The 288,358-nt window shown below is 45.7% G+C and overlaps 1 protein-coding gene and 1 long non-coding RNA gene across 2 annotated transcripts; one reads left to right on the plus strand and one right to left on the minus strand.

Moving 5' to 3' along the window:
- Positions 1 to 1,533: 1,533 nt before the first annotated feature.
- Positions 1,534 to 176,421, plus strand: LOC115083177 (vomeronasal type-2 receptor 1-like). The gene is given in 12 exon segments (XM_029586983.1): positions 1,534 to 1,701; positions 2,107 to 2,212; positions 28,576 to 28,738; positions 53,924 to 54,215; positions 71,258 to 72,091; positions 82,194 to 82,364; positions 108,760 to 108,987; positions 124,705 to 124,828; positions 158,268 to 158,881; positions 158,884 to 159,172; positions 172,729 to 172,891; positions 176,334 to 176,421. Coding segments are annotated over 12 exon segments (3,240 nt in total).
- A 100,071-nt stretch (positions 176,422 to 276,492) lies between these two features.
- On the minus strand, positions 276,493 to 278,525 carry LOC115083779. Its single transcript, XR_003854401.1, has 2 exons — positions 278,349 to 278,525; positions 276,493 to 277,342 (listed from the first exon to the last, which is right to left on the minus strand). It is a non-coding gene; the product is annotated as an uncharacterized LOC115083779 (long non-coding RNA).
- Between the last annotated feature and the right edge of the window lie 9,833 nt (positions 278,526 to 288,358).

Genomic DNA, 288,358 nt, shown 5'->3' on the forward strand with positions numbered 1-288,358 from the left:
AACTCTTTGTTCTTTATTTCCTTTTACTCCTCTCGATAATAAAAAGTTCTATACTTGTAAGAAGACTGCCTAAGTTGTTTATTTAAGAAAAATACAGATTCCCAGTACGTACCAGGATCAGTCCAGACAGCTGGGTTATGCCTCCCCTCCAGCAGATGGAGTCAGAGAGAAAACTGAAAGCACCCCCTAGATATACTGGTGTGCCTCCTGCGGTCCTTCAGTATATTCTCTGACTCCAGCAGATTGAGAGGCATAACCTGCGGTTCTGGTCTGGTCAGTGTTCTTGGTACTGTAAAAAAAAAAAAAAAAAAAAAGAGACAAGGGACAAGATCAATTGGTTCGTCTTTTCTGTCCTCTGTCTGCCTGTTTGTCTTTGTAAATTGTCTTGCGCTGCGAGTTTAGTGGTTAAGTGTGGGGCAGGCTCGGAGGGTCATACCCTCCTCTTCTTCCCGGGATAGAGTGTCCGTAGGGCTGGGGGAGAGTTTACCGGTGGGCCGGTCACCCTCCCCCCCCATACCAGGGATTTGGCCCTGAAGGGGGTTAAAATAAAAAAAAAAAAAAAAAATTCAGTCTGAAGAGTCACTTAAGCCCTGTTGGGGACAGGCAGTGAGCTCCCCTGCTTAACCCCGAACCAAACGCCTGCCCGTGCCCTTTTCGGACCCCGGAGGGGGTGGCTAGTCCACCCGGCGCGAGTTAGCTCACCAGGGTTGGTTTTTTTATTTTTGGCGCCATTTTTCGCCGTCGCTTCAGGGCTCTCTCCTAGGATGCCGCGATCCTCGGATTGCCAGACATGTGGGGAGGCGGGGGCGCGACTCTCCCGCGAGGGTCTCTGACCTCGATGTCTTCCCGGGGGCGAGGGACCCTCGGGGGGGCCGAGCGCTGCCCGCAGCCGCTCTCCTCGCCCCTCTGCGTCGCGGCAAAGCAGCGCCTCAGGCAGCCGGTCTGCGGCCCCTCCTCCCTCGGGGAGGAGTGCGGCGGCCATCTTGGCCACGCGGCAGGAGGATTTTTCAGCTTCGGAGGGGGAGAACTCCCCTCCCCCCTCGCCGGACGCCCGCAGCTCGCGCTCTCCGCCCGATGTGGGGTCGCCTCGAGGCCCCCCCTCAGCGGATGCCCCGAAGAAAGGTGTTAAAAGGTCAGTGCCTTTTCGGCGGAGTTTGTGCTTTTAATGCACAAGGCATTTTTACAGGCTGAGTCCGGCTGCGAGCTGGAGGTGCCCCCTCCCCCGAAGGTGCCCAAAAAGTCTCCCCTACCTCAGGGGAGTCCACCGGGGGTGGGGTCTGCCGGGGTTCCGGCTCCCCGCCCGCGGGGGGGGGGGGAGCTGAGGGCCTGAGCGATACAGGGGCCGCTCCAGAGTCCCCGGGGGCTCCGGATTTGTTAACAACGGACGAGCAGGGGTCCGTAGAGGGGGATGACCCTCAGGTGCTCCGTTTGTTTGCCAAGGAGGAGTTAAGTGCCCTTATTCTCCACGTGCTGCAGGAGCTGGAATTAACGACGCCGCCTCAAGAGGCGGACTCGTCCACGGGGGATATCGCGATGGCGGGGCTTCGGGCCCCCCCTCAGACTTTTCCCTTTCATCACAAGGTGCTGCAGATTGTCTCGAAAGAATGGGAACTGCCAGAGGCTTCCCTGCGCGTGAATCGAGCCATGGAAAAGCTATATCCCTTACCTAAGGATTCTCTGGAACTGTTGAAGACACCCGCGGTAGATTCGGCTGTCACGGCTGTGGTCAAGCATACGACTATCCCCGTGACGGGGGGTATAGCGCTGAAGGACCTCCAAGACCGCAAGCTTGAGGTCTTATTAAAGCGTATTTTTGATGTGGCGGCACTGGGGGTCCGAGCGGCGGCTTGCAGCAGCCTTGTACAGAGGGCCAACCTCCGCTGGGTTCAGCAGCTGCTGACCATGCAGGAGCTACCTCCGGGTGAGGCTGAACAGGCGAATTGTGTTGAAGCGGCGGTCGCTTATACAGCGGATGCCTTGTATGACTTGTTGCGCACATCGGCTCGTATTATGTCCTCGGCAGTCTCAGCCAGGAGGTTGCTGTGGCTCCGTCGTTGGTCGGCGGATGCCACCTCCAAGGCGAGGTTAGGTTCCTTTCCCTTTAAGGGCAAGTTGCTGTTCGGCGACGAGCTGGACCAGCTCATTAAGGATCTGGGTGACAACAAGGTTTACAAGCTGCCGGAGGATAAGCCTCGGCAACCTCGGGCGTTTGGTAACGCCAGGGCTCGCTTTCGTGGACAAAGGCGTTTCCGTGGGGGAAGAGGAGGTTCCTTCTCCCAACGGCAGCCGGCGACGAGATCCCAGGCCTGGTCTTCTTTTTCCTTTCGTGGCAGGAGGCCTCTACGTGGAGGCTCTTCCCAAGGCTTTCCTGCCATTAAGCCCGCGCAATGAAGGTGCGCGGGCCCACTCCTCCGTGCCCGTTATCGGAGGTCGGTTGTCCCGGTTCTGGGAGGAGTGGGCCGCAATTACTTCGGATCAATGGGTCCTCGACGTGGTTCGGTACGGCTACGAGTTGGATTTTGTACGTCCCCTCCGGGATCTCTTCCTGGTTTCGCCGTGCGGGCCCGTAGAAAAGCAGGTAGCTATAGCTCAAACGGTCGCCCATCTACAGGCTCTGGGGGCGGTGGTTCCGGTTCCCGGGGACCAGCTCAGGACGGGTCGGTATTCCATATACTTCCTGGTGCCCAAGAAGGAGGGCACCTTCCGACCCATTCTGGATCTCAAGGGAGTAAACAAGGCGTTGCGAGTGTCCCGCTTCCGGATGGAGACCCTCCGGTCTGTTATTGCGGCCGTCCACAAGGGAGAATTCTTGGCTTCTTTGGATCTGACAGAGGCCTATCTGCACATCGGCATAAGAGAACGGCATCAAAGGTACTTGAGGTTCATGGTGATGGGGGACCATTACCAGTTTTGCGCCCTCCCCTTCGGGTTGGCCACCGCGCCGAGAGTGTTCACCAAAGTTCTCGTGGTGGTAGCGGCTTCCCTCCGCCGGCAAGGCGTCCTGGTACACCCCTATCTCGACGATTGGCTCATTCGAGCGAAGTCGCACGAGGCATGCACCCGGGCGGTCTCCTTAGTGGTGCGCCAGCTGCAGAGGTTGGGTTGGGTAGTCAACTTCGCGAAGAGCAAGCTCGAACCAACCCAACAGCTGGAGTTCCTGGGAGCTCGGTTCGACACCTTGAGGGGCAAGGTTTTTCTTCCGCAACAACGCATGCTCAATCTCATGACTCAGGTACGGCGCCTGTTAGAGCTCGAGATTCCCACGGTCTGGGATTATTTACAAGTCATTGGTCATATGGTGTCTACTATGGAAATGGTACAATGGGCTTTTGCGCATATGCGTCCATTACAAAGAGCGCTTCTATCTCGCTGGGATCCCCGCTCGGAGGAGTACGGGATGGAGTTGCCTTTGCCGGAGCTGGCTCGCTCCAGTCTCTCTTGGTGGTTGATTCCGGCCAATCTCCTACAGGGGGTGGACCTCGAACCCCCGTTTTGGTTGGTGGTGACGACGGATGCCAGCCTGTCGGGCTGGGGTGCGGTCTGCCAGTCCCGTGCAGTCCAGGGCACCTGGTCAGCACTCCAGGCGACTTGGTCCATAAACCGCTTGGAGACCAGAGCGGTCCGCCTGGCCTTGCGTTGTCTCCTTCCGCTGGTACGCGGACGAGCAGTAAGAGTTCTGTCGGACAATGCGACCACAGTGGCGTACATAAATCGACAAGGCGGCACGAAAAGCCAAGCAGTAGCGTCCGAGGCGGCGCTGTTGATGTCCTGGGCGGAAAGGCACATAGAGCGTCTCGCGGCCACCCACATTGCCGGCGTGGACAACGTTCAAGCGGATTATCTCAGCCGGCAGCACCTAGATCCAGGCGAATGGGAGATCTCGTTGGAAGCGATGGCTCTCATCGCGCGGCGTTGGGGGACTCCGCGCTTAGACCTCATGGCGACTCGTCAAAATGCAAAGGCGGCCCGCTTCTTCAGTCGGAGAAGGGAGCACGCGTCAGAAGGGGTGGACGCGCTAGCCCTTCCGTGGCCTCGTCACATTCTTCTTTATGTGTTCCCTCCGTGGCCGCTGGTGGGGAAAGTGCTAAGGCGCATAGAGTCCCATCACGGTCCGGTGATTCTCGTGGCTCCGGAATGGCCGCGGCGCCCGTGGTTCGCGGATCTGGTCAACTTGGCAGTCGACGGCCCACTGCGTCTCGGTCATCTTCCCAATCTCCTTCGGCAGGGTCCAGTATTTTTCGATCTGGCGGATCGTTTTTGTCTGGCGGCTTGGCTTTTGAGAGGAAGCGGTTGAAGAAGAGAGGTTATTCGGACGCGGTGGTGTCTACTCTCCTTCGGGCGCGTCGATCTTCCACTACTCTCGCCTACGCGAGGGTTTGGAAGGTTTTCCATGATTGGTGTGACACGGCAGGTACGTCGGCCAGACGTTCGTCAGTGGCGGATATCCTTATGTTCTTACAGGATGGATTGAAGAAGGGGTTGGCGTATAATTCGCTTCGAGTTCAGGTGGCGGCTTTGGGCTGCTTGAGGGGTAAGGTCGAAGGTTCTTCCCTTGCGAGTCATCCAGATGTGGCTCGTTTTTTGCGAGGGGTTAGAAACTTGCGTCCTCCCGTCAGGCTTCCCTGTCCGTCTTGGAACTTGAACTTGGTACTCCGCGGTTTGTGTGTGGCTCCGTTTGAACCTCTTAAGGCGGCTTCTTTGAAGGATCTCACCCTTAAGACTGTTTTCCTTGTCGCCATTTCCTCGGCTCGTCGGGTGTCGGAGCTTCAGGCTCTCTCTTGCAGGGAACCGTTTTTGCGCATTTCGGCGTCCGGGGTTTCCCTACGAACTGTTCCTTCCTTCCTACCTAAGGTGGTTTCCACGTTTCATGTCAACCAAACGGTGGAATTACCTTCCTTTTCGGACGAGGACCTACAGTCTGCTCAGGGTCGGGACTTGAGGCGTTTGGATGTCCGTCGGATTCTCTTACGCTATTTGGAGGTTACGAATGACTTTAGAAAGTCAGATCACCTTTTCGTGTTGTGGAGTGGGCCCAGGAAGGGTCTTCAAGCGTCCAAAGCTACGATTGCACGCTGGTTGAAAAGTGCTATTGCGTCCACGTATGTTGGCTGTGGTAAGCCTGTTCCCGCTGGACTTAAGGCTCATTCTCTGCGTTCTCAAGCGACTTCATGGGCAGAGAATCACTTGGTTTCGTGCCAAGAGATATGCAGGGCGGCCACATGGAAATCTTGGCATACTTTTTCCAGGCATTATCGCCTGGATGTCCGGGGACCTCCTGCAGAGTCCTTTGGGAGCAGTGTGATTCGAGCGGGACTCTCAGGGTCCCACCCCAGTTAAGGCGGCTCGGGTACATCCCAGCTGTCTGGACTGATCCTGGTACGTACTGGGAAAGGAAAATTAGGTTCTTACCTTTGCTAATTTTCATTCCAGTAGTACCATGGATCAGTCCAGACGCCCGCCCTTGGTGCTTCTGGGAGTCCGCTCGTAGTCTGTCGTTTTCATTGCAGTTTTCTGTCTTGTGTCGGTCGCCTCAGTGTCATGGGGCCGGTTGCTATTTTATAGCGTTCTTGTTGTACACTTGTGGTGTCCTGTTTGTTGTTTCTGGTTTTTTTACCTGTTTCAAGGACGTGGCTACTTGATCTGGTCACTGTTTAAAAAAAAAAAAAAAAAAAATTTTTTTGTGGAAGGACTTTGTGTGTAGTGCTTCTGCTTTGATATCACATATACTGAAGGACCGCAGGAGGCACACCAGTATATCTAGGGGGTGCTTTCAGTTTTCTCTCTGACTCCATCTGCTGGAGGGGAGGCATAACCCAGCTGTCTGGACTGATCCATGGTACTACTGGAATGAAAATTAGCAAAGGTAAGAACCTAATTTTCCTTTAACATTCTGGTAGCAGAGGATGGTTGAGAGGAGAAAGGAAACAAGCAGTGTTAATGGCCATTAAACTGTAAAAATAAGTGGGGTAATGAGTGCAGATTTTGAGTAAAATTAGTGGCATCGAGTGGGGTACTTGTGCCACAGGATTGTGTAGCAGTATAGAGTGAAGTTACTTGTACTGCGGGGCTATGACCGTATCAAGTGAAGTTACTTGTGTGGCGTAAGGACGTCAAGTGAAGACATGAGTAACAGTGAAGCTATGACCGTATCGAGTGAAGTTACTTGTATGGCGTAAGGACATCAAGTGAAGACATGAGTAACAGTGAAGCTATGACCATATCGAGTGAAGTTACTTGTGTGGCATAAGGACGTCAAGTGAAGACGTGAGTAACAGTGAAGCTACTATCCTCTCCATAAACAAAACATCGAGCATGCTCGCGGTGATGTCATGGCCTGTGACATCATTCCAAAATGGCTGCTTCCAGCATGGGTCATAGCATCACTGTTAACACACTTTGTTTTGGTTTTACAGGACATGCTTGACTGTGATGTAATTTCCAGGGCCTGAGACAAAAGCTACGGATATGTGCCATTTCCTGTCCCCAGGCACCTGCAGCCATCTTGACTAATGTATTTACGGTTCTGGTTTACATCATCAAAAAGGGTCATGTCTAGATATGACATCATCAAAAAGGGACATAGAGGGTCATGTTTTGGCAGAGTTAAAACAAAGTCAACAAAGGGGCAGGGTTTTTATAGAAGTGAACATTGATTGGTTGAGATGAGTATATGCAATATTAGGGGTTCGGAAACCTATTGTTTCGCACCCCATCTGCGCCCGGCCCGCACATGGGTATGCTCACCTCGCTAGCTCCTCTGCAGGTCACGGGTCAGCCTCCCCAGCAGCAGCCGCGAGCTCCTCCAGGCCTTGGCATCCCATGGTGGCATCCCATTGCGGCAGTTGCCGGGCCTTCCACTGCGCACCAGGCCTCGGAGTTTGACGTCTCCAGTGGCATTGGCCACGCCCCTACATGCATGCGCAGACCGCCCGGCCTTTTGTAGGGCCAGGGGCGGGTCCTAGCTCTGCGACACGCCCTGATTGAATGTTCAATATATGGAAGTTCCTGTCTGCACTTCCTTGTCTTGGCAATCGGGTCGGCACTGCATGTGTATTAGTTTGCCTCCGCGTTCACAGTCTTGTTTCAGTCTTGTTCCAGCATACTACTCTTCCAGCATTCTTCTGTTCCAGCGTCCTTCTGTTCCAGCATTTGTCTGTCCTGTCTCCCAGGTGGTACCCTCGGACTGTTTCTTTGGTACTGACCTCGGCCTGCTCTTTGACCATTCTGTCCATTGCCTGGATCCTGACCTCTGTTGCCTTGTGACCTCATCTGATCTCCGGAACCTGACCCCTGCCTCGTTGACTACTCCTCGGACTGATCTCGGATTCTGACCTCAGCTGCCATTGACCACGTCTTCTGATTCTGGCTCTGTCCCTTGCCTTGTCATCGCCTAGGCTGTTCTGGTCTTCCTTGCTCTACCAGACCTACGGCCTCATGTCCGACCGTGCTCCCTTGCTGTCCGTGGGCACGCCTCTCTACTACCTCTCCAGGAGACCCTGTAAGGCCCACCTAAGTCCAAGTGGCCCGGGTCCCTATGGGCTCCACCCAGGGGGACTGTGGGCTTCCAGTAGTGTCTCCTCCTGTGCTCCTTCCCTTGGGAAGCCGTTCTCCACTGCTCCAGGACAAGGGTCCACCTCCAAGCGCAACAGGTTGCCAAGGCCATGGACTCGGCGGAGTCTCCTGCTTCCAGGGTTCTACTGGGTTTGGCCGCCACAGTCCAAGAACATCGCAGGGCTTTGGAATCGCTAGCCTCTTCGGTGGAAGAGCTTCGTTCCCAGCTGCAAGATACAGCTCTGGCCAATCCCGTGGGCCTATCGGCCTCTATGCTACCTAAAGCATCGTTGGCACTCCCTGCACCTCCTTGATACAACGGGGACCCACGCTCCTGTCGTGGCTTCCTCAATCAGTGCTTCATACAATTCGCACTGCAACCCTCCTTGTTCCTGATGGAAACCACTAAAGTGACCTTCATCCTTTCCCGCCTAGAAGGGAAGGCTCTTGCATGGGCCTCTCCATTATGGGAATGCTCCGATCCCATGCTTTCCAAGCTTTCCAAGTTTGTTGCTCTCTTCAAGCAAATTTTCGGAGACCCAGGCCACCAAGCTGTAGCCAGTCATAATCTACTCCACCTCCGTCAAGGGTCACGGACCCTCTCTGAGTATACGGTGGAATTCAGGACCCTGGCTACTGAGCTTGGGTGGCAAGAAGATTGTCTGCAAGCCATCTTCCTAGATGGATTCGCCATCGCTGTCAAAGATGAACTCTCTGTCCGTGAGACTCCCAAGTCTCTAGAGAACCTGATTTCCCTCACCGGGAAGATTGACCATCGACTCCAGCAAAGGCGCCTAGAAGTAAAGGCTTCCCACTCTCCTACACTGCGTCCCACGCATGTCCAGAGTCCTCTAGCCAAGACTCCATCACCACCTCCTCCTCCCATGGTGGAACCCATGGAGGTGAACCATGGGTGACTGTCTCCTACCGAACGTCTCCATCGGAGGAAGGAGGGTCTTTGCCTTTACTGTGGTGCTTCTGGACATCTTCGGCAGTCCTGTTCAGTCTGTCCGTAAACCTGCAACGCCTGAGCCCGGCGGGGGTCCTGAGCTTAGGCGCTACTGTCACTGGCCCCCAACTCCTGCTTTCCAGTCTCTCTGGGCATCGAGGCCCACTCCTTAGCCACCACTGCCCTTGTCGATACAGGAGCAAGTGGCAGCTTCATCATGGATGACATTATAGAAACATAGAAACATAGAAATGACGGCAGAAGAAGACCAAATGGCCCATCCAGTCTGCCCAGCAAGCTTCACACATTTTTTCTCTCATACTTATCTGTTTCTCTTAGCTCTTAGTTCTATTTCCCTTCCACCCCCAGTTTTAATATAGAGAGCAGTAATGGAGCTGCATCCAAGTGAAATATCTAGCTTGATTAGTTCGGGGTAGTAGCCGCCGCAATAAGCAAGCTACACTCATGCTTATTTGTTTTACCCAGCCTATGTTATACAGCCCTTATTGGTTGTTTTTCTTCTCCCCTGCCGTTGAAGCAGGGAGCTATGCTGGATACGCGTGAAGTATCAGTCTTCTCCCATGCTGTTGAAGCAGAGAGCCATGCTGGATGTGCATCGAAAGTGAAGTATCAGGCACATTTGGTTTGGGGTAGTAACCGCCGTAACAAGCCAGCTACTCCCCGTTTTGTGAGTGCGAACCCTCATTTTCTCCCCTGCCGTTGAAGCAGAGAGCTCTGCTGGATGTGTGAAGTATCGGTTTTTCTTCTCCCCTGCTGTTGAATCAGAGAACTATGCTGTATATGCATTGAAAGTGAAGTATCAGACTTATTTGATTTGGGGTAGTAACCGCCGTAACAAGCCAGCTACTCCCCTCTTTGTGAGTGTGAATCCTTTTTTCCACATTTCCTCTTGCTGTTGAAGCTTAGAGCGATGTTGGAGTCACAGTAAGCATGTGTATGTTTATTTAATAAGGGTATTGACTCCAGGCAGTAGCCCTCATTCTGGCGAGTCACCCACTCTTCATTGGCGGCCTCTTGACTTTATGGATCCACAGTGTTTATCCCACGCCCCTTTGAAGTCCTTCACAGTTCTGGTCTTCACCACATCCTCAGGAAGGGCATTCCAGGCATCCACCACCCTCTCCGTGAAGAAATACTTCCTGACATTGGTTCTGAATCTTCCTCCCTGGAGCTTCAAATCGTGACCCCTGGTTCTGGTGATTTTTTTCCTACGGAAAAGGTTTGTCGTTGTCTTTTGATCATTAACACCTTTCAAGTATCTGAAAGTCTGTATCATGTCACCTCTGCTCCTCCTTTCCTCCAGGGTGTACATATTTAGATTCTTCAATCTCTCCTCGTACGTCATCTGATGAAGATCCTCCACCTTCCTGGTCGCCCTTCTCTGTACCGCCTCCATCTTGTCTTTGTCTTTTTGAAGATACGGTCTCCAGAACTGAACACAGTACTCCAGGTGAGGCCTCACCAAGGACCTGTACAAGGGAATAATCACTTCTCTTTTCTTACTCGATATTCCTCTCTCTATGCAGCCCAGCATTCTTCTGGCTTTAGCTATCGCCTTGTCGCATTGTTTCGCCGATTTCAGATCATTAGACACCATCACCCCAAGGTCCCTCTCCTGCTCCGTGCACATCAGCCTTTCCCCGCCCATCGAATACAGTTCATTCGGATTTCCACTCCCCATATGCATGACTTTGCACTTCTTGGCATTGAATCTCAGCTGCCATATCTTCGACCAATCTTCCAGTTTCCTTAGATCTCGTCTCATTCTCTCCACTCCTTCCGGCGTGTCCACTCTGTTGCAGATCTTTGTGTCATCCGCAAAAAGACAAACCTTACCTTCTATCCCGTCCGCAATGTCGCTCACAAAGATATTGAACAGGACCGGTCCCAACACCGATCCTTGCGGTACACCACTTAAAACCGCTCTCTCTTCAGAGAAGGTTCCATTTACCATCACACATTGTCTTCTGTCCGTCAACCAATTTGCAATCCAGGTCACCACCTCGGCACTCACTCCCAAGCTTCTCGTTTTATTCACCAGTCTCCTGTGCGGAACCGTATCAAAAGCTTTGCTGAAATCCAAGTATATGATATCGAGCGCTCTTCCTCGATCCAATTCCTTGGTTACCCAGTCAAAAAAGTCAAAAAAGTCAATCAGGTTTGTCTGACAGGATCTTCCTCTGGTGAATCCATGCTGCCTCTGGTCCATCAATTCTCCCGACTGTAGATAGTTCACTATTCTCTCTTTCAACAGTGACTCCATTACTTTTCCCACCACCGAAGTGAGGCTAACCGGTCTGTAGTTACCAGCCTCCTCTCTGTTCCCACTCTTGTGAAGCGGGACCACCACCGCTCTTCTCCAATCACTCGGCACCACTCCCGTTTCTAGGGATCTATTGAACAGGTCGCACAGCGGTCCCGCCAGCACATCTCTGAGCTCCCTCAGTATCCTTGGATGAATCCCATCAGGCCCCATGGCTTTGTCCACTTTCAGATTCTTTAGCTCTTCCCATACATTATCTACTGTAAATGGATTTTCCTCTGTTCCGCTTCCCTCCAGTTTCTTGTTGTGTAGAGATGGTCCTTCTCCAGGGTCTTCTTTAGTGAACACAGAGCTGAAGTATTCGTTTAATATTTCTGCTATTTCTTCGTCTCTCTCCACACATTGATCATTTCCACCTTTCAATTTCACTATACCAATTTCACTATACCACATTGTCAAGCTTCTGAACATTCCTCTCCAGCCATTAGATGTGAGCCTCCGCATCACCTCCATTCAAGGAGAACATCTTCCAGGGCTCATCACCCATCGAACAGTGGCTGTCTGTCTTACCGTGAGCACTCTCCACGAGGAGGAGATGTCCTTCTATGTGTTGAAACGTTCCACACATACAGTCATCCTGGGGCTGCCCTGGCTCCAGGTCCACGAACCCCAGTTCGATTGGCATTCCCTGCAGCTGGTGCAGTGGGATTCCAAATGCCAGAAGACATGTCTACATCAAGTATCTCCAGTTGTCTCTGTCTTGAAGTCTACCACCCTATCTGGTTTGCCTACCCAGAATGCTGAGTTCGAAGATGTCTTCTCGAAGCATAAGGCGGACACTTTGCCTCCGCTATGCAAGTTCAATTGCTCCATAGAACTTCTACTGGACACGACACCTCCAAAGGGCAGAGCTTATCCATTGTCTCATCCAGAAACCCTAGCCATGTCTGAGTATATCAAAGAAAACTTAGAAAAAGGTTTCATTCATCCCTCTGATTCTCCCGCTGTAGCAGGCTTTTTCTTCGTCAAGAAAAAGAATGGTGGTTTACGCCATTGTATTGACTACAGAGGGCTCAATGCGAGTTCCTCACATTTGGTTTTGGCTACTTCCTCCGGTATAATTGCAGGTGCTGATTTGGTTAACAAGGCAACACCACTCTGAAAGAATGTTTCTTTAAATTACACACCCTAAAGAAATTAAACCTTTACTCCACCTTCCAGACTTTCGTACAGTGCTACAAAGTACATTATTCTCTAAAATTGATTACTCTAACTCACTTCTCCTAGGCCTACCCAAAAACTCAATTCACCCACTAGAAATTCTACAAAACACAGTTGCCCGGATACTTACTAACATGCGCAGAAATGAACACATCTCACCCGTACTTAAGGAATTACACTGGCTTCCTATCGCATACCTAATCCAATATAAGACTCTCTATCATACATAAGGCTCTCCACAATCCTGAGATGAACTGGTTCAGTGATTCACTAATATTCCATGAATCCTCTAAACCAACCAGAAACCAATACCTTGCTACCGTACGTACACCTTCCTCCAAAAACAACAACCTGGCATCTACCAGAGCACATGCGTCTCCATAGCTGGCCCCGCCTTATGGAACAAAATGCCCATAGACCTATGCCAGGAGGACTGCCTAAAAATCTTCAAGAAAAAACTAAAGACGTGGCTGTTCATGCAAGCATACACCTAATCCTAACCTTCTTATTCTCCCAGCATCTTCCTCAGTTATACCCTCATAAGATGTCCCATATTTTTTGACACAATCCTGATACATGTGCAATATCTCCCATTTCTCTCCTTCCTGCCCCTCCCTATCTCCAAGCTTCTCATTGTACCAATCCTTTCTTGTCTAGGCTCCCCTCAACTGTTCCTCTTCTTATTGCCTATAACTAATTGGAACCTTCCCAATATAAGTAACTCTGTAAGTTATTGTAAATAAATCTAGTGCTATGTACATAAGTTACCTTTATATATAATATCCTTAGTCTTACCTTTATGTACAATATCCTTAGTCTTATACATATTTCTTATAGGCATATAGACATTTATTCTGTTAATAGCTTTATATGTACCTGTTTTCATGTTAATTGTCAAGCACATCTTAAGCGTAATTTCTCGTTTATTGTAAACCGATGTGATATCCTTGATGAATGTCGGTATATAAAACCCTTAAATAAACCCGCAAAGACCGGTACACCCTGCCCCTTATTAGTGAGCTGTTTGACCGCCTTCAAGGGGCACGGATCTTCACCAAGTTGAATCTGAGGGGTGCGTACACTCTGGTATGCATCCCACCTGAAGATATCTGGAAAACCTCATTCAACACTAGGGATGGTCACTATGAATATACCGTAATGCCCTTTGGGCTATGCAATGCCCCAGCGATCTTTCAACGCCTTATGAACGAAATCCTCTGAGGCCTCTTGAACTCATCCATAGTCGTATATCTTGACAACATCCTGTTCTTTTCCAAAGACCTTGAATCCCATTGAGATCATGTTCGGATCATCCTCCAACGTCTAAGAGAAAAATCACCTTTATGCCAAGTTAGAAAAGTGCCTCTTCGAGCGAAATCGCTTACCCTTCCTAGGGTACATCATATATGATCGAGGTTTCTCCATGGATCCAGATAAAGTCCAGGGGATCCGAGACTGTCCCCAGCCAGTAGGCCTATGGGCCTTACAATGTTTCCTTGGCTTTTTCTAATTATTACAGGAGCTTCATTGCCAGTTATTCTACCCTAGCTGCTCCGCTCACCGCCATGACCAAGAAAGGGGCTAACACTCGTGTGTGGACTCCCAAAGCACAAGCTGCCTTTCAGATGCTAAAAGAAGCATTCTGTTCCGGTCCTTGTCTTCAGCATCCAGACCCAAGACGCCCATTCGTCGAAGTTGACGCCTCTGCAATTGGAGCAGGAGCCATCTTAAGTCAGTTTTCTCCAAAGGGTAAATTGATACCTTGTTCATTCCACTCACACAAGTTCTCTCCTACAGAGCAGCACTACACCATTGGTGACCGAGAACTTCTCGCTGTCAAGTTGGCGCTCCACGAGTGGTGCCCCTGGTTGGAAGGGGCGCAACATAAATTTACCATTTTCACCATCATAAGAATCTTAAGCACCTTAAAGAAGCTCTTGAATCCTAGACAAGCCCGATGGGTGCTCTTCTTTGAGCACTTCAATTTTGTCCTATGTTATCGCCCAGCTTTCAAGAACCTCTGTGCTGATGCACTTTCAAGATCCTTCGAACCAGAGGATGTTCCTGATGTTCCCAGACACATCATAGATCCTGCCTGCATATCCCTTGCCGTGACCACTACAGTTCCAGTTGGGAAAATCGTCATTCCACGTAGATTACGTGAATGAGTTCTGAAATGGGCCCATGATTCCAAGTTGGCAGGACACCCGGGTCATACTAGGACCCTAGAGATGTTGCTGAGATATTACTGGTGGCTCAACATGGTGCAAGACTCTCGTAACTATGTAGATTCATGTCCCATCTGTGCCCAACAGAAGCCACCTACTGGTCAGCCTTGGGGCCTACTACAAGCTCTTCCAGCACCTACCGAGCCATGGTCCAACATCTCAATGGACTTCATAACAGACCTGCCTCCGTCCCAGAACAATACCGTAATCTGGGTCATCATCGACTGTTTTTCACTTCATTCCCCTGCCGGGCCTCCCATCAGCCCCAGAATTAGCCAAGTTGTTCCTGAAACACATTTTCCATCTCCATGGACCCCCAAAAGAAATCATATCCGACCAAGGACCACAGTTTGCCGCCAGGTACTGGCGCTCTCTATACAAAAAGTTTAACATTGCCTTGAATTTCATGTCGGCCTATTAACCACAGGCCAATGGTCAAGCTGAAAGGACCAACCGGACCTTGAAAACATTCCTTTGTTCCTACGTGAATGACCAGCAGGACAACTGGTCTGATCTGTTACCCTAGGCTGCGCTGTCGCATAATACCCATGTCGTTGCTGCCACTGATGTATCTCCGTTCTCCGTGGTATTCGGACGACAACCTCGGTTGCCACTTCCAGTTCCTCTGACTGTTCCTTCTCCAGCCGCGCAATTCATGGCCCACACCATTAACCAGTTGTGGAATCAAGTCAAAGAACGCCTTACCCAGGCCGCTGAGCGCTCCAAGCACACTTCTGATGCACATAGAAGTCCCGCTCCACTCTTCCGACCTGGTCAGAAGGTGTAGTTAAGCACCCGACACATAAGGTTGAGACTCCCTTCTCATCGCCTGGCTCCCAAGTACATCGGCCCATTTCCAGTGCTTCAAAGAGTGGGAGCAGTGTCTTATCAACTTCAGCTACCTCGTGCCATGGGCATCCACAGCACATTCCATGTCTCCCTTTTGAAGCCTTTGGTCCTCTCCTGGCCCTCTTGTAGAGATCCTTCACCTCCGTGGATCTCTACCGAACCAGATTCGTCACTCCAGGTAAGAGAGGTCCTCGACGTCCGTCGATGTCAAGGCAGATGGGAATACCTCTTAGCCTGGGAGGGTTATGGGGCCGAGGAGGACTCATGGGAACCATCCCACAACATTCTTAATAAAGAGCTCCTCAGGATTTTCCACAGGACCTAATTTGAAAAGCCACGGCCGAGTAGAGTGAGGCCTAGAAGGGGGGGTGCTGTTGCGCGCCCCATCCACGCCCGGCCCGCGCATGGGCCTGCTCACCTCGCTAGCTCCTCTGCAGGTCACGAGTTGGCCTTCCCAGCAGCAGCCGCAAGCTCCTCCAGGTCTCAGCGTCCCGCAGCGGCGGTCGCCGGGCCTTCCACTGCGCACCAGGCCTCACGCCGGAGTTCGGCATCCTCAGTGGTGTTGGCCATGCCCCTACGCGTGTGCACGCACGGACCACCTCTTGTAGAGCCAGGGGCGACTCCTAACTCCGCGGCGTGCCCTGATTGAACGTACGATATAAGGAAGTCCCTGCCTGCATTTCCTTACCTTGGCAATCGGGTCAACACTGTAAGTCTACTAGTTTGCCTTGTTCCAATCTTGTTCCAGCATCCTACTGTTCCAGCCTTGTCCAGCGACCTTCTGTTCCAGCGTCCTTCTGTTCCAGCGTCTGTCCGTCCTATCTCCCCAGGTAGTACCCTCGGACTGTCTCTCTGGTACTGACCTCGGCCTGCTCCTTGACCATTCTGTTCGCTGCCTGGATCCTGACCTCTGCCTGCCTTGTGACCTCATCTGACCCCTGCTTCGTTGACTACTCCTTGGACTGATCCTCGGATTCTGACCCCAGCTGCCATTGACCACGTCTCCTGATTCTGGCTTTCTCCCTTGCCTTGTCATCGCCTACCTGTTCTGGCCTTCCTTGCTTCTCCAGGCCTACAGCCTAGTGACTGACTGCGCTCCCTTGCTGCTCATGGGCATACCTCTCTACTATCTCTCCGGGAGACCCTGCGAGGCCCCCTGAGTCCAAGTGGCCCGGATCCCTACAGGCTCCACTCAAGGGGACTGTGGGCTTCCAATGGTGAAGCTCATCCTAGCCTCTGTCCTCCTGTGCTCTGCCCCCTGGGGACAGGTGCTTTCTGGTCCCTACTAGGGAGCCGTTCTTCACTGCTCCAGGACAAGGGTCCACCTCCAAGCGCAACAATGTGGGGGTAATGTGCAGGGAGCAGCAGTTACTACCCTTAAGAGAAGGTATGGGGATTGCTATCCTTATCCAATTAGCCTTGATGTTTTTGACACAACATTGCAGAGATAGGAGGAGAATGGAGAGAATAAGGGTTCTTGTCCACTTTAAAGGTTTTTTCATTCAGTTTATTAAACAGACAACTCCGAGTCTACAGGTGTTCTTTAAATATCTGTAACACTTAGTAAAACGTTTGCACCCCATCTTTTTTGATGTTGTAAAGATATGTCACATCTTTATTGAATAATATGGTCCCATTGTTTGTGGTTCTTTTTATCAAATACCTTCTCGTTTATTTTTCAGTGTTAAATATTAATGGTGCCATCCCTCCCAACACAGCCTTAGAGTGAAACACAGGGTCCATGTCGGGGGACTTTGGAGAAAATTTGTTTACTTGGACTGCTTGTACACACGGAGTTGTCTGTTTAATAAACTGAATGAAGAAACCTTTGAAGTGGACAAGAACCCTTATTCTCTCTATACTCCTCCTATCTTTGCGATATTACATTGAGTGTGACTACTTACTCCAATTTCTGCTTTTGGCATTTGACACAACTTCAACAACGCTCTCTGCTTTGATGGCAGGAGTAAAAAGGGAAATCAGATTCAAATAACAGCCAACACTAGGCCCTGACTTTTACAGTCAAGGGCACAGACATTAGGGAAAAGCATAGGACTGCTTCTATGTGCAAGTCCAAAAGCACAAAAAGCTTTCTCACCCTGTAAAAATGTTGCAAGCAGTAATTTTGCAATTTGTTCGACAGTTGCTTGGTTTTGATTGTAAATATTATTTATTTATTTATTTAGAATTTCTTTATTTACCAATATCTGTTTGCACATCGTATCGGCTTACATATAACTTGGAACTTTTAGGCATAGCCTTTACATGGAATATTACCCTTAAAGGCTTGGGTGTAACCAGCACAGAGCAAGTTACTACCTTTAACAGAAACATGGGGGTAACCTGCACAGAGCAGCGGTTACTACCATAAGAAACTTCATGGGAAGACTGCTTGAACCATTGGTCTTTTTCTGTTGTCATTACTATGTTACTATGTCTTTGCAGACGTCAACCCCAGTTTCAGGTTGGCAAAAGTCTGGCTGTCCACAAGGAATCTACATCTGAACCTCCCTTGTACTAAGCCCAGCTCTAAGTACAAAGGGCCATATGCCATTATTGAGAAAACTGACCCAGTAACCATGTGCCTTCAGCTTCCCAACAATCTTAAGATACCATCCTCATTTCACATCTCCAAGTTAAAGCTGGCTAGGACAGATCCTTTCAACAGGCAAGGAACACCTCTGGATCCAGTCCTGGTCAATGACTAACCTGAATTCAAGGTTGAGGAGATTTGGGAATCTATGAGTATCATGTAACAAAGTACATACAGAGTATGGCTCCCGAAGAAACATCTTGGGTTGATGCATCTAATCTCCACAAACATTTTCTTTTGAAGAAATTTGTCCAGAGGCTGTCCCTGAAATGATGAGAGGTATTGTAATTATCCATTGCTGAGTGCCTCTCTGGCCTACAGGTGGCGCTGTGAGCTGCTTGAACTGTCTAATCTTACCAGCTCTGTGCTGCTTGCTTCCTCACAGAGGCCCTTTTGTTTCCTGTACAGACATGTACTTCTACTGAGGCAATCTTAGCAGCCGACCTAAAGCTTCAACATCTTCAGCAAGTCATCACAGTCTTCAAAACTGTCTTTGATGACCCTGGCTGTCAGGCTACACAGAACATGGATCTCCTCCACCTACACCAGGGCAACCAACCCCTAATGGACTATGCAATTGAGTTCTGGACCCTGGCTACTGGTCTAAATTGGAGGGAGGATTCCCTATGCCCCATCTTCCTCGAGGGGCCCTTGACCCAAATAAAAGACAATCCGGCAGTTCGTGACCTCCCTTGGAAGGTCTCATTGTCTTGGTCAGCAGAATAGATCGCCATCTCCAGGAGTAGACCAGGGAACTTTGGTCACCTTGAAGAACCATTACATTGGCTCACCATTTGCCATGGCCAACTGTTGCGTTCATGCCTCTTCTCGCCCCTCGCTCCACCCTCTCTACCTTGGTGGCGACATCCTTCGGCTCTGACGGACAGATGTTTTGTGGAATACCTGAGGAGTCCATGTGGTAAATTTGAAGATCCAATTTTGTTTCACACTATGAAGTGGGCCTTGGACGATTCATTTCACCACTACTTCTTTTGAGGATCTTATCAACATCACCAGCAGTTTTCTAAATCCTGCTGTTAGTCATAGCAGTTGCTATGAGCACCATAGGTAGGTGGCACTCTACATCTACTATGTCTTCTTGGATTATAAATTGAGAATATGTACTACATTCGACCTACGTGGAAGTCATGCTGAAGGACTACAGCACTTTTGATTCCAAAGTTGAAGTCATCTCTACCTCTCAATTTTGTGTTGGTCCATTCGGAGGTAATGCTGGAGGTTTACAGCACTGCTGATTCTGAATTAAGAAGACATCCCTAGCTACCAGTATTGCGATTGGCCTACTCGGAAGTCCTGCTGGGGTTACAGCACTGTTTGATTCTGAAGGAAAAAGAAGATATCTCCATTCATCAACTTTACTTAAAGATTACTCGGAAGTCATGCCTATAACCTATGGCACTGGTTGATTCCGAAGAAAGGAGAAGATATCTCTACTCATCAGCTTCGTTCGATCATTCGGAAGTCGTGCTGGGGTTTTACAGCACTGTTGATTCCGAAGATGAAGATTTATCCACCTATCAGCCTGTTCGTTTTGCTGGAACAATTAATATCTCTCTTACAGCATCCTGCAGAAGAGTTACATCAGAAGTGGACTTTGGACCAAATTCTACATCACCACTTCCACTGAAACCTGAGTGATGTCCATGGCAGCCCTCTCATTGCTGCTGATGTCATTATACATTCTACTAGATTCTTCAAATCTACAACTATCTGTGTTATACGAACTTGAACTCTAGACTTTGAGACCTTGGATGTTTGAACAGAGACTGAACTTTGTTGCCTGTAAAGGCTTCGACCCTAAGTCCATCTTTGGGATCCTTAGACCTATTGGATAAGAGATGCTCATCAGTTCCACCTCGCGCATCTCTGGTACTTAAACTGGTACCCGAAGAGGAGATTGCCCTTTGAAGGGGGGTACTGTTGCGTTCGTGCCTCTTCTCGCCCCTCACTCCACCCTCTCTACCTTGATGGCGACTCCCTTCAGCTCTGACGGACAGATGCAGCTGCGGCTTCTCCCTGCCTCTTGGTCCCGGTATCCCCAGGCTGGCTTGACGCTACGGATCCACCATGTTCCTGATGATGTAAGGGCACATGCGTGAGCGCGCTCCAGACTTTGTACCAGCAAGGGCGCGAACCTTGGGGGCGTCCCCCCATAGTGACGTCATCCTTTTCCGATTTAAAAGGTCTTTGTTTGCTAACCTCAAACAAGTTAGCAAGGAACTCCAACTGGACTTGCTTCGGCAGTCCACGCTACTTGCAACAATGATCCAAGTCAGCCAGGGAAATCCTTCTCCACTGCTCGGCCTTTTCAAACTTACTAGGAGTACCCGCTCCAAGGGGGCTCCGCTCTCTCTTCTTGATTTCAGATTGCCAAGATGGGATCCGGTACTCGCTCCTCGAGGGCCTACGTCCCTGAATACTCAGAAGACTCCTCATTGCCTGGAAGCGCTTGCAGACGTGAACACAGTGAGTTCTATTGCACATAGGAATCGGTACCTATATTCCTATAGCTCTGAAAACTCCCTTCTGTCTAAGACGTTATCGCAGGTACGGAGATCGTGAGTTATACTGGCAAGATCGCAGATAGGAACCGGTACTCGCTCCACGAGGGCCCATGTTCCTAGAATCCTTTACAGACTCTCTTCTACTCTAGAAGCCATTTCATATACAGCTATCGTGAGTTCTTATTACAGACTGTTTATAGGAACCAGTGCTCACCTTCGGCTCCTGTTCCTGAATGTACTGAAAACTCTCTGTGGCATAGAGATCATTGCAGACATCTACTATTGTGAGTGTACCATCTTGTATCCAGAATATCCTGTCTACTCACTACTCTAGTCTCTCTCTACAGCTCAGCAACTCAGAGATTACAATTCCAGTATCAGAAGGACTTCAGCCCTGCCGGACACATCGACTCACTACTGCCACTTCTGGTGGTTCAACTTCCAGTCTAATAAAGAACTTTCTGTGTTTGTCTCATATTCCAGCCTAGCCGGTGGTCCCTCTCAGGATCTCCTCCTGGGGGCGTTGTCATCTGCCATCGGCCCAGAGATTCACCAATTCCACTACAAGCGGTACCCTACAGACAGCCACTCTGTGGGAGCCAACCCACTACAGACCATTAGCTCCGCCTACAGAGTATAATAAATTGCTAGCTCCTCCCCTTGGAGGAGCAGCATTGTACAGATTGCTAACTCCTTAGCAGATTTGTAACACCAACATCTCCACCCACCTTGTACCCACTTTCTGTGGCACGTGCTAAGGAACCTATGCAGCTGGGACAAGGACATCTCTCTCTGGAAGAACGCCTTCGGCGTCTCCATTCTGGGCTTTGCCTCTACTGCGTTGGCTCAGGGAATTGTATAGCCCAGTGCCTGATCAGACAAGGAAACTTCCTGAACCTAGGGTTCAGTGGGGGGCTGACCCTAGGCTTCACAACTCCGGCTTCCCAATTGCCTCTTCCTGTAAAAATCACCATAAGCAATCAGGATTTCTCCACCCTGGCTCTTGTCGACTCCAGTATCGGCAGGAACTTTCTAATGAAGGCCTTGGTGGACCACCTTTACATATCGACTGTTTACAAGATGGTTCCACTAGTAATTTCTTCCACCACCACAGTACCAATGACATTATGCATTGGCATGCTCCACGTTGAACATATCACATTCCATGATATTGACAAATTGATCCTCCCTATGGTTCTTGGGCTACCCTGGCTCCAACTCCATTCACCTCAATTTTATTGGACTTCCTTGCAGCTCTCCAAATGGGGTCCAGCTGCCACAGTTCTTGCTTAGGAAAAGTGGAGAGTCCACAATGTCTTCCCATGGCAGTCACCACCTCAGACATTCCTCTGCCATATGCCAAAATCTCTAGCATCTTCTCCAAGAAAAAAGCAGAGTGCCTACCTCTTGACAGCGAGAAGTCCATTACCTGCTATTAAGTTCACTTAGAGAATAGCCACTGCCATTAGCAATGGTTACATGGAATAGACTTAGTTTTTGGGTACTTGCCAGGTTCTTATGGCCTGGATTGGCCACTGTTGGAAACAGGATGCTGGGCTTGATGGACCCTTGGTCTGACCCGGTATGGCATTTTCTTATGTTCTTATGTTCTTATGATTGTGTGATCGAGTTGATACCCAATGCCAAATCATCTTGCAAGGTATACTCATTGTCACTCCCAGAGATGAAGGCAATGTCTGAGTAAATCCGTGAGAACCTTGAGAGGGCTTTCATCCTCTGTTCCACATCTTCAGCCATTGCTGGGGGTGAAGTGTATGGTGTAGTAGATACTACTATAAACTTGCTGGGCAGACTGGATGGCCCATTTGGTCCTTTTATGCCATCATATCTATGTTTCTATGTTTCTTCATCTCTAAGAAGGATGGGTCACACCGCCCCTGCATTTATTATTGGGGATTAAATGCAATTACCAAAAAGGACCACTACCTATTGCTTTTAATCTCAGAGCTGTTTAATCACCTGCAAGGGGTGAAGATATTCACTAAGTTGGACCTCTGGGGAGCCTACAACCTAATCCGTATCCATGCTAATGATGAATGGAAAACGGAGTTCAACAAAAGGGATAGGCATTATGAGTACCTTGTGATGCCTTTTGGGTTATGTAATGCTCTGGCAGTGTTCCAAAAGATGATGAACAAAATCTTCAGGGACCTCCTTTATGTCTGAGTCATGGTGTATCTTAATGACATTCTCATCTTTTCTAAGGAACTCATGTCACATTGCCAGGATGTTCACTGAGTAATTCAACACCACATGACAATCAGTTATATGCCAAACTGGAGAAGTGTCTTTTTGAAAAAGAAAGCCTTCCCTTCCTAGGTACATTGTTTACATGGACCCAGACATCCTCAAGAGTATCCAGAATTGGCCTCAGCCAAGTGGGTTACAGGCTATACAAAGGTTCCTGGGCTTTGCCAATTCTTACAGACATTCCATCACTAACTAATCCAAGATCACTGCTTCTCTCACTGCCCTAACACAAAAAAGGGCTAGTGCCAACTTCTGGTCACCTGATGCCCTGATGGCCTTCTGAGATCTGAAGGACACCTTTCTGTGAGAACCATGTCTCCATCATCGGGACCCTACGCACCCCTTCATCTTCAAAGTGGATGCCTCCTCAGTGGAGATAGGGGCCATCTTAAGTCAGCATTCTACAAAGGCATTCTTTTCCCATGTTCCTTCTTCTTGAAAAAATTCTCCCTGGCTAAACACAATTATGGAATTGGCGATAGAGCGCTCCTTGTGATTAAGTTAGCCCTAGAAGAATGGCACCACTGGCTTGAGGGGGCCCAACACTGCATAAAACATTTACACTGATCATCAAAATGTGGAGTATCTCCATCAGGTCCAATTTTTAAATGCTATCCAGGGCTGCCGGTCTCTATTTTTTGCCCATTTTGATTTTGAGCTGTGTTATCAATCTGCACTTAAGAATGCTTGTGCAGATGCTCTCTCCTGCTCCTTCCAGAGAGAGGACACTTCAGAGTCTCTCAGCACATCATCGACCTGGCTAGGGTCCTTGACCACCACCATGACTCTTCCACCAGGTAAGACAGTCGTCTAATGCAAACTCAGAGAAAAGGTATTAAGTTGGTCACACGACTCCTGTGTACCAGGACACCTTGGCCAGGCCCAGACACTCACCCTTGTTCAACAATACTATTGGTGGCTACAAATGCAGCAAGATGTTCAAGCCTACGTGGACTCCTGTCCCACCTGTGCACCGCAGAAACCTTTGTCAGGATGACCCTGGGGGCTGTTACAGCCATTATCAATCCCCAGGGAACATTGGACCATTGTCCACTGATTTCATAGTGGACCTCCCTCTCTCTAATGGCTGCACCATTATTTGGGTCATAATTGACCATTTCTCTAAGATGGCTCATTTCCCGGACTTCCCTCAGCATCTGAATTGGTCCACCTGTTCATGCACCATGTTTTCCATCTGCATGGTCTGCCCAGACATATAGACTCGGACCAAGGAACCCAATTCACTGCCAGATACTGGCTCTATTTGTGCAAGAAATTCAGCATTTCCCTGGACTTCACAATGGCATACTACCCCCAGGGGAATGGCCAAGCTGAACGGACCATGCATACCCTAAAAACATTTCTCAGAGTGTATGCCAGTGAACGACAGGATAATTGGGTATCTCTCTTGCCCTGGGCAGAATTTTCCCACACTCACAAATCTGTGAGGCCACAGGCTCTTCGCCATTCCAAATTGTTTATGGAAGAAAGCTGCTGTCTCTTCTACCTCTTCCTTTAACACTCTCCCTTCACCGGCGGCTCAACTCTCTGCACAGGAGCTCCAAGAGCTGTGGACTCACACCCAAGAAATGTTCCGAAAGGGAGACCGAAAGGCCAAGAGGTTCACAGACATTCTTCAGAGACCTGCTCTACAGTTCAAACCTGGCAAAAAGGAATGGATAAGTACTTGCCATATCAAACTCCGAATGCCCTCCATGTGGCTTGCTCCCCAGTACATAGAACTGTTTCCAGTCATCTGGCAACTTGGCCCAGTTACCTACCAACTATGGTTATCCACTTGGGTGTTCACAACGTTTTCCATGTCTCATTCCTAAACCCTTGGTCCTCTCATGGCCATCCAGGAAAACCCCAGAGCCGCAAGAGATCTCCTCTGAGGAGAACACTATGTATCAGCTGAAAGAGATCTTGGATGTCAGGTGATGCAGTAAGAGATGGGAATATTTTAAAGGGTTCCAGCGGTGATCCAGAAAATTATATATCAGGGAGCCTTACTTCAGAGCCAGGAAAATTACACTCTTTCACATCTTACTTATTAGAATTCTGGCATGGGTATACAGACATTTCAAAGTGTGTTTTTTGTATGTATTAACAACTTGCATTTCAGCTGATAGGGATAATTTGGAATCCTCTAGCTCAGGCTATAGGGAGATATCTCATGTTTACCAGTGAATCACCAAATATGAATCATAATAGCCAAGAAATGTACAGGTCCCAAACACTGTCACAGCAAGAGAAAGAACTTTTGCCCAAAGGAATTTTACAGTGAAGGATACCTTATCAAGATGTGCCTGTTTGTAAATGCCTGTTTAAAAAAAAAAAAAAAAAAAAAGCAGACAGAGAGACATTAAACCTTAAGCCAGGAGTCAGGTACCAGCCAAGGCAGAGTCCGGAGGTCACAAAGACCCCCACCCTTGGAAGAGAGGGGGAGCAGTCAAAGACAGAGAAAATACTCTGGCACACAGCTTGGCATACAGATGTGGCAGTTCTCATCCTGAAGAAATGGGGAAGGGGAAGAAGACCTACAACATGGCAGGACCTCCTTGAAGAAATGGGGAGGGGGGAAAAGATCTGCAAAGCAGCAAAAGACCCTCCACCCACCACATGATTGTGCATGAGTTTATGCACATTTATCAGCTGGAAAGTATAAGACAGGGGGGCAAATAAGAAGTGAAAAAAGGAAAGAGTGAAAACCTTAAAAGGGACCAAGGAGCAAAGGACCCATGGGAAGTGAACCCTGAGGAGAGCGAATCTTGAGCGCAACACTGAAACTAGAGAAGGGACACCTGAAAGAAAAGGAAGGGGACCCTGAAACAGAGCAGCACCCCCTGGTGCTGAATGTTTGTTACCACCCATGGAGACCTAGAGGGTCTCTACACACATTAGAATTCACCACCCAGTAAAAGAACCTCAGAGTCCTTATGCACAATATCTTAAAATCTTTGGCTCATTGTGCAGCTTCTGTCAAAAAGGCAAATAGAATGTTAGGAATTACTTGTAAAGGAACAGATAACAAAACTGAGGGGTGCAGGGACTTGTCTGCTACAGGACACTTTCAGTTCACCTCCCACTTCTCTTCACGATCCTAAGTCAGGAAAAAGACAAAGTGTTCTCCTCAGAAATAGACTTTTATTTATATTTGGCAGGATTTAGCATTTAGAAAAATAACAGTAATTCCTGTTTTTAACATCCTGGACACTAAGCACCAGTTTACTCTAATGAAATTCTGTACCATGGGTGGTAACAAACATGCCATAAACCTTAGCCTTACCTCTCAACTTCAGGCCATATCCTTCTGTTCACCTCTTAAGAAGACGCTGTCTGGAGGTCTGTAGAATGTGTACAGAGAAGGACTTGCTTCCTGGGTTTGGTACTGGCAGAGCTGGTGGCGATCCGGGAAGGTGACTTGCTTCTGGCTCTGGTACTTGCTGTGCTGTCTGGGGCTTTCTCTCGCCCCTCACCATCTCAGACTCCGTGGTCACACTCTGCACCTGAGCAGGGTGTCTTCTCTCTCCAGTCTCCTGGCCACAGCTAGTTTCCTCCCTCCTTGATAGCAGGCTGTGCTGGTCTGCTTGCAGCTCACCTTTCGCTCTTCTGGTTCCTTTTCTTTTAAGGTCTCTTTCAGGGTTTGCTGTCAGAGTTCGCTCCTCTTTTCTTTATTTGCCCCCCGTCCTATACTTTCTGGCTGATAAATGTGCATAAAGTCATGCATAATCATGTGGTGAGTGGAGGGTCTTTGCCACATTGCAGGTCTTTTCCCACTCCCCATTACTTTGGGAGGGGGTCCTGCCATGTTGCAGGTCTTTTACCCCTTCCATTTCTTCAGGAGGAATACTTGCATGTCTGTATGCCAAGCTGTATGCCAGAGTGTTTTTCTCCTTCTCCTACTGCCCCTCCTTTCTTCCAAGGGTGGGGATCCTTGTGACCTCTGGCATCCCTTAGACAGTCAATGACTCCTACTTTTGAGCTTAAGTTGTTGCATTATTTCTCTGTCTTCTTTTTTATTTACACAGGCACTTACAAACAGGCAGGTCTAGATAAAGTATTCTTCAGTGTAAAGTTTTAAAGTTCATCTGGCCAAAGTTTCTTTCCTTGAGCTGTGACAATGCTTTTGGGGCCTGTCAGTATTTGACTGCTTATTTCTTTGGCATTATGATGCATATTTGGTGCTTTCAGTGGTAAAACATGGAATATCTCCCTACAGTTCTTTTTATTTATTTATTTACATAGTTTTATATTCTCTCACCTCCAAAAGTGTTCGGGGGGGGGGGGGGGGTTTAAAATAAATAAATTCATAAAAATATCATAAACATTAAATCAATTTGCATGTTAATAATTAAAAATACTGCACCACTAAAATGGACATCAAATTAAATGCCACTAAAATCCTTCAATAAAAAGAAACATTTTAAGCTGCTTGCAAAAAGCTTTTTTATCAGTCTCTACTCTTTACTGTGCTGGTAATTTGTTCCAAAGAGTTGGACCTTGTATAGACTATGTATGTTCTTTGTTAACTACTTAGCATCTCATCTAAAAAAGACACAGCGGACATAGAAAAGGCAGAGAGAAGAAAATGATGGGGAAAATGGAAAGGCTCCATTATGGAGAAAAGCTAAACAGATTAGAGCTCTTTAGCTTGCAAAAAAGGCGGCTGAGAGAGGATATGATTGAGATTTATAAAATCAGGAGTGGGGTGGAACGGGTAAATAGGGAATGGTTATTTACTTCTTTCAAATCACACTAGGACTAAGGGACACTCCATGAAACAGCAACCGGCAGATCTAAGAAACCATAGGAAGCATTTTTGTCACTGAGGCCCAAAAGTGGATGGACTAATTTCCTGAAAGCAAAGTCTATAAACAGTTATTGGCCAGACAGACTTGGGAAAGCCGGAGCTTATCCCTGGGAGTGAGATATAAGAAAAAGATATTGGAGATCTGCCAGATACTTGTGAGCTGCACTGGCCACTGCCTAAGACAGGATGCTGGGCTCGATGGACCAAGGTCTTACGCAGCATTGCACTTCCTATGGTCTTAGAGAGGAGAATAAGGATCTTTCTATTTCTGGGCTTGTTTCTCTGTCCTGCTAAATCGCTGCAAAATTCCTATCCCCATTCCAACATTTCTGTTCCTCCTTCAGCAGTCATTCCCCTGACTTCTTGTCTTCTTCCCCAAGGAATTAAAATGTATCACCCTGTGATTACTGATATAACTGTTATCACAGTAAACCTCTTATTATTAGAAATATAGTAATTCACATGTTATGGAAAATGAAAGGGCAGATGAGACTCAAGAGATTGTGAAATGTCTTGTTGATATTTCCCCTAACAATGAGGTGTGCAGCTGTCACTGAATAACAAGTTATAAAACTTCACCCTGCAGCAAAGACCCCTCCTCACTCACTGCCCTGCTAGTGAAAGGGAAGATTTGTCTTATCAGGCAGAAACTAAATGAGGAATTTAGACAACCAAGATGCCACTGCTGGCCTGAATTAGCATGCAGCCAGTGCTCCTGTGCTGGCACCACATGCCCTGTGACCATTAATATTCATATGGCAGAAAATACCTTAGATAAAAATTACATCAAAAGCAGAGCACTTCAGGAAGAGGGTCTAACTCTTGCTGGGATGCTGATGCAGCTCTGGATAAGAGGGGAGAGTGTCTCTAACTGATTGCTAAGACCCTGGCTCGGTAATAGCTGAGCAAGGGGAAAGTGGCCTTCAGGGCAGGGATATTCACTTTAGTGATGGCTGAAAGGCAAAGAGGAACAAACCAGTGAGAGGAGCTGCTGTGCCAAATAATGCATGATTGGGAACTGTTTTCAGAAGATCCTGATTTCGGGCAGACTGACTTAACAAGACTGAGAGTGCAAGAGAACAAACTTTCTGTGCTCTAGTTCCTTTGGAATACAAAACATCTTTTCTAGAATCTGGGGGATTTTAAGTTCCCATTATTTTTTGGAATATGTGTCAAAATCAATGTGCATGTTACAGGTGCTGTGAATGTTTTCTAGAAATATTTTCAATGGTAAAACTTAAAATGCATTTGTGTATGTCTCTGCTCCTTCTCCTCTTCTCCCCGCCTATAGGCACTGGGTCTCTACAGACGAGCTGCATCCTCAAGAGCTGGAGCATGGATGCCTTTTCCAGAGCTGGAGACATTATCATTGGAGGAATGTTCGTGGTTCACTCTGAATACACCTCTCCCGAGCTCCCATTTACAGAGATGCCGAAGCCTATATCCTGTCAGGGGTAAGGAAGCATATATTTATAAAAAATGTATTCTGAGGGACTGCCGTGTATTTTAGGCTTTGTCTGTTCCCAGCTTTGGGTTGTAGTGTGTTTGGGGTCTTGGCTGTGCTAAATCTGAGTTTGGTAGGCTGTTTGGATCTTTTCTTGTATATGCACAGATTAGATTTGGGGTGTAGTTTGGGTTTTCATAATGCACAGATTGGGTTTGGGATGTGGTTTGGCTCTTGGTTTACGGATTCGGTTTAGCTGTATGTTACAGGGGCTGGTATGTGTTTTGGGTCTTGGAATCATATGGGTTGGGTCCTGACTATGTGCAGTTTGGGCTTGTTATGTGATCTCAGTTTTAGATTGTGCAAATATTGGGGATGATCTCAATCTTCACTCATTTAATCATTTTCAATTAGTGCAAAATACCTCAGCCAAACTAATCTTTGGTAAACATAAATGTGACTATGTGATCCCGCTCCTACAGAAACTTCCTTGGCTTCCTATTTCCTCTCATATTCAGTTTAAGATCCTTTGTCTAACTTTTAAAGCATTACGTTATCATACTCCATCTTATTTCTTCAGTTTAATTATTCCTTCTCAACGTTATATATCCCTCTGGTCTTCCCAGCTTGAGCTTGTAAAACTCCCCTCACCAAAGGAAATTGCTCTTGATCACACTCTTGAGATGGCATTAACCTTTCTCGCTCCTTCTCTGTGGAGCTCTCTGCTTTGTCCTTGCCACTCAAGACAGACCATCAAGTTTAGAAAACAACTCAAACTTGGCCATTTACCAAAGTCTATTTATAGGGACTTATTTCTATATTTTGATTTTAGTCTGATACATGTATTTATTTATTTATTTATTTAACAGTTTTTTATACCGACCTTCATAGTAATAACCATATCGGATCGGTTTACATTTAACAGGGAATAACTGGAGTAACAATTCAAGTAAACGAGAGCTAAACAATAGGAGGGAATAAGTCAAAGTTACAATCAACAGGGAAAGAGAACTTGGAAGCTTGCGACAAGCTGGAAGGAAGATAAGGCAGGAGAAATATAAAGTGTTACCGTAAAGTGTACGGTAAAATGCTTAATAGGTGCTTTAACCTGGAAGAGTCAGAGTCCATTCTTGAGTGTAAATGCCAGGTCGGGTAAGAGTGAGGTCAAACTAGTGAATGTCTGGTGGATCGGTGAAGGCTTGGAGAAAGAGCCAGGTTTTAAGTCTTTTTCTAAAAGTTAAAAGGCAGGGCTCCAGTCTGAGATTTGATGGGATGCTATTCCAGATAGATGGGCCAGCTATCGAAAAAGCTCTGTCTTTGGTTGTAGAGAGGCGTGAGGCTTTAGTGGGGGGGAAATTTCAGAGTGCCTTTGAGAATATCCCTAGTTGGTCTATTGGAGGAGTGGAGTTTGAATGGGATTTCCAGGTCGAGTTGAAGATGATGATGGATGGTTTTATGAATTAAGGTGATTGATTTGTATAGAATTCTGAAATGAACTGGTAACCAATGTAGGTTCCTGAGGATGGGTGAGATGTGTTCGCCGTGGCTGGTACTGGTCAGCAATCTCGCTGCCGCGTTTTGAATCATCTGCAGTGGTTTGGTAGTGGATTTGGGGAGGCCTAGGAAAAGGGCACTGCAGTAGTCTATTTTGGCGAATAGTAGCGCTTGGAGGACTGTCCTGAAGTCATGGAAGAATAAGAGTGGTTTAAGTCGTTTTAGAACCTGTAGTCTGTAGAAACAGTCTTTGGAAGTTGTGTTGACCATTTTCTTTAGGTTTAGTCGATTGTCTAGTATTACCCCAAGGTCTCTAACCTGCTTGCAGGTAATGTGAGAAGAGTGTGGTGATGGTGGGGCGATATTGTTTTCATTTGAGGAGATATGGAGCAGCTCTGTCTTGGAGGCGTTGAGAACCAGGTTTAAGCTGTTGAGTAGATTAGTGATGGAAAGAAGGTAGTTATTCCAGTGAGTGAGCGCTTTTGATATTGATTCTGTTATAGGGATTAGAATCTGCACGTCGTCTGCGTACAGATAATGAATTAGGTTGAGATCTGTTAACAGTTGGCAGAGGGGGAGGAGGTATATATTAAAGAGGGTAGGGGATAAGGAGGAGCCTTGTGGTACACCCAGAGTTGATTTTGTTAGGGGTGAGTCTTTATTGTTGATTTTGACTTTGAAAGTCCTATTGTTGAGGAAGGACTTGAACCAGTTGTGGGCAGATCCGGAGATGCCGATATCTGCTAGGCGATCCAGCAGGATGGTGTGGTTGACGGTGTCGAATGCCGCCGAGATGTCTAACAGGACTAGTAAAAAGGAGTGTCCTTTGTCTAACCCCATAATAATATGGTCTGTAAGAGAAATGAGGAGGGTTTCCGTGTTGCGTGATTTACAGAAACCATATTGCGAAGGGTATAGGATCTTGTGGTCTTCTAGATATTCAGAAAGTTGGGTGTTTACCAGTTTCTCCGTTAGTTTGGCAACGAAGGGAAGGTTAGAGATGGGTCTGAAATTAGCTAGTACATTCGGGTCTAAGTTGTGTTTCTTGAGGAGGGGCTTGAGTGAGGCGGTTTTGAGGCTGTCTGGGTAGCTTCCTTGTGTTAGAAGGCTGTTTATGATGCTGGTCAGAGGTCCTGAGATCGTGTCAGGGATGAGAAGCAGGAGTCTCGATGGGATGTTATCGGCTGGATGGCTAGATGGTTTCTGTCTTTTTAGAAGGGATTCAATCTCTTTAGTGGAGATTGATTCAAAACTGTCAAATTTGGGTCTAGTAAGAGACTGGTGATTCTCGCCTGACTTGGGAGGTGTAGTATTTGGAGGAAGGAGGGCGAGGGTATTTAAGATCTTCTGTTGAAAGAAAGAAGCGAGCTCATTAGCCTTGGAAAGAGCTTGTTCGTCTGGGATAGGTGGGGGGGTAGATTTAGTGATTTGTGTTACATAGGCGAATAGGGCCTGGGCATCATATTGGAAATGGTGTATTTTGTTTGCATAGTGTTCCTTTTTACGCTGTAGAATGGCAGTCCTGTAGTGATGTAAGAATCCCTTGTATGTTGCAAGGGTAGATGTGTTAGGGGTTTTGCGCCATCTATTTTCTTTTTGTCGTAAGTCCTGTTTCATCTGTTTAAGTTCAGTGCTGAACCAGGGTTGATTTCCCATTTTTGTTGGGTTGATTGATTTGGAGACTATTGGGCACCATTTATTTGCAACTGATTCTGTGATCTTTTGCCAAGAGGATAGGGCTGAGTCAGGGTTAGTTAGGTCTAAGTTAGGGAGTTCATTGGAGAGTTGATCGCTGAGTGTATCAGCTGGACATGCTTTCCTGAATTGGATGGTAGAAAGGTGTGGGGAGGTGTGTGTTTGTTTGTGTGTGGAGAAGGAAGATTCTATCAGGAAATGGTCTGACCAGGGGATTGGAGTACAGGTGGGTTCTACTGTGCTGGTGAAATTAGCGTTGATGAATATTAGGTCCAGCGTGTGTCCAGCTTTATGAGTGGGGCTGTTGATGGTCTGAGTGAATCCCATAGCTCCAAGGGAGGTGAGGAGGGCTTCACAGTTCGCAGAGCGAGGTGTTGCGTTTGTATGGAGGTTGAAGTCCCCCATGATCATTGTTGGAAGGTCTGAGTTGATATGTTTCACAATGGATTCTATGAGGGGTGAGGGGTCTGTTTCTAGAACTCCTGGAGGAGCGTAGACTAACAGTATTTGTAGATGTTTTGACTTGACTAGGCCCAATTCCAGTTTGGAATCTGTCTTGATTGAATGTGCGGTCAGTCTGAGTTCTTTCTTGGTGGCTAGAAGAAGTCCGCCTCCTCTTTTTTTGTGTCTATGGAAGGTGAAGATGTCATAGGTCTGGATGGGTAGTTGGTTGGTTAAGGCGATGTCCGAGTTTTTTAACCATGTTTCTGTGATGGCACAGATGTCTGGGTTGGAATCCAAAAGGTAATCATTGAGAATGTGTGTCTTCTTAGTTAAGGATTGCGCATTGAAGAGGGTTACTGAGAGAAGCGTGAGGCCTAGAAGTTGGTTCAATGGAGATGTCATGATAGGGATAATTCTTTTTTGTGTGACATTGATGGTGTTAACTGAAGGGGTTCTCCTTTGGTAGTGGATGATTGGGATGTTGTAAGTGTGCATGATGAGTGGAGTTCTGGAGGAAGTTTAGTCTGAGATGAATGGATGAGAGAAGGTGTCTGTCCGATTGAGGAGAGGTTTGGATGAATGCTGACCGTGTTTGTATGTTTGTTGGTTCGGCTGGAAGAGTGCTCTGTCCTCCGTAGGCGTGAATGGGGTTGTCTGACCGGTTGCTGGTGGAGTTTCTGACCTGGAAGGTCACAGCATTACTGTTTAGGGAGGCATTGCTAGGGTTGGACATACGAGGAGCTTTAATGTCATTTACAGCAAGTGCGTGGCAAGAAGCGTTGGAACTTACTGCGAATGTTCAGCGTCAGCTTGGAGACCATGAATCATCTTCTGGGCTGTCTGAATGGGCTGCTCTAAGGGGCGCTCAAAGGGGCAGGCCCCTTTGTTGCGCTCCTTCGGCGCGCGACGCCTAGGAGCTGTGAAGAATTTTAAGTCCAATCGGGGCTGTCCCCCGATTGGCTGGTCGGCGAGGGAGTCCAGGCGCCGGGTTGGCTGCCGAAGATGGGAGCGCTGGATTGGCTGTCGGCAGCAGAAGCGGAAGCAGCAGAACGGCGGTGGAGCGTCTGCGGAGAGAAGGCAGGGGGTGCCTCGTGGTCGGCGCTGGAGGCGGTCGCGGGTAAGAGGGAAGTAGTAGGCCTTACCCCGGCGGGTCTCCGGCGCCGATCGCGCAGGCCCTGTCGGCATTCCGGCCTCCCTTCCTCCTGCTGAGTCTGCGGCCGAAGAGGGCTCTGTCCGGGAGCCGCGAAGAATTTAAAGTCCAATCGGGGCTGTCCCCCGATTGGCTGGTCGGCGAGGGAGTCCAGGCGCCGGGTTGGCTGCCGAAGATGGGAGCGCTGGATTGGCTGTCGGCAGCAGAAGCGGAAGCAGCAGAACGGCGGTGGAGCGTCTGCAGAGAGAAGGCAGGGGGTGCCTCGTGGTCGGCGCTGGAGGCGGTCGCGGGTAAGAGGGAAGTAGTATTTGTTATTTATGTTTAATTTTTCCTCATTTTCATGTTTACATTATCTTAATTTTATTTTAGATTTCATTTGTTTTATAATTTGATATATTTTGCCTTTTTAATTTGATGTATTTCTGTATTTGTTCTACATTAATTGTACGATAACACTAAATTTATTATTCTTCTATGGTTTTTTTTTTACATTATATTGATTTACTGTAAGAAATGGGATTCACTGAAACCACAAACTAAACTAAACTAAACTTTTGGGGCTTGGTTCTGTTAACGTTGGATTTGATGTTTGGTTTGGGCTGATCATGCACAGAATTGATTAGGGACTGGTGTTGTCTTGTGACTGATCACAGTTTAATGCTGGAATGTGGCTTTGGTTCTAGCGGTATGCAGTTTGCATTTGGTGTGCGATTTAGGTCTTGTCCGAGCACAGATTGTGGTTGGGTGTGTGATTTTTGTGTCTGGACTCTGCACAGTTTGAAGAATTGACTGTGTATGGTTTGAGTCCTTGTTTCACGTTAGGGGTTGTGGTGTGGTTTAATCCCTGGTCTGCAGTGTATGAGGACGGTACTTGGTTTGGCTGTGCACAGATTGTAGTTAGTTATTTTGTCTGGGTCTTGAACAAACATTTCCTCCAACAAAGATAATCAGGTCTATATAGATAAGCCAGAAACAAAACAAAAAAATAAGACCAAATTTCCTCCTGACTCCAGTCAGGCCATTCAATTGGGCAGAATCATAAGAAGTAAAATCCCGCATCGCAGGAATCTCACTCGCTGTTGTTGCCACGGATGTCTGGACTGTGCTGTCTTGCCGGGTCCCGAAGAGCCAGAGGACGATCGCCGCCACTACCACTCAGGTTGTTCTTGTGTGGACGAGCTTCCCCAAGTTGGTTCAGGAAACATTGCAACTCTTCAAGAGACTCTAAAAGCCTCGATTTAAGATTGTGTACTACTTTCAGATTTGCTGGGCAAAGCAAGGCATACTTGATACCTCTTTGCCTGAGAGATTTCTTAATCCTGGTGAAACCAGCCCACCACTGTCTGCTCAGATGGAGCGCATCACATGACCTCCCCCATTTTTGACCACTGCTGCAGACTGAGTCAAGGATTTCAAAATATTGTCCACGATGATACCCAGATCTTTTCTTGAGTGGTAATTCTTAATATGGAACCTATCACCATGTATTTACAGTGTGGGTTACTTTCCTTATGTATATCACTTTGCACTTGTACACATTACATTTCATCTGCCATTTGGATGACCAATCTCCTCGTCTCACAAGATCCTGTTGCAATTGCTCACAGTCTGCTTGTGATTTAACAGCTTGGAATAATTTTGCCTTGTCTGCAAATGTGATCACCTCACTCATCGTTCCCATTTCCAGATCATTTATAAATATATTAAAAAGCACTGGTCCCAGGATAGATCCCTGAGGCACTCTGCTCTTTACCTTTTTCCACTTAGAAAACTGACCATTTAGTCCTAATTTCTGTTTCCTATCTTTTTTTTATTTTATTTTTATTTATGAGATATTTTTATACCTAACAAAGCATTAGACCTTGTTAAAGAAACACATTGGGGCGGATTTTAAAACGAGCGCGAATAGCCTACTTTTGTTTGCGCTCCAGGCGCAAACAAAAGTACGCTGGATTTTAGTAGATACTCGCGGAGCCGCGCGTATCCACTAAAATCCTGGATCGGCGCGCGCAAGGCTATGAATTTTGTATAGCCGGCGCGCGCCGAGCCACGCAGCCTACCCCGTTCCCTCCAAGGCCGCTCCGAAATCAGAGCGGCCTCGGAGGGAACTTTCCTTTGCCCTCCCCTCACCTTCCCCTCCCTTCCCCTACCTAACCCACCCGCCCGGCCCTATCTTAACCCCCCCCTTACCTTTGTCGGGGGATTTACGCCTCCCTCTGGGAGGCGTAAATCCCCGCGCGCCAGCGGGCCTCCTGCGCGCCGGGCCGCGACCTGGGGGCGGGTACGGAGGGCGCGGCCACGCCCCCGGGCCGTAGCCACGCCTCCGTACCCGCCCCCAAAACGCTGCCGACACGCCCCCGAAACGCCGCGATGACCGGGCCCGCCCCCCGACACGCCCCCGACACGCCCCCCTCCGAGAACCCCGGGACTTACGCGAGTCCCGGGGCTCTGCGCGCGCCGGGAGGCCTATGTAAAATAGGCTTCCCGGCGCGCAGGGCCCTGCTCGCGTAAATCCGCCTGGTTTTGGGCGGATTTACGCGAGCAGGGCTCTGAAAATCCGCCCCATTTTGAATAGGGAAATAAAGCAAATAAGCTTCTTGCCTGGCAATTAAAAGGCAACAAGCACAGGAACACATTTTAAAAATAAAATATCAGGAGAGTCACTTTATTTATGATAATAATCACGTAAGAAAACGCTTTGTACAATTTTACTATAGTAACAGAGTAATGACGGCAGAAAAGGTCCAAATGGTCCATCCAGTCTGCCCATCAAGCTTCTTGTGGTAGGAGCTGCCGTGTCGTGCAGGTTACCCCATGTAACTTATATGCAGCGGATACCTCTATTTGAGAGGAAATGACGGATCAATATTTGGAATCCCCCATTCTACCTTTTATACCTCAAGAAACCAGCCAAATATTAGACCGTGAAATTACAGGACCTGAAGTTTAGCTACCGTAGCTTTATTTAAATCAATCAAAGCCCTTGAGTTGAATGGATTTTCAGTACAGTTTGATAAGTATTTAAAGTGAAGATGTATAAACCTTGTTGAGTGATCCTGTACTGCCTAAATGTATGGAAATGGTGGGAATTACAGTTTTGCCTAAACTGGGGAAAGATCCAATTTTGTGTAATTTATTTAGACTTATTTCTCTCCTTAATCTGCATTTGAAAATACTAGATAAAATACTTGCAACGCAGCTATATTTCATTATGCCAGTGGTGGTATGTGAAGCCCAAGATGGATTCATACTGGGAAGACAAGGCACAGACAATATTAGGAAAAATATTAATTTGATATGGAGGGCAAAGAAGGAGAGAATACCTGCGCTTCTGTTGGAGATAGACGTTGAAAAAGCTTTTGACTGTATACATTGGGTTTACATGTCTAGGGCTTTACAGAAGGTTGGCCTGTGCCTGAATTACTTGTTCTGGTTGAGAGTCCTATGTTCTTCTCCTAAGCATGTATTAAGGTGAATGGGAGATATTCCATTGATTTTTCCCTGGGGAGAGTTATACACCAGGGGCGTCCTCTTTCACCTCTGCTTTTCACATTAATTGTGGAACCTTTTGCAGAAAGAGTGCGGCGAAATGAGGATATCAGAGGTATCCAGTTGGATAGTCAGTATTCAAGATATGACTATTTGCATTCTCTTTATAGCAACAAAGCCCTTCTTTTCTTTACCCATGTTGATTCGAGAAATGGAATTGTTTGGAAGGTTATCTGGTTTCAAAGTTAACATGTCAAATCGCAACTCTTGAATTTAGTTTGGATGAAGCCCAAGTAAATCAAATACAAAATAACTTCCTTTTTAAATGGGCAAAAAGGAGTATTAGATTCCTTGGAGTACAATTAGAAGCACATTGGCAACAGCTATTTCCACTGCACTATATACTCCTGATGGAAAAAACAATAAAGGAGTTGGAGATATGGTCAAGGTATAACTTTTCATGGCTTGGGCGTATTGCTATGATTAAAAGGACTACCCCGAAGGCAGAATAGTTCGGGAGGCAGAGCCACAGGCAAAGGTCTTCACCCGGGAACCAGGACCCCCCAGGAGGAGCCCGTAGGGTCCTAGAAACTTGGGACCTGTGCACAGTAACAGTCTTATAGAGAAAGGCCTGGGCAAGGGGTAAAGCACAGAGTCCAGAAAACAGGGAGCTGGGAGGCCAGCTAGAGTCTAGCCTGTGGAATGGAAACAGTCTGAGAACAGGCCAAGGTCTGTAGTAATCTGTGGAGTGGAACAGCGGGTTAACAGGAGCAGAGTCTGTAACGTAATGGATACTGTAACCAGCTGGAAGCAAGACTGAAGTCTGTAGCGTGCAGCGGGGCCGAAGCAGGTGAAGAGTAGACACGGAGGCGAGCAAGGCTGGAGTCTGTAGCGTGCAGCAGGGCTGAAGCAGATGGTGAGCAGAACCGGAGGCGAACCCCGGTCCGGCCGGGCTGCCCGAAGAAGCAGTCTCAGGAACAGGCAGGGTCGGAGGCAGGCAGCAGTCAGGAGCAGAGTCAGGCACAGGCTGAAGTCAATGGCAGGCGGCAGGCAGAAGCGGAGTCAGGAACAAGCAGAGGTCGGTGGCTGGCGGCAGGCAGAAGCGGAGTCAGGAACAAGCAGAGGTCAACCGGAACGTAGAACAGCAGCAGCGCAACTATTTATTTATTTATTTATTTAACAGTTTTTTATACCGACCTTCATAGTAAATTACCATATCGGATCGGTTTACAGTTTAACAAAGGGAAAAAAAAAACTAGAGTAACAAATTCACGTAAACGAAAGATAACAATAAGTAGGAATAAGTCAAAGTTACAATCAACAGGGGGCGAGAACTTGGAAGCTTGCAACAAGCTGGAAAGAAGAAAGGCCAGTAAAAGTAATTTTACCATAGCGTGTACAAGTTAAAAAAACTTAAGAACGGTACTTTAACCTGAATGTCTCAGAGTCCATTTATTTTTTCTTTGAGAAATGGAGTGCCAGACCGGGTAGGAATGAAGGCCAACTAGTGATTGTCTGGTGGTTCAGGGAAGGCTTGGTGAAAGAGCCAGGTTTTAAGTCTTTTTCTGAAAGTTAAAAGGCATGGCTCCAGTCTGAGGTTTGAACTACTAACAGTAGCGAACCTCGTTGCAAGGCAATGAGTAGACGGGTGAACGCTGGTTAAATCAGGCTTGGGGCGTGTCCTCGTTAAGCCAGGCGGGACCAGACTTCCGGCGGCCGTGCGTCCAAAGTGTGCGTCCCTGCGCGCGCGCGTGGCAGCAACGAGACGATCAGGCAATGGCGGAATCCCAGCGTGCCCAGAGGAGCCGCGGGAGCGGCGTCTCCCCCAACGGAGGTGAGCACTCAGCACAGCAGAAAGAGAGGAAGCGGTGGCGACCGCAACAGGTGCATAGTGTTTTGTACTGTATTCTTTGCTCAATGGGCAACCAGTGTAATTCAGCTAGGTTTTCGGTGATGTGACCTCTTTTACTTTTACCGGTCAGAATTCTTGCAGCAGTGTTTTGTAGTATTTGGAGTGGTCTTAGTGTGGTATATGGTAAACCTAGTAGTAGGGCGTTACAATAATCAGTGCTTGCAAAAATTAAAGCTTGTAACACTGATCGAAAGTTAGTAGCTGTTAGTAGTGGTTTAAGTCTTCTGAGAATCATGAGTTTGGTGTATCCTTCCTTTACTTTTAAAGATATATGTTGTTTCAAGCTTAGGGCCTCATTTTCTAAAGTATCGCAGGCCTGCGATACTTTAGAAGATGAGGGGCGGGGAGCCGAAATGGGGGGAAGGCCTGCGCTAGCCGGCAGCGATTGCACCATCGCGGTGTGATCGCTGCCGGTTTCGCACCCAATAGCGCCACCATAGGAGGTATAGCTATTGGGAGCAAAAGCTGACGCGAAAAGGCACTTACCTTTTCGCTGTCGGCACCATCTTCGCGGAGTCGGCCCCGGTGACGCCCCGACTCCTCCTCTTCTGGGGCCGACTCCGCCCCCATTTTGGTATCGCACGCGAAAAGGGACATTTCGCGTGCAAAACGTCCCTTACCGTGTGCAATACTTTTAGAAAATGAGGCTCTTAGTTCTGTATCAATTATCACTCCAAGGTTCGTACTTTCTCTGCTAATTCTATTTTTTTGATGTATTTGAGTGTATTGGGCTTTGAATGACCTCTATATTTTTACGTTCTAACTGTAGGAAATCTGTTTTCTCTATATTAATAACTAATTCCATTTGGTTTATAGCTGTTTGATGATATCGAGATACATGTTAGCTATGTTTAATGTTTTTTCCATTGTGTCGTCGATGGGTAGTAATAATTGAATATCGTCAGCGTATATGTAATGTGTGATGCCCAGACCAGCCAGCAGGTGACATAATGGCAACAGGTACCGTATTTTCCGGCGTATAAGACGACTTTTTAACCCCTGAAAATCTTCTCAGAAGTCGGGGGTCGTCTTATACGCCGGGTATCGTCTTATAGGGCAGCGCTTCCCACCGGTGTGTCGCCAAGCACCGGCAGGTGTGTCGTGTGCTCCCAGTCTCTCCCACTGCTCTTCCTTCCCTGCTGCCGTTGCCGCTGGGCTATCAGCACGTTCAAGCCCAGCGGGAACGGCAGTGGTGCAAAAAAAAAAAAAGCTGTGGCATCCGCGGCTGGCCTTTTCTTCTTCCCGCCCCCCCCCCCCCCCCCCGACCCTGAACAGGAAGTGATACGCGGTGGTGGGAAGGAGAAAGAGCCGTGCCGCATGAAAAAATAGCAGCGGCGACAGCAGCATCGGCCCCCGAGCAATCGAAGCAGCTGATAATAGGGAAAGGAGACAGCAGCGTGAGCCTCCCACGGCCGATGGGATTCTTCTTTCTTGGCCTGCGGGGGCTGGAGGAGGAGGCTGCTGCAGCTACCATTTGTGCTCGGGGGGGGCGGGGGAGGGGAGAGGAAGTGAGTGAGTGAGTGAGAGAGAGAGAGAGAGAGAGAGAGAAGCAGCCAGCTAGCCTGTGTGTAAGTGAGAGAATGCATTTGATTGAGAGCATGTGTGTGATTGAGAGAAACTGGTCAGAGAGCTCATGTGTGTGTATATGTGAGAGACAATGAAAGTGACTGCTCAGAGAGATGACTGAGGTGTATGTGAGTGTGAGAGAGAGAAAAAGCATGGAAGTGAGAAATCTGGGTATGTGAGAAAGCATGGGAGTAAGAAGCCTGATTATGTGAGAGAGAGCATGGGAGTGGGAGGGCTGTGTGTGTGTGCGTGCATGAGAGAGAGACTGGTTGATAAGGTGACGGTGTGTGTGAGAGAAAGACTGGTGTGTGTGAATGTGAGAGAAAGAATGTGATTCAGGGAATGAGAAGCCTGTGCACGTGGAGAGCGAGCATGGAAATGAGAGAGAGACTGGTGTGTGTGTGTGTGTGTGTGTGTGAGACAGAGAAAGTGATTATGAGAGTGAGAAGCCCTTATATGTACGGTAAGCAGAACACGGGAGTGGGAAGCCTGTGTGTGTGTATGGCATGAGAGAAACTGTTCAGGAAGGTGTCTGGTGTGTGTGTCAAAGACTGTTTGGGAAATGATTGGTGTGTGAGAGACAGAAACTGGTCATGGGGACATGACTGGTATGGTGTGTGTGTGTGAGAGACATGGGCCCTAAGGAAGAGGAAGAGGAATAGGAGAGCTGCTGGAGGGGGTAACTAAAGGTGGCTTTTAAAGTTTATTTTTCTTGATTGACTGCCATTTTAATTATTTAATATTATGTGATGTATCTGCTTTTTTGAAATATTTTATTGGTGTTTGGAGAATGTTTAATAGTTCTTATGAGTTTTTAATTGTTGGATGTTATTCTGTTCATAGCTGTTTTGAAACATTTATTCTGCTTATTAGTATAGTTTTACAATTATTTCTGTGTGGGGATCTCTAGCTGCTTGCTAGTTCTGTTTTCCTAATAAGAGGTGTATTGGTTTTTAGGGCCTGATATAGGGTATTTTTAGTTTTGCCCTTTCATAGATAGGGTTGCTCCTGTTTGAGTGTAAAATTATTTTTTTTCTTAAAAATGTGTATAAAAAGGGGGGGTCGTCTTATACGCCCAGTCGTCTTATACGCCGGAAAATACGGTATATGTTAAAGAGTGTAGCTGATAGGGCTGTCTCCTGTGGTACTCCTGTTTGAAGGTTTATTTTTTCTGACATTACGTCTTTGATCTTTACTTGGAAGTATCTGTTATTTAGGTATGATCTGAAACATTTGATTGTTTTGTTACTTAATCCTATTTCTCCTAATCTATTTAATAGTACGTCATGATTTACTGTGTCAAAGGCTGCTGACAGGTCTAGCATCACTAGGATGTAATGTTTACCACTGTCGAAACCTCTCATGATATTGTCTGTTAGCACAAGCAGTAGTGTCTCTGTACTGTAGTGTTTGCGAAAGCCATGTTGTGATGGATACAGGATATTATTGCTATCTAAGTGCTCCGCCAATTGATTTTGTATAGTTTTCTCTATTAATTTTGCAATTAGGGGTAAATTTGATACTGGTCTGTAATTGCTCAGGTTCAGCGGGTCGCTGTTTTTCGTCTTTAAAATTGGTTTTACGATTGCCCCGTTTAGAGTATCTGGCATGTCTCCTTCCTCTAAGGATAGATTAATGATCTTTGCTAATATCGGAGATACTGTGTTGGCTACTTTTTTTTAGTCTATGGTTGGTATTGTGTCGTATGCATGTGGGGCAGGATTTAGTGTTTATAACATAGATTCGACTTCCAGTTCTGATATCTCATTGAATGTAGACCATTGTTTAACATCTCTTTTTTGCATTTTAATTTCTTGTTAAGTTATATTTGGAATTTTTGTTTTTAGGTTCATAATTTTGTCATTGAAAAAAGTCGCTATTTCATTACAACTATTTACTGGTAGGTTATGGGGAGAGTCAGATTTATCATTGGTGAGATTTTTTACTATGGTAAATAAGGTTCTCTGGTTATTTGCGAATTTCTCTATTTAGTGCTGTAGGACTGTTTCTTTGCGTTGAGAATTACTTGTTTATAGTAGGCTAGGTGCTTTCTGTATTTAGTTAGGTTTTCAGTTGTTTTATTTTTTCTCCATTCTTTTTCTTTTTTCCTCAGATTTCTTTTGACTTTGTTTATCTTTTCATTATGCCTGGGGTTTGTTTGGGTTCCTTGATGTTACTACATTTTATTGGGTTTATTTCACTAGCTAGATTTTTGGTTGTTTGCATCCATGCTTTTGTGGCGGAGCAGCAGTTGGTGTAATCCATGTCTGTTTGTTTTTCTTCTAATTTGTCTTTCAGAGTTTCTATATTGTACGATGGGCGATATTTAAATTCAGTGGGTTCTCTTTTTTTATGTGTCGTTTGTGGTTCAGTATATTTGATAGATGATTGTATGAGGAAGTGATCCGAACAAGGTATTTGTGTATGGTCTGTTTTAATGTGTTCTAAGTGGCTGTAATTGATAAATGATAAATCAAGAGAGTGTCCTGCTTTGTGAGTGGGCTTGACAGTAGTTAGAGTGAATCCTAGTGCTGTCATAATATCTATTAGTGTTTGGCAGGTGTTGGATAAGGGATTTGCGTCCATGTGAAGGTTGAAGTCACCTAGTACAATGGAGGGTTTTGAAGTATTTAAGTGTGTTGTTAGGAATTCAATGAGTGGTGAGATATTTAATTCTAGTAGGCTTGATGGACAGTATATCAGGCATATTTGTATGTTATTGGTTTCAAAACGGGCAATGTCGTGGTTCCTTGGAGGTGTTGTTGGGATTAGTTTACATTTAAATTTTTTTTCAGTTATTAACATTAGAAACCCCCCCCCCTCTTTTATTTATTCTGGGGATTGAAAAAACATCCTAGTTCCTGTGTGCTATTTGGTTCTTTCAGACAGTGTCTGATTTTTTTTAACCATGATTCGGTGATTGCAATAAAGTTTTGTTTTGTGTAATGATTGGGAATTTCTTTGTGATGGATTGTGCGTTAACTAGAAGGAAGGTTAGCATTACCAAATTATTTGACATAGCATTACCGCAATGGAACTATTTATTCCAGGTCCTACCTATTGAAATTCCAAACAAATGTATACAGCTTGTACAGAAAAGAGTCTTCAATTATATTTGGAGGAAAAGACCTCCTCGGACAGCGAGAAAGGTCCTATTCATAAAGAAAGAGAGAGGGGATTAGCAACGCCACATTTTTGGCAATATTATGAATATTATATAGCAGCCCAAATCAGAGTGATTTGTCAATGGATGCCAAAGAATGCACTTAAACAATGGGTAGTGCTGAAAAAGCAGGGATTCCTTATGCATCTCTGTATGCTAAGATATGGGGTTCACCTAGGGTGGGTGTGGCTATACTGTTGGACAACCCATTCATGGCACTGACAGTAAAGATATGGAAAACTGCAGGGTGTTACTAACCGGACATGATATGAATTACCCTAGTATGGATATGAAGTCATACAGTGGACCTAATCAACAGGCAGATATGACTTTATACTTTCATAGATGGCAAAGACTGGGTGTATGGTGTTGTGAACAATTATTTTGTGATTAAAAAATTTGGGAATTTGACTAATTTAAAGTGCGATTTGGGATGCTTGAGTTGGAGAGGTTTTATATATCTCTAGATCAGATATTGATCTAGAGATATATAAAATCTAAACTAAGATTTAAGATTTAGATATATAAGATCTAGCTCTAAACTCCTCCAAATTTAAATTAAGATTTAGATATATAATTTAAATTAAGATTTAGATTAAATTAAGATTTAAATTAAGATTTAGATATATAAGATCTAGCTCTAAACTCCTCCAAAACAGAGCTGCTCCTTATCTCTCCTCACCTCCCTCCCAAACCACCGATCTCCAACGATCCAGCTTTCAACGTCATAACACCCCAACCCACAGTAAGAGACCTTGGGGTTATCATAGATCAACAACTCAATCTCAAAAAACAGATCAACTCCATCCTCAAAGAAGGTTTCTTCAAGCTTCACATCCTGAAGAAACTCAGACCCCTCCTCCACTCTCATGACTTCCGCACCGTCGTCCAAGCCACCCTTTCCTCAAAGCTGGACTACTGTAATGCCCTCTTCCTCGGCCTACCCTCCTCCACCACCAAGCCCTTACAAATGCTCCAGAATGCCATCGCCAGGGTCATCACCAACTCAAGGAAAGCTGATCACATTACCCCTATACTCAAAGAACTCCACTGGCTCCCCATCGCATCCCGAATTCTCTTCAAAATTCTAACCATAGTGCACAAGTCCATCCACTCGCACAATTCCAATTGGTTGGATGAACCCTTTCGTCCTATACACACTGAACGACCCACTCGCACTGTCAACAAAGGCACCCTCTCCATTCCCCCTTTGAAAAAAGCCCACCTCTCCTCTACTAGGGACCGTGCACTATCCATTGCAGGCCCTAAACAATGGAACGCCCTCCCTACCACTCTCAGGCTAGAGCCATGTTACGCCAAGTTCAGAAAAAAACTTAAAACATGGCTCTTCCGACAAGCCTACCCTGATTAAGTACACTGACTTCCGCAAGTATCTTGCCTACGCCTTGTATATTCCTGTAAATAGTCCGTTGCAGTTTTATTTATTGCTTTAATTTCCTCCACCTCCTGCTCTTTGTATACTCCTCCTTGTTCGCCCTCCCTGTTCATTGTAATTTCTGCCTTTAAAGTTACATTGTAAACTGGTATGATGTATGCATACTAATACCGGTATATAAAAGTTTTTAAATAAATAAATAAATACATATTGTATGCTTGGAGAGCTTATTAAATGTCAAGTAATGCGCAATCTAATCCCATTTGAAGAGTTATGTTTTAAAGTCAGTACAATGAAGGTGGTAGCTCCTAATATGGAACCTAACATTGTGTAACTATAGCATGGGTTATTTTTCCCTATATGCATCACCTTGCACTTATCCACATTAAATTTCGTCTGCCATTTGGATGCCCAATTTTTTAGTCTCAGAAGGTCTTCCTGCAATTTATCACAATCTGCTTGTGATTTAACTACTCTGAACAATTTTGTATCATCTGCAATTTTGATTATCTCACTTGTCATATTTCTTTCCAGATCATGTATAAATATATTGAAAAGTACGGGTCCCAATACAGATCCCTGTGTTGCAGTCTGACACTGCAGGCGAGGTAGTGGACCCTTGGGCCGGCCCACCTAGGATGACAGGGTAGGCCGGGAGGCGGAGCCACAGGCTGGCGGTATTCACCCGGGAACCAGGAACCCCCCAGGAGGAGCCCGTAGGGTCCTGGAACCTTGGGACTTAGGAAATAGGCTGAATGTTCAGTGGCAGGGATGGCCTTAGGCCGGAGCTGTAGCAAAGGAAGTCCAAAGGTATTTGGTAGTCCGAGGATCGGCTGTACAGGCCGAGGGCCAGCTGATGGCAAGACAGCGGGCGGCAGCGGGCACTGTAGCTAACCGGATACTGAGGCAGAGTCTGTAGTAAGCTGGAACTGAAGCAGGCTGTGGACTGGAACAAAGTCTGTAGCAGGTTGGAACTGAAGCAGGCTGTAGCAGGTTGGAACTGAAGCAGGCTGTAGGCTGGAACGGAGTCTGTAGCCGGCTGGAACTGAAGCAGTCTGTAGCGGGTTGAAACTGAAGCAGGCTGTAGCAGGTTGGAACTGAAGCAGGCTGTAGGCTGGAACAAGACCGAGAACAAGCCGGGGTCGGAGGCAGGCAGCAGACGAAAGCGAAGTCGGGGATGAACCAAGGTCAGAGGCAGGCGGCAGGCTGAAGCGAGTCAAAAGCAGTCCAAGGGTTAAAGGCAGGAACAACGAACAGACGAAGCGCAACTCAGAACTACTAGGTAGTAGTGAACCTCGTTGCAAGGCAAAGAGAAGGAGTCCGGGCGCCGGTTATATCGGCCTTAGGGTGTGACGTCATCAGCGCAGGCGGGGCCAGACTTCCGGGAGCTGTGCGCACAAAGTGGGCGTCCTCGCGCGTGCGCAAGGCAGCGGAGAGACGGGCAAGCAATGGCGGCCGCCACGTGGAGCAGGCAGTGCCGCCGGGGTCCCAGCCATGCGGAACGCGGCGTTTCCAGCGGCGGAGGTAGGCACCGTTCAGTCCTAGCGAAGGGGAAGCGGCAGAGACCGCAACACCCTGAGGCACTCCACTACCCACTCCCTTCCACTGAGAAAATTGTCCATTTAATCCTACTCTCTGTTTCCTGTCTTTTAACCAGTTTGTAATCCACGAAAGGACATCGCCACCTATCCCATGACTTTTTACTTTTCCTAGAAGCCTCTCATGAGGAACTTTGTCAAACGCCTTCTGAAAATCCAAATATACTACTATATCTATCGGTTCACCTTTATTAACTGCTTCAAAAAAGTGAAGCAGATTTGTGAGGCAAGACTTGCCCTGGGTAAAGCCATGCTGACTTTGTTCCATTAAACCATGTCTTTCTATATGTTCTGTAATTTTGATATTTAGAACACTTTCCACTATTTTTCCTAGCACTGAAGTCAAGCTAACTGGTCTGTAGTTTCCCGGATTGCCCCTGGAACCCTTTTTAAATATTGGGGTTACATTAGCCACCCTCCAGTCTTCAGGTACAATGGATGATTTTAATGATAGGTTACAAATTTTTACTAATAAGTCTGAAATTTCATTTTTGAGTTCCTTCAGAACTCTGGGGTGTATACCATCTGGTTCAGGTGATTTACTACTCTTCAGTTTGTCACTCAAGCCTACCACATCTTCTAGGTTCACTGTGATTTGGTTCAGTCCATCTGAATCATTACCCATGAAAACCTTCTCTGATACGGGTATTTTCCCAACATCTTCTTCAGTAAACACTGAAACAAAAAAATCATTTAATCTTTTTCTCTTCTCTGATTGCCGCTTTAACATCTCTATCATCTAAAGGTCCAACTGACTCCCCCACAGGCTTTCTGCTTCGGATATATTTTTAAAAGTTTTTACTGTGATTTTTTTGCCTCTACGGCCAACTTCTTTTCAAATTCTTTCTTAGCATTTAACTTACCAACGCTTATGCATTATCCTATTTTCTTCTGTTGGATCCTTCTTCCAATTTTTAAATGAAGATCTTTTGGCTAAAATAGCCTCTTTCACCTCCCCTTTTAACCATCCAATAATTGTTTTGCCTTCCTTCCACCTTTCTTAATGTGTGGAATACATCTGGATTGTGCTTCTAGAATTGCACACTTTTTACCTTTGTAGCTGCTCCTTTCAGTTTGTTTCTAACTATTTTTCTCATTTTATCACAGTTTCCCTTTTGAAAGTTCAGCACGAGAGCCGTGGATTTGCTTACTGTCCCCCTTCCAGTCATTAATTCAAATTTGATCATATTATGATCACTATTGCCAAGTGGCCCCACCATCATTACCTCTGTCACCAAATCCTGAGCTCCACTGAGAATTAGATCTAAAATTGCTCCCTCTCTTGTCGGTTCCTGAACCAATTGCTCCATAAAGCTGTCATTTATTCCATCCAGGAACTTTATCTCTCTAGCATGTCCCGATGATGCATTTACCCAGTCAGTATTGGGGTAATTGAAATCTAAACTTACACAAAAAGAGTCGTCGGTTCACCACAACAGAAAATCAAATCAAAAAATGTGGAACCCAAAGTTATTTGAAATAGTAGCCTAAGAAGGTGTCAGCAAGCCTGACGTTGTGTGACTTTATAAATAGACACCAACCGGTCTTCTCAATCATTCACCTTCATCATACTTTAATACATCAAAAAAATTATTTTGTATGCTTTTTTCTTATTACTTAAAATAGTCCTCCCAGAAGACCAAGAAGGGCATGATATGCTTTCATATTTGCGACACTTTATACCTGCTTGCCTCGGTCTGCAATTTGATCTGCCGTTACAGATTGAGAGAGCACACAGCATCCCCTCCAGGTCCAGGTCTATCCTGCATGTGAAATATCCTTGGCCCATCGTGCTGAAAGTTTTGTATTATCAGCATACACTGAACATTCTTACTACCACTATAAGCCCCTTCACTTATGACTGTATCATGCCTTTGTTCATTCCTGATTTGGCTAAAACAACTGCCATTGGCGGAAGCTTTTCTTTGGGCGTGACGCGTTACAGAGAAATCAGAGCTCAGTATTGTCTGCTGTATCCAGAGAGAATGTGCATCACACACAATAACTCCACCAAGATGTATGATGTGCCCGAGGACTTACAAACATAACTTGATGACTTAATTATTTCCCAGCCGATGATAACCTGATATCCTTCCTTTAATCAGGAATATTGGAGGAGTTACACATGCTTCTTTTGTGATCCTATCTGAATGCTTGGTTTCAGCTCCATTCCTGTTTGAACATGTGTCCCGGTGATTTTGCTACATTATTTAACTTCTTTTATGATATGCTGGTATTTATTACTGTTTAATGCTGCTCTTCTGTACCTTTTAGTTACCTGATTGGATTTTACAGTTGAACCTTTTTTCTTTAGCAACATCTCAGCCTCTCTTATTAATGAATCGCTGATGCTTTGAGCAGCTTACCCTTTGCCTCACTACACCCTGTTCATGTTTTCCTGCCTTTGGGAACCTTGGCTCCGCATTTTTGGTTTATCTGTGCAGATTTGCTTTCTTTTCTTTCGTGCCTATCTCTAGCTTCTCTCTTTCTTCTCTCTTACTGGAGCTTCTGTTACTCTGCTTCTTACTTTAATTATTATAGTACAGTTGTGATTTTTGCAACATCTATGCAATACATATTCACACTATACTTTATCATTTTTATGGCTACCAATCTGAAAGTATTTTCAATGTTAATGGGTTAAATCATTGCATAAAAAGGAAAAATATTCTTGCTCATTTTAGGTCTCTTCACCCTAATACAGTTTATTGTGCAGGAAACTCATCTTTCACACGGGGAGTCCATGAAATTCAATTAAGATTAGGTACTTCGCTCCTGCGCAGCAGAATAAACAAGGTGTAACTATATTGATACATAAGTCTCTTCCAATTCTAATTCTTGAGCAAGATGCTGGTCCTGAGGGTAGATGGGTGGCAACTGTGATCTCAATATATGATAAAACCATATTACTTCTTAATGTATATCCTCCCAGTTCTACTGTCCTCTCTTTCTTCCAGGATATTTCCACACTGCTGTATAAACTTGTGAATTTACCAATGTTAATCAGTGGAGATTTTAATCAACCCTTAAATGTGATTATGGACTTGCAATCCTCTAGGTTAGGTAGGCCATCTCCTTTATATAAGGCTGTCATTAATCTTATGTTCACTCATGGATTGATTGACCCTTGGTGACTTTTACACCCCACTGATAAAGTCTTTTCTTTTTATTCATTTCCGCACCAGACTTATTCCCGTATTGATTTTTTTAAATCTCTTCAACCTGATGGGATCTGCATATAAAGCTGACATTTCTACCTTTACTCTGTCAAATTATGCTATGACCTATTTTTATGTTCATTAGGATCTACCTTCTCCTGATGTTCCCAGTAGGAAATTTAATGCGGATATTTTTGAAGATACTATTTTTCTGTGACAGATTTCTAGCAGATCTGAGGAGTTTTTAAAACTTAATGATACGCATGATATCTCCCAACATGTACTTTAGGAAGCCTATGAGACTACTATCAGAGGTGAGATCTTTAGTAACTCTTCTTAAGAAGTGCAAAGAATTCAAGCAAGAAGAAGCTTCCTTGGATTCTCAAATTTCACAGTTTAAGGAAGAACACATTAAATCCAATGTTCCTCTGATCCTTGCAAATTTATATAAATTGAAGTATCAATACAAAGAATTGCTGAGTCATCGTGCTGGTAAGACCCTGTTTTTGCAAGTTTCTAGTTACTACTCAGAGCAGAATATAAACTGGGTGATTATTAGCATGTTATTTACATGGCAAAAAAGAATGACAGAGGATTGCTGCTCTAAAATCCCCTCCTGGTGCAATGATGACTGCTTCGGTGGACATTGCAGACCAATTTAGTAAATTCTATCTTACTTTATAAACATCAGAATCATGCAAGGATCCCTCCCTTGTATGACTTTTTAAATTTTTCTGTATTTGATGTTATTTTACTATAGCCCTTGAGGCAGCCACTAGATGTGTGGCAAAACTCGGCTGAGTCGGGCTTTTTATAAAAACACGTCTCCACTACAATAAATACGTTCAAAGACATCTATTCTTCTGTTGTTTCCTCCATGGCTATCATAGATCGCCTTCCTCTTTGCTTCTTGGGTCCATCACTTATAAATCTATTACATCATCAGTCTCTCACCTTTCTCTCAATTACTGGAACTTTTTCTAAACAGATAATTTTACAATGAGGCACAAGACAAGGATGTCCCCTCTCTCCTCTATTGTTTAATCTTTCTCTTGAACCGCTATTGCTGTCCTTATGTAAAGACAGCTCAGTAATAGATAAGAAAATTAAAGATGTAGAAGCATAAATTATTGGCATATGCCGATGATGCACTTCTGTATGTGTGATCACCTGAGTCTGCTGTACTTGCCATTATATACTACATTTCAATCTTTGGTTCAATATTTGGTTATCATATTAACTGGAATAAGTCTGAAATGCCTCTTAATGAATGGGCTAATGAAGTGGATTCTCAGTTTCCACTTTTTTGTTGGCTTCATGATGGGATGAAGTATTTGGGCTTTTATTTCTATAACTATAGCAATGTTACCCTCTCAAAAGCAGAAGAGCGAATTTCTATCCTCCTTCCTGACAGTATGCTCCAGTGGTCACCTCTATTTCTCTTATGGTGGGGTCACTTAGATTCAATCAAGACGGTCTTAGCCCCACAGATTAATTTCATACTCGGCATGCTTCTGATTTATTTTTCATGTAAGTTCTATCAGTAAATTGATACTCTATTATCTCATTTTCTCTGGAACAATACAACTCTTCATATTGCTATGCAAAAATTAAAACTGCTTAGAACCAAGGGTCGTGTGAATTTCCCTGATTTATTTCCTTTACTACACTGCTTTTATTTTGCAGCAAAGCCTCACCTGGCTAACAGAGTCCCAGACTTGTGACCAATCTCCTCTATGGTTAGATGTGGAAGAGGCAATGGCTGATCCTGTGCCTCTCAGGTTCTTACCAGAATTTTCTTCAATGACTTGGTTTCATTTCCATCCAATTTTTTTAGCTATTTACACCGCATTTCATATTGCAGAACGCACTATTAAAGAATTGCTAATTCCTTGCAGACTATCGGTCTTGTCATGCTTGTGATTCAACTCCATTCCTGATTGCTCGCAAATCGATTATCTAGCCACTTTGGCATTAGGCTGGATTCTGGTCCCAAGGACAATTGATGGTTGAGATCTTATTATCTTTTCCTCAATTGGACAATATTTTTAAATTATCTCACTCTCAATATTTCTGGTGGGTTCAGTTACAATCATCTTCCTTAGATGTGAATATAGCTTCCCAGCCACCACAAGTGATATCTTATTAATCACGGTCACATAGCCTCTCACATTTACAAATATCTTAAGCTCTCAGCTTTAAAGCAATATATTGGGCTGGAGAAAACAAGGACTATTTATTGGAATAAATCTCTAAGAATCTCTCTCTCATTACGTTACTCAATCTGTTCTTTTTGGCACATAAAGCAATTTGGACCCCCTGGACTGTGTATAAAGCAGGTTTATTCCCATCTCATGCATGTTGGTCCAGTAGTTCATCTAAAGCTACACTTTCATATCTTGTATTTTATTGTTTAATTACTAATCATTCTTGACATGCCTGGGGCATGATATCTCGATTGCTAAATATTTCCAGTCCCCTAACATATAATATTGTTGTTGTAAAATCTCTTGCTCTTTTTCCTCTGTTGCCCCCTCCACAATGGAAATTGATGGATTTCCTATTCTTCATAGCTGTCCAGATGGTATTGTGCAATTGGAAAACAGCCACTAATCTGAAGTTTTCTTTTTGGTGGCTTACAGTTTGTCTCTGTTACAAATATGAAAAAGAAGCCACTGTTATGAGCGCCATTTGCGGCGCCCCGCGGCGGGCCGCAACCAGGGTCAGGTCGGCGGCCACGACGTTGTTAGCTCACCCTGAGCTTCGGAGGCTCCAGCTGTACAAGCAATCCCCTGTTCCGGCGTCTTCGCGGCCGCTGCTGCGGCCTCACTCAGCCGCATGGTCTCGGTGGTCTGGCTCCTCCCCCTTAGCCTCCTAGGAGCCGCGCGCGCGTCTGCTGTAGATATTTAATGGAGCCATATCCGGTCATGGCTTCCCACCTGGAACTCCTCCTCCTGGTTCCTGTATTTAAGACAAGGTCTGACACCTAGACCTTGCCTTGGTCTTGAGGCTTGGACTTGGTTCCTGTGTTGGTGTCCTGGATCTGCTCCCTGCTCTTCTCGTTGGATTGATTCTTGGTTCCTGATCTTTGGACCGGTGGTGGTGATCATCTGGTATCGACTTGGACTGGCTCTGGACTCTTCTCCTTTTTGTTCCTGGATCGGCTTCGGACCATTCTCCCGTCTGCTCCTGGACCGGCTCTCGACCTCTTTCTGGACTTCGACCCTTGGACTAGATTGGGACTACTCTTCAACGTACACTCCCGGACTTCTTACGACCTGCTGGAGGCGCCAGCCATCTGGAATCCATGACCTGTAGGAGGCGCCTGCATCCAGACCATCTTCATTCTTCTGGGAGTCTCCTAAGTCCCAGCAGCCGTGTCCCTACGGGCTCCTCCTGGGGGGATCACGAGCTTCCACGGCGAAGCCTTCATTTCATCTTCTTCAACAGGCCTTGCCATCCGACGGTGGAGACCGACGAGAGTTAACTTCCTTCTCGGCGGTACAGACTCTACCTCGGAACAGGGGTCCACTCTCCGATTCATAACAGCCACCATTCAACATCATCCGATTGCCAGTTGGCTGGTGATGTGGAAGTCAGTAGACCATTACTTTACAGTGTCATGATTTACTTAATATCCGGGATGTATCATTGCATGGGCACAGAACTGTGTATTTCTGTATTCAATGTATAGCTTGGAAGGTGCTACACCGTATGTATTCAACAATGTTTGTATGTTTGAAGCTCTGTTCTTTGCTTCTCTATGTTCCCTGTTCTTACAATAAAAAGATTTGATTAGAAACACGGCTCGATGGACCCTTGATCTAATGAAGTCTAGTGATTCTTATGTTTTTATGGTGGTTCTTTTTATCAAAATTATTTAGGTTATTTTGCTCAGAAAAGCTACTGATAGAAAAAGTAAGTGCAAACAGCTACAGGTAATTTTTTCTTGGGCAATTTTCGAAGGGAATTATGCTTATACTTTTCCTTAGAGAAATGGTGCAAACGCCATGGGAAAAAGTTCCTGTGGACCTTGCACTTGCCTGTATAGTTTTGAAAATGTCCAAGTTTGATATGCTGGTGGATGCACAGTAGATGTAGACTCTAACTGCAAACTTTGAATTTCACAGGTTCCACATTAGGTATTACCGGGATGTGCTGGCTATGATATTTGCCATAGAAGAAATTAATAAAACTCCAGAACTTTTACCAAATATCACTTTGGGGTTCCGCATCTTTGATTCCTGCATGTCTGAGATGAGAGCCATCTGGGGAATATTGGCACTGCTATCGGGGAAGCAGAGTCCTGTTCCTGCTTACAGCTGTCAAACGCATCCATTGCTAGCTGGTATTATTGGGGAAGTAATGTCATCCTTATCACTCCCTATGGCCAGGATTTTGGGAATCTTTAACTACCCACAGGTAACAAGAAAATTAAAATATTCCTGCTCCAGAATATTTCTACTGCTCCTTTGGGCTTCTAGATCTTTAGAGCCTGCCTCTATTGGGCTAATGCACTATGAGCCTTCTGTTGCAACTACCTGGGGGGATGTTCCTCTTTTTTAACCAACTGCAAACCTTCTAATCTGTAGCAAAAATCCTTGGCCAGAGTCTGAGATACCAAAAAGCTCATGGTGGAGCTTCATAGCCTTTCCTGGAAGAGGCAACACAGAGTTCCCAGAAGGGGGCAGTAAGGGCCTGCTGAATGCAGCACTGTTTGACCTACGGAAGGCAGCGGGTGAAAGCCAGAGAGGGACATGGCACAGAGGTCTGAGTGAGTTGCTGCAGGCTGGCCTGAGCAAGGTGCTGCAGAGGATCCAAAGAGTGGCATTGTGGAATGGCCAGAGTGTGGTGATAGTGATAGCCTAGAGGAGGCACTAGGTACCAGAGAGAACAGTGGAGAGCACTTGTAACAAATGCAAGAGAAACCACCACAGGAATACCCATAAAGTCCAAGGAATCTGGCCAGGCATGGACTGGAACCCAAAGCCAGCAATGGACTTAGTTAAAAGACTGAGGGTGCACACTGGCAAAGGGCAAAGTGGGTAGTCCTGATAGTGCTATCTGGGGTAATCCTAATGTGTTGGGGTGAGCTTGACCCTAGAACCCCAACCCCAAGCTTAGCTGGCAGCAGGCCAGATGAAGGGAAGTGGGGATTTGAGGCCCTTCCCTGGATGGGATTCAGGAGGAGTGTAAACATTTGGACCAACAGGTCCAAGCTGAGGGGGAGGGTATGTGAAGGTGTGGCCCTACTTTCCCTCCTTAAGCTGTGTGAGACAGGCATCTAGCATGGTCCACCTTAAATCTTACAGGGGGAGAGAGAGCCCAGTGAGTGGGATCCTGCCGGCAGGGGGATAAGAGTATGAGCCCAGCTGGGATCAGGAGGTTTGTGTCTCCAGGAGCCGGTGCTCCTGAATCTCTCTGGGAAGTTGTATTGTGAGTACACTGCAAAGGTAGGCAGTCTATAGGTCTGTAGCTTTGCTGTTTACTTGAATAAAAGTTAAAGTTGCATGAACAAAAGGCTGGAGTCAGCATGGGTCCTATTCTAGGCTATACAAATTTCACTTTCCTACACTACTGTTGTATAAAGTGTGAGTTTTGTTTGGGACTGATGTGCATTGTGGCAGCAGACTGTTCCTAAGAATAAACTGTAAATTAGCTGAACCTTAGATGTGAACAGGCCCAGATTTAGGCATAGGTAACATAGACAATTGCCAAGGGCTCCAAATTGTGAAGACACCAAATAACCAGGCTAAATAAGAACCTGCTTCTGTGTGCTTTAGGCCATGTGCTGGTAGCGATTCAAAGGGACACCACCATGGCACTCTGTTTACGGGTGTAAAAATCTTATATCTGGCCCTTGATGTGAAGAAATAGTACTGAGTCAGTCTGCTTTGAATTCTGTGATAAATCAAAGGTCCATATTAAGTCACTGATCTGATAGCAGATATCTAAACAAACTTATCCAACTAACTTTGGAGTTATATCCAATAGGGGTTGGAAGGGGGTATAATTTCATTTCATTTTTCATTAAGTTTTGGGAGGCATTTTTCCCACAAATTTCATTTCATGTAATGTTTATTTTGTTTCTTTAGTTTAAAATAAACAAAAATAAACATTGAGAGCCCCCCCCCCCAAAAAAAAACTAACAAAAAAAAAAGAAACAGAGCCTCCAAGTACCTCCTGTGCCCCCCCCTCCTATCCCTCTCACCCAGAAAAATGCCGGGACCAGGATCATCCCTGGCCCCCACTTACCCAATCCGGGGGGATCAGCAGATGAGGCCTAGACCAAGGTCATGGTGACCTACCACGGCCTAAGCCTACATATCAAGCCGTTCATCAAAATGGTGCCCTCCAGTGGGGAGGTTGCGCTGGAGTTAATTAATTCTGGCGCAATGACCTCGGCAGACAGTGTCAGTTGGCGAAGAAGAGCTGAAGAAAGAAGACACTGAAGAGGATCTCTGAGGCCTGGGCTCCAGACCTGGGCCTGACCCTCCAGGCTGGTCCCTGGCATCGGACCTGGGTATGAGCCAATGCCCTAGAGTCAGGATCCAGCTTCTTGGCTGGGCAGTAGCATCAAGTCTATGTCCAGGTCCTGGCCTAGGCACAACTCCAGGCATCAGTACCCGGCTTCTGGGCAGCCCACAATGTCAAGCCTGGAACTGGGCTGAGGCCCTGACTTTCGGACCTGGCTTCTGGGCTTCAGAATCAGGCCTGGGCCCAGGCCCTGACCTTAGCTGAAGCTCTGGCATCAGGATCCGGATTCTGGACCAGGCCATGGCATTGGGCCTGTACCTAAGCCCTGGCTTAGGCTGAGGCCCAGGTATCAGGACCCAGCCTCCGAGCCAGGTCCTGGCATTGGGTCTGGGTCAGGATCGAGGCTCTGGCATAGGGACTGGGCCAGGATTCAGCATCCTCGGCATCCCACTTTGGCATGGGCTGCAGTCGCTTCATTGGGTTGCAGCATGTGCTAGGCAAGGCCCAGATGCTGGAGTTGCGCTCGGGCATAGGCTGAGAACCTGAGTTGGGTCTCTTTCTACTCATTAGGTGAAGCCCCGGTTTTGGGTCTAGGCCTAGGTCCAACAGGCGACCTTTCTTTTTCTAAATAGTTTTTCAGACGAAACGAGGTTCCAACGAAATTGATGGAATTTAACTTGTTCTTTTTAAAACGATCCAAAACAAAATAGGAATTCTCGTCTCATTTCCTATTTTGTTTCTTCTGAATGCCCATCCCTAATATTCAGTAGTGCAGCCGTACTATCTATATAGCGGTTATTTACTCTCTCAGATAATAGAAGTGTTGCGCTGGAGGTGGATCCTTGGCCTGGTGCAGGATTGGTACGGCCCTCTGGTCGGATCCAGACAGCACCTGCCGCCAGGAGGCGGAGCACACGAGGAGACAGAGGCTGACTGGAGCTTCATCAATAACAGTCTGAGGTTTCCGCAGGTTGAGCCCTTGGGTACCCGGACCGCCTGGAGTTAGGTGGGCCTCAGGTGGTCTCCAGGAGAGGTAGCGGAGAGGTGTGCCCACCACAAGCAAGGGTGCGCGGCTGACGCAGATAGGATGGATTAGACCTGAACTGGAAGCTCCGGAGACCTCATGGAGGTCACAGTTCAGGAAGGTTCTCCAGGCGAGATAGGCAGCGCCTGCGGGTCTAGTCAGGTGGAAGCCACAAGTGGATTCCCAGCAGGTTGCTCTGGTAGTCACAGTAGGCCAGAAGAGAGTGTCCGAGTGAAGCGCAAGGGTCAGAGCCAGAGTATCAGTCCAGAAGTGGTCAGCCAAAGCAGGGGTCAATACCAAGTTCAGTCCGAACGTAGTCAAGGCAAGTGAGGGTCAGTTCCAGCGGCAAACAGAGAATGGTCAGGCAGGCAGAGGTCAATTCCAGGCGGCAGACAAGAGAATGGTCAGGCAGGCAGAGGTCAGTACCAGAGATCAGTCCATAAGGGTACTACCTGGGAAAGATGCAGGAACATACGGAGACTCAGGAACAGGGAGACGCTGGAACGAGGAGACACTGGAACAGGGAGATGCTGGAGCAACACCACGGTATCGACCTGATTGCCAAGGCGAGGTCCTGGGGGACAGGGCCTCGCTTTTATATGAGGTTTATGTGATTTAAAACAAATCGAAGATAATTATTTTTGATTCAGCACACAGATATGCTCTGGATTTCATTACTAGAGGATGTGGTTAGAGCAGTTAGTGTAACTGGGTTTAAAAAACGTTTGGATAAGTTCCTAGAGGAAACATCCATAAACTGCTATTAATTAATAAGCAATAGTATCTTGAGATTTATTTAATGTTTGGGTACTTGCCAGGTACTTGTGACTTGGATTGGCCACTGTTGGAAACAGGACACTGGGCTTGATGGACCCTTGGTCTGACCCAGTATGGCAATTCTTATGTTCTTATGTTTTTAAAGTTAGCCGAATAACATTATCTGCCTAACTTTAGACAGTTCTTTAGCTGAACCAGATATAGCCGGCTAACTGGGAGATGCATGAAGCCATGGTAGGGCTCTAGCACATGTTAAATAGTATATATCACATGATATATGCTGTTTATTGTGCAATATTTATTTATTTTATTTAGGTTCTTTTTTTATACCGAAGTATAGCGGGAAGCCTTCACTCCGGTTTACAATTGAACAACTTCATACATGGAAACATTTTGTAACATAAAACATTAGTAATATAATTAACATCTCGGCTAAAGCAGAGTAATAAAGAACATCATTAAATAATATAATTAAAGAAAGTATCTTATAATTGGGTTTTCTGATGTATAATGGGGATATTAGCTTAAGTGGAAGGAAAAGTCAGATTGGAGGTGAGGAGGGGTGAGAATAGAAATTATAAGTGTAAGGGCTGGGTAATTAAAGAGAGAGAGAAGGTTCAAGGTAAGTAAGGGGAGAAAATAAAGAGGGGAGGAAAGAGTAGGGAATAAATTTAAGCGGAAGTATAGAGAGGAGGAGAGGGTTAGGGTTCTTACAAAGGCGAATTTCTAATGGCTGAGGGTGGATATCAAGTTCAGACTGTGAATGCTTGCTTAAATAGCCTGGTTTTAAGTTCTTTTTTAAAGGATTTGGTATCCCTTATTGAGCTTAAATATGTTGGTAAGGAGTTCCATTCTATAGGACCAGCTATAGAGAAAGCTCGATTCCTGGTGATAGATAATCTCGCATCTGAGAGAGGGGGTATGATTAGCTGCAATTTGTTAGAGATTCTTGTTGACCGTGGTGGTTTGTGGAGTTTAATCATGCATTCAAGTGGAAAGTTATTATCTTTGTATATTTCATTATGAAGAATAGATAATGTCTTGTATTTGATTCTTTTGGAGATAGGTAGCCAATGTAGATTCATCAGGGTTGGTGAGATGTGATCAAATTTCTTCTTTCCAGTGAGAACACGTGCTGCAGCATTTTGCAGTAATTGTAGGGGTTTAAGAGTGGATTTAGGGAGTCCAATGAATAAAGCGTTACAGTAATCTATACATGAGAAGATGAGAGATTGCAGCACAGTTCTAAAATCATTTGGATATAGTAAAGGTTTTAGGTGTTTGAGTATGTGAAGTTTGTGGAAACCTTCTCTCGTTTTTGTAGCTATGCATGTTTTGAGGTTCAGCCCATTGTCTATCCAAATTCCTAGGTCTCTTACTGTGTTCTTCAGTTGGATATTGATGTTGTCAATTGAGAAGTGGGGAATTTGAGCTAGTTGTTCAGGATTGTTTCTTTTTAAAAGGATACATTCCGTCTTGTTCATGTTTAGGCATAGTTTCAGTTGGTTCAAAAATGTTTTGATTGAGTTGAGGTGTTTTTTTGTGAGGCAGATTGCATCTTCAATGGTAGAAGTTATTGGAATTAAAAGTTGAATATCGTCGGCGTATGAAAAGAAAGTGATACCTAGGTTAGAAATAAAATTACAGAGAGGTAGAAGGTATATATTGAAAAGGGTGGCTGAGAGGGCAGATCCTTGTGGAACCCCTGTTTTTAGGGGGCATGGGTCGGATGAGATGTTATTGAGGATGACTTTGAAAAATCTGTCATTTAAAAAGGAGGTGAACCATTTGAGTGTGTCTCCTGTAAGACCTATGTTGGTTAGACTAGAAATTAGTCTATTGTGGTCAACAGTGTCGAAGGCAGCAGATAGATCTAGTAATATTAATAAGTGACTTAGGTTGTTGTCAAAGTTTCTTATTATTTTGTTAGATAGGTTGATCAGTAGGGTTTCAGTGCTGCGGTCCTTTCTAAAACCATGTTGTGAGGGGTGCAGGATATTGTTGTTCTCCAGGTGTTCATTTAGTTGGGTCAGTGCAGTTTTTTCAATTAACTTGGCGAGCAGAGGAAGGTTGGATATTGGACAGTAATTGTTCAGATCATTTGGGTCTAGGTTCTTTTTTTTTTGGGATGGGGGTTATTGTTGCAGTTTTCAGGTTAGATGGTAGATATCCTTCTTCAAGAGATTTGTTTATGATTGCAGCTAGAGTTGGAGCAATAATATTAGATATTTCCTTTAGTACGCGGGTTGGGATGGTATCAAGATCGTGTTTAGCAGGGTTTATTTTTTTTAGCATTTTTTCCATTTCTATATTGGAGATAAGTTCGAATTTAGACCATTTTATTGTTGGTGGAGTTACGTAGGATACATCATTGATTGAAGTGGATTCGAAAGAATCTGTTATTTTATTTATTTTGTTCTTGAAGAATTTAGCGAGGTCTTGGCTTAGGTTACGAGTATTTGATGAAGAAATGTTTTTGTTATTATCAATTAGATTCTTTACAATATTGAAGAGGGAGTTAGTTTTGTTAGCTGAGTTTGTTATTTTTTGACTGTAATATTCACGTTTGGCATTTAGAATTTCTTTCTTGTATTCAGCAAGTTGAGTGTGGTATCTTTGATAGTTTAGTTGGCATTTGGATTTGGACCATTCTTTTTCCAGCTTTCTGAGATTGGATTTCAGCGATCTTAAGTGAGAATTGAACCAAGGGTTGTTTTTTGCTTTGTTTTGTTTTATAATTTTAGTTTTCTCGGGATTAATGTTGTTAGCAGTTTGTTTTGTAAGTTGGAACCACGACTGAGTGGCATTAAGAGTGTTAGATAGATCAAGATTAACAAGCTGTTTTCCTAATTCTTGTTTAAGCAAGTTGAGTTGGAAGGGGGGTCTGTATTTGAAAGAAGTTGGAGTATTCATTTTGATCATTTTATTGGTATTGATTTGTGTTTTGCAATTTATTAGATAGTGATCAGACCAAGGAACAAGTTTGATAGATATATTAGAATCGAATATGAATTGGTTGGTGAAGATCAGATCTAGAGTATGGCCTGCTTTGTGTGTGGAATTGTTTATAAGTTGGGTCATGTTTATGCTGGAGAGCATGTCAATTAAAGTTTGGCAGTTTTGAGATCTTGGTGATGCGTCAGTATGAAGATTGAAGTCACCTAAAATAATTGAAGGTTTTTTTGTGCTGATGTTAGTTATTAAGAATTCAGTTAGGGGTGATAACTCATTGTCAAGAAGTTTAGGTGGGCAATATATGAGGCATATTTGAAGGAATTCAGAGTCGAGTAAAGCAACTTCAAAATTCTTGGGTAGGTTGTGAGGGATTAGTTTCATTGAGAAATGATTCTTTATAAGTAGGAGCAGTCCACCTCCTCTTCGGGATTTTCGTGGGATGGAGAATATATCATAGTTGTTGTTGGTGAGTTGATTTGTTAGAACCAGGTCAGTGTCTTTGAGCCAAGATTCTGTTATGGCGAAGAAGTCAGGATTCTTTATTTGTAACAGATCGGATATGATCATGAGTTTTTTCGTAAGTGATTGAGTATTTATTAAGAAGAAAGTGAGGTAGAGGAGGTTTTTGGCGTGTTTGAGTAGTGGTATTTAATTAGATGGTTGCTTCTTGTTTGGTTAATCTTAGTTGTAAAAGCCATGGTGATTAGTAGTATATTTTCTCTAGGGTTTTATAGGATTTAACTTGAATTGAATTGAGTTTAAATTTAGATGACCTTCTCCGTTTGTGATTGGTGTGTTTCGCCTTGTGGGAGGGTCTCAGAGCTGCGAGGATGGGCGGAGTGGTTGTCAGGCTGTGCGATTGGAGTCTGGGTTCGTCGGGGGCAAGGGGAATTGGAAGGCCTTACCCCGATGGGTCCAGGCGCCGGTCGCGCAGGTCCTTCCTTCTTTATGTCACAGCGGCAGCGGTGGTGGTAGCAGAGGTCCAGATTAGTCAGGTGCGGTGCCTGAGGAGAAGTAAGTTTAAGTGTCTTATTTTCCTCTAAGACTCAGTGGCTGCACGAAGGGGCGCACAAAGGGGCCAGCCCCTTTGGCGCGCGACGCCGGCGCACGGCGCCGGAGGGTGAAGATTTTAAAAGTCCCTCTGCTGCCTGATTGGCGGTTCGCGCCAATATAGCCCTATCGCAGTGATATCACATGATATATGCAATATTTTGCATAGCCCTGCTCAAGTTCCCTCGCCTATTACAATGATCTGCTTTGCATGCGATATGAATGCATGAATTTTGCAAATCCATGCAAAGCAGCTCATTGATAGGCAATTCTATGTTAACAATTCATCTCTGCTGACTGAGAAAGTGGTCAGGTGGGTAAATTAAGAACACCTCTCTGGGAATCGTTAAATGTAACACGGAAGCCCTTGATCCTAAGGCTCCCGTGTTACATTTAAAGGGCCTTGCAAGTGAAGGAAAAAGTCCCGCAGCAAAAAGAAGCTGAGTGGGGTCAAAGCTGAAACCTGGCTCAACCCAGGGCCACCACTTGAGGCGGCCCCGAAATCCACAAGTAAAATAAATAATTAAGTTCACATGCGGCAATGGTGCCCCCCCAACCCTGTCATCAAAAAAATAAATTGTGGCCCTCACCCCCTTTCCAAATATGAAAAGCCTGTCACTGGCTTTCCCCTCCTCCCACATCCCACCCCCAATAGTGAATCCATAGCGTTGGAGGTATAGTGACCCCCCTTTCACCCATCCTCCAAGTATATTAAAAAAATCTTTGGGGGTTCAGTGGCAACCTACACCCTCAGGCATCCCCTGTCCTCCTACCACCCGCCCCCCCCCCCCCACCAAAAAAAATCTTAAAAGCTTGAAGATGATCCCTCAATGGGCCCCCAGGTGCCTCCTATCCCTGGGTCTGGTTGGCACCATTTTGAAAAATGGCATTGACCTGACCTTGCTCTTACCATGTGACAGGGCAAGGTCCATGGATCAGACCTAGGTGCCCCTAGTGCTGGGCCTGGTCAGTGACATTTTCAAAAAGGCTCTGACCTGACCTTGCCCTGTCACATGACAAGGGCACATTGACATCATTTTGAAAAATGTCTTGGTGCTAGGGGGTGCCCTGGGCCCCATCATGGGATCTTCTTCTTCGCATTTTTAAGGTTCAGAAGCTATGTGGGGGGCAGGGGGTGCATAGGGGTGTGGGTACCACTGAATTCCAATTATTTATTTTAATACCTGTGGGGAATGGGAATCAGGGGGTACCCCCCACTGAACATTAATGATTACTGTTCATATATTTTTGGGGGGAGGGGTTTCCCAGTGGGTAGGGGGATGGGAGAGTCACCTTGAACCCCAATATCTTTTATTTTAGGCTTTGGAGGGAGTCAGAGAGGGGGGCTGTCGCCATGCATGAACGGGAGCATTTTCTTTTAATTTGATGAATCAGGATCACCTCAAGTGGCAGCCCCTGGTTGAGCTGAAGGTCAGCCCTGAACCCCGATAAACTTTCTTATTTTGCCATGGTGGATTTTAGAGACAGCATGGCCCTTTAAATATAATATGGCAGTCTCGGGTCCTGTGTTAGGATCCCAGGGCTCTAACATTACATTGAGAAATTACTGCTTACCTGATAATTTCCTTTTCCTTAGACCAGACAGATGAATTCAGAACCAGTGGATTATGCACCTCTACCAGCAGATTGCGACATAGCAAAGCTGACGTCACAGTATATATACTCCTGCAATGACATCAGCCTGCCAGTATTCTCTTCAAAAGCCAACTGTGGGCAGATTAGCAAAAACTTGATTAATAACAGATAACCATTTCAGTATAAGCCAACAGGAAACATTGAGCTCAAGCAAATAATACTTTAACACTAGTTTAGGGACTGGATTAACACTTATCAGTAACCGTTGGAGCATGTAGCCATACAGGAGGACCATAAACACAATCATTTGGCAGCCAAGAGTGGAAGCTGAATTCATCTGTCCAGGCTAAGGAAAAGGAAATTATCAGGTAAGTAGTAATTTCTCATTTCCTAGCACCCAGACAGATGAATTCAGAACCACTGGGATGTACCCAAGTTACTTCCGAACAGGGCAGCAGGCTACCAACGGTCCAGTCAAAACAGCATGTGTAAAGGCTGCGTTCTCCTGGGCTTGCACATCCAGACAATAATACCTGGAAAAGGTGCGTAAGAAGGACCACGTTGCAGCTCAACAAATGTCAATGGGAGACAACAATCTAACCTCTGCCCATGACACTGCCTGAGCCCTGGTGGAATGAGCCGTAACCTGACTAGGCAATAGCTGCTCAGCATTCATATACGTGGCCATAACTATGTCCTTAATCCAGCAAGCTATTGTAGCCCACAAAGCTGGCTCACCTTGTTTACCTCCACCGTGAAGGATAAAGAGGCGATCCGTCTTCCAAAAACTTTTAGAAACCTCCACATACCTCATGATATTTATTTATTTATTTATTTAAGTTTTTTATATACCAACATTCAGGAAGAAAGTTCCATCATGCTGGTTCACAAGAAACAGGGGTGCAATTATAATAAACTTTACAATTTGAACAATAGTGCAGAAAAGCAGTTACATGTAACAAGGAAATAAATAACTTGGAGTAAGAAGGAAAATGAAGATCAGATAATTATATATATATAATAACATTGTAAGAGGTGGCTGTTAATGCTATTACTAGCGAAGTGTGTTGAATGATGGGAGTTAAATAATGTTGGAGTTAGGAAAGGCCTGTGTGAACAGCCACGTCTTGAGTCTTTTCTTGAAGGTTGAGATGTTGGGTTCCATTCTAAGATCTGGGGGAATGGAGTTCCATAAAGTTGGACCGGCTGTGGAGAAGGCCCGATCTCTAAGCGTAATGTGTCTGGTAGTTTTGGCTGGAGGTACTTGAAGTGATCTTGTAAGCATCTCTTGTCGGTCTTGTTGAGTTGTGTAATCGGAGGGGGATATGGAGATCAATTGGGGCTAATTGATGGATGTTTTTGAAAATGGTGAGAATGGCCTTGTAGGTTATTCTGAAGTGGATGGGCAGCCAGTGGAGGCCCATCAGGATAGGGGTTATGTGTTCTCTTCTCCTGGTGTTAGTGAGTATACGGGCTGAGGCATTTTGGACCATTTGCAGTGGTTTGGTGTGTGATGAAGGGAGACCAAGCAAGATGGTGTTACAATAGTCCAGCTTTGCGAAAATGATTGATTGTAGAATCGTTCTAAAGTCATGTGTGTGGAAGAGATGTCTCTTGACATCCAAGGGTCACAACAGGCGATATTTCTCCGCATCTTTTTCCCTATCCAGGGATGGCAGGGAAATGGATTGATTCAAGTGACAATTCAAGACCACTTTTGGTCAAAAGGAAAGAACAGTACACAGCTGTATCGCTCTGGAGTCACTTGGAGGAATGGCTCCTGGCAAGACAAGGCCTGCAGGTTGGAAATTCTATGCACAGAACAAATCGCCTCAAGAAACACCATTTTCAAGGTCAGTAACTGCAAAGAAAGGTTACACATAGGTCTAGACGTAGGGCCCGCTAAGAAATCCAAAATCAGATTAAGACTCCACAAGGGAACCGGTAAATGCAAGGGAGGTCAATGATATTTCACTCCTTTCAAAAAGTGGGTCACATCTGGATGAACTGACAAGGGACCACCATTCACCTGACCCCTGAAACAGGCAAGAGCCTCTATTTGCCCCTTTAAGGAATTAAGAGTCAACCCTTTATTCAATCCATCCTGCAAAAATTCCAAAATGAGCAAGATCTTGACCAAAAGAAGAAGAACACCTCGATCTTCACACCAAGCCTCAAACAATCGCCAACCCCGCACATAGGCTAAGGAAGTGGAGAACTTTCTCGCTCGTAGCAAGGTGGCAAACACCGCAGTAGAATATCCATGCTTCAGAAAGCGAGCCCTCTCATGGTCCATACTGTAACACAAAATCGAGTCGGATCTTCATGAAAAGCAAGTCCCTGCTGCAACAGATTCTTGTGTGCTGGAAACCAGAGGAGGGAGTCCACCAGGAGCCTTCTCAGATCCGCATACCATGATCTCCTGGGCTAATCTGGTGCTACCAGAAGCACCATCCCTCTGTGACCCTCAACCCTCTGTATCATTCTGCCCAACATGGGCCATGGGGGAAAGGCATACAGCAGCATGTCCTCCGGACATTCCTGCATGAGAGCATAGATACTCAAGGACTTCAGATCTCTCCTGCAACTGAAGAATGTAGGAACCTTCACATTGTGAGAAGTTGCCAGTAGTTCTAGGAACAGAAGGCCCAAGCCATCCACTATCAGCTGAAAAGCCTTGTCTAACAATACGCATTCTCCTGGGTCTAGACTCTCCCTGCTGAGAAATTCCACTGTTATATTGTCTTTTCCTACAATGTGCGATGCTGAGATCTTGTGAGATGCACTTCCTCCATTCCAGACCTATATGGTTCCCTCAGTAAATGAAGTTCAATATGGAAAGAGAGGTTAATATATTGTTGATTTACGTGTGCCCTGAGGCACTCCACTGTTTACCCTTTTCCACTGAGAACATTTACCAGTACTGGGCAACTCTGACCTGACAGGATTGAACACAGCTGAGGACTGCAGCTGAAAAAAGTATTGCAATCCTTGAAAAAATTATACCCAAGAAAAGGCAGAAGGATCTATGCCCAAACCAGAAGGCACATGTGCTATGCCCACTGAGCTACCGTACTTTCCCCCGCTGACTAACCAGTTAGAGGAGTTCCATGTTCAGGTGCTCCTCCTGACATGTCCTTACCCAGGCCATCATCAGGCTGGGAAGAACTGGGCTTAGTAAAATCAGATGAAGATAATTCTCCCTGAGCCTCTAAGCATCGCTGGCACAAGTTAGAGGGCACGCCAGGCTGAGATGCCTGAATATGTCAGGCAGCTCAGAGGGAAAGGCACTTAGGTTTCTTAGCCACAGGCACCATCAGTCTGTCAGTAAGACTGAAGGTGTGCGTTTAGCCTATTCATGCTGTAAAATATATGCACCCAAAATTTAGGCATCACAAAACTAGGCGCTCTTCCATCCTTGCAAACTTAAGTGCACAAGCAATGGCCCCAAATTGCACGCACAGGCAAGCGCTTGCTTAACCCCTGGACGCTGATGCAGGCATCCGACAAATCATCCAAAATTTGGGTGCACAACTTGGACAAACAGTCAGGCACACTAGCACTTACCAATGGTCCTGAAGAGGGCAGCCTAACACGTAGAAAAAAGGCATGCGAAAACACCGCTGTGGCCCACCACACAGCGCACAAAGAAAAGCCTAACTGCAGGACCCAGCCCACATGGGCAGCTCAAACCATCAGGCTGCCCACATCCCTTAACCTCCCTCAGCAATGGGAACGAACATCAGAACGGCACACCATGCATGGAGACCAGAGGAAGGGGGAAGCTCAGCTTCCTGCACCCACTGCCTTTAAGCTGTTTTAACTGCTAAGTCCACACTGGCTGAAAAACCAGCTACCAGACCAAAGCACTCATCTGAGGGACCACGGAAATCACCTCAAAAATTCTCAACTGGGGGAGGCTCCAATTGGTATCACCACAGGAGAGCGGGGAAATTAAATCTCCTGTTATTTCTTCTTCTAAAATTTGAAGCAATCCCCAGTAGGGAGATGGACATCCACCATCTGCTGGAGACGAAGAATACTGGCAGACAGATGTTACTGCACGAGTATATATATAGTGACGTCAGCTTTGCTCCATCTCCATCTGCTGGTAGAAGTACATAACCCACTGGTTCTCAATTCATCTGTCTGGGCACTAGGAAATTATCGAATTTTAAAAAGCCCCTGGTTGAGCCTGGGATCAGCCCTGAACGCCGCATAACTTTCTCATTTTGCCGCAGTGGAGTTTAGAGGCAGCATGGTCTTTTAAATTGCATACAAAGCAGCTCATTGTAATGGGAAGACAACATGGGTGGGATCATGCGTACTATCACATACATCGTGCAATATTGCCACAATAGTGCTCTATTGCGCGATATACAACGTTTAATATACATAAGACCACCACCATGGCTTGATGCATTACCCAGTTAGCCGGCTAACTTATTAGCCAGCTAAAGTATAGCCGGCTAAGTGCCCAAATAATCAATTAACTAGATAATATCACAGGATGTGAGCCCTTAAGCTGTAGTGGGATTGGTGCTGCCCAGCTAGTGAACCAGCTGGGTTTCCCACCAAAAGTAGACAGACTCGCTCTGACTGGGACAAGTTCCAGGCTGCACCTGTACCAGCCTCTTCCCACACAGGTTGAGCCTTTGTTTCTGAGGCTGGTAGGACTTAGGTGAGAATACAAAAAAGAGCAAACAACAGAGTCAGTAACCATATTAAGTGGAGTGCCACAGGGATCAGTGCAGGGTTCGGTTCTGTTCAATATCTTTGTAAATGACATTGCAGAAGGGATAGAAGGTAAAGTTTGTCTATTTGCGGATGATACTAAGGCCTGCAACAGAGTGGACACGCATGAGGGAGTAGAGATAATGAAAACTGATTAAAGAAAACTTGAACATTGGTCAAACACTTGGCAGCTGGGATTGAATGCCAAGAAGTGCAGAGTTTTCCATTAGGGATGCAATAATCCAAAAGAGCTTTATGTGATGGAGAGTGAAAGATTGATGTGCATGGACCAAGAGAGAGATCTTGGGGTGTTAGTGTCTGTTGATCTTGTGACAAGGCAATAGCTAAAACCAGAAGAATGGTGGGCTGCATAGAGAGAGGAATAACCAGTAAGAAAAAGGAGGTGACGGTGTCCCTGTACAGAGCCTTGGTGAGGCCTCATCTGGAGTACTGTGTTCAGCTCTGGAACTCATATCTGAAAAAGGTTAGAGACAGGATGGAGGTGCTCGAGATGGGTGACTAAAATGGTGTGGGATCTGTATCAGAAGAGGCTGAAGGATCTAATTATGTATACCCTGGAAGAGAGGAGGTGCAAGGGGGATATGATACAGAGCTTCAGATACCTGAAAGGTTTTAATGATGCACAAACTTTGAAACATTTCTTTTGGAAGGAAATCAGTAGAAATAGGGGTCATGAAATGAAACTCCAGGAGGAACGACATAATCAACATCAGGAAATATTTCTTGATGGAGAGGATGGTGGATTCAAAAGGAGTCAAATAATTCAAAGGGGCATGGGATAAACACTGTGGATCCTAAAAGCTAGAGGATGGAAATGAAGAAAAGGGTGCATGGGGGTTAACTTGCTAGTGCAGCAGTTACAACCAAATCCAATAAGCCTTGATGATTTTGATGCATCTTCAACATTGCTCTCTGCAACCAAAATGATAAAGGGGATGGAACAGCTCCCCTATGAGGAAAGGCTGAAGAGGTTAGGGCTTTTCAGCTTGGAGAAGAGACGGCTGAGGGGGGATATAATAGAGGTCTTTAAGATCATGAGAGGTCTTGAATGAGTAGATGTGACTCAGTTATTTACACTTTCGAAGTTAGCATGAAGTTAGCAAGTAGCACATTTAAGACTAATCGGAGAAAATTCTTTTTCACTCAATGCACAATAAAGCTCTGGAATTTGTTGCCAGAGGATGTGGTTAGTGCAGTTAGTGTAGCTGGGTTCAAAAAAGGTTTGGATAAGTTCTTGGAAGAGAAGTCCATTAACTGCTATTAATCAAGTTTACTTAGGGAATAGCCACTGCTATTAATTGCATCAGTAGCATGGGATCTTCTTGGTGTTTGGGTAATCGCCAGGTTCTTGTGGCCTGGTTTGGCCTCTGTTGGAAACAGGATGCTGGGCTTGATGGACCCTTGGTCTGACCCAGCATGGCAATTTCTTATGTTCTTATGTTCTTATGCTTCAACGGCAGGGGGAAAAAAGGAATTAGATTCAGGCCACAATCAATCAGAGCCCAAACTTTTATGGTCTGGGGAACTGCTAAGCAAGGGGTAACCTACACAGAATAGCAGTTACTACTCTTAACATAAGGCATGGGATTACTACCCTTAACTATGAGCCTTGATTCCCTTGACACAACTGCAACATTGGTCTTTGCTTTGATGGCAGGGGGTGGGGGAGTGGGGTGGAAAGAGGTATTGGATTCAGATGACAATCAACACGGACCCTGACTTTTATCGTCTGGGGGACTGTTATGCAGACATAAGGGGCAAAGCATAGGACTGCTTCTATCGCCAAGTCCATAGGCAAAGCACACCAAGAAGCACTGTCTGAATATTCAAGAAGGCTCATCATGCAGTAAAAGAGAAACATGGGGTAACCTGCACAGCATGGGAGATACTACCATAAGAAGCTTGCTGCACAAACTGGATGGACTAGTTTGGTCCTTTTCTGCTGGCATCACTTTGTTATATGTTTCTCTGTTAGATCAAGTTCAGGGTAGGTGGCAAACAAGCAGCCACAGAATCCAGGCAATGGTTGGGACAGGTGGAGATCAGGCAAAATCATATCCAAGCAGAGGTCAAGATCCAGTAGCACAGACAGAAAGAGAGGGAGGAGGAAGGCAAGGAACTGGGCAAGGATGCAAGGCAAGGAACTGGAGTGGAACAAGGCAAAGGCAGAGCAAGGGACAGGACTGGGCAAGGCAAGACAAGGAGGAAGACAAGGAACAGGAGAGAAGCGACATGTATTGCAGAGCCATGCACAGCAGAAGGACCTGTTTCTGAGGTGCCGGCATCCTGAATAATGAGATTTAAATGTGCTGAAAGTGATGATGTCATCGGTTCCTGCTGTGTGGCCTTTATCAGGCACCGAGCAGTTCACCCACCTAGAGGGAAAACAGCAGGGCTCAGCAATGGCAGCGTCTGAGGTGAGTGCAGGCTGTCTGCGGCATGGAGACAACGGTTGGCCTAGAATTGCAGAAAGCTTCTGAGTTATCCATCTAAATGCTTCTGAATATGAACCTCTCAGTGTCCCAGGTCCAATGTGCAGTGTTTAAATTAAGGGGAAGTTAGTTTTTCCTTTCAGTTTTGAAATGGCAACACCCAAACTACTCTAGTAGAGTCCTCACTTTTACTTTTCCTGAAATAAGTATGGAAGGCTTTCTGTTGAGTTTAGAATACATTTGTTTAAAACTCAAAAGGAATGCACTTCATTTTAGGGAAAATTAAACCAGCAGTCATACATGCAATACTTCCATTCTGTAAGCAATCTATAAAACAAATTTAAGGCTCAGTGTGTGGAGCTTGGAAAATAACTTTTTTCACAAATGTTTTCTTGCAGATCAGCTATGGATCTGTATTGTCCACACTGAGTGACAAGCACCAGTTCCCATCCTTCCTACGTACTATACCAAGAGACAAGTTCCAGAATGTTGCACTACCTCGCTTAATTGCGCACTTTGGTTGGACTTGGATTGGAATGATCATCTCAGATGATGACATAGGAGAACAGGGGAGACAGGACCTCAAAGATGGAATTGAAAAGAACGGTGGCTGTGTTGTTTTTATAGAAAAAATTCACCTACGGTATGCCAAGAAAAAGATTCTCCGTGTAGTGGAAGTGATTCAGGCATCATCAGTGAATGTAGTGCTCATCCAGAGCCCTGAGGTGCATGTCAAGGTGCTACTGGAGGTTCTTGATGAGCAAAATGTGACTGGAAAAGTATTTGTGTTCTGTGTAGCATTTCTAATCACTCCAGGACTCTTCCCCAAGGAGACTTGGAAACTATTAAATGGCACAATAGGGATCTCATTTAGCACTGGCCTCATGCCTGGCTTCACTGAGTTTCTGTATAATCTGGATCCCTCTGATTATCTGGAGGATATCTTTATTAGACTATTCTGGGAGAAAGCATTCAGCTGCAGATGGCAGAACATTAATGGTACATCTGGTAAACACCTGGAAGCAACAGTACAGTTTTGTTCTGGGCACGAGATGAAGGATACACTTGACTTGTCTTTATTTGAATTGTTTGACCTGACTTCTACCTACCATAGCTACCTAGCAGTCTATGCCTTTGCACACACCTTGAATGAGTTGGTGTCATGCAGACCAGGTCATGGACCTTTCAGCAATGGAACGTGTGCCAGCACTGATGACATCCAACCATGGCAGGTAAGTGGAAAAGACTTGTTGCAAAGTCTCTGGATACTTTTCCCATGGACTTAGCTCCATTTTGGAGTGGAGGAGTAACATTAGTGGTTAGAGCAGCGGGCACTGAACCAGGGAAACTGGGCTTCAAGTCACTTCATGTTCCAATGCCTCAGATACAAGCTGAGATTGTGAACCCTCTAGGGATGGAAAAATATCTACATTAAATGAATGTAATCCACTTTGAAGTGTCTCAAAAGCAGAATATAAATCAAATAAACATTTTCAAAGTGAAAGTCAATATATACTTTCTCTTTGAAAACTGCCTAGGGAAAAAGTACTGAAAGAGATTTGCATTTGCTTTATCTGAAGATACTTTTTCCCTAAAAACAATGGCCTCAGTATTGAAAGCTAAATGGCAATGTAAGTTAGCAGGATAAGACTTATCCACCCAACCTACAAGGGATTTTCAGCAGCACAGCTATGCTATTCAATATCCCCATCAAATGCAGGCAGGTCTGACTTATCTGTGAAGGAGTCACTTGGACCATTAGATGATCAAGGGGTAAAAGGGGCCCTTAGGGATGACAAAAGCCATAGCAGAGAGACTAAATCACTTGGTTCCAGCATTGTTCCTGGTCTCCTGCTTTGGCTAAGTCTAATTTAATCTTAACTTTTTATAGTGTATATTACCAATGTTATTTGCTTTTTTTTCTGCTGTTTAGAATTTGTTCTTGTAGTGTTCAGGATTTTTGTTTTTTAATAGACATTGCTTATTTCTCCTGTTCTACTTCTGTCTTGTGTGTGGCTGAATAATATAACAAAAAAATTCACCAATGGATAGTAATCTTATTTCTGCAGGTTCTTACTGTCTGTCTGGTGTGTTGTGATAATATAATATTTGCTAATCATTTTTTGAAAACCCTGTGTATTTTTAAAATAAGAACACAGGACTCTATGTACTAGACTTTCTGGGTGAGGTATAATTAGTTGCACAGAGAGGGGTAATTAAGCCAAGCACTACTAAAGTCCAATTAGCTGTTGAATTGTTGTTGATACATTCCGCAGCAGTATAGATGATAATTGAGTTGATGACACAGACCGGTTGGAGCTTTCATTATTTATTTTGCTATTACACATGCTAACGTGATCAGAACAAGATCTATTGACAGAACATGATAACACCAATCTCTGCACAAGTTTAAGATTTTGTATGACACTACGTCATTGGCCCTGCAGGCACATCTTAAGTCCTGCCAATTCAATTGCCCCTGAGACAGCTCTATGTAAAGAGCGAAACTCAGCCAGAGTCAGGCAGTTTTTAATAAAGGGCTTCTTTTCATCATCCGATTCTCGTTTTCTTCACTGCTATACATAAAATTCTAGGACAGCTCACTGTTGCGTCCGTCAGTCGCAGACGGCTGCGACCGCTCTGCCTCACCTCTCTTTTGCCCTTCTCTCCATCCTTAGAGAAGATGGCTGCCTCCACTGCTGTTACGAGCGCGCGCGGGCGCGGTCGTCTCGAGCTGGTGGTGAGCCCTTGGGCCATGGCAGGACTCAAGGAGGAGCCCCAAGCCACACCGTGGTAGGTGAGCTGGGCAGGCATGGTGAGCCAGGCGGGTACAAAAGCAGGGAAGCAGGCACGGAGTCTGACCCTCAGCCGGACCTGCACGCCCATGGTAGCCAACACTGGGAAGTTGACTGATGAACGGTCCTCCGACTGTTCCCGGCCCTTTCGGACCTGCCGCTGGGTACGGCAATGGGCAGCAGGCCGTACAGAGGCGAGGGCAGACAGAGTCCTTACACAGAAGACGTCAGACGGGGGCTGAAGCAGACATCCAAGACAGGCTCAAGCAAGACGTTGAAGAGGAGGGCTGGAAGGAGACACGGGCACTGTCCCTGAGGGCGCCCTACTCAGCCCACCCACGGGACTGAGTCGCGGACCACCCCGTCCCCTACGCGCCCTACACAGCCCAGGAAGGCTGGTCGCGGACCACGCGGGGAGCAGGAGAGTGCAGGGAAGATCCAGGCGAGCAGGAACTCCGATGCTGGGATACTGACATCCGAAGCCCCTTCGGCTGGCAGGCAGGGAAGCTCCAGAGCGCAGGGAAGAATCCCACCTGTTGGCCACTCCAGGGCCCAACAGGCCAGAAGGCTCAGGAGCCAGACAGGACGTAGGGCAGAACAAGCGGAACTGGATCAGGACATCAGGAACACATCAAGGCAGACATCAGGAACACATCAGGTAGTGGATATCCGGACCGAGACAGGACAAGGAGCCATCAATACATGGAGGACCTGGATCGGCAAGGTTACAGGCGACTGTAATGCTCAATCTGCAGGCCAGTTGCAAATGACAAGGAAGTCCTTATATACTGGAGGTTCTAGGCAACTCCCTGGGAGGAGTTTGCCAGGACCGCCCCTCGCTGGCCCTATAAGTGGGGTAGAGAGCTGCGGGCCGGCCCCTAGGGAAGGGCGTCGCCAAACAGGAAGTCCAAACGCAGGTATGCAAGCCACAGGCAGGCCTCAGGAACAGCTAGGCCTCCCAGGCCCTGGAGCAAGTCCCGGATGGTGCACAGGAGAGGCCCTGGCTTCGCAGCGGCCTCCGGGAGGAAGGTAAGATACCTCCTGTAGCGCAGCAACAGGGGGGATCGCAACAACTGCTGCTTACCGAACCCGTCGGCATCTACTAGCCAGCATGGTCCTCTTTCTGAGGCCTCTAGGGCGTGCACGCGCACACTGACTGCATTCTTAACCATGTCATGGCAGGAACCTCGGGAGAGGCCCCACCGCATGATGTCAGTACCTCCGGGTATTTAAACCTCTGCTCCGCTCCATTCCAACGAGTTAGCAAGGACTTCGGTTTTGCTACTCTGACCGCTTCTAAGCTGCATGCTTGGATTCCACTCCACCCTCCGGGGTATCTCGCTCCTACAGAAGCTCTGGGTACCCGCTCCTCGGGGGCCTCTCGCTTCTATTCGCCCTTCGGGGTACTCTACTTAACCACCAGGACACCCACCCCTCGGGGGTCCTGTCTGCTTTTTTCCAGGAAACCCTAGGTGCTCCTAGGTACTCGATCCTCGGGGGCCTATCCTGCTCAGGGTATCCTGCACCTCAGACCTTGGGTCCTTCTACTCATTCAGCTACCGAAGGAAGTTACCAGCGCTGCTACTGTGAGTACCTCTACGCTCGAGCTCTCCTCATTCCACCCTTCAGGTTCACGGCCTATCCCGTTCATCAGAATACTACCAGTCCTTGCTACATCTGGGTGAGATCATCTTCTTCAGAGACTATCTGGAGCTTCACTGGACTACAGTATTGTCCATTCCTTGGGCAAGAATCATCATATTCAACAAGCAGTATAATAAAGCTTTCTTTCCTCAGTGTCTGCTTACTCCGAGTCTAGCCTATCGCTGTGGTTCCCTTCGGGGCCTCTCCCCTTGGGAGGAGTCATCGCCACAACGACCAAGGGTCCACAATATGCCACAACCCCAACAGATGCTAACTCCACGGACTCAGCTCAGCTCATAGCCTTGCCTAGCCTGGCCTAGTCCAGTGGATCACTGAGCAACAAAAGTCTCTGGAAAGCCTGGCTGCCGCTTTTAATCAGTTACATGCACAACTGAATACTTCAGTGTCTCCAATGAAAGAATTTCTGTCTCCACACCTACCTGCTTCACGGGTGAAGGACAAATGTGTAGAGGGTTTGTAAACCAATGCAGTATGCATTTTTCACTGCAACCTACCCTCTTTCCCACAGAAGCTTCCAAGACCACAGATATCCTATCTCTACTTGAAGGGAGAGCCTTGGCTTGGGCTTCACCATTATGGGAACGTGAAGATCTTATCCTGAATGACGTATCAGGATTTATGAAGCTTTTCAAGTCTGTCTTCGATGACCAGGCTCACCACACCATCACTGGATCCGCTCTGCTTAACCTCCAGCAAGGTAATAAGCTGCTAACAGACTATGTGATTGAATTCAAGACTTTAGCATCCGAACTACACTGGGACTCTGGATGTTTGCATGCCATTTTTATGTAAGGTCTCAACTCTCGTTTAATGGACGAACTGGTAGCTCGCGATTTGCCTGATACCCTTGAGTCTCTCATAGAACTTGCTGGGAGAATTGACTGCCGCATTCGTGGCCGGACTCAAGAGGCTAAGAGTCCTCGGAAGCCTGTCCCGGGAGCTAACTGTCCTAAACCTGTGCCAATTGCTTCAAGTCTACCGTCTGCCTCCATGGAAGAAGACGAGCCGATGCAACTAGGACGAAGGCACTTATCTTCTAAAGAAAGATGATTCCGCAAACGCATGGGGTTATGCACGTACTGTGGCCAATCGGGCCACGCTGTCCAAACGTGTCCCATCTGTCCAGGAAACTTACAGGCCTAGGATCCGCAGGAGGTCTCCTCCTAGGCCTCACCGCTCCATCTCCTCCATTATCTTTACCAGTCTCACTTATCCACGGAAGCCCTGAGTTTCAGACCCTCACCCTCATAGACTCCGGGGCTGGAGGAAATTTCATCTTTTTTTTTTTTTTTTTTTTTTAATTCTCTGTTTTATTTTCAAAGAAAATTACAACAAAATTTTACAATACAATCAGAAATACAGTCCTAATTGGTCAGAAAAATAAGGAAAAATTGAAAAAACATTATTTGCTTAAAAGGCAATATTTCCTGGCTTTTATAGGGCTTATTTAAGGCAATTGAAGTGTCTTCTCCTTAAGTGAACGGAAAAAAGGTAAAAAAAAACCCAACATACCGTGAAACTTATGCATTCAATCCCAATACATTTCCTAATCCGATCATTACATTGCCAATAGATCCTTTAATCCCACAGGATCCGTGAATGAATAGTTGTTACCATTGAGTTTAATGATGCATCTGCATGGATATTTCAAATTGAAATATCCTCCTTTCTCCAAGACTTTTCCCCTGTATTGTAGAAAATTCTTTCTCCTAATCTGGGTTATCTTTATCAAATCTGGAAATATCCAAATTTTATCTCCATAATAGGTACTTGACCTATTTTGGAAAAAGGATCTCATTACAAGATCTTTATCAGTGGAAAAAGCCAGCTGTACTAATAGTAACCCTCTGGATTTTATTACAATCTCATCTTGAGATTTTTGTAATAGATCTGACAAATCTATGGAGTTACTAACCTCTTCCTGTTCTTTATCTACTTCTTGTTTCTGGTTCTGATCTAATTTATTCATTTTTTTCATTTTCCCTCCTAGGTAATATGCCTTTATGATAACAGGGAGGCATTTCTCAGAAATTTTTAAAATTTGTATCAAGTAAGCCCTGAATAGTTCAATGGGATTCATCTTTCTTATTATTGGAAAGTTATTGACCCGTAAGTTTAAAGATCTCACGGTGTTTTCTAAAACCTCCAATCTTTTATTCACATCCTCTCCAGATACTATCTGTTGAGTTTGAATTTTTTCTGTTTGCAATACTCTTTTTTCTAATATACTTAAATCCTTTTTTTGTTGTTGAAGTTCAGCGGTGTTTGATACCGATGAAGTAGATGTCTGCATTACTACTTCTGTTAATCTATTAATTGAAGAATCAAGTTTTACCATACAATTCCATAATGTTTCCAACGTAATACATGTCGGTTTTTTTAAAACTTTCTCATGGTCAATAACTACTTTAATACCTTCTTTCTTATCTTTATCAATTTTATCCTCTTTGGGTGTACTATACTCCTTAGAGGGACTTTGCAAGAAACTATCTTGAGGTCTAAGTATCTTTTCTATTTCTGATATACCATTAGACTGAACTATTCCATTCTCTGCCTCTGGTGAATTAAATATGTCTATTTGACAAACCCCTGTCTGTATTGGGGTTGCTACACCCTCTCTAGCAGGGGGAGGTGGTGGTGTCGGAGCTCCCGAGCTTATAGATGCCTCAATGGCCAGAGGAGCAGCACCCCGTTCCAGTGACTCTCCTACAGCGGCCAGCCCTCCTGGGAGAATTTGGGGATCAAGCCATTCCAGGACTGTTTTCTGCCCACCCTCTATATTAATCACATCACTGGGAGGCCGTGTCTTGGCCTTCCTTTTAGTGTGTGGCATATTGACGGTAAGATAACAATACTTAGGGCAGAATAGGTAGTGGAAGTTGCATAAATATATATTAAACAAAGAATAAACACTTCTTGAAGATAGGAGAACGTCCGCAAACTTCTGCACTTGAGAAATCTTAGGGCTAAGTCCAGCAATCCGGCAAGTCCGGCGAAGCCCGGCAAAGCCTTAATGCGCGCGCCCCTTGAGCGCGCGCGGCTTTAGCTGCGCGCCGCTGTTATGTAGATATTTATAGGCAAGAGTCGGGGTCCCGCCTCCTCCCGGAAGCAGGAAGCGCCCCTCGTCCAGCAAACAGCGAAACAGCAAAGTTGTTAAAGTTCCGTTGGGGCAAGCTACCGCTTACCCCCGGGCAAGCTGTACAGGTAATAAAGATTGCTTTCTCCTCCTACCTCGGTGGAGCTCAGCCGCAAACTAGCTTTTATGGGTAAGAGTCCGGGTCCCGCCTCCTCCCGGAAGCAGGAAGCGCCCCTCGTCCAGCAAACAGCGAAACAGCAAAGTTGTTAAAGTTCCGTTGGGGCAAGCCACCGCTTACCCCCGGGCAAGCTGTACAGGTAATAAAGATTGCTTTCTCCTCCTACCTCGGTGGAGCTCAGCCGCAAACTAGCTTTTATGGGTAAGAGTCCGGGTCCCGCCTCCTCCCGGAAGCAGGAAGCGCCCCTCGTCCAGCAAACAGCGAAACAGCAAAGTTGTTAAAGTTCCGTTGGGGCAAGCCACCGCTTACCCCCGGGCAAGCTGTACAGGTAATAAAGATTGCTTTCTCCTCCTACCTCGGTGGAGCTCAGCCGCAAACTAGCTTTTATGGGTAAGAGTCCGGGTCCCGCCTCCTCCCGGAAGCAGGAAGCGCCCCTCGTCCAGCAAACAGCGAAACAGCAAAGTTGTTAAAGTTCCGTTGGGGCAAGCCACTGCTTACCCCCGGGCAAGCTGTACAGGTAATAAAGATTGCTTTCTCCTCCTACCTCGGTGGAGCTCAGCCGCAAACTAGCTTTTATGGGTAAGAGTCCGGGTCCCGCCTCCTCCCGAAAGCAGGAAGCGCCCCTCGTCCAGCAAACAGCGAAACAGCAAAGTTGTTAAAGTTCCGTTGGGGCAAGCCACCGCTTACCCCAGCACCCTCGCCCTCATAGACTCCGGGGCTGGAGGAAATTTCATCTTAAAACGCTTAGTGGAACATCTTCAGATTCCTACTACACCTATAGCTATGCCTTTGCTATTATCTCCAATCCATGGAGGGCCACTTCCTGGAGAAGTTTCACTGATTACTCAGGCCATTGGCCTGCGCACTGGAGCTTTGCACTCTGAAATCATCTCCTTCCTCGTATTGGAAAAGGCCATTCATCCGGTGGTACTCGGACTGCCCTGGCTACAAGATCATATGCCACAGTTCAACTGGACAACTCTGGATTTATCTCGATGGGGTCCTGGCTGTCATGGCTGGTGCCTTGCAGAAGTTTCACTTAGTGTATGCATGCCCATGATTATATCGTTACCAGGCCTACCTCCACAATAGGCCTCCTTCCAGGATGTTTTCTCTAAACAAGCAGCTGATGTACTTCTACCTCACAGAGTTTTTGACTGTGCTATAAATCTGAAACTCAATTCAGAGCCTCCAAAAGGAAGAGTTTACCCTCTTTCTGCAACAGAGACCAAGGCCATGTCCTCCTCTATACATGAAAATCTTCAAAAAGGTTTTATCAGACCCTCCAAATCCCCGGCTGGTGCAGGATTCTTTTTTGTGGGAAAAAAGGATGGCACTTTATGTCCCTGCATCGACTACAGGGGTCTGAATGAAATTATCATCACGGACCGGTATCTCCTGCCCTTAATTTCCGAACTATTTGACAGACTCCAGGGAGTCAAGATATTTTCTAAATTGGATCTCAAAGGAGCTTACAATTTGGTGCGCATTCGTGAAGGTGACAAATGGGAAACAGCCTTTAACACCCGTGATGGACACTTCGAATATCTCGTCATGCCCTTCAGAATAAGTAATACACCTGCAGTTTTTCAAAATATGATGAATAATATCTTACAGGACTTACTATATCAATGTGTAGTAGTGTACCTTGATGATATTCTGATCTTCTCCCAAGATCTACAAACACATCAAGAGGACGTCAAGAAGGTTTTAAGACGCCTGCGAGAGTACTACCTATACGCAAAACTAGAGAAGTGTGAGTTCTACAAGGAGTCTGTACCCTTCTTGGGCTGCATTGTTTCTAAAAACGGGTTTCAGATGGACCCCAAGAAATTAGAAAGCATCCGAGATTGGCCCCCAACCTACAGGCCTGAAGGCACTGCGCCGTTTCTTGGGCTTCACAAACTACTACTGTTCCTTTATCAACAACTACTCATCATTGACAGTTCCTCTCACTGCTATAACCAGAAAGAGAGCCAATCCCGCCGACTGGTCTCCTGAAGCCATTTCAGCCTTCCTGACTCAAAGAGGCTTTTCAAAAGAAGCTGTGCCTTCGCCATCCTGATCCGCATTGCCCATTCATCGTCGAAGTCGATGCATCGGACATCGGCATGGGAGTGATTTTGAGCCAGTATAGGGAATCCAATGTGCTCCATCCCTGCTTCTTCTTCTCAAGGCGGTTCTCGCCTGCCGAAAGAAATTACAGAGTCGGAGACAAAGTGTTACTCGCAATTAAGCTAGCCTTTGAGGAGTGGTGTCCTTGGCTGGAAGGTGCACATCATCAGATAGTAGTGTACACCGATCACAAGAACTTGGAGTACCTCAGACATGCACAACAACTCAATCACCATCAAGCAAGATGGTCACTGTTCTTTAACAGATTCTACTTCCTTTTGAAATACCGTCCAGGAGCCAAGAACACCCAGGCTGATGCCCTATCACGATCCTTCTCCCCTCAGGATGTGCCTGACAAACCTCGTCACATTATAGATCCCGAAAAGGTGGTTCTTGCAGCCATTCATGTTGTACCCCCTGGGAAGACGGTTGTGGCTAGAAGTCAAAGGAAGAAACTGTTGACGTGGGTGCACGATTCCTGCCTAGCCGGCCATCCTGGACAGAGTCATACCTTGGCCATGTTACAACGGTATTACTGGTGGCCATCCATGAAGAAAGATGTACAAGCTTATGTGGGTTCCTGCACTGTTTGCTCCAAGCAAAAACCACCAACCGGATGTCCTTATGGTCTGTTACAACCTCTACCAGTGCCAGATGAACCTTGGATGCATATAGCAACTGATTTTGTGGTGGACTTACCGCTCTCTAACGGGAACAGTACCATATGGGTCACTATTGATCGCTTCTCCAAAATGGCACATTTTGTAGCCTTGCCAGGATTACCCTCTGCTGTGGAGTTAGCGAGACTCTTCATCAAACACATCTTCCGCCTTCATGGAATGCCTAAACACATACTGTCCGACAGAGGAGTACAATTCACTGCTAAGTTCTGGAGAGCCCTATGTCAAAAGTTTGACATTTCCTTGAACTTGATCTCCGCATACCACCCTCAGTCTAATGAACAGACTGAAAGAATGAACAGAACGCTTAAACAATTCCTACGGTCCTACGTTAACTCAAGACAGAGTGACTGGGCGGAACTGCTACCTTGGGCAGAATTTGCCATCAACTCGCATCCTGCTACATCTACAGGGTTCTCTCCTTTTCTACTCGTCTATGGATGACAACCACTTCCTCCTTTGCCAATTCCCCTGTCAGTGGCATCTCCTGCAGCACAGGCCACTGTAGCAGAGTTATTGCAGCTTTGGAAGCAAACGAAGGATCTGCTCCTTAAAGCAGGACAGAAAGCAAAGAAGATCTATGATGCTCAACATCGAGAAGCTCCTCAATTTCAGCCTGGAGACAAAGTCTAGCTGAGTACCAAGTTCCTCCGTCTTAAACTGCCTTCAGCATGTTTTGAACCTTGCTGTGTAGGACCCTTTACAAACCTTCGGCGCTTGGGAAATCTGATGTACAGTCTAATATTACCTCCATCAGTGAGAATACACAACGCCTTCCATGTCTCTCTGCTAAAACCCTTGATGCTCTCAGCATTCTCTAAAAAGACCCCAGAACCCACGAACCTGGACACTGAGCATGGTATTGAGTATGAGGTGGATGACATTTTGGATGTCCATAAAAGAGGCAAGATGTGGGAATACCTAATCTCCTGGGATGGTTATGGACCAGAAGAAAACTCATTGGAGCCTCTGGCCAACATCACGGATAAAGACATGGTACGTCAATTTCATCTTGCGCACCTTCGAAAACCCAGACCACCGGGAAGAGGTCCTGGAGGGGGCCCTTTGAAAAGGGGTACTGTTGCGTCCATCAGTTGCAGAAGGCTGCGACCGCTCTGCCTCACCTCTCTTTTGCCCTTCTCTCCTTCCTTAGGGAAGATGGCTGCCTCTGCTGCTGCTTGCTGAACCCCTCGGTGTCTCCGAGCCAGCATGGGCGCCCCCGTCCGCCATGCTTCTTCCTGAAGCCTCTAGGGCGTCTGCGCGCACACTGACTGCATTCTTAACCACGTCACGGCGGGAACCTCGGGGGCGGCCCCACCGCATGTCAGTATCTCCGGGTATTTAAACCTCTGCTCCGTTCCATTCCAACGAGTTAGCAAGGACTTCGGTTTTGCTACTCTGACCGCTTCTAAGCTGCACACTTGGATTCCACTCCACCCTCCGGGGTATCTCGCAGCTCTGAGTGCCCGGTCCTCTTGGGCCTCTTGCTTCTATTCGCCCTTTGGGGTGCTCTACCTAACCACCAGGACACCCACCCCTCGGGGGTCCTATCTGCTTTTTTCCAGAAAACCCTTGGTGCTCCTAGGTACTCACTCCTCGAGGGCCTATCCTGCTCAGAATATCCTGCACCTTGGACCTCGGATCCTTCTACTCATTCAGCTACCGAAGGAAGTTACCAGCACTGCTACTGTGAGTGCCTCTACGCTCCAGCTCTCCTCATTCCACCCTTCAGGTGCACAGCCTATCCTGCGTAGCGGAACATTACCGGACATGCTACATCTGGGTGAGATCATCTTCTTCAGAGACTATCTGGAGCTTCACTGGACTATAGCATTGTCCATTCCCTGGGCAAGAATTTTCTCATCGCTTTTCTCGACATTTCAGCGGCATTCGACACGATAAGCCACGAACTGCTCATCTCCCGCTTAATCGACATCGGAATCTCTGGCACTGCCCTCCTGTGGTTCAGATCCTACCTCACCAACAGACACTTCTCTGTAAAACTTGGCCCATCAGAATCTTCCCTTTTCACCCAGCTCAAGGAGTACCCCAAGGCTCCTCCCTCTCCTCCACTCTATTTAACATATACCTCCTCCCTCTCTGCCATCATCTCGGACTCAGATTCTACATCTATGCAGATGATGTCCAAATCATCATCCCTATCCGTGAATCCCTATCTGCCACCATATCCTTCTGGGAGAAATGCCTTGCCTCCATTAACACACTGCTCACCTCCCTTCAACTCGCCCTCAATTCTACAAAAACTGAGCTCTCCTCATCCATAACCAACAGACCCTTATGCTGACCTCATCTAATGACCCCGCGACCACCTCCCTCAGTTCACAACCCGCTGTACGAAACCTAGGTGTACTAATTGACCCTCATCTGAGCCTCAAGAGCCACATCAACTCCGTGATAAAAGGAGGTTTTTATAAGCTTATGGTCATAAAAAAGCTCAAGCCCCTACTCCATACCCATGATCTCAAAACTGTTATCCAAGCTACCCTAACGTCGAAGTTGGATTACTGCAACTCATTGTACCTTGGCCTTCCTTTCTCCACTATCAGACCTCTCCAGATATTCAAAATGCGACAGCTAGGCTAATCAGTAACGCACGTAAATCAGACCATATAACCCCCATCCTCAAAGACCTACACTGGCTCCCCATCCCCTCCCGTATCCTGTTCAAAACCATCACCATCATACATAAAACTATCTACAATCATAACTCCCTATGGCTCAATGAACCTCTCCAACCCGCTTAATCCGCCCACTCCACCAGAACGAACCTTAAATGCACCCTACAAGTCCCCTCACTCAAGAAAGCCCGACTCTCAGCAACAAGGACCCGTGCCCTCTCCATTGCAGGCCCCACCCTTTAGAACTCTCTTCCTCCCTACCTCCGCCTCAAAGGGGTATGAGATAAACACTGTGGATCCCTAAAGGCTTGAAGATGGAAATGAAAAAAAAAACAACGCATGGGGGTAACTTGCTGGTGAGGCAGTTACTACTCTTAACCAATAAGCCTTCATACTCTGAATGCAACTCCATCATGGCTCTCTGCTTCAATGGCGGGGGAAAAGGGCAATTGGATTCGAACAACAACCAATGAGGGCCCAACTTTTATGGTCTGGGGAAACAAATAAGTACATAAGAACATAAGAACATAAGAAATTGCCATGCTGGGTCAGACCAAGGGTCCATCAAGCTCAACATCCTGTTTCCAACAGAGGCCAAAACCAGGCCACAAGAACCTGGCAATTACCCATACACTAAGAAGATCCCTTGCTACTGATGCAATTAATAGCAGTGGCTATTCCCTAAGTAAAATTGATTAATAGCCATTAATGGACTTCTCCTCCAAGAACTTATCCAAACCTTTTTTGAACCCAGCTACACTAACTGCACTAACCACATCCTCTGGCAACAAATTCCAGAGCTTTATTGTGCGTTGAGTGAAAAAAAATTTTCTCTGATTAGTCTTAAATGTGCTACTTGCTAACTTCATGGAATGCCCCCTAGTCCTTCTATTATTCGAAAGTGAAAATAACCGAGTCACATCTACTCGTTCAAGACCTCTCATGATCTTAAAGACCTCTATCATATCCCCCCTCAGCCGTCTCTTCTCCAAGCTGAACAGCCCTAATCTCTTCAGCCTATCCTCATAGGGAAGCTGTTCCATCCCCTTTATCATTTTGGTTGCCCTTCTCTGTACCTTCTCCATCGCAACTATATCTTTTTTGAGATGCGGCGACCAGAACTGTACACAGTATTCAAGGTGTGGTCTCACCATGGAGCGATATAGAGGCATTATGACATTTTCTGTTTTATTAACCATTCCCTTCCTAATAATTCCTAACATTCTATTTGCTTTTTTGACTGCTGCAGCACACTGAGCTGACGATTTTAAAGTATTATCCACTATGATGCCTAGATCTTTATCCTGGGTGGTAGCTCCTAATATGGAATCTAACATCGTGTAACTACAGCAACGGTTATTTTTCCCTATATGCAACACCTTGCACTTGTCCACATTAAATTTCATCTGCCATTTGGATGCCCAATCTTCAAGTCTTGCAAGGTCCTCCTGCAAAGTATCACAGTCTGCTTGTGATTTAACTACTCTAAATAATTTTGTATCATCTGCAAATTTGATAACCTCACTCGTCGTATTCCTTTCCAGATCATTTATATATATATTGAAAAGCACCGGTCCAAGTACAGATCCCTGAGGCACCCCACTGTTTACCCTTTTCCACTGAGAAAATTGACCATTTAATCCTACTCTCTGTTTCCTGTCTTTTAACCAGCTTGTAATCCACGAAAGGACATCGCCTCCTATCCCATGACTTTTTCGTTTACGTAGAAGCCTCTCATGAGGGACTTTGTCAAACGCCTTCTGAAAATCCAAATACACTACATCTACCGGTTCACCTTTATCCACATGTTTATTAACCCCTTCAAAAAAATGAAGCAGATTTGTTAGGCAAGACTTCCCTTGGGTAAATCCATGTTGACTATGTTCCATTAAATCATGTCTTTCTATATGCTTTACAATTTTGTTCTTGAGAATAGTTTCCACTATTTTTCCCGGCACTGAAGTCAGGCTCACTGGTCTAAAGTTACCTGGATCACCCCTGGAGCCTTTTTTAAATATTGGGGTTACATTGGCCACCCTCCAGTCTTCAGGTATAATGGATGATTTTAATGATAGGTTAAAAATTTTAACTAATAGATCAGAAATTTCATTTTTGAGTTCCTTCAGAACCCTAGGATGCATACCATCCGGTCCAGGTGATTTGCTGCTCTTTAGTTTGTCAATCTGGCCTACTACATCTTCCAGGTTCACAGTGATTTCATTCAGTTCGTCTGACTCATCACCCCTGAAAACCATCTCCGGAACTGGTATCTCCCCAACATCCTCATTTGTAAACACGGAGGCAAAGAATTCATTTAGTCTTTCTGCAATGGCCTTATCTTCCCTAAGAGCCCCTTTAACCCCTCTGTCATCTAATGGTCCAACCGACTCCCTCACAGGTTTCTTGTTGATATACAGGTTTCTACCCTTAACCAATAAGCCTGATACTTTGATGCAACTCCAACATAGCTCTCTGCTTCAACAGCAAGGCATAATTGGGATTTAGATTCAAAAAGCAACCAAGGGCCCTGACTTTTATGGTTTGTTCAATTGATAAGGATGGGGGTAACCTACACAGTGCATAGATATTATGATAAGCTTGCTGGATAAACTAGATGGATTGTTTGGTCCTTTTCTGCCATCATTTCTATGTTTTTATGTTTCTGTGTCTTCAGTGAGGAAGATGTAAGAGATATCTATGTTAGAAATGATAATCAAAGGTGATGATTTAGCAGAACTCAAACAAAGTTCAGTGTACCTGGAAGATGTAATAGGGCAAATTGACAAACTAAAGAGTAGCAAATCTCCTGCACTGGATGGTATACATCCCAGAGTGCTAAATGAACTAAAAAATGAAATTGTGGACCTGCTATTAGTATTTTATAAACTATTAATAAAATCATCTATGGTAACTGAAATCTGGAAGATTGCCAGTGTAATGCCAATTTTTAAAAGGGAGGGGTGATCCAGGAAACTGCAGACCAGTGATTTTGACGTCTGTGACAGGTAAAATGGTAGAAGCTATCATAAAGAACAAAATTGCTGAATATATAGATAGGCGAAGTTTAATGGACAAAGCCAACATGGATTTAGCCAAGGGAAGTTTTGCCTCCCCAGTCTGCTACATTTTTTGAGGGCATAAATAAAGATGAACCCCTTAGCGGGGTGTCTAATCCCAAGGGCACAAAAACTAATATATTCCTCTTCAGGGACTGCTTTGGCTAGCTTATCCATCCCATGCATAACTCTGTATCCCTTGGGGGCCACTCTTTTTACAGAGGGAAGCTCTCGCTTATGGCCCAGATGATGTAAAGAACCTTCAGTGTGTCTCTAGAATGTAGGTGCTTCCCATGAGGTGAGAGGCTGTAATAACTAGGCAGGACCAGGTCTGGGTGTAAGATAATAGTTTATTGATTAATACTCGTAAATTAAAGCCCATTCTTCAGAAGAGAGAATTTACATCTGAATGCTGGTACAAGTGAATCTGTGGGTAGGTAAGTGTCCTTTGCCAGGCATCTGGTTAGAGCCCATGGTGAGAATATATGCACTAACTCTCTCAGCAACTGTGAAGGAATTCTATTGAAGGGGTCCCCAACTTTACTACAAAAATCCTATCTTTGGACATCTTCTCCTCGGACACCCAGCCTGTCCTGGTCCCTTGATGTTTGGGTGGAGATCCGGGAGGGGTCTCCTGGACCCTTGTTCTTCCAACCTTAGGGGGTCATTTTGTAAGGCTTCTTGCGTGCGATAAGCCGCTATTGCAAGCAAAAAGTCCTTTTTCGTGTGCGATAGCTTGCTAGGGGTGGAGTCAGGCGGAGAGGGGAGGAGTCGGGGTGGCGAGGAGGTGGACTCCGCGATGTCTTCGCTGGCAGCGATAAGGTAAGACACGTTATTGTCGCCAGTAGCGCGCCCAATAGCGCCACCTTTCACGGTGGCGCTATTGGGCTTCCTCAAACTGATCCCAATGTGGATTAATATGGCTGGGTTAAATATTCTTCAGGCATCCAGTTCAGAACCTCCAGGTGGGAGGGATTGAGGGGAATGGATGACTTCTGAATAGAGTGTGTTATGTAGCAGCCTCAAAAGGCCTTGCATTCTGTTACGTAGGGGTGTTTTAGTGTGCCCTTGGGCCTCAGCCCAGCGCCAGACAGATCCAGGACCGAACCGAGGGTGATGGCGTGTTCCAGCATGTTGGGACTACGGTCTTACCCTCTGCCAGGCCTGCAAGCTCCCAGCGCCAAAAACAAGATGATGTTGGTAGTTGAATGGTCCTCCGACCATTCCGAGCCCTTTCGGACCTGCCACTTAGATCGGCATGGAGCAGCAGGCCGGCCTGAGGACGAGGGCAGACGGAGATCTTGACAAGAAGACATGACACCAAGGTTGATGCAACGGCATCACAGACGAGGGTTGAAGCGAAGACATGACACTAGGGCTGTTGAAGACATGACACCAAGGCTGTTGAAGACATGACACCAAGGCTGATGCGAAGACATCACGGACCAGGGTAGATGCAACGGCATCATGGACCAGGGTCGATGCGACGACATCAGAGACAAGGCGAGGAACTTGACGAAGTCCAGACGAGACGAGAAGCTGGGCAGGAAGACATTGGCACTGTCTCTCAGGGCACCCTACTCAACCCACCTTCATGGGCGGACCCAATGGGCTGGTCGCGGACCACCCTGTCCCACTATGTGCCCTACCCAGCCCAAGGAGGCTGGTCATGGACCACGAGGAGAGCAGGACAAGCGTAGGGAAGATTCCAGCGAGGTGGAACTCCGACGACGGAGCCAGATGTCATCCAAAGCACCACAAAGGCTGGCAGAACATGACGGCTCAGGAGCACAGGAACGAATTCCACCTGCAGGCCACTCCACACTCGGGAAAGACGTCATCCGAGGGACCAAAGGCCTGACAGGACCAGAAGGCTCAGGAGCGCTGAAGACACAGGAGCAAGACACCAAGGAACCTGGAACATCAGGAAGCAGAAGATCAAAGATGAGACACCAGAACACCGGACGGGGACCTCAGGCAATCAAGACATGACAAGACGAGACGAGATGATGAGGAGCTCCACGAAGAAGACATGACGGAGCTCTGGCAGGCAGGAGCCTCCAGAGTGAAGTAACTCCGATGCAAGGCAAGGAACAATGGCAAGACCAGCCCTTTTATAGGGCTGCAGCAGGAAATAGTCCATAGGTGGGGCCCAGGGCATATTCGGCCGTGGGCCCTTTAAATTCTGCAGAGAGGCGTGGCCGCGTGCCTAGAGGAAGGAAACAGGGCTGTGCAGGACCGTGGACAGCGGCCTGCACAGACGTCGACGTCGCAAAGCAGCAGGGCTGGGCCTGGACGCAGGCCCCGAAGACGGCAGCGGCTCCAGCCGCTGCAGGAGGCCCCCAAGGCAGTTCCAGCCGCTAACCCAGGCCGGGGCTTGCGGCCTCCAGCCGCGAAGATGAGAAGGAAGTCGGCGGCGGCTCCGTGCCGCGAAGATGGCAGAAAGTCCGCGGCTCCAGCCACGGTGAAGAGGAGACCCGATGGGCGGCCACAGGGGAAGGCAAGTCCGTGGCTCCAGCCACACGGGAAGGCCCGACTTCAGCGGCGTCCATGCCAGATCGGGCAGCAGGAGAAGCAGCAAGGAGTGAGGTGAGTGCCTGCTCGCGGGGATTAGCTCCACGGGCAGGGTTCATAACAGAGAGTTCTAATACAGGGACAGTGATATCTGGTGGCCAGACCTGGGGGAGGGGGGGGGGCGGGGTCTGCCACAAACATGGATAAAAGTGAGCCCGTTGAAATAGTGTATCCGGATTTATTTATTTATTAGTTTTTATATACCTATATTCAACACATGTTATCACATCGGTTTGCATAGAACAATTAAAACATAAGGTTACAATGTAACAGAGTACAGGAGATGGTAGAACAAAAACAGATGGATAGATTTAATTAAAAAGATAAAGCAATAAAGAAAAAAATCAGAGAGTTAGATAAATTGGATAAAGAAAAACTTGAAAGGGTGGTTTTTCGTAAATCAGTTAGAAAATTGAAGGATAGGTATTCTGTGTTGTTGTAATCACATAATATGGATATAGGAGTACGTTGGATATAATAAGAGAGGGTTGGAGAATACGTATATTGTAGAGGGAATGGGTTGGTGAATGTAGTAAAAATGCTTATAGGTAAATGAAAAAGGAGGGGGGATAGGATAGGGGAGGCGAAGGAGTGACTAAAAAGAGAGTTAAGTGATGATTGTTTTTATGACATTGTAAAAGCTTTTTGGAAAAGCCAAGTTTTTAGTTTCTTTTTAAAAGTTTGACATGTTGGCTCAAGTCTTAGGTTGGTAGGAAGGGTGTTCCATAGGGACTGTCCTGCTATGGAAAAAGCACATTCTTTTGTAGAGTTGTAGTGGGTTAGTTTTGGGGAAGGGGTTGTGAGAAGACCAGTATTCGTGGAGCTTAGATTTCTTGATTGATTTTGAAAGTGAAGTATGATTTTCATCCATTCCATTTTGTTGTTGAATAGAGCTTTGTGAATTAGAGTTAAGGTTTTGTATAATATTCTGTATGAAATTGATAGCCAATGTAGCTCCCTGAGCACTGGGATGATGTGATCAGATCTTTTGCTATTAGAAAGAGATCTTGGTGCTGCATTTTGAAGGAGTTGGAGTGGTTTTAGAGATGAAGCTGGTAGACCAAGGAGTAATGCATTGCGGTAGTCTATTTTTGAAAACAGGAAGGTCTGTAAAACTGTAGTCCTCAGAGTATAGGAGGGACTTGATCCTCTTTAAAACTTGGAGTTTGAAAAAGCCTTCTTTTATTATGTTGTTAATATGCTTCTTGAAATTTAGTTCATTATCTAAAGTGATCTTTACAGTGAGTATAATCTCATTGCTTGTTAAGTGTTTATTCAGTTGGAGGTCATGAATGGGTGCAGTTTTATTACATATATAGAGAATCTCAGTTTTGTTGTGGTTGAGGGAGAGGGCCATTTTTGTTAAAAGTTGCTGGATTGTATTGAGGTGGGTGTTCCAGATGTTTAACATATTAGCTAAGTTGTCATTTACAGGGAGGAGAATTTGGACATCATCAGCATATATGTAGTAATACAATCCAAGATCTGAAAGGAGCTTGCATAGAGGTAAAAAACAGATATTAAAAAGGGTGGATGATAATGAGGATCCTTGAGGAACACCATGTGGGAGGGGTATTTGTCTTGATTCTGTATTATTGGTTTTGACTATATATGATTTATTAGATAGGTAGGATGTGAACCAGCTGATAGTGTTATGACATAGTCCAATTTTTACTAATCTATTTAGGAGAATGTTATGACTGATGATATCAAATGCAGCAGATATATCAAGAAGTATGAGGATGAAATTTTGGCCGCTGTCAAGACTGTTGAGGATCGTATCAGTGAGAGAAAGCAGAAGGGTTTCCATGCTTCTAAATCCATGTTGTATTGGGAATAGTATTTTATGATTTTCCTGGTGATCTGACAGTTGTTGATTGACATTTTTTCTAGAGTTTTGGCTATAAAAGGGAGGTTGGAAATGGGTCTGAAGTTGATAATATCGGACTGATCAAGATGGGGTTTTTTGAGTGTTGGTTTAATAACTGCACATTTTAATTTGTCTGGGAAAATGTCCTCATTTAGAGAAAGATTTATTATGTCAGCAATTGGTCTGGCAATGATATTGCAAACTAGTTTAAGTGTTTATATTGGGAGAGCATCAATAGGGTGTGAAGCAGGGTTCATTTTTTGGATGATGTTCTGAACTTCAGTGGAGGCTGTGTTTTCAAAATGCGGCCATCTGGTGATAGAAATACTTGGAGGGGCTGCAGTCATTTTATCTGTGGTTGGGATTTTTGTAGTAAGGTTGAGAATTTTGTCTCTGAAGAAGTTAGTAAAATTATCACATGTGATCATTTGGTTATCAGTAGGAGTGGGTGTTTTGTCAGGCATAGTAAGGTCGTTGATATATGTGAAAAGTTCTCTGGGGTTAAATTGGTAGTTGTGTATCTTTTTAGCATAGAAATCTTTTTTAGCCTTGTCAATATCCACTTTGTATATGTAAAAAATTGTTTTGTATTTATCTTTTAATTGATCCATTGGGTTCTTTCTCCATTTTTTTTCTGTTGATATTTTTTTTATCTTCTGGAGCTCTTGGGTGTACCATGGAGCTCTGTATTTGGAGGCTGGTTTAATTATTTTCTGAATGATTGGACATTTATTCTTGGCTATTTCAGAGGTAATGGTGAGCCATGAGTTCACAGCAGAGTTGATGTCAGATTTATTTAAAAATTTTAAATTTTTAGGTAATATTTCGATGAAATCATCACTGGAGAAGGGTTTATTGAGTTTGAAGCATTTACTTGATTGTGTTGTTCAATATAGATTGGGTTTACATAAAGTTTAGTTTGTATAAGTTTATGATCTGACCATAGAATATCTGTGGTAGATGGTGGTTCTTTAAACTCAATTTTGTCATTTATAAATATGAGATCTAAAGTGTGGCCTGATCTTTGGGTTGGAGAATTTACTATGGGGTAGATTTTAAAAAAGAGCGCGATCGCGTACTTTTGTTCGCGCAGCAGGCGCAAACAAAAGTACACTGGATTTTATAAGATACGCGCATAGCCGCGCGTATCTTATAAAATCCTGGATCGGCGCGCGCAAGGCTGCCGATTTTGGGCAGCCTGTGCGCGCCGAGCCGTGCAGCCTGCCTCCGTTCCCTCCGAGGCCGCTCCGAAATCGGAGCGGCCTCGGAGGGAACTTTCTTTCGCCCTCCCCTCACCTTCCCCTCCCTTCCCCTCCCTAACCCACCCCCCGGCCCTATCTAAACCCCCCCCCCTTACCTTTGTCCCTTGATTTACGCCTGCTAGAAGCAGACGTAAATCTACGCGCGCCAGTGGACTGCTGGCGCGCCGTCATTCGACCCGGGGGCTGGTCCGGAGGCCTCGACCACGCCCCTGGGCCGGCGCCACGCCCTGGTCCCGCCCCCGAAACGCCGCATCATTCGGCCCCGCCCCGACACGCCCCCTTAAAAAAAACCCTGGGACTTACGCGCGTCCCGGGGCTCTACGCGCCAGCAGCCTATGCAGAATAGGCGTGCCGGCGCGCGAGGGCCCTGCTCGCGTAAATCCGGGCGGATTTATGCGAGCAGGGCATTTAAAATCCGCCCGTATTTGTTTGAGGCCAATTGCAGTCAAGGTGTCCAATATGAGCTGGCATGGGGTGGAAGGGGGGATTTTGTCAACGTGTAAGTTGAAATCTCCTAGAATTATTGCTGGGATGTTCATATTGATGTTATTTGCTATGGCTTCAATAAGTGGTGATGGGTTATGCTCTAGGGTACCAGATGGGGCTTATATTAGCATAATTTATAGGTGACTTGATTTATAGATGGCAATTTGGAGGGGAGGGAGAGAGTTGATATTATGGAATCTGAATTTACATTATTTTAGAGCTAGAAATAAAAGACCGCCTCCTTTTCTTTTTTTCTGGGTAATGAGTGGATAAAGCATTTGAGAAAGTCCCTCATGAGAAACTTCTTAGGAAATTAAAAAGTCATGGGATAGGGGGCAGTGTCCTGTTGTGGATAGTGAACTGGTTAAAAGATAGAAACAAAGAGTAGGGCTAAATGGTAAATTTTCCCATTGCAGCAAGGTGAATAGAGGAGTGCCCCAGGGATCTGTTCTGGGATCACTGCTTTTTAATATATTTATAAACGACCTAGAAATGGGAAAACAATAAAATTATTCAAAGTTAAACCACAAGAGGATTGTGAGAAATTGCAAGAGGATCTAGCAAAACAGGGAGACTGTGCATGAAAATAGAAAATGAAATTTGATGTGGATGAGTGAAAAGTGATGCACTTAGGGAAGAGTAACCTGAATTATAGCTACACATTAAGGTTCCACATTAGGCATCTCCATTCAGTAAAAGGATCAAGACAAAATCGTTGATAATTCGTTGAAATCTTCTGCTCAGTGTGCAGCAGCAGCCTAAAAAGCTAACAGAATGCTAGGAATTATTAGGAAAGGAATGGAGAATAAAACAGAGAATGCTTCTGTATTGCTCCATGTTGCAACTTCATTTTTAGAATTCTGTGTACTTCTGGTCACCACATCTCAAAAAAGATATAGCACAATTAGAAAAGGTACAGAGAAAGGGCAACCAAAAGATAAAGGGGATGGAACAATTCCCCAATGAAGAAAGGCTAAAGACTCTTCAGGGAAATATGATAGAGGTCTATAAAATAATGAGTGAAATGGAATGAATACACTTTAATCAGTTTATGCTTTCAAAAGAACAAAAACCAGGGGACACACAATGAAATTACTAAGTGATACATTTAAAACTATTAAGAGAAACATTTTTTTACTCAATATATAATTAAATTCTGGGATTCGTTCTCAGAGGTTATGGTGAAAGCATCAATGTAGCTACTTTTAAAAAAGGTTTGGATAAGGTCCTGGAGGAAAAGTCCATAAACCATTATTAAAGTGGACTTGCAGAAATCCACTGCTTATCCAAGGGATAATTGTTAATAAATACACATTTGCCTTCTAAAATGTCTTTATATCAGAGTGCTTCTTTCTTGTATAGCCTGTCTGTGCCTCATGCGATGTATCTCATACAATTGCATTTGAGTCAGTTGCTCCTTCTGATTATCTTGCAGTCCTTCTGGAAGAGGCATGCACCTGGTTTTGGCCAGGTTATGTAGCATTCAGCAGGCTAGAAAGATCTCAGAGATCTTAGGTGGGCTGTAGAGAAGGCATCTTCCTGATCTGTCCAGTCAGCAAAAACGTGGTGGGCTGGTGGGCGTGAGGATCGCCTGGTAACATGCCTACCTGGTGCGAAGGTGGCGGACCTCACGCGTCACCTAGATAGGATTTTAGACAGTGCTGGAGAGGAGCCGGCTGTCGTGGTACATGTGGGTACCAACGACATAGGGAGGGAGGTTCTGGAAGCCAAATTTAGGCTCTTAGGTAGAAAGCTTAAATCCAGAACCTCCAGGGTAGCATTCTCTGAAATGCTCCCTGTTACATGCGCAGGTCACCAAAGGCAGGCAGAGCTCTGGAGTCTCAATGCGTGGATGAGACGATGGTGCAAGGAAGAGGGATTCAGTTTTGTTAGGAACTGGGGAACCTTTTGGGGAAGGGGGAGTCTCTTCCGAACAGATGGGCTCCAGTTTAACCAGGGTGGAACCAGACTGCTGGCGCTAACCTTTAAAAAGGAGATAGAGCCGCTTTTAAACTAGAACAAGGGGGAAAGCCAACAGACTCTCAGCAGCGCATGGTTTGGAGAGAGGTATCTTCAAAGGATACTAATGATGCATTAGAATATAGGGCATCCCAACAGTGAGGTTCCTATAATAAGAAAAGTAGTCCAAGTGCCTGTAACTAAAAACTCACCTGAGCTAAAAAATTCTAACTTATCCCTATCAATTAAAAAGCAGAATGAAAATACAAACAAAAAACAAACTTTGAAATGTTTGTATGCTAATGCCAGAAGTCTAAGAAATAAGAATGGGAGAATTAAAATTTATAGTAGTGAATGATGACATAGATTTAATTGGCATCTCAGAGATATGGTGGAAGGAGGACAACCAATGGGACAGTGCTATACCGGGGTACAAATTATATCGCAATGACAGAGAGGAGCACCCGGGAGGCGGTGTGGCGCTTTATGTCCGGGATAACATAGAATCCAACAGGATAAACATCCTGCATGAGACTAAATACACAATTGAATCTTTATGGGTAGAAATCCCTTGTGTGTTGGGGAAGAATATAGTGATTGTTGCGATCCCTCCTGTTGCTGCACCACAGGAGGCATCTTACCTTCTCTTCTGGAGGCCGCTCCGAAGCCTGGGCCTTGCCTGCGAACTATCCAGGACTTGCTCCAGGGTCTGGGAGGCCTCGCTGTTCTTGAGGCCTGCCTGTGGCTTGCTTGGCTTTGCTTGGACTTCCTGGTTCGGCCACGCCCTTCTTCCTAGGGGCCGGCCCGCAGCACTCCTCCTCAGTTATAGGGCCAGTGAGGGGCGGTCCAGGTGAACTCCTCCCAGGGAGTTGCCTGCATACAGCAGTATAAAAGGACTTTCACTTCAGTTCCTGTTTGCCTTCGGATTGAGTCTCACAGTCGTCTGTGCTTCTTCATTGAGCCAGGTCATCCGTGGTCTTCGCTTGTCTTGATGGCTCCCTGTCCTGTGTCTTGCCTTTTGCCTTGATGTTGGTTCCAGATGTTCCTAGATGTTTGTTCCTGTTCCAGTTCCTGATGTTCCAGCTCACTTCAGACTGCCAGGAGTGCAGTAACCTGCTTCAGACTGCCAGGAGTACAGCAACCCGCTTCTTCCCTGTGCTTGTCCCATTCTCAGGATGGTCCGCGACCAGCCTTCCTGGGCTGTGTAGGGCGCCCAGTGGGACAGGGTGGTCCGCGACCAGCCCATTGGGTCCGCCCGTGTCGGTGGGCTGAGTAGGGCGCCCTGAGGGACAGTGCCAATGTTCTTCCTTCCCAGCTCTCATCTTTGATGTCTTCGCTTCAGCCCTCGTCTATGATGTCCCCGCTGCAGCCTTCGTCTGTGATGTCTTCTGTGTTCCAAGGACTCTGTCTGCCCTCGTCCTCTGTCCAGCCTGCTGCCCAATGCCGTTACCCAGCGGCAGGTCCGAAAGGGCTTGGAACAGTTGGAGGACCGTTCATCAATCAACATTGCGTTGTTGGTTGTCGTGGGCGTGCAGGTCAGACCTTGTTCTCTAGTCCTTGCTTCAGCTATGCCTCGCCTGGTTCTCCATACTCGCACCAGCTCACCTCCCACGGTGTGGCTTGGGGCTCCTCCCTGATTCTCGTCATGGCACAAGGGCTCTCCCCACCTGCTTTAGAGGAGACCACGCTCCTCGCGCTCATAGCAGAACCCGAAGGCCTTCAAGCCCTCGGTTCGTACAGCGGCGTGGTGGACGCGCTCGCAACAGTGATAGAAATATACTACCATCCACCTGGTCAAGATGGTGAGACGGACAGTGAAATGCTAGGAGAAATTAGGGAAGCTAACCAAATTGGTAGTGCGGTAATAATGGGAGACTTCAATTACCCCAATATTGACTGGGTAAATGTATCATCGGGACACGCTAGAGAGATAAAGTTCCTGGATGGAATAAATGATAGCTTTATGAAGCAATTGGTTCAGGAACCGACGAGAGAGGGAGCAATGTTAGATCTAATTCTCAGTGGAGCACAGGATTTGGTGAGAGAGGTAACGGTGGTGGGGCTGCTTGGCAATAGTGATCATAATATGATCAAATTTGATTTAATGACTGGAAGGGGGACAGTAAGCAAATCCATGGCTCTCATGCTAAACTTTCAAAAGGGAAACTTTGATAAAATGAGAAAAATTGTTAGAAAAAAACTGAAAGGAGCAGCTACAAAAGTAAAAAGTGTGCAAGAGGCTTGGTCATTGTTAAAAAAAATACCATCCTAGCAGCACAGTCCAGATATATTCCACACATTAAGAAAGGTGGAAAGAAGGCAATACGAATACCGGCATGGTTAATGCATAAACGTTGAAAAGTTAAATGTAAGACATTGATAAGACCGGCCAAAAGAGAATTTGAAAAGGAGTTGGCTGTAGAGGCAAAAACTCACAGTAAAAACTTTTAAAAATATATCTGAAGCAGAAAGCCTGTGAGGGAGTCAGTTGGACCGTTAGATGATCGAGGAGTTATAGGGGCACTTAGAGAAGATAAGGCCATCGCGGAAAGATTAAATGATTTCTTTGCTTCAGTGTTTACTGAAGAGGATGTTGGTGAGGTACCAGTACTGAAGAAGGTTTTCATGGGTAATGATTCAGATGGACTGAACCAAATCACAGTGAACTTAGAAGATATGGTAGACCTGATTGACAAACTGAAGAGTAGTAAATCACCTGGACCGGATGGTATACACCCCAGAGTTCTGAAGGAACTAAAAAAATGAAATTTCAGACCTATTAGTAAAACTTTGTAATCTTTCATTAAAATCATCCATTGTACCTGAAGACTGGAAGAAGCAAATGTAACCCCAATATTTAAAAAGGGCTCCAGGGTCGATCCGGGAAACTACAGTCTGTTAGCCTGACTTCAGTGCCAGGAAAAATAGTGGAAAGTGTTCTAAACATCAAAGTCACAGAACATATAGAAAGACATGTTTTAATGGAACAAAGTCAGCATGGCTTTACCCAAGACAAGTCTTACCTCACAAATCTGCTTCACTTTTTTGAAGGAGTTAATAAACATGTGGATAAAGGTGAACCGGTAGATGTACTGTACTTGGATTTTCAGAAGGCGTTTGACAATGTTCCTCATGAGAGGCTTCTAGGAAAAGTAAAAAGTCATGGGATAGGTGGCGATGGCCTTTCGTGGATTACAAACTGGCTAAAAGACAGGAAACAGAGAGTAGGATTAAATGGACAATTTTCTCAGTGGAAGGGAGTGGGCAGTGGAGTGCCTCAGGGATCTGTATTGGGACCTTTACTTTTCAATATATTTATAAATGATCTGGAAAGAAATATGACGAGGGAGATAATCAAATTTGCAGATGATACAAAATTGTTCAGAGTAGTTAAATCACAAGCAGATTGTGATAAATTGCAGGAAGACCTTGTGAGACTGGAAAATTGGGCATCAAAATGGCAGATGAAATATAATGTGGATAAGTGCAAGGTGATGCCTATAGGGAAAAATAACCCATGCTATAATTACACAATGTTAGGTTCCATATTAGGTGCTACAACCCAAGAAAGAGATCTAGGCGTCATAGTGGATAACACATTGAAATCGTTGGTTCAGTGTGCTGCGGCAGTCAAAAAAGCAAACAGAATGTTGAGAATTATTAGAAAGGGAATGGTGAATAAAACAGAAAATGTCATAATGCCTCTGTATCGCTCCATGATGAGACTGCACCTTGAATACTGTGTACAATTCTGGTCGCCGAATCTCAAAAAAGATATAATTGTGATGGAGAAGGTACAGAGAAGGGCTACCAAAATGATAAGGGGAATGGAACAGCTCCCTTATGAGGAAAGACTAAAGAGGTTAGGACTTTTCAGCTTGGAGAAGAGACAGCTGAGGGGGGATATGATAGAGGTGTTTAAAATCATGAGAGGTCTAGAACAGGTAGAAGTGAATTGGTTATTTACTCTTTCGGATAATAGAAAGTCTTTGGGGCACTCCATGAAGTTAGCGTGTGGCACATTTAAAACTAATCGGAGAAAGTTCTTTTTCACTCAATGCACAAACTCTGGAATTTGTTGCCAGAGGATGTGGTTAGTGCAGTTAGTATAGTTGTGTTTAAAAAAGAATTGGATAAGTTCTTGGAGAAGTCCATTACCTGCTATTAATTGAGTTGACTTAGAAAATAGCCACTGCCTTGGAGCAAAGGTACTCTCTACAGGGGACCAAAGACCTGTGAGCTTATTCTAAACCCTAGGTGGGCAGGCACCAGTGATGGATCCTGCTGCGAGAGACAGTGGCTGGGTACTTGCCAGGTTCTTATGGCCTGGATTGGCCACTGTTTGAAACAGGATGCTGGGCTTGATGGACTGGTCTGACCCAGTATGGCATGTTCTTATGTTCTTATGTGTTTTAATAGAAACATAAAAACATGACAGCAGAAAAAGACCATGTGGTCCATCTAGTCTGCCCATCCATTCAATTAATTTAGCACTATAATTCTCATTACTTTCTTAGAAATCCTCTGTATTTATCCCATCCTTTCTTGAATTCAGATAGGGGTAGATTTTAAAAGGGTGCGCGCAGGTGTACATGTGTGCGAACTACCCGGCACTTACACATGAAAACCCGATTTTATAATTTGCATGCGCAAGTTATAAAATCAGAGGTCGGTGCGCGCAAGGGGGTACACAATTGTGCACCTTGTGCATGACGAGCCGCGCTACCTTCCCCCATTCCTTTCTCCCTAGCCTGACTTTCCCACCCCTTCCCCATACCTTTCCTCCCCTTCCCCATCTCTAACCCCCCTAAAAGTTTCATACCTTTTGTGTGCGCCGGCAGCCTGCCGGCACACGATCCTTTGACATAGCAACAATGGCCTCTGGCCACGCCCACGCCCCCCCCGGACCTCCCCTTTTTGCAAGCCCCAGGACTTACACGCATCCCGGGGCTTTACGCGTGTCACCGGGCTTTTTAAAAATAGGCCCGGCACGCATAATCCCCCCTACGCATGTAAATCTTCTGGATTTATGCGCGTAGGGCTTTTAAAATCTGGCCCATACTGTTTTGGTCTCCACTACTTCCACTGGGAGACTTTTCCACACATGCACTACCTTCTCTGTAAAGAAATATTTCCTAAGATTACTTCTGAGTCTACCCCCTTTCAACCTCATCGTATGACCTCACATTCTAGAGCTTCCTTTCCATTGAAAAAGGCTCACCTCCTATGCATGGAAACCTTTGAGATATTTCAGTGTCTCTATTTTATCCCCGCTATCGCAACTTTCTTCCAGGCTGTACATGTTTAAATCTTTAAGTCTATCCCCATATGCTTTAGAATGAAGACCATTTGACCGATTTAGTAGCCATCCTCTTGACCGTCTCCATACTGTTTATGCGGTTTCCATAATTGTACACAGTATTCCAAGTGAGGTCTCACCATGGACCTATACAGGGGCAATAACACCTCCCTTTTTCTGCTGACCATTCTTCTCCCTATGCAGCCAAGCTTTCTGGCTTTTACTGTCACGTTATCCACATGTTTGGCCACATTAAAATAATCAGATACAATTTCCCTCAGATCTTCCTTTGTACTTAGAAGAATTTCACCTCCAATACTATATCTTTCCCTTGAGTTTTTGCATCCTAAATGCATTAAATCTTAGCTGACAGACCTTAAACCATTCCTCAAGCTTCACTAGATCCCTTCTCATGTTTTCCACCCTTTCTTGGCTGTCTACTCTGTTACAGATTTTGGTATCATCGGCAAAAAAATAAACCTTTCCTGACAACCCTTCCATTATGTTGCTCACAAAAATGTTGAAAACAACTGGTCCAAGGACCGATCCCTGAGGCACACCGCTAGTGCCAACCCCTTCCTCAGAGGTTGGTACTCCCATTCAGCCAGTTTCTAACCCAGTCAGTCACTCTAAGATCCATACCAAGGGCACACAATTTATGAGTCTTCCATGCAGAACTGTGTCAAAGGCCTTGCTGAAATCCAAGGAGACGACATATAGTAATCTCCCTTGATCCAATTTTCTGGTTCCCCATAATAACATAGTAATGACAGCAGAAAAGGACCAAAATGGTCCATCCAGTCTGCTCAACAAGCTTCTTATGGTAGTATCTGCTTCGCTGTGCAGGTTACCCCCATGGTTCTCTTAAGAGTAGCAACTTCCACTCGGTTCAGTTATCCCCAAGCCTTATGATAACTCAAAAAAATGTCTGTTAGCAACATTTTTTTACCGGGTGATGAGCTATCTTGAAAATTCAGTCAGAGCTGCTTGACGTGCTTTGCTTATGGACTTGGCTGTAGAAGCAGTCCTGTGCTTTTTCCCTTATGTCTGCCTATCAGTACCCCAGACCGTAAAAGTCAGGGCCTATGTTGGTTGTTGTCTGAATCCAATACCTCTTTCCACCCCACTCCCCCACCTCCTGCCATCAAAGCAAAGAGCAATGTTGCAGTTGTGTCAAGGGAATCAAGGCTTTCTGGTTAAGGGTAGTAATCCCATGCCTTTTATTACAGGTAGTAACTGCCACTCGGTGCAGGTTATCACCATATTTATCAGTTTCCCGGATCATAAAAGTTGGGGCCCTCATTGGTTGCTGTCTGAATCCAATTCCCTTTTTGCCCCTGCCATTGAAGTGGAGAGTAATGTAGCAGTTGCATCAAAGCATCAAACCTTATTGGTTAAGGATAGTAATCCCCATACCTTCTAGTAAGAGTAGTAACTGCTGCACCAGCAAGTTACCTCCATGCACTATTTTCTTCATTTTCATCCTCTATCTTTTAGGGATCCTTGGTGTTTATCCCATGCCCCATTGAATTATTTGACTGTTTTTGTCTTCACCAGTTCTTCTGAAAGGGCATTGCAGGAATCCACCACCCTCTCCATGAAGAAATATTTCCTGATGTTGGTTCTGAGTCATTCCCTCTGGTTTCCATCCTCTTTAGGGATCCACAGTGTTTATCCCATACCCCTTTGAATTCTTTCACTGTTTTCTTCACTACCTCATCTGGAAGGGCATTCCAGGCATCCACCACCCTCTTTGAGATGAAATATTTCCTGAAATTGGTTTTGAGTCGTCCCCATTAGAGTTTCATTTCATGACCCTTAGTTCTACTGATTTATTTTGAACAGAAAATATTCGAAGTTCGTGCATCATTAAAACATTTCAGGTATCTGAAGGTCTGTATCATATCTCCCCTGCATTTTCTCATTCCAGGCTATACATATTTAGATTCTTCAGCCTCTCCTCATAAGTCTTCTGATACTGACCCCACACAATTTTGATCATTCTTCTCTGGACGTTTCCATCCTGTCTCTATCCTTTTTGTGATACAGTCTCCAGAACCAAATGCAGACTCCAGGTGAGGCCTCACCAAGGACCTGTACAGGGGAATCATGACCTGCTTTTTTCTTACAGGTTATTCCTTTCTCTATGTAGTCCAGAATTTTTCTGGCTTTAGCTAATGCCTTGTCACATTGCTTCATCATCTTCAGATCACCAGACACTATTACCCCAAGATCCCTCTCTTGGTCCATGTACATCAGTCTTTCACCCCCCATCATATACAGCTCTTTTGGATTACCACATCCCAGATGAATGACTCTGCACTTCTTGGCATTGAGTCCTAGCTGCCAAGTCTTTGACCACACTTCAAGCTTTCTTAAATCATTTTTCATTTTCTCTACTCTTTCAGGCATGTCCACTCTGTTCTTAGTATCATCCGCAAATAGACAAACTTTATATGTATCCCTTCCACAATGTCGCTCACAAAGATATTGAACAGAACCAGTCCCAACACCAATCCGTGTGGCACATGGTTCTTTCTTCAAAGTAGGTTCCATTTACCATTACAGATTCTCTCCTATCCGTCAACCAATTTGTAATCCCTGCCACAACATTGGCCCTCACTCCCAAACTTTTCATTTTATTCACAAGTCTCCTATGCGGGACCGTATCAAAAGCTTTACTGAAATCCAAGTTGATTACGTTGAGCACTCTTCTTCAATTCAATTATCTAGTCACCCAAACAAAAAAAATCAATAAACAGGACCTTCCTCTGGTGAATCCATGCTGCCTCAGGTCCAGCAGCCCATCCAGTTGTAGATAGTTCACCATCCTTTCCTTCAGCAGCATCACCATTAATTTTCCCAGCGCCGAGGTGAGACTAACCAGCTGCAGTTTCCAACCTCCTCTCTGCTACCACTCTTGTGAAGCAGGATCACCACTGCTCTTCTCCAATCCTATGGCACTATTCCCATTTTCAAGGATCTATTAAACAAGTCCTTCAGCGGACCCACCAGCACATCTCCGAGCTCCTTCAGTATCCTGGGGTGTACCTCATCTGGGTGCATGACCTTGTTTAATCTACCCATCCCCATCTATGGTCTTCTCAATCAGCAATGGTCCTTCTCCAGGGTCTTCTTTAGTGAACCCCAAATTGAAGCATTTGTTTAATATATCCGACATTTCATTATCTCTCTCCACACATTGCTCCTTGTCTTCTTTCAATTTCACTATACCACTTCTGGCCTCTCTTCTTTCGCTGATATATCTGAAAAAAGCTTTTTCACCTTGCTTACCTATTTGGCTATCCTTTCTTCCACTAGACCTTTTGCTTTCCTTATTTCTTTCTTTGTTCCTCTCCATTTTAACAGATATTCATCCTTGTGTTCCCTTTTTTGGGATTCTTTATACTTCTTGAACTCTGTTCTTTTTGCCTTTATTTTTTCAGCCACCTCCTTTGAGAACCAAATCAGTTCTTTTTCCTCTTACGTTTGTTTACTTTTCTTTTTTTTAACTTTTCATTTAAACAACCACAACTAGTACAGCAGTGAGATAAGTTGCTAACAGATACAGCAACATTTCACATATGTAAGTAACAGACATTAGTCATCTATCAAAATGTATATAGAGGGCCTATAAGTAACCAATCATGGGAAAGAAAAGACAACCATTTAATTAACCCCCTTATTACAATAAACCCAATATCTTGACCAAATTGCATCATATAGATGCATGTTGTGCTTCAGCAAGAATGTAAGCTTTTCCACCAGAGCTATATCCTGATGCTGCCACCTCCAACATGACACTGTGGGGGCAGTCTTCCACAAAGTAGCAATCGTAAATCTACTGGCATGTATAAGCTAATATAACTAACTGAGTAGGTCCCCATCTATCTAGCAGACAAAATATGGGAACAGAACAATATAAGACACAAGAATTTTACTAATCTCCACCCTAGTTTATTTTTGTATAGATGTGTTTCCTTTATAATGGCTCCTTTCAATTTGTCCCACTGTTGTTCCACCTCACACATTTTCTGCCACTCTTCTAGTTCTTCCTCCAGGTACGTCCCCATTTTGACAAAGACTGTGTTTGTGAAATTCAAAACTCAAGTCTTCATGTGACTTTTTTGTATCCAATTTGTGATATCAAACCATACCGTCTGACAATCACTGGTGCTCAGGTGAGCCCCTTCCCGATCATTAGAGACATTATCACTATTAGTGAGCCCTAGATTGAGTATTACACCTTCTCTCGTGGGTTTCATTACCATTTGTTTGAGCAAAGCCCCTTGAAGATCATTCACTATCTTTCTACTTCTCATAGATTCTGCAGAAGGGATACTCCAATCTATATCCAGCAGATTAAAATCTCCAACTAGCAACACTTCTCCCTTCTTTCCCACTTTTTGAATGTCTTCGATCAGATCTCTATCCAGTTCTTCAGTTTGAATCAGTGGCCTGTAGATCATACCAGTAAAATGGAAGCAGCATCTTCTTTTTTTAGGATGGTCCATAAAGCTTCTTCTCTACCCTGCATCCCTTACAATTCGGTTACTTGGATATTGTTTTTCACATAAAGCGCTACTCCTCCCCTTTTCTGTCCTCTCCGTCCTTCCTTAGTATGTTATAGCCAGAGGTGGCTGTATCCCAATCATGAGAATCCGTGAACCATGTCTCCGTTACAGAAACAATGTCCAAATCCACCTCCACCATTAGGGCCTGCAGGTCTGGTATTTTATTGTTCATACTATGAGCATTTGTGGTCACAGCTTTCCAGTTGCTCTTTCTAGTCACCTTTTCTGCATTTTTGAACTGATTGATTTTGTTACTTTTTATTCCCTCTTCCAGTTTTGCTTGGGGCTGACATGTCAATTTCACTGTCCACTTCCTGTCTCCCCTGCTCTCTAGTTTAAATGCCTGATAATGAGGATCTGATTTTTTCACTTAGTATCCTCTTTCCTGCCATAGACAAATGTAGGCCATCCTAATCATATAACCTTGTATTGCTCCATACACAACCCCAGCCTGCAATGTATCCAAAAACAATTTCCTTACACCAGGTTTTGAGCAAGGAATTAAAATTATCTATATGGCATAGCCTATCTTTTCCCTTTCCATGAACAGGTAATAGTTCCGAAAAGGCAATAGTCTTTGCCATATGTATAATCTTCTTCCATAAGGGGATTAGTTTGTGCCTATACAACCAGCGTCTAATGCAGAGTGAAATTAATAGCGCTCATCACATGCAAATGACGCGTCCAACTGCGAGTTATACAGTGTGCTCGGATGAGCGCACTGTATTGCATCGGCCCCAATGTGATTTTATAATTTATTTCCTATTGTAATGGTTGCGTGATACATATTTATTTTTCCTGTTTTTTTTCTCACGTTTGTGGAAAAATTCAATAAAGATATATTTGAAAAAAAAGAAACATTCCCTGTTTGAACTGCAGGAATTTATATCTATGGAACCCCGCCTGGTTCAAATATCTGCTGATAGAACTGTGTGGCCCCATGTAGTTCTAACAACAGATATCTGAATCACATGGGGTGAGGGATTCTGCTAGCGTGAAGAGTCTGACTTATTCTGATTTTCTAACAGGAGGAGTATTGGTGTTCTAGGACCCATAGTAATATTTACAGTACTGCCCCTTTCCAAGTACAGTTGCTTCAGTTTGAATGCTGACAGTTAGTGCATTATGGTATGTAAGGTTTGCTATACAGATTCTGAGTGTCTTTTTTGCAGGATTCTATTTTTACTTCACAAAATTTCTGGTAGTGAAAGGTGTTTGTGTAACTGTTACTGAGATCACACCATAATTTGAAATTTTTTTTTTGTAAATAATGCCTATATCGTGGAGAGTGTATTCCTTTTGGGTGCCTTGGCTTGGGGTGGTGGTGGTGAGAGGCAGCTCATCCCTTATCTCAGGCAGCAGATTGCCCAGAGCCTCCCCTGATTGCCAACTCCAGTTACTGTTAATTTAGAGCTCTGCTCCTGCTTAAGGCTCCTATCACTGAATTGCCTCTCCTAGTTTAACATGGTCATCAAAGACTGGCTCGATGTCAGGTGTGTTAAGAGCATCAAAGAGAACATTTTGGGCCTGGCCTTTGTTGATGATGTCAGGCAGGGGACTCAGCTCAGAGGGTCAGTCACATGGCAGCAGGAAATGTTGTGAGGCACCACCAACTCAGCAGTCACCCTATGCCCCTGATAAAAGTCCCATAAAAACCAATGAGAAAGGGCTTTATCATTGGCTGGGCCCATACTATGGAACACGATGCCCCCTGAACTCAGATTACAGAGTAATTTCAAAACTTTTAAGAAAAATTTAAAAACATGGCTCTTTAAAAAAGCCTTCACTAAAGAGTATGGAGGGTAGAGAATGAAAGTACAGGGTAATGCAGATGAGAATGAATTTACTCAATCCTACATTTAAGAAGTAATATCTCAAAGAGATAGTAACTCAATAATATACCCGGACTTGACCAACAATACTCAAATAATGATTTTATTTATGAAATTGTAACTGAACTTTATTGGCACCTGTTAGAATGTACGATATCCTACATTTACTTACCTTAGCCTATGTGCCTATTTGTAAACCATTGCGATGGTATATAACTTAGTGACGGTATAGAAAAGTTTTTAAATAAACAAACAAACAATATTTTTTGTGGTATTAGTCTGCTCATAAATAAAAATATAAGATATCAAGAAGCAAGATAAGTGTTTTGAAATATATTTGATACATCACAAGCTATTAAGATGGTATTGTCACATTGCATTAGTGACTTTATTTAGAAGGGTAATTAAAAATTTTTTTAAAATATATACTGAAAAATTAAAAAATAATTTCAACCACAAATAGCCCAAATTGTGAAAACAGGAACCATCATAAAAAGAACCTTATTTGCTTTACAAATATTTCACAGATAGTGCTTCAAACTTTTCATCATAGAACCCTTTATAATACATTGGAAAAAATATTTTAAAATTTATATTTAGAATGTGTAATGAAGGGACCTATGATGAAAAGATATGAGTCACTATGGGCCGGATTTTAAAAGCCGTACGCACATAAATCTAGAAGGTTACACACGCCGGGCCTATTTTAAAAAGGCCCGGCGACGCACATAAATCCCCGGGAGGCGTGTAGGTCTCAGGGCTTTACTAAAGGGGTGGTCCGGGGGCGGGGCCAGAGGCCTCCAACACAGCGGTCATTGCCATTGTGTCGAAGGATCATATGCCGGCAAGCTGCCAGCAGGTTCAAAAGATAAGATAAAACTTTTGGGTGGGGTTAGAGTAGGGTTAGGGGGGGAAAAGTTAGGGGAAGAGGTGGGAAGGTCAGGCTGGGGGGGAACGGGGTAAGGCAGTGTGGCTTGGCGCGCGCAAGGTACACATTGTGCACGCCCTTGCGCGCGCTGACCCCTGATTTTATAACTTACGCACGCCTGCGTGCACAAGTTATAAAATTGGATGTACATGTATGCCCGCGCGCACCCTTTTAAAATCTACCCCTATCTGTGTAATATTTGCAAAGCAAATAAGGGTCCTTTTTTTCCCAATTTGGGCTGTTTGTGATTGAAGGTATTTTTGAATTTCATGAGATAAAATTTGAAGGTAGGTGCTGCGTAAATCTTTTATTTTGGAAGGCTGAGCTGACTGGCACTGCAGGTATCAGCACAGCCTTTTTCCAGGAGTTCCCCTGTGTTTCTTTTGCTTCCGAGCCCTAATGTTGTGCAGGAGGGAACGAGAAAAGTGGCCACACAGTGTCTGGGGTGCCATGCCTGTCCCGTGGTTCTAAAGGCGCCAGCTGCCACCTGCCTCACTGCTGCTGGGAGTGCCTGGATTTGTGAAACAATTTCCGGCTTCCTCCATCACCCAGAGAGATGTGGCCCATTTGATTAGAAAGTCACAGGCTTCTGATGTCCAGTTGGCTCACACATTAAATGCATCTCAGGGGGTGTCTCGGAAGTTGGGCTGGGGACCCAGCTATTTGCTTCAGTGCCGTCACCGTGGGCCAGGGCTCTTCAGCTGTTTCAGCCACTGTTTGCAAGTTATTTTTGTGGAGGTTTAGCCTGTCCATGCCTTTTCTATGCACTGTCTATGGCTCATAGGATGCAGATTTACCTTTATGGGCTTCACGATGTGACATGAATTCTCACATGCTTTCCTTTTGAGTAGAATTTCATTTTAAATCACTTACATTTCATGCAAACATCTTCTTTCTATCTCCCATTTTCAGGTTCTGCATTATTTGAAAAACATCAATTTTACGACCAAGACAGGTGAAAACATATTCTTTGATGAAAATGGAGACGTTCCTGCCTTTTTTAATGTAACTAATTTACAGATATCCCACAATTACACATTCAAGCTTGTGAAAGTTGGTAATTTTGATCTCTGGGCACCCAGAGGTAAAGAGGTCAGGATCAACATGAGTTCTATCATGTGGAACAGCAGAGACTCTCAGGTGAGAATCAAAATGCCCGGCAGTTCTTCCTTCTCCTGTTTGGGCTTCCAGCAAAACCGGATCCAGGCCTGGGATTGATGCCATGTGCCTTCATGGGAGGGTATGGGGATACCATTGGATAACCTGCACGACACTATCTCCCATAATCAGCAGGATTTCTCAGATAGTTAGGCTTTGAGTGAACCTTCCACCCCGGTCCATCCCCTCTCCATGCTCTCGTGCGACTCCAAAATAAAAGCACAGGATTCATTCCAGCTGAGTCCAACCATCTCACTGATTTCCTTGCACACATTTAACACGACAGATGGAGATTATACTTTAAGAGGTAGTTCTTACAGTTCAATAAAATTGATATTAATCCTGTCTGATCATCCATGTCAGACAATGCTGTTCATTTGTTGAGATATCACCAAACCCCATGGTACTCACAAAAAAATGGCTTGCCCCATGCCTCAACAAGAGGAGTCCAGATCAATCAGTTGGCATTTGCCTCCCTGGAACTTGTGAATGCTGTACAGGGAACTGGCTTCTCCAGGGCTGCATGCTGAAAAGAGACATCTTGCCTGTTCCAAAGCTGTCCAGGGAATGACTCCATTAAAGTTAGAACATGCTCAGATAAAACAATAACAAAACATTAACAATTCCATAAGGGGTGCAAGAGTACCGTAATAATTAATAACCATGGATTACTTATTACCCCCCAAAACCTGGTGTCCACAACAGGTACACTCATGTAACAACATTTAAGTAAATTGATAATTAGATAACTCAATACATTAAGAAGTCAATACTCAGTGCTACTTAATCAGATAAGTAGGGACTTATCCATTTAAGTGATGGCAGCTGAATATCTGGTCCCATTCAGTGGCTGCCAATGAGCCGGTTAAGTAGCGAAATCTAAATTTATCTGGTTAAGTCCTAAAAACGCTACTTAGCTAGATAAGTCTTAAAATGCTTCTTATCTGGCTAAGACATGCTCGCATGTATACATATTTTTTATCATGTACACATGCACACACACATTCAATAAAATAACACGTATCAGGAAATATGTGGCATATAATTTAAACATAGCCGAAATGAGTTTTGATTTACCTGGCTAAGTGGTAACAAATATCTGGCTAAGTAGTGCTGTGGAGATTTATCCGGCTTAGTAAAGCTGTTGAAGACTTATCCATCTAAGTCACACAGCCGGATAAGTAAAATAAAAGCACACATAGGCGAATAAGTAAGCTAGATGGATAACTAGTGTTTGAAGACTTATCCAGCTAAGTCACACAGCCGGATAAGTAAAAGAAAAGCACACATAGATGAATAAGTAAGATAGATGGATAACTACTGTTTGAAGACTTATCCATCTAAGTCACTTAAATAAAAGAAAAGCACACATAGGCGAATAAGTAAGATAGATGGATAATTAGTATTTGAAGACTTATCCAGCTAAGTGTCACAGCCCGATAAGTAAAAGAAAGTCACACATAGGTGAATAAGTAAGACAGAAGGATAACTAGTGTTTAGAGACTTATCCAGCTAAATCACACAGCTGAATAAGTAAAAGAAAGACACACATAGGTGAATAAGTAAGACAGATGGATAACTAGTGTTTAGAGACTTATCCAGCTAAGTCACACAGCCGATAAGTAAAAGAAAAGCACACATAGGCGAATAAGTAAGATAGATGGATAATTAATGTTTGAAGACTTATCCAGCTAAGTCACACAGCTGGATAAATAAAAGAAAAGCACACATAGGTGAATAAGTAAGACAGATGGATAACTAGTGTTTAGAGACTTATCCAGCTAAGTCACACAGCCGGATAAGTAAAAGAAAAGCACACATAGGTGAATAAGTAAGACAGATGGATAACTAGAGTTTAGAGACATCCATCTAAAAGAAAAGCACGCATAGGTGAATAAGTAAGATAGATGGATAATTAGTGTTTGAAGACTTATCCATCTAAGCCACACAGCCAGATAAGTAAAAGAAAGGCACACATAGGTGAATAAGTAAGACAGATGTATAACTAGTGTTTAGAGACATCCATCTAAAAGAAAAGCACACATAGGTGAATAAGTAAAATAGATTGATAATTAGTGTTTGAAGACTTATCCATCTAAGTCACACAGCCGGATAAGTAAAAGAAAGGCACAAATAGGTGAATAAGTAAGACAGATGGATAACTACTGTTTGAAGACTTATCCTGCTAAGTCACACAGCTGGATAAGTAAAGAAAAGCACACATAGTTGAATAAGTAAGATAGATGGATAATTATTTGTATTTATTTATTTATTTAACAGGTTTTTTATACCGACATTAAAATACACATCATATCGGTTTACATCATAACGAAGGTAGAAATTACATTCAACAGGGAGGGGGGTAACAAGAGAACAATAAACAACAGCGAAGAGGCTATGAGGAGGAGCCAGATAACAAGCTAGGAAAGAAAGGGGGGGGGGGAGTGGAGGGATATGAACATATCTACAAAGGTTGCAAAAAAATGATATGTAGAAGATAACATGATTATAAAGATTCGGGGTGGGTATGAACATATTTACATCAAGGAAGTGGGTAAGAGGGAAAGACATATTTACATCGAAAGGGGGGGGGTCGGGGTGAATAGTGGGAGGGGGGGGCTAGTCTGGAAAGGCCTGGTGGAAAAGCCATGTTTTGAGCATTTTTCTGAACTTCATGGAGCATGGCTCAAGGCGGAGGTGGGCAGGAAGGGCGTTCCATTGGGTTGGACCGGCGATAGATAGGGCCCGGTCCCTGGTTGTGGAGAGGCGGGCCTTCTTGAGGGGTGGGACTTGCAAGGTGCAGGCGAGGTTTGCTCTGGTAGGGCGTGTTGATTGGGAGAGTTGGAGAGGTTCGGTGAGCCATGAGGAGTCACTCTTGTGAATAGATTTGTGAACGATGGTAAGGGTTTTGAACAGGATACGGAATGAGATGGGGAGCCAGTGCAGGTCCTTAAGGACCGGGGTGATGTGGTCTGTTCTGCATGTGTTGCTGAGGAGTCTTGCCGTGGCATTTTGAAGTATTTGAAGGGGTTTGATGGTAGAGTGAGGGAGTCCAAGTCTTCAAATTAGTGTTTGAGGACTTATCCAGCTAAGTCACACAGCCAGATAAGTAAAAGAAAAGCATACATAGGTGAATAAGTAAGATAGATGGATAACTAGTGTTTGAGGACTTATCCAGCTAAGTCACACAGCCGGATAAGTTAAAGAAAAGCACACATAGGTGAATAAGTAAGAGAGATGGATAATTAGTGTTTGAAGACTTATCCACCTAAGTCACACAGCCGGATAAGTAAAAGAAAAGCATACATAGGTGAATAAATAAGACAGATGTATAACTACTGTTTGAAGACTTATCCATCTAAGTCACATAGCCAGATAAATAAAAGAAAAGCACACATAGGCGAATAAGTAAGATAGATGGATAACTAGTGTTTGAAGACTTATCCAGCTAAGTCACATAGCCGGATAAGTAAAAGAAAAGCACACATACGTGAATAAGTAAGATAAATGGATAACTAGTGTTTGCAGACTTATCCAGCTAAGTCATATAGCCAGATAAGTAAAAGAAAAGCACACATAGGTGAATAAGTAAGATAGATGGATAACTAGTGTTTAGAGACTTATGCAGCTAAGTCACAGCCGGATAAGTAAAAGAAAAGCACACATAGTGAATAAGTAAGATAGATGGATAATTAGTGTTTGAAGACTTATCCAGCTAAGTCACACAACCGGATAAGTAAAAGAAAAGCACACATAGGTGAATAAGTAAGATAGATGGATAACTAGTGTTTGAAGACTTATCCAGCTATCTTCCTTTTCCATCTATGTAGGCTTCTAGTATAGCACTTAGGGGGCAACATCAGAAGCCACGTTCCTGGGTCGCAGTAGGCCACTACCATGATCTGGGCTGAAAAATAAGGGAAAAGAAGGTGGGAGGGTGTAGCTTTGGTGGGATGGGGGTGAGAGGGAGTTGGGGCGACTTTAGGGCTTAGTGTGCATGCAATCTTTTTTTTTTTTTTAATTCTTATTACTTCTCTTAACCAGCTTATATTCTTTTTTTGAATAGAGTCAGTTAAGAAAAAGGTTATCCGGGAACATGTTTCCGGATAACTGTACACGTGCTCTCGGCATGTCTAGAGTTAGGACAAAAACCTTACGCAGCTAACTCTTAAAATCAGAAATATCGAGAGATCACATGATGGGCTAATGCGAGTGGACGTGCCTTCCCTCTCTCCGCTGCCTGCTCTGAATCCTGCACCATCCGCCGGCGTCCGACAGCTCTTCTCGGCGCCAAAAATTCCTGGCTCGCACAGAAAGCTGCCCTCTTTTGAAGTTCAGGGGTGATCGTAGCGAAACGCGGCCAGATGGCGACTCGGTGCGCCCAAAAAGACAAGGAGCGGAGCAGGCCCGCTGACGCGCCACTAGAGGAGGAGCCAAACACTGGAGAACAGCCGCAGCTAGCAGTGCTTGCCGACATTCGGGCAGCAGTACATGAAGCCCTGCGCCCTGACCTACAGAATATTTCCACCAAACTTACCAAACTCACTGCAGCGCTTTCGGGCTTCAAGGGCCACATGGAGACCCTAGAACAAAGGGTCTCTGATATCCAAGATGGCCACCAGGACACATCCTCTGAGTTGGAGCGGCTGAAGACAACAGTGGCCAGGCATGCTGACAAATTGGAGGAACTGGAAAACAGAGCCAGGCACTCTAATATAAGGTTGGTGGGGCTCCCTGAATCCTTAGCTGATGCAGACTTGCCCACTTTTTTAGAATCCTGGCTCACTAAAGAACTGGGCCTGACCAGCGACTAGGGCCCTCTCCGCATAGAGCGAGCGCATAGGCTGGGGCCTAAGAGGACTGACGATACTAAACCACGCATAGTTATTGTGAAAATTCTTAACTTTGTACATAAAAATGCCATTCTCAGGGCGATGCGTATGGGGAAGGCACTCACCTTTGAAAATCAGAAATTCCTGATTTTCCAGGACTTCTCAGCACAATTGTCTCAGCAACGCAGGGCCATGGCTCCATTTTGTGCCAAGACGTATGGCCTGGGGTTCAGGGCCACACTGGTTTACCCAGTGCGCATTCGGGTAAACACCCAACACGGTGTCCGTTGGTTAAATACCGCTACGGAGGCACAGCAGTTTCTGCAGAAGACACCCAGCATTTCTTCATCTACAGTCAGTGCCACGCAGGCGGGAGACTCCTGAAGCCACATAATCATTTGGCCCTCGGATGTAAAAATGAGTGATGACCGATTGCCATCACTCTGTAGTGATGGCAATCGGAATCCTGTTGCTTGGCATACCCTACAAAGCCCTGACTGGAGCGTAGGACATGTCCGGAGCAGCTCTGGATACCCTGCTTAGCTTTGTGCCGGAGCTGAGTCTCTATCCTGTTGGTGTGAGGACGTTTACATTTTTTTTTCTTCCCTCCACGGCCGATCTGCTGGAATGCAGGAGGACCATATTTCTTTGGTCCCCCTCGTAGGCAACCATTTGAAACACAGAGAGCTTTAAGGCTGCACAAGTTACCAGTTCAATGTTGTTTATTGTATGTATTTCGCTAGTTTTATGCTCATGTTCCTAAAGAGACAGGGTGGGGAGTTGTGGGAGTGGGAAGGAGGAGGCGCTCATCTAGTGATCTCCACTGCTGTCTGGGCCTTGACCAGCGAGCAGCCATTTGGTATAGATTTGGGAGGGGACGGTGAATGGGGGGTAGGGGGGATTACAAGGGTAGATTATGGTGGGGTTGGAGGGTGGGGGTTCCCATGTATCAGAGTCCTTTAATGGGCGCTAGGGGTGTTTCTCATGTTCCAAAGGCAGCCCAGACCAGGCGAAGCAATTACGGGTGGGGACACGGGGCTCCTGCTGGAGGGCCCACGCCCCCTCAATATCAGCGAATAATTCTTGTAATAAAGTACCTCCTGGTTTACATGGTTAGCCCTAGTTTCTGACTTTGCTCCTGGAATATATGTGGCCTTAATTCGCCGATTAAGCGATCCAAAATTTTACTATACCTAAAGAAAAAAAATGTGGATCCTGCTTTCTTACAAGAAACACACTTAAACGATGTAGAACATGAGAAACTGCGTAAGGGGTGGGTTGGCTTCCTACATTATGCTTTAGCCACCATGAGATCGGCTGGTGTGGCCATCCTTGTCAATAAAAACTTTCCTCTAATGGTGCAGAAAGAAATCATAGACCCCGGGGGTCACTATGTTATTTTAGTCACAGAGTCCCTGCAGCACACTTATGTGTGGTGCAATGTGTTTGCGGCAAATAACCTCCCGATTACTTTTTTCAGGACCTTTATCAAACAATTGGTGCCTTATAGTGATCAAACGATTGTTTTAGGGGGTGATCTCAATACTATAAGAGACCTGGGCTACACACGTTGGCTTGGGGGCTTCTGATAATGGCATATTGTTTCTTGAAAGCTCCTTAAATTTGGTGGATACCTGGCGTACCCTGCACCCCATTGAAAGGGACTTTACTCACATCTCTAGGGCTCATGGGACCCAGTCTCGTCTAGATTACATTCTGTTGAGTATTCACATCTTTGCGAGACTGTTGGATTCAGGTATAGATAATATAATTATTTCGGACCATGCTCCTGTGTGGGTAACGCTTAAAGGATCCGCTGAACCCTCATTAACTCGGATTTGGAAATATCCCTACCATCTGGCTGATGACACATCTTTCCAAACCTATTTACAAGAGAAATGGAGGGAGTATATCCACTTTAACAGGCAGCATGTGGAGGATCCAGTACTTTGCTGGTATACGGCCAAAGCGGTACTAAGGGGAGAGATTATAGCATACATAGCCCAATGGGGAAGCGCACAGACAAACAGCTACTGACACTCAATCGCCAACTCCAGAATGCCAAGCGGGCTCTTGTGTCAGTGGCATCCCGTTCAAATCGAGAGTGCTATCTCGCTATTCAGTGTGCCCTTAATGCTACTCTCCATCAACGGGCGAAAAAGAGTTTGCTTTTTTATCAGCACAAACTCTTTCAATTTAGCAACAAATCTGGGAAGCTGTTGTCTAATTTGATTAAAACCCACAGAGAAGTGCGATATATCACGTCCCTCCGTTCCCCTACCCATAAGGTGGTTTTTGATACTCCCTCCATTCTGGCTATATTTAAGGATTATTATTCCGCCTTATATGGCTCTGAAACTGGGGGTGCAGGGTGCCTGGGAGCGCTTCCACTCTAATCTCAATCTGCCTTGTCTGACTACCGCCATAAGGTGCATTTGAATAAGCCTATCTTGAGGAAAGAAGTGAGACTCACGATTCTGCAGTTGAAGTGCTTTAAGGCCCCCGGTCCCGATGGGTAAACCACCGAATTCTACAAAACATTAAGTGCCTAGATTACTCCCTTCCTAGCCAGTACGTTTAATGCACTCATAGCCTGAGGTGCAATCCCCAGTGGGGCCAATAGAGCGCATGTCACCCTCATTCCTAAACCCAGCAAGGACCCATTATCCCCGAGCTCATATAGGCCCATTTCATTACTCAATCAGGATAAGAAGATCTTGGCAAAAATGTTAGCTGAACAATTGGAGGACCTTTTGCCTTGGTTGGTGGGGCATGGGCAAGTTGGATTTATTCGCAAGCGATATGCGCTGACCAATATTAGGAGAACTCTGGTAGCCATGGCCTTGTGCCAACAACATCAGGAAACACATGTAGTAGTAAGCTTTGATGCTGAAAAAGCGTTTGATAGGGTGGACTGGGACTACTTGTTCAGTGTTCTCTGGTTGACGGGATTTGATGGTTTCTTTTACGATGCTGTGCGAGTATTGTATAAGGACCCCTGTGCTAGTATTACTGCGAATGGCTCCATGTCCCAGGATTTCTCGATTAGCCGAGGTAGGCGCCAGGGTTGCCCATTGTCGCCGCTACTGTTTGTGTTAAAGTTAGAATCCTTATTGCAGGCTATCTTGTTAGCGAAAACTGTGAAAGGCGTTAGGCTCCAGTCCGAGACCTTTAAATACGCCGCATTCGCTGACGACATCCTTGTGCTATTAACGGACCCACAAAAGTCTCTGCCCGCTCTATTACGTATTTTTAGTAAGTTTGGAGCATGTTTTCAGACCTTAAACTCAACTCTGATAAATCAGAGGCTTTGGGATATCCGGACTCATTGCAGGGCATGTGGGTTGGGTACTTCCCCCTCCTTTGGGCCACCGACAAGCTTAAATACTTAGGAGTATACATCACTACTCGCATGTCTAAACTATATGCTTACAATGTCCATCGGTTGCACCATCACACACTGGACCGCTTAAGGGCTTGGCAACCCTTGCCACTGTCTTCGTGTGGCAGGATCAGTTTATTTAAAATGGTGCTCCTCCCTCAATGGACTTACCTGTTTCAAAATTTGCCACTGACCCTACGGTGCACGGAACAGATTGCACTTGATAAGGGAATTCGTATGTTTCTATGGCGGGAGAAGCGAGCGAGGATAGCGCTTCCCTGGATGAAGGGGGCTTGGCGTTTTGGGGGTTTACGGGCCCCGGAACTGAAACTATATAATTTAGCCAGTAATCTGAGGATCCTCTGGGATTGGGTGCTGGAAGAATCCCACTATGTGAATATACAGGCTGAGCAGACTTTGGTTGCCCCCTATAACTTGAGATATGTACTACAAGCCCGCAAGGATAAGCTGGTAATACCAGATGGGTTGTGGCTGTTGATTGCTCTCATTGTGATCGCATGGCGCACCTTTACTAAGCAGCTCCACCTCCCACAATTCAGCACCTATTTGTTGCCCTTGCAAGGGAATCCTGAGTTTCTCCCTGGGACGCAATCAGCGGGGGTGAGAGGCTGGATAGCAAAGGGCTTGATAAAGTTGGGAAACACTTTGGATGGTACCGGGCACCTGCTACCGCTACAGGATATCACAGCTCTTTTCGAGCGGGTGCGGGCATCAGAGTTCTCCTACTTACAGCTTAGGCATTATGCTTATTCTATATCGGCCGACCACCGCAATCCGGCCTTCTTCTCTATGCTGGAGGAGGTATTACAGCTAGGCCGGGAAAAGGTGCCATCTCTGTCCCATTATTACAAATACCTCAGGGCCAAGGGACAAACAGATCCCAGTCAATTGATAGCTGATAGATGGAATAAGGATGGCCTGTTTGTGGTTACTGCCACCATGGTTCAACACAGCCTTAATAATATAGCGAGAGTGTCTCCCAATCAATACTTCCGTGAAATGCAATATAAATTCCTCTGGCGGGCTTATATTTCTACATCTTTGACTTTCCGGCTCGCACTTAGTGTCCTCAGATATTTGTGGGAAATGTCAGCAAGCAGTTGGTACGCTTTCACATTTGTTTTGGGGCTGTCTCTTGATTAAGCGCTACTGCTGTAGGATAGCCACTTACCTCACAGAACTGCTTGGTATTTGTGTACCCCCAGACCCCCACATCCTGTTGTTTGACAATGTCCTTGATATGAAACTGCGGGGAATGGGACCTCGCCTATTCCTATGGAAGGCCAGCTATGTAGGGAAGAAGGTGGTCTTATTCCACTGGAAGGACACGGCTCCCCCCATGTTTTGGGAGTGGCGCAACCACTTACATAAGATGCTGCAAATGGACAACATGACCTCCTGGACATCTCCACGGTACCGCCAACTGTTCTTCTTATATGGGACGCTTATCTTCAATCCTTCTCTCATAGGTCACGCAGTTTGATCCTTAACAAATAACTGTCATCATCCTTTGGATAACTATGGGGACACCCTTCTTTCTTTTCCTTTTTTGTGTCGCCTATGAACTGGTTCTTGGGATACTCTGGGGATAGGAGGGCGGTTGGGAAGGGGGGGGGTGGATAGGGGTGGTATGGGAAGGAGCTACAGCACTGGGGGAAAATAATACATTGTTGTAACCTACGCTGTTTGACCCATGTGGGCACATAAGAACCAATGTGCGCATGGGACCCACTTTGTACATGTTTTGTTTGCAATACAGTAAAAACCGTTAGTACAAAAATCAGAAATATCAGGATACGTTATTCGCTTTACTCTGCCCTGCCCCGGAACACCTCACCACATTCCCCTTTCTTATTTGGCTAAATCTTAGTCGTATAAAGAGTTATCCAGCTAATTGTTAGCCAAAGAGGCAAGGGAAATATTCAAGCCTAGTCATTTAAATGGATAACTTGTGAATTCATCTAAATGGCTTTGAGTATTGACCCCGTTCTGTACACATTAAGGTGTACAGAATGGGGTCAATAGCGCATACATGAGTGGTGCTATTTTAAAAATTCAACATGCACACATATATCTGGGTCCACGAGTAAATTTACAGATGTAAAATAGGGAGGGCCAAGAGTGTTTGGGGAGGGGCTATCATTTCTGCAAGTAAATTACTAATTTATAAGCAATTTATGCATGTAAATGTGACACCTTATTTGCGTAAATCTACTGCTCAATATCAGGAGAAAGTGATTGTCAGCATGTTAAAAGTGAAAAAATGACTGGGTGAGAGGCTCTGGGTGAAAGGAGGGACTTCAGACTGAAAAGTCAGGATAGTAGATGGAAAGGGAGAACTGGTAGACTAATTGGTAAAACTGATGATTTCATTGTTGCGTGCGTGTTAGAAAATCCCCTGACTTATGGGGGTAAATGCATCCAAATAACACAAGTAGAATCTAGTTATGTATCCCTTTAAAATCTGAAGTACAAATACGCAGGTATATCATTTGCACACACTTATCCAGCTAAATTCCGAAGTATCTAGCTAAGTAGCAGCTTTTTCTGCTATATAGACTGCCAGATTAGAACTTATCTGGGTAAGTAGCAGCACTTATCCAGCTATATTCCTATTTATTAGTTAAGTAGCAGTAGCTGCTACTTAGCTAATAAGTCAAAATTTATCCGGATAAATAATAACATAGTAACAGAGTGAATGACGGCAGATAAAAGACCAAAATGGTCCTTCCAGTCTCCCTGCAATTTTTTCTTAATCTACTTTTTTTCTTTAATTTAGTTTTAGGATAGTAACAATTGCTGTCCCATGCAAGTCACCCCCAGTCCTAAATATAAATTATAGGTACAGCAAAAGAGTTATCCAATTTCTACATTTGCCGCTACTTATCCGGATAAGTCCATAAGAACATAAGAACATGCCATACTGGGTCAGATCAAGGGTCCATCAAGCCCAGCATCCTGTTTCCAACATTGGCCAATCCAGACCATAAGAACCTGGCAAGTACCCAAAAAACTAAGTCTATTCCATGTTACAGTTGCTAGTAATAGCGGTGGTTATTATCTAAGTCAACTTAATTAATAGCAGGTAATGGACTTCTCCTCCAAGAACTTATCCAATCCTTTTTTAAACACAGCTATACTAACTGCACTAACCACATCTTCTAGCAACAAATTCCAGAGTTTAATTGTGAGTTGAGTGAAAAAGAACTTTCTCTGATTAGTTTTAAATGTGCCACATGCTAACTTCATGGAGTGCCCCCCTAGTCTTTCTATTATCCTAAAGAGTAAACAACCGATTCACATCTACCCGTTCAAGACCTCTCATGATTTTAAACACCTCTATCATATCCCCCCTCAGTCGTCTCTTCTCCAAGCTGAAAAGTCCTAACCTCTTTAGTCTTTCCTCATAGGGGAGCTATTCCATTCCCCTTATCATTTTGGTAGCCCTTCTCTGTACCTTCTCCATCGCAATTATATCTTTTTTGAGATGCAGCGACCAGAATTGTACACAGTATTCAAGGTGCGGTCTCATCATGGAGCGATACAGAGGCATTATGACATTTTCCGTTTTATTCACCATTCCCTTTCTAATAATTCCCAACATTCTGTTTGCTTTTTTGACTGAACCGACGATTTCAATGTGTTATCCACTATGACGTCTAGATTTCTTTCTTGGGTAGTGGCACCTAATATGGAACCTAATATTGTGTAACTATAGCATGGGTTATTTTTCCCTATATGCATCACCTTGCACTTATCCACATTAAATTTCATCTGCCATTTTGATGCCCAATTTTCCAGCCTCACAAGGTCTTCCTGCAAATTATCACAATCTGCTCTTGATTTAACTACTCTGAACAGTTTTGTATCATCCGTAAATTTGATTACCTCACTTGTCATGTTTCTTTCCAGATCATTTATAAATATATTGAAAAGTAAGGGTCCCAATACAGATCCTTGAGGCACTCCACTGCCCACTCCCACTGAGAAAATTGTCCATTTAATCCTACTCTCTGTTTCCTATCTTTTAGCCAGTTTGTAATCCACGAAAGGACATCGCCACCTATCCCATGACTTTTTATTTTTCCTAGAAGCCTCTCATGAGGAACTTTATCAAACACCTTCTGAAAATCCCCCCATCTACCGGTTCACCTTTTTTATCCACATGTTTATTAACTCCTTCAAAAAAGTGAAGCAGATTTGTGAGGCAAGACTTGCCTTGGGTAAAGCCATGCTGACTTTGTTCATTAAACCATGTCTTTCTATATGTTCTGTGATTTTGATGTTTAGAACATTTTCCACTATTTTTCCTGGCACTGAAGTCAGGCTAACCGGTCTGTAGTTTCCAGGATCGCCCCTGGAGCCCTTTTTAAATATGGGGGTTATATTAGCTATCCTCCAGTCTTCAGGTACAATGGATGATTTTAATGATAGGTTACAAATTTTTACTAATAGGTCAGAAATTTCATTTTTTAGTTCCTTCAGAACTCTGGGGTGTATACCATACGGTCCAGGTGATTTCCTACTCTTAAGTTTGTCAATCAGGTCTACCACATCTTCTAGGTTCATCATGATTTGGTTCAGTCCATCTGAATCATTACCCATGAAAACCTTCTCCAGTACGGGTACCTCCCCAACATCCTCTTCAGTAAACACCGAAGCAAAGAAATCATTTAATCTTTCCGCGATGGCCTTATCTTCTCTAAGTGCCCCTTTAACCCCTTGATCATCTAACGGTCCAACTGACTCCCTCACAGGCTTTCTGCTTCGGATATATTTTTTAAAGTTTTTACTGTGAGTTTTTGCCTCTATGGCAGAGGTGGGCAATTCCGGTCCTCGAGGGCCACAAACCAGTCTGGTTTTCAGGATATCCCTAATGAATATGCATGAGAGAGATTTGCATGCACTCTGCCTCAGTTGTATGCAAATCTATGTCATGCATATTCATTAGGATATCCTAAAACCTCGACAGGTTTGTGGCCCTCGAGGACTGGAATTGCCCATCCCTGCTCTATGGCCACCTTCTTTTCAAATTCTCTCTTAGCCTGTCTTATCAATGTCTTACATTTAACTTGCCAGCATTTATGCATTATTCTATTTTCTTCTGTTGGATCCTTCTTCCAATTTTTGAATGAAGATCTTTTGGCTAAAATAGCTTCTTTCACCTCCCCTTTTAACCATACCGGTAATCGTTTTGCCTTCTTTCCACCTTAATGTGTGAAATAAATCTGGATTGTGCTTCTAGGATGGTATTTTTTAACAATGACCACGCCTCTTGCACACTTTTTACTTTTGTAGCTACTCCTTTCAGTTTTTTTCTAACAATTTTTCTCATTTTATCAAAGTTTCCCTTTTGAAAGTTTAGCACGAGAGCCATGGATTTGCATACTGTCCCCCTTCCAGTCATTAAATCAAATTTGATCATATTATGATCACTATTGCCAAGCGGCCCCACCACCGTTACCTCTCTCACCAAATCCTTTTCTCCACTGAGAATTAGATCTAAAATTGCTCCCTCTCTCGTCGATTCCTGAACCAATAGCTTCATAAAGCTATCATTTATTCCATCCAGGAACTTTATCTCTCTAGCATGTCCCGATGATACATTTACCCAGTCAATATTGGGGTAATTGAAGTCTCCCATTATTACCGCACTACCAATTTGGTTAGCTTGTGTGGCTCCGAACTTGTATGGCTCGCAGTTTTTACATAGGCGAGCATATTTGCGCATATATGCACTCGTTTTTTATAAGCTGTGTAGAAGGATTGCATGCAGGTTATAAAATACTGTAGCAGCTTTGCATGTGCACATATACATGCATACAAGGGTGCATGCAAGCAGTTTTGAAAATTATCCTCATTGTGAGGAGAGTTTCTATGGACACAGAGTACAATTAAATCAAAATCTAAATTTCCAGAACTCGAAGTGTGAGATTCATATTGGGGTTATGTCCCAGTCTGTATAGATTTATGACTTCATTGGTTGTATTTGACCTTCCTGGGAAGGATGGGGGGACATGGCATTAACGGCGCCTAGGGCAATAAAAAACTAAGAGGTCCATAGTCAGACATTATTTTGCTAAGACTGTTAGCCAGATAAACATATCAGAGGTGTGGCCGCACCACTGAATATATCCATATTTATTTATTTTATTTATTTAACATTTTTCTATACCGACATTCGCACGAGACATCACATCGGTTTCCAGACAACAGCAAATTCAGCCAACAGGGCTTTACATTGTAACTGATATTATAACTGGGGTGGGGAGGGAAGGGATGGGGCAGGGAAGTAACTTGGAACTTTATGAGTATACAGGGAACAGAGGAGGGAATGAGGGTGGTTTATTTACAAGATGCAGGAATTATGTACATTCTATATACATTCTATTATGTACATTCTATATACAAGGTGAGGGGGTGGAGGGGAGGAGCTGGGGAAGGGGGGGGCTAGGTTAGAGAGAGATGGGAGGTTGGGGGGGTGAGGAGGGGGAGGTATGGGGGGTGGGGAAGGGGTGGAGGGGGGTAGAGGGGGAGGAATATAACCCAGAGTTAGCCAGATAAATTTATCTGGTTAACTTTAGACCTGTTCAATAGTAGATCTGACTTATCCAGCTAACTTATCTGGGTATCCAGCTAACTTATCTGGTTAAGTCTGAATATCGCCACTTATTGGCTAAATTAGCTGGGTAACTATTTATTGGCTAAGTTAGCTGGATAACTATTTAGCTAGATAAATAGTTATCCAGCTCAGTGGCAGCCACTGAACATGACTGAATGTTTAAATGCCCACTCACTTGGATAAATCTGAACTTATTTGGCTAAGTGACGCTGAATATCAAGCTCTAAATTTATTGCTGGGGGTGAGAGGCAGGGGGGATTGGGTAGAAACTGTGCTGGGAAGGTGGGAGAAGAGATCTTATACGAGGCTGTGGACGATGGTGCACATGAAGGTAATATTTTTCACAGGGGGGTGCTGGTTGGCCTAGAGCCAGTGCTGGGAAGCAGCTGTTGGCCTGTGCATGCTCCAGCCTTGCACTCTCTCTGCAGTGGTTTATTTTACTTGCATCACTGGTAATACTGAGTGAATGCAGCAGCACGCATGGCTCCTTTCTTTGGATGGGCAGCAGTATTGATGGGATGAGGTTCAGTATTGATGGGGTAAGGTTCAGCAGGCAGGATGAATACATGGGCGGGACTATGGGCCAGAAATAACCCATAGCCATGTTTGACACTCCCGAACTAAATTATACTTTGTTATTCTTAGCTGAATTTTCAGTCGCATTTAACTAGCTAGATTTGTGAGTGAAAGTCCAAGTAATTCTTCTGACCTGCTAAATCTTAAACCTGCTCCAAGAATGCCTCTGGCCTCTCCTCTTTTGTTAATGGTTAGACTATTCCTTTGGAAAATCGATCATTAAAAGTCTTTCTATTAATGGTCTTCCTCTCTGTCTCCCTGTGCAGGTCCCACGTTCTGTCTGCAGCAAGAGCTGCCTTCCTGGCTATAGAAAGGCAGCGCGGAAGGGGGAGCCCCCCTGCTGTTTTGACTGCATCCCCTGCTCCATGGGAGAGATCAGCAATGACATCGGTGGGTTCCTTTGCTGCTGCCCTTGTGGGTATTTTTATAACAGGCCACTTAAATTTGCGGACGCTTCTATGTCGAAATTGCACCAATTTTTATAGTGCGCTTACGCATGCAAGTCCATTATGAAAATTACCCCAGCAAAACTTCGTGCACACAACTACATCTGATATATTGTGTGAAAAGTTCTTTTTTAAAATCAAAAAGTGTGCATGAAAGTCCAGACACCACGCTCCTAGAATGCCTCTCCCCTAGTACTACAATTATTACTTGTGCTACTCGACATAAACAAAATATGAGGCAGTCCCTTCACAGTAGAGCTTACAATCTAATCATAAAATTATGTGCATAGGGAGGGAAATATTATAACCAGACAGAAAGGAAGTGGAACTGTAGAAGGTGAAATTGGTGGGACCAGGACCAGGTTTGACCTGTGCAAAGGGGTAGGACCAGGGCCCCGTGTGACCTCCTTCTCACCTGAATCAAAGCCATGTGGCTGCCCTTGTCTCAGGGTAAGCAGCTCTGTTTCATCCAAGGGCCAAGGGGCCATAAGTGATCCATGCAACTACTGGGTCTGTCCTGTTTCCTGAAGGGAGCCAGAACTGATGTACACTGCTGGCATTACTTCTCACAACTTTCAAACTTGTACTCATTCAAACCTTATTTTGTGTCTATTCTTTGCTCTTCAGTGCCGGCTTCAATATCACCCCTTCCATACTTGGAAACTCTCTGGATTTGACCAGAAGACTCTGGAAATCTAATGAAATTATCGGGTCTCTGGGCCAAGAGCTACAATCTTATCTCACCGCTGCTGCTCCTTCCCTAGCAAAGCAGCCAGCTTAGAAAGCATCTAATTGGCTTACATGTGTTGTTATTACGTGTGTTTTGGTGGATCCTTGAGTGCTGTGGAGATGACCACGCTCACGGGGAGGAGCCCCGTGAGGAGCCACAGCACTGGGTTAGACTCTTATACACAAAAACACCAGAATTGAACTCTTTTATTATATAGCTTGAAGACAGCCACTAGGTTGCAGTAGTGAGTTGCAGTATCAGGGACCTCAGCAGAGGGAGCCCTTCTCTCCTGGATGACGTCAGGAGGTTCCGCAGCAGGTTACCCAGCAAGGTGTTACTGTGGATGAGATAGACTGAGAAGTTAAAGTACTCACTCAGTGTTAGCTGTAGGTATGCGATTCCACCAGATAAGTTGTAGAAGGTACAGGCACCGAGGCAGGGAGAGCAGGCCCTCAAGGAGTGAGTACCTGTTTCCTGAAAGGCACCTGAAATAAAGCAGAGGGCCCCCGAGGACTGGGTACCCAGGTTAGTTGATACCCCGAAGGGCAGAGAGAGAGCTTCCAGTGGCAGCACGGAAGCGGCAGAGTAGCGCAGACAGGATCGGATTCGAGTCCAAGTCCAGTCCTTGCCAACTCAACAAGCTAGCAAATCTGTGAAGGTAATATACCCAGATGGCGTGACGTCAGGATGAGGGAACGCCCTTGTTTCGCACCAAGGGTGGTACAAAGACGTGGATGACGTGCATGCGCGCGCGCCCTAGTAGGTACCTGGGAGGAGCAATGGCGGAAGGCTGCACCATAGCCCTTCTGGGGATGCCAGAGTGGTCGGCTTGTCGACGATGCGGTAGCCATCTTGCCCAGGTAAGCGAGAAGAGCCAAGAACAAGGTGAGGCAAGTGGGGCGAAGCCGTCAAAGACCGGACGCAACAGTACCCCCCTTCAAGGGGCATCCATGCTGATTCCTACCAGGTCTTGGTTTTTGAGGATGCTGGTGATGAAAGTCCCATAGCATCTCTTTATCCAGGATATTGGACATTGAAGTCCAAGGGTTTTCTTCTGGGCCATACCCATCCCATGACAGGAGGTATTCCCATACTCTGCCTCGTCTTCTCACGTCAAGAACTGCGTCAACTTTGTATTTAATGTCTTCCTCTGGATCTACTGGTGTAACTTCAAGTATCTTGTTGGAAAACTCACTAAGTATCACTGGCTTCAATAGTGAGGCGTGGAATGCATTGTGGATCTTTAAAGTAGATGGTAGCTTCAGACTGTAGATGAGATTGCCCAGTCGTCGGAGATTGGGAAATGGTCCAACGAAGCGAGAAGTGAATCAAGCTGAAGGAAGTTTAAGTCTTAAGCGCTTAGTGGAAAGCCAGACTTTATCACCAGGCTTGAAGTCTGGAACCTTGCAGTGATGAGCATCGTATCCTTTCTTTGCTCGTAGTCCTGCTTTAACAAGCATCTCTTTTGTCTGAGTCCAGAGTTGTTGGATATCTTTTGCAGTAGATTGAGCTGCCGGAGATGACACTGATAACGGAAATGGCAGTGGTGGAAGTGGTAGTCGTCCGTAGACCAGTTCAAATGGTATTGATCCAGTGGATGTTGCTGGATGAGAATTTATGGTAAATTCTGCCCATGGCAACAGTTTGCTCCAATCATTCTGGCGGGTGTTCACATAGGCACGAATGAACTGCTTGAGTGTCCTGTTCATCCTCTCTGCCCGTTGGATTAAGGATGGTATGCCGATGTGAAGTCAAGGGCTATATCGGACTTCTTACATAATACCTTCCAGACATTAGTTGTGAACTGGGCTCCTCGATCAGAGACTAAGTGCTTAGGCAAGCCATGCAGGCGGAAGATGTGCGTAATGAATAATTTGGCGATTTCCATGGCAGTGGGTAAGCCTGGGAGAGCCACAAAATGCACCATCTTCGAGAACCTATCAACGGTTACCCAAATGGTGTTGTTCTCTCCTGAAGATGGTAAATCTACCACGAAGTCTGGCAATATGTGTCCATGGTTCTTCAAGCACTGGCAAGGGTTGGAATAGACCCCATGGATGACCCGGCGGAGTCTTCTGTTTAGCGCAGTTTGTGCAGGAAGCGACGTAGGCGAATGTGTCCTCTTTCATGGTGGGCCACCAATAAAAGGTTTGCAGTTTAGAAGGGGTTCTACGTTGCCCAGGATGTCCTGAGAGTTTGGAGACATGGGCCCAAGCCAATAACTTTTTCCTGAGGTTCTTGGGTTCGATAGTCTTTCCTGCAGGTACCGAGTGGGTAGCTGCCAATATGACCTTTTCTGGGTCAATGATGTGTTGCGGCTCTTCAGGTATGTCCTCAGGGAGGAAAGAGCGAGGAGAGAGCGTCAGCTCTGGTATTCTTGTCTCCGGGGCGGTACTTGAGCACGAAGTTGAATCTGTTGAAAAACAGAGACCATCTCACTTGTCTATGATTCAGGCGCTGTGCATGGCGGAGGTACTCCAGATTCTTATGGTCTGTGAAGACCGTTACTTGATGTTGTGCTCCTTTGAGCCAATGGTGCCATTCTTCGAATGCCATCTTTATAGCCAGAAGTTCCTTGTCTCCAATTCCGTAATTTCTCTCGGCAGGAAAGAAGCGACGGGAGAAAAATGAGCATGAATGTGGAACCTTAGAATCACCAGCCTGGCTTAGTACTGCCCCTACGCCAATGTCTGAGGCATCGACCTCCACGATGAAAGGCTTGGAGGGGTCTGGGTGTCGAAGACACGGCTTGCTTGAAAAGGCATCCTTTAGCTTCTGGAATGTAGCTATTGCTTCGGGAGACCAATTAGCAACGTTGGCACCTTTCCTTGTCATAGCTGTAAGCGGCACTGTAAGTGAAGAGTAATTCTTGATGAAGGTCCTGTAATAATTAGTGAATCCTAAGAAGAGTCTGAGAGCTTTTAACCCGGTGGGTTGTACCCATTTCTTGATACTCTCCAGCTTCTGTGAATCCATTTGTAAGCCTTGTTTGGAAACAATGTAGCATAGGAAAGGCACTGACTCCTTGTGAAATTCACATTTGGATAGCTTGGCGTAAAGATGGTTCTCACAGAGCCTCTGTAGTACTCTCTTAACGTCCTCCTGATGAGTGGTCATTTCTTGAGAGAATATCAAGATGTCGTCAAAGTAAATAATAACACACTTATAGAGGAGGTCCCGGAAGATGTCATTCATTAAATTTTGAAAGACAGCCGGGGCATTGCACAGGCCGAAAGGCATGACTAGATATTCAAAGTGGCCAGCTCGAATGCGAAGTAAATTGTAGGCTCCTTTCAGATCCAGTTTGGAAAAGATTTGAGCTCCTTGTAGTCTGTCGAATAGCTCTGAAATCAGAGGCAGGGGATAATGATCCTTTATTGTTTTTTCATTGAGGCCCCTGTAATCTATGCAAGGACGCAGAGTGCCGTCCTTTATGCCCACAAAGAAAAAGCCTGCACCAGCAGGGGACTTGGATGGTCTTATGAAGCCCTTTTGGAGATTTTCCTGAATGTATTCAGACATGGCTTTATTTTCTGCCATGGACAGAGGGTACACTCTGCCCTTGGGTGACTCCGTATTCGGCTTCAGTACAATAGCGCAGGCATATGGTCTGTGAGGTGGAAATACATCTGCAGCTTCTTTCGAAAAGACATCTTGAGAAGATGCATATTGAGGCGGCAACCCCGGCATTACCGGAGTAGTAGTAGGCATTCAGGGTAAAGGAGTGACCTCCATCAGGCATTTCTCATGGTAGCCTGGACCCTCTTTAGACAGTTCCAGAGTAGCCCAATTGAATTGAGGCATATGCTGCTGCAGCCAAGGTAATCCCAGTACTATAGGGTGCATGGACTTCTCTAAAACAAAGAAGGAGATGGTCTCCGAATAGAGAGCACTGGTTCGTAGACACACTGGTTCGGTACGTAGTGTTACTTCACCCGGCAAGGGCTCTCCGTGGATGGATGAAAGAAGTAGTGGCGGCTTCATAGTGGAAGTGAGGATCCGTAGATGCTCCACTAGTCGTTGAAGAATGAAATTGCCTCCTGCCCCTGAGTCCACTAGGGCAAGAGTCTGGTACTGTAAAGATCCACAGATCAAGGAAACAGGAAGAGAGAGTGAAGGAGAGGGAATGGTGAGACCTAAGAAGAGTCCTCCCGCAGGACTTAGGTCTGCCAGTTTCCCGGACATAGGGCAATTTTGGACAGCATGGCCAGTTTGTCCACTGTACATACACAGCCCTAATTTATTCCGCATTTTTCTCTCTTTTGACGTCAGGTGGCTGCGGCCTAACTGCATAGGTTTCTCTTCGCCGGCTGCTGGGACCAAAGAAGCGGACCTGGGTGCAGTCTATACTCAGACTTCACTCAGAAAGGGTCTCCTGGGAGTCTTGATCTCTTGAACTCTATCGCGAAGCCGGCGATTTATCCTGGTTGCCAGTTTCACTAGTTCAGCCAAGGTCTCAGGCATCTCTCGTGCTGAGAGTTCATCCTTCAGATGAGAGTTCAGTCCTTCAAAAAATAGAGTCTTCAGGCATCTTGGGTCCCAGGATAATTCAGACTCCAGTGTCTTGAATTCGATAGCGAAGTCAGCTAGGGTTTTGTTCCCTTGCTTCAGGTGAGCCAAGGAAGAACCTGCGACGGTATACTGGGCAGGGTCATCGAAAACTGATTTAAACTGTTTGAGAAATCCTTCAAGGTCATGAAGAATCGGATCCTCGCGCTCCCACAGCGAAGAGGCCCAAGACAGGGCTCATCCGTCTAGATACAACAGGATATAAGTAGTCTTGGCGTAGGGCGTGGGAAAATGGTCAGGTTGTAATGCAAAGTGCATGCAGCACTGGTTAATGAAGTCTCTGCACTTCCATACTTCTCCCGAGAAGTGGGTGGGAGCTGCTAGAGGCACAGTAGTCTTGACCGTCACCTCTGACGGTTTAGCTTCTTTATCTGAGGTGGAAGGTGAGTTCATCTGTTTGTGTAGTAGATTAAAGGCAGCGGTCAGTCCTTCCAGCACAGTCTGCTGTTCGGTGATCCACTGGGCCAGGCCTGGAATGGCCTGCAACGCCGTGAGCTGAGCCGGATCCATGGAGTTGGCAATCTGTTGTTATTACGTGTGTTTTGATGGATCCTTGGATGCTGTGGAGATGACCACGCCCACAGGGAGGAGCCCCGTGTGGAGCCACAGCACTGGGCTAGACTCTTATACACAAAAACACCGGAATTGAACTCTATTATTATACAGCTTGAAGATGGCCACTAGGTGGCAGTAGTGAGTTGCAGTCTCAGGGACCTCGGCAGAGGGAGCCCTTCTCTCCTGGATGAAGTCAGGAGGTTCTGCAGCAGGTTACCCAGCGAGGAATTACTGTGGATGAGATAGACTGAGAAGTTAGAGTACTATCTCAGTGTTAGCTGTAGGTATGCAATTCCACCAGATAAGTTGTAGAAGGTACAGGCACCGAGGCAGAGCAAGCAGGCCCTTGAGGAGTGAGTACCTGTTCCCTGAAAGGCACCTGAAATAAAGCAGAGGGCACCCGAGGAACGGGTACCCAGGTTAGTTGATACCCCGAAGGGCAGAGGGAGAGCTTCCAGGGGAGCATGGAAGCGGCAGAGTAGCGCAGACAGGAACGGATTTGAGTCCTTGCCAACTCAACAAGCTAGCAAATCTGTGAAGGTAATATACTTGGATGGCGTGATGTCAGGATGAGGGAACGCCCTCAAGGTTCGCGCCAAGGGTGGTACAAAGACGTGGGTGACGCACATGCGCGCACCGTAGTAGGTACCTGGGAGGAGCAATGGCGGTGTTGCATCCGTCGCTTCTCGACGCCCTCACTCCGCCCTCTCTACCTCTGTGGCAACTCCCTCTGGGTTTGATGGATGGTTAGCTGCCACGGCGTCTCCATGACTTCTCCCTCCGGTGTCCCTGGACTGGCTCGACGCTGCGGATCCGCCATGTTCCTGATGACGTAGGGTGCGTGCGCTCCGATTGATGCACCAGCAAGTGCGCGAACCTCAGGGGCGTCCCCCTGAGCTGACGTCATCCGCTTCCAATATAAAAGGTCTCAGTATTCGCTAACAATTCGAGTTTTCAAGGATACAGACAGAAACTCCTTACGCTAAGGATTCATCCAAGATACTCTGCCTCCTCGGACTTACCAGGGGTACCCGCTCCTCGGGGCCTCGCTCTCTTTTCTCTATTTCAGATTGCAGATAGGAACCGGTACTCGCTCCTCGAGGGCCTAACCCTTTCCTGTTACTGAGCTTCTTTAAGACCTTATGTGAGAATTGTCATCTAGTTCTGGCTATGAGCACATCGTACCCTGTCTACTCACTGTCTACAGTTTCTCTACAGCTCAGCTACCCTGGGATCGCGGTTCCAGTACCTGAGGGACTTCAGCCCTGCCAGGCATATCAGCCCACTACTGCCACCTCTGGTGGTTCTACTAACCTGTCCAATAAAAGAACTATCTGTGTCTGTCTCCATACCGAAGCCTAGCCGTGGTCCCTCTCAGGATATCCTCCTGGGGGCGCTGTCATCTGCCATCGGCCCAAGGACCCACCTATCTATATTCCTCTACAGCTGAGTGCCTCTCCAACACTCCGCTCATAACAAGATTGCTAACTCCGCAGTCTAACTCCTAACAGTTGCTAACTCTGCCTACGGAGTACAACAAGATTGCTAATTCCTCCTCCTACAGAAGTATCCAGCAACAGATCCTTAACAGATTGCTAACTCCTCCCTTCTTGAGGAGTAAATCATACAGATTGCTAACTCCACATTCTTGAGGAGGAGATTCATAACAGATTCACAAGATTCATAACAGATTCACAAGATTCACAGATTGCTAAGTCCTCCCCTCTGGAGAAGCAGATCCTAACAGATAGCTAACTCCTCCCCTCTGGAGGAGCAGATTCTAACAGGTGGAAGGCTGCACCATAGCCGTTCTGGGGACGCCAGAGTGGTCGGCTTGTCGATGCTGTGGTAGCCATCTTACCCAGGTAAGCGGAAGGAGCCGAGAACAATGTGAGGCAAGGGGGGCGAAGTCGTCGAAGACCGAAGGACGCAACAACATGAGTCAATTGCATCCTTCCTTTTCCCTGCCCTGTGACCAATCAATGGCCTCCTTTCTTCTTCCTGAGCCTGCAGACCAATGCTGGCCCTATTTTATCGTAAGGCACCAGTGCAGGGCGCCGAAGGCGTCCTGCTCTGGTCAAGAAAAAACACCCTAGACCATACAGCCCACATCCCGTAGGTTGTGTACGGAAAAAAGAATCAAAGTTCAAACCTTGCAACAAACAAAATGCCTTGATCTTTGGAGGCAGGCGATTACAGACTCACAACATTCCCTCCTAGATCAGAGAGGGGCGAGAAAGAGAAGGAGAGGCAAGGAGTCAGTGTAGTCAGTCTACTCAGCGGGTCACACTGCCCGCTGAGTAGAAAGGCAGAAAGGAATCACTGGCACAGCCAGTGTCCTTTAGATCATCATCACAGATCCGAGTCACTGAATAGGAGAAAGGGAAGGGGTGTAGGACTCAAAAAAGACAACAGACACCTACACCTAGGAGGTGTAAGGCATAGGTGGGGAGAAGTGGATGCAGTTGACCGCCCAGTCCGCAATGAACTTTGAGATGGTAATTTTCTGGTTGGAAACTGCAGCTCTGCCCCGGAAACGGGACCGCACCAAGGACAGAAAAAAGACTTGCATGAGGCTGGCTCTTCCCTGGCCAGCCTCGCCTCCTTGGTGCACCTGATGGTGTGTTTAGCCTCCGCCAGAAGGTAGTTTATGAGGCGGGCTCGACTGCTTGCCACCGGGTGCCTTGGTGTGGCATAGCCGTAAATAAGGAGATGGGGGGAAAAAGACAACCAAAAACGTAAAAATAAACTCTTAAAAACGGCAAGGAAGGGGGTCAGACGTGGAGAGAACCAATATATATGGTGACTGATTCCCGTGCCTGGCAGAAGGGGCAGGCCGCGGAGCTGGTGATGGCCTCCATTAAGCTACCCGTGAAAATTGCCCTATGTGCCACCCTCCATGCTAGGTCTGCGGTTTTCTTGGGGGTTGGAAAGGTGTAAAAGGACTTTCACTGCGGTCCTCTGTCGCCTCCTATCACGCTCCTCCATACTGTGTTGGGGCGAGAGGCAAGTGCCAAAAATTGGAACTCAAAGGGGGCTGCGGGGAAAAAGCGCAGCCTGCTGAGGCCCTTGGCCAGAAGGGGGTGGGCGGAGAGGGGGGAGGTCTTTACTAATGGGGCCTATACTCAGGTCCGGAGGAGGGGGGATGGAAGAATGGCGGGGACCACCGGCCTGCAGAACCCCCCCCCCTGATAGAATGAACTGAAAACCCCTTGCCTGGGTGGATCCTAAGTCTACAGTGGTGGGGGCGGGGTTGCTGATGCCCATCTGCTGTGCCAGAGTAGACGCGGCACCCATGCGGATCGGTCCCCTGACAGGGGGTGACCAATCTCAGTGGTTCTGGCCAAGGCCAGCTGATGGCATACCACAGAGGACTCCAAATGGGGTTCTTCAAGGAAGTTCTCCATGGGGACCACCGGCCTCCTCGTCACGGAAACCATGCTCCAAGACTTTAAAAGTTCTCGATAGAAAGACGGCAGCGATGAGAGGCCGTGTTCGTACCCTCTCATCCTGATTACAAACAACTGCCAGTCGTACTACAACCCGCCCACCTGGCGAAAGAAAAAAGCTGCCAGGGGGCACCACGGGGGTGGTGGGTCCGCATACAGAAATCTCTGCAAGGCCTGTAAGCGGAAGGTATGTGTTTGGCTCTTAAGACATGCAAGACCCTGTCCGCCCTCCTCCAACGGAAGAGACAGGGTGCTCGCAGAGACCCAGTGCTTCTTGCCGGCCCAGAAGAAATCCAGCAACTTTCTCTGGGTCCAGACAAGAAACTCCGCGGGGGGAGTCAGGGCAGTCAGCCTGTGCCACAGCATGCTGGACACAAACTGATTCGCCACCAAAACCCTCCCGCGGTATGACACCAGTCGTAGCAGCCCCACCCACGACCTCAGGCGAACATCGACTTTCACATCTAGCTCCTGCCAGTTGATAGGGGCTGTGGTTTCCGCCATGGAGAGGTGGACACCCAGATATTTCAGGGTCTTCCGGCTCCAGGAAAAATTGCAAACTCCAATAAGGAGTTGTTGAAATGCCAGTGGGTGGCCCGAGGCCTGGACGAGTCGAGCCTCACCTTCACGTATGAGGGTGCAATTAAAGTCACCCCCGAGTACCACCTCCTCCGCCACATCCAAGGTCTGCAATAGGGTTGACAACTGGTCAGAATCCTCGACCCCCAAGATTACAATGTCCTCACAACTGCCCCCGAGATTTAAATCTGTTATGACCCATGCATATGACCCACTCACAGCAGAATCAAGGACTTTTGTTTGTTCCATCCCCATATTATGATTTTTTTCAGGTACGAATTCACTTTCAACAATTTATGAAACTTTTACATATCAAGATGTTCTTTTCACCTGACATTAGCTTATCTGATAACTCAATCATCTGCAAGAAATCTACATGGGTTCCACCAGGACAGCTTAAACCTTTTCTCCTCGCCTTTGAAAGACTAGTATTATTTAATATTCAAAAGTTTGAGACTCAACATTGTTCATATTTCTCCAATTTATCTAAAAGTGACCACCAGGCTTTGGCTTCTCTTACATCAGAAAGTTCCATTATCATCAAATCAGTGTTTAAAGGTTGTGGTTTGGTACTAATGGATAGCACTACATATGTTAAAGAGGTTGAAATACAACTTTCTGACTGTTCCTATTACACTCTCCTTTCTGACCCTACTCCCTCACTCAGTTCTCTTATTTCTTCATTGGTTCAAGAAGCATTATATGCACACTATGTCATCGCACATGAAGCTGCTTTCCTTATTGAATCACACCCCCTATATAACTGTCTTCCATATTCTTCCCAAAATACAAAAAATGCTTAAGGATCTCCCTGGAAGGCCTGTTATCCCAGGACAAGCAGGATGCTAGTCCTCACATATGGGTGACGTCACTGACGGAGCCCTAGTGCGGGATAACTTTCTGTCAAAGTTTCTAGAAACTTTTGACTGGCCCTGTGAGGCCACTGAGCATGCCCAGCATGCCATGATATTCTCTGCCACAGGGGTCTCTCTTCAGTCTTCATTTTTCCGCACTGCTGTAGGCATCGCGGGTTAGGAGCCTTTGTGAGTTCCCTCACAAAATTTGTGTGACAAAAGTCATATATTTTTTTCAGAAATTCTCCCACATGGGATCTCTCTCGGTTTTCCACCGGCTGGTGAGTAAAATCTGTGTCTCATTTTACTCCTCGAGTAAAAATAATTTTTCTCTCAAGATTTCTCTTTTGTCATCGACGGCTGTCGAGAAAAAATGGCTACGGGATTTAAAAAATATCCCGTTTGTAATCGTACAATGTCGATTACGGACCCACACCTCGAGTGTGTGATGTGCCTGGGTGAGAAACACGACGTCAATTCCTGTCCAAAGTGTGCAGAGATGACAGTGAAGGGGAGGAAGGCCCACCAGGAAAAGATGGAGCATCTGTTCCATCTGCAACTTCTACCATCTCCCTCGACTTCGACGAAATCGTCTCCAGCAGGAGCCTCCAGGCGTGTACTGTTTAAAAAGCGCCGCCTGGAAGGATCGGGGGACCATCCATCGCCGACGTCGTTGATAGCTTCAGTTAAATCAGTCGGCGAACACTGTTCAAAGCATCGACATCGACACCAACATCCATCGGCATCGGGATCACCTCTCTCCCTAGGGGAATCGAGTGCAAAGCGGCCACGGACCCAGGAAACTCCCGTTCCCTCAACGCCTGGGCCTATTCAACCAGAGAAGCCGATTGCTGCACCTCCACAGGGCTCTGTGGATGATATGCCAGCGCAGCCTCTGCCACCGCTTACAACTGCTTTGCCCTTACCAGTTGTAATGCCGGAATTGTCTGATTTTATCAGACAAGCGGTCCTTCAGGCACTCAAGGAACAACACCTTTCTCCGGCGCCTTCGCCAATGCTGGTGCCTTCAGCACCGATGCCGGTAACCATACCGATGCTGGTGACTTCCGCACTAATGCCGGTAGCCATACCGATGCCGGTGATCATACCGATGACGGTGTCATCACCGTTGCCAGTGACTGCACTGAAGACGGTGTCCGCATCAAAGCTAATCCCTCCATCGACACCGATTTTCGCACCGATTCCGATGGTTCCATCGATGCCAATACCTTCAAAATTTTTGAAGCCTCCGCTGGGACAACCATCGATGCCATCACCGATGCCAACCCCTATGCCATCGATGCCGATGCCAACGGTAGACCCGGAACGACCAGAAATGGCACTTTATCAACTTCTTATGAACAGGTTGGAAAAAGTGGTCGATGCCCTTCCTCCAAAACCATCAGAGGACACTTCTGCAGACATACCCTCTGATGATCCGCTACCAGGACCTTCGGGGCTCCATCATCCACCGAGATCCTTCCCGCTACCTCCATACCGGGGTGATCCAGATGACACCTGGGATGATACTCATACAGATACATCATATGAGGATTTTATGTCAGAGCCCTCTCCTCCAGATCAAAGGAAAAAGTCTCCACCAGAGGATTTATCCTTTACCAGCTTCATTCAGGATATGGCAGATACCATACCCTTTAAATTGGTTGCAGAAGAGGACACCAGACAACAGACAAATTGGAGGTACTCCAATTTGTTGACCCTCCAAAACAGGTATTAGCCATACCTATTCATGAGGTCCTCCTGGATCTACAACATCAACTCTGGGAGCACCCATGTTCTGTACCTGCTGTAAATAAACGAATGGACACTATGTATCTGGTACAGTCTGTTCCTGGATATCAGACATCGCAGCTCCCTCATAACTCAGTAGTAGTGGAGTCTGCTCAAAAGAAGTCGAAGAGAATACGTCCACATTCTTTGAACCCCCCAGGGAAAGATCATAGATTTTTGGACTCCCTGGGTAGGAAGATATACCAAGGAGCTATCCTAAACACCAGAATTTCCTCCTACCAACTCTACATGACTCAGTACCAGAGGAATCTCCGGAAACAAATGCAGGACTTCACTACATCTCTGCCGCAACAATATCAGGAAGTAGCCCAGACAATCATCCATAAAGGACTTGAAGCTAGGAAGCATGAAGTCAGAGCTGCTTACGATAGCTTCGAAACAGCTTCCAGGACAGCAGCCTCAGGGATTGAGGCTAGGCATTGGGCATGGCTTAAGGCCTCTGATCTTAGACCTGAAGTCCAAGATAAACTGGTCGATTTGCCATGTGCTGGGGACAACCTATTTGGTTCAAAGGTCCAAGACGCTGTGGCACAACTGAAAGAGCTCTCAGAAACCCTGCGACAACTATCCCTAGTTCCACAGGAACCTGCTCCACAGACATCTCGCCGTCCTACACGACGTGAACCAAGATGTCCATTCTATCGACAGAGATGCTACTTACCCTCCAACATCGAGAGGCAGGTCTACTAGGCCGCAACAACGCTCTCAGTCCAGGCAGACAAGAACCACTCGGCCTCAGCCCCCGCCTCAGACCGGGCCTACTGCGGGGTTTTGAGGCTACAACCAGAGAACAAATCCATCTCCCCAACCCTCGAGCAGATCTATTTATTTTATTTTATTTAACATTTTTATATACCGAGGTTCTAGAGACAAAATCACTAAGCACTTCGGTTTACATATAACTATTGAAATGACTGACTTGAGTCTTACAGGGAACAGGAAATACAGAACTTGGATATACATTTAAACTCAAAATGACATAGAACCTTTAAATAACAGAAATAGTAAATGAATGGTAATAAAACATGTAACAGGCGATTGTATGAGAAAAGAGCAAAATGAGATATTATCTGTGGTTGTTTGGCAATGAAAAACATGAAAATTTGCATCCAGTGGTTAGGAAGGATTAAGATCGAATTAGGCGTAGGCTAAGGAGAAGATCCAAGTCTTGAGTCTTTTTTTGAAAATAATTGGACATTGTTCAAGTCTAAGTTCTGAAGGGAGAGAGTTCCAATGATTCGGGCCGACTGTAGAGAAGACAAGTAGGAGGCCGGATATCCTACTTTTACAACCACTGGACAAACATAACAACAGACCAATGGGTACTGTCCATAGTCTCTCGAGGTTACAAACTAAATTTCCTCTCAGTTCTAACAGATTCTCCTCCGAGACCTCTCTCTTTCAGAGACAATCACATAATTCAATTGCAAGTAGAATTATCCACCCTGCTGTAGAACCAATGCCCCGGACTCAGCAGGGCAGAGGATTCTATTCCCATTATTTCCTCATTCCAAAGAAAATCGGAGGCCTACGTTCAATCCTAGACCTCAGAAATCTCAACAAATTTCTAAAGAAAGAAAAATTCAGGATGGTGTCTCTAGGCACCATGCTTCCACTTCTTCAAACAGGAGATTGGCTGTGTTCTCTGGATCTTCAAGACGCTTACGCTCACATTCCAATATTCCCTCCTCACCGCAAGTATCTGCGCTTCATGGTGGGTCATCAGCATTTCCAGTACAGGGTACTACCATTCGGACTTGCCTCTGCTCCCAGAGTATTCACCAAATGTCTGGCAGTAATAGCAGCACATTTGCACAAGGAAAGTGTCCATGTTTTTTCCCTATTTAGACGACTGGCTCATCAGAAGTCAATCTCAACAAGGAGCTCTGGCTTCTCTCAGTTGAACAATTACTGTACTTCACTCCATGGGCTTTCTCAATTATCAAAAGTCCCATCTCACTCCATCTCACCTGCTTCAATTCATAGGAGCAGAATTGAACACCATCCTATCAAAGGCCTTTCTACCCAAGGAGCGGGCAAAGACACTTTCCCTTTTGGCAAATTCCATTTACTCAATGAAACAAGCAACAGCTCATCAGTTTCTAACCTTGCTAGGCCACATGGCCTCTATAGTTCATGTCACTCCTATGGCAAGGCTAGCCAAGAGAGTAACCCAATGGACTTTAAGATCACAATGGATCCAAGCCATTCAGCCACTGTACTCTCCAATTCAAGTAACCCACCAGCTACGTTCCTGTCTTCTTTGATGGGTAAACAAGGACAATTTGCGCAAGGGCTTACCCTTCCAACAACCAGTCCCACAGATAACGCTAACTACAGATGCATCCACCTTAAGAACATTAGAACATAAGAACATAAGAAATTGCCATGCTGGGTCAGACCAAGGGTCCATCAAGCCCAGCATCCTGTTTCCAACAGAGGCCAAAACCAGGCCACAAGAACCTGGCAATTACCCAAACACTAAGAAGATCCCATGCTACTGATGCAATTAATAGCAGTGGCTATTCCCTAAGTAAAATTGATTAATAGCCATTAATGGACTTCTCCTCCAAGAACTTATCCAAACCTTTTTTGAACCCAGCTACACTAACTGCACTAACCACATCTTCTGGCAACAAATTCCAGAGCTTTATTGTGCGTTGAGTGAAAAAGAATTTTCTCCAATTAGTCTTAAATGTGCTACTTGCTAACTTCATGGAATGCCCCATGTCCAGAGGGAAGTGGTAGAAATCCAGGTAATATCCCTCTCGAATGATGGATAGGACCCACTTGTCCGAAGTTATCTCGACCCATCTTTGGTAGAATATGGCAAGCCTGCCCCCTATGGCTTCTTCCTTTGGATGGGTCGGCTGATTTTCATTGTGGGGTTTGGCTGGGGCCTGAGCCCGAGCTGGCTCCCCTTTTGTTATGCTTGTTCCGAAAGAACTGACTCCGGCTTGCGGGGCGGGCCGCTTGATATGTGCTTCTATATGGGTTGAAGCGCTGTGATCCTCTGCCCTTGAGTTGGGGAGCTCACATACATAACCTCCAAACCCAGGGTACTTGGACAAAACTCGAAGCAACATTTCAAATCAATTTTTCTGGAGCTTCGACCTATACGTTATGCGCTTCATGCGTTCAAGGACTGCCTTTCACAAAAGACTGTTCTGATCCAAACGGACAACACAGTAGCCATGTGGTACATCAACAAACAGGGAGGTACGGGCTCGTATCTCCTTTGTCAAGAAGCTGCACAGATTTGGGGCTGGGCCCTGAACCACTCAATGTTCCTCCAGGCCACTTATCTGGCAGGCATTCACAATGTAGTGGCGGATCGACTCAGTCGTCAGTTCCAACCACACGAGTGGTCCCTGGATCCCTCAGTAGTGACCAGGATATTTCAGTGTTGGGGACAACCAACATTAGATCTCTTTGCATCACATCTGAATCACAAAGTGGACAAATTCTGTTCTCTACACAAACAGAAAAACCAGCCAGCCAAGGACGCCTTTCCTTGCCCTTGGAACTCAGGCCTTCTATACGCGTATCCTCCAATACCACTCATAACCAAAACTCTAGTGAAGCTACAACAGGACAGGGGGACCATGATTCTCATAGCCCCGTATTGGCCTCAACAAGTATGGTTTCCCACACTTCTAGACCTCTCAGTCAGGGATCCAATTCATTTTGGAGTAGCTCCCAATCTCATAACTCAGGATCAGGGTCGGTTGCGCCATCCCAACCTTCAATCCCTATCCCTGACAGCATGGATGTTGAAAGCTTGATCTTACAACAACTCAATCTCTCAACCAATGTATCTCAAGTGCTTATAGCCTCACGTAAACCTTCAACATGAAAGAACTATTCTTCGAAATGAAAAAGATTTACTTTGTGGTGTAGGCAAAAGAATATTGATCCTTTCACCTGCCCCACAACTTCTCTACTAGACTACTTATACCATCTTTCAGACTCTGGTCTCCAGACTTCATCTGTAAGAGTCCATTTAAGTGCAATCTCAGCTTACCATAACAAGATGAGAGATGCACCAATATCCACACAACCTCTCGTAAGCAGGTTTATGAGAGGTTTAACTCAACTTAAACCACCAATTCGGCCACCAGTCACAGAATAGGACCTGAATCTGGTCTTAACGAGACTCATGCGTTCTCCCTTCGAACCCATGAATTCCTGTGATCTTAAATTTCTCACATGGAAGACTAACTTCCTCATAGCCATTACATCAGCTAGAAGGGTTAGTGAGGGTGGTTCTACGTACACATCCAAAATTCCTTCCCAAAGTAGTTACGGAATTCCACTTGAACCAATCCATAGTTTTACCCACATTCTTTCCAAGGCCTCATTCTCACCAAGGGGAACGGGCCTTACATACTTTGGACTGTAAACGTGCACTAGCCTTTTACTTAGACCGCACTGCAGTCCACAGGAAATCCACTCAGCTCTTTGTATCTTATGATCCAAACAAACCAGGTAAAGCAGTGGGTAAACATACTCTATCCAACTGGTTAGCAGATTGCGTACAGTTTTGCTATGAAAAAGCAGGCCTTCCTCTCCAAGGGCGAGTAAAGGCACATTCAGTAAGAGCAATGTCAACCTCAGTAGCACACTATCGTTCAGTGCCAATCCTTGACATATGTAAAGCAGCAACATGGCGTTCTCTTCACACTTTTGCAGCTCATTACTGTTTGGACAAGCAAGGACGACAACACTCAGCCTACGGACAATCTGTCTTACAGAACTTGTTTCCAGTATAACCCAACTCCTTCTACATCCCACCAGCTGTGATCTTCGGCTGCGTCATTTTCACCATCAATACTTCATTGTTGCTTCACTACAAAATGACTCAACCTATAGCTTGCTAATCACCCATATGTGAGGACTAGCATCCTGCTTGTCCTGGGATAAAACAAAATTGCTTACCTTGTAATAGGTATTATCCCAGGACAGCAGGATGTAGTCCTCACGAAACCCACCCGCCACCCTGCGGAGTTGGGTATCTTACCTTTTCTTATTTATTTTTCCTAAAGCTTATTGCTACATACGAGACTGAAGAGAGACCCCTGTGGCAGAGAATATCATGGCATGCTGGGCATGCTCAGTGGCCTCACAGGGCCAATCAAAAGTTTTTAGAAACTTTGACAGAAAGTTTTCCTGCACTAGGGCTCTGTCAGTGACGTCACCCATATGTGAGCACTACATCCTGCTGTCCTGGGATAACACCTATTACAAGATAAGCAATTTTGCTTTGTCTCCTGCATTGTCTCTTTTCTTGAACCTCTCTCATGTTTTGTTGATTGTTTTCTAAAACTCCTCATCTCTACTGTCCCCTCCTACATTTGTGACTCCAGCCATTTCATCTGTTTATTAAATCAGATTTCCCTCCCATCTGACCCTGTTCTTCTTGCCACACTCCATAAGGAGACACTTTACTCTAGCATTCCCCAGTTGGAGGCTATTAAAATGGTTGAAGAGGCAACATTATACGTCATTACAGGTCACTTTTACATCCAATCCCTGTTTTTCAGAAGGTTATTTGCTTTGCCTTCTATCGTGAAAGTAACCTGTGTAACATGCTGATTTCTTCTGAATACCGTGAACCCATCTCTACCTTGTCTCTTACTCTGGACATTCTCCTTATGACAAATATAAGGCCTGTTCCTTCTCTCTAACTCTCTCTACATTCATGCACCCTTCCTTACATAAACTTCATTAATCTAGATTTTCTTCAGATTGCTCTGAAGTTATCTGTTGCGATCCCGGTCGCTAGACTAGCGACCGGGCTCTTACCTGCCCTCCGGGGGCTGCAGCACCCCGTTTCGCGGACTTCTGGGCCCCGAGCCGCATGGCCGCGGCATCCGCCTTGTGGAGACGCCGCCGAAGACTCCTCCCCCTGCAGGGGAACGCGCGTGGTCCAGCACCTCGGATGTGCTGAACCGCCCCCCGGCTGACGTCAGACGCCGGCGGGGGATTTAAATCAGCTCCAGTCCTTCCTGCTTTGCCTTGCAACGTGGTCGCCTTGTGCTTGCTAGTTGCCGCTGTGTTCCTGCTCTCCTGTTCCTGTGTTCCTGCTTGCTTGTTCCTACTCTCCTGTTCCTGCGTTCCTGCCAGCCTGTCCCTGTCTTCCTTTTCCAGTGTTCCTGCCTGCCTTGATCCTGGTTCGTCTCACCGATTCTGTCTTCAGCCGCCTGCCTTGATCCTAGTCCGTCTTCTCGACTCCGCCTCTTGCTGCCCGCTCCAACTCCGGTCCGCTCCTGGTTCCCTGCTGATCGCCGCTCACCTAAGTCCCAGCGGTCCGGGTCCCTACGGGCTCCTCCTGGGGGGACCTCGGGCTTCCAGGGCGAAGTCACCTAAGTCCTAGCGACCCAGTCTCCAACAGCTCCTCTGGGGGAGTCTCGGGTTTCCAGGTGAAGCCTCATCGTCGGCTCAGCAGTCTGCCTCCCGTCCGCCTCCCAGGCGGCCGGCCCAAGGATCCACTTCCGGAGCTCAGCAGTTTGCAAGGCCATGGATCCGGCAGACGCCACCGGTCTTCAGGCTATTCCCGGACTGGCCCAGTGGCTAGTGCAGCAGCAACATGGCTTGGACACCTTGGCTGCCACGGTGGAGCAACTGGCTACTCGGATGGATGCGGCACCTCCTGTGCTTATGCCTGACCTGGTTCCTGCTCCGGTAGTCACTATCCACGCCCCTACTCAGCTGCCAGCACCTTCCAAGTATTCGGGGGACCCTAAAGCCTGCAGAGGGTTCCTGAATCAATGCTTCGTAAGGTTCGCCTTCCTGCCCAATCAGTTTCCCACAGACGCCGTCAAGGTGGCATACATCTTCTCGCTGCTGGACGGGCGGGCCTTGAACTGGGCGTCTCCCATGTGGGAGAAAAACGATCTGGCTCTAGGTGACTTGAATGTCTTCGTGGGGAACCTCAAGGCAGCTTTTGATGAACCTGCCCACCAGACCTCCGCGACCTCTGAATTACTCCAGCTTCGACAGGGGGCCCGGTCTCTGGCAGATTACGCACTGGAGTTCCGTACTCTCGCACTGGAAGTGGGGTGGCAGGATGATGCCCTCCGGGGAATCTTCTTGGAGGGTCTGGCAGCACGGATAAAGGATGAACTGGCTGCTCGGGACCTTCCTGAGGATCTCAACGCCCTCATCGATGTGGCTGGACGCATCGACCGTTGTCTTCAACAGAGAGCTAAGGAGGGGCATTCTCCACGCCGTGTGACTCCGCTGGCTCCGTCCGCTTCTCGTCCATTTGCCTCAGGCCCTCGAGGGGCTAGCGCCTCCACGGGAGCCACCACCGAAGAACCCATGCAGTTGGGAAGGGCGTCCTTGACTCCTGAAGAGAAACAGCGCTGCTGCAGTCTGGGTCTGTGTCTGTACTGCGGGGGTAAAGGCCACTTCCTAGCCCAATGCAAAGAACGGGCGGAAAACTCTCGTGCCTAGGAGTAAGAGAGGAGTGTCTCCTAGGCTGTCTTAACGCTGCTCCTCAATGTACAGTTCCTGTAACCCTAAGATGTCCTGGAGGGTCTTTTAAGACTCGAGCCCTCATAGACTCTGGGGCTGGTGGAAATTTCATCACGTCTAGTCTCGTACAGCGGCTTCAACTCGCCACGCAACCCCGGGAGCCTCCTTTGCGGGTCACGTCTATTCAGGGTACCCGCCTGCCAGGCCTTGTTTCTACCACCACAGCACCGCTCACGCTGCAGACCGGGCTACTACACACAGAGGAGATTTCATTCCTGGTCTTGGAAAAGTTTGTCCATCCGGTGGTTCTCGGCCTCCCCTGGCTCCAGCAACACTCCCCGGTAATCCGATGGGACGATTTACAGATTATCCAGTGGAGTCCCAACTGCTTCCAGTCCTGCATTAAAACCCTGCCGGTCCAACACGTTCCCTTGGCTCACACCGCTCTCACACTTCCTAGCCAGTATGCGGATTACGCAGATGTCTTTTCTAAGGAAAAAGCAGAACTCCTGCCCCAACATCGGCCCTTTGACTGCACTATCGAACTAGTACCGGGGGCAACTCCGCCCCGGGGCAGGGTGTACCCGTTATCACAACCCGAGACTCGAGCTATGTCCAAGTATATTGCTGAAAACCTCGCCAAGGGGTTCATCCGTCCATCGAAGTCTCCCGCAGGTGTGGGCTTCTTTTTTGTAGCTAAAAAGGACGGGTCCCTGAGGCCTTGTATAGATTACCGCGGACTCAACGCTATCACCAAGAAGAACCGCTATCCACTCCCGTTAATTCCCGAACTTTTGGACAAACTTCAGGGGGCACGAGTATTTACCAAGTTGGATCTACGGGGTGCCTACAATCTGGTCCGAATCCATCCCGGGGATGAATGGAAGACCGCCTTCAACACCCGGGACGGACACTGCGAGTACTTGGTCATGCCATTCGGACTATGCAACGCCCCCACTGTGTTGCAACATCTAATGAATGAAGTCCTGGGGGAACTGTTGCACTCTTGCGTAATCGTGTACCTGGATGATGTCCTCATCTACTCTCAGGATCTGGCCTCTCACCAGTGACAGGTCCGACAAGTACTCCAGATCCTTCGAGACCATCATTTATACGCCAAACTCGAGAAGTGCCTCTTTGAACAAGAGTCCTTGCCATTCCTAGGCTATATTGTCTCGGCAACCGGGTTTCACATGGATCCCAGTAAGGTCTCGGCCATCAAGAACTGGCCTCAACCGGTAGGCCTAAAGGCCTTACAGCGCTTTTTGGGATTCGCAAATTTCTACCGGCACTTCATACCTCAGTATTCTCGCCTCGTAGCACCTCTAACCGCACTAACCCAGAAGGGTGCGGACGCCCGCATATGGTCTACCGAAGCCGGTAGAGCCTTTGAGGACCTTAAGGAAGCCTTCCTCACGGACACCTGCCTACGCCATCCGGACCCGTCTCGGCCGTTCTTTGTGGAGGTAAATGCCTCCAATATTGCAGTAGGAGCAGTCCTCTCACAGAACTCTAGCTCCGGACATTTACTACCTTGCTCCTATTTCTCCAAGAAGTTTACCCCGGCTGAAAACAATTACGGGATAGGAGACAAGGAGTTGCTAGCCATCAAGTTAGCGTTCGAAGAATGGAGACAGTGGCTGGAAGGAGCAAATCACCCTGTCATGGTTTACACCGACCATAAAAGTCTGGAATTCCTGAATCAGGCCCAGCGGCTTAACTCCAGACAAGCCCGCTGATCGCTGTTCTTCAGCCGTTTCGACTTCGTCCTCAAATATCGCCCAGCCTCAAAGAACATTCGGGCAGATGCCTTATCCCATAATGGCATCCTGGAGGAAAAGGAAGATGCTCCTCAGTACATCATCGATCCAGCCAAGATCAACTTAGCCAGCACCACGGTTTCTACGCAAGGAAGAGTGGTGGTTCCTCGGAGGGATCGCAGAAAGGTTCTTGAGTGGGCTCATGACTCCCTTTCCAGGGGTCACGCCGGCAGGACAAGGACCCTTGACCTCTTGAATCGCTATTACTGGTGGCCCAAGGTACGGCAAGTTGTACACCTGTACGTGGACTCGTGCCCGGTATGTGCGAGGCAAAAGCCCCTCAATGGCCAACCCTGGGGCCTCTTGCAGCTGCTGCCCATACCCACGGAACCATGGACCCACATTGCCACGGACTTTGTGGTGGACTTACCACCTTCAGAGGGTAACACTGTGATCTGGGTCACGGTAGACCGTTTTTCTAAAATGGTTCATTTGGTTCCACTACCCAAACTTCCATCAGCTCCCGAGTTGGCGGGCCTGTTCACGCAGCATATCTTTCGAGCCCACGGCCTCCCGCAAAGCATAGTATCCGACAGAGGACCTCAATTCACTGCTCGCTTTTGGCGCGCTCTCTGTAAAAAGTTTGGAGTACAACTGAACTTGTCTACCGCGTTTCACCCACAGAGTAATGGTCAAACTGAGCGGATGAACCGCTCATTAAAGACTTTCCTTCGGAGCTTCATTTCCGAGAAAAGAGACAACTGGGTGTCTCTTCTCCCTTGGGCTGAGTTTGCTTTAAATAACCACACTCACTCTGTTATCGGGCAGTCCCCATTCCCGGTAGTGTTCGGGCGGCACTTGAAACCACCAGTGCCCATCCCTATCACTGTTCCTTCACCTGCGGCGCAAACAGTTGCCCACCAGCTCCATCACTTTTGGAAGATCATCCAGCGACGGCTCTCTACAGCCGCTAAGAGGACGCAAAGATGGGCCAACCGCCGCCGTCCAGCACCTGTATTCCAACCCTGCACCAAGGTCTGGCTGAGCACTAAAAACCTTCATCTGCCTGCACAGTCTCGTAAACTGGCGTCCAGATTCTGTGACCCCTTCCTTGTGGCTGAGCGTATAGGCTCAGTATCCTACAGACTCTGTATTTCACATATCACTGTTGAAACCGGTGATAGTCTCTCGCTTCCATCAACCAACAACGGACGCAGTGTCTTCTTCTCCAACCGAGGAACCTACCTACCAGGTACGAGAAGTTCTGGACGTACGCTTCCACAGCCGCCACTGGGAGTACCTGTTGGCATGGGAGGGGTGCGGTCCCGAAGAGAACTCCGGGGAACCTGCCCGCAACATCTTGGATAAATCTCTGCTGGCCCAGTTTCATCTGGACAATCCCAGGAAACCAGGTCCCCTGCGGAGGGGCCGTAAAAGGGGGGGTACTGTTGCGGGTACTGTTGCGGGTAAGAGCCCGGTCGCTAGACCAGCAACCGGGCTCTTACCTGCCCTCCGGGGGCTGCAGCGCCCGTTTCGCGGACTTCTGGGCCCCGAGCCGCATGGCCGCGGCGTCTCCCTCGTGGAGATGCCGCCGAAGACTCCTCCCCCTGCAGGGGAACACGCGCGCGCGAGGGCCGGGCTTTTGACGGTCCAGCACCCGGATGTGCTGAACTGCCCCCCGGCTGACGTCAGACGCCGGCGGGGGATTTAAATCAGCTCCAGCCCTTCCTGCTTTGCCTTGCAACGTGGTCGCCTTGTGCTTGCTAGTTGCCGCTGTGTTCCTGCTCTCCTGTTCCTGTGTTCCTGCTTGCTTGTTCCTGCTCTCCTGTTCCTGCCTGTTAACGTCTGGAAGTGGATCCTTAGGCCGACCGGCGAAGAGAGACGGTCGGGAGGCAGACACGTACAGCTGAAGATGGATCTTCACCTGGAAACCCGTGATCCCACCAGAGGAGCTGTTGAGGCCCGGGTCGCTAGGGCTTAGGTGGCTTCGCCCTGGAAGTCCGAGGTCCCCCCAGGAGGAGCCCGTAGGGACCCGGACCGCAGGGACTTAGGAGAGTCACTGGCGAGGAAGAAAACCCGGAGCGGACCGTGGTCAGAGCAGGCAGCAAGAGTCAGAAGCGTGAGGACGAACCGAGATCAAGGCAGGCAGCAGAAGTCAGAAGCTTGAAGATGAATCGAGGTCAAGGCAGGCAACAGGAGTCAGAAGCGTGAAGACGAACCGGGGTCAAGGCAGGCAGCAATCAGGAAAGACGGAAGCAGGAACGCTGGAACCGGCAAGCAGGATCAGGAACACAGGAACAGCAACTAACACTCCAGGAGCGACCGCGTTGCAAAGCAAAGCAGGAAGGAGTGCTATGCTAGCGACCGGGGCTGTAACAGTACCCCCTCTCTTACGCCCCCTCCGCAGAGGTCCTGGTTTCCCGGGGTTGTCCTGATGAAATTGAAGCAACAGCGACTTGTCCAAAATATTCCGGGCAGGCTCCCAAGAATTCTCTTCGGGACCGCATCCCTCCCAAGCTAGAAGATACTCCCAGCGACGGGCATGGAACCGCACGTTCAGTACTTCCCGTACCTGATAGGTGGGTTCCTCGGTAGAGGAGGATGATACTGCATCTGTTGTAGGTTGATGGAAGTGGGAGAGCACCACAGGCTTCAGCAGTGATACGTGGAACACGTTGTGGATGCGGAGAGACGAAGGGAGCCGAAGTCTATAGGATACCAACCCTATTTGCTCCGCTACTTGGAACGGACCACAGTATTTGGATGCCAATTTCCGAGAGCGACCTGGCAGGTGGAGATTTCTGGTACTCAACCAGACCTTGGTACCAGGTAGAAATACTGGCGCTGGACGTCGATGACGATTGGCGCATCTTTGTGCCTTCTCTGCGGATGAGATAAGTCGTTGTTGAATAGTTTTCCAGAGACGGTGAATCTGATGGGCTACCGTCAGTGCCGCCGGTGAAGGAACAGTAACTGGAATAGGAACTGGCGGCCTCGGGTGGCGTCCAAATACAGTCTGAAACGGTGATTGCCCGGTAACTGAGTGAGTATGATTATTATAGGCAAACTCGGCCCAGGGAAGAAGAGAAACCCAGTTGTTCCCTTTCTCGGAGATGAAGCTTCGGAGGAAAGTTTTCAGTGACCTGTTCATCCGCTCCGTCTGTCCATTACTCTGTGGATGGAATGCAATGGACAGATTCAACTGTACTCCGAACTTCTTGCAGATGGCTCGCCAGAATCAAGCGGTGAACTGGGGCCCCCTGTCAGATACGATGCTTTGCGGGAGGCCGTGGGCCCGAAAGATGTGTTGTGTGAAGAGAAGCGCCAGTTCAGGTGCCGAAAGGAGCTTAGGTAGAGGTACTAGATGAACCATTTTGGAGAAACGATCCACTGTGACCCATATCACCATGTTGCCCTCGGATGGTGGTAAATCCACCACAAAATCTGTGGCGATATGAGTCCAAGGCTCGGTGGGTATGGGTAGTGGCTGTAAGAGGCCCCACGGTCAGCCACAGAGGGGCTTCTGTCTAGCACAGACTGGACAAGAGTCCACGTACAGGCGTACGTCTTGGCGCACCTTGGGCCACCAGTAATAGCGGTTTAGAAGATCAAGCGTCTCTCTCTGCCGGCGTGGCCCCCAGAGAGGGAGTCATGGGCCCACCCGAGGACCTTCCTGCGGTCTCTGCGAGGAACAACTACTCTCCCCTGAGAGGACACGGTGGTGCTGGCTAACTGGATCTTGGCGGGATCGATGATGTATTGGGGCGAATCTTCTTTTCCCTCCTGTATGTCGTTACGAGACAAGGCATCTGCCCGGACGTTCTTTGAGGCTGGGCGGTACTTGAGGATGAAGTCGAACCGACTGAAGAAAAGTGACCATCGCGCTTGTCTGGGGTTGAGTCGTTGGGCTTGATTCAGAAACTCCAAATTTTTATGGTCTGTGTAGACCGTAACAGGGTGAAGAGACCCTTCCAGCCATTGTCTCCACTCCTCAAGAGCTAATTTGATCGCAAGCAACTCCTTGTCTCCTATTCCGTAGTTGCCCTCGGCTGGGGTAAACTTCTTGGAAAAATAGGAGCAAGGTAGTAGATGTCCAGAACTGGAGTTTTGAGAAAGGACCGCCCCGACGGCTATGTTGGAGGCGTCCACCTCCACGAAGAAGGGCCATGTTTGATCCGGATGTCGTAAACAGGTGTCCTGGAGGAAGGCCTCCTTTAAGTCCTCAAAGGCTTTACAGGCCTCGGTGAGCCATACTCGGGCGTCAGCACCCTTCTTGGTCAGGGTGGTTAGCGGTGCCACCATCCGGGAATACTGTGGGATGAAGTGCCGGTAGAAATTTGCAAAACCTAAAAAGCGTTGCAAAGCCTTCAGGCCCACCGGCCGGGGCCATTTCCTGATGGCAGATACTTTGCTGGGATCCATACGAAACCCTGTTGCTGAAACAATATACCCTAAGAAGGGCAGACACTCTTGTTCAAAGAGACATTTCTCAAATTTTGCATACAAGTGGTGATCCCGAAGAATCTGGAGTACCTGCCGAACGTGTCGCCGGTGAGAGGTCAAATCTGGAGAGTAAATGAGGACGTCATCCAGGTACACAATCACGCATGAGTGCAGTAATTCCCGAAGGATCTCATTCATTAAGTGTTGGAACACGGCGGGGGCGTTACATAGTCCGAATGGCATTACTAAGTACTCGTAGTGCCCATCCCGGGTGTTGAAAGCGGTCTTCCATTCATCCCCGGGACGGATACGGACCAGATTGTAGGCACCCCGTAAGTCCAACTTAGTAAATACTTGTGCTCCTTGGAGTTTGTCCAGTAGCTCAGGAGCAGTGGGTAGTGATTCTTCTTGGTTATGGCATTGAGTCCGCGATAATCTATACACGGCCTCAAGGACCCGTCCTTCTTAGGGACAAAAAAGAAGCCTGCCCCTGCGGGAGACTTCGAGGGATGGATAAACCCCTTGGCGAGGTTCTCGGTGATGTAATCCGACATGGCCCGAGTCTCGGGTTGAGACAAGGGATACACTCTTCCCCGAGGAGGAGTGGAACCGGGAAGCAGTTCAATTGCACAGTCAAAGGGGCGATGTTGCGGTAAGAGTTCCGCCTTTTCTTTAGAAAATACATCGGCGAAATCTTCGTACGGGAACGGGAGTCGAGGTCCAGTATCTGTATGCGCCAGCGGAACTTGTTGCCCCCTCTGGGATTGGATGCAAGAGTGGAAACACTGGGGACTCCATCGGGTGATTTGTAAGTCATCCCACCGGATCTCGGGAGAGTGTTGCTGGAGCCAGGGTAACCCGAGGATCACTGGGTGTACGGACTTCTCCAAAATCAGAAACGATATCTTCTCCGTATGGAGCAAGCCAGTCTGGAGGGTGAGTGGCGTGGTAATAGTAGAAATGCTGCCAGAGAGTGGTGTACCCTGGATCGAAGTGACCCGTAAGGGTGGTTCCCGAAGTTGCGTGGAGAGCTGAAGCTGTTGCACCAAATCCTTAGTGATAAAGTTTCCTCCAGCCCCAGAAGCGATGAGGGCTTGCGTCTTGAAGGAACCACCCGGGTATCTCAAGGTTACAGGTACTGTACATTGAGGAGCTGCGTTAAGACAGCCTAGGGGACACTCCTCTCTTACTCCTAGGTGCGGGAGTTTTCCGCCCGCTCTTTGCACTGAGCCAGGAAATGACCTTTACCTCCGCAGTAAAGGCATAGCTTCAAATCACGGCGGCGTTGCTTTTCCTCTGGCAACAAAGCGGACCTCCCTAATTGCATGGGTTCCTCCGTGGAGGTTTCCGCAGGAGTACTGGTGCTACGAGACCCCGAATTCGATGGTCTGGAGAAGGTCATACGACGAGGAGGACGCCCCTCTTTAGCTCTTTGTTGAAGACGTCGATCAATGCACCCTGCCACCTCAATGAGGGAATTAAGGTCCTCCGGGAGGTCGCGAGCAGCCAGCTCATCCTTAATCCTAGCTGCCAGACCCTCCAAGAAAACGCCTCGGAGGGCATCGTCTCGCCAACCAACCTCTAGGGCAAGCGTGCGGAATTCCAAGGCGTAATCGGCTAGGGTCCGTGTTCCCTGCCGGAGCTGGAGCAGCTCCGAGGTCGCCGAGGTCTGGCGTGTGGGCTCGTCGAAGGCTGACTTGAATTCCTCCACGAATCTGTTCAAGTCACTCAGAGCGGGGTCATTCTTGTCCCACATTGGAGACGCCCAGTTCAATGCTCGACCATCTAGCAGCGAAAAGATGTAGGCCACCTTAACTCCATCCGATGGGAACTGATTGGGCAACAAAGAGAATCGTACGAAGCATTGATTCAGAAAGCCGCGACAGGCCTTGGAATCCCCGGCGAAGCGTGATGGAGCCGGAAGCTGCGTGGAAGCGTGGAGCGTCACTACGGGTGCCGGTGTGGGTGCAGGAGCCGGTGCAAGGGGTTCGGTGTCCATGCGAGTAGCCAACCGTTCCACGGTGGCAGCCAATGAATCCAATACCTGCTGTTGTTGCATCAGGCGCTGGGCAAGTCCGGGAATAGCCTGCAGGCCGGCGAGGTCTGCCGGATCCATGGCCTTGCAAACTGTTAACGTCTGGAAGTGGATCCTTAGGCCGACCGGCGAAGAGAGACAGTCAGGAGGCAGACATGCACAGCTGAAGATGGATCTTCACCTGGAAACCCATGACCCCACCAGAGGAGCTGTTGAGGCCCGGGTCGCTAGGGCTTAGGTGGCTTCGCCCTGGAAGTCCGAGGTCCCCCCAGGAGGAGCCCGTAGGGACCCGGACCGCTGGGACTTAGGAGAGTCGCTGGCGTGGAAGAAAACCCGGAGTGGACCGTGGTCAGGGCAGGCAGCAAGAGTCAGAAACGTGAGGACGAACCGAGGTCAAGGCAGGCAGCAGAAGTCAGAAGCGTGAAGACGAACCGAGGTCAAGGCAGGCAGCAGGAGTCAGAAGCGTGAAGACGAACCGAGGTCAAGGCAGGCAGCAGGAGTCAGAAGCGTGAAGACGAACCGGGGTCAAGGCAGGCAGCAATCAGGAAAGACGGAAGCAGGAACACTGGAACCGGCAAGCAGGATCAGGAACACAGGAACAGCAACTAACACTCCAGGAGCGATCCGCGTTGCAAGGCCAAAGCAGGAAGGAGTGCTGCGAGTTTTAAATCCCCCGCCGGGGCTGACGTCAGGAAGAGGGCGGTTCAGCACTTCCGGGTGCTGGACCTCTAAAAGGCCTGCCCTCGCGCGCGCGTTCCCCTGCAGGGGGAGGAGCTATCGTTGGGCCTCGCCGGCGCTCCCTCGTGGAGACGCTGGTGCCGTGCGGCCCAGGCCGGCCCAGGATCGTGCGGCTCGCGGCGCAGCAGAGGGAACCGCGGGGAAGGTAAGGACCCGGTCGCTATGCTAGCGACCGGGGCTGTAACACTGCCAGCCTGTCCCTGTCTTCCTGTTCCAGTGTTCATGCCTGCCTTGATCCTGGTTCGTCTCACCGATTCTGTCTTCAGCCGCCTGCTTTGACCCTGGTTCGTCTCACCGTTTCTGTCTTCAGCCGCCTGCCTTGATCCTGGTCCGTCTTCTCGACTCCGCCTCTTGCTGCCCGCTCCAACTCCGGTCCGCTCCTGGTTCCCTGCTGATCGCCGCTCACCTAAGTCCCAGCGGTCCGGGTCCCTACGGGCTCCTCCTGGGGGGACCTCGGGCTTCCAGGGCGAAGTCACCTAAGTCCTAGTGACCCGGTCTCCAACAGCTCCTCTGGGGGAGTCTCGGGTTTCCAGGTGAAGCCTCATCGTCGGCTCAGCAGTCTGCCTCCCGTCCGCCTCCCAGGCGGCCGGCCCAAGGATCCACTTCCGGAGCTCAACAGTTATCGATGTTGTCGCTGCCCCTGCTCTTTTCTCTGTACAGGCAAAACTGCACAAATGGTCCATACCTGTATTTATGAGCACCTATAATGCCTATGTCACACTCATGAAAATGCTCCTCTTCTTCCACACTGGCTAGAAGCAGGCCATATGCCAGTAGGCATTCATTTTTGCTTTTTGGACAAAGTTTCTCCCTCATCCAGGGTAGGTGATCACTCTTGGGCACTCTTGCAGCAAGAACTCAAATGACCTTTATTCTTAATACCTTGTCCCCACAAGGGCTGAATGTTAATATGGACTAGACAGTGTTTCGTGAATATATTCCCTTGAAGTTTATTTGATATTACATTTGCAGCTCACTGTTTTGACATTTTTATGCTACATTTACATCCTTCATGATGTCATGATTGACATTTCGTATCACATGATTCAACTTTGGTGTGCACTCTCTCTATTCACTATTTAAATCTGATGCTTGATTTTCAGAGGGGGCTCATTCACTAAGATGCATTATTTTTCCCTAAGAGAAAGCTGTAGTAAATGTCCCTCCCTGCCACTTTGTGACTCCCTTAGTATTTCTCCCTGCAGTAATATACCACAGGGAAAAATACCGTGGTTGTGAATGCCCCAGATAATGCATAATGGCAACCCTGGGACTGAGACTGCAATAGTTTAAAGGGGTCAATAGCCCTGAATAGGCCCCTCCTGAAATCATTAAAACACCCAGGGGTCTGCATTGTCGCCCCTATCATATTCCCCAATGCCCTTGGAGGCAGCTGTTGTTCAAAAATTTTTTAAAAGTTTTAAAATCAGCACCAAGTGCTATTCCCAAGCTCCAACTTCAACTCTTCAATAAAAATATCCAGCCACTGGTGGCCAGGTCTCCAGCTATCATTAAAATCATACATTGTACCTGAAGACTAGAGGGTGGCCAATATAGCCCCAATATTTAAAAAGGGTTCCAGGGGTGATCCGGGAAACTATAGACCAGTGAGCCTGACTTCAGAGCCAGGAAAATTAGTGGAAACTATTCTAAAGATCAAAATCGTAGAGCATATAGAAAGACATGGTTTAATGGAAGACAGTCAACATGAATTTACTCAAGGGAAGTCTTACCTAACAAATCTGCTTCATTTTTTGAAGGGGTAAATAAACTTGTGGATAAAGGTAGATGTAGTATATTTGGATTTTCAGAAGGCGTATGACAAAGTCCCTTATGAGAGGCTTCTAAGAAAACTAAAAAGTCATGGGATAGGAGGGAATGACCTTTTGTGGATTACAAACTGGTTAAAAGACAGAATAGGATTAAATGATCAATTTTCTCAGTGGAAAAGGGTAAACAGTGGAGTGCCTCAGGGATCTGTTCTTGGACCAATGCTTTTCAATATGTTTATAAATGTTCTGGAAAGGAATATGATGAAGACTGGGCATCCAAATGGCAGATGAAATTTAATGTGGATAAGTGCAAGGTGTTGCATATAGGGAAAAATAACCCTTGCTGTAGTTACACTATGTTAGGTGCCATATTAGGAGCTACTACCCAAAAAAAAGATCTAGGCATCATAGTGGATAATACTTTGAAATCGTCAGCTCAGTGTGCTGCAGCAGTCAATAAAGCAAACAGAATATTAGGAATTATTAGGAAGGGAATGGTTAATAAAACAGAAAATGTCATAATGCCTCTATTGCTCCATGGTGAGACCGCACTTTGAATACTGTCTACAGTTCTGGTCGCCGCATCTCAAAAAAGATATAGTTGCGAAGAAGAAAGTACAGAGAAGGACAACCAAAATGATAAAGGGGATGGAACAGCTCCCCTATGAGGAAAGGCTGAAGAGGTTAGGGCTCTTCAGCTTGGAGAAGAGATGGCTGAGGGGGGATATGATAGAGGTCTTTAAGATCATAAGAGGTCTTGAACGAGTAGATGTGAAGTGGTTATTTACACTTTCGGATAATAGAAGGACTAGGGAGCATTCCATGAAGTTAGCAAGTAGCACATTTAAGATTAATCGGAGAAAAGTCTTTTTCACTCAACGCACAATAAAGCTCTGGAATTTGTTGCCAGAGGATGTGGTTAGTGCAGTTAGTGTAGCTGGGTTCAAAAAAGGTTTGGATAAGTTCTTGGAGGAGAAATCTAGTAAGGGCTATTAATCAAGTTTACTTAGGGAATAGCCACTGCTATTAATTGCATCAGTAGCATGGGATCTTCTTGGTGTTTGGATACTTGCCAGATTCTTGTGGCCTGGTTTGGCCTCTGTTGGAAACAGGATGCTGGGCTTGATGGACCCTTGGTCTGACCCAGCTTGGCAATTTCTTATGTTCTCCCACATCACCCCTTTTCTCACAAATGAGGCCCTCATTGGTTCAGTGGGTGCCCGGAGCACCCACTAGGCTCTGGCCTGGTGGCCACCATTTTTCAAAATGGCACTAGTTGGTCCTTTACCCCATCATAGAGGCAAGGAACCAGACAGCATCATTTTGAAAAATGGCGACCTCTGGGCCCAAAGTGTAGGGACTGCTCTGAGCCCCACTGGACCACCAGGAATTCATATGTAAGTAAGGAGGTGGTCTTGGGAGCTGGCTAGGGTGGAAAGTGGGAGTCCTGGGCTAGATTGTTTTAATAAAGGGAAGGAACTAACTTTTAAACTTTTTTACAATTAAGCTACTAGTGATACATTTAAAACTAATAAGAAAAAACATTTTTTTATTCAATGCATAATTAAACTCTGGAATTCATTCCCAGAGGATGTGGTGAAAGCTATTAGTGTAGCGGCATCTAAAAAGAGGTTTGGACTAGTTCCTGGAGGAAAAGTCCATAAAGCATTTTCAAGTAGAGTTACAGATATCCACTGAGATAAGCAGCATGAAATCTATCTACCCCTTTGTGACCTGATAGGCCTCTAATGGAAACAGGATGCTGGGCTTGAAGGATCTTTGGTCTGACCCAATATGGCAGCTCTTATGTTCTTATGTTTTATTTTTGAACATTGGTCGTCTCCAAGGGTAGAGGGGAGGAGTGGACCAGGGTCTATGCATACCACTGGAGTTTATTTAACAACTTCTGAGGCGTACTTACTCAGGGCCATTGGCCCCTTTAAGAGAGTGCCTGAGAGCATCAGGATGTTCATTAATGTCCCTGTGATGCCAGGGGAAGTTAGCCACAACTCTTCAATAGTAGGTAATTTAAAATTAAATAATGCGACCTGTGACTTTTTTCAGCAAACTGCGTTATTTGTTTTGCATAGTTTGGGATATTTATGAAATGATTAGTATGTATTTCCATGATAATCAGCTCCTTTACATGTGAGCAGTGCCAGATCCACATTAACAAATGGTGTTTGAAATACCTCGTGTTATCCACGCATTAGGTCTTTTACTACAGGGTAAATAGCATTTATTGCATAGTAAATGGCTTAACACGGCATTGTGAATGATCCACTAAGTATGCAAATCTAGCCAATCAAACTTTGACCAGCTATGTTTAGCCAGATATTCAGCCACTCTGATATAGGTCCTCATTTTTGGGATTTCGTGGAGAGGGATCACAGTGGGAAGTCGAAAAGGGGTTGGGGATCTGCTTTGTTGTAGCCTTTCTTTTCTCTTCTAAAATAAATCAGTTTTCAAAATGTCACCCTGAATATAGTAAATAACAATGTCATAATACAGAAATTAATTTGTGGGAAAGAAACAAAAACTGATTTTGCTGATTATATCCAGATCTCAGAGTCTTTGAATGAAGGTTAAAGAAATCTTTTCCTTGTAGATATGACTGACTGCATGAAATGTCCCACAGATGAATGGTCCAATGAGAAACGTGATCAATGCATCCCAAAAGTGATTGAATTCCTCTCTTTTGATCAACCACTTGGTCTAACACTGACTCTCCTGTCTGCCTTCTGTTCTCTACTCACTGCTTTTGTCCTGTGTATCTTTATCAAGCACCGAGACACTGCCATAGTCAAAGCCAACAACCGTGGACTGAGTTACCTTCTCCTCCTAGCTCTCATACTCTGTTTCCTCTGCTCTTTAATATTCATCGGCCGTCCCAGGAAGCTGACCTGCATGCTCCGACAAACTGTCTTTGGAATCATCTTTTCCATCAGTGTCTCTTCTGTTCTGGCCAAAACTGTAATTGTTGTCATTGCTTTTAAGGGGAACAGGCCAAACAATCCAGTCAGGAAGTGGCTGGGGGTCCACGATACCAAACTGCATTATCTTTTCTTGTTCATCGGTCCCAAGTTATTGTATGCGCCACCTTGGTTACTGCTTTCTCCCCCATTCCCAGAATTAAGCACAGAGTTTAATAATGAGAAGATAATCTTTGGATGTAATGAAGGACAGAACTTCTTTTTTCTATTGCATGCTGGGGTACATGGGTCCTGCTAGCCACTGTGAGCTTCATAGTAGCCTTTCTAGCAAGGAATCTCCCTGGAAGCTTCAATGAGGCAAAACACTCATCACGTTTAGTCTGCTTCGTGTTTGTTAGCGTCTGGCTGTCCTTCATCCCAGCATACCTGAGCACACATGGGAAATACATGGTGGCCGTGGAAATATTTGCCATTCTATGTTCCAGTGCTGGATTGCTTGCCTGTATATTCTTCCCTAAATGTTACATCATTCTGCTGAGACCTGACAGAAACACCAAGGAATATCTAAGACCTAAAACAAGTCTTAGAAACAAACAATTAACATAATGAGAAAAGAAAAAGTTGAGATTTTCTAATTTTCCAGACATGTTTAGATATATCTGTGAAAGATTGCATTTATGGAGGTTTTCTTACTGCCTCAATTCAAATCAAAGAGCTGGAGGTGAGTTAAAAGTTAACACATTTACATAAGAGAGCGATATTTAGCACCATTTACCGGATAAATAGGGACTTATCTTGCTACGTGGCAGCGTTGCATATCCGGCTATGTTCAATGACTGCCACTTAGCCGGATAAATATTTACCTTGTGAAGATCATTGCAACAGCCTTTGTTCCGCCAGAGAAAGCCCAAAACAGGTGAAACAAAAGCTTTGGTAGAGATTGTTTGTTCATCCATCAGCTTTAGAACTGGTTGGAACCTATTTTTGAACTTGGAACTGATCTCCATGAAAATGCAGAGACATAAAAAACATAGAACATTCATTAGTCCAGAACAGGGGCTTGTGGCAGAATGAGTCTGAGAAAACAGCTGGGGCCTACTATCTTGTATAATATAGCACATGCTTAGGCTGGGAAGTATTCTTGTATATTTAAAAAACAACAGGTGTCATTGGGACCTGCAGGGATATTGTTTTTAGGATGGTATGTGTGTGTGAGTGGGTGTTGTGGGAGCTGTTTCATATAAAACACTAATACAATTAGAGGATTTTCCACATAGAAGAGAGGGCAACAGACAGGTTTGACGACATTTAATGCAGTCAATAAAATTTGTTTTGTAATCATTGGAACAGTAGTTCAATAATAATTATATATATTAAGGGAAATATTATTTTGTTTTTTTTGGGGGGGTATATATATTAGACCACTTCCCAGTTAAAAAATTTTGGACCAGTTTTTCCTATATTACAAGTTACTTCTAATGGGCTCCTTAGAGATTAATTTATATTAATGTAGATTTGTTTTTAGAATTTCAAAAGTTTTATTTTAATCCATTCTATATATCAAAACATTTTTGTATAAATCTTATAAATCAACAAATTCCACAAAACCAAAATTTCATTCCATTCACTCCAGCACTCATACTATGTACAATAAATATAAAATCTATTGGATCTATATATTTCTATTTATCCACAAAAAATCGCATTGCTTAAAAGAACCAAATCCATGTTTTTACTGTTCATCTCTCACTGCTATGGAGATGTAATAAGCAGATCAAGTGGCAAGCACCAGGTCCCTTTTTATCCGCAAATGTTCATATGCAGTAAATGAGCGATGCCTATTGAAAAGTGCATCACTTGCTACTGTAGGGTGTCAGAGCACCACACAAGTCTCAGTTCAACCACAGAAGTTCATCTTGCTATAATAAGGAAGCACAATCCCTCACTCGCTGCTGTAAGATGTGGAAGGAACCCCTCCAAAGGCCCTCATTTCACCCTATCACAGGCTTCAATGAGAAAATCCTCTTGGCTGATCGTCACGCAGTCCCATTCTGATTTACAACTTTGCATCAATGCAGCTTTCTTAAAGGCTTAATTATTAAGTCATGCATTACCACTAAACATAAATAAAAAACCATTTTCCAAAATATATTTTCCACAGAGATCTGCATTGGGTGCCTATAAGCTTTAGAGTCATGCACAAAGCCCTGTCTATTATCCACAAAACTATTCACCACCAGTACCCTTAGACTTGCAACTCCCACTCAGGCTCCACACATCCTCCAGACCTATCAGGGAAGTATACAAAGGATCCCTACACGCCGCCCCCAATAAATCCACCCAGCTAACAACCACTAGAGAACGGGTCTTCTCGACAGCGGGACTAGCATATGGAATGCCATCCCCCCCGGAGCTCAGACAGGAACCTTGTTTGCGGACATTCAGGAAAAAAGCTCAAGACCTGGCTATTTCGTCAAGCCTTCCTATAACTAAACCAGCACCAGCTAGGTTATAGAATAGGTCGTGGATATTAGACTGGTAACTAGGACAATCTTCAGCAAAGTCACTATTACAGCACCGTTATTGTTACTGAGTTACTTTTTCCGCTGCTAGCGTCTTCTTCTCCCTACCCCAGTACCCCCCTGTTTTATTGTAACTTTCCTGCAACTTGTTTTTGTTAAGGTTAAGGTTTCTTGTCACACTGTTCATTGTAAACCGATTTGATATGATATTTTTCATGAAGGTCGGTATAAAGAAAATATAAATAAATAAATAAATAAATCAATAAATAAATAAATCATAATTTATTCTACAATTACCATCATGGACTGAACTACCAAAATTTATTGTCACCCAACCATGTTTCCATATAATTCCCTAAGTCATATCTAAACACTAATGCAATACCTTTGCTATTCTATTCGTTTACATTGTTTTATTATTCAATATATGCCTATGACAAGGGAAAGCAGTGTCATTGCATTTGCAGCGAAAAGAGCAAGCTTTCATTTTCAAATACAAAATGACTCATCCCTTTGGACTGAATCAAGTTACTGAGTGGGAATCCTTTTTAGATGTTATAATAAAGTTGCAATAGTCAGTATGAGATGAGTATAAGTAGCGGATTTCCTGTTGGTATCCTCACCATTAACCACCAATATGTGGCTATTTTGAATGACACGTTATTTTCATTCAACGGATAAGGTAGACGGGGGTTGTAAATTTATAAAGTTATGCTATAATTTAGTAGAATCTGATGTTAATGTAGCTTTTCAATAAAGCCCGGCAGGATATCTAATGTATAAGTTTTATAAGAATTAGAATAGATATATAGAGACTTCTGAGAATGAGCCCACACGACATACACCAGACAAAGAGAGAAAATAGCAATGATAATAATGAACACTTTAGCTATACTACAAGCAGGTGCTAATTGCTATTAACTTCCTGGCAAGAATGTCCTGACATTCTCCAGCAGTGACAGCAGCAGTCTCACAAAGGACAAGGAACAGTGCCGAGGACTGCGGGTCACGCAGAGCTTGTCTTGGCACAGACGTCGCACCTACTGACTGTGGAAACGCATGTCTGACTGAGGACTGTAGCACAAAATAACCTGAGCAGGAAGGTGGATACAAAGGTCAAGAAGCAGATGGAGGTGCACAAATTCAGCACAAGTTACTGAGAGAATGAATCTGTAAAAAATCTTAGAGCTTGGAGATTGAAACTGATTTTGAAAGTTCTTTAACAGCATGAAATGAGATAAAAGCTATCGATCAGCTTCCCATTCTGGCTCTCTCCTATAGTTGTGGAATAGGAGATTAGACCGGTTAAAGATCTAAAGAGCTGGATGTGAGAACAAGAAAACGTCTTCATGTGCATCATGCATGCAATCTATAAGAATCAGTATGTGCTGCGATTGTATATTTCAGGAGCTGAAGGAGATATGGGCCTTATAGAAATAATTATATACATCCAGATCTGCCTATTATGAAGTGGTTAGAGCAATAGGTTACAAAACCATGGCAACCCACTGCCACTCTGTGTGAATTTGGCAAGTCACTTCATCATTGCCTCAGGTACAAACTAACAGGGAGATACATCAATCCCCGATAGGCCTCTAACTCACATTATATCATGTACATTGTAAAATAAATGTGATATTTTGAATCTCCCCACCTAAGTTTCCTCCATTTGTTTTGGTTTTACAGCGCAAGCATGGTTGTTTTGGCATTTCCAGGGCCTGAGACAATAGGCGCTATATTGGTTGTGTGTCATTTCCTGTCCACAGGCACCTGCCACCATCTTGAAAAATATATTTATGGTTCTGGTTTATGTCATCAAAAAGGGGAATGTCTGGATATGACATCATCAAAAAGGGATAAAAAAGGGCATGGTTGGGCAGAGCTAAGGCAGATGTCAACAAAGGGGCATTAGTTTTTTATAGAAGTGAACACTGATTGGCTGAGAGGAGTGTATGCCGTATTAGGGGTTCGGAAATCTATTTGCTACTGAGCACCTCATACACATATTGGGACTGGCAGTGCTACAGACAGTTCTGTCTACTACTTCCTACAATTACACAATCCAAATAGTTCAGAAAAGACCTCGTGTTTTATCCTCAGAATTAGATATTTATTTGTCAGACTTTTCAGGACTAGCATTTAGAAGAAAATAACTACAATGTCTAAAGTCCTTGCTATTTAGCATCGGTTTATACTAAATAAAGCTCTGCATCATTAGTGGACTGACATGTGCTAGAAACCTTAGCCTGTGTAGAGTATTAATAAAGGTAACTAACCTGTTAGCCCCACCCAACTCTGGGAGATTCCCTTCTGTTTACCTCTAGAGCAGTCTCTGGCTGGCAATCTCAGGAACCGTCTCGAGGGAAAGAGCTTGCTTCCTTGGTCCCTGGTAATGGCTGGGCTGAGGAGAAGTCTCTCAGCTTGGGTGCCATCTCTGGTTTTGTGGCAATCAGCCCAATATCAGGCAGGGCTTTTTTCTCTCCAGTTTCCCCAGACACTCCCAGTCCTCTACCTCCTCAACACAGGGAAGGGCAGAGTTGATGCCTCTGTGTCATCAGGTGTCCTTTTTTTCTTGTTTGCCCTTTCTTATAACAGTCAGCTGGTGACTATGCACAAAGTTCATGCATAGTCAAGCAGCAGGCAGATGGTGTTGTTGCATTTCAAATCACTGACCTCCCCCTTTTCCATGGGGAGGGTCATAGCTCTTACCATATGGTGACACTGGACTGTGTCCAGTCACGTCTTGACCAGTGCTGTCTTGTCATGTCAGCAATTTTCTTCCTTAAGATGCTTCCCCCTCTTTCATTGACGGGGTCAATGCTTGTGTTCGATGAACTGTCCTTGCACAGGCTGTGTTTTCTGATCTGGGGGATTAAGGTGCTTTTGAATTTCTGCCCCGACTGTCCTAGGGCTGCTTACTTTTTATTTAGAAAGGAGATTATAGTCAATGAGCTGATCTGATAAGCTGGGGTAGCATTGTTGTGCTGGTCAAAGTTCTTATATTGTTTTTCTCTGCTGAGACAGTGTTTCTTTGCTGGAACATACATGTTAGCATCCATCTTTTTTTTTTTTTATTCTTCTGTTTATTAAAGTTATAAGGAACATACAACTATAAACGGTACAGCTCAAATACATAGCAAGACCACAGTAAAAGGGTACATATGCCATCCTCATGTGGTACAATAGCATACAACTATTCTCTCTTTCAAGCTTGTACACAACTCCAATTGGGTTTTTTTTTATTTTTACCCTAAGGGAGGTTAGCCATATCGTCTGGTTCCCCGTCTTTGACCAACACCACTAACTAAAACCTTGGTGTGCTCTCCCTGACCCTTCCCCCCCCCCCCCCCCCCCCCCCCCGCAATTACTCTAATTTACAAATGCATTGGGGTAAAGTCACCTTAGATGACATTACTAGTTAGCAGTGCCTATGATAGCAGTACCAAGATGGCTGTTCATACGAGTGGTCAAAGCCAATAAAGCAGCCAGCCCATACTGGTCTGCGACTGGTATAGTGGTTGAGAACATTCTGGGGATTTCTACTAAGGTCTGTTCATGAGGGATTGGATGGTGAGTTGGACGGTAGGCATCTTGGCTCCAGGGGTTCAAGAAAATTCTTCCAAATCCTAGTCAGTGTCACTCTGCCTTTTGTAGATAAAGTTTGTGCTATTTGGTATTCATGGGAACTGAGGTTCAACATTCTTTGAAACCGATGTTCAATGTCTGGCGCTTTATCTGAGAGCCAACCTGCCAGGATAACTTTTTGCCTACCAGCGCCACTTTTGTTATAAAAGCCAGGAGTTCTGGATTCCATCGGCGATGTTCTCTGTGGGACCCCAAATAGCCATGTTTCGGAGTCATCTGGTAAGGAACATTGCCATATCCCCGAGCATCTCTGCATTATATCCTTCCAGAGGGCTTTGATCTTCGGGCACTCCCAAAAACAATGAGTGTATGAACATTCGCGCTGTCCACACGTTTTACAACCAGCCGAATTGGACAATTTAAATTTGTAAGCCTGTGCCTGGGATACGTACCCTTGCCATAAGAATTTATATTGGGTCTCCCTCAGAAGCTCATTGGTCGTGATATCATTAATGCCTAAGTAAGCAGCCTTAAAGTCTTCAAAAGATAGATGATATGAAGACCATGCTGTCCACTTTATATAAATTGGTGTCAAGTTGTCAGATGTCTGATCCACCTGTAGGGCCTTGTAAAATACCTTTTTTTGTCTGGTTTCCGTGAGTGTGAGAAGAGATTGGAATCTCTTTGGTTATAAGATGTCTTTTTGTGAATGCAAAAAATGGCTGAGCTGCAGATATGCAAAGAAGTTGGCTTTGGGAATCAAAAACCTTTGTTGCAGGTCCAGGAAACTATACATAATTCCTGTGTCAGGGTGTACCATTTGATACAGATATTGCAAACCATACCCCTTCCATCTCAGAAACGTTGAATTTCCCCTTCCTGATGTTATGGTTTTGAGGTATTGGAGTGGATTCCTGGGTACTGCGGTGATGGCCACTCCCACGGGGATGAGCCCCGTGAGGAACCGCAGTACTAGGCTAGACTCTATACATGCAGACACAGAGAATTTGTATTTATTATACAGCTTGGTGGTACTGACCAGGGAGCAGCAGCAGTGACGTAACCCAGTAGACGTAACCCAGTAGAAGTATTCCAGGGGTCCTCAGCAGAAGAGTCCAGTCCCACACTCGAGAAGATGGTAGGCAGCGCAAGGTAGTAAAGGAAATCCCGGATGCAGACTCTGAGTGCTGAAGCTGGAGGTGAGACAGACTGACAAGGTTAATTACTCACTGAGGGAGATAGCTCTATTGATGAAGATCCTGGCAGGCAGAATTAGATCAGTATTAGGCACCAGAGTAGGAAGAACAGGCCCTCGAGGAGCGAGTACCCGATATCCCAGATAGGTACCTTTAAGACAGCATAAAGGCCCCTGAGGAGCGGGCACCCAGGTTAGCGATGAATTACCCCGAAGGGCAGAGAGACAGCTTCCTGTGGCAGCTAGGAAGCCGCAAAGCAGCATAGACAGGAGGCAATCCAATCCTTGCTAACTCGGTTTGTTAGTAAAAGAGGGCAGGCTAAATACCAGGATGTGATGACGTCACTCAGAGGAGAAGCCCCCGAGGTTCCCGCCATGACGTGGATAAAGACGTAGGTGGCGTGCGCGCACGCACCCTAGGAAGCCCTCAGGAAAATCATGGCGAACACCATCGCTGTTGCTGTTCCCAGCCCCCACACCCTCCCATCCCTGTGTCTAATCATCACTCACACAGCCATCCCATCACCAAAAGATACATTCTCCAAGCACAGCCTCCTTTGCCATTCTGTGTCACCCTCCTTTACCCCTTTACCCCATATATCCCTCCCTCCTCCCTCCTCCCCCCCATCCCCAACATCAAATCAACAACAAACAGTTCTCCTCCCTCTGCACGTAGCGGGGAGCTGGGGTCTAGTGTTGGGGTGTACGGGCACCCCGCTGCCCAAGACTGATCTATAACTCTTCTGCCGCTCGGTAGGTTCCGCAGCAAATCTCAACCGCTGGCAGGCTCCGTTCAGGATATTGTAAGGTGATGCACTGTCCTCAGATGAGACTCCATCTGGTGGAGGCGCCATCATTGTTAGCAGGCTGCAGGCCTTTTCCAGCACCCATTCCAGCAATGTTTTGTACTTCCCAAATACTGTAACCCATTCCGGCTGGGCCAGTGTATCTTCATAAGTGTTAATAAATTTGAACTGAGTTTTCACATGTCCAACTATGAACAAAGATTGTCCAGGTAAAAGAAAACAAAATATCACAGAGAAAGTTGCAACTTTGTAACCTGTGCTCTTAACTTGGAGACGCTAACAGTTTACTTTACTTATTTCGCTCCTTGCTGTAAGAGCTTTTGGGCCTCTTCCAGCGTGGTGAAAGATTGTGTTTTACCATCAACCCAAACTTTTAGGAGTGCTGGGAACTGGAGTGCAAATTTTATTTCTTTAAGAACATAAGAAAATGCCATACTGGGTCAGACCAAGGGTCCATCAAGCCCAGCATCCTGTTTCCAACAGTGGCCAATCCAGGCCATAAGAACCTGGCAAGTACCCAAAAACTAAGTCTATTCCATGTAACTATTGCTAATGGCAGTGGCTATTCTCTAAGTGAACTTAATAGCAGGTAATGGACTTCTCCTCCAAGAACTTATCCAATCCTTTTTTAAACACAGCTATACTAACTGCACTAACCACATTCTCTGGCAACAAATTCCAGAGTTTAATTGTGCGTTGAGTAAAAAAGAACTTTCTCCGATTAGTTTTAAATGTGCCCCATGCTAACTTCATGGAGTGCCCCCTAGTCTTTCTACTATCCGAAAGAGTAAATAACCGATTCACATCTACCCGTTCTAGACCTCTCATGATTTTAAACACCTCTATCATATCCCCCCTCAGTCGTCTCTTCTCCAAGCTGAAAAGTCCTAACCTCTTTAGTCTTTCCTCATAGGGGAGTTGTTCCATTCCCCTTATCATTTTGGTAGCCCTTCTCTGTACCTTCTCCATCGCAATTATATCTTTTTTGAGATGCGGCGACCAGAATTGTACACAGGATTCAAGGTGCAGTCTCACCATGGAGCGATACAGAGGCATTATGACATTTTCCGTTTTATTCATCATTCCTTTTCTAATAATTCCCAACATTCTGTTTGCTTTTTTGACTGCCACAGCACACTGCACCGACGATTTCAATGTGTTATCCACTATGACACCTAGATCTCTTTGTTGGGTTGTAGCACCTAATATGGAACCCAACATTGTCTAATTATAGCATGGGTTATTTTCCCTATATGCATCACCTTGCACTTATCCACATTAAATTTCATCTGCCATTTGGATGCCCAATTTTCCAGTCTCACAAGGGTCTTCCTGCAATTTATCACAATCTGCTTGTGATTTAACTACTCTGAACAATTTTGTGTCATCTGCAAATTTGATTATCTCACTCGTCGTATTTCTTTCCAGATCATTTATAAATATATTGAACAGTAAGGGTCCCAATACAGATCCCTGAGGCACTCCACTGTCCACTCCCTTCCACTGAGAAAATTGCCCATTTAATCCTACTCTCTGTTTCCTGTCTTTTAGCCAGTTTGCAATCCACGAAAGGACATCGCCACCTATCCCATGACTTTTTACTTTTCCTAGAAGCCTCTCATGAGGAACTTTGTCAAACGCCTTCTGAAAATCCAAGTATACTATATCTACCGGTTCACCTTTATCCACATGTTTATTAACTCCTTCAAAAAAGTGAAGCAGATTTGTGAGGCAAGACTTGCCCTGGGTAAAGCCATGCTGACTTTGTTCCATTAAACCATGACTTTCAATATGTTCTGTGATTTTGATGTTTAGAATACTTTCCACTATTTTTCCTGCCACTGAAGTCAGGCTAACCGGTCTGTAGTTTCCCGGATCGCCCCTGGAGCCCTTTTTAAATATTGGGGTTACATTTGCTATCCTCCAGTCTTCAGGTACAATGGATGATTTTAATGATAAGTTACAAATTTTTACTAATAGGTCTGAAATTTCATTTTTTAATTCCTTCAGAACTCTGGGGTGTATACCATCCGGTCCAGGTGATTTACTACTCTTCAGTTTGTCAATCAGGCCTACCACATCTTCTAGGTTCACCGTGATTTGATTCAGTCCATCTGAATCATTACCCATGAAAACCTTCTCCATTACGGGTACCTCCCCAACATCCTCTTCAGTAAACACCGAAGCAAAGAAATCATTTAATCTTTCCGCGATGGCCTTATCTTCTCTAAGTGGCCCTTTAACCCCTCGATCATCTAACGGTCCAACTGACTCCCTCACAGGCTTTCTGCTTCGGATATATTTAAAAAAGTTTTTACTGTGAGTTTTTGCCTCTACAGCCAACTTCTTTTCAAATTCTCTCTTAGCCTGTCTTATCAATGTCTTACATTTAACTTGCCAATGTTTATGTTTTATCCTATTTTCTTCTGTTGGATCCTTCTTCCAATTTTTGAATGAAGATCTTTTGGCTAAAATAGCTTCTTTCACCTCCCCTTTTAACCATGCCGGTAATCATTTTGCCTTCTTTCCACCTTTCTTAATGTGTGGAATACATCTGGACTGTGCTTCTAGAATGGTATTTTTTAACAATGACCACGCCTCTTGGACATTTTTTACTTTTGTAGCTGCTCCTTTCAGTTTTTTCTAACAATTTTTCTCATTTTGCCAAAGTTTCCCTTTTGAAAGTTTAGCACGAGAGCCTTGGATTTGCACACTGTTCCTTTTCCAGTCATTAAATCAAATTTGATCATATTATGATCACTATTGCCAAGCGGCCCCACCACCGTTACCTCTCTCACCAAGTCCTGTGCTCCACTGAGAATTAGATCTAAAATTGCTCCCTCTCTCGTCGGTTCCTGAACCAATTGTTCCATAAAGCTATCATTTATTCCATCCAGGAACGTTATCTCTCTAGTGTGACCCGATGATACATTTACCCAGTCTATATTGGGGTAATTGAAGTCTCCCATTATTACTGCACTACCAATTTGGGTTAGCTTCCCTAATTTCTCTTAGCATTTCACTGTCCATCTCACCATCTTGACCAGGTGGACGGTAGTATACCCCTATCACTGTAGTCTTCCCTGACACACAAGGGATTTCTACCCATAAAGATTCGATTGTGCATTTAGTCTCATGCAGGATCTTTATCCTGTTGGACTCTATGCCATGCTGGACATAAAGCACCACCCTGCCTCCCGGATGCTCCTCTCTGTCATTGCGATATAATTTGTACCCCCTTATAGCACTGTCCCGTTGGTTATCCTCCTTCCACCATGTCTCTGAGATGCCAATTAAGTCTATTTCATCATTCACTGCTATACATTCTAATTCTCCCATCTTACTTCTTAGACTTCTGGCATTAGCATACAAACATTTCAAAGTTTGTTTTTTGTTTGTATTTTTATTCTGCTTTTTAATTGATAGGGATAAGTTAGAAATTTTTAGCTCAGGTGAGTTTTTAGTTACAGGCACTTGGACTACTTTTCTAATTATTGGAACCTCACTGTCGGGATGCCCTAATTCTAATGCATCATTAGTATCCTTTAAAGATACCTCTCTCCGAACCATGCACTGCTGAGCGACTGTCGGCTTTCCCCTTTGTTCTAGTTTAAAAGCTGCTCTATCTCCTTTTTAAAGGTTAGCGCCAGCAGTCTGGTTCCACCCTGGTTAAGGTGGAGCCCATCCCTTCGGAAGAGACTCCCCCTTCCCCAAAAGGTTCCCCAGTTCCTAACAAAACTGAATCCCTCTTCCTTGCACCATCGTCTCATCCACGCATTGAGACTCTGGAGCTCTGCCTGCCTCTGGTGACCTGCGCGTGGAACAGGGAGCATTTCAGAGAATGGCCCTTTGCCCTTAGCATGTGACAGGGTATCCGTGCCATTGGCCGGCCCCTGTCACATAGCAGGAGCAATAGATGGCACGGACCACCCGGTACTTTAAAAATTTTGGGAGGGGGGGGTCAGGAGGGGTGGGGGGATGCAAAAAGGATTAAATTTAAAGGGTCGGGGGTGGGTTTGGGGTTTATTTTTAAGTACCCCTTTCTTCCCGCCCCCCCCCCAAAATGATAAGAGACCCCCATGAAACATTGTTGTGGGGTTTTTCCTATCGGGTTCGGGGGCCCCCCGAATTCTGACGAGTTTGAAAATATCTTCCGATATTCAGTCGTCAGAAAAATGATTCACATCCCTCCTATTCATGTACTTTCTGGTCCTCATGTAGAAAAGTCTGCTTGTTCTATTGAAACACAACAGAAATGATTTAAAAATGCTCAAGAAATGTGGAGGATTTTGCAATCGTTTTAATAGACAAAGAATGAGGAGGCACAGATAAAATGAAAAGAAGCCCCAGAGTAAATAGAGAGTGAGTGGAAATTTAACCAGAGACACAAAAGTTGGAAAATGCTTTCTTTTCAATTTGATGATTTCTATGCTATTTGGGCTGGGTCAAGGGAAGGGGAATTGGGGGGAGACAGCTGGTATCTGCCTTTCTCCTCCAAAGCTATCTTTACCAGGGCAAAATAGGTATTTTTTCTTTTAGGACAAAGTGGGGGGAGTAAACTATGAGGTGAAAATCTTCTAGTCATGGGGGAGGACAGGAGAGCGGATAGGGAGGGAAGGAAACAATTCAAACTTGACCATTTACCAAAGTCTATTTATAAGGACTTATTTCTGTATGTTGATTTTAGTCTGATACATGTATCGGCCTGATAGTGAGGCTCAAAAGAGGAAAGACTAATTTCCTGAAAGCAAAGTCCATAAACATTGGCCAGACAGACTTGGGAAAGCCGGTGCTTATCCCTGGGAGTGAGATATAAAAATAAATATTGGAGATATGCCGGGGTACTATAAGAAATAAATATTGGAGATATGCCGGGTAGTTGTGAGCCGGACTAGTCACTGTCTGAGACAGGATGCTGGGCTCGATGGACCAAGGTCTTACCCAGCATGGCACTTCCTATGTTCTTAGAGAGGAGAATAAGGAGACATCTTTCTGTCTGTTTCTGGGTTTGTTTCTCTGTCCTGCTAAATCGCTGCATAATTCCTATCCGCATTCCATCATTTCTGTTCCTCCTTCAGCAGTCATTCCCCTGACTTCTTGTCTTCTTCCCTAAGGAATTAAAATTTATCACTCTGTTATTATTGATATTACTGTTGTTACAGTAAACCCCTTATTATCAGAAACATAGTAATTCACAAGTTATGGAAAATGAAAGGGCAGATGAGACTCGAGAGGATGTGAAATGTCTTGTTGATATTTCCCCTAACAATGAGGAGTGCAGCTGTCACTGAATAACAAGTTATAAAACTTCACCCTGCAACAAAGACCCCTGCTCACTCACTGCTCTGCTAGTGAAAGGGAAGATTTGTCTTATCGGGCAGAAACTAAAGGAGGAATTTAGACAACCAAGATGCCACTGCTGGCCTGAATTAGCATGCAGCCAGTGCTCCTGTGCTGGCACCACATGCCCTGTGACCATTAATATTCATATGGCAGAAAATACCTTAGATAAAATCACATCAAAAGCAGAGCATTTCCAGGAAGAGGGTCCTAACTCTTTGCTGGGATGCTGATGCAGCACTGAATAAGAGGGGAGAGTGTCTCTAACTCCTTGCTAAGACCCTGGCTCGGTAATAGCTGGGGCAAGGGGAAAGTGGCCTTCAGGGCAGGGACATTCACTTTAGTGATGGCTGAAAGGCAAAGAGGAACAAACCAGTGAGAGGAGCTGCTGTGCCAAATAATGCGTGATTGGGAACTGTTTTCAGAAGATCCTGATTTCGGGCAGACTAACTTAACAAGGCTGGCAGTGCAACAGAACAAACTTTCTGTGCTCTAGTTTCTTTGGAATACAAAACATCTTTTCTAGAATCTGGGGGATTTTAAGTTCCCATTATTTTTTGGAATATAGGTCAAAGTCAATGTGCATGTTACAGGCGCTGTGAATCTTTTCTAGAAATATTTTCAGTGGTAAAACTTAAAATGCACTTGTGTATGTCTCTGCTCCTTCTCCTCCTCTCCCCGCCTATAGGCACTGGGTCTCCACAGATGAGCTGCATCCTCAAGAGCTGGAGCATGGATGCCTTTTCCAGAGCTGGAGACATCATCATCGGAGGAACGTTCGTGGTTCACTCTGAATACACCTCTCCCGAGCTCCCATTTACAGAGATGCCGAAGCCTATATCCTGTCAGGGGTAAGGAAGCATATATTTATAAAAAATGTATTCTGAGGGACTGCCGTGTATTTTGGGCTTTGTTTGTTCCCAGCTTTGGGTTGTAGTGTGTTTAGGGTCTTGGCTGTGCTAAATCTGAGTTTGGTGGGTTGTTTGGATCTTTTCTTGTCTCTGCACAGATTAGATTTGGAATGTAGTTTGGGTCTTCACAATGCACAGTTTGGGTTTGGGATGTGGTTTGGCTCTTGGTTCTGCACAGATTGGGTTTAGGAATCATATGGGTTGTGTCCTGACTATGCACAGTTGCGCTTGGTATGTGATCTCGGTTTTTAGTTTGTGCAAATATTGAGGATGATCTCAGTCTTCATTCAATTCATCATCTTCAGTTAGTGAAAATACTTCAGCCAAACTCATCTTTGGTAAAACATAAGTGTAACTACGTGATCCCGCTCCTACAGAAACTTCCTTGGCTTCCTATTTCCTCTCATATTCAGTTTAAGATCCTTTGTCTAACTCTTAAAGCATTATGTTATCATACTCCATCTTATCTCTTCAGTTAATGATTTCATCTCAACTTTATTGATCCTTCTGGTCTTCCCAGCTTGAGCTTGTAAAACTCCCCTCAGCAAAGGAAATTGCTCTCAATCACACTCGTGAGATGGCATTAACCTTTCTTGCTCCTTCTCTGTGGAGCCCTCTGCTTTGTCCTTGCCACTCAAGACAGACCATCAAGTTTAGAAACAACTCAAACTTGGCCATTTACCAAGTCTATTTTTAGGGACTTATTTCTATATGTTGATTTTAGTCTGATACATGTATTTGTTGTTTAATATTTCCTCATGTTCATGTTTACATTATCTTAATTTTATTTTAGATTTCATGTTTTATAATTTGATGTATTTTGCCTTCTATTTAATTGATGTATTTCTGTATTTGTTCTACATTAATTGTACGATAACACTGAATTTAATATTCATTTATGGGGTGTTTTTTTACATTATATTGATTTACTGTAAGAAATGGGATCCACTGAAACCGCAAACTAAACTAAACTAATCTTCTGGGCCTTGGTTCTGTTAATGTTGGATTTGATGTTTGGTTTGGGCTGATCATGCACAGAATTGATTAGGGACTGGTGTTGTCTTGTGACTGATCACAGTTTAATGCTGGAATGTGGCTTTGGTTCTAGCGGTATGCAGTTTGCATTTGGTGTGCGATTTAGGTCTTGTCCGAGCACAGATTGTGGATGGGTGAGTGATTTTTGTGTCTGGACTCTGCACAGTTTGAAGCATTGACTGTGTATGGTTTGAGACCTTCTTGTTTCAAGTTTGGGGTTGTGGTGTGGTTGGATCCCTGGTCTGCAGTGTGATATGAGGACCAGTATTTGGTTTGGCTGTGCACAGATTGCAGTTAGTTATTTTGTCTGGGTCCTGAACAAACACCTCCCTCCACCAAAAGATGACTAAACAGTCCCAAGTGTGTTTAAAAAATCCTACAACCGACATGGCTGTGCAGCTTCCTCAGGGGTAAATTATAAACTTGTAAATCCACATAGACGGTTAGCATGTTGTAAGTAGGACTTCTCATCTCAACGGGAATTCATAAAAATTTCGCCTAACATTGGGGCTGTTTTGCACTCTCTTTAATTGTGGTAATTGAAATCTCCCATTATTACTGCGATTTAGCCTGCTAAGTAGCACTATTAGACAAATCCAGCTATCTGAATTAGGCCATCTAACAGGCTGATACAGTACAGTGCGCTCCAGTGAAGCGGACTGTTAACTGGTATTTGGACGTGCGTTTTCAACCCCGCTAGCTTTTCCCCTTATTCAGTAAGGGGTTAATAGGTGCGTCGAAATTGCGCGCCCAACCCTCCCCCCCCCCCCAGACTAATAGCGCCCACAACATGCAAATGCATGTTGATGGCCCTATTAGTCATTCCCGCGCGATACAGAAAGTAAAATGTGCAACCAAGCCGCACATTTTACTTTAAGAAATTAGCACCTACCCAAAGGTAGGCGTAATTTCTGCCTGGCGCCAGGAAGTGCACAGAAAAGCAGTAAAAATTGCTTTTCTGTGCATCCTCCGACTTAATATCATGGCGATATTAAGTCGGAGGCCCCCAAAGTTAAAAAAGTAAAAAAGAAAAAATAAAGGAAAAAAATTTAAAATCAGCCCGCGGCTCGCGGGTTGAAAATCCGGACCGCTCAATTTTGCCGGCATCCGGTTTCCAAACCCGTGCTGTCAGCGGGCTCGAGAACTGACACCGGCAAAAATTGAGCGTCGGCTGTCAAACCTGCTGACAGCCACCGCTCCTGTCCAAAAAGAGGCGCTAGGGACCACACTAGTGTCCTAGTGCCTCTTTTTACCGCGGGCCTAATTTAAATATTTTGGTTTACTGAACGCGTGCACAGAATACTGGCCTGTGTGTGGCGCCGGAGAGCGGGGCTCGCCCGCTGTCCCGCGAACTTACTGATTCGGCCTGTAAGTAGGGCTTTAAGATTTATCCATCTAAGTACTGCTTTTCAGAATTATCTGGCTCTCTTACTTGTTCATTTACTTAGCTGGATCATCAAATTGAGCCAGATAAGTGTGTGTAAATAATTTACACACATAGCTTTACTTCCAACTTTAAAGGATACACGAGTAGATTTTACCGGGTTATTTAGATGCATTTATCCCCTTAAGAAGGCTTTTACATGTGTGGATTATGAGATTTTCTAGCATGCGCACAATAATGAAATAACCAGTTTACCACTTAGTCTCCCAGTTCACCCAGTCCATCAGTAGCTCATGAGCAACTTACATAAGCGGATCGCCCCTGGCCCGCCCCTTTTTTCACGCTGACATTTACTCATGGACCCTGATTTACGCACGTATGTTGAGGTTTCTGAAATAGCATGTACGCACGTATGTTCTATTTTACATGTGTAACTTCTCATTTTTACATGCACAACTTTTGAAAATTCTTCTTTTAGTCTCCTGCAGGATCTTTATCCTGTTGGACTCTGTCATCTCTAGCATAAAGCACCATCCCACCACCATATCATTGCGATATAATTTGTACCCTGATATAGCACTGTCCCATTGGCCATTCTCCTTCCACCAGGCCTCTGAGATGCCAATCATGTCTACCTCATCATTCAGTGCTTTACTCTCTAACTCCCCCATCTTTTAGAATACTGGTTTTAGCATACAGACATTACAAAGTATGTTTTCATTGGTTTCAACAATCTGCTTATCACTTGTCAGGGGTATTTTGGAATCTTTTAACTCTGGTGGTTCTTTTCTTATAGGCACATGTGCTACTTTTCCTTTTATTGGAGCCTCTCTGTCAGGATGCTCTAACTCCAGTTAGCTTTAAGCAAATAAATTATCCAGTTTCCAGGTTTTTAAATATTGACCTTTATATTTTTAAATATGCACATTGTCCTGGCATCTCTTCTTCTTCCCTCTCCCCTAGGTATTTCCTGTTTGAAAAGAAAGCAATCATTGGCGGGGAGGAGAACCAGAAACGAGGGTCTGAGCTCATGCCTTCTTCAAGTCCCTAGGCTGTTAAGAACATAAAAAATTGCCATGCTGGGTCATACCAAAGGTCCATCAACCCCAGCATCCTGTTTCCAATAGAGACCAAACCAGGCCACAAGAACCTGGCAATTACCCAAACACCAAGAGGTTCCCATGCTATTGATGCAATTAATAGCAGTGGCTATTCCCTAAGTAAACCTGATTAATAGCCGTTAATGGACTTCTCCTCAAAGAACTTATCCAAACCTTTTTTGAACCCAGCTACACTAACTGCACTAACCACATTCTCTGGCAACAAATTCCACAGCTTTATTGTGCATTGAGTGAAAAAGAATTTTCGCCTATTAGTCTTAAATGTGCTATTTGCTAACTTCATGGAATGCTCCTAGTCCTTCTATTATCCGAAGGTATAAATAACCAATTCACATCTACTCATTCAAGACCTCTCATGATCTTAAAGACCTCTATCATATCCCCCCTCAGCCGTCTCTTCTCCAAGCTGAATATCCCTCTTCAGCCTTTCCTCATAGGGGAGCTGTTCCATCCCCTTTATCATTTTGGTTGCTCTTCTCTGTGCCTTCTCCATCGCAACTATATCTTTTTTGAGATGCTGTGACCAGAATTGTACACAGTATTCAAGGTGCAGTCTCACCATGGAGTGATACAGAGACATTATGATATTTTCTGTTTTATTAACCATTCCCTTCCTAATAATTCCTAACATTCTGTTTGCTTTTTTGACTGCTGCAGCACATTGAGCTGAAAATTTTAAAGTATTATCCCCTATGATGCCTAGATCTTTTTCCTGGGTGGTAGCTCCTAATATGGAACCTAACATTGTATAACTACAGCAAGGGTTATTTTTCCCTATATGCAACACCTTGCACTTGTCCACATTAAATTTCATCTGCCATTTGGATGCCCAATCTTCCAGTCTTGCAAGGTCCTCCTGTAATGTATCACAATCCGCTTGTGATTTAACTAATTTGAATAATTTTGTATCGTCCGCAAATTTGATAACCTTACTTGTCGTATTCCTTTCCAGATCATTTATAAATATATTGAAAAGCACCGGTCCAAGTACAGATCCCTGAGGCACTCCACTGTTTACCCTTTTCCATTGTGAAAATTGACCATTTAATCCTACTCTCTGTTTCCTGTCTTTTAACCAGTTTGTAATCCACGAAAGGACATCACCTCCTATCTCATGACTTTTTTGTTTTCTTAGAAACCTCTCATGAGGGACTTTGTCAAACGCCTTCTGAAAATCCAAATACACTACATCTACCAGTTCACCTTTATCCACATGTTTATTAACCCCATCAAAAAAATGAAGCAGATTTGTTAGGCAAGACTTCCCTTGGGTAAATCCATGTTGACTGTGTTCCATTAAATCATGTCTTTCTATATGCTCTACGATTTTGATCTTTAGAATAGTTTCCACTATTTTTCCCGGCACTGAAGTCAGGCTCACTGGTCTATAGTTACCCGGATCGTCCCTGGAGCCCTTTTTAAATATTGGGGTTACCTTGGCCACCTTCCAATCTTCAGGTACAATGGATGATTTTAATGATAGGTTACAAATTTTAACTAATAGATCAGAAATTTTATTTTGGAGTTCCTTCAGTACCGTAGGATGCATACCATCCTGTCCAGGTGATTTGATACTCTTTAGTTTGTCAATCTGGCCTACTATATCTTCCAGGTTCAAAGTGATTTCGTTCAGTTCGTCTGACTCATCACCCTTGAAAACCATCTCTGTTACTGTTAACTTATGAGCACTGTGCCTGCTGCAGACCAAGAAGTAGAATGAGGAAGAGCAGGCCTGATCCACCTTATGGCTTGACTTTGGTTGCAGGATACTGCGGCTGCTCCTCACAGCTCTCAGGATTCCAAGAATCAAATTTTAAGTATTTGGTTGTATCTTTCAATTTCTGGTTAAATGTTTGTTTTATGTCTTCGTTATGCACACTTTGGGGTTGATAAATGATTTGGATCTTCTTCTGCAGTCTGGGATTAGGATGTGGTTAGGGTATTGATCTGTGCACAGTTTTGGTTTTTGGGGGTGTGATTTCAAATTTAGATTTAGAATAGATTTTAGGAGGCCTCGACTATGTATGGTTGGAGACTGACTTTGCATAGATTGGATTTGATGTGTGGCTTGGGTCTTTATTCTGTAGAGTTTGGTGCTAAGGTATGCTGAGGATTTGACTGGTCCTCATTTTTTTGTGTTTGGGGCAGTGGCGTACCGAGGGGGGGGCATGGGGGCGTCCAATGCCCCCCGGGCACAGGGCCACAGGGGAGCACTGATGGACGACATAAGGAGGCCCATGCGGCCGCCGGTGGACCTCATCCCACCGGCAGTTGAGCAGGGAAGTTTGCTGTTCCTATGCTGTGTGCTGGCCACTGTTTCCTCTAAACTACATGTGTGTGTGACCGCGCACAAATTTTCTCGTGGCCACGTGTGGCAGGAAGATCATTCCACCACGGCCCAAAGAAAACGATTCACCTCAGAACCTCCAGGTGCTCCTTCTCCTTCCTGCCTTGCAGCCCCAGAAGAAAAGCTTTGCTGGAGCCGCATGGGCAGGAAGGAAGAGGAGCATCTGTCCACGTACAGAAGAGGAGCAGCATTTGCAGCAGGGCCCCTGTGACTCCTACCTTGTGGCAGCCCGAGAAGAGGAGGCCCACCAGCAGGGCTGCTGCAATCCCACCTTACAAAGGTCCGAGAAGATCAGGGCCGCCGCTAAGCCCATCCCGCAGTGACCCGCGGACACCCAAAGGCAAGAGGGAGACAGCATGTGAGAGCCTCTGTATGTGTATGAGACAGCATGTGGGAGTGAGAGCCTGTGTGTTTGTGTGAGACAGCATGTGAGAGTGAGATAGCCTAAGTGTGTGTTTGAGAGAGTGAGACAGCAGGTGAAAGACAGAACTAGTGTGTATGTATGAGAGAGTGACAGCATGTGAGAGTAAGAGCCTGTGTGTGTGTGTGAGAGAGAGAGACAGCATGTGAGAATGAGAGCTTGAGAGAGTTTGAGGGAGGAAGGGAAGAAGACAGGTGGAGAGAGAAGAAATTGAAAAAAAGAGACCCTGTAAAATGTATTGGCAAAAGACCAAGAAATGGAACGTTGAAAAGAAAGCCTGTGACCAACCAATTAGAAAATTAAGATCAGACAGCTAAGGTAAAAAAAAAATTTTGTTTTTGAATTTTTAGTGATTGGCATATGTCATCTTTGGGAATGTGCAAGAGTAGCACTGTCTCTGTGCTGATCTCGCAATGGATGAGATCACCATGGTGGAACTGGAAGCCCCACTCATTTGTAATACCGCGGGTCCTGCACAGAGGAGGCAGCAAATGGGCTTCAGTGCCAGTAGGAGTGATTGGCACCTCCCCAATAGCCATGCCTGGGAACTTTTGATTTCCTTTCACCCTGAGATTGTTGGCAGGGGGACGGGGGGGGGGGGGGGGGGGGGCAGCATGTGCACAAACTTTCTCACACTAGCACACTCACATGTTCACTCACACACATACATGCACTTTCTCACATACACACACACTTCTCTCCCTCTATCATACACATGCACTCACACACATGCACACTCACTTCTCTTCCTTTTCCACACACATATGCACACTAACTTCTCTCCTTCTTCCACACACATACATGCACTCTCACACACATGCACTCACTCCTCTCCTTCTTCCACCCACAGTCCTCACCTCAAACCTACCAATGACATTAGCCTCCTCTTCCAGGGTGGACAGATCTCCTTCATGCAGCTTCCCTTGCATGGGCCCTATGTAGCTCCTCCTCTTTCCTACATGCCTCCTCCTTGGCGCTGCATGGCCAATGGATCTCTTCCTTTTTCAGGGGTGGGGGCAGGGACATGCTCCTTGTTCTTCTGCATGTGTTCACTTGCAGCCCATCTTCTCTCCGGCGTGGAGCCCATGCGCCTTCTCCTCAGGCATATGGCTGGACGGATCTCTTCCTTCCGCCGTGGGGCCCACACTCCTCCTCCTTCTGGGTTGTGCAGCCCCGATAGATCTCCCTTCAGCCGCACGCCCAGTGACTTTTTTTTTCCCAGGGTCTGCTTCTGCAGCAGGAACCGGAGTTTTCTGATGTTGGCCCGGAGACCCGGCAATTCCTTTAGCATTCCGGAGTCTCCGGGCCAAATCTGGAGAGTTCCCAGGTATGCCAATAGCCACGCGGCAGCAGTGACAGCGGCAGTAGAGGAATGAGAGAGGCTCCGGGGTTGCTGGCAAAAGAAAGAGAGGGAATATGCTTTCAGTGTGTGCATATGTATGAATGGGAGTCTGCTGGGGGGGGGGTGAAAGAATGGGTGCCTGCCTGAGGGTTTATCTGTGAATAAAAATGAATGGGTGTCTTCCTGGGGTCTGTCTGTGTGAGAATGGGTGCCTACCTGTGTGTGTGGGTGTGTGAGGGTGTATGCAGATGAGGGAGCCAGTGAGCATGAGAGCGTGTGTGTGTGTGTGTGTGTGTATGAGAGAATCCGGGGGAGGAAGAGCTTGTGGGCGGGGGTGGGGGGAGAGAAGAGGGTCTTAGAGCCTAAGAGTGTGTCTGTGTCTGTGAGAGAGAAAGGTAGTGGATGTGTATAAGAGCATGTATGTGTGTGTATGTGACAGTAAATACAGAATATTGAGAGAGAATGGACATGCGAGCATGTGTGAGAGAGAAAGGATAACATTTGTGTGCCTCCCCTAACCCCCTCGACAATCTCAGGGTGACTGGAAATCAAGATTTCCTAGGTATGGGCAGCAGGGGCTTTTTAAAATATTTTATTAGCCCTTGGGAAATTTAAAAAAATGTTTATGATTTTAATTAATAGAAGTTATTCTTTTGTCAGTAGTTTTAAAATATTATTTTATTAGTATGGTTTTACTATTATAATTGGTGCTTTATGTTTCTTGATTTTATTTGTTTTATGAGGAATGGTGGTTCTGTTTTTCCATTGTTACACAGAGTCTGGCTTCATGGGGTTTCCATTTCAGTTTTTGTCTAATTTGTGATCCTTTATTCTGTATTTGGTGAGGGTCTGTCTCTGCTCTGTGCGTGTGACCGTGATGAGAGATTCTGCTAGCATGTAGTGTCTGTGTAGGGATCTATAACAATCGGGTTTGTTTTGTTTCCCCAGTAGGTGGTGTATTATTGGTATTCTGGGACCCAGTGTAATATTTACCTGTGCTTTTTCACAGGTAGGGTTATTGTTGTTTGAGTCCTTGGTTTTATTACTGTTATGTTATGATAGGCTTGCTGTATAGATTTTGAGTGTCTTTTTTGTGGGATTTTTTTGTTAGTTCACAATGTGTCTGACAGTGGAAGGATTTTGTACTGCTATTACTGTGAGGTTACGCCAGAATTTGAAACTATTTTTTTGTATGATGAGCTGTAAGGGAAACATCCAAGCTCCATTGCTGGGGGAAGTTTTGTGGATGCACAGAGTTACAGAACTGGAGGTGCAGGATTTATATTGGCATTCTGTCCCTTCCTGTATGCATTCCAGGCTTCACTCTCATAGCCATATAGAATTAGTTGAATGAGTCCATCAAGCTAGGTTGAGAGAACATTGTACAAATCTCATCTTTGTGTGAGTTTCGTCACTCCGAAGGTCATCAGAACTTCACAAGAGTGTACTGTTTTTTTTTATTTTCTGTTTATTGATTTATTCAATTTGTACAAAGAATATCCTCTTTGCAGAGAAACAAAGAAACATATTTATGCAAAAAACACAGTAAATACTGTTTAACAATAATAAGAAAATCATTTCTCTTATGTGGCCACTAGTAATTATCTAGGGAGCTTATGCCAAAGTTATGAGGAGATTAAACAATAAAAAATCATCTACAAGTACAAGCTTTGCGTTTTGGCTTTTCTTTTCTCTATGACTCACTCACTAGTAGTTAATTCCTGGACTATGGGATTAGGTAACACTTTTTTCTTGTTATCCAAGAGTGCCCTCAATTGCTCAGGAACAAAAAAAACATAGGTAACATTATCCATTTTTAGTATACAACGGCACGGATATCTAAGCATAAATACAGCTCCCATGGATCGAGCTTCTTGCCTCATGGCAAGGAACCCTCTCCTCCTTTCTTGGGTGACTTTGGCCAGATCGGGGAACACTTGTACAACCTTACCCATAAACTCCACTCTCATATTTTGAAAATAATTTCTCATTATTAAACTGAGGTCCTGTGAGTATATGAAAGACACTAGGAGGGTAGCCCTCTCTATTATCTCAGTCGTAGAAGTCTCTAGAAAGGCAGTTAAATTTGCCATATCAATTATAGGTGCCTCTTCTTCTTCTCTTGTTTTTACATGAGGTAGGAAATATACTTTGTTGAAAACTGGTATATTTTCAGGTGCAATTTTCAGTATCTCATTCATATATTTCTTTAAGGTTATCCTGGATTGCTCTCCCAGAACCTTAGGAAAGTTAATAAACCTAAGGTTCAAGTTTCTGGTCTTATTTTCCAATTGTTCCATTTTCCTATTCAGGATAACTCGGTCTTGTACTAAGGCCACCTGGATATCTTGCAACTTCTTAGTTTGTTCCTCCAACTGTTGGATCCTCTGTAAATGGTTCACACTCCTTGAGTTGAAGTCTTGGGTAACGGTTTCTAATTGTAAAGAAACACTTTTTTGCTGCAAAGAAACTGTTTGTAATGCTACACCCATCTGAGCCATCAGTCCCCATAAGGAGTCCATGGTAACTACCGAGGGTTTGGGAAACATGGTATTTGCAGCTTCAGACTGCACAGCTTCACCAGTTAAGGCATTTAGTGAAAACACAGCCTCAGGTATGAGGCTTTTTGCCTGCAAATCCACCAGGTTTTCCCCTTCCAGGCCTTGATCTTTTCTCCCACTTCCCATGGTGGCACCCACAGTTGCATCGTCTGATCCCGTCAGGGCTGCTTCTGCACTCACCGGGCTTGAGAAGTTCTGGGGAGTCGGCACTGGAGGCATCCGAGAGTCCGGGGGGGCTTAAGCTGGTCTCTCCAGGATCGTTCACGGCTCCTCCCGCAATCGTTTCAGCGGAGAACTGCTCCTCCTGCCTCGAAAAGCCAGCAGCTAGCTCCGTCAAGGTCCGCTGTCCTGGAGGGAGAGAAGGGGCTGCGGGGTACACCCTTACTCTTCCTTTTCGCTTCGGAGGCATTTCGCAAGAAAAGAAGGTGAAAAATCGATAGAAACCAGCGATACAAGGACAGCGTTCAGAGCTGTGCTGCTACTCCGCCGTCATCTTGGCTCCGCCCAACAACTCATTTTATTTCAAGAGTGTACTGTTCTGTTCGTATGTCGCACTCTGCATGTCAAAGTGGCCCCTAACCCCTACACTACTACATAATCCTCACCTCGAGTAACTAGGTGAGCCTCCCTCTAGGAGGCCCACCTAGTTACTCGAGTATGAGTGTCTTATAGTTAGTCTCTCTCTCTCTCTCTTTCTTTCTCTCTCTTTCTCTCCCTCCCCAAGTGATTGTAGGTAGGAACTGAACATGGCTATTAGTCTGGGGATTCTTTTTTTCAAAATTATTTGGGTTATTTTGCTCAGAAAAACTACCTGTAGAAAACGTAAGTGCAAATATCTACAGGTCATTTTTTTCTTGAGCAATTTTCGAAGGGAATTATACTTATACTTTCCCTTAGAGAACTAATGCAAACGCCATGGGAAAAAGTACCTGTGGACCTTGCACTTGCCTGCAAAGTTTTGAAAATTTCCAAGTTCTGATTTGCTGGTGGATGCACAGTAGATGTAGACTCTAACTGCAAACTTTGAATTTCACAGGTTCCACATTAGGTATTACCGGGATGTGCTGGCTATGATATTTGCCATAGAAGAAATTAATAAAACTCCAGAACTTTTACCAAATATCACTTTGGGGTTCCGCATCTTTGATTCCTGCATGTCTGAGATGAGAGCCATCTGGGGAATATTGGCACTGCTATCGGGGAAGCAGAGTCCTGTTCCTGCTTACAGCTGTCAGACGCATCCATTGCTTGCTGGTATTATCGGGGAAGTGATGTCATCCTTATCACTCCCTATGGCCAGGATTCTGGGAATCTTTAACTCCCCACAGGTAACAAGATAATGAAAATATTCCTGTTCCAGAACCTTTCTACTGTTCCTTTGGGCTTCTAGATCTTTAGAGTCTGCCTCTATTGGGCTAATGCCCATGAGCCTTCCTTTGCAACTACCTGGGGGGGATGTTCCTATTTTTTAACCAACCGCATCCCTTCAAATCTTACCCAGTCATTGTATCAAAAGTCCTTGGCCAGAAGCCATAAACTGTGGCCCCCTCCAAAATCTGGTAGGTGTACCTTTTGAGTCTGTCCACTAGGTGCCGCCATTGTGCAAAAACTGAGACTCCCACCCCAAGGTCTGTGAATGTTCCCTCCACAGCATCCCAGGCCTGACCCACCTTAAATTCTACAGGGAGCGAGACCTATGTGGGCAGGACCCTACTAACAGGGATAAGAGTGTGAACCCAGCTGGGATCAAGGGGCCCTGTGAGAGTCAGGATCCAGATAACGACAAGACAAAGCGCAGATGAAATCCTCCATGAAGGAACTGGAAACAGGACCTGGAAAACAAGAAGGTCTGGGAGCCAAACCTTGCCTTACATAGGAAACAGACAGGTGGGGTTCAGCAGGAGGGGCCGCGGCAATTTCCTGCCGTGGTCTCTTTAAATTTTGAAGAGAGACGCGCCCGCACGAGCCTAGAGAGGCTCAGCGGGGGAGGGGCCTGCGCGGGGAGCGTTCAGCCCGTCGGGAGAGGCTGTAGGAAGGCCTAACCTCGCAGAGGCGGAGTCTGGCCACGAGAGGAGCCCTGGGTGCGGCTGGCCACCGCAGTTAGCGTGCCCGAGCCCAAAGGAATTTCCCCATCCTCCAGAGAGTCAGGATCGGTCTCATCATCCGAACCATCCGAATACCTATTGGGGGGACCTGATGCCAATCTAGGGCTTACCAGTAGTACTGGGTGACTCTGACCTGACAGGATTGGACGGGGCTGAGGACTGCACCTGAAGAAAGGATTGCAATCCTTGAAAATATTCCACCCAATAAAAAGCAGAAGGATCCTTGCCAAAATCAGACGGCACCTGTGCTGTGCCCACTGAGCTACTTTCCCCCACTGACGAACCAGTTAGGGGAGTTCCAAGGTCAGGCGCCCCTCCTGACATGTCCTTACCCAGGCCATCATCAGGCTGGGAAGAACCGGGCTTAGTAAAATCAGATGAAGATAATTCTCCCTGAGTCTCTAAGCAGTGCCGGCACAGGTTAGAGGGCACGCCAGGCTGAGATGCCCGAATATGACAAGCAGCACAGAGGGAAAGGCACTTGGGTTTCTTAGCCACAGGCACCATCAGTCTGTCAGTACGACTGAAGGTGTGCATCTAGCTGATTCATGCTGTAAAATATATGCACCCAAAATTTAGGCACCACAAAACTAGGCGCACTTCCATCCTTGCAAACTTAAGTGCACAAGCAGTGGCCCCAAATTGCACTCACAGGCAAGCGCTCGCTTAACCCCTGGACGCTGACGCAGGCATCCGACAAATCATCCAAAATTTGGGTGCACAACTTGGACGCACAGCCAGGTGCACTAGCACATACAGATGGTCCTGAAGAGGGCAGCCTAACACGTAGCAAAACGACGCGTGAAAACACCGCTGCGGCCCACCACGCAGCGCACAGAGAAAAGCCTAACAGCAGGGCCTAGGCTACATGGGCTGCCCAACCTCCCTGGCTGCAAACATTCCTTAATCTCCCTCAGGAATGGGAGAAAACGTCGGAATGGTGCACCGTGCATGGAGACTGGAGGAAGGGGGAAGCTCGGCTTCATGCATCTGCTGCCTTTCAGCTGTTTTAACAGCTACACCCATGCCGGCTGAAGAACCAGCTACCGGAGAAGGCACTCATTTGAGGGACCACGGAAATCACCTCAGAAATTCTCAACTGGGAGAGGGACTATTTGGTATCACCACAGGAGAGCAGGGCAAATTAATTTTTCTTGTATTTCTACTTCCAAAATCCAAAGCAATCCCCAGTAGGGAAATGCACATCCACGATCTGCTGGAGATGGAGAATACTGGCAGGCTGATGTCACTGCAGGTTGATGTCACTTTGCTCCGTCTCCATCTGCTAGTAGAAGTGCATAACCCATTGGTTCTGAATTCATCTGCCTGGGCACTATGAAATTATCAAATTTTAAAAAGCCCCTGGTTCAGCCAGGGGTTAGCCCTGAACCCTGTTTAACTTTCTCATTTTGCTGCAGTGGATTTTAGAGGCAGCATGACCCTTTAAATGTAATGCGAGAATCTCGGGTCCTGCCTTAGAGTTCCAGGGCTCTATCATTACATTTATCACATTTTAAAAAGGTGTCTTATGTTATCACGGCCGACCACTTTCTCAGTCGGCCTTGATACAATATTAATTGGGGCATAAAGACTGTTTTTTAAAACAATTGACCAAAAGCAAAGGCAACATTCCAGAAGTGCCCTACTTTACCCAGCTTGTCCCAGGCTAAACTGTTTGACTCCCTCCCTCCCTACCCCTCTACCCACCCACCCCTGGGGCTTGTTTTCTAATAAAGACTGCCTAACTTCCCATTGGCAGCGAGATAAATTAGTACATTGGTAACAGTCAAGGAAATACAAATCACAAACTACCAAGATGAGGACTATCCAATGTAACTGCTGTAGAGCCTTTATTCTGAGGGAAAGCATCTGGAAACTTAGAGCTTGCCCAATTTGTGCACAACTCTCTTCCTTGAAAATGGAGCTGACTGAGATAAAAGCTCAATTAGCTTCAATTAAAAGTATTACACCCACATTGCATTACACAGATAATAATTCCCCCAATATCACGGAAAAACCAGGAGTCAAGAAAAGGAGATCCATTAGGCTCAGGTAGGACCCACAGTCATCCATTCTTGACAGATGAGCAGCCAACAGGTACACCCTCCCACTCAAACAGGTCATTAAGAAATTCTTTACAATCCAGGATTACAGTGGGCTCTGGTAGAATTAGACCTGTGATGAGGAGACACACAATGTACCAAATGCAAAAAGAACAAGCCCTCTCTATATTAAAAACTGAGGAAGTTCTTGAGAAAAACATTGCAGTATTACCAGAAAAGAGAGAAAAAACACAATGCATGCAGTATTTCAAGATCCATAACCAAAAGAAAAATCTAATTGAGATGGATAACTCTGTCAACAGTGGCACAACTACAAACAGAAAGAGTAAAGTGAATAACAAATCTCAACTAATATCTCATAAGGAGTCCAGGAAAAGCAATAACCTTAAAGAGAGTACCTGGAAGGCTATGACCACAAATGCTCATAGTTTGGGAAATAAAATCCCAGATCTGCAGGCCCTAATGGCTGAGGCAGAATTGGACATTGTTGCTATCACAGAAACATGGTTCACAGAATCTCATGAATGGGATACAACAATACCAGGCTACAACTTGTTAAGGAAGGACAGAGAGGATAGAAAAGGGGGAGGTGTGGCTCTTTATGTCAGAAACAACATCCAAGCATCTGAGCTACAAGGAAGTTGGGGTAAAGAAGAAGCTCTATGGGTTGACCTAAAAAAAATGACGGAGTGTCCATTTATATTGGAGTGGTGTACAGGCCTCCAAACCAAAAGGAAGAGCTGGACAGAGATCTGATTGAAGACATCCATAAGATAGGCAGGAAGGGAGAAGTGGTGATCGTGGGTGACTTTAATATGCCAGATGTAGACTGGAAAATCCCATCTGCAGAAACTAAAAATAGTAGAGCAATAATGGATGCCATGCAAGTATCTTTGTTCAAACAAATGGTGTTGGAACCCACGAGAGAAGGTGCTATACTCGACTTATTGCTCAATAATGCAGATAATGTCTCAGATGTCCAGGTGGGCGCCCACCTCAGCAGCAGTGATCATCGAACGGTATGGTTTAATATCACTAATAGAATAGGGAAAAGAACCACAAAGACCCGAGTTTTACAGTTCAAAAACACAGACTTTGAGGAAATGGGAAAGTACCTGGAGGAAGAACTTAAAGGATGGGAGAACGAGAGAGATGTGGATCAGCAGTGGACCAATCTAAAAGGAGCAATCACCAAGGCAACTGCTCTATATGTTAGAAACATAAAGAAAAGCAAAAGAAAATTGAAACCTATCTGGTTCTCAAAGGAGGTGGCTGACAAAATTAAAGCTAAAAGAACAGCATTCAAGAAATATAAAGGATCCCAAAGGGAGGAGCACAAAGAAGAATATTTGTATCAACTGAGGGAGACGAAGAAAACAATCAAATTGGCAAAAAATCAAGCAGAAGAGAGGATTGTCAAGGAGATAAAAAATGGTGACAAAACATTTTTCAGATACATCAGCGAAAAGAGAAAGGTCCAAAGTGGTATAGTGAAATTGAAAGGTGGTAATGATCAATGTGTGGAGACAGACGAAGAAATGGCAGAAATATTAAACGAATACTTCAGCTCTGTGTTCACTAAAGAAGACCCTGGAGAAGGACCATCTCTACACAACAAGAAACTGGAGGGAAGTGGAATAGATGAAAATCCTCTTACCGTAGAAAATGATGTGGGAAGAGCTAAAGAACCCTGAAAGGGACAAAGCCATGGGGCCTGATGGGATTCATCCAAGGATATTGAGGGAGCTCAGAGATGTTCTGGCGGGTTCCGCTGTGTTGTGACCTGTTCAATAGATCCCTAGAAACGGGAGTGGTGCCGAGAGATGGGAGAAGAGGGGCCGGTGGTGGTCCCGCTTCACAGAGTGGGAACAGGGAGGAGGCTGGCAACTACAGGCCGGTTAGCCTCACTACGGTGTGGTGGGAAAAGTAATGGAGTCTCTGCTGAAAGAGAGAATAGTGAACTATCTACAGTCCGGAGAATGATGGACCAGAGGCAACATGGATTCACCAGGGGAAGATCCTGTCAGACAAATCTGATGACTTTTTTGACTGGGTAACCAAGGAATTGGATCAAGGAAGAGCGCTCGATGTCATATACTTGGATTTCAGCAAAGCTTTTGATACGGTTCCGCACAGGAGACTGGTGAAATAAAACGAGAAGCTTGGGAGTGAGTGACAAGGTGGTGACCTGGATTGCAAATTGGTTGACGGACAGAAGACAATGTGTGATGGTAAACGGAACCTTCTCTGAAGAGAGAGCGGTTTTAAGTGGTGTACCGCAAGGATCGGTGTTGGGACCGGTCCTGTTCAATATCTTTGTGAGCGACATTGCGGACGGGATAGAAGGTAAGGTTTGTCTTTTTGCGGATGACACTAAGATCTGCACACAGAGTGGACACGCCGGAAGGAGTGGAGAGAGAATGAGACGGGGATCTAAGGAAACTGGAAGAGTGGTCGAAGATATGGCAGCTGAGATTCAATGCCAAGAAGTGCAAAGTCATGCATATGGGGAGTGGAAATCCGAATGAACTGTATTCGATGGGGGGGGGAAAGGCTGACGTGCACGGAGCAGGAGAGGGACCCTTGGGGTGATAGTGTCTAATGATATGAAGTCTGCGAAACAATTGCGACAAGGCGATAGCAAAAGCCAGAAGAATGCTGGGCTGCATAGAGAGAGGAATATCGAGTAAGAAAAGGGAAGTGATTATTCCCTTGTACAGGTCCTTGGTGAGGCCTCACCTGGAGTACTGTGTTCAGTTCTGGAGACCGTATCTACAAAAAGACAAAGACAAGATGGAAGCGGTACAGAGAAGGGCGATCAGGAAGGTGGAGGATCTTCATCGCATGACGTACGAGGAGAGATTGAAGAATCTAAATATGTACACCCTGGAGGAAAGGAGGAGCAGAGGTGATATGATACAGACTTTCAGATACTTGAAAGGTTTTAATGATCCAAAGGCAACAACAAACCTTTACCATAAGAAAAAAATCAGCAGAACCAGGGGTCACGATTTTGAAGCTCCAGGGAGGAAGACTCAGAACCAATGTCAGGAAGTATTTCTTCATGGAGAGGGTGGTGGATGCCTGGAATGCCCTTCCGGAGGAAGTGGTGAAGACCAGAAACTGTGAAGGACTTCAAAGGGGCGTGGGATTAAACACTGTGGATCCATAAAGTCAAGAGGCCGCCAATGAAGAGTAGGTGACTCACCAGAATGATGGCTACTGCCTGGAGACAATACCCTTATTCAATAAACATACACATGGTTACTGTGACCCAACATCACTCTAAGCTTCAACAGCAAGAGGAAATGTGGAAAAAAAGGATTTGCACTCACAAAGACGGGAGTAGCTGGCTTGTTACGGCGGTTACTACCCCAAACCAAATATCCAAATTACTACCTCCACCTTCCTCTATTCCTGATGCCTTTCAACTAGCTTGATTCACTCCATTCTTATACTTCACTTTCAATGCATATCCAGCATAGTTCTCTGCTTCAACAGCAGGGAAGAAGAAAAAACTGTTACTTCACAATCCAGCAGAGCTCTCTGCTTTAAACGGCAGGGGAGAAGAAAAAAGGGTTCGCACTCACAAAACGGGGGAGTAGCTGGCTTGTTACGGCGGTTACTACCCCAAACCAAATGTACCTGATACTTCACTCTCGACGCATATCCAGCATGGCTCTCTGCTTCAACGGCATGGGAGAAAGACTGATACATCACGAATTTCCAGCATAGCTCTCTGCTTCACGGCAGGGGAAAGAAAAACTGATACTTCACGCATATCCAGCATAACTTCAATGGCAGGGGAGAAGAAAAAAGGATTCACACTCACAAAGCGGGGAGTAGCTGGCTTGTTACGGCGGTTACTACCCCAAACCAAATGTGCCTGATACTTCACTTTCGATGCATATCCAGCATAGCTCTCTGCTCAACGGCAGGGGAGAAGAAAAAAACTGATACCCTCACGCATATCACAGCATAGCTCCCTGCTTCAACGGCAGGGGAGAAGATAAACAACCAATAAGGGCTGTATAACATAATCTGGGTAAAAACCAATAAGCATGGGTGTAGCTTGCTTATTGCGGCGGTTACTACCCCCTACTACCTCTAACTATCAAGCTAGATATTCACTTGGATGCAGCTCCATCCACCGCTCTCTACATTAATGGCGGGGGTGGAAGGGAATTAGAACCAAGAGCTAAGAGAAACAGATAAGTATGAGAGAAGAAATGAGGGAAGCTTGCTGGGCAGACTGGATGGGCCATTTGGTCTTCTCTCTGCTGTCATTTCTATGTTTCTATGTAATATCAATATTAATATCGTGCCTAGTAATCGGGGCTCGCAGGAGGCATTAGGTGGACTGAAGATGGCGAAGCAATGTGACAAGGCAATAGCTAAAATCAGAAAATGCTGGGGCTGCTTAGAGAGAGGAATAACTAGTAAAAAAAAAAGGAGGTGATGATGTCTCTCTACAGGGCCTGGTGAGGCCTCACCTGGACTACTGAGTTCAATTCTGGAACCCATATCTGAAAAAGGTTTAGAGGACAGGATGGAGGCGCTCCAGAGAAGGGCGGCCAAAATGGTGTGGGATCTGTATCAGAAGACTTATGAAGAGAGGCTGAAGGATCTAAATATGTACACCCTGGAAGAGAGGAGGTGCAGGGGGGGATATGATACAGACCTTCAGATACCAGAAAGGTTTTAATGATGCACGAACTTTGAAACTTTTCGTTTGGAAGGAAGTCAGTAGAACTAGGGGTCATGAAATGAAACTCCAGGAGGGACGACTCAGAACCAACATCATAAAATATTTCTTCATGGATAGGGTGGTGGATGCCTGGAATGTCCTTTCAGAGCAGTTGGTGAAGACAAAAACAGTCAAAGAATTCAAAGGGGCATGGGACAGACACCATGGATCCTAAAGGCTAGAGGATGGAAATGAAGGAAAGGGTGCATGGGGGTTAACTTGCTAGTGCAGCAATTACAACCTCAACCAATAAGCCTTGATGCTTTTGATGCATCTTTAGCATTGCTCAACGGCAGGGGCAAAAAAGGAATTAGATTCAGGCAACAACCAATGAGAGCCCAAACTTTTACGGTCTGGGGAACTGCTAAGCAAGGGGTAACCTACTCAGAATAGCAGTTACTACTCTTAACATAAGGCATGGGATTACTACCCTTAACTATGAGCCTTGATTCCCTTGACACAACGGTAACATTTCTCTTTGCTTTGATGGCAGGGGGTGGGGGAGTGGGGTGGAAAGAGGTATTGGATTCAGATGACAACCAACATGGACCCTTACTTTTATGGTCTGGGGTACTGATAGGCAGACATAAGGGAAGAAGCACAGGATTGCTTCTATAGCCAAGTCTATAAGCAAAGCAAGTCAAGCAGCACTGTCTGAATATTCAAGAAGACTCATCACCCAATAAAAGAGAAACCATGGAGGTTAAACTGCGGCAGAGGCAAAGCAGATACTACAATATGCTTGCTGGGCAGACTGGATGGGACTATTTTGGTCTTTTTGTACCATCATTACTATGTTATATGTTATTCTGTTAGATTAAGGTAAGGGGCCGGTGGCAGACAAGCAGCACACAGAATCCAGGCAATGGTGGGGCAGGTGGAGATCAGGCAACATCGTATCCAGGCAGAGGTCAAGATCCAGTAGCACAGATAGAAAGAGAGGGAGGAGGAAGGCAAGGACAGAGCAAGGGACAGGACTGGGGCAAGGCAAGGCAAGGAGGAAGACAAGGAAACAGGAGAGAAGCAACATGTATTGCAGAGCAAGGCACAGCAGAAGGACCTGTTTCTGAGGGTGGTGCCGGCATCCTGAAAAACTGAGATTTACATGTGCTGAGAGTGATGATGTCATCGGTTCCTGCTGTGTGGCCTTTATCAGGTGCCGAGCCATTCACATGCCTAGAGGGGGAAACAGCAAAGCTCAGCAATGGCAACGTCTAAGGTGAGTGCAGGCTGTCTGCGGGCAGGGAGACAACATTTGGCTGGAATAGCAGATACCTTCTAAGTATCCATCAAATGTTTCTGAATATGAACCTCTCAGAGTCCCAGGTCCAATGTGAAGTGTTTAAATTAAGGGGAAGTTAGTTTTTCCTTTCAGTTTTGAATGGCCACACCCAAACTACTCTTAGTAGAGTCCTCACTTTACTTTTCCTGAAATGAGTATGGGAAGGCTTTCTGTTGAGTTTAGAATACATTTGCTTAAAACTCAAAAGGAATGCACTTCATTTAGGGGGAATTAAACCAGCAGTGTTAATGCATGCATGCAATACATTCTTTCTGTAAGCAATCTATAAAACAAATTTAAGGCTCAGTGTGTGGAGTTGGAAATAACATTTTTCACAAATATTTTTCTTGCAGATCAGCTATGGATCTGTATTGTCCACACTGAGTGACAAGCACCAGTTCCCATCCTTTCTACGTACTATTCCAGGTAACAAGTTCCAAAATGTTGCACTACCTCGCTTAATTGCGCACATTCGGTTGGACTTGGATTGGAATGATCATCTCAGATGATGATGTAGGAGAACAGGGAGAGAGGACCTCAAAGATGGAATTGAAAGAATGGTGGCTGTGTTGTTTTTATAGAAAAAATTCACCTACGGTATCGCCAAGGAAAGAATTCTTCATGTAGTGGAAGTGATTCAGGGCATCATCAGTGAATGTAGTGCTCATCCAGAGCCCTGAGGTGCATGTCAAGGTGCTACTGGAGGCTCTTGATGAGCAAAATGTGACTGGAAAAGTCTTTCTGTTCTCTGTATCATTTCTAATCACTCCAGGGCTCTTCCCCAAGAGACTTGGAAACTATTAAATGGCACAATAGGGATAGCATCTAGCACTGGACTCATGCCAGGCTTCACTGAGTTTCTGTATAATCTGGATCCCTCTGATTATCTGGAGGATATCTTTATTAGACTATTCTGGGAGAAAGCATTCAGCTGCAGATGGCAGAACACGAATGGTTACATCTGGTAAACACCTGGAAGCAGCAGTGCAGTTTTGTTCTGGGCACGAGATGAAGGATACATTTGACTTGTCTTTATTTGAATTGTTTGACCTGACTTCTACCTACCATAGCTACCTAGCAGTCTATGCCTTTGCACACACCTTGAATGAATTGGTGTCATGCAGACCAGGTCATGGACCTTTCAGCAATGGAACGTGTGCCAGCACTGATGACATCCAACCATGGCAAGGTAAGTGGAAAAGACTTGTTGCAAAGTCTCTGGATTCTTTCCCATGGATTTGGCTCCATTTTGGAGTGGAGGAAGTAGCATTAGTAGTTAGAGCAGGCGGGCACCGAACCAGTGAAACCAAGATTCAAGTCACTTCACTCTACATTGCCTCAGGTACCAAGCTGAGATTGTGAACCCTCTAAGGGATGGAAAAATATCTACATTAAATTAATGTAATCCACTTTGAAGTGTCTCAATAAAACATTTTCAAAGTGAAAGAGTCAACATATATACTTTCTCTTTGAAAACTGCCTGGGGAAAAGTAGCTAAAAGAGATTTGCACTTGCTTTATCTGAAGATACTTTTTCCCTAAAAAACAATGGCCTCATATTGAAAGCTAAAATGGCAATCGGGCCAATACAGTAAAAACGCGGGCGAGCGGGGCGAAATGCCCGCCCTCCACAGCACGCTCACATGGCCACTCTCCTGTGGCGCGCGATACAGTACCTTAATTTATTTAAATTAGGCCCGGCGGTATAAAAGAGGCACTAGGGACAACTAGCCGCGTCCGTAGCGCCTCTTTTTGATGTGAAGCGGCTGCTGTTAGCGGGTTTGACAGCCGACGCTCAATTTTGGCCGGCATTGGTTCTCCGAGCCTGCTGACAGCCACAGGCTCGGAAACCGTACGCCGCAAAATCGAGCATACGGTTTTTCGGACCCGACAGCGCGGGCTCATTTTAAATTTTTTTTTTTAAACTTTTACTTTTTTAAACTTTCGGGACTTCCGACTTAATATCGTCATGATATTAAGTCGGAGGGTGCATAAAAAGCAGTTTTTACTGCTTTCTGTGCACTTATTCCTTGGTGCCAGCAGAAATTAGCGCCTACCTTTGGGTAGGCGCTAATTTCTGAAAGCAAAATGTGTGGCTTTGGCTGCACATTTTGCTTTCTGAATCGCGCGGGAGTACCTAATAGGGCCATCAACATGCATTTGCATGTTGTGGGCGCTATTAGGTTCGGGTGGGGGGGGGGGGTTTGGACGCGCGTTTTGGACGTGCTATTACCCCTTACTGAATAAGGGGTAAAGCAGCGCGTCCAAAACGCGCATCCAAATGCAGCTAACAGTGCGCTCCGTCGGAGCACACTATACTGAATCCACCCACCTACAATGGGATTTTCAGCAGCAGAGCTATGCTATTCAATATCCCCATCAATGCAGGCAGGTCTAACTTATCTATGAGGGGAGTCAGTGTTTAAAAACACGCTACATTAGATGATCAAGGGGGTAAATGGGCACTTAGGGATGACAAAAGTCATAGGAGAGAGACTAAATCACTTGGTTTCCAGCATTGCTCCTGGTCTCCTGCTTTGGCTAAAACTAATTTAATCTAACTTTTTATAGTGTATATTACCAATTTTATTTGCTTTAACTCTGCTGTTTAGAATTTGTTCTTGGTGGTGGGCAGGATTTTTGGTTTTTAATACACATTGCTTATTTCTCCTCTTCTACTTCTGTCTTGTGTGTGGCTGAATAATATAACAAAACAAATTCACCAATAGATAGTAATCTTATTTTGCAGGTTCTTACTGTCTGTCTGGTGTGTTGTGATATATAATATTTTGCTAGTCATTTTATGAAAACCCTGTGTGTTTTTAAAAGAGGAACACAGGAACTCTACCTACCAGACTTTCTGGGCGTGATATAATCAGTTGCACAGCGAGGGGTAATTAAGGCCAAGCACTACTAAAGTTCAGTTACACATAAAATTCTAGGACAGCTCACCTTGTTCCAGGCGCTGCTCCTAGTCTCCTGCTTTGGCTAAGTCTAAATTAATCTAATTTTTTTTATTTACTCTTTATGCATTTAACAAACTTATAACAAGACTTCCTTTGAGATACAGAGATACAGAGATGTTACATACATTCAAACACAGCTGAAGGCTTCAAAAATTCTATAATTGAAAAAAAGGAAAACAGGCATCTTCAACATCTTCTGCCATAAAGTCCACCAATAAGGGGAGGGGGCAGGGTTTACTCTACTTAAAGAAATTAAGGATCAAATCCTTATTTTAACATATTTGCTAGATAGATACAGAGATCTTTAATATGTAGGACAAGTCAGTTTCAATGTTGGCACTTGCTGGGCTAATAACAGCTTTCCAATCAAAAATTGGGTTCAACTGTGAAGGGTCATAGAAATATGTAAGTATTATTATTGAAACTTAACAGTCCATTTACAGGGGAATTTCAATAAGAAGACCCCCCCCAATAAGCAAAACTTGTGTTTTAATAGTAGGAAGGGCTTTTCTCCTCTTTTGTGTCTCGCGAGAGACATCAGGGAAAACTCTTATGTTACAACCAAGAAAATACTTGGTTTCTATATCACAAACATAACCCGCAAAAGCCAATCTTTATCATGGTCCAGTGCTAGGCACACTATTAGTGTCTCTGGCATAGCCAAGTCCAGTGTCTGAACTTTCCAGGATGTTAGAATATCCATTATTGGGTTTTTGCCCAGGATCTAACAGGTTCTCTCCCTTGTATTTGCACATCAGATCTTCTTACTTTAGGGTGCATAAAAACATCTTTGAAATAGGAGGCATGCTGCCTCTTCAATCTTTAGTATTTCCAGACAAGTAACGTTTAAACAAGTCCCTTGGAGATGTCAGAGGTACCTGGGGGAGAATTATGAATCTTAAATCTCTGTATTTACTCAGGTTCTGCAAATTTTCTAATTTCCTTGCAATGCTGTTTCTATCTTTAATAAACATTTCCTGAGTTGCCTTAATTCTATTATCTGCTGTCTATGAATCACTCCTTGGTTTTCCAAATCCACTGTAGCGTGTTTTAGCACTTTCACTCCTCTTCCAACTGAGTGATTTTATTTTATATTGTTAATGGCTGAACAAGCTGTATAATAAAAGCTCGCATTTCTATGATTGTTTTCCATAAAGTCTCCATTGTAAAATCAGAAAGTCTTACCACCTCAGGAATACTTTGAGCCGGGTCCGCTGTAGTTCCCCCAGCTCTGTCCAACAAGGATAATCCTGCATTCACGTCGGTTAGTCCCTCGCTGATACTTGGGCTTGCTGGCGACGTTACAGCCCCTCCGGTCCCTGCCGGGATACGCCCTTCGGCTCTTTGGTCGTCTGGCATTCCACATCCACACTCGGGTTTCTCTCTTCGCCTGCTGGATTCTCCGGCGGTTTGTTGTCCTTGTCACGGAGCTCAAAGGTGACATTGAGCCTGGGAGAGAGGGGAGCTCTTCTTCTCCTCCCCGAGTTTCCAGCGGCTGGGCATTTCCCGTGTTCGCCTCTCTGCGCAAGATAAGAGCTCCATTGCCCCGAAATGGTGTTGATGACGAGGGAACTGCAGGGTAAGGTTCCCCTCGCGGTTTTCGCTTCCTTCCCATTAGAGGTAATCGGTTTAAGCAAGAAATATTCAGGCAACTCAGGAGCTCAAAAATCACACTGCTCTACCCGGCGGCCACCTTGAGTCCCGCCTCCCAGGAGCTAATTTATATTATGTATATTCCCAATATTATTTGCTTTCTCTATGCTGTTTAGTCTCTCTCACCCTTCCCTCTCCCTCCCACCTCTAGAGTATTTCTTTGTTAAATATTTCTTCTAAGGACCTAGGATAATTGAATACTATAGGCCTGAAGTACCCAATCTCTCAAACTAGCTTATTAGTCACTGTTAGCAAAATGTCCTTTATTCAGTGCAACAATTGTGTGCTTATATCCCAAGGCCTATCATTGGAAAATTAAGCATTGTCTAATCTGCCTTTGGCTGCCTGCCATGAATAAGAAGCTAATGTACCTGAAAGAGATATACACAAGATTCAAATAACTCCCCTTCCTCGCAGCATCCAGAATATCTCTCCCAACTCTCACAGAGGATTCAGAAACCCAAGGTATACATGGTTACAGTTGGCTCTGGTAGAACAAGACCTGTGACTCTGAGTCACCCAGTTTCCCCAACTTTGAAGCATCCTGAGTCTGACATCCAGGATTCAGAATCCCAGGAAAAATTGAATTACAGTGAGTTCTGGTAGAATAAGGCCTGTGATAAAGAGATACCCACTATCCCCGCTGTTACCCTTATATAATGCATTTCTGCATTGGGAAAATGAAGAAGACCAAGTAACAGATTATGAAATGAGGTCTGAAAGGGAAAGTAGTCACCCAATGCGCCCAGAAAACCTTTCAACATGATCAAATGCCATAAAAGAAAGCTGCTTCTGCTGGGAGATTAAATCATCAGAGGAACCAATTTGGAAACTCATTTTGATGGGACACAACAGTTAAATGCCTTCCAGTATCCTCGGCTAACAGAAATGCAAACCAGATGGTGAAACCAATTATAAAAGAAAGTAAGAATTCTAATATCAATGTTATCATCCATCTGGGGAACAATGGCCTTGCTAGAAACAATGTTCAGAAAGTATAGAAATATTTCTAACAATCTAGGGAAAAAGATTAGACTGTGACAAAGACTATTGCCTTTTCAGAAGTATTTTCTGTTTATGGAAAGGGGAAAGGTAAAGGTATGCCATATAGAGAATTTCAGTGCCTGGCTCAAAAACATAGAACATAGAAACATAGAAATGACGGCAGAAGAAGACCAACCGGTCCATCCAGTCTGCCCAGCAAGCCTTACACTTATTTTTCTCATACTTAAACCGTTTCTCTTGGCTCTTAGTAAACCTTATGTTCTAATTCCCTTTCAACCCCCACACATTAATGTAGAGAGCAGTGATGGAGCTGCCTCCAAGTGAAATATCAAGTTTGATTAGTTGGGTAAGCGGCAGCATAGCTCTCTGCCATGAAGCAGAGGGCAATGCTGAAATGTGTGACGTATCAGTTTTTCTTTTCTCCGGTCATTGAAGCAGGGAGTCATGCCGGACATGCACCGAAAGTGAAGCATGCCTTGAAAGTCACATTAACTATCATCAAATATTGGAAAAGCCTAATAATTGGTAATACCTATAGCCCATGAACCCCATCCCTGTTTTTTTCTTTTTTTGTTTTTAATTGGGAGATGGATGCCCTTCATCTTTTACTTCTGTGAAGGTGGACACCTACCACTGGCCACTGGCATCCCGCTCCGTGAACTGCCTCTGTGGCTATTGCCGCTCCCATGCAGTGTTTTACTACCTGCTCTTTATATGCGTCCTCTAGAACTGATGGATCCCATCCCTGTTTTTTTTTTTCTCTATTTATTAATTGGGAGATGACGCCCTCATCCTTCCTCTCCGTGAAGGTGGACACTACCACTGGCCACTGGCATCCCGCTCTGTGAATGCCTCTGTGGCTACTGCCGCTTCCGTGCAGTATTTTACTACCTTCTCTTTATATGGACACCTACCACTGGCACTGGCATCCTGCTCAGTGAATGCCTCTGTGGCTACTGCCGCCTCCGTGCAGTATTTTACTACCTGCTCTTTATATGTGTCCTCTAGACCTGATGGATCCCATCCTTTTTTGTTTTTTTTTTATTTAATTGGGAGATGACAGCCCTACATCCTTCCGTTCCATGAAGGTGGACACCTACCACTGGCATCCCGCTCCGTGAATGCCTCTGTGGCTACCTGCCGCTCCGTGCAGTATTTTACTATCTGCTCTTTATATGCGTCCTCTAGACCTGATGGATCCACAATGTTTATCCCATGCCCCTTTGAAGTGCTTCACAGTTTTGGACTTCACCACTTCCTCGGGAAGGGCATTCCAGGCATCCACCACTCTCTCCGTGAAGAAATTCTTCCTGACATTGGTTCTTAGTCTTCCTCCTTGGAGCCTCAGCTCGTGACCTCTGGTTCTGCTGATTTTTTTTGTTGGAAAAGGTTTGTCGTTGTCTTTGGATCGTTAAGTTTTTCAAGTATCTGAAAGTTTGAATCATATCACCCCTGCTCCTCCTTTCCTCCAGGGTGTACATATTTAGATTCTTCAATCTCTCCTCGTATGTCAACCGATGAAGACCCCTCCACCTTCTGGTCGCCCTTCTCTGTACGCTTCCAACTTGTCCTTGTCTCTTTGTAGATACGGTCTCCAGAATGTCAATGTCAGGAAATAAAATTCAGATCATACATTTTTCAGGCATTTAAACTAGGAGCAGGGCTGGCAAGAGGTGGCCAAGCAAAACAGGAAGAGGGAAGAGGAAGTAACAAAATCAATCAGTTAATAAAAGCAGAAAAGGTGAATGTGAAGAGCTGCTGGAAAGCTATGAGTACAAATGCTTGTAGTCTGGGAAACAAAATCCCACCACCTGCAGGCCCTAATGGTGGAGGCAGGTTTTGGACATTGTTGCTGTTATAGAGACCTGGTTCACTGATTCTCATGATTGGGATACGGCCATTCCAGTCTATAACTTGGTAAAAAAGGACAGAGATGGCAGAAAAGGGGGAGGAGTAGCTCTTTATGTCAAAAACAATATACAAGCAACTGATTTGCAAGGGACGTAGGGTAGAGAGAAGATTTGTGGACCATCTTAAAAAATCTAACAGGCCACCAACTCAAGCAGAAGTACTGGACAGCAGAATTCATTGAATACATCCAAAAGGTGGGAAAGAAGGGCATGTGAAACTGGTTAAAAGATAGAAAACAGAGAGGAGGGCTAAATGATACATTTTCCCATTGCAGCAAGGTGATGTGGAGTGCTCCCGTGATCTGTTCTGGACCACTGCTTTTTAATATATTTATAAATGACCTGGAAATGGGAAAAACATAAAAGTATTCAAATTGTTAAATCACAAGAGGATTGTGAGAAAATTGCAAGAGGATCTAGCAAAACGGGTGAGACTGTGCATGCAAATAGAAAGTGAAAATTTAATGTAAACGAGTGAAAAGTGATGCCACCTAGGAGGAAGACGTACCCGAATTATAGCTACATAATGCAAGGTTCCACATTAGGAGTCTCTATTCAGGAAAAGGATCTAGGCGTCATTGTTGATAATAAATTGAAATTTTCTGCTCAGTGTATAGTAGCAGCCTAAAAAGCAAATAGAATGCTAGGAATTATTAGGAAAGAATGATGAATAAAACAGAAAATATCACTGTTACTAGGTTGTTCAGCATTTACTGACCCCCCAGTCCCTGTTACTGTGGATTGATGAATAACCTCCAGCGGGGTAAGAGGTAACTGCATCTGGGCTGGACTCTCAGGAGAACCAGAAGAAAAAGAAATTTCTGCAATAGGGTGTCTCTCCAACTGACCAATTCGTCTAACCACATGGGAGTCCATAGGTCCTCTCTACTTGCTGAAGCTGCCGGCGATGATGTTAACATCTTTAATTTCCTTTCCTACCCATAAAATAACAAGGGGAGGAAAGGAAACTTCAAATTAAGCAAGGAACAAATTTTTCAGAGGGGCGCGCCCCTTTGGCGCGCGGCTTCGGCGGCGCGCCGCAGCTCTTCCGGTTTTATCGGGAGGCAGGGTCCCTGCTTGATGACGTCAGCGGGGTTGAGCAGTAGGGTAGGTGTTTCTTCCAGCTCCCTGGGCGCTCCGAATTACTCGGTTCCCCCTGTCGCTTGTTCCTGCTGCCCTCCTCTCTCAGGGAGAGGCTCGTCTCACCAATTCCTCCGAAAGAAATGCCGCAGCTCTTCCGGTTTATCGGGAGGCAGGGTCCCTGCTTGATGACGTCAGCGGGGTTGAGCAGTAGGGTAGGTGTTTCTTCCAGCTCCCTGGGCGCTCCGAATTACTCGGTTCCCCTGTCGCTGTCCTGCTGCCCTCCTCTCTCAGGGAGAGGGCTCGTCTCACCAATTCCTCCGAAAGAAATGCCGCAGCTCTTCCGGTTTATCGGGAGGCAGGGGTCCCTGCTTGATGACGTCAGCGGGGTTGAGCAAGTAGGGTAGGTGTTTCTTCCAGCTCCCTGGGCGCTCCGAATTACTCGGTTTCCCCTGTCGCTGTCCTGCTGCCCTCCTCTCTCAGGGAGAGGCTCGTCTCACCAATTCCTCCGAAAGAAATGCTGCAGCTTCTTCGGTTTTATCGGGAGGCAGGTCCCTGCTTGATGACGTCAGCGGGGTTGAGCAGTAGGGTAGGTGTTTTATTCCAGCTCCCTGGGCGCTCCGAATTACTCGGTTCCCCTGTCGCTGTCTGCTGCCCTCCTCTCTCAGGGAGAGGCTCGTCTCACCAATTCCTCCGAAAGAAATTGCCGCAGCTCAACCTAGTAACAGTGATAGTGTGGAGAGGGGGAGGATACAAGAAAGTTTACGGGTAAATTTACCACAAGAATTGTTATTAGATGGAAATGTAAATGTAGAATCATTAGATCCTCAAAGTCACCTTGAGTGATATTTGAAGGTTTTAATAGATGTTAGAAAAACTTTATCTAATTCATGTGAACAATTTAAACAAGATGTGATACAGATTAATGGTAAGATTGAGAAACATGAGAGTCGATTAAATCAATTGGAAGAAAATGGAAAGGTAATAAATAATCAAGTAACAGCATTACCAAGCCGTAAACAATTCATTTGTAAAAGACAGCTTAATGACACTTCGTCATTTGGAAATGTTAGAAAATGAAAATCGTGTTAGGAATTTAAGATTTCTTAATTTCTCAGTAACTAGATTGTTATCCTCTTTTGAACTGTTGAAGAAATACTTGATAGAAATACTTTCTATATCTTCAATAGATGAAAAAAGTATTTCAAAATGTATTATATACCTAAGTCTAGGATACAATCTCAAGAACGGATAGAAGAATTAGACATTGTACAAAGGGAATCACCTAATTTGACCTCTTTTTAGAGGCATCTGTTGATGAGATTCCCACTAGAGCGACATTATTGGTTTCTTTTTCTAGAGAACAAGATAAAAATATGATTTTACAAAAATATTTTAAGAATAAAGATGTTCTCTATTGTGGATATAAAGTTCAATATTTCCCTGATGTGGCTCGTAGCACTCAGCTACGTAGGAAGCAATTTTTAGAATTGAAACCAAGGGTTTTGGCTCTAGGGGCTATTTTTTATTTGCGATTCCCCATGCAATATGCCTAATTATTTGGCAAAAAAAATACATTTGTGTTTCAGGATCCCACCCATCTTGAGACTTTTCCTGACTGATAAGGAACAAGTTAGAGGTAATTAACTGCTTAAAGAATGATAAAGTCTCTTAAAGTATGTGAAATACTAAGTTTTGTTAAATAACGTTTAGTTATCTTTTGAAGCTTCCTCCCATTATTGGGGACTATTAGTCGGATGCACAGAATTTTTTGTTCCATTAAGTGATATTTTCTTTATAGTTTCTAGTGTTTAAAGATTATTTCTTGATTTTTTGCAGATATAAAAAATTTGTTGAAAATCTTAATAAATATAAAATAAAAAATAAAAAAACAAGAAAATATCATAATGGTTCTGTACTGCTCCATGGTGCGACCTCATCTTGAGAACTATGTGCAGTTCTGGTCACCACATCTCAAACAAGATATAGCAGAATTAGAAAATGGTACAGAGAAAGGGCAACCAAAAGATAAAGGGGATGGAATGATTCCCTGATGAAGAAAGGCTAAAGAGGTTAGGGCTATTCAGCTTAAAGAAGAGACGGCTGAAGGGAGGTATAATAGAGGTCTATAAATAATGAGTGGAATGGAACGAGTAAATGTTAATCAATTGTTTATGCTTTCAAACTGTACAAAGACTAGGGACAACACAATGAAATTACTCTGATGCATTTAAAACTAAGAAGAGAAACATTTTTTTACTCAATGCATAATTAAACTCTGGAATTCGTTGTTCAGAGGATACGGTGAAAGCATCAATGTAGCTGCTTTTAAAAAGGTTTGGATAAGTTCCTGGAGGAAAAGTCCATAAATCATTATTAAGGTGGACTTGCAGAATCCACTGGTTATCCATGGGATAAGCAGCATGGAATCTTATCTACTCTTAAAATCCTACCAGATACTTGTGACCTGAATTAGCCATTTGGTCTGACCCAGTATGCACGGCTTATGTTCTTATGTTTTTAACTGGATAGTCTGAATAGCGGCTCTTATCCGGTTAAGTTAACTGGATAATTAGCGCTGAATATTGGCCTCAATGGGAGGCCAAGAGGCTTTTGATACAGCAGAGGAAATGCAGGGCCTCCAGAAGGAAATGGAGGATGTGCAGTGTTAGCTTCGTGCTCTTTGCCATTCTACTGATAGCGTAAATGAAGTGTGGAGAGAGAGAAGATGCAAAGGATGCCCCCTTCCAGCTGCAGCCACCAGCAGCTCCAGGCCACTTCATAGAGCTCAGGATGTAGCCCCTTCCACGGTATGCAGCACCATTGTTATGCTCAGGCTTGTGGACCCTTGGCCGACGAGAGGATGGTATACCTTTCGGAGGGGCCGTAGGAACTCTCATCGGGTGGCGAGGGCAGAACAGGAGACAGGACCAGCTGACCCTTGGCACTGGAGACTGAGGTGAACACGGAGGCGATGAAGAGACGAGATAAGGCGCTGTATCTTCACCACTGGTGGTCTGCGGTCCCCCAAGGAGGAGCCCGTAGGGACCCGACCGCTGGGACTTAGGTAGACCTAGGGGAGGTCAGGGTAATGGTGCAAAGGCCAACTAGAGCTCACCCTGGAAGCCCGCGGTCCCCCCAGGAGGAGCCCATAGGGACCCGGGCCGCTGGAACTTAGGTGGGCCCTTGGAGGCGGTGGTCTTGAAGGAGTCCTAGGTCAAGTGCCAGAGGGTCGATGCTCACCAGTCCGAAGTCGTGTACCAGAGAATCACCGCTTGCCAATCCGGAGTCAGGAACCAGAGAATCACCGTAATCCAATCCGAAGTTAGGAACCAGGAACGTCAAGACGGAACAGGAATGAGGATCCAAAGCTTGAAGACTCACCGAAGCAGCAGCAGACTAGACAGCGCTAGGGGATGTTGCCAAGTCGCTGGATGAGCAGAGGAAGCTGCCTTATATACTTCCTCTGCTCTGCCTGATGGAAGACAGGTGAAGCCATTTAAAGGGATTAGTTCCCTTAAATCACTGGAGGGGGCGCGGCCTCGCGCCTAAGGATGGCGTCGGTCATCTTGAATCTCCCCCGCGGAGGGGAGATGCCGTCAGACGCTGCGAAGGGGGAAGCAGGACGGCTTCCCCTGCAGCAAGCAGGTCCGGAGGCCGCGTGGGCACGGTAGCCCGAATCGGAGCCCTCCCCTGGGGCTCCCGCAGCGAGAGAACGCCATGACTCAGGTAGGGGGCCCACGGTCGTGGGACGCTACGCCCGTGGGACACAACAACCATACGCCTGGATGGCACTCACCCATGCCGAGGGTCCCCTGTGCCTCTGCCACCTGCATATCAAGCTGCACCACCTTGAGCCTGGATTCAACATCATCAGACAGAGGGTCCACCTGTACCACAGCCACCTGCATGTCTTGCACCACCATCACCCATCGTGCTGCCTCTGCCACCACCCACAACCTCCACCAAAGTCTATGCTGCCTCCAGTACCACCCCTGCAGGACCCCCTTGCAGCCTCCAGGTCTTTTATATTCTGAAGGTAGTGTGAGCACTGGCAGGACTCCACTGCGAAGAAGTTTGACATTAGGGTAGCCTAAGCCATGTGAGTTTCCCCACACCCGGCAAAAGATGCTGGCCAAGGAGCCATAGTTTTTGTTTGTTCATTTTATTTGGGCACTAACTGTTTAATATATACACATTCATCTTCTAAAATGTCTTTGTATCAGAGTGCTTCTTCTTGTATAGTCTGTCTGTGACTCATGTGATCTATCTCATACAATTGCATTTGAGTCATCTCCTCCTCCTTCTCTTCTTCATCCTGATTCTCTTGCAGTCCCTCTGGAGAAGGGCACGCATCTGGTTTTGGCCAGGTTATGTAGCATACAGCAAGCTAGAAAGTTCTCAGAGACCTGTGGTGGGCTGTAGAGAAGGCATCTTTCTGATCTGTCCAGACAGCAGAAACATGTTTTAATAGAAACATAAAAACATGACAGCAAGAAAAAGACCATATGGTCCATCCAGTCTACCCATTCGCTCAATTAATTTAGCACTATAATTATCATTACTTCCTTAGAAATCCTCTGTATTTATCCCAGGCTTTCTTGAATTCAGATACTGTTTTTGTCTCCATCACTTCCACTGGGAGGCTGTTCCACATATCCACTATCCTCTCTGTAAAGAAATATTTCATAAGATTACTCCTGAGTCTACCCTCTTTCAACCTCATCATATGACCCCACATTCTAGAGCTTCCTTTCCATTGAAAAATGTTCACATCCAGTGCATGGAAACCTTTGAGATATTTCAATGTCTCTATTATATCTCCCCTTTCCTCTAGGATATACATGTTTAGATGTTTAAGTCTATTCCCATATGCTTTAGAACGAAGACCACTGATCATTTTAGTAGCCACCCTCTTGACCGACTCCATTACTGTTTGTATCTTTTTGAAGGTGCGGTCTCCAGAATTGTACACAGTATTCCAAGTGAGGTTTCACCAGGGACCTATACAGGGGCGATATTACCTCCCTTTTTCTACTGACCTTTCCACTCCCTATGTAGCCAAGCATCTTTCTGGCTTTTATAATCCCTTTATCCACTGTTTGGCCACCTTAAGATCGTCATGTACAATTACTCCCAGATCCCACTCTTCCTTTGTACTTTGAAGGATTTCACCGCCAATACTGTACCTTTCCCTTGGGTTTTTGCATGCTAAATGCATTAAATCTTAGCTGACAGACCTTAGACCATTCCGCTAGCTTCACTAGATCTCTTCTCATGTTTTCCACTCTTTCTTGGCTGTCCACTCTGTTACAGATTTTGGTATCATCGGTAAAAAGATAAACCTTGCCTGACAACCCTTCCATTATGTCGCTTACAAAAATGTTGAAAAGAACTTGTCCAAGGATCGATTGCTGAGGCACACGGCTAATAATAACCCCCTTCCTCAGAGAAAACTCAATTTACCACTATCCGTTTTTTTGCCTCCCATTCAGTGAATTTCTAACCCAGTCAATCACTCTAGGATCCATTCCAAGGGCACACAATTTATGAATCTTCTGTGCAGAACCATGTCAAAGGCCTTGCTGAAGTCCAAGTACATTACATCTAGTGCTCTCCCTTGATCGAACTCTCTGGTCACCCATAATAACATACTAACATGGTAATGATAGCAGAAAAAGACCAAATGGCACTTAGAGAAGATAAGGCCATCGCGGAAAGATTAAATTATTTCTTTGCTTCGGTGTTTACTGAAGAGGATGTTGGGGAGGTACCCGTAATGGAGAAGGTTTTCATGGGTAATGATTCAGATGGACTGAATCAAATCACGGTGAACCTAGAAGATGTGGTAGGCCTGATTGACAAACTGAAGAGTAGTAAATCACCTGGGACCGGATGGTATACACCCCAGAGTTCTGAAGGAACTAAAAAATGAAATTTCAGACCTATTAGTAAAAATTTGTAACTTATCATTAAAATCATCCATTGTACCTGAAGACTGGAGGATAGCAAATGTAACCCCAATATTTAAAAAGGGCTCCAGGGGCGATCCGGGAAACTACAAGACCGGTTAGCCTGACTTCAGTGCCAGGAAAAATAGTGGAAAGTGTTCTAAACATCAAAATCACAGAACATATAGAAAGACATGGTTTAATGGAACAAAGTCAGCATGGCTTTACCCAGGGCAAGTCTTGCCTCACAAATCTGCTTCACTTTTTTGAAGGAGTTAATAAACATGTGGATAAAGGTGAACCGGTAGATATAGTATACTTGGATTTTCAGAAGGCGTTTGACAAAGTTCCTCATGAGAGGCTTCTAGGAAAAGTAAAAAGTCATGGGATAGGTGGCGATGTCCTTTCGTGGATTGCAAACTGGCTAAAAGACAGGAAACAGAGAGTAGGATTAAATGGGCAATTTTCTCAGTGGAAGGGAGTGGACAGTGGAGTGCCTCAGGGATCTGTATTGGGACCCTTACTGTTCAATATATTTATAAATGATCTGGAAAGAAATACGACGAGTGAGATAATCAAATTTGCAGATGACACAAAATTGTTCAGAGTAGTTAAATCACAAGCAGATTGTGATAAATTGCAGGAAGACCTTGTGAGACTGGAAAATTGGGCATCCAAATGGCAGATGAAATTTAATGTGGATAAGTGCAAGGTGATGCATATAGGGAAAAATAACCCATGCTATAATTACACGATGTTGGGTTCCATATTAGGTGCTACAACCCAAGAAAGAGATCTAGGTGTCATAGTGGATAACACATTGAAATCGTCGGTTCAGTGTGCTGCGGCAGTCAAAAAAGCAAACAGAATGTTGGGAATTATTAGAAAAGGAATGATGAATAAAACGGAAAATGTCATAATGCCTCTGTATCGCTCCATGGTGAGACCGCACCTTGAATACTGTGTACAATTCTGGTCGCCGCATCTCAAAAAAGATATAATTGCGATGGAGAAGGTACAGAGAAGGGCTACCAAAATGATAAGGGGAATGGAACAACTCCCCTATGAGGAAAGACTAAAGAGGTTAGGACTTTTCAGCTTGGAGAAGAGACGACTGAGGGGGGATATGATAGAGGTGTTTAAAATCATGAGAGGTCTAGAATGGGTAGATGTGAATCGGTTATTTACTCTTTCGGATAGTAGAAAGACTAGGGGACACTCCATGAAGTTAGCATGGGGCACATTTAAAACTAATCGGAGAAAGTTCTTTTTTACTCAACGCACAATTAAACTCTGGAATTTGTTGCCAGAGAATGTGGTTCGTGCAGTTAGTATAGCTGTGTTTAAAAAAGGATTGGATAAGTTCTTGGAGGAGAAGTCCATTACCTGCTATTAAGTTCACTTAGAGAATAGCCACTGCCATTAGCAATGGTTACATGGAATAGACTTAGTTTTTGGGTACTTGCCAGGTTCTTATGGCCTGGATTGGCCACTGTTGGAAACAGGATGCTGGGCTTGATGGACCCTTGGTCTGACCCAGTATGGCATTTTCTTATGTTCTTATCCAGTCTACCCAGCAACCTTATGGTAGTATCTGCATTGCTGTGCAGATTACCCCCATGTTTCTCTTTTATTGGGTGATGAGCCTTCTTGAACATGCAGACAGAGCTGCTAGATGTGGACTTATGGACTTATTTATGGACTTGGCCATAGAAGCAGTCCTATGCTTTTTCCTTTAAGTCTGCATATCAATACCCCAGACCATAAAAGTCAGGGTCCATGTTGGTTATTGTCTGAATCCAATACCTCTTTCTATCCTCTCCCCCACCCCACTGCTATCAAAGCAGAGAGAGATGTTGCAGTTGCATTAAAGGAATCAAGGCTTATTGGTTAAGGGTAGTAATCCCATGCCTTTTATTAAGGTAGCAACTGCCGCACCATGCAGGTTATCACTATACTTATCAGTTTCCCAGATCGTAAAGTCGGAGCCCTCATTGGTTGTTGTCTGAATCCAATTCCCTTTTTGCCCCTGCCGTTGAAGTGGAGAGTAATGTTGCAGTTGCATGAAAGCATCAAACCTTATTGGTTAAAGACAGTAACCCCCATACCTTCTGGTAAGAGTAGTAACTGCTGCATCAGCAAGTTACCCCCATGCACTAATTTCTTCATTTTCATCCTCTACCTTTTAGGGAGGCACAATGTTTATCCCATACCCCATTAAATTATTTTACTGTTTTTGTCTTCACCACTTCCTCTGGAAGGGAATTGCAGGAACCCACCACCCTCTCCATGAAGAAATATTTCCTGAAATTGCTTTTGAGTTGTCCCCACTAGAGGGACAACTCATGACCCTTAGTTCTACTGAATTCTTTCAAATAGAAAAGGTTCGAAGTTCATGCATCATTAAAACATTTCAGGTTTCTGAAGGTCTCTTTTCCAGGCTATACATATTTAGATCCTTCAGCCTCTCCTCATAAGTCTTCCGATACTGACCCCATACCATTTTGGTCACACTTCTCTGGACTTCCTCCATCCTTTCTCTATCCTTTTTGAGATGCGGTCTCCAGAACCAAATGCAGTACTCCAGGTGAGGCCTCACCAAGGACCTGTTCAGGGGTATCATCACCTCCTTTTTCTTACTGGTTATTCCTTTCTCTATATAGTCCAGAATTCTTCTGGCTTTAGTTATTGCCTTGTCAGATTGATTCACCATCTTCAGATCACCAGACAATATTACCCCAAGATCTCTCTCTTGGTCCACGCACATCAGTTTTTCACACACACACCCCCCCCCCCCCCCCCCATCATATACAGCTATTTTGGATTACCACATCCCAGATGAATGACTCTGCACTTCTTGGCATTGAGTCCCAGCTGCCAAGTCTTTGACCACTTTTCAAGATTTCTTAAATCACTTTTCATTCTCTCTATTCCCTTAGGCATGTCCACTCTGTTCTTAGTATCATCCGCAAATAGACAAACTTTACCTGTATCCCTTCCACAATGTCGTTCACAAAGATATTGAACAGAACCAGTCCCAACAACAATCCGTGTGGCACACCACTTAACATGGTTCTCTCTTCAGAATAGATTCCATTTACCATTACACATTGTCTCCTATCAGTCAACCAATTTGTAATCCCTGCCACAACATTGGCGCTCACTACCAAGCTTTTCATTTTATTCATAAGTCTCCTATGCGGGACCGTATGAAAAGCCTTATTGAAATCCAAGTTGATCACATGGAGCCCTCTTCCTCAATCCAATTATCTTGACACCCAATCCATGCTGCCTCAGATCCAGCAACTCACCCAATTGTAGATAGTTCACCATCCTTTCCTTCAGTAGCATCTCCATTAATTTTCCCACCAACAAGGTGAGGCTAAACCAGTTTAGTTTCCAGCCTCCTCTCTGCTATCACTCTTGTGAAGCAGGAGCACCACTGCCCTTCTCCAATCCCGTGGCACACTCCCGTTTCCAGGGATCTATTAAACAGGTCCTTCAGTGGACCCACTATTACATCTTTGAGCCCCTTCAGTATCCTGGGGTGTTCCTCATCCGGGCCCATGACCTTGTCTACTTTCAGTTTGCCTAGCTCTTCCCCTACATTCTGTTCTGAAAACAGAGTTTCATCTACCCATCCCCATCTATGGTCTTCTTAACCAGCACCGGTCCTTCTTCAGGGTCTTCTTTAGTGAACACTGAACTGAAGTATTTGTTTAATATTTCCATCATTTATCTCTCTCTACACATTGCTCCTCGTCACATTTAAATTTCACTATACCACTTCTGGCCTCTCTTCTTTCTCTGATATGTCTGAAAAATGTTGTCACCTCACTTATTTCTTTGACCATACTTTTTTCCACTAGACCTTTTGCTTTCCTTATTTATTTCTTTGTCCCACTCCATTTTAACAGTTATTCATCCGTGTGTTCCCTTTTTTGGTATTCTTTATATGTCTTGAATGCTGTTCATTTTGCATTTATTTTTTCAGCCAAATCCTTTGAGAACCAGATCGGATCTTTTCCCTCTTACTTTTGTTTACTTTTCTTTTTTTAATGTTTTATTTAAACAACCGCAACCAGTACAGCAGTGAGATAAGTTGCTAACAGATACAGCAACATTTCACATAGGTAAGTAACAGACATTAGTCATCTATCAAAATGTATATAGAGAGCCCATAGATAACAAATCATGGGAAAGAAAAGACAACCAATTAATTAACCCCATTATTACAATAAGCCCAATATCTTGACCAAATTGCATCATATAGATGCATGTTATGCTTCAGCAAGTATGTAAGCTTTTCCACCAGAGCTATATCCTGATGCTGCCACCTCCAACATGACACTGTGGGGGCAGTCTTCCACAAAGTAGCAATCATAAATCTACTGGCATGTATAAGCTAATATAACTAACTGAGTGGGTCCCCATCTATCTAGCAAACAAAATGTTGGATCAGAACAACATCAACCCCAAGAAGTTTACTAATCTCCACCCTTACCCTTGTTTTCTTTTCTAACATATAGATGTGTTTCCTTTGTAATGGCTCATTTGAATTAGTCCCACTGTTGTTCCAGCTCACCCATTTTCTGCCACTCTTCCAGTTCTTCCTCCAGGTACGTCCCCATTTTGACAAAGTCTGTATTTGTGAAATTCAAAACTCAGGTGTTAGGAATTGTGGACCTTGGCCCAAGGTGGGGCTGTTGCTACCTGAGGGATTGGGCCCCACAGATCCCCACCGTCGGGAGCGAGGCTGGCCGGGAACAGAGGCAAGCTGGAACTTCACCTGTGCCTACCCTAGTTCCCCGCAGGTTGAGCCCTTGGGTGCTGGGGCCGGCAGGACTTAGGAGCGCCTTTGTCTGGCTGGTCCCGGAGAGGGTAGGAAAGTGAGTGCAGAGAGTGTTAGAGAGACTAGGCACAGTTCGAGACAGGAGCATTCTCGGAGGGAGTAGAGGAGAGAATCTCAGAGAGTACAAGGCCACAACAGCTCTGAAGGGAGTAGGGCAGAACCACGTGGGAGTGGCCTCAAGGAGAGGAGATGCAGAAGTAGAGACATGAACTGTAGTACCCTGGATAAGAGCTAGAGCGGAGAACCCGCTGTAGCAGGTGCCTGGAAAGTATCAGCACAGGGTACTGCCTAGGACACAGCAAACCGGCAATGGGACTTTCGGTAGTAGTAGCGCAGAAGGGTACCCCGAGGAGCGGGGCACCGAGACACAGTCTGGTGGAGTACTGAGCTGAGCCGACTCTTGAAGAAAAAAGGCACTATAGCAAAGTCCTCAGGGAGTAGTGCCATGGGGTCCCCAGGAGCAGCGGCCACTGCGGTTGGGACTCACAAGTAGAGTAGCGCTGAGGCTGGACCGGAAGAGCGGGAAGCGCTGAGAGAGAGTCCAGGTTAAGTTGTGCTGAGCCAGGGCCCGCGGAGCGGGAGGTGCTGCGAGAGAGTCCAGGTAGGTTGCTCTGAGCCTGGCCCCGAGAAGCGGGAAGCGCTGAGAGAGTCCAGATAGAGCAACGCTGATCCAGGGCCCACAGGGCGGGAAGAGCTGAGGCAGAGTCCAGGTAAGGTTGCGCTGAGCCTGGCCCCGAGGAGCGGGAAGCACTGAGAGAGAGAGTCCAATTGGAGTAGCGCTGAGCCAGAGCCCACAGAGTGGGAAGCGTTGAGGTAAGAACCCAGAAGGAGAAGCGCAGAGATCCTGCGGCAGGAACAACTGGTCTGTGGAGAGAATATGGCACCAAAAGGAACCAAGGAAGTCGTTGCCAAGTCGGTTAGTGGTTGCTAGAGGTGAGGCTTAAATATCCTGGGTCAGTGATGTCATCAGCCAGGGACAAACCTGGAGTTCCCGCCATTGGCCCTTTAAAGGAAGGACCGGTAGCACACGCGCCTAGAGAGGCCCAGGATCGAAACACTGGTCGGCGGTGTCCCAGCTGCTTCATGGAGTGCAGAGAGTCGGTAGGAACACAGCGGTGGTGACTGGCCACCGCCGCGAGAGTACCGGAGGTAGCCAAGCATGACATGACGTGAGTTAGCCTGCCGCGGCCGGCCACGGCCGGTGCTCATAACATCAGGTCTTCATGTGACTTCTCTGTATCTTATTTGTGATATCAGTCCATACCATCTGATGATCACTGATGTTCGGGTGAGCCCCTACCCCAGGGGTCGGGAACCCATGGCTCGCGAGCCAGATATGGCTCTTTTGAGGGCTGCATCTGGCTCGCAGACAAGTGTCGCCACACTTTCCAGTCCCCCGCTGACCCAGCTGCTCCCCGGTCCTCCTCCGCCCGGGATTAAAATGCTGTCAGCCCGGGCGGAACGCGGCAGGACAGCTGGAGTCAGCGGCACCGGCGTGCTCTCTTCTTCCCGCTCCCTCCCCCCGCGGCCCGGAAGAGGAAGTGGTGAGCATCGGGTGCCTGCGCGGGAAGCAGAGACCACGCTAGTGTGGTCTCTTCTTCCCGCCCCCCCGCCCCCGCGGCCCGGAAGAGGAAGTGGAGAGCATCGGGTGCGTGCGCGACGAAAAGAAGACTGCAGCGCGGCTCGGAGGAAAATGAAGAGCTTCAACCGCGGCCGATGGGACTCCGCCTCCGCGAGGGCTGAAAATGAAGGAGGTTAGCGTTGGGAGGAGGCTGCTGCTGCTGCGAGTTCCCGGGGTGGGGGTGGGGGAGAGAGAGAGTGAATGAGCGAGCAAGCATGTGTGTTTGAGATCCTGTGTGTGTGAGTGAGAGATTGCATGTATGTGAATGATTGAGAGCCTGTATATGTGAAAGAGAGTATGTCTGTGATTGAGAGCCTGCCTGTGAGAGAGAAAGCATGAATGTAAGTTTACCATTGGGAACCTGTATGTGTAAGTTTGTGATTGAAAACCTGTTTGTGTGAAAGAGTATGTGTGTATGATTGAGATCCTTTGTGTGTGAGAGAAATCATGTGTATGTATGATTAAGAGCCTGTGTGTATAAGTAAGAGAGAGATCATGTGTGTCTGTGTGTGATTGAGAGCTGGTTTAGGTGATGGAGCATGTGAGTATGTGATTGAGAGCCTGTGTTTAAATGAGAGAGAGAGAGACCATGTGTGTCTGTGTGTGATTGAGAGCTGATTTAGGTGAGGGAGCATGTGAGTATGTGATTGAGAGCCTGTGTTTAAATGAGAGAGAGAGAGACCATGTGTGTCTGTGTGTGATTGAGAGCTGATTTAGGTGAGGGAGCATGTGAGTATGTGATTGAGAGCCTGTGTGTAAATGAGAGAAAGAGAGGACATGTTTGTAAGCATGTGAATGAGAGTCTGTGTGTGAGAGAAAAAGACAGCATGTATTTATGTGATTGAAAGCCTGTGTGTGTGTGTAAGCGTGAAAAGATAGACAGCATGTGTGTAAATGTGTAATTAAGAGCTTATATAAGTGAGAGAGAAAAAACATGTGTATATGTGAGTACTGAGAGCATGTGTGTATAGGTGTGTCATTGAGAGCCAGTGTGAGAGAGAGCGCTGGTAAGTGACTGAGAGAGGAGAAAGTTCCAAGCAAACCATCCCGCCTCCTGCTAATTCAGAACAATCTCAGGACACCTGGATATCAAATGTTCCCAGGTATGCAGAGCAAAAATATTTTTGTATCCTTATTATTTTTCATTACTGGGTCTTTGTGTCTGCTATTTTGAAATATTTTGTTGGTATCTGGAAATGTTTTATATGAGTTTTTAATTATTGGATATTCCACTCATCAGCTGTTTCGAAATATGTTCTTTTTGTTAGTACAGTTTTACTGCTGATGATTTTATATTTCTTGATTTGTTTTATAAGGATGGGTGATGTTTCTTTTTTCCTTTGTTACACTGCATACAGAGACTCTGGCTTGTTGCAGTTTCCAATTCAGTTTTTTCTGCATGCTTCTTGTTATGCGTTTTGGTCTCTTTATTCTATGTTAGGTGAGGGACAGCACGTGATTCAGGTGAGGTTTTCTGCTGGCGTGTAGTTTCTGTGTAGGACTCTATAGCAGCCTGACTTGGTCCGTTTTCCTAATAGGAGATGTATTGGTGTCTTAAGGCCTGATGTAATATTTTCAGATACTTATTGTACTTTAAAAGTGTGATCTTACATAAAATGCACACATTTACTTGTATTTAGTTTTAAACATATTGTATGGCTCTCATGGAATTACATTTTAAAATATGTGGCGTTTATGGCTCTCTCAGCCAAAAAGGTTCCTGACCCCTGCCCTACCCGAACATTATAGATAATATCACTATTAGTGAGCACCAGATTGAGTATTACACCCTCTCTCATGGGTTCCATTACCATTTGTTTGAGCAAAGGCCCTTGAAGGTCATCCACTATCTCTACTTCTTGTAGATTCTGCACAAGGGATTCTCCAATCTAAATCTGGCAGATTAAAATCTCCAAAAAGCAACACTTCTCCCTTCTTTCCCACCTTTTGGATGTCTTTCATCAGATCTCTATCCAGTTCTTCAGTTTGAGTCAGTGGCCTGTAGATTATACAAGTAAAATGGGAAGCACTAGAGATGTGAATCGTGTCCTCGATCGTCTTAACGATCGATTTCGGCTGGGAGGGGGAGGGAATCGTATTGTTGCCGTTTGGGTGTGTAAACTATCGTGAAAATCGTTAAAATCGTGAGCCGACACACTAAAATCCCCTAAAACCCACCCCCGACCCTTTAAATTAAATCCCCCACCCTCCCGAACCCCCCCCAAATGCTTTAAATTACCTGGGGATCCAGCGGTGGTCCAGAACGGCGGCGGTCCGGAACGGCCCCCTCAATTGAATCCTGTTGTCTTCAGCCGGCGCCATTTTGCAAAATGGCTGCCGCAAAATGGCGGCGGCCATAGACAAAAACGATTCGACACAGGAGGTCGTTCCGGACCCCCGCTGGACTTTTGGCAAGTCTTGTGGGGGTCAGGAGGCCCCCCCAAGCTGGCCAAAAGTTTCTGGGAGTCCAGCGGGGTTCAGGAAGCGATTTCTTGCTGCGAATCGTTTTCCGTACGGAAAATGGCGCCGGCAGGAGATCGACTGCAGGAGGTCGTTCAGCGGCGGTCCGGAACCCCCGCTGAATGACCTCCTGCAGTCGATCTCCTGCCGGCGCCATTTTCCGTACGGAAAACGATTCGTGGCAAGAAATCGCTTCCTGAACCCCGCTGGACTCCCAGAAACTTTTGGCCAGCTTGGGGGGGCCTCCTGACCCCCACAAGACTTGCCAAAAGTCCAGCGGGGGTCCGGAACGACCTGCGTCGAATCGTTTTTGTCTATGGCCGCCGCCATTTTGCGGTGGCCATTTTGCAAAATGGCGCCGGCTAAAGACAACAGGATTCAATTGAGGGGGCCGTTCCGGACCGCCGCCGTTCTGGACCACCGCTGGATCCCCAGGTAATTTAAGGCATTTGGGGGGGGGGGTTCGGGAGGGTGGGGGATTTAATTTAAAGGGTCGGGGGTGGGTTTTAGGGGGTTTTAGTGTGCCGGTTTTCCTGCCCTCCCCCTTCCCCCGATTTACGATTTTTTAACGATAAATCGGGGGAATTGGTATTGTATCGTGGCCCTAACGATTTTTGACGATTTAAAATATATCGGACGATATTTTAAATCGTCAAAAAACGATTCACATCCCTAGGAAGCACCATTTTCTTTTTTTAGGATGGCCCATAATTCTTCTTCTCTACCCCACATCCCTTGCAATTCGGTTGCTTGGATGTTGTTTTTGATATAAAGAGCTACTCCTCCCCCTTTTCTGTCCTCTCTGTAATTACTTAATATGTTATAGCCTGAAATGGACGTATCCCAATCATGAGACTCCGTGAACCATGTCTCCGTTACAGCAAAAATGTCCAAGTCCGCCTCCACCATTAGGGCCTGCAGGTCGTCTGGGATTTTATTGTCCACACTATGAGCATTTGTGGTTATAGCTTTCCAGTTGCTCTTTCTGATCAACTTTTCTGCATTTTTGAACTGACTGATTTGGTTACTTTTTATTCCCTCTTCCGGTTTTGCTTGGGGCTGACATGCCAATTTCACTGGCCACTTCCTGCCACCCCTGCTCTCTAGTTTAAATGCCTGATAATGTAGGATCTGACTTTTTCACTTAGTATCCTCTTACCTGCCATAGACAAATATAGGCCATCCTTATCATATAACCTTGTATTGCTCCATACACAACCCCAGCCTGCAATGTATCCAAAACCAATTTCCTTACACCAGGTTTTGAACCAGAAATTAAAATTAACTATATGGCATAGCCTATCCTTTCCCTTTCCATGAACAGGTAATACTTCCGAAAAGGCAATAGTCTTTGCCATTGTCTAATCTTATTCCCTAGATTTTTAAAATCTTTCTGTACTTCATTGACACCATTTCTAGCGAGGACATTGATCCCCAGATGAATGATAACATTGATATCACAGTCCTTACTTTCTTCTATAATTGCTTTAACCACCTGGTTTGGATTATTAGGTGAGGATCCTGGAAGGCATTTAACTGTTGTGTCCACATCAAAATGATTTTTCAAATTGGTTCTTCTGATGACTGAGTCTCCCAGCAGAAGAAGCTTTCTTTTCTGACATTTGATCATGTTGTAGTGTTCCTGGGTGCATTAAGTGACTACTTCCCTTTCAGACATCACTTCGAATTCTATTGTTGGGGTATCTTCATTTTTTAATATAGAAAAAGCATATAAGGGTAACAATGGGGAGAGTGAATACCTCATCATCACTGCCAGAGCCCATTATAGTCCAATTATCCTGGGTTTCTGAATCCTGGATGTATGACTTCTCTGTGGGAGTGGCAGTGGAAACACAGGATGCATCAGAGTTGGGGAAACTGGTTGTCTCAGAATTACAGGTCATGTTCTACCAGAGCCTACTGTAAACCATTTATGCCTGGGTTTCCAAATCCTCTTTGGGAGTTCAGAGAGAGATTCTGGATGCTGGAAGGAAGGGGAGGTTATTTGAAACTTGGACAATTTCTCTTTTAGGTAAATTAGCTCCTTATTAATGGAAGACAGCTAAAGGCAAATTGGACAACCCTTAATTCTCCAAATGATAGACCTTAGGCCATATGTTAACCATTTCCATGTTTTTTATTTCCCTTGTTAACAATTTCCATATTTTGTTATTGTTTCAATGTATTGACAAAGGAAACACTTGATTTCCTGCATTTCTTTTTGTTGGAATGCAAACCGATGTGATATGTAAAATCGAACACCGGTATATAAAAATAAATAAATAAACAAACAAATAAGCACCACAATTGTTGCACTGAATAAAGGACATTTTGCTAATAGTGACTAATAAACAAGTTATGAAATTGGTATCCCAGTCCTATATTATTCACTTAACCTAAGGCCTTGGAAGAACTATGTAAAAAAAACAAAACACTCTAGGGGTAAGAGGAAGAGGTTAGAGTGAGAGAGAGTAAACTGGAAGATAAGAGCAATATATACATATATGCTCCTAAATGCGCTTCTGCAGAAGCGCACGTCCCTTATTAAAATACATCAGTACACGGGTATGTATAAGCCCTGACACCCCACCACCCATTTTTTTCCATGTACCCATACATACATGTGCATATTGCAACTTTATAAAACACAGTTTCTGTTGTGTTTGAGGCATTGTGCACCCTTGATCGCAATGGAGATGACTCCACCCATGGGGAGGAGCCCGGTGGGGAACCACTGCGATAGGCTGACACAGTTAGCAGACATAGAATGGATAGAATCTTTATTGTACTGCTGTAAATAGATGGTAAGGCAGGAAGGTAAAGCACTGATCCACGAGGTGCCAATACGCTCAACAGGCTCAGAAGTATAGTCTCACACATATGTTCACGACAGGAAGGAGCCCGCAGTGCGGGTAACACCGTGGCTGGTGGGTGGAGTTAGAGCGCCGGTTCATAGAGGTACTCACAGAGTGAAGACGTCTTCCTGATGGTAGAATGGTGGGACCGAAGGTCCGTGGTGCAGGATATGAAGTAGATAGGCCCTCGAGGAGCGAGTACCCGCACCTAAACTTTCTCATCTAATGGTCCAATATCCTGGAATGAATAAGAGAAAAGACCCCCGAGGAGCGGTTGTCTGGGTTAATGAGGACCCTGAAGGGAAGTTGGAAGTGAGAGACCCCTGAGGAGTGGGTGTCTAGAGCTTCTGCTGGAGAGAGGCCCTTAGCGAAAGGAGGCGTCTAAGCTAGCAGCGTAGAGCAGGCAGAGTAGCGAAGCGAAGTCTTTGCTAACTCAAATTGGTAGCAGAAGCGGAGGCTAGTTATACCCAGAGGTACTGACGTCATGCAGTGGGCACTCCCCCGAGGTTCCCGCCATGACGTGTATTTGAGCGTCAGAGATGTGTGCGCTCGCGCCCTAGGAGGCCACGGGAATGAGCATGGCGAATGGGGACGCCCATGCTGGTCTGAAAACGCTGAGGCCCACAGCACTCGGCACCGGAGACAGCCATCTTGCCCAAAGAGAGGGAAAGGGGAGAAAAAGAAGTAAGGCAGAGCAGTCGCAGCCGTCTGAGACCGAGATGCTGTCTCACATCGATCAACCAACTCTTAACCAATTTGAATCTCGCCCTGAATACCTCCAAAACAGAACTCCTTCTCATATCTCATAACCCTAATATCAAAACCCTTAATGACACCGATTCCCCTCATCCCACACACTCTATCATGCACCAGGTAAGAGACCTAGGCATCATCCTAGATAGCCAACTGAACCTAAAAAAATTCATAAACTCGACTATGAAAGACTACTACTACAATTTGCACGTCCTCAAAAAACTAAGACCTCTCCTTCGTCTGAATGATTTCCGAACCGTCCTTCAGGCAATAATCTTCTCCAAAATAGATTACTGCAACTCCCTACTACTAGGCATCCCTGCAGCAACCCTCAAACCCCTCCAAATGTTACAAAATGCCACTGCCAGAGTCCTCACAAACACACGCAGAAATGACCATATCACTCCTATTCTAAAAGACCTCCTCTGGCTACCAATCCCTTTCAGAATTCTATTTAAGTCTCTTACAATTATACACAAGACCCTACATAATCAAAACGTACACTGGCTCAACAACTTCCTCCACTTCCATACCCCTAATAGACCCACCAGATCTGCCTACAATGGAACCTTACACATACCCGCACCTAAACTTACTCATCTAATTTCCACCAGAGAATGAGCACTCTCTATTGCTGGCCCCCATAACTGGAACTCAATGCCCTCCTCCCTACGACTAGAACCTTGCACACAGAAATTTAAAAAAAATTTGAAAACCTGGCTCTTCAAACAGGCCTTTGCATAACTCCCTCTTCTCCACCAAAATCCATCTTCCAATCATTAAATTATTTTATGTTTCCTGTATAAAGTTTATTTTTTCCTGTTTTCTCCCTATTAGTTTTACATTAAATACTTAACTAGTAATTATTTTGAAAATGTAACTCTTGCTTTAAATAGTTATGATGTAATTTCTTTTTTTCCTTGTTCTCTTGCCTCGTTTTGCTATATGTTCTTTGTAAACCAATGTGATGTGCAAACGAACATCGGTATAAAAAAGCTTTAAATAAATAAATAAATAAGTTAAATGTAAGACAGGCTAAGAGAAAATTTGAAAAGAAGTTGCCATAGAGGCAAAAACTCACAATAAAAGCTTTTTAAAATATATCCAAAGCAGAAAGCCTGCAAGGGAGTTGGTTGGATCGTTGGATGATCAAGGGGTTAAAGGGGCACTTAGAGAAGTAAAGGCCATCACAGAAAGATTAAACAATTTCTTTGCTTCAGTGTTTACTGAAGAGGATGTTGGAGAGATACTGGTTCCGGAGAAGGTTTTCATGGGTGATGATTCAGATCAACTGAACCAAATCACGGTGAAGATGTGGTATGCCTGATTGACAAACTGAAGAGGAGTAAATCACCTGAACCAAATGGTATACACCCCAGGGTTGTGAAAGAACTAAAAAATGAAATTTCTGAACTATTAGTAAAAATTTGTTACCTATCATTAAAATCATCTGATGTACCAGAAGATTGGAAGATGGCCAATGTAATCCCTGTATTTAAAAAGGGATCCAGGGGTGATCCGGGAAACTATAGACTGGTCAGCCTGACTTCACTGCCAGGAAAAATCGTGGAAACTGTTATAAAGAATAAAATCACAAAAATTTAGATAGACATGGTTTGATGGGACACAGCCAACATGGATTTACCCAAAGAAAGTCTTGCCTCACAAATCTCATACAGTTTTTTGAAAGGGTAAATAAACATGTGGCCAAAGTGAACTGGTAGATATGGTGTATTTGGATTTTCAGAAGGTGTTCAACAAAGTCCCGCATGAGAGGCTTCTAAGAAAACTAAAATGTCATGGGATAGGAGGCGATGTTCTATTGTGGCTTGCAAGTTCGTTAAGACAGAAAAGAGAGAGTAGGATTAAATGGCACCCCATTCTTTTGTTAATCCATATTATGGACAGTTAAACACATTACCTCTGTCGAGAAACTCAATCCGTTGCTATTTAATCTGCGGTCAGAACCTATTTGCACCCTTTTTATTAACTGCTGCTATAACCTGTCCATACCTGTTGTTAATCCTGTTATGTTTTTTTATACCAGTTTTTTCGTTATGTTACTATACCAGTTATTTCGTTACCTGTAATCAATGGTTTGCAAGTTGATGTTATTCAAATAGTTGATGCACATGTAATTCGTTGTTTCAAATGTAAACCGGAGTGAAGGCCCCTAGCTAAACTTTGGTATATAAAAACATTCAAATAAATAAAATAAATAAATAAATGATCAGTTTTCACAGTGGAAAAGGTAAACAGTGGAGTGCCTCAGGGATCTGTACTTGGACCGGTGCTTTTTAATGTATTTATAAATGATCTGGAAAGAGTATGACAAATGAGGTGATCAAATTTGCAGATGATACAAAATTATGCAGAGTAGTTAAATCTCAAGCGGATTGTGATGAATTGCAGGAGGACCTTGTGAGACTGGAAGATTGGGCTTCCGAATGGCAGATGAAATTTAACATGGACAAGTGCAAAATGATACATATAGGGAAAAATAGCCCTTGCTGTAGTTACACAATGTTAGGTTCTATCTTAGAGTTACCACCCAGGAAAGAGATCTAGGCTCTCATAATGGATAATACATTGAAATCAACGGCCTAGTATGCTGTGGCAATCAAAAAAGCAAACAGAATGTTAGGAATTATTAGGAAGGGAATGGAAAATAAAACGGAGGATGTCATAATGCCTCTGTATCGCTCAGTGGTGAGACCACAACTTGAATACTGTGTACAATTCTGGTCACCGCACGTCAAACAGGATATAGCTGCACTGGAGAAAGTGCAGAGAAGGGCGACCAAAATGATAAGGGGTATGGAACAGCTGCCCTATGAGGAAAGGCTATATAAGTTAGGGCTATTCAGTTTGGAGAAGGTATGAATATGATAGAACTATACAAAATCATAAAAGGACTTGAACAAGTTAATGTAAATCAGTTGTTTACTCTCTCAGATAACAGAAGGGCTAGGGGGCACTCCATGAAATTAGCAAGTAGCTCATTTAAAACAAATCAAAGAAAATAATGTTTCACTCAGCGCATAGTTAAACTCTGGAATTCATTGCCAGAGGATGTGGTTACAGAGGTTAGTATAACTGAGTTTAAAAAAGGTTTGGATAAGTTCTTCTAGGACAAGCAGGATGGTAGTCCTCACATGTGATATCATCCGATGGAGCCTGGCACGGAAAACTTTTGTCAAAGTTTCTAGAAGCTGTGACCAGCACACTGAGCATGCCCAGCATGCTCCTATCCATGCAAGGTCACCCTTCAGACTCTTCTTTTCCACAATGCAATTGCCTTGCAGTTTGTGGAGCTCTCAAATTCTTTGTTTTTCTCAATAAGTTTTTCGAGTCTTTTTCCAAATTCCTCATCGGGTCCCCTTTCACGGTTGGTGCCTCCTCGGTGCGTTAGGTTGTTTTTCTGCCTTTCTTTCAACTTTGCGGTCAATTCCTGACTTTTCACCATTCGGTGGCCGCCAGTCATCGACCGCACGCTGGGTGTTTTTTCATAGAATCGACCGGTTTTCGTCGGTGCCCCCAGTGCACGCGGACCATGTCCATCACGGATCCGCTTGAGGTCTGCATCCTCTACCTGGGAGCCTCGCCCGACGTCCATGGGTGCCATCTGTGTGATCAAATGACTCCCAAAGTATGTCGGGCATGCCTCGATAAACTGGAGAAGCTTTTTGGGTCCCCGAAGTCTGCTCATTCTACTCATGTATCGGCCCCTGAACACAATTCCCCTGGCCATTCTTCTCGCCAGTACCTTCAAAGATTGCAGGGATGGGGATAGGTCTTCAATGATTACACTGCTCTCCCAGATATTGGGATCTTCTACTTCCTCAGTGTCGGGGAAGACTGGGCTGAGCACCGAGGGAGATTCCGCAAACATCGCCACCGGTCGCCATCGACACATAGCTCCGGTTGTGGAGCAGCACCAGCAGCCACTGAGCTGCCATCAAAGCGACATCAGCCATCAGAGGCCCCATCCTCTGATGCCCCCGGTAGTCCTAGGTGTGCCCCACTGACATCGGTGCAGGGCAACGTGCCATCTCGGAGACCCGAGGAAGAGCCGGTGATGCCTCGTCCCCTTCCCTCAGTCCTGGCCACTCCAGACTTTCAGGAGGAGTTGGACCACAGGGTGCAGTCTGCAGTGCTCAAAGCTTCCAGAGTGTTGAGCTGCTGGTACCACCGGTCCCCATAGAGGTGCTTGAGCCTCCGCCATTGATGCTAGCGCCCATGCTGGATGTTGGGACATCCTCCTAGATGCTCTTCCGACACAGTCAGTGCCATAGGGACCCTCTCTTCCCCAGCGGCCACCGATGCCCCCCACTGGAGCGATCCTGATTCTCAAGTCCTCCAAGGAGGAAGATATGGCTGGAACCGTGTTTCCTGCACCACGGTTCCCCGAGCCCTTGCCGGATCCTTCCAGACTCCTTTGGCCTTCGGTCCCTGAGATGCCAGGGAAACTGTTGATTCCTGCAGTGCCCTCGAGGCCTCCGAAGCCATCAGATCCCAGGGCTGATGCCCCTCATAGACCTCGCCCATGGCATGCTGGTCCCACTGAGGTGGAAGGCCTTACGGTCCTTGGGGTGATGATTCCATGGACTCGTCCTCCGTTTATTCGGACGACCCCCTCTCAGAGCTCTCCCCTCCAGATGAATGACGCCGGTTGCCCCCAAGGACCTGTCCTTTGCAGGATTTGTCAAGGCCATGGTTGAGGCCATCCCCTTTCAACTGCTCATTGAGGAAGATGCATGTCACAAAATGCTGGAGGTCTTCCAGTTCATCAATGCTCCTAAGGAGATCGTGGCAGTTCCTATCCATGACATTTTCAAAGGCCTCCTCCTCTACATGTGGAACCACCCCATTTCTATCTCCCCCTTCAATAGAAAGGCTGACGCCACCTATTTGGTGCAGCAGGCCATGGGGTTTGAGAAGTGTCACCTCCCCCACCAGTCGGTGGTTGTGGAGTCCGCCCTGAAAAAGGCCCGGTGCTCCCACACCCATGCCTCCGCCCCTCTGGGACATGAGCACAGAGAACTGGATGCCCTGGGCAGGAAAGTCTTCCAAGGTACCATGCTGGAGGCCCGCATCACCACCCACCAGCTCTATATGACTCAAAACAACCGCAATCTCTGGAAATAAGTCCAGGACATCGCAAAGGGCCTACCTCAACAACAACAGGAGGACCTCTTGGCAATTGTCCTGCTGGGTCTTGAGGCCAGGAAGCCCAAAGTGCATTCCACCTATGAGTATTTGAGATGGAGGCCTGCATAGCTGCAGTTGGCATCAGCACCAGGAGAATGGCATGGCTCAGAGCCTCTGACCTCTGGCCGGAGGTTCAGGATAGGCTAGCTGATCTCCCCTGCACAGGTGAAAACCTGTCTGGGGATAAGGTCCGGGATGCGGTAGTGCAATTGAAGGACCATCATGACAACCTTCAACAGCTTTCCGTTAGCGCTTCTGATACCCCGTCCTCGGCCAGGAAATCCTGTAGGCCAGGATCCTGGAAGCATTTCTACAGGCAGGGGAAGTATTATCCTCCAGCCTCCAGGGCTCGTACACCTTGTATTAGCTCCAGGAGCCGCTGTCAACATCAGTGAGCACCTAGGCCCCAGCCAGCACCCCAGAAAGCCCCGGCCATGGGCTTTTGATTGGCGGCGAGGGATCGAATGCCAGTTGACCGTACCCTGACATCGGATCTCCCGGTCGAGGGCAGGCTCTTAAGCTTCGCCCATCGCTGGAATAAGATCACGTCGGACCAATGGGTCCTCACTATCATCCATCAGAGGTACTGTCTAAACTGCAGTCGGCTCCCAGAAACTTCTCCCTCATGTCCATCGTGGGGTTCGTCCACCCATCAAGTCATACTTCAGACAAAACTCGCCGCCCTTCTTGTGGTGGGTGCGGTGGAACCCGTCCCTCACCTTTAGCGGGGCCAAGGGTTCTATTCAAGGTACTTCCTCATCCCGAAAAAGAATGGTTGCTTGCACCCCATTCTCCTCCTTCAGGCGCTGAACAGGTTTTTCAAAAAGAGAAAGGTTCAAGATGTTCTCTCTGGGTACACTGCTCCCGCTCCTCAGAGGAAGAAACTGGCTGTGCTCCCTTGATCTCAAGGAGGCTTATGGCACATTGCTATCTTCCCCAGCCACCAGATGTAGCTCCGCTTTGTGGTGGGGAATGCACATTACCAGTACAAAGTGCTGCCCATTGAGCTGGCATCGGCCCCCCCGTGTCTTTAGCAAATGCCTAGCAGTAGTGGCCGCCTACCTCAAGCATCACTCGTTGCACATGTTCCCCTTCCTAGACGACTGGTTGGTCAAGAGCAACTCCCACTCAGGAGCCTTGCAAGCTCTGGATCTGACAGTGCAGACACTGCAGGCGTTGGAATTTGTTATCAACTTCCCCAAGTCGCATCTCTGCCCATCTCCTCAGCTGGACTTCATAGGCACCAGACTGGATACGGCACAGACAAAAACATTTATGCCCAAGGACCGAGCGATCGTCCTTGCCTCACTGGCTACCCTTATCCGGAATACCTGGAGGGTACCAGCCCGCCTTCTGCTCTGCTTGCTGGGCCACATGGCAGCCTCTGTCCATGTGACCCCTCTAGCTCGCCTCTACATGAGGAGGACCCAATGGACCTTACACTCTCAGTGGCAACAGGCTTCTCAGGATCTCAAGGCTCCCATCGCAATTACTGACCCTCTGTGAGTGTCCCTATCCTGGTGGGAAGATCTCTCCAACTTGGAAAAAGGACTTCCCTTCCAAGCCTCTCCTCCTGTTATGGTTTTGAGGTGTTTAAGTGGATTTTTGGGTTCTGTGCAATATGGCCACGCCCACGGGGAGGAGCCCTGTGGGGAGCCACAATACTGGGCTAGACTCAGGATGCACAAACACTGAATTGTCTTTTATTATACAGCAGATGTAAGCCACCAGAGGTGGCAGTAGTGAGCAGGTTCTGAAACAGCAGTCCAGGGACCTTTGGCAGAGGGACCCGTCTCACCAAGTTGATATAGGGAGGTTCCGGTGTAGGGTTCCCAGCACGGCAAAGCTGTAGATGAGATAGACTGAGAATTAGATTACTCACTAGACCAGAGCTTTCCAAACTGTGTGTCGGGACACGTTAGTGTGTCGCCTGCAGTGTGCAGGTGTGTCGCGCAAGCCCGGTCAACTCTGATGTGAGTTTGGGCTTTTTTTTTTCTAGAGATTCACTTTTTTTTTCAGTTTATGGGTTGCTTATTATTGGGTGATTTTTGCTGTCAATCGCGTTTTTTGGGGGGGGCTTGGTGGGTGGAACGAGCCCAGCCACCCTTGCATTGGCTGCTGCTGCCAATGAGGCCTGGCCATGAGGAGTACTGACTGCAAGCAGCAGTGTCTGGTGATCATGGAAGGGAGTGAAGCACTTAACTGGCAACAATCAAAAAGATGAGGTACATGAGTGTGGGGGCCAGACATGTGCTGGGGGGAGAGAGATGAGTGAGTGGGGGGCAAACGTGCTGGGGGGACAGACATGTGCTTGAGGGGGAGAGATATGAGTGTGTGGGGGCCAGACATGTGCTGGGGGGAGGAGAGAGATGAGGGTGTGGGGGACAGAATTTGTTTTATTATTGTTTCTCATAAATTATAACAATAACATGAATCTTGGAATATATATTTTTAATATAAATTTAAGGTTTTCATGAGATAGGTTGTGTCGTGAAACATTTTATTTATGTATATATTTAAGGAAACATACATAAATTGTCGAAATATGTTTCGTTCGTTTAACCTTTAACCTCTGGTTTACTAGTAGACTGAATTACCGTGTCGTGAAATTATGTTTGTCTAAAAAGTGTGTCACCAACATGAAAAGTTTGGAAAGCTCTGCACTAGACGGTAGCTGTAATGTAGAAGGTTTCCACCAGGCAGAAGTAGATGGTTCCAGGCACCGAGGCAGGGAGAGCAGGCCCTCGAGGAGCGAGTACCTGATCCCAGTAAGGCACCTGAAAAGAAGAGGAGGGGCCCCCAAGTAGCAGATACCCAGGTTAGTAGTTACCCCGAAGGGCAGAGAGAGAGCTTCCAGCGGCAGTACGGAAGCGGCAGAGCAGCGTAGACCGGACAAATCCAGTCCTTGCTAACTCAATGAGCTAGCAAACAAGTGAAGGCTAAATACCCGGATGTTGTGACGTCACTCGAGGGGGGCGCCCCCGAGGTTTGCACCAAAGCTGGAATAAAGACATGGGTAGCACGCACGCATCCTAGTAGGCCCTTGGGAGGAACATGACGGGAGGCAACGCCATAGCCGTTCCGGGGATGCCGGAGAGGGCGGCTTGCAGACGCGGTGGTAGCCATTTTCCCAAGATAAGCAGGAGGAGCCGAGAACAAAGTGAGGCATACGGGGCGAAGCCGTCTGAGACCGATGGATGCAACAGTACCCCCCTTCAAAGGGCACCCTCCAGGCTTCCTACTTGGTCTTGGTTTCTGAGGATGCATTCTGTGGAATTGTTGAAGCATCTCTTTATCCATGATATTTGCCTGAGGTTCCCAAGATTTATTTTCAGGTCCATAACCTTCCCATGACAGGAGGTATTCCATACTCTGCCTCTTTTCCTGACATCAAGGATATCATCTACCTTGTATTTGATGTCTTCTTCTGCATCAATAGGTGTAGGTTCAGGTATCTTGGTTGAAAACTCACTAAGAATGAATGGTTTCAATAGTGAGACATGGAACGCATTATGAATCTTCAATGCTGGTGGTAGTTTTAGACTGTAGGTAAGAGTACCAAGTCATCGGAGAATGGGGAAGGGTCCGACGAAGCGAGGAGCAAAATGAGCTGAAGGTAGCTTGGGTCTTAGGTGTTTAGTAGACAGCCAGACTTTGTCACCAGGCTGAAATTCTGGAGCCTTGACGTGATGAATATCATAGCTTTTCTTTGCTCTTTGTCCTGCTTTGTGAAGCATCACTTGAGTTTTAGTCCAAAGTTGTTGAATATTTTTGGCAGTAGATTGAGCTGTCGGGGACGACACTGAAAGTGGAAGTGGTAAAGGTGGTGCTGGTAGTCGTCCGTAGACCACTTTAAATGGTGTTGATCCAGTGGATGTTGCTGGATGAGAGTTGATGGCGAATTCAGCCCAGGGCAACAGTTCAGCCCAATCATTTTGACGTGAGCCAACATAGGAGCGAATGAACTGTTTGAGAGTCCTATTCATTCTCTCTGTTTGCCCGTTTGAGGATGATATGCAGAGGTGAAGTCGAGAGAGATATCAAACTTCTTGCATAGTGCCTTCCAGAACTTGGCTGTGAACTGAGTTCCTCTGTCAGAGACGATGTGCTTAGGCATGCCATAGAGGCGAAAGATTTGAGCTATAAAAAGTCTTGCAAGCTCTATAGCTGAAGGCAAGCCAGAAAGAGCCACGAAGTGAGCCATCTTTGAGAAACGATCCACTGTTACCCAGATGGTGTTGTTTCCTCCTGAAAGTGGTAAGTCTACCACAAAGTCTGTAGCAATGTGAGTCCAGGCCCCAAGGATGTCTGGGCGGCATTTTCTGTCTAGCACAATTGGTACATGAAGCAACGTAGGAGAGCATGTCTTCCTTCATGGTGGGCCACCAGTAGTACCTCTGTAATTTTGCTAGGGTTCTGCGTTGACCAAGGTGTCCAGCCAGTTTAGAGTCGTGAGCCCATGCTAGTAGCACTAGCATTTTCCTTTGGTTCTTGGGGACAATGGTCTTACCCGCAGGTACAGGGTGAGTAGCTGACAAGATAACTTTCTTCGGGTCAATGATATGTTGAAGTTCCTCTGGTACATCCTCGGAGAGGAATGAGCGAGATAGGGCGTCTGCTCTGATGTTCTTATCTCCAGGGCGGTATTTCAGCTCAAAGTCAAACCTTTTAAAGAACAGGGACCATCTCTCCTGCCTATGGTTTAGGCGTTGAGCGTGGCAGAGGTACTCCAGATTCTTGTGATCCGTGAAGACTGTGATCTGATGTTGTGCACCTTCAAGCCAGGGTCGCAACTCTTCAAATGCCATCTTTATTGCCAGTAATTCTGTATCCCCTATGTTGTAGTTCTTCTCCGCTGGCGAGAAGCGACGGGAGAAAAAAGAGCTAGGGTGTAGAGTCTTGGAATCACCGGACTGGCTTAACACGGCCCCTATGCCCACGTCATAGGCATCGACCTCTACGATGAAGGGCTGGTTCGGATCTGGATGTCGGAGGCATGGCTTGCTTGAAAAGGCATCTTTCAATTTCTGGAATGCTGTTACTGCCTCCGTAGACCAATTGGCAATATTGGCACCTTTCTTGGTCATTGCTGTCAGTGGGACAGTTAGTGAGGAGTAGTTCTTGATGAAGGTTCTGTAATAATTAGTAAATCCCAGAAAATGTCTGAGAGCTTTGAGACCTGTGGGTTGTATCCATTTCTGAATGCTCTCCAGCTTCTGTGGGTCCATCTGAAAGCCTTGATTGGAAACAATGTACCCTAAGAAAGGCACTGATTCCTTGTGGAACTCGCATTTTGACAGTTTGGCGTATAAGCGGTTCTCGCGGAGTCTTTGCAACGCCCCTTTGACATCTTCCAGATGAGTGTTCATGTCTTGGGAAAAGATCAAGATGTCATCCAAGTACACAACGACACATTTATAGAGTAGGTCGCGCAGGATGTCATTCATCAAGTTTTGGAAGACAGCCGAGGTGTTGCGCAGGCTGAATGGCATCACTAAATACTTAAAGTGCCCATCCCGGTATTGAAGGCTGTCTTCCATTCAATGCCAGAGCAAATGCGAACTAGGTTGTAGGCTCCCTTGAGATCAAGCTTGGAGAATATCTTGGCTCCCTGTAGTCTGTCAAATATCTCTGAGATGAGTGGTAAGGGATAGCGGTCTTTCACAGTGATCTCGTTTAGACCTCTGTAGTCAATGCGTGCACGCAATGTTCCGTCCTTCTTCCCCACAAAGGAGAAGCCTGCGCCGGCAGAACCTTTCTGGAAATTCTCCTGTATGTATTCAGACATAGCCTTGTTTTCTGCCACGGAGAGAGGGTAAACTCTTCCTTTGGGTGGTTCAGTGTTAGACTTCAAATTGATGGCGCAGTTGTAGGATCTGTGTGGAGGAAGTATGTCTGCAGCTTCTTTGGAAAACACATCTTGAAAAGATGCATACTGAGGCGGCAACCCAGGCATCAATGGGGTAGTTGGCTTGCAGGGTATAGGAGAGACCTCCATCAGACATTTACCCTGGCACTCTGGACCCCAACATGAAAGCTCCAGAGTAGCCCAATTGAATTGAGGCATATGCTGCTACAGCCATGGTAACCCCAGTACTATAGGGTGCATGGCCTTCTCTAGTACAAAGAAGGAGATAGTCTCTGAGTGAAGAGCACTGGTCCATAAACTCACTGGTTCAGTGAGCTGGGTTACTTCGCCCGGTAAAGGCTCTCCATGAATTGAAGATAGGTGTAGTGGAGTCGTCATGGTGGTAGTGGAAATCCGCAAGTGCTCCACTAATCGTTTCAAAATGAAGTTGCCTCCTGCCCCTGAATCCACTAGGGCAAGAGTCTGGTATTCTAAAGGTCCGCAGATCAAGGATACAGGAAGATAGAGTTGAGGAGAGGGTGCAGTTATCCCTAAGAAGAGTCCTCCAGCAGGACTTAGGTCTGCCAGTTTCCCAGACATATAGGGCATGTTTGTACAGCATGGCCAGCTTGACCACAATACATGCATAGTCCCAACCTCTTCCATATTCTTCTCTCTTTTGACATCAGGTGACTGCGGCCTAATTGCATTGGTTCTTCTTCGCCAGCAACTGGACCCGAGAGAACAGGCCTGGGAGTAGACTTAACTCGAGTCTCACCCTGAAGGACTCTTTTGGGGGGCTTGGCTTTTTGAAGCTTGTCACGAAGCCGGCGATCAATCCTGGTTGTAAACTTCACCAGTTCAGCCAAGGTCTCAGGCATCTCACGAGCTGCCAGCTCGTCTTTCAAATGAGAATTCAGTCCTTCAAAGAAAAGGGTCTTCAGGCATTTAGGGTCTCAATGTAATTCAGACGCCAGTGTCTTGAATTCAATGGTGAAGTCTGATAAAGGTTTATTACCTTGCTTCAAGTGAACCAACAAAGATCCTGCAATGGTGTGCCGGGCAGGGTCATCAAAAACTGATCTGGACAGTTCCAGGAACCCGGCAAGATCATGTAGGATAGGGTCATCGCGCTCCCACAGCGAAGAGGCCCAAGCCAGCACTCTTCTGTCCAGATAAGACAAGATGTAGGTGGTCTTGGCATATGCTGTGGGGAAATGATTAGGTTGCAGAGAAAAGTGCATGCAACATTGGTTGATAAATCCTCTACATCTCCACACTTCCCCTGAGAAGCGAGTTGGAGCAGATAGAGGTACAATTGTCTTGACCGTCACTTCAGGCGGTGTAACTTCTTTACCTGCCGTGGTAGATGAATTCATCTGTGCGTGCAGCTGATTAAATGCAGCAGTCAAAGTCTCCAGCATGTTCTGTTGTTCAGAGATTTGCTGGGCCAGGCCTGGAATGGCCTGCAATGCGGTGAGCTGAGCCAAATCCATGGAGTTAGCAATCTGTTATGGTTTTGAGGTGTTTGAGTGGATTCTTGGGTACTGTGGAAGATGACCACGCCCATGGGGAGGAGCCCCGTGGGGAGCCACAGTACTGGGCTAGACTCAGGACGCACAAACACTGAATTGTCTTTTATTATATAGCACAGGGGTGGGCAATTCCGGTCCTTGAGGGCCACAAACCAGTCTGGTTTTCAGGATATCCCTAATGAATATGCATGAGAGAGATTTGCATGCACTCTGCCTCAGTTGTATGCAAATCTATGTCATGCATATTCATTAGGGATATCCTGAAAACCACTCTGGTTTCTGGCCCTCGAGGACCGGAATTGCCCACCCCTGATAGAGCAGATGTAAGCCACCAGAGGTGGCAGTAGTGAGCAGGTTCTGAAGTAGCACTCCAGGGACCCTCGGTAGAGGGACCAGTCTCACCAAATTGATATAGGGAGGTTCCAGTATAGGGTTCCCAGCACGGCAAAGCTGTAGATGAGATAGACTGAGAATTAGATTACTCACTAGATGGTAGCTGTAATATAGAAGGTTTCCACCTGGCAGAAGTAGATGGTTCCAGGCACCGAGGCAGGGAGAGCAGGCCCTCGAGGAGAGAGCACCTGATCCCAGTAAGGCACCTAAAAGAAGAGGAAGGGCCCCCGAGGAGAGGGTACCCAGGTTAGTAGTTACCCCGAAGGGCAGAGAGAGAGAGCTTCCAGCGGCAGCATGGAAGCAGCAGAGAAGAGTAGACCGGACGAATCCAATCCTTGCTAACTCAATGAGCTAGCAAATAAGTGAAGACTAAATACCCTGATGTTGTGACGTCACTCGAGGGGGACGCCCCCGAGGTTCGCGCCAAAGCTGGAATAAAGACATGTTAGCACCCGTGCGCGCGAACCCTAGTAGCCCCTTGGGAGGAACATGACGGGAGGCAACGCCATAGCCATTCCAGGGATGCCGGAGAGGGCGGCTTGCAGACACGGTGGTAGCCATTTTCCCAAGGTAAGCGGGAGGAGCCGAGAACAAGGTGAGGCATGTGGGGCGAAGCCGTCTGAGACCGACGGACGCAGCACTGCCCCAGGTGATTCTTACCACCGATGCTTCCCCTCAGGGCTGGGGAGCTCATGTGAACAGTATCCACACGCAGGGTCTCTGGGCCGCCTCAGAAGCCTGCTGTCAGATAAACTTTCTGGAACTTTGGTCAATCTGGTATGCCTTGTGAGCGATCAGGGACCAGTTATCATCCAAGAAAGTCCTAATTTGGATGGACAACCAAGTTGTGATGTGGTACATCAACAAGCAGAGAGGCATGGGCTCATTCCTGATGTACCTGGAGGTGGTGCAAGTGTGGACTCGGGCTTTCTCGCAGGGGATGTGTCTGCATGCCACATACCTGCCAGGTTGTCTGAATGTCCTGGTGGATTGCTTAAACCGCTCCGTTCAGCCTCACGAGTGGTCCCTCTACCGGGGGTGGCAGCCGAGCTGTTTCGCTGCTGGGGCTCGCCAGATGTGGACCTCTTCGCTTCCCCTCAACTACAAGGTGAGAATTTTCTGCTCCCTGTTGTCGGGGGACGGACATCCGGCCTGCGATCCCTTCTCCCTGCACTGGGGGAGAGGCCTGCTCTATGCGTACCCCTTCCTGCCGCTCCTGCTGAAGACATTACTGAAGCTTCAACAGGACGGTGGGACCATGATCCTGGTGGCGCCTTTCTGGCCACGTTAAGTCTGGTTCCGCTTCTGCAGGACTTGGTGCAGGCCTCCATCTAGCTAGGGACGGCGCCCAATCTCATCTTTCAGATTCAGGGCACCCTATGTCATCCGAACCTCCGAGCATTGGCCCTGATGGCTTGGATGTTGAGCACACAGTCCTTCAGCCTCTGGCGCTCTCAGACTGCATCTCCCAGGTGCTGGTGGTGTCCCGAAAACCCTCCACCAGAAAGTCCTACAAATTGAAGTGGAAAAGATTTTCCATCTGGTGTACGGGGCATGGCTTGGATCCCTTCTCCTGCCCCCTCCCTCAGATGTTGGACTATCTGTGGCACCTCTCCAAGTCTGGGCTTCAGACCAGTTCGGTCAGGGCCCACCTGAGTGCTGTCAGTGCTTACCATCGGGGCTTTGCTAGCATGCCAGTTTCCATGCAACCTCTGATAGGCCGGTTCATGTGGGGCCTCCTCCAACTGAGGCCTCCTCTTCGGCCTCATGTCGTGGCCTGGGACCTCAACATTGTCCTGGCACGGCTCATACAACCCCCTTTTGAGCCACTGCAGTCTTGAGACCTGAAGTTCCTCACCTGAAAAGTTTTGTTCCTGGTGGCGATTACTTCAGCTCGTAGGGTCAATAAGCTTCAAGCTCTGGTGACCTACCCACCATACACAAAGTTCTTCCATGATTGTGTAGTATTGAGTACGCATCCGAAGTTCTTGCCCAAGGTGGTCTCAGATTTCCACCTTAATCAGTCCATCGTGTTACCCACCATCTTCCCCAGGTCTCATTCCCACTCAGGGGAGCGAGCCCTTCATACCTTGGACTGCAAAAGGGCCTTGGCTTTCTCTCTGGATCATACAGCAAGCCACTGACAGTCCACCTAGCTCTTTGTATCTTTTGATCCCAAAAGGCTGAGAAGGGCGGTGGGTAAGCAGACCCTGTCGAACTGGTTGGCGGATTGCATTGTCTTTTGCTATCAGCAGGCAAGCCTCCCGCTCAACGGCAGAATAAAGGCTCACTCTGTGTGGGCCATGGCGATGTCGATAGCTCATCTGCGTGCAGTCCCCATTGCCAAGATTTTCCAGGCTGCAACCTGGAGTTCTTGTCACACGTTTGCGGCTCATTACTGTTTGGACAGGGACAGGTGTCAGGACAGTGCCTTTGGTCAATTCATCCTCCGCAACCTCTTCCAGTCCTGAACCCAACTTTTCATCCCATGCTTTGTGGGAACCAGATAGTCCTCAGCTGACCTACAGCGTTGCAGTTGTTGTGCCCATTGGTACCTTGTTCGATTGTTGTTGGTACTTCTATTCATTCAGACAGTTTGGAGCTTGGTATTCACCCACAAGTGAGGACTATCATCCTCCTTGTCCTAGGAGAAAGTGCAATTGCTTACCTGTAACAGGTGTTCTCCTAGGCAGCAGGATGTAGTCCTCAGGAGTCCCACACGTCTTCCCACGGTGTTGGGTTCTCTTTTCAGTTCGTTGTTTTATTTTTCGCTCGTATTTTTTCATCTATGGGACCGAAGGGGGACCTCACATGGATGAGCGGATAGCAGTATGCTGGGCATGCTCAGTGTGCTGGTCAAAGCTTCTAGAAACTTTGAGAAAAGTTTTCCGTGCTGGGCACCATCAGATGATGTCACTCACATGTGAGGACATCCTGCTGTCCTAGGAGAACACCTGTTACAGGTAAACAACTGTGCTTTCCTTGAGAATAAGTCCATAAACTGCTATTATGGTAATTAATAAGCAATAGTAACTTCTAATCTGTCTAATGTTTGGGTACTTGCCAGATACTTGTGACTTGGATTCGTCACTGTTGGAAACAGGATGCTGGGCTTGATGGACCCTTGGTCTGAGTCAGTATGGCTTTTCTTATGTTCTTATATTCTTATAAGGCAGTTAAGATTTATTAACTTCTTTTGAGAGGGATAACGTTACTGCCTTTCTTCAAGATTCACTTGATAATATTGCTTCTAGAGCAACCCTGGTTGTGTCCTTTGTATCAGAGCAGGATAAAAATGGTTCTTAGACAGTATTTTAAAAATAAAAATGCCTTTTGTGGACATAAAGCCCCAGTATCTCGGGAGACCCGGTTGCCTAGGAAGGCATTTTTACAGTTAAAATCTTGAGTTGTCTCTCTGGGTGCATCTTTTTTCCTAAGGTTTCCCTGTAAATGTTTAGTTACCCATTTTGGCAACAGTATATCTTTACAGATTCTTTACATCTAGAGACCTTTATTGCTGATAAACCTGCTGTAACTTAATGAAGGGAGGGGCTGGATTATTGTATGGAGGTACATATTTTATTTGGTTTGAGCCAGCTATGAGATATGCAGATTTTTTCTTATTCCTTATCTGTTTTTCTTCTTTATATATGGAGTTCCTAGAAATGGGGTCTTGTATATGATGCACGCTGAGGTAGATCTTTAAAAAATACGCCGGATTTTATAAGATACGCGTGTAGCCGCGCGTATCTTATAAAATCCAGGGTCGGTGCGCGCAAGGCTGCGCAAAATCGGCAGCCTGCGCGCGCCGAGCCGCGCAGCCTGCCTCCGTTCCCTCCGAGGCCGCTCCAAAATCGGAGCGGCCTCGGAGGGAACTTTCCTTCCGCGTCCCCCCCACCTTCCCCTCCCTTCCCCTATCTAACCCACCCCCCAGCCCTACCTAAATCCCCCCCCTACCTTTGCTGTACAAGTTATGCCTGCTTGAGGCAGGCGTAACTTGTGCGCGCCGCCTCGGCATCCCCTGGCACAGGCCGCAGTGCCGGGGGACTCGGATCGTCCTCCCGGCCCGCCCTCGAACCGTCGCCACGCCCCCGGACCTGCCTCGGACCGCCCCCTGACACACCCCTGGCCGGCCGACACGCCCCCCTCTTTCCCCTTTTACGAAGCCCCGGTACTTAGGCGCGTCCCGGGGCTTTGCGCGCGCCGGCGGCCTATGCAAAATAGGCACGCTGCCGCAGGGCTTTTAAGATCTACCCCAATGTGTTGTTTTTTTTTTTTATAATTTATTTCCTATTGTAATGGTTGCCTGATGCATATTTATTTTTCTTGGGTTTTTTTCTCGTGTGCTTGTGAAAAAATTCAATAAAGATATATTTGAAGAAAAAAAAAAGAAACATTCCCTGTTTGAACTGCAGGAATCTATATCTATGGAACCCCGCATGGTTCAAATATCTGCTGATAGAACTGTGTGATCCCATGTAGTTCTAACAACAGATATCTGAATCACATGGGGTGAGGGAGTCTGCTAGCGTGTAGAGTCTGTCATATTCTGTTTTTCTAACAGGAAGAGGATTAGTGTTCTAGGACCCATAGTAATATTTACAGTACTGCCCCTTTCCAGGTACATTTGCTTCAGTTTGAGTTTGACAGTTAGTGCATTATGGTATGGCAGGTTTGCTATACAGATTCTGAGTGTCTTTTTTGCAGGATTTTGTTTTTACTTCACAAAATTTCTGGTAGTGAAAGGTTTTTGTGTATTTGTTACTGAGATCACACCATAATTTGAAAAATTTTTTTTTTTTTTGGTAAATAATGCCTGTATCGTGGAGAGTGTATTCCTTTTAGGTGCCTTGGCAATTGCCCAGAGCCTCCCCTGACTGCCAACTATAGTTACTGTTAATTTAGAGCTCTGCTCCTGCTTAAGGCTCCTATCACTGAATTGCCTCTCCTATTTTAACATGGTCATCAAAGACTGGCTCGATGTCAGGTGTGTTAGAGCATCAAAGAGAACATTTTGGGCCTGGCCTTTGTTGATGATGTCAGGCAGGGGACTCAGCTCAGAGGGTCAGTCACATGGCAGCAGGAAATGTTGTGAGGCACCACCAACTCAGCAGTCACCCTATGCCCCTGATAAAAGTCCCATAAAAACCAAAGTTTTTGTGCTGATAGTCTGCTCATGATAAGTAAAAATATAAAATCTGAAGAAGCAAGATAAGTGTTTTGAAATATATTAGATACATCACAAGCTATTAAGTTTGGTAATGTCACATTGCATTAGTGACTCTAATAACTATATTAACTAAGTCTCTCTCAAGTGTTAAATTAAATAGTCTCTATCTCCACTCTATCCCCCCTCACACCACCATCCCCAGAATAATAAGCACCCCCCTGCTTATTCACCACCTTTTTAGCTTAATATCAATCTGATTTATCTTCCATTTTCTCCCTACTTTACATCCCCATGATCTCTTGTTTTCTACGTCCATAGCAGCCCCACTTGAGATAATAAGTTATAATCTCAGTTACCAAGTATGAAAAATTCCTCCTTTTCCCCCTCCCCCCAATTTATTTGTTATAACGTTTTCAATTTTGGCCCTGATATTTGTAATATGTGGTCCCGTCAGTAATCCTCCTGTTATAATGTATTCTATATTTGACTATGCCATATGTAATAAGTTGCTAAGTGTGTAAACCGTTGTGAAGGCTTGCTCCAAACACCAGTATATAAAAATCCATAAATAAATAAATAAATAAAATAAATAAATATTTAGAAGGGTAATTAAAAACAAAATTAAAATATATACTCAAAAATTCAAAAATAATTTCAACCACAAATTGCCCAAATTGTGAAAACGGGGACCATCATAAAAAGAACCTTATTTGCTTTACAAATATTTGGAAAAAATATTTTAAAATGTATATTTAGAATGTGTAATGAGGGGACCTATGATGAAAAGATTTGAACCATTGTCTGTGAAATATTTGAAAAGCAAATAAGGTTCTTTTTACAAGGTTTCTTTTTTTTCCCAGTTTGGGCTGTTTGTGAATGAAGGTATTTTTTAATTTCATGAGATAAAATTTGAAGGTAGGTGGTGCGTAAATCTTTTATTTTGGAAGGCTGAGCTGACTGGCACTGCAGGTATCAGCACAGCCTTTTTCCAGGAGTTCCCCTGTGTTTCTTTTGCTTCTGAGCCCTAACGTTGTGCAGGAGGGAACGAGAAAAGTGGCCGCACAGCGTCTGGGGTGCCATGTCTGTCCCGTGGTTCTAGAGGCGCCAGCTGCCACCTGCCTCACTGCTGCTGGGAGTGCCTGGTTTTGTGAAACAATTTCTGGCTTCCTCCATCACCCAGAGAGATGTGGCCCATTTGCTTAGAAAGTCACAGGCTTCCGCTGCCCAGTTGGCTCACACATTAAATGCATCTCAGGGGGTGTCTCGGAAGTTGGGCTGGGGACCCAGCTATTTGCTTCAGTGCCGTCACCGTGGTTCAGGGCTCTTCAGCTGTTTCAGCCTCTTTTTGCAAGTTATTTTTGTGGAGGTTTAGCCTGTCCATGTCTTTTCTATGCACTGTCTATGGCTCATCAGATGCAGATTTACCTTTATGGGCACTTGTGAAGGGGAATTACATTAACAGGCTTCACGATGTGACATGAATTCTCATACGCTTTCCTTTTGAGTAGAATTTCATTTTAATTCACTTACATTTCATGCAAACATCTTCTTTCTATCTCCCATTTTCAGGTTCTGCATTATTTGAAAAATATTCATTTTACGACCAAGACAGGTGAAAGCATATTTTTTGATGAAAATGGAGACATTCCTGCCTTTTATGATGTAATTAATATGCAGATATCCCACAATGATACATTTGAGCTTGTGAAAGTTGGGAAATTTGACCCCTGGGCACCCAGAGGTAAAGAGGTCAGGATCAACATGAGTTCTATCATGTGGAACAGCAGAGACTCTCAGGTGAGAATCAAAATACCCGGCAATTCTTTCTTCTCCTGTTTGGACTTCCAGCAAAACCGGATCCCGGCCTGGGATTGATGCCATGTGCCTTCATGGGAGGGTATGGGGATACCATTGGATAACCTGCACGACACTATCTCCCATAATCAGCAGGATTTCTCAGATAGTTAGGCTTTGGGTGAACCTTCCATCCCGGTCCATCCACGCTCCATGCTCTTGTGCGACTCCAGATAAAAGCACAGGATTCATTCCAGCTGAGTCCAACCATCTCACTGATTTCTTTGCACACATATAACATGACAGGTGGAGGTTATACTTGAGAGGTAGTTCTTACAGTTCAATAAAATTGATATTAATCCTGTCTGATTATCCATGTCAGACAATGCTGTTCATTTGTTGAGATACCACTAAACCGCATGCTATTCACAAAAACATGGCTTGCCCCATGCGTCAACAAGAGGATTCCAGATAAATCAGTGGCATTTCCCTCCCCGGAACTTGTGAATTCTGTATAGGGATCTGGCTTCTCTAGGGCTGCATGCTGAAAAGAGACATCTTGCCTGTTCCAAAGCTCTCCAAGGAATGACTCCATTAAAGTTGGAACATGCTCAGATAAAACATTAACAAAACATTATCAATTCCATAAGGGGTGCAAGAGTACCGTTCTAATTAATAACCACGGATTACTTATTACCCCCCAAAACCTGGCATCCCCAACAGGTATACTCATTTAACAACATTTAAGTAAATTGATAATTAGATAACTCAATACATTAAGAAGCCAATACTCAGTGCTACTTAGCCAGATAAGTAGGGACTTATCCAGCTAAGTGACGGCAGCTGAATATCCAGTCCAGTTCAGCGGCTGCCACTTAGCTGGATAAGTAGCAAAATCTAAAGTTATCTGGTTAAGTCTAAAAAGTACTACTTAGCTGGATAAGTCTTAAAATGCTACTTATCCGGCTAAGACACGCACGCATGCATACGTATTTTTATCGTGTACACATGCACACACACATTCAATAAAATAACACATAAATCTACCCAAAAACATGTTCATGAATCAGGAAATATGAGGCATATAATGCAAACATAGCAAAAATGAGTTTTGAGTTACCCGACTAAGTGGTTACAAATATCTGGCTAAGTAGTACTGTGGCGATTTATCTGGTTTAGTAAAGCTGTTGAAAACTTATCCAGTTAATTCACCCAGCTGGATAAGTAAAAGAAAAGCACACATAGGTGAATAAGTAAGATAGATGGATAACTAGTGTTTGAAGACTTATCCATCTAAGGCCTGGATTTATCAAAATGCGGTAAGTACTACATGCGATAGCAAAAGGGGCATGTTTTATGCTAATATAGTATTTATTGCAATTTGCACTAATTACCAAGAGAGAGAGAGAGAGAGAGAGACTGGCCATAATATCATGGCCCATAGGCAGGTATTTGTATCCCTAGGGTAGGCCCACCTAGTAACTTGAGGTGGGGATTAGGTAAGTGTGTAGGGGGTTAGGGGCCACTTTGACATGCTACGTGACACCTACGAACAGAACAGTGGTCTCTTGTGAAGATTTGCTGGCCTTCGGAGTGAGGAAACTCACTCTAAGATGAGATTTGGCCAAGGTTCTCTCAACCTAGCTTGATGGACTCTCTACCTGGGTAACATCAAGCTAGGTTGAGAGAACCTTGGCCAAATCTCATCTTAGAGTGAGTTTCCTCACTCCGAAGGCCAGCAAATCTTCACAAGAGACTGTTCTGTTCGTAGGTGTCACGTAGCATGTCAAAGTGGCCCCTAACCCCCTATACACTTACCTAATCCCCACCTCAAGTTACTAGGTGGGCCTACCCTAGGGATACAAATACCTGCCTATGGGCCATGATATTATGGCCAGTTTCTCTCTCTCTCTCTCTCTCTCTCTCTCTCTCTCAGCTCTGGAGCCTTCAAATTGTCTGAAATAAGCCTTACAGGACACATCACCACATGGTCACAGCCGCTAACACATTTGAAATAGGTGTAGTTAAAATCTGCATTATGGCTGTGCGATAGCTCTTCACAGAGAGGCTAACCCAGCCCACTCTCCGCTCCTCCTATTTTTAGAATTTGCATCGCACCATACGATATGGTGCGATTGCATGCGGTAAACACGTTTTCGCATGCGTTAAAGGCTATCGCATGCGAAAACGCCTTACCGCATTTTGAAAAATAACCCCCTAAGTCACCCAGCCGGATAAGTAAAAGAAAAGCATGCATAGGTGAATAAGTAAGATAGATGGATATCTAGTGTTTGAAGCCTTATCCATCTAAGTCACACAGCCAGATAAGTAAAAGAAAAGCATGCATAGGTGAATAAGTAAGATAGATGGATATCTAGTGTTTGAAGACTTATCCAGCTAAGTCACACAGCCGGATAAGTAAAAGAAAAGCACACATAGGTGAATAAGTAAGATAGATGGATAACTAGTGTTTGAAGCCTTATCCATCTAAGTCACACAGCCAGATAAGTAAAAGAAAAGCATGCATAGCTGAATAAGTAAGATAGATGGATATCTAGTGTTTGAAGACTTATCCAGCTAAGTCACACAGCCGGATAAGTAAAAGAAAAGCACACATAGGTGAATAAGTAAGATAGATGGATATCTAGTGTTTGAAGACTTATCCAGCTAAGTCACACAGCCGGATAAGTAAAAGAAAAGCACACATAGTGAATAAGTAAGATAGATGGATAACTAGTGTTTGAAGCCTTATCCATCTAAGTCACACAGCCAGATAAGTAAAAGAAAAGCATGCATAGGTGAATAAGTAAGATAGATGGATATCTAGTGTTTGAAGACTTATCCAGCTAAGTCACACAGCCGGATAAGTAAAAGAAAAGCATGCATAGGTGAATAAGTAAGATAGATGGATATCTAGTGTTTGAAGACTTATCCAGCTAAGTCACACAGCCGGATAAGTAAAAGAAAAGCACACATAGTGAATAAGTAAGATAGATGGATAACTAGTGTTTGAAGACTTATCCAGCTATCTTACTTTTCCAGCTTTGTAGGCTTCTAGCATAGCACTTGTGGGGCAAGATCAGAAGCCACGTTCCTGGGTCGCAGTAGGCCACTGCCGTGATCCGCGCTGCAAAATAAGGGAAAAGAAGGTGGGAGGGTATAGCTTTGGGTGGGATGGGGAAGAGAGGGAGGTGAGTGGACTTTAGGGCTTAGTGTGCGTGCAGTCTATTTTTTTTTTAATTCTTATTACTTCTCTTAACTGGCTTATATTCTTTTTTTTTAATTCAGCCCATTAAGAGTAAAGTTATTCGGGAATGTTTTCCCAGTAGCTTTACATGTGCTCTCGGCATATCTAGAGTTAGGCCAAAAACCTTACCTGGCTAACTCTTAAAATCAGAAATATCCGGATAAGTTATTTGCTTTACTCTGCCCTGCCCGGAACACCTCCCCACATTCCCTTTTCTTATTGGTAAATCTTAGCCGGATAAAGAGTTATCCAGCTAACTGTTAGCCAGAGAGGCAAGCGAAATATTCAAACCTAGTCATTTAAATGGATATCTTGTGAATTATTCATCTAAATGGCTTTGAGTATTGACCCCATTCTGTTCACATTAAGGTGAATTTTTTAAAGTTGCGCTCATCAAAAATAGCACTTAGGTGTGTAAAATAGTGCATACACAAGTGGTGCTATTTTAAAAATCTCAACATGCACACATATATCAGGGTCCACTAGTAAATTTACAGATGTAAAATAGGGAGGGCCAGGGGTCTCTTGGGCAGGGGCTCTCATTTATGCAAGTAAGTTGCTAATTTATAAGTAAATTATGCATGTAAATGTGGCACCTTATTTGCGTAAATCTACTGCTCAATATCAGGAGTAAGTGATTGTCAGCAAGTTAAAAGTGAAAAAATGACTGGGTGAGAGGCTCTGGGTGAAAGGAGGGACTTCAGACTGAAAAGTCAGGATAGTAGATGGAAAGGGAGAACTGGTAGACTAATTGGTAAAACTGGTGATTTCATTGTTGCGTGCATGTTAGAAAATCCCCTGACTTATGGGGGTAAATGCATCTAAATAACACAAATAAAATCTAGTTGTGTATCCCTTTAAAATTTTGAAGTACAAATACGCGGGTATATCATTTGCACACACTTATCCAGCTAAATCCCGATTTATCTAGCTAAGTAGCAACTTTTTCTGCTATATAGCCGGCCAGATTAGAACTTATCTGGATGAGTAGTAGCACTTATCCAGTTATATTCCTATTTATTGGCAAAGCAGAAGTAAGTGCTACTTATCTGATGTCAAAATTTAGCCAGTTAAATAGTAACATAATAACAGAGTGTATGATGGTAGATACAGACCAAAATGGTCCTTCCACTCTCCCAGCAATATTTTTCTTAATCTATTTTTTTCTTTAATTTAGTTTTAGGATATTATCCTAAGCTGAATTTTCAGTCGCATCTAACTAGCTAGATTTGTGAGTGAAAGTCCAAGTAATTCTTCTGACCTGCTAAATCTTAAACCTGCTCCAGGAATGCCTCTGGCCTCTCCTCTTTTGTTAATGGTTAGACTAATCCTTTGGAAAATCGATCATTAAATGTCTTTCTATTAATGGTCTTCCTCTCTGTCTCCCTGTGCAGGTCCCACGTTCTGTCTGCAGCAAGAGCTGCTTTCCTGGCTATAGAAAGGCAGCGCGGAAGGGGGAGCCCTCCTGCTGCTTTGACTGCATCCCCTGCTCCATGGGAGAGATCAGCAATGACACCGGTGGGTTCCTTTGCTGCCAACCTTGTGGGTAATTTTATAACAGGCCACATAAATTTGCGGATGCTTCTTCATCAAAATTGGTGCAATTTTCAAAGCAAACTTACACATGCAAGTCCATTATGAAAATTATCCCAGTAAAACTATGTGCACACAACTACATCTGCTATGTTGTGTGAAAAGTTATTATCCCAGGACAAGCAGGATGCTAGTCCTCACATATGGGTGACGTCACTGACGGAGCCCTATTGCGGGAAAACTTTCTGTCAAAGTTTCTAGAAACTTTTGACTGGCCCTGTGAGGCCATTGAGAATGCCCAGCATGCCATGATATTCTCTGCCACAGGGGTCTCTCTCTAGTCTTCGTTTTTCTGCGCTGCTGTAAGCATCGCGGATCAAGGAGCCTTGTGAGTTTACCTCACGATCTTTCTGAATGAAAAGTCAGTGATTTTCTCCCATAAGGGATCTGCCTCTCTCTCAGTTTTCCACCGGCTGGTGAGTAAACCAAGCCTCGTTTTTACTTTTAGTAAAAACTTTTTCTCATTTCTTTTCCCATTTTTTCATCGACAGCTGTCAACAAAAAATGGCATCCGGATTTTTAAAATGTCTGGTTTGTAACAGAACAATGTCCATAACAGATCCACACCTAGAGTGTGTTATCTGTTTGGGGGACAAATACGATGTTTCATCCCGCCCTCAATGTGCAGAGATGACACCTCCAGCTCCTTCCTTCTCCTTCAACATCAATGAAGTCGTCTCCGGTGGGGGTTACCAAATGAATTTTACTGAAAAAACATCATCTGGAGGGATTGGGAGATCATTCATTGCCATCGACGTAGACGGCATCGATAAGGTCAGTAGTCGAACATCGACCGAAACATCGCCACCGACATCGACACACATCGACTCCAGTGACGCCCCTCTCCCCGGAGGAACCATCCACTAAACAGCAGAAAACTCAGGAAACTCTGCTACCTTCGACGCTGAGGCCTATACCTGTATCGATTGAACCTCCATAGGGATCTGCGGACGTCATCTCCACATCTACACCGCCACCGCATACAGCTACTCTGCCTGCACCAGCTGTATAGCAGGAATTGTCAAATTTTATTAGACAAGCAGTACTACAGGCCCTGAAGGAACAAACATCTATTCCGGCGACTTCGCCGATGCCGGTGCCATCACCGATGCCGGTGATTGCACCAATGCCGGTGATTGCACCGAAGCCGGTGACCATACCGATGCCGAAGACCTCGTCGATGACGGTGTCGATACCGATACCGATACCGACGATTCCATCGATGCCAGTACCCTCATCGATTCCAGTAAAGGTGCCGCCGGCACGACCACCAAAGATACTGACACCTTCGTCGATTCCAACGCCATCACCATCGATGCCACTCTCTCCCGGGGAGCCGGGACATCCGGAACTGGCACTTTATCACCTTCTAATGAAGAGATTCAATGAGGTGGTCGGTGCTCTTCCTCCCAAACCTGGGAAAGAACACCTAGAGGAGTCACCCTTGGAAGATCCACAACCAGATTCTTCAGGGATTCCTAGACCTCCTAGAACATCCACAATTTCTCCACCTGAACAGGATCCATATGACACTTGGAGTGATACACACTCAGATACCTCATCTGAAGCCTTTATGTCAGATCCTTCACCACTGGATCCAAGGAAAAAATCTCCACCGGAAGATTTCACATTCACAACTTTTGTCCAGGAAATGGCTGACACCATTCCATTCACCTTGGTTACAGAGCAGGACATCAGACAGCAAACATTGGAGGTTCTTCAATTTGTGGACCCCCCAAAACAAGTGGTAGCTGTACCAGTCCATGATGTTCTTTTACAATTACAACATCGGATCTGGGAACATCCCTGCTCAGTGCCAGCTGTTAACATGAGAATGGACACTATATATTTGGTGCAGTCTGCTCCTGGTTACCAAAAATCACAGCTTCCTTACCAGTCAATAGTAGTAGAATCGGCACAGAAAAAGTCCAAAAGAATTAGACCACATTTTTCAAATCCCCCAGGTAAAGATCACAGATTTCTAGATTCCCTGGGACAGAAAGTCTTCCAAGGGGCCATGTTAAATTCTAGGATATCTTCATATCAATTGTACATGACCCAGTACCAGAGAAATTTGTGGAAGCAAATGCAGGACTTTATCCCATCACTTCCATCACAGCATCAAGAAGCAGCCCAAATGATTGTTCATAAAGGGCTAGAAGCAGGCAAACACGAGGTCCATGCAGCCTATGATGGCTTCGAGACAGCTTCCAGAGTTGCTGCATCGGGTTTCAGTGCCAGACGTTGGGCATGGCTTAAAGCCTCAGACCTCAGGCCTGAGGTATAAGACAAATTAGTAGATTTATTTATTTATTTATAGATTTTTATATACCGTCGTTAATCCAAAGATATCGCGGCGGTTTACAGGAAACAAGATCTTGGTTACAATCTTTTCGGATCTAAGGTACAGGATACAATTGCTCAATTAAAAGAGCATACAGAAACCCTGAAACAACTATCAGCCATCCTGCAAGATCCACCTTCGCAGCCACCTCGTAGGCCTCAAAGGAAGGATTATAGAAGACCTTTCTACAGACAGAGGCGGTATTATCCCCCTACATTTAGAAGCAGGTCTTCTAGACCACAACAAAAGGCTCAGCCCAGACAGCCTAGACCATCCAGACCTCAACCTCCACCACAGACTGGTCCGGCTGCTGGTTTTTGAGGCCTTTTCCAGGGAACACAGCCATCTCTCCAATCCTCATCCAGAGCTTCCGGTAGGAGGTTGAGTATCCTCCTTTTCCACCCATTGGGTCCAAATAACAACAGACCAATGGGTACTTGCAATCATATCTCGAGGATACCAACTCAATTTCCTCTCAATTCCAACAGATTCTCCTCCGAGACCTCTTTCTATCAGCGAAAATCACATACTCCAATTGCAAGTAGAATTATCCACCCTTCGGAAAGCCAGGGCTGTAGAGCCAGTGCCCCGGACTCAGCAGGGCAGAGGATTCTATTCCCATTATTTCCTCATTCCAAAGAAAACCGGAGGCCTACGTCCCATCCTAGACCTCAGAAATCTCAACAAATTTCTGAAGAAAGAAAAATTCAGGATGGTGTCTTTAGGCACCATGCTGCCACTTCTTCAAACAGGAGATTGGCTTTGTTCTCTGGATCTTCAATATGCTTACGCTCACATTCCAATATTCCCTCCTCATCGCAAGTATCTGTGCTTCATGGTAGGTCATCGACATTTCCAGTACAGAGTACTACCATTCTGGCTTGCCTCTGCTCCCAGAGTATTCACAAAATGTCTGGCAGTAATAGCAGCACACTTGCACAAGGAAAGTGTCCATGTCTTTCCCTACTTAGACGACTGGCTCATCAGACGTCAATCTCAATAAGGAGCTCTGGCTTCCCTCAGTTGAACAATTACTCTACTTCACTCTATGGGCTTTCTCATCAATTATCAAAAGTCCCATCTTACTCCATCTCACCTGCTTCAATTCATCAGAGCAGAATTGAACACCATCCTCTGAAAGGCCTTTCTACCAGATGATCGAGCAGAAACACTTTCCCTTCTGGCAAACTCGATTCACTCAAAGAAACAAGCAACAGCTCATCAGTTTCTAACCTAACTAGGCCACATGGCCTCCACAGTTCATGTCACTCCTATGGCAAGGCTAGCCATGAGGGTAACCCAATGGACTCTAAGATCACAATGGATCCAAGCCATTCAGCCACTGCATTCTCCAATTCAAGTAATCCACCAACTACGTCTATCTCTACTTTGGTGGGAGAACAAGGACAATTTGCGCAAGGGCCTACCCTTCCAACAACCAGTCCCACAGATAACTTTAACTACAGATGCATCCACCTTGGGTTGGGGAGCTCACCTAGACAATCTCCAAACCCAAGGTACTTGGACAAAACTCGAAGCAACATTTCAAATCAATTTCCTGGAACTTCGAGCTATATGTTATGCGCTGCATGCGTTCAAGGACTGCCTTTCACACAAGACTGTTCTGATCCAAACGGACAACATAGTAGCCATGTGGTACATCAACAAACAGGAAGGTACGAGCTCGTATCTCCTTTGTCAAGAAGCTGCACAGATTTGGGCCTGGGCCCTAACACATTCAATGTTTCTCCGGGCCACTTATCTGGCAGGCATTCACAATGTAGTGGCAGATCGACTCAGTCGTCAGTTCCAACCACACGAATCGTCCCTGGATCCCTCAGTAGCGACCAGGATATTTCAACATTGAGGACAACCAACAATAGACCTCTTTTCGTCACATCTGAATCACAAAGTGGACAAATTCTGTTCTCTACACAAACAAAAAAACAGCCAGCCAAGGACGCCTTTGCTTGCCCTTGGAACTTAGGCCTTCTATACGCGTATCCTCCGATACCGCTCATAACCAAAACTCTAGTGAAGCTACAACAGGACAAGGGGTCCATGATACTCATAGCCCCGTATTGGCCTCAACAAGTATGGTTTCCCACACTTCATGCCTCTCAGTCAGGGATTCAATTCGCCTGAGACTAGCTCCCACTCTCATAACTCAGGATCAGGGTCGGTTGCACCATCCCAACCTTCAATCCCTTTCCTCTGACAGCATGGATGTTGAAAGCTTGATTTTACAACCACTCAATCTTTCAACTAATGTATCTCAAGTGCTTATAGCTTCACGTAAACCTTCAACACGAAAGAACTATTCTTCGAAATGGATAAAGGTTTACTTTATGGTGCAGACAAAAGAGTATTGATCCTTTCACCTGCCCCACAACTTCTCTACTAGACTACTTATACCATCTTTCAGACTCTGGTCTCCAGACTTCATCTGTAAGAATACATTTAAGTGCAATCTCAGCTTACCATAATAAGATGGGAGATGCACCAATATCCATACAACCTCTCGTCAGCAGGTTTATGAAAGGTTTAACTCAATTTAAACCACCAATTCGGCTACCAGTCTCAGAATGGGACCTGAATTTGGTCTTAACACGGCTCATGCTTTCTCCTTTCAAACCCATGAATTCCTGTGATGTTAAATTTCTCAGTTGGAAGACTATCTTCCTCATAGCCCTTACATCAGCTAGAAGGGTTAGTGAGTTACAAGCACTTGTCACGTACTCACCCTATACAAAATTCCTACATGACAGAGTGGTTCTTTGTACACATCCAAAATTCCTTCCCAAGGTCGTCACGGAATTCCACTTGAACTAATCCATAGTTTTACCTGCATTCTTTCCAAGACCTCATTCTCACCAAGGAGAACGGGCCTTACATACCTTGGACTGTAAGCGTGCACTAGCATTTTACTTAGACCGCACTGCAGTCCACAGGAAGTCCACTCAACTCTTTGTATTTTATGATCCAAACAAACCGGGTAAAGCAGTGGGTAAACATACTCTATCCAACTGGTTAGCAGATTGCATACAGTTTTGCTATGAAAAAGCAGGCTTTCCTCTCCAAGGGCGAGTAAAGGCGCATTCAGTCAGAGCGAAGTCAACCTCAGTAGCACACTATCGTTCAGTGCCAATCCTTGACATATGTAAAGCAGCAACATGGAGTTCTCTTCACACCTTTGCAGCTCATTACTGTTTGGACAAACAGGGATGACAAGATTCAGCCTATGGACAATCTGTCTTAAAGAACTTGTTTCCAGTTTAATCCCAACTCCTTCTACATCCAACCTGCTGTGGTCTTCGGCTGCCTCATTTTCACCAACAATACTTCACTGTTGCTTCACTGTAAAATGACTCAGCCTTTAGTTTGCTAATCACCCATATGTGAGGACTAGCATCCTGCTTTTCCTGGGATAAAGCAAAATTGCTTACCTTGTAATAGGTGTTAACCCAGAACAGCAGGATGTAGTCCTCACAAAACCCACCCACCACCCCGCAGAGTTGGGTATCTTACCTTTTATTATTTTATTTTTGCTAAAGCTTATAGCTACATACGAGACGAAGGGAGACCCCTGTGGCAGAGAACATCATGGCATGCTGGGCATGTCACAGGGCCAGTCAAAAGTTTCTAGGAACTTTGACAGAAAGTTTTCCCGCAATAGGGCTCCGTCAGTGACGTCACCCATATGTGAGGATTACATCCTGCTGTCCTGGGATAACACCTATTGCAAGGTAAGCAATTTTGCTTTTTTTAAAATCAAAGTGTGCACGAATGTCCAGACACCACACTCCTAGAATGCCTCTCCCCTAGTACTACAACTATTACTTGTGCTACTCGACATAAGCAAAATATGAGACAGTCCCTTCTCAGTAGAGCTTACAATCTAATCATAAAATTCTGTGCATAGGGAGGGAAATATTATAACCAGACAGAAAGGAAGTGGAACTGTGGAGGGGTGAGATGGGTGGGACCAGGACCAAGTTTGACCTGTGCAAAGGGGTGGGACCAGGGCCCCGTGTGACCTCCTTCTCACCTGAATCAAAGCCATGTGGCTGTCCTTGTCTCAGGGGTAAGCAGCTCTGTTTCATCCAAGGGCCAGGGGGCCATAAGTGATCCATGCAACTACTGGATCTGTCCTGTTTCCTCAAGGGAGCCAGAACTGATGTACACTGCTGGCATTACTTCTCACAACTTTCAAACTTGTACTCATTCAAACCTTATTTTGTGTCTGTTCTTTGCTCTTCAGTGTCGGCTTCAATTTCACCCCTTCCATACTTGGAACTCTCTGGATTTAACCCGGAGACTCTGGAAATCTAATAGAACTGCCGGGTCTCCGGGCCAACAGCTGTAAACTCCGGGTGCCCTGCTGCTGCTGCTGCTTCCCTAGTGAAGCAGGTAGCTTAGAAAGCGTCTGATTGGCTTAAACGAGCCAATTGCCTCCATCTTTTTCCCTGCCCTGTGACCAGAGGCTTCCTTCTTCCTGAGCCTGCAGACCAATGCTGGCAGGCAGGAAGGGAGGATGGCTCCGATTGGCCTGTGGCCTGTGGGAACAGGAAGAAGGGAGGAGGCCAATAGCAGAAGCAGCAGTAGAAGATGCTGCTGCTGCTGCTGCTATTGGCTGAAAGAAGGAGTCTTCCTATTAAGCCCATTGGCTAATATCATGGACAAAGAGATGCTTCGTCAATTTCATCGATCGCATCCTCAAAAACCTAGACCAGGTAGGGGGTCTGGAGGGGACCCTTTGAAGGGGGATACTGTTGCGTCCGTCGGTCTCAGATGGCTTCGACCTTTGTGCCTCACCTTTCTTCCTTCTCCTCAAGCCTTGGGAAGATGGCTTCTGCCGCATCTTCATGCCACTCTCTCCTGTGTCCCCGGATCGGCAACGGCGACGGTGTTCACCATGATTTTCCTGAGGGCTTCCTAGGGTGTGCACGCGCACGCCACCCATGTCTTTATCCATGTCATGGTGGGAACCTCGGGGGTGTCCCCTCCGAGTGACGTCATCACATCCTGGTATTTAGCCTGCCCTTCGTTTGCTAACAAACTGAGTTAGCAAGGATTGGATTGCTTCCGGTCTAAGTTGCTCTGCTGCTTCCCAGCTGCTGCAGGAAACTCTTTCTGCCCTTCGGGGTAATTCTTCACTAACCTGGGTACCCGCTCCTCGGGGGCCCTTCTGTTCTATTTCAGGTACCTATCTTGGGATACCGGGTACTCGCTCCTCGAGGGCCTGCTCTCCCTAATCTGGTGCCTGCCACTGAACAACTTCTGCCTGCCAGGACCTTCAACTATACAGCTTTCTGCTTCAGTGAGTACTAACCCTTTCAGTCTGTCTCACCTTCAGCTTCAGCGTTCTGGGTCTACATCCGGGACCTGTCCCTGCTACGCCGCACTGCCTATCACCTACTCGAGTGTGAGACTGTCTCCTCTGCTGAGGACCCTTGGACTACTTCATTGGGTTGTCTTCACTGCTGCCCACTCCCCGGGCAGTACCATCGAGCTGTACAATAAATACAACTTCTCTGTGTCTGTGTTTATAGAGTCTAGCCTAGTACTGCGGTTCCTCACGGGGCTCCTCCCTGTGGGAGTGGCCATCACCACAGTACACAAGAATCCACTCCAAAACCTCAAAACCATAACAGAAAGCTATTAGTGTAGTTGCATCTAAAAAGAGGTTTGGGCAAGTTCCTGGAGAAAAAGTCCATAAAGCATGTTCAAGGTAGAGTTGCAGATATCCACTGGGATAAGCAGCATGAAATCTATCTACCCTTTTGTGATCTGATTGGCCACTGTTGGAAACAGGATGCTGGACTTGAAGGACCTCTGACCCAATATGGCAGCTCTTATGTTCTTATGTTTTATTTTTGAACAATGGTCGCCTCTAAGAGTGGAGGGGAGGAGTAGAACAGGGTCTATGCATACCCCTGAGTTGTTTTTTTTAGCAACCTTTGGAATGTGCTTACTCAGGGCCATTGGCCCCTTTAAGAGAGGGCCTGGGAGCATCAGAATGTTCGTTAATGTCTCAGTGATGTAAGGGGAAGTTAGCCACAACTCTTCGATAGATAATTTTAAATTAAATAATGCGACTTGTAATTTTTTTTTCAGCAAGCAGCATTATTTGTTTTCCATAATTTGGGATATTTATGAGCTGATTAGTATGTATTCGCATGATAATCATCTCATTTAAATATGAACAGTGCCAGGTCCAGATTAACAAATGGTATTTGAAATACCTCGCGTTATCCACACATTAGGTCATTTACTGCAGGGTAAACAGCTTTGTGAATGATCCCCTAAGTTTGCAAATCTAGCCAATCAAACTTTGACCAGCTATATTTAGCCAGATATTCAGCCACTCTGAGGTGGGTCCTGACTTTTGGGATTTCAGGGTGAGGGATCACAGTGGAACGTCTGAATATAGTAAATAAAAATGTCATAATACAAAAATGAATTTGTGGGAAAGAAACAAAAACTGATTTTGTTAATTATATCTAGATCTCATATTCTTTGAATGAAGGTTAAAGAAATCTTTTCTTTGTAGATATGACTGACTGCATAAAATGTCCCGCAGATGAATGGTCCAATGAGAAACGTGATCAATGCATCCCAAAAGTGATTGAATTCCTCTCTTTTGATGAACCACTTGGTCTAACTCTGACTCTCCTGGCTGCCTTCTGTTCCCTACTCACTGCTTTTGTCCTGTGTATCTTTATCAAGCACCGAGACACTGCCATAGTCAAAGCCAACAACCGTGGACTGAGTTACCTTCTCCTCCTAGCTCTCATACTCTGTTTCCTCTGCTCTTTAATATTCATCAGCCGTCCCAGGAAGCTGACCTGCTTGCTCCGACAAACTGTCTTTGGAATCATCTTTTCCATCAGTGTCTCTTCTGTTCTGGCCAAAACTGTAATTGTTGTCATTGCTTTTAAGGGGAACAGGCCAAACAATCCAGTCAGGAAGTGGCTGGGGTCCACGATACCAAACTGCATTATCTTTTCTTGTTCATCGATCCAAGTTATTGTATGTGCCGCTTGGTTACTGCTTTCTCCTCCATTCCCAGAATTAAGCACAGAGTTTAATAATGAGAAGATAATCTTTGGATGTAATGAAGGACAGAACTTCTTTTTCTATTGCATGCTGGGGTACATGGGTCTGCTAGCCACTGTGAGCTTCATAGTAGCCTTTCTAGCAAGGAATCTCCCTGGAAGCTTCAATGAGGCAAAACTCATCACGTTTAGTCTGCTCGTGTTTGTTAGCGTCTGGCTGTCCTTCATCCCAGCATACCTGAGCACACATGGGAAATACATGGTGGCCGTGGAAATATTTGCCATTCTATGTTCTAGTGCTGGATTGCTTGCCTGTATATTCTTCCCTAAATGTTACATCATTCTGCTGAGACCTGACAGAAACACCAAGGAATATCTAAGACCTAAAACAAGTCTTAGTAACAAAAAATTAACCTATAGAGAAAGATAATTAGAAAAGAAAAAGTACCCCACTCGATGCCACTAATTTTACTCAAAATCTGCACTCATTACCCCACTTATTTTTACAGACAGTTTAATGGCCATTAACACTGCTTGTTTCCTTTCTCCTCTCAACCATCCTCTGCTACCAGAATGTTAATCTGTATTTTTCTTAAATAAACAACTTAGGTAGTCTTCTTACAAGTAAAGAACTTTAATTATTGAGAGGAGTAAAAGAAAAACCTACAGAAGCCTTGTTTAAAAGCAAATAAAGTACAAAGAGTTCTGTAGGTACTGGGATCTAGTCTCTGCCTGCTGCCAGCAAAGTAGCAGAAAAAAGATGCCAGCCAGATGTTTCCCTGTAGAGCACAGCTTTATACAGTTCTTATCCTTCTCACACCTATATTCCCTCCTTGTCCTTATATGGTATTACTTCCTGTTCTTTTTTTTTGTTCTTGCTTCCTGAGGCACACTCATTACAGTGCTTGATATCTGTGTGTTACTTAGCAAATCTAGATAGAAACTCTTGATGTGATTAGGGTTAAAAAGATCTTAGACCCCTGCATAGAAAATGATAGGAAATAGTATAAAAGGCTTTGCATACAGGCTGTTATTTCCTGAGACCTTTGAACTGCATCTTTAGCTTATTCTCATTCCCTCTTGAAACGTCACGTGCAACGCACTCAGAGGTTTCACCACAATTTTTGTCACTGTACATATCCCAGGTGAATAGCCCCTAACTTAGCTTCATCCAGCCAGATAGGGATTCAGGCACTGTTCCGCTATCCCCAGCCTGTTACCCGTCATTGGGCACCTCTCTCTTCCTGGGGCTAAGTAGCTCAGGACAGTCAGCATCTGATAGATGGAGTAGGGAAGTATATCGTTCGGATGCCTTGGCAAATAACAAGGTGGTATTATTGGTTTGTAAGGTCGAGACAAGTTTAGTAAAAAGATGGCGGGACAAGGAACAAATGCATAGCAAGCAACAGGTAAACAACAAGATGTTACGGCTATGGCTGCTATACAGCCGCCTCACCACCAGAGGTCCCCCACGAGCATGTTCTTCTGGCTGGCCTACTCCTTCCTTCCTGTCTACTCTATACCCCAGACTTTCCTTTATAACCCTGTCTAGCAGTTCCATCGGTGCTTCAGCATTGAGCTCACCTGGGCTCCCTGCTCTAGCCTTCCTTGCTTTGCTGTGCGTGTGGCCTTCGGGCCTTCTACCCTGCGTTGCCTTGCCTTGCTTACTCTGTGTGTGGCCTACGGGCCTTCTGCCTGCTGTGTGTGGCCTACGGGCCCTTTGCCTTCTGTGTGTGGCCTACGGGCCTTCTGCCTGCTGTGTGTGGCCTACGGGCCTTCTGCCTGATGTCTGTGGCCTACGGGCCCTTTGCCTGCTGTGTGTGGCCTACGGGCCTTCTGCCTGCTGTGTGTGGCCTACGGGCCCTCTGCCTTTTGTGTGGGGCCTACGAGTCCTCTGCCTTGCACTGTGTGTGTGTGGCTTTCGGGCCCTCAGCCCCGCCGTGTATGTTGGCCTTCGGGCCCTGCCGTGTGTGTGTGGCCTTCGGGCCCTCAGTCCAGCCGTGTGTGTGTGGCCTTCGGGCCCTCAGGCCTGCCGTGTGTGTGTGGCCTTCTGCCATTCCTCGCTGTGTGTATGTGTGGCCTTAGGGTCTCTGCCTTGTCTGGCCTTGTGTTAGACCTTCGGGTCCCCTTCTTGCCTTGTTGTCTTCAGGCTTATGTGTTTCATGTCCAGTGTAGGGTTGTCCTGGGTTGTCTGTCTGTCTTGTCTCCTTAGGTTCCCTCAGTCTAATCACATATACCTCCAATCAGTTTCACCCTTACCTGCATGCTTTTAGTATTCAGCCTTACCAGCACCCAGTTCCAGTTCCTGTTCACTTTTACTTGCAGTCACTCTCATACATACCTTCATGCTGATCCAGTACTCAAGCTCACCCATACTTCCATGCATCTAGTATCAGATATTGCCAGCCTGTGTTATACTCCATCTGTCTATTCCACCTTCAGATTACCATAGGGTTTTCTCATTCCTGCCTGCACCAGCCAGCACTAGACACTACTGTCTCTCTCCACCCCGAGACACTCCTCATAGTGGTGTTCACAACATGAGACCTGTGCCCAGTCGTAACACAAGATGCACAAGAAAATCATCAAAAATCCTAATATTCCCTGAAGTCCTCCCTCTAGGTTCTTAAACCAATCCATAAATGTATACCACCAAGTCCAGGAGGAGGTATCTATTCCTCCCTTAAAATCATCTACATGTAATTTGGCCAAATAAACTATTTTCTCCATAGCATTCTTTACAATGTCAGAATGGTTAATGACAACTGTGCAACATTCACTACTTTTAAGCAAAGAACACAACCCTCCTTCTCTAGCAAAAATATAATCAAGTCCTTGTCTGTTGCATTTGGTGACTATAGCAAGTTCAATAAGCTGTATTTGGAGCGCTTCCATTGCCTTATTCATCTCAAGTGTCATAACATGGAGCAATGATTGAAGTCTGCTAATCACCATTCCAAGTTCTGCTGTTACTGCTGGGGGCTGGAATATGGGAATCCAGGAAGTCCATAATAGTGAGTCCAATCAAACTTTAGTCAGGGGGTATGTAGAATTTATATATTTAAGGGACCTCTCAATCACTTCATCCTTGGCTATAGCTGCAGGAATACCTTTTATGACTTTTGTGGTGGGAGGTCTGTAGAGGTATCATCTTAGAGAAATAATTAAAAGTTACCAAGACACAAAAAATCATACGAAGGGGGTAGGGATAAAAATACTTGTTCCTGACAAAACCAATAATGACCAACATAAAGGCGTGAAACATTCCCTAGAAATGTCACATTACCAGAATAAGGTCCATAGACAGAAGGACTAGTAAATCCAACTTGTCCTGGATACACTCGGTGCACACAGGGAATATTTATTTTATTTATTTATTTAAATTATTTTATATACCGAAGAATAGCAGATTGCCTTCACTCCGGTTTACCTTGTAACAATTCATATAAGAAACACAGTTTTTTTTAAACTCATAATGTAAGAACAGAAAAATATGAATATAACAACTCAACAGAGGTAGAGTATAACAAGTTAGCAGTATACAATAGAGATGTGAATCGTGTCCTCGATCGTCTTAACGATCGATTTCGGCTGGGAGGGGGAGGGAATCGTATTGTTGCCGTTTGGGTGTGTAAACTATCGTGAAAAATCGTTAAAATCGTGAGCCGGCACACTAAACCCCCCTAAAACCCACCCCGACCCTTTAAATTAAATCCCCCACCCTCCCGAACCCCCCCCCAAATGCTTTAAATTACCTGGGGATCCGGCGGTGGTCCAGAACGGCGGCGGTCCGGAACGGCCCCCTCAATAGAATCGTGTTGTCTTCAGCCGGCGCCATTTTTCAAAATGGCCGCCGCAAAATGGCGGCGGCCATAGACAAAAACGATTCGACGGAGGAGGTCGTTCCGGACCCCCACTGGACTTTTGGCAAGTCTTGTGGGGGTCAGGAGGCCCCCCCAAGCTGGCCAAAAGTTTCCTGGGAGTCCAGTGGGGTTCCGGGAGCGATTTCTTGCCGCGAATCGTTTTCGTACGGAAAATGGCGCCGGCAGGAGATCGAGTGCAGGAGGTCGTTCAGCGGCAGTCCGGAACCCCCGCTGAACGACCTCCTGCAGTCGATCTCCTGCCGGCGCCATTTTCCATACGAAAACGATTCGCGGCAAGAAATCGCTCCCGGAACCCCGCTGGACTCCCAGGAAACTTTTGGCCAGCTTGGGGGGGCCTCCTGACCCCCACAAGACTTGCCAAAAGTCCAGCGAGGGTCCGGAACGACCTCCTCCGTCGAATCGTTTTTGTCTATGGCTGCCGCCATTTTGCGGCGGCCATTTTGAAAAATGGCGCCGGCTGAAGACAACACGATTCTATTGAGGGGGCCGTTCTGGACCGCCGCCGTTCTGGACCACCGCCGGATCCCCAGGTAATTTAACGCATTTGGGGGGGGGGGTTCGGGAGGGTGGGGGATTTAATTTAAAGGGTCGGGGTGGGTTTTAGGGAGTTTTAGTGTGCCGGTTTTCCTGCCCTCCCCCTTCCCCCGATTTATGATTTTTTAACGATAAATCGGGGGAATTGGTATTGTATCGTGGCCCTAACGATTTTTTGACGATTTAAAATATATCGGACGATATTTTAAATCGTCAAAAAACGATTCACATCCCTAGTATACAATGTACATCTTAAGTTCAAAGAAATTTAATACAGAAGTATTAGGGTTCAAGATGAGGATTAATGTTATTCGAAATAGTCTGTGAATGATTGTCTAAACAACAAAGTTTTTAGTTCTTTTTTGAAAGATTTGGAATCTCTGATAGAACTTAAGTAGTTTGGAATAGAGTTCCATTCTAAGGGTCCTGCTATCGAGAAGGCTCTATTTCTAGTAGTAGATAGTTTCGCAGATGACAAGGGGGGAATGATTAGTTGTAATTTTTCAGAAGATCGTGAAGAACGGGGAGATTTGTGAATTGCGATCATATTATCTAGAAAGGAATTCTTTTCTTTGTAAATTTCGCTATGTAGAATAGTTAAGGTCTTGTACTTGATTCTTTGTGAGATTGGTAGCCAATGAAGGTTTTTTAATGTTGGAAAGATATGATCAAACTTCCTTTTGCCCGTGAGCACTCGTGCTGCTGCGTTCTGTAATAATTGTAACGGTTTTAAAGTGGATTGAGGAAATCCTAAAAAGATTGCGTTGCAGTAATCAATGCTTGAGAAAATAAGAGTTTGTAGAATCGTTCTAAAGTCGTTTGGGTACAGTAAGGGTTTGAGATGTTTGAGAATCTGTAGTTTATGAAAGCCTTCTCTCATTTTTATAGCTATACAGTTTTTAAATAGGAGATGGATCACTTTCCTTAGATTTATGTGCATTACAAGTTATGTAGGTGTCATTGAAATGAGTGGTAGAGAATGTTTCGGCAGTCCTCCTAGTATTCTTTTGCCGGAGGGTTCGAACACGTGCCACAATTAGGGTTACTTGTTTTAATATTGCTAGTGCAATTACGTTGATGCCACGCCTCTTCTGTAGGACCAGGGGGTAGAATGGTATCCTTAGTCATTACCCATGAATTATTTGTCCTAAAATAAGTGTAATTACATGGGATAGGGTTCTGCTTAGTGGTATTACTAGTACAGAGATACCACATGTTGTTCCCACAATTGTCCAGCTAGAGGATCCATGAAATATTAGTGTGGCTACAGCTAGTGAATCCTTGAATCTGGCACAGTTCTAAGGGTGAGGCAATAACTGGTAAATGTCCCATGGAAGTCGTGAAAGGGGTGCAAACAATACAGTGGGAAGAATTGCTAGGGGGGGGGGGTTGTTAATTCAAGAACTGTCTGAATCCACATGTTATTCATGTTTGGTGCACTAATCCCCCCCCCCCCCAAGGAAAACATCTGCAAATTGAGAGGCTTGCATTTATGAGACTAACAAACATCTGCCACATGATATGGCTGGGCGTACATCTGACAAGTGAGTGAAAACCTCGTCTCCTGCAAGCAAAACAGCAGTAGGAGTAGCAACTTCAATTTTAAAAGGTCCTAAGACACTGGTTCTTTCCATGTTTCATGAGTGTAATTCTTACGATATACCAGCTGTCCTTTGCAGTACTGGTAATTTGGGAGCAGGTCGTCTTTTGGGATTGCTGTTCTCACGGCTACAATCTGGTTTACTGCGACCTGTAAAGCAGGCACATATGCTTTTATGTTATATTGTGGAGAAAACATGTTCATATTCCTTCCACTGCACAACTCGAATGGAGTGACTTGAAGGGCACGCAAGGGACGATTCCTCAGAAACATCAAAGCTGAGGGCAGAGCCTGTAACCAGTTTAAATTAGATGAAATCATAAGCTGTCTCAGCTTTGTCTTTAGCGGCCCATTACACGGTTCCACAGTACCGTTACTGCTGGGACGATAAACACTCACTCGGCGATGTGTGATATGCAGGGTCTTAGTGATTTGTGTAATTAAAGCATTTAGAAAATGAGAACCGTTATCAGTTATTATCGTATCAGGTATACCAAAGCGTGGAATCAAGTGAGTTGTCAGAGCTGTCCCCATGACTATGGCTGTCTCACTGACACAAGGAAAAGCTTCTATCCATTGGGAAAAACTACAGACACAAGCTAGCAAATATGTTTTTCCCTGACACCTATCAATCATGTCTGTAAAGTCGCAGTGCCACTCCAGGAAAGGGCCTGATGGTTTAGGAATATTTCCTGGAGATATACTGATTCCTCTTCAGGGAACAGTAGTGGCACAAAGGTTACAAAATTGACCACTATTTCTTGGCAATGTGTACGGAGCTGGGGTGCTCACCATGTAACTTATCTTACTGTGTGATGCCCGAGCGCTTTCATGATCAGCAAAATGTAGAGATGTCAGTATTATGTGAAGTGAAGAGACACTACAGCACCACTGTCCTCCTGGATGCACCCAGTGTTTCTCTATTTTCTTACAGCTTGCTTGTTCCCATTGCTGGATCTCACTAGTAGAAGCATTTTCCTGACACATCTGTGGGGTGATGTCAATGACTGTAACATTTGTGGCTCTGGTCTGTGTAAAGTAAATATCCTGCTGTGCTTGTGGGCTGGATGACTGAACAGCATTTTCAACACACTCCTGTGCTAACATATCAGCTAAAGTGTTACCCATAGAATACCATGAAATCTCTTTCTGATGTGCCTTAACACAACAGATTGCTGTCATAAGATTTCTCTCCTGTCTCTTTTGTAATACCTCTCTAAGAGGTACTGCCACAAGTTATGATGTGACAGCTGTTCTCCATCTGCAGAGATAAAACCCCTCTTGTTCCACTTTCTAAGGCGATGATGTACAGAGGAGAAAACATAATCGGAATCAGTGTATATAGTCAAATTGTGTTGCAAGTCACTGCTACAGACATGGCTGGCACTCAGCAGCTAATTAAAACTTTTGTTTACAGCTTCAGCACATGCACCCAATCCTTGTTCACAATCAGAGAATCCTCTTTCAAAGTTACTGAATACACCAGAAAAATATGCTAATGGGTTATGAGAAGACTCTTGAGTAGCACAGCTCTCCATCCCTAATCAGTATGGGTCACCTACAAATCTACAGGTAATTGAATGTTCATAATAGCTAAAAGATTAGCATATAATATGTCCTGCAAGACTCCCTTTAATGTTTGAATGTCCTCATTGTCCAACTGGATGGCCTGTTTATCAGAAGGAATACCCTTTAAATGTCTGTGAATTCTATGGCAAGGAGTATTGAAAGCTGGAATCCACAATCAAGGCTGTTAACGCTTGTCCTTGCTCAGCCAGAGACACAGAGTACAAAATGCATTTGATAAATCTAATACTGTTTTAAAAAGTCTTATCTGCACAGACTGTAAACTGGATTTTCTACATTAGGAAACTGGTCTTCTACTCTAGAATTTAAAGCTCTTAAGTCATGTATTACCCTCCAGGACCCATTTGGTTTTCGCACAGGATATAATGGGGTATTATAAGGAGAGACACTTTCTTTTACAATCCCATGTTTTAGAATTTCTTCTAGGGATGTGAATCGTTTTAGGACGATTAAAATTATCGTCCGATAATTTTAATATTGTCTTAAACCGTTATGGAACACAATACAATAGAGATTCTAACGATTTATCGTTATAAATCGTTAGAATCGTGAGCCGGCACACTAAAACCCCCTAAAACCCACCCCCGACCCTTTAAATTAAATCCCCCACCCTCCCGAACCCCCCCCAAATGAGTTAAATAACCTGCGGGTCCAGCGGCGGTCCGGAACGGCAGCGGTCCGGAACGGGCTCCTGCTCCTGAATCTTGTTGTCTTCAGCCGGCGCCATTTTCCAAAATGGCGCCGAAAAATGGCGGCGGCCATAGACGAACACGATTGGACGGCAGGAGGTCCTTCCGGACCCCCGCTGGACTTTTGGCAAGTCTCGTGGGGGTCAGGAGGCCCCCCACAAGCTGGCCAAAAGTTCCTGGAGGTCCAGCGGGGGTCAGGGAGCGATTTCCCGCCGCGAATCGTTTTCGTACGGAAAATGGCGCCGGCAGGAGATCGACTGCAGGAGGTTGTTCAGCGAGGCGCCGGAACCCTCACTGAACGACCTCCTGCAGTCGATCTCCTGCCGGCGCCATTTTCCGTACGAAAACGATTCGCGGCGGGAAATCGCTCCCTGACCCCCGCTGGACCTCCAGGAACTTTTGGCCAGCTTGTGGGGGGCCTCCTGACCCCCACGAGACTTGCCAAAAGTCCAGCGGGGGTCCGGAAGGACCTCCTGCCGTCCAATCGTGTTCGTCTATGGCCGCCGCCATTTTTCGGCGCCATTTTGGAAAATGGCGCCGGCTGAAGACAACAAGATTCAGGAGCAGGAGCCCGTTCCGGACCGCTGCCGTTCCGGACCGCCGCTGGACCCGCAGGTTATTTAACTCATTTGGGGGGGGTTCGGGAGGGTGGGGGATTTAATTTAAAGGGTCGGGGGTGGGTTTTAGGGGGTTTTAATGTGCCGGTTTTTAGATTTTTAGATTTTTCACGATTTTTCACGATATTTTACCCCCCCAAACGGCAACAATACGATTCCCTCCCCCTCCCAGCCGAAATCGATCGTTAAGACGATCGAGGACACGATTCACATCCCTAATTTCTTCCATGGTGGCTTCAGTTTTTATTAATCTTTCATCCAGCACCGTTGTTAAACTGTTTGAGATTTGCTGGAGCGCGTCCTCTGAAATGTTTGTGAGGGTCTTATCACCACCGTTGATCGCCGCCAGCTTCTTTTCCGTAGCTTTCTTCTCGCAGCTGTAATGAGGCATTTTTATGCTCATAACTGCACTCAAATCATATCATCGACCGTTTGTTTTGTCCCCGCGCTAGGTAGGAAGCACCACATACTTGGGAACACTCATTTTGGGAGACAAAAAGAGAGAAGATTTTTGATTGTACGAGGGGACGGGTTGGAGCTCTTTCCCCCGACATCCGATCAGATGCGAGCTATAATCGGGAGTCCAGGAGCCTGGTTCTTCTTCCAGGCATTAAACCTTTCCTTCAGAAAAGTCACTGATTTGTAAGATCAGGAGTCCAGGACATAGGCTAGGGGAAAGAAACTGAATCTTTGGTCTCAGGTAGGATTTTTCTGGGACTAAGGGGATCCCCTCACCTGTAAGATTTCCCTGACTCACTGGGACAGTTTATACACTGAGGGCCCTGCTCGCCTAAATCCGCCCCTACCTAACCCACCCGCCCGGCCCTGACGCAGCAATCCAGCGAAATGTTGCCAACGTTGGCGTTTCTGATGTCTCTTGGCGTGTCGGCAGCTTTGTTAAGCAGCATTCAAATTTCAAAGAAGAAAATATCCTTCCAAGATAAGTAATCCCCCGCCTGCAAGTTGCCGATATAAAGTTTTATTGATTTATGGGCTTTGGAATAATTACACAGACTGCGATAATTCGCTACAATATTGCCTTGGGTCCGATGGTTACAATGCTGCCTATAAAGTATTTTTGAATCAGTCAATTAATAAGCCACTGGAATCCGGGTATTAATAAGACTGAAAGTAGCTGATCAGCACAAAAGTCATTTTAAAGAGAAAAATTAAAAAAAAACCCAAAAAGAGAGTTTTCATTAAAATAAATAAAGAGGTTTTTACAAGACCTATGATTGTACTGACTGGTTTTAAATATGAGTAAATATTCAGAAATTATACCAGCGCTGAGCTCTTTCTTCCTCTTAACAATATTATATATCAGTGCCAGCAGTCTTAGATATCCACAATACACACCAGTTGAATTGATTGTCTTGAAACATCTTATCCAATGTTTGTCTGACCACGAGAGTCCCCTGTCCCGCTCCCAGTGAGATTGGTAAAGGCTGGGTGCACTTATATGTTGCCCTAACCATACATAAATCTTGGAGATCACCCCCTTGGTAATTGCGTTTTTAAAACAGAATTCTTTAAATTCGCTCAGCGCACGGTGAGTATGCTCCTTGAGATAGGAGTCCTGGAGGCATTGCCGAAATTGGAGATAATGAAAGTGTTCTCGGTCAGGGAGCTGATACTGCAGTTGTAAATCCTCAAACGGTTGGATTGTCAAATTGTCTATTAATTGTCCACAGCACCATTTTCCCCTCTTGTGCTAAGTATTAGCTACACCATCCATACTCCGCATGGGAAATCCTCCTTTGTAGATACCCAAAGGAAGTAATGGAGTTACCAACTTGTGACCCATCAATGTAAGCCTACATTTATTCCATATCTTTAAAGTCAACAAGATAAAAGGATTAGTAGCCACATTCCCCCCTTCCTTCATTGGGAGTCCCCAAATCTTGTGATATAATGTGGCCCCACCTGCTCCCGCCTGCTCTATGCTAATCCATTGTTTTGGATTGTGGCGCGCCGACCATTCCGGTATCACTCTAAGTTGGGCTGCTTGAGAAACATCACAGTCAAGTTACAAGGAGAAACTGGGCTCTAGAAATAGCTTTTGCCTTTTGGCATATTCTTCCTATTGAGTGGGTCGAGTTATTGAGATAAAACTAAAGAAGACACAATACAAGCACCGGGGAAAGTGGTTCTCAATGTCTCTCTTCTTCTTTTGGAGGCCTCTGGGAAATCAATGGATATTTCTATTTTTGGTGAAACAAGCCTGTGTGAAATAGCAGTGAGTACCGTTCAGCTGGAAATCTTCTAAAATCTGAGGAATAGCATTATCGCTGGTTCATTGGAGAAACTGGCATATGTGATCGTCAAGACTTGAGTAGTTTAATTGGGCTGAAGTTGGTTGTTTTTCAAACAGAGCAGGTGGGGCAGGAATTGGCTTTAGGGAAAACACAATATGAGACTTGGTGTGATCAGGCGGATACCTTAAAGAAAGCTATTTCCCAGGTATATAATTATCTTAACAAAGGTCCACAGCTAAAACCAGCCTTTATGCAGGCTTGGGACAGGGAATTGGGACATTATTTATGTAAGAATCCTGGGACCAAGTTCTTTACCATCCCAAACGGGGACCCCCCTATTCTCAGCTAGCTGAAATCCGATATAAAATTCTGTTGAGATGGTATTGTACGCCAGCTAAAATACACAGATTTATTTCTACTTATGATGCTAGGAGCTGGAAGGGGTGTGGAATGGAGGGAACGTTCTTCCACATGAGGTGGACGGGTACCTTTATAGAGCAGTTTTGGGCGTTGGTCACTCAATTTATAGGGGACGTATTAGAGACAGGGGTAACTCTAATTCCAGAGCAGACCTTACTAAACTTGCCCTATGATGTTCCAGTGGCTCAGGGAAAACTCATCTCCTTTATCATATCGGCCGCAAAGTGTGAAATAGCCTCAGAATGCAAAACGACTGGACATCTTTCAATAGGAAAGGTTTCTTCTCAGTTATGTAAGCTAAATCAGTTACATGCAAAGATAAGATATCCTCGTCCATGGGACGTGACCCAGAGCCAAAAGATATGGCAACCATTCCGGGACTGGCAGGAGAAGAAGAGGATGGACGACCATGATGACTACCGCACCCCACAACTGACCTCCCGAACATCTTATTTCTTGACCTCGCTTAAGAGCTGATAATATGGCTTTTTCTCTTTCTCTTTCTCTTTTTCTTTCTCTCACACTCCACAAGGGGAGGGGAGGGACGGCATAAGGGAGGTGAACAATTGCAGATAAATACTGTAAACAAACGAGTGACAACACATTGTTTTGTACAATAGTTATATTTTAATGTTAATTATAATTCACAATCTTGTTACATACAATGTTCTATGTTTTAATCACTTCAATAAAAATATAAATAATAATAAATAAAGAAATGTAGTAGTAAATGCTCATTGTTCCCTTCGAGTAGGCACAAAAAGGAAACTTGGCAAGGCAGAGGACACGTGCAGGCCGCTATGAGTGATGGATTATTTGTGAGGATACAGAAGTGAGGATACCATAGAGGGAAGCAGATGCCTGGGAGGGGGATGTAAAGGAGAGAGGTAATAAAATATATTCACACAAACACATGCACACATTTATGATTCACCATGAACTTTTGTACCTTTGCACAAGGGATGAGAGGAAATTATGCATATATTGGAAATAAATGATAAAAATAATCGAGGGATGCAAGGGTGAGAGTAAATGTGTACTTGACAGGACACAGGGGAATATGTAACCTGGCACCAGGAGGTAAGGGTCGATCACACGCAAGGCATTGCAAAAAACCTGTATACAAAGGAGTGCAGAAAGCCCGGGAACTGGGAGAAGGCTGGCGTCCTTGCTGAGGTCTGCACCTACGTTATTACGTGCACTCCTTACCTTCCCTCCCGGCTAAACACAGGAAAAGAATTGGCTGAGATATTGCTTTTGTGCTTTTAACTGAGCACAAGATTATTATAATACAAATGATGCTTATAAAAGAAATGATTATTACTAACTTGTAATAACTTCATTTTACTAATAAAAAATATATAATAAACATATTTTATAATCCTGAATCCAAGTCTTCATGTAATATATATATATAAAGGTAAAACAGAAAGGGAGACATTTGGGAGAGGAAGGTTTAGCTTGAGTAAATTGGCAATCTCCTATAAGGAGTGCGGTGTCTCCTGTCTATTTCCAGAGTTATAAATAGTAAATGCAGGGTAAAGTTCAGTCGGGCTAAACATGTTTTACATTCCAACCTACAGACCAAACCCACTGTTTCTTTGGGAGACACATCAGAAAGGTTGACTGTGAGGAACAGAAAGTTTGGGTGCGTTTTCCACTTCCAAGATCTGACTGCAGCAAAGGTGGGTGCAGGGCGTACCACATCCGTACTGATGGAAGGAGACACCGCACCCGTCTTCCTTCCAAGTCACCGACTTAAAGCTGCAGAATGAACATTTCTATACAAAAGACTGTGCTTTGGTTTATTTGCTTTAATCTTTTTGTGTTGCATTTTACATGCTTAGCATTAGAATCACTCACTAATATCACACGTTATGATAATCATAGTAACATCCATATACTCCATAAGCATGAAATAGAAATCCCTCTGAGATATCTTTGGCCTTTCCTAATATTTCTAACTATACCACCCTCAGTTTGGTGTTTCATAGAATGGCCCTAAGTGTTGGTGATCCTTCTCTTATTATATCCAATGCCCCCATACCATTAGCCATAATGGCTAACTGTTCACGTAGTAATACTAATCCCAGATTCTCTGCTCTGTGCCCACAAGCCAGACCTATGGTTAATGGTATCTTCCGCTCCCCATATGTCCCTCCTCCTTACTCATTTACAGTTTGTTCCTACCGGATCCTCATTAGTAACAGCGCAAATCCAAACCCACGACTCAGCCCATGGCCTCATTTGGGAAACCCATCCATTTCATGTAATGTTACCAGCGTGACCTTGAGTAATATCTCTGATTACTTTAGAGATGAACGATGGATTGTGTTCTCCCTCCCAAATGTGGGAGGAATACTTCATCCTCCTCATGGCAAGCTGCGACTGGGAATATTTTTACTGGTGCTGTGCAATATCGTAACCAGATATTCCAGCGGTACCAGGAAATCAATAAGGAAGCTTCAATACCAATAAATCTTACTGAACTCCCATCCTGTAACAATGCCTCATGCTTGCATTTGTGCAAAGATTGGTTTATTATTAAGATGATTATTCTTGACTTGCAGTCCTCATGGCCCATTTCCCATCCCGTCCGTATTTCAGCTCCTGTGTATTTCTCTTTTCGAGGGAATAAAATTTGAGCAACTCTTCCTGTTGATTGGACTGGAAAATGTACCCCTGTGAATGCTTATTTGCCTATTTCTGCTTTTCACCAGCAGAAGCAGACATACAAGTCCTGTTATAAACGGCAAACCTTAGAAGAACTCCCCTCCCTGGATTGGGCTTCACAGGGCAGTCAGAATGCCTTACGATTCACACCTATTACTGTTGAGGAACACCATAGACTGATGCGTTCCGATTGGTTCCCATTTTCTAACATATACGCTATTGGCCATCTCTCTACTGCTGTCCTGCGTTTACAAGCCTTACTAGAAATCCTTAAGAACGTTACCCAGGATAATATCTGTGCTCTAGTACATCAATTAGCTGAGACTCATCGTTATGCAATGGATAATCATAAAGCATTAGATTTCATCCTGCCAGAAAGAGGGGGTGTTTGCCAAGTACTAAATGTGTAGCACAGAGATTATTGATCGTACCCCACAGATACTAAACAGTTCTAAATGGTTATTGAACATTATAATCTTTTCTCAGGATGGGCTAAAGAACATGACTGGGCTATTAGCATGTGTGTATAGTGCGAACAGCAAGTGGAAAGAAAATACTGATTTATGTTTGCATTAGACTTAATAAGGGTAGTAACTGCCACTCCATGCGGGTTACCTCTATGCATTCTGGTAAGGGTAGTAACTGCCGCTCCATGCAGGTTACCTCTATGCATTCTGGTAAGGGTAGTAACTGCCGCTGCATGCAGGTTACCTCTATGCATTTTGGTAAGGGTAGTAACTGCCGCTCCAGGCGGGTTACCTCTACGTATTCTGGTAAGGGTAGTAACTGCCGCTCCATGCGGGTTACCTCTATGCATTCTGGTAAGGGTAGTAACTGCTGCTCCATGCAGGTTACCTCTATGCATTCTGGTAAGGGTAGTAACTGCCGCTCCATGCAGGTTACCTCTATGCATTCTGGTAAGGATAGTAACTGCCGCTCCATGCAGGTTACCTCTATGCAATCTGGGAAGGGTAGTAACTGCCGCTCCATGCAGGTTACCTCTATGCATTCTGGTAAGGGTAGTAACTGCTGCTCGATGCGGGTTACCTCTATGCATTCTGGTAAGGGTAGTAACTGCCGCTGCATTCAGGTTACCTTTATGCATTCTGGTAAGGGTAGTAACTGCTGCTCCATGCAGGTTACCTCTATGCATTCTGGTAAAGGTAGTAACTGCTGCTCCATGCAGGTTACCTCTATGCATTCTGGTAAGGGTAGTAACTGCCGCTCCATGCAGGTTACCTCTGTGCATTCTGGTAAGGATAGTAACTAATCAAATCAACTACCATGAATACGATATATTCTCCATCCCGCGAAGATCTCGAAGAGGAGGTGGTTTGCTCCTAATTATAAAGAATCATTTTGCAATGAAACTTATCCCTCACAACCTACCTAAGAAGTTTGAAGTTGCGTTACTGGACTCTGATTCACTACAAATATGCCTCATATATTGCCCTCCTAAACTGCTGGACAATGACGTATCTCCCTTAATTGAATTCCTAATAACTAACATCAGCACAAAAAAACCTTCAATTATTTTAGGTGACTTCAATCTCCATGTTGACGCATCACCAAGATCTCAAAACTGCCAAACTTTATTAGACATGCTATATAGCATAAACATGACCCAACTCATAAACAATTCTACACACAAAGCAGGACATACTCTAGATCTGATCTTTTCCAATCAATTCTTTTTCGAACCCAATATATCAATAAAACCTGTTCCTTGGTCTGACCACTATCTAATCAACTGCAAAACTCAAATTAATACCAATAAATTGAACAAAATAAACACTCCAACCTCCTTCAAATACAGACCCCCCTTCCAACTCAACTTGCTCAAACAGGAATTAGGAAAACAGCTTGCTAATCTTGATCTATCTAACACTCTTAATGCCACTCAATCGTGGTTCCAATTGACAAAACAAACTGCAAACAACATTAATCCAGAAAAAAATAAAATTTTAAAACAAAACAAAGCAAAAAACAACCCATGGTTCAACTCTCACTTACATTCCCTGAAATCCAATCTCAGAAAACTGGAAAAAGAATGGTGCAAATCCAAATGCCAGATAAACTATCAAAGATACCGCACTCAACTTGCTGAATACAAGAAAGAAATCTTAAATGCCAAAGGTGAATACTATGGTAAAAAAATAACAAATTCAGCTAATAAATCTAACTCCCTCTTCAATATTGTAAAGAATCTAATTGACAACAATAACAAAATCACTCCTTCATCAAATTCTCTCAACCTAAGCCAAGACCTTGCTAACTTCTTCAAGAACAAAATAAATAAAATAACTGAATCTTTTGAATCCACTTCAATCAATAACATTTCATATGTATCTCCTCCTACACTAAAATGGTCTTCATTCGAACCGATCTCCAATATTGAAATGGAAAGAATGCTAAAAAAAATAAACCCTGCCAAACATGATCTTGATTCCATTCCTACCCGTACATTAAAGGAAATATCTAATGTAATTGCTCCAATTCTAACCGCAATCATAAACAAATCTCTGGAAGAAGGATTTTTACCATCTAACCTGAAAACTGCAACAATAACACCCATTCCAAAAAAAAAGAACCTTGATCCTAATGATCTGAACAATTACCGGCCAATTTCCAACCTGCCGCTGCTTGCCAAATTAATTGAAAAAACTGCACTGACCCAACTAAATGAACACCTGCAGGTCAATAATATCCTTCACCCATCTCAACATGGTTTTAGAAAGGACCGCAGCACCGAAACCCTACTGATCAATCTCTCTAACAAAATTATAAGAAACTTTGACAACAACCTAAGCCACTTATTAATACTGCTGGATCTTTCTGCTGCCTTCGACACGGTTGACCACAAGAGTCTTATATCTAGTCTATCCAACATAGGCCTTTCTGGGATCACTCTCAAATGGTTCACCTCCTATTTAAATGACAGATACTTCAAAGTCACCCTCAACAACATATCATCCGACCCTTACCCCCTAAAAACTGGAGTTCCTCAAGGATCTGCTCTCTCAGCCACCCTTTTCAATATATACCTCCTACCTCTATGCAATTTCATTTCAAACCTAGGCATTACTTTCTTTTTATACGCTGATGACATCCAACTGTTAATTCCAATAACCTCCACCATTGAAGATGCAATCTGCCTCACTAAACAACACCTTAACTCAATCAAATCATTTTTAATCCAGCTAAAACTATGCCTAAACATGAACAAGACTGAATGTATCCTATTAAAAAGAAACAACCGAGAACAAACAGATCAAATTACCCTCTTCTCAATTGACAACATCAATATCCAACTAAAGAACACTGTTAGAGACCTAGGAATGTGGATTGACAATGAACTAAATCTCAAAACATGCATAGCTAAAAAAACCAGAGGTTTCCACAAACTGCACATACTCAAACACCTAAAACCTTTACTATATCCAAATGATTTCAGAACTGTTTTACAATCCCTCATCTTCTCTTGTATAGATTACTGTAACGCTCTATTCATCGGTCTCCCCAAATCCACTACTAAACCCCTACAATTACTGCAAAATGCTGCTGCTCGTGTCCTATCTGGAAAGAAGAAATTTGACCACATCTCACCAACCCTGATGAATCTACATTGGCTACCTATTGCCCATAGAATCAAATACAAATCTTTATCTATTCTTCATAATGAAATTTACAAAGATAACAACTTTCCACTTGATTGCATGATTAAACTACACAAACCTCCACGGTCAACAAGAATCTCTAATAAATTGCAACTAATCATTCCCCCTCTATCAGATGCAAGATTATCTAGCACCAGGAATCGAGCGTTCTCTATAGCTGGCCCTATAGAATGGAACTCCTTACCATCTTATCTAAGCTCAATAACGGATACCAAATCCTTCAAAAAAGAACTTAAAACCTGGCTATTTAAGCAAGCTTTCACAACCTAAATTAATGTCCACCCTCAGTCTTTGACTTCTCCACTTGTAAGAACCCCTTACCCTCTCATACTATCTCGACTTCCTTCTACTTAACTCTTCCCATTCTGTCCACTCTCTCTTTTCTCCCATTTTTCACCTTGAACCTTACCACTATAATTTCCACAACCCCTTCACTTTTATTTCTCTTTTTTTCATCACTCTTCCTCTCCTTTCTGACTTCTCCATATTCTTAACTAATATTCACCTTTTCTTAAGAAAACCCAAATTTATGATACTTACTATAGTTACGTTTTCTAATAATGTTTCTTATCACTCTCCTTTGCTGAGATGTTATTGTTAACACTGATGTTTAAGTTTATATCCCCTGTTAAAAATGTTTAATGTATGAAGTTGTTCATTGTACACCGGAGTGAAGGCTCCTCGCTATACTTCGGTATAAAAAAGAATCTAAATAAATAAATAAATAAATAACTGCCGCTCCATGCAGGTTACCTCTATGCATTCTGGTAAGGGTTGTAACTGCCGCTCTATGCGGGTTACCTCTATGCATTCTGGTAAGGGAAGTAACTGCTGCTCCATGCAGGTTACCTCTATGCATTCTGGTAAGGGTAGTAACTGCCGCTCTATGCGGGTTACCTCTATGCATTCTGGTAAGGGTAGTAACTGATGCTCCATGCGGGTTACCTCTATGCATTCTGTTAAGGGTAGTAACTGCCGCTCCATGCAGGTTACCTCTATGCATTCTGGTAAGGGTAGTAACTGCTGCTCCATGCGGGTTACCTCTATGCATTCTGGTAAGGGTAGTAACTGCCGCTCCATGCAGGTTACCTCTATGCATTCTGGTAAGGGTAGTAACTGCCGCTCCATGCATTCTGGTAAGGGTAGTAACTGCCGCTCCATGCAGGTTACCTCTATGCATTCTGGTAAGGGTAGTAACTGCTGCTCCATGCGGGTTACCTCTATGCATTCTGGTAAGGGTAGTAACTGCCGCTCCATGCGGGTTACCTCTATGCATTCTGGTAAGGGTAGTAACTGCTGCTCCATGCAGGTTACCTCTATGCATTCTGGTAAGGGTAGTAACTGCTGCTCCATGCGGGTTACCTCTATGCATTCTGGTAAGGGTAGTAACTGCTGCTCCATGCGGGTTACCTCTATGCATTCTGGTAAGGGTAGTAACTGCCGCTCCATGCAGGTTACCTCTATGCATTCTGGTAAGGGTAGTAACTGCCGCTCCATGCATTCTGGTAAGGGTAGTAACTGCCGCTCCATGCAGGTTACCTCTATGCATTCTGGTAAGGGTAGTAACTGCCGCTCCATGCGGGTTACCTCTATGCATTCTGGTAAGGGTAGTAACTGCCGCTCCATGCGGGTTACCTCTATGCATTCTGGTAAGGGTAGTAACTGCCGCTCCATGCAGGTTACCTCTATGCATTCTGGTAAGGGTAGTAACTGCTGCTCCATGCAGGTTACCTCTATGCATTCTGGTAAGGGTAGTAACTGCTGCTCCATGCGGGTTACCTCTATGCATTCTGGTAAGGGTAGTAACTGCCGCTCCATGCAGGTTACCTCTATGCATTCTGGTAAGGGTAGTAACTGCCGCTCCATGCGGGTTACCTCTATGCATTCTGGTAAGGGTAGTAACTGCCGCTCCATGCGGGTTACCTCTATGCATTCTGGTAAGGGTAGTAACTGCCGCTCCATGCGGGTTACCTCTATGCATTCTGATAAGGGTAGTAACTGCCACTCCATGCAGGTTACCTCTATGCATTCTGGTAAGGGTAGTAACTGCCACTCTGTGCAAATTAACCCCTGCGCTCTCTGCATTTTGCTAGAGTCTCCTCTGTTATTTTTAACTCTTGTGCTGTCTGCTCGACCAATATCTGGCCCTTTCTGCATAATCACTGAGGAAGATCTGGGACTGGGTAAGGCAGGCAGCAGGAAGAGGAGTAGGGGGAGGAGATCAGTGGTGCATGGGCCGCATCCTTCACCTCTGCAGCTCTGGTTCAGGTCTTGATCCTCTTGGGGGTAGAGCTGGATTGCTTTTTTCTGTTTGTTTGCATTCTTGACCTTACTCTGTCATTCCTCAGACTTATGGTTCTTTTGTAGTGCAACCTCCTTCTCTGAACTTCCTTTACTTTTTACAAATTACTGATCTTTACCATTCTCCGTGCCTCTTGTCTCCGTCAGTGTGAGATTGCTCAGTACCTCTCCCGCTGCCTGGGAACTTCCCCTTTTCACCTTCTCCTGTTCTGCAGAATAACACCGGGACATTCTCTTTAATGGAAAATGGGCTTAGTAAGTCCGGCCTTAAGTAACTGAAGCACATTTTGGATGTGAATCCCCCCAGCTCCTTCTAACTTTATGGGCAGCGGCTGATGGTGAGAAGCTGGGGGGATTCGCATCCAAGGTGAGCTACAGCTCCTTAAGACCTGATTTACTAAGCCCATTTCTCCTTTCTGTCTAAGGGGGGAAAGCTTAGTAAATCAGGCTCTCAATGTGAATTAAATGTGGGTGCCCAGCAGTCTCCCTCCCTCTCAATCCTTCCCCTTGTTCCCTTCCTTCTGCCATAAGCTCCCTAACCCCACAGCCCCCAAGCCAGCGCCATTCAGTTACCCCCAGCCCTCCCCAGCAGCAAGCTCAGACCCCAGCTCCTTACCCCTCTCCCTCACCTCTTCCTGCCTCCCCTGCAGCAGTTGTTCCTCTCTGGTCAGCACCGCATCTCTCCCTGGGGCGGATGCAATATAAAGCGGGCGCTGAAAAGTCAATATCCAAAGTAGTGGGTCGCGCTAGCAAGGGCCATTGTGCCAGTCCTGTAGAGGTTATGGGGGTAAATCCGCTTTTGAAAATCAATCAGGAGGCTCCGTTTTTTTTTTAAACTTAATTTTATTTATATTCCACCTTTCAGACATTAAAAGTGGATTACATTCAGGTACTGTAGTTATTTCCCTGTCCCCAGTGGGTTCACAATCTGTTTGTACCTGAGGCCACAAGGACTGGTGGCACTGGGATTTGAACCCTGGGTTCCAGCCCACTGCTCTAACCACTGGACTTTTGCAGCCAGTGAGCAGAGGCAGAGCTGGAGGGGCGGAGTCAGCAATTATGAACTTAGCTTTTGAATTTCAAATGTCCCTCTGATACAGCACAAAAGTCCAGCCAAGCACTTGGAAAATTATTCTTGGTGACGAGTAGGAGATGTAATTGTCATTTGCCTGGTACAGTGAGAGAATGCTTTGGTTTTTATTCAGATGATCTTCAGCCGGTCAGCAGGCGGCAGTATAAGAGGGCAGTGTTCCACTGGCACCAGGAGCTGGAGCTGAGGGGATGAATCCCAGGACCGATGTCTTCACCCTGCTGCTAAGTTCTGAGAGAGAGAGACTGTAACACTGAGAGAGAGATGCTCGTTTCAGCAGACATTGCACTGCTGCTGAGGATCTGTCAGAGGGACAGAACGGGCTGAGAGACTGAGAGATGGAATTAGCAGAAATAGAGAGAGAGAGACCTGTTTCAGCTGGGAAGTACAGCTGTGGGGTGACAGGAAAAGGTTGCACAGGACCCTCACATCTGACTGGGAAGGAAGCAGCATTTCACTCTGCAGACAAACTGTTAAGTACCAGCAATTACTGTTCCTTATCTTTTTCCCTCTTTGCTGTTTCCAGTTTTTCAAGCCTTTTGAGTTAACTGTAAATCCTTTTCTTATATATTATAACATTCATTTATTAGCACTGTTTCTGTGAAGGATTAGTGACAGGTGAGTTAGTACTGGGTATCAGCAGGGTCCTGCACCAAGTCTCACACAGCTCTAACAGGTTTTTGTGTCAGCAGAGCTGGAGTAACCAACCAGCATCTGAATCAGTGAGGAGGTCTTCTGACCACAGATTGTGCTAATAAATAAACATTTGACTGCTATTTAGTGATTCCTCAGTTGTTATATTTATTGTTTTGTCTTTACTGGGTCCCTTTTCTAAGGTCTAAGCTTCTCTCAAAGGAGGCCCTAGTTTAGGGGTAGTGAGTGGACTAAACCATTTGCTATGGCTCACTGGGGTAACTATAGAGGGCAGACAGTTCCCTGTGCTCTGAGGAATCACTGATTAGCATTGTGCAATCCCTGAATACCAACACAATGTTTCTTCATTTATATTTATAAACTAATAGGTCCATGCCGAGAGCAGGAAGTTAGCTGGACTTACCCGGGTACGAGTTCCCGCTGGATAGACCCAAAGACAGTGAAGTCAGTTTATCCAGCTCACTTCAGGGTGGCTTCCACTGTTACCAGACTTCCCCGGCTCAGTGTAACTGGGAAACGCTCAATATCGTTGCAACCCAGCTAAACATAAGCCCCACACCCAGCACATCACTTTTTTTTTTATCCAGGTAAGTTAACAATTCATTGGCCCACAATTTTACCACTTTGTCCAGCTAAATTCCAAACTCCAGTGACCGAGGACCTTTAAAAGTGTTACAGACACAAAGTGATGTTTGCAAAGGCTCCTTACCACGTTGGTTGTTTTTGTTGCAGGACGAGCGGAACCAGAAAGAGAAAGAAAGGAGATGTGTGAGCATTGATCTTGGTTATCACAAAGTTAATTATGTCCATTTCTGTATACAAAGTAGGGGGCAAGTTTTCAGAAGAGCTGCTGAGTTGGCCACAAGAGTTGAGTACGTTTATTGGATAAATTTTAGTGAGTTTTCAATCACAGCATGGCGGCTGGAAATGTTCCCAAATTTAGCTTCTCCAATTCAGCACTGAGTGGCCTCCTGAAAACTTACCCTGAGCAGCTGCAGAGGATCTACCCTCACTGCCTGCCCCTTAATCTAAGAAAAATACCCACCTCTCCCCCGACCCCAGAAGTCACCCCCTCCTCTGACCCCAGAGCTTACTCCAGCCCCAGAGTCCTCCCTTACCATGACCCCTGACCTCACCCCTCCCCTGACTCGAGTTTACCCCTCTTCCCCAATCTTAGACCACATGTCCCCTTCTCCTGTTCTGGACATTGTGATTTTTATTCATTCCACTGTTACTGATTTCCTGGTCGATTGTTTTGTCATGTTTTCTTTTTAATTATGATTATGATTTATTAGCTTGATTAATCACAAAATCTTACAACAGGAAATCAATGCAATGTACAAAGAATAAAATAAACAGCACTCCCTGCTATAAATAAATGGCCGTAATGAATGCATCCTGTTAAAACTAGTAACAAAGTCATAACCAGGGCTGACAAAGAAGAGGGAAATCCTATAGGGCTGCATCAAGGGACAGTGAGTGCTGTCTGCATGCTGAAGCACTTCCTGCAACCTGCGTGTTTAGCATGAAACACTAACATCTTCTCTAGAAAGCCCCAGAGTTGACCTTGAACTACTTTTTCAATAATTTTGGACAAGACAGGCAAACTTGAGATAGGACAATAGTTTTCAGGAATATTTGGGAGAAGATGTTGGGTATTTTTTCAGAACGGGACAGACTGTAGCTTTCCTGAGAGTAGCTGTAACTTACCGGGGTTGTGAGGTGGTGTTGATGATGGTGGGAAAAGGATGAAGGGAAGGTCGTCATGCATGGAAGGGTCAGGGGAGGGGGATGCGGTGTAGGGGTAGGGGAGTAGTGGGATCAGGGGATGAAAGGGAACAGGGTGTTGTTAAGTGGAGGATGGGGAGGGGAGGGGAAGGGGAAGGGAAGGGGGGGAGGGGAAGGGAGGGAGGGAAGTGAAGGGGAAGGGAAGGGGAAGGGGAAGGACTGGGAAGGGGAGGGAGGAAAGGGAGGGAAAGGGCGAGGGAAGGGAAGGGGGAGGGGAAAGGGGGAGGGGAAGGGGAGGGGGAAGGGGAGGGGGAAGGGGAGGGGAGGGGGAGGGGAAGGGAAGGGAAGGGGAGGGAAGGGGAGGAGGGGAAGGGGAGGGAAGGAGTGAGGGGACTGGGGAAGGGAGGGAAGGGGAAGGGGAGGGAAGGGACAGGGAGGAAAGGGGAGGGAAGGGGAAGGGAAGGGGAGGAGGGGAAGGGAGGGAAGGGGAGGAGGGGGAGGGGACGGGGAGGGAAGGGGGGAGGGAGGGAAGGGGGGGGGAAGGGGAGGGTGTTACAAATGAGGGAGGGAAAGGGGTGTATTTTTCTTGATGGCTGGGATTTCTTTATTTGATCTGTTAAAGAAGGTTCAGACTTTAAATGTGTAAGACCGATCGCACATCACCATTATATACAGGGAGGACAATAATGAAAGCCATTTCCGGGGGTTGTAAAACGCTCTTTTATCCACAGAAATGGGCTGTTTGATTATTGTCCGTCCTCTACACAAGTAAAAGTAGGAGCATATGTCAGCAAGGCATGGGCTTTTCCCCATGTAGTTTTGCAAATATTTCTGGTTTGGAGTTCGGAGAAGGGAGAAACCTATATGCAGAGTTTTCCTATAACAACCTGCCCTCACCTAAAGCAGGCAGGGTATTTGAGAGGGCAATAAACAAAGCAAAACTAGATGAGTACTTTTGCATTCATTATCACAGCAAACCTCCAAGTTAAAATTCACATGGGATTGGCCAGACCTTGCATACTTTGATTATTTAGTTCAAGGCTGGGAAACATCCAGACCCAGATGAGACTCACAGCTCAGTCCCATGCAGCCGCTGCCAGAGCCCCAAACCAGAGTTTCATGGTGGGAGCTTTTGCTCCGTGCCTCTGACTCCTCCCCCTCCCCCCCATAATCAAATGTTCACCACAGGAGCGAGCAGGATCTGCTGCCACAGCTTGGGTTCATCCCTCCCCCTTATTCTTGATTTAAATATTCATAAGGACTGGAGAGTGGCACAAGAGCTCCTGCCTCATCCTTGGCTCCTTCCTGCAGCCGCCCAGGCCAAGAATTAAATGTTCACAGGGAAAGGCTCTGCCCCAGCCACCCAGAATTAAATATCCTGGCAGGAATGAAGAGCACACATCACATCTCTTCCTTTACCTCCCTGGAATAAAACATTCATAGCAGAAGTAGAGCAAGAGCTGCTTCCCCTGACACTTGGGGGTTAAACCCTTGCTCGCTTGAGGGTCCCGGCAAGCACTGCAGAGGCCTTGCCTGCTCCTGCACTTGTGCCTCTCTCCTGACAACCTCCCACCCAGCAAACTGGGTTTCCGCTTGGATCTGGGGCAAGTACTGTATGCACCACCTGCTCCTTCATGAGGGTTTTCTGGGGACAGTGTGACTCCCAAACCTGGGGTTTCACAGTACCAGAAAATTAAAGAATGTGCATCCAAAAAATACAAGAATCACTGAAAACCTCACTCACCTAGGATCCACAGTGCTAATAAACCAGAGCTTGTTATGAAGGCAGAACAATGAACCCAAAGGATTTTAAATAAACTGCATTACAAGCAGGGGAAGAAGAAAAGGAATTTCCCAGTAACTCCAACTGGTTTTTAAGTGAAGGTTTTTGCAGAGCTGAATGCTGCCCCTGTCTCAGTCAGGGGTGAGGGTGCTGATCAGATCAGCTCAGACTGTACAACTGGCTGCCCTTCCTTAGCTTTACAAACTCTCCCTATTAACCCACAGCTCTGTCTCTCTCAGGGACCCTCAGCAACAGCGACCGTCCTCAGCTAAGAGGAGAAGTGAGGGAAAGGGAAAGGGGAAGCAGAAACAAGACAGAGAAAGGGGAGGGAATATAGAGAACAGCAAAGGCAAGGCAGGTGGGCAGAGAGGAAAGAGCAAAGGAGAAAAGATAGGAAAAGTGGAGGGGGAGAACAGGAGATAAGGAAGGGAGATATGGGGAGGGGAGAGCAGAGGGAGCATTGGAAGGAGGGGTGGGAGGAATTGTTAAAATATTCAGCTCCAGGTGGAGTTGAGTTCTGCGCTGCATTAGTTTCCCCCTTTCTCCTCTCGCTTGTAGTTCAGTTCCATCTTTGGTGATTGCTCCTTCCCTTTCTCCTCTCGCTTGTAGTTCAGTTCCATCTTTGGTGATTGCTCCTTCCCTTTCTCCTCTCACTTGTAGTTCAGTTCCAGGTGGAGTTGAGTCTGCGCTGCATTAATCCTCCCCTTTCTCCTCTAGCTTGGGATTTACTTCCAGAAGCTTCAGGTCCTTTGGTCTCATAATATCCAGAGTCCCAATCAGCAGAAATGCTCCCTGCTTGCTGCCATCCTTTGCATTAAGAGACACCCTGGCAGCTTTGCCTTTTATTATGTCACCTCCTGTCATCATAACATCACAAGAGGGGGGGAGAGACCATGTGAGGCTGATGGTGAGGGAGGGGAGAGGAGCAACTGAATTCAGATCAGTACAAATTAATTAAAATAATCTGAATATAATAAAGAGGAAAGTTGCCCCATTCCTGCACCACGGCCTGCAACCTGAACTGCGCCCCTCCCTGGTAGTCTCCAGCTCTGTCTGTATGGAACTTGAGCTCCTCCCCTCTCATTCTCCACTCTCCAGCTCTGCCCCTGTCTCTCTCACCGTATTCTTCAGCTCTGCCCCTCTCCTTCACACTGTTACCTCCAGCTCTGCCCCTCTCTCTCTCACCACTGTGCTCTCCAGCTCTGCCCCTCTCTCTCTCACGTATTCTTCAGCCTCTGCCCCCCCTCTCTCTCTCACGCTGTGCTCTCCAGCTCTGCCCCTCTCTCTCTCACACTTGTGCTCTCCAGCTCTGCCCCCCTCTCTCTCTCGTGCTGTGCTCTCCAGCTCTGCCCCCCTCTCTCTCTCACACTTGTGCTCTCCAGCTCTGCCCCCCTCTCTCTCTCACACTTGTGCTCTCCAGCTCTGCCCCTCTCTCTCTCACTGTATTCTTCAGCTCTGCCCCTCTCCCTCTCACGTTGTGCTCTCCAGCTCTGCCCCTCTCTCTCTCACGCTGTGCTCTCCAGCTCTGCCCCTGTCTCTCTCACTTGTGCTCTCCAGCTCTGCCCCTCTCTCCCTCATGCTGTGCTCTCCAGCTCTGCCCCCCTCTCTCTCTCGTTCTGTGCTCTCCAGCTCTGCCCCTCTCTCTCTCACGCTGTGCTCTCCAGCTCTGCCCCCCTCTCTCTCTCGTGCTGTGTTCTCCAGCTCTGCCCCTCTCTCTCTCGTGCTGTGCTCTCCATCTCTGCCCCTCTCTCACGCTGTGCTCTCCAGCTCTGCCCTGTCTCCCTCATGCTGTGCTCTCCAGCTCTGAATCTCTCTCTCTCTCTCCGTATTCTCCATCTCTGCACCCTCTCTCTCGCTGTGCTCTGCAGCTCCACCCCTGTCAATGTATTCCGCAGTTTCACCCTTTTCTCTGTCAGAATTTCCCAATCCACTCTGCTAGGGCCCCCACACTCCCATAATTGTGTGGCTGTAGCAAGGGCAACAAAATTCAGCCCTTGCCAAGGAACCAAAAACATTGATGGCAGTCAAACAGCGCATTTACCTTCACCTGCCCACCCCAGAAGAGAAACATTGCTGGTAGTGGATGGTGCATTAACCCTCTCTTACCCACCTGCCTGCCCGCCTGCTCCCAAAGAGACATATTGATGACAGTGGACAGCGCAATCTCCCCGCTCCCCTCCCCTGGATCTCCTCACTCACTGGCTTGTATTGGACAAACAGGAGGAGGAGGAAGGCCCTGCAGATCCTCTAGTACAACCTCCCTTCTCCCCCGCTGAGGTCTGAATGGTGCAGTTTGATCCTCGAGGTTCAAAGCAGGATGCTCTGACGTGGTAAGGGAGGAGGGAGGATGTATCAGGAACGCTGCAGAGTCACTGTCCTCTTCCTCTTCCTGGTTTGCCAATAGTTCCCTCTGAGTGAGGGGGTCCATGGGCATGGGGAGCTCTTGTAGAGGGTTAACCTGAGATTGTGGGCTGGAGGGAAGAGAACAAACTGACTGGGGATTGGGGAGGAGGGGAAGTGAGTGAACCAGGGGAAATGGGGGAGTGAATCAGGGGAAACGGGGAGTGAATCAGGGTAAGTGAAGGGTTTGTGGGGTGGAGGGAGGAAGGGAGGGAGGGAGGGAGGGAAGGAGGGAGTGTATCAAGGTGAGTGAGGAGTTTGGGAGGAGTGAATAAACCATGGAGAATGAGGGGTTCACAGGGGGAGGGAGCCAGGGTGAGTGAGGGGTTTGGGAGGGGAAAATAATTTGAGTGACTAAGGAGCTTATGGGGGGAAGAGCCAGGGTGAGTGAGGGGATCAGAGGGGGGGGGGGAAGAAGTAAAAGAGGGGAGTGAAGGGGTGAAAAGGGCTTTGGAAGGGGGATCAGGTGGGAAGAGCAAGTGAAAGTGAGGAGTGAAAGGGGCTTTGGAAGAGGGAATAAGGAAAAGAGAGGATGGGGGTGGGATTCTGCTACCAGACATCTTAATTACGCACTTCCTACACTTCACAGTATTTCCCCATCCTTGGACTGGTTTTACTGCTGGTGGAATGAATGATGCATGAAATGTCTGTCTCTCGCCCCTGATCCTCTCTGTACTGCATTTTTTCTCTCTTTTCCTCTCTGAGCTCAGCCTCTCCCTGACCTGTAACTCCAGGTCTGCACAGCCCAGGCTCTCTGCTCACAGCACCGTGCAGTGATGGTGTCAGCGAGAGGAAAGCAGAAATCTGATCTTGTTAGCAGGACCTGAACTTTCTCATTAATCGTGGCGCAGTCAGACATTAACCTGAGGGGGGATCTTAGTTACCTGATGGTTCTGGATGCGGGTGCTAATCAGTCTACAGCACTCCTAGATGTACACAGCTCTCCAGCCCATCTCAGTCCTGTAATTTGCTGTCAGACTAAAGAAAAAATCTCTGCAATAGTGAAGACTCGCTGGCCTGGAGGATTGTTTTACTTCCAAATATTTTATAATATCCTATTAATAAAGCTTCCAGAGCTTCTCCCCATCCCTGCATCATACGGATTTATTCTCTTGTGAGTGTCTCTCTCTTGGCAATCTCCCTCCCACCAACCGGATTTCCACTTACCTATGGGCAAATCTGCTCACTTTGAGCCTCACACCAGGACCACTTGTTCTAAACCAGACGTGGCCAACGTTTCACGCACCAAGCGTCGTGGAATCAGAATTTACCACAGAGCCTCAGCAAAGGGAGTCCCAATGAGTGCCCCCATACCTTTCAGTCTCTCTCAATCCTCCCACCCTGTGCCTTCCAGTCTCTCTCTCTCATATCCTGTTCCCACCAATCCTTCTCTCAATTCCCCACCTTCTCCCTACCAGGCTCCCTCTAAATCCCCCCATCCTATCCCCACAAGTCTCTCTATCAGTTATCCAGAAGATTCTCTCAATTTTTCCAACTTGTCCTCAGAGATCCTCACTGCAGCCCCAGCACAGCACCTCCAACCTCCACAATAATTATGATGGGGGCTCAGCCCTCACCCATTCTCTCTTTTCTTCCTCTAAATTGACCCCCCCCCCCCCCCTCCTTCCCCTCCAGTTCTCTCTTTGTCTCTCTCTCTCCCCTACTCCCTCCTCCATCACCTGTGCTGGATCTCACTTATAACCCTCCCTATACCCCTCCCAATACTCACCCCTTCCTGCCAACTTCCCAATCACACCTCTTGATTCTCTCTCAATCATCCACCCCATCATACCTTCCCCACCATCACTACTTCTGGTTCTGTTACCTTCCCTCCTCCCCTTCACTACCCATAACTTTATCACCCATCCTCACTGTCACCCTCCCCGTGTCACTTCTGCTTCTGTTTACCTTCCCTCTTCCCCATCATTACCCATAACTTTATCCACCATTCCTCACTGTCACCCTCCCCGTGTCACTTCTGGTTCTGTTTACCTTCCCTCTTCCCCCTCCATTACCCATAACTTATCACCATCCTCACTGTCACCCTCCTCGTGTCACTTCTGGTTCTGTACCTTCCCTCTTCCCCTTCATTACCCATAACTTTATCACCCATCCTCACTGTCACCCTCCCCGTGTCACTTCTGGTTCTGTTACCTTCCCCTCTTCCCCTTCATTACCCATAACTTTATCACCCATCCTCACTGTCACCCTCCCCGTGTCACTTCTGGTTCTGTTACCTTCCCTCTTCCCCTTCATTACCCATAACTTTATCACCCATCCTCACTGTCACCCTCCCCGTGTCACTTCTGGTTCTGTTACCTTCCCTCTTCCCCTCATTACCCATAACTTTATCACCCATCCTCACTGTCACCCTCCCCGTGTCACTTCTGGTTCTGTTACCTTCCCTCTTCCCCTTCATTACCCATAACTTTATCACCCATCCTCACTGTCACCCTCCCCGTGTCACTTCTGGTTCTGTTACCTTCCCTCTTCCCCTTCATTACCCATAACTTTATCACCATCCTCACTGTCACCCTCCCCGTGTCACTTCTGGTTCTGTTACCTTCCCTCTTCCCCTTCATTACCCATAACTTTATCACCCATCCTCACTGTCACCCTCCCCGTGTCACTTCTGGTTCTGTTACCTTCCCTCTTCCCCTTCATTACCCATAACTTTATCACCCATCCTCACTGTCACCCTCCCCGTGTCACTTCTGGTTCTGTTACCTTCCCTCTTCCCCTTCATTACCCATAACTTTATCACCCATCCTCACTGTCACCCTCCCCGTGTCACTTCTGGTTCTGTTACCTTCCCTCTTCCCCTTCATTACCCATAACTTTATCACCCATCCTCACTGTCACCCTCCCCGTGTCACTTCTGGTTCTGTTACCTTCCCCTCTTCCCCTTCTCTCATTACCATAACTTTATCACCCATCCTCACTGTCACCCTCCCCGTGTCACTTCTGGTTCTGTTACCTTCCCTCTTCCCCTTCATTACCCATAACTTTATCACCCATCCTCACTGTCACCCTCCCCGTGTCACTTCTGGTTCTGTTACCTTCCCTCTTCCCCTTCATTACCCATAACTTTATCACCCATCCTCACTGTCACCCTCCCCGTGTCACTTCTGGTTCTGTTACCTTCCCTCTTCCCCCTTCATTACCCATAACTTTATCACCCATCCTCACTGTCACCCTCCCCGTGTCACTTCTGGTTCTGTTACCTTCCCTCTTCCCCTTCATTACCCATAACTTTATCACCCATCCTCACTGTCACCCTCCCCGTGTCACTTCTGGTTCTGTTACCTTCCCTCTTCCCCTTCATTACCCATAACTTTATCACCCATCCTCACTGTCACCCTCCCCGTGTCACTTCTGGTTCTGTTACCTTCCCTCTTCCCCCCTCATTACCCATAACTTTATCACCCATCCTCACTGTCACCCTCCCCGTGTCACTTCTGGTTCTGTTACCTTCCCTCTTCCCCTTCATTACCCATAACTTTATCACCCATCCTCACTGTCACCCTCCCCGTGTCACTTCTGGTTCTGTTACCTTCCCTCTTCCCCTTCATTACCCATAACTTTATCACCCATCCTCACTGTCACCCTCCCCGTGTCACTTCTGGTTCTGTTACCTTCCCTCTTCCCCTTCATTACCCATAACTTTATCACCCATCCTCACTGTCACCCTCCCCGTGTCACTTCTGGTTCTGTTACCTTCCCTCTTCCCCTTCATTACCCATAACTTTATCACCCATCCTCACTGTCACCCTCCCCGTGTCACTTCTGGTTCTGTTACCTTCCCTCTTCCCCTTCATTACCCATAACTTTATCACCCATCCTCACTGTCACCCTCCCCGTGTCACTTCTGGTTCTGTTACCTTCCCTCTTCCCCTTCATTACCCATAACTTTATCACCCATCCTCACTGTCACCCTCCCCGTGTCACTTCTGGTTCTGTTACCTTCCCCCCTTCCCCTTCATTACCCATAACTTTATCACCCATCCTCACTGTCACCCTCCCCGTGTCACTTCTGGTTCTGTTACCTTCCCTCTTCCCCTTCATTACCCATAACTTTATCACCCATCCTCACTGTCACCCTCCCCGTGTCACTTCTGGTTCTGTTACCTTCCCTCTTCCCCTTCATTACCCATAACTTTATCACCCCTCCTCACTGTCACCCTCCCCGTGTCACTTCTGGTTCTGTTACCTTCCCTCTTCCCCCTTCATTACCCATAACTTTATCACCCATCCTCACTGTCACCCTCCCCGTGTCACTTCTGGTTCTGTTACCTTCCCTCTTCCCCTTCATTACCCATAACTTTATCACCCATCCTCACTGTCACCCTCCCCGTGTCACTTCTGGTTCTGTTACCTTCCCTCTTCCCCTTCATTACCCATAACTTTATCACCATCCTCACTGTCACCCTCCCCGTGTCACTTCTGGTTCTGTTACCTTCCCTCTTCCCCTTCATTACCCATAACATTATCACCCATCCTCTCTGTCACCCTCCCCGTGTCACTTCTGGTTCTGTTACCTTCCCTCTTCCCCATCATTACCCATAACTTTATCACCCATCCTCACTGTCACCCTCCCCGTGTCACTTCTGGTTCTGTTACCTTCCCTCTTCCCCTTCATTACCCATAACTTTATCACCCATCCTCACTGTCACCCTCCCCGTGTCACTTCTGGTTCTGTTACCTTCCCTCTTCCCCTTCATTACCCATAACTTTATCACCCATCCTCACTGTCACCCTCCCCGTGTCACTTCTGGTTCTGTTACCTTCCCTCTTCCCCTTCATTACCCATAACTTTATCACCCATCCTCACTGTCACCCTCCCCGTGTCACTTCTGGTTCTGTTACCTTCCCTCTTCCCCTTCATTACCCATAACTTTATCACCCATCCTCACTGTCACCCTCCCCGTGTCACTTCTGGTTCTGTTACCTTCCCTCTTCCCCTTCATTACCCATAACTTTATCACCCATCCTCACTGTCACCCTCCCCGTGTCACTTCTGGTTCTGTTACCTTCCCTCTTCCCCTTCATTACCCATAACTTTATCACCCATCCTCACTGTCACCCTCCCCGTGTCACTTCTGGTTCTGTTACCTTCCCTCTTCCCCTTCATTACCCATAACTTTATCACCCATCCTCACTGTCACCCTCCCCGTGTCACTTCTGGTTCTGTTACCTTCCCTCTTCCCCTTCATTACCCATAACTTTATCACCCATCCTCACTGTCACCCTCCCCGTGTCACTTCTGGTTCTGTTACCTTCCCTCTTCCCCTTCATTACCCATAACTTTATCACCCATCCTCACTGTCACCCTCCCCGTGTCACTTCTGGTTCTGTTACCTTCCCTCTTCCCCTTCATTACCCATAACTTTATCACCCATCCTCACTGTCACCCTCCCCGTGTCACTTCTGGTTCTGTTACCTTCCCTCTTCCCCTTCATTACCCATAACTTTATCACCCATCCTCTCTGTCACCCTCCCCGTGTCACTTCTGGTTCTGTTACCTTCCCTCTTCCCCTTCATTACCCATAACTTTATCACCCATCCTCACTGTCACCCTCCCCGTGTCACTTCTGGTTCTGTTACCTTCCCTCTTCCCCTTCATTACCCATAACTTTATCACCCATCCTCACTGTCACCCTCCCCGTGTCACTTCTGGTTCTGTTACCTTCCCTCTTCCCCTTCATTACCCATAACTTTATCACCCATCCTCACTGTCACCCTCCCCGTGTCACTTCTGGTTCTGTTACCTTCCCTCTTCCCCCTTCATTACCCATAACTTTATCACCCA

This window comes from Rhinatrema bivittatum, chromosome 2 (genome assembly GCF_901001135.1).
Source record: "Rhinatrema bivittatum chromosome 2, aRhiBiv1.1, whole genome shotgun sequence".
Taxonomy (NCBI): domain Eukaryota; kingdom Metazoa; phylum Chordata; class Amphibia; order Gymnophiona; family Rhinatrematidae; genus Rhinatrema; species Rhinatrema bivittatum.